The sequence below is a fragment of the Bos javanicus genome, chromosome 28, assembly GCF_032452875.1.
Source record: "Bos javanicus breed banteng chromosome 28, ARS-OSU_banteng_1.0, whole genome shotgun sequence".
NCBI classification, from domain to species: Eukaryota; Metazoa; Chordata; class Mammalia; order Artiodactyla; family Bovidae; genus Bos; species Bos javanicus.
This window is the reverse complement of record NC_083895.1, coordinates 19,294,726-19,583,083: the sequence shown is the minus strand read 5'-3', so window position 1 is coordinate 19,583,083 and position 288,358 is coordinate 19,294,726. Positions and strand designations below refer to the sequence as shown.

The window sequence follows — 288,358 nt, the reverse complement described above, 5'->3', positions numbered from 1 at the left end:
AATCTATAGATTGCTTTGAGTAGTATACTCATTTTCCCTATATTGATTCTTCTGATCCACATTGTATATTCTTGGCTGCTTGTAGTAAATCGATTGACCATATATGTGTGGATTTATTTCTGGTCTCTCAGTTTTGTTCCATTGATCTATGTGTCTATTTTTATGCAAATTCCATATTGTTTTTTTAATCACTATAACTTTGTAATATAGTTTGAAATCAGGGAGCATGCTACCTCCAGCTTTGATTTTCTTTCTCAATATTGCTTTGGCTATTTGGAGTCTTTTATGTTCCCATACCACTTTTAATATTGTCTATTCTATTTCTGAGAAAAATACTATTGAAATTTTGATAGAAATTTCACTGAATCTAAAGATTGCTTTAGCAATATTAATTCTCCCAATCCATGAGCACTGAATATTTTTCCATTTATTTGTGTCTTCAATTTCTTTCATTAATGGCTTGTAGCTTTCAACATATGGGTCTTTTATTGGCTTAAATTTATTCCTAGGAATTTTCTTCTTTTGATGTATTTATGAAAGATTATTTTCTTAATTCCTGTTTCTGATATTTGTTAACAGTGTAGAGAAATGCAACAAATTTTGGGGTGTTGATTTTGTTTCCTACAACTTTACTGAATTCATTTTTCAGTTCTAACAGTTTTTTGATAGATTCTTTTAGGTTTTCCATATATGATATCAGATTGTCTGCAAATAGTAAGTTTTCCTTTTTCCTACTTCTTTGTCTTGTCTAATTACTCTAAGACTTAAAATATTATGCTGAATAAAAGTGGCAAGAGTGGATGTCCTTTTCTTATTCCTGATCTTAGAAGACAAGCTTTCAGCTTTTCACCATTGAGTATGTTAGCTGTGTACTTGACATATATCATCTTTAATATTAAGGTACTTTCCCTGTATATCTGCTTTGTTGAGAGGTTTTTATCATAAAATATTATTGAATTTTATCAAATGCTTTTTTATGCATCTATTGAGATGATCATATTATTTTCATCTTTAATTTTGTTGATGTGGTGTGTCACATTGATTTGTTGATGTTGACCATCCTTGCATCTCTGGAATAATTCCTACTTGATTATGACATATGATCCTTTGAATGAATTGGCTTTATTCTTATTTACTAATATATTTTTCCTTAATAACAAACTTTTAACTATTATAGCTTTAATATAGTTTTGGTGTCAGACTTGGCTAGTTTTTCTATTTTTCATTTCAAAGAAGCTTTTTGATTAATCTTGTTTCCAAACAAACCTAAATATTATTTTAAGTTGAAAAATGTAATTTTTTAACTGATATTTCATTACCTGTATAAATTAATTTAGGAAGAACTGATATCTTTCCATCAAATACCACTGTTTGTCTTTGAATTTCTTAAGTCATATTTAGGTCTGTCAATAGCTTATTAAAGTGTTTTTAATAAGGCAAATTATGTGTTGCATTTATCCCTAGGATCCTTTGTGGTTGATATTTTAAATGAGATCTTTTACCATAATTTTTAACAGGTAATGGTTTAGGAAAAGCTATTGATTTTAAATATATATTAACATTGCAACTCATCTCTGAATTCTCTTACTGCTTCATGGTGTTTTCAGTTGGTTCTCTCAAGTTTTATGGGCTGGCATTCTCTTTTAGAATGTAAATTTTCCATATGGGATAATATTTGTTAAACAGTTTATTTGCCTAATAGTGGACTATTCCTATTTTATGGGAGGTTGTGCTACAATTGTAGTGCAAGAAGTCAGTGCCTTACATACTTTTTTAGGTACTTCCCCCCAAAATCCTGCTTCCCCACCCCAACCACTGACTCCATTGCCTTCTCAGTTCCTAGGACACCCATGCTCTCTCTTGTTTGTGAAATTTCATGTATCTTATTTCCCCGTTCATCACTTACCCAATCTCTGCTCTAAAGTCAGTTCCTCCAAAAAGTCTTCCCTAAATTCTAGTTGAAGTTACCATTCCCCTCGATGTATGCTCTTGTACCTCTGTGTTCCCTTTTGAAATACTCAGCACACTTAGAAGTGCTGCTCTCATATCTGTTTTTCTTACTAGATTTCAGGGTCTGGAAGAAACAGAAAGGTGCTGCCCTACTCAGTGCTCTAACTAGAAGCTCTAAACTGTGCCTGGCACATAGGAGACTCCCAATGAGTATTTGTTGGAGTGTAGACTAAAGCAGCCTGCTACAAATTTGACATTTTTTAATGTCTTTGGTTTTATCTTAAAACTCAGAAGAATTTTGCCTTCAGTTACACAATATATCTATGTTATTTTCAATATAGAAATAATTTTTTTAAATGATGGAGTAAATTATCACAACAGGAGGTGGACTTGGTTTTTCCCTACCTTTGTGAACTACAAGAGATTTAAATTCCCCACCTTTAACTTAAAATAGTAATGATGATTTAGCTTTCCACTGAAGTTATTTTCTGAATGAGGATTTTTTTCCAAAATATTTGCTTGGGGGATTATCATATGTTCCTTGAGATGAGAGGAGGAACCTTATCATTTACATTTTTCTGTGGGATCCTCCATTCCACCCACATGAGGCAGGATACAGGGCCTCAGGTTCTGGTGAAAGGTGAGACAGAAGAAAGGCACAGCACAAACATGCCACAGACTGTGTGTATAGCAATAGGGAAGGACTATATGATGGATAAGGAAAAAAAAAAAAAAGGCACAGCACAAACATGCCAGACTGTGTGTATAGCAACAGGGAAAGAGTATATGATGAATAAGGGGGAAAAAAAAAAAGATTTTTCCCAAAGATGCACTTCCCAAAGTTTGGTTAATAGACCCAGAGCAGCTGAAAAAAAGCAGCTCAAAAAGAGGCCTGCTGGAGAAGGCCTAGGATAGCTGTGTGCAAGCCTCACTCCCACTCCCAAGAGCCTGGCAGCAAAGGTGCAAATTCCGAGGGGTGAATTCCTGCTACTCCAGTTCAGGGTAGCGGCTGCGCTCTGGGATGCTGGAGCCAGACACCATCACGTGTTCACAGTCACAGCTCTGACACTTACTAGTTGAGTGACTTTGGGCAAGTGTGTGTGTGTGCGTGCTCAGTTGCTCAGTCATGCCTGACTCTTTGCAACCCTGTGGATTGTAGCCTGCCAGGTTCCTCTGTCCATGGGATTCTCTAGGCAAGAATACTGGAGCGGGTTGCCATTTCCTACTCCAGGAGATATTCCCGACCTAGGTTATTTACTCTTTATAAGCCTCCATTTCCTCATCTATAAGGTTTTAATGGAAAAAATGAAATGTGCTGTGCTTATATTACAGTAAAGAATCACCAGACATTACATTATGAGGTCATTAAATGTAAACTTGCAGAAAATTCCATTGTTTCCCACCAACCTATTCCCAGATCTGAGCTGCTTACTAATTTAAGAAGATGCCAACTCCGGTGAAGCCATTGCTCTTTGGTTCCTTTGCAGAATTTCCCGGATTAAAGGAAGCTTGACTTCCTGAATATGACTTGGCCTGCATACATGAATGGAGCACCTTTCAGTAATCATACGTTATATTCCAAGTGAGAGAACACAGGCAGGACCTCAGTTCTCATGGATTAAATCAGTCAATGAGACGTTTTTCTAATATACAGGAAAGCACCAGCTCTAGTGGGCCCTCCATAAAATAGAAGAGGTGATGAATTAAGTCATGTTCTTAGAGCAGGAAGTTCTGGCCTTGAATTATGGCTTTGCCATAAATGATCTAAATGAGTTTTGGCAAGTTGTTTAACCTCTCTGAGCTTTAGTTTCTACATCTTTAAAGAAAGTATAATGACATAACCCCAGAGGACTGTTATAAGGGGATTATACGTGTGGAAGCATTAAGCACAGTACCTGTGGTGTACACACACACACACACAGAGGAGAAACTGTAAATGAATCTTCCTGGCTCATGGGAACTAATGCCATTACTTTGCACCATCAGTTTCTCAGGAGAAAGGTTGGAGATCCACAGCTTTCCTATCCTGATCTTGTTCTGGGCAAGCCTGTTTGCTGCTCCCATTCACAGAGATGTACCACCAACCCCAGCCTCCTCCCACATGAATTAGAAGCTTAACCTGGAGATCATTACCATCATGTTTCTGAAATCTGCCACATTTGCTCCAAAAGAAAAGCAGAAGGGAGGTCCCTGGTGGTCCCGTTGTTAGGGCTGGGTGCTTTCACAGCGGTGGCCTCAGTTTCAGTCCCTGGTCAGGGAACTGACCCACAAGCTGGCATCCCACAAGCTGGCAAGCCTCACATGGTGCAGCCAAAACAAAACAAAACAACAACAAAAAAAGACCTGTTCAGAAAAGCAGAGAAGTCCTCCTTTAATCCATGGGCACCACTGTGATGACTGCTTCCAGTCCCACCTGGCTTTGAGGCAAAGGGCCACGCTGTTGAGGCTCTGAGTTGGAAAGGAATGAGGAGCAGGGCTAAGAAGCAGAATGATGTGCTTTGGGGGGATATCTGAGCCCTTCTGATGAGATCCCAGGCTCTAGTCTTTCTCTGCATTAGGCAACCTGGAATTAGTCCCACCTGTCCTGGAGGTAGGCTGGGGAAGGCTGGTGTGGGAGGATGGGTAGGAGGCGCACGGGTAGATGGGAGTTGGTGGGGGCTGGGGGATAAGAAGCCCAGGGGTCAGTGGGAGCTGGTGGGGCTCGTAAGGACACGCAGCGGTAGGTGATAGTCTCGATAACCATGGCTGGAGTGTTGCAGGGCCTCTTTGGGTGAAAGCTGACAAGCTTGTGCTAGGAAGTAGATGCTCGGTTATCAAGAGCAGAGTGTGTAGTACAGTCGTAAACCTCAATATAACGTTAGCTGTGTGGAACTTCACTGCTTATGGAACGTCTTCATATCCTGACACCAACGCCGAGAGGGTCTCAGGCAGGTGCTGTTCATCTCCAGTCTGCAGGTGAGTTCATTGAGGCCTGTAGGCTGCACACCTGCGTCTTTACTCCGTGTGCGACCTTACATATCAGGTTATAGAATAGAAAGAATTTCAGATATACAAAAATACGTCAGGGTATATCACCATATTCTTGCCACTTGCATTCAATAAGTATTAGCATTTTGCCCTACATTAAAAAAATTTTTTTTACAGGTAGTTAAGGGTTTCGTCCTCTGACCTCTGATTCTCCTTTTCTCTCTCCTGTAAATAACTTTATATGGATGCTGTGTCCTTGTCTATCCCTTAAATATATTAATAAACAGTATTATTTTATGTTTTTAATTATTTTTTGAGCTCTATACCTTTTAATACTATAAGTTAATTTATTTAGTTTTCTATTGTACAACAAAGATGATTCAGTTATGTGTGTGTCTCTATATATTCTTTTTCATATTCTTTTACATTATAATTTTATTACAAGATAATGAATATAGTTCCCTGTGTTACACAGTAGAATCTTATTGTTTATCCATTTTATATATAGTAGTTTGTACCTAACCCCAACCTCCTAATTTATCCCTCCTCCACCCCCTTTTCCCTTTGGTAACCAGACCTTTGTTTTTGAAACCTGTGAGTCTGTTTCTGTTTTTTACAAACAAGTTCATTTATATCATATTTTAGATTCCACATATAAGTGATATTTGTCTTTCTACTCTACTTCATTTAGTATGATAATTGCTAGGTCCATCCGTGTTTTTAATTCTTATCATATGTCTGAACCTTTTGCAATATGTTTTTCTTTTCCACTCAACATTAAGTATTTGATAGCTTCTTTACCTTGATACATAGAGATTTAAAATATCCATTTTTAACTACTGCTTATTATTCCATTTAGTTACATATGCATTCTTTATTGATGGACTTTTGTGTTGTGTCTCTGTGTTTGTTTCTCTGTGTGTAATGAGAAGCAAGGCTGCAACAAGAACCCCCCTACCTACTCCTCCTAATACAAGTATCAGGGTTCTCAGCATATATCTAGAAGTGTTCTTTCTGAGTTTATAGTAAGCACACCTACAACTTTACTGGATTTTGCCAAGTTGCTTTCCAAATTATTTTGTTGGGTTTATTTATTTTTAGGTACCTTTTGGTTTTATTGCTGCTGTGAATGAAAAAAAGATTTTTTTAAATATCATTTCAGTTGTTGCTGTTAGATAAAAATATATGGGCTTGGATATTTTCATCTTATATCTGACAAATGTGTTGAGCTCTGTCATTTGTTATAATACTTGTAAATTCTCTTGGATTTTTTGGATGATTGCATTGTTTATGAAATTTTTCAATTTCTTCCTTTCCAAATATCGTGCCTTTTATTTCCTTTCCTTGTCATATTACGCTGCAAATGACCTGCGGTGCTACGTTAAATGAAAGCAATGACATAATGGTAAATACCTTTGGGCTTCCAATTTTCAGAAGCATACTAAAAACAAACAAATCTGATGATATAAATAAGGATACTGGTTGCTTACCTGGTCAGAATAAGTCAGTTGAGTAGAAAGTGTCATGACAAAACATTCTGGCAAAATGGAAGTGTTTTGTTCTTGGTCATGGTCATATGCACTGTACATGTTTGATGAATTTCATTAAACTGTACACTTAAGATTAATACACTTTACTGTTATTTGCCCATTTTCTTCCTGATTTTTCTAGGAGCTCTTTATATATTAATATGAATTGCAATATGAGTCATATGAGTTGCAATGTTTGTTATCAAAATAAAATTTACATTTTGAGTTTACTTATTTTTGGCATTGACATTAATTTTTATGTAAGTAAGTACATTTTCACAGTTCCTAAACTTTAAATCACAATTAGAAAGGCTTTCCCTACAATTCTCCAATGTTTTCTTCTTTGAAATTTTCCTGTGTTTTGTGTGGATCCAACTTAATTTTTTCCAAATGGCTTTCACATATTGTTATATAAATAGAATTTCTAATGTTTAACCATCTTTATATTTCTAGGATAAATTCTTCTTGGTCATGATATAGTATTTTAAATACATTTAACATGAGTATGTCAGTTTAGTACATTATGTATGCATATATATAAATATTTATATGTTCATGTATGGGTGTGCTAAGTTGTGTCTGACTATTTGTGACCCCCATGGATTGTGCCAGGCTCCACTGTCCATGGAATTTTCCAGGCAAGAAAACTAGAGTGGTTTGTCATTTCCTACTCCCATCAAATGTGTATAAATGTGTGTGTGTATGTGTGTATATAAACATAATTTTCCAATATTTCACAGCAGATTTCTGCATCTGGTTTATAAGTAAGATTGGTTTGTATTGTTTTCTTTCACTCTCCTTTTTGAGTTTTGGTAAATGAAGTTAAGGGCTTCCCTGATAGCTCAGTTGGTAAAGAATCTGCCTGCAATGCAGGAGACCCGGCTTTGATTCCTGGGTTGGGAAGATCCGCTGGAGAAAGAATAGGCTACCCACTTCAGTATTCTTGGGCTTACCTTGTGGCTCAACTGGTAAAGAATCTGCCTGCAATATGGGAGACCTGGGTTCGATCCCTGAGTTGGGAAGATCCCCTGGAGAAGGGAAAGGCTATCCACTCCAGTATTCTGGCCTAGAGAATTCCATGGACTATACAGCCCATGGGGTTGCAAAGAGTCGGACACAACTGCGCGACTTTCACTGCTGCTGCTAAGTCACTTCAGTTGTGTCCGACTCTGTCTGACCCCATAGACGGCAGCCCACCAGGCTCCTCTGTCCCTGGGATTCTCCAGGCAAGAACACTGGAGTGGGTTGCCATTTCCTTTTCCAGCGAAAGAAAGTGAAAAGTGAAAGTGAACACGCTCAGTCGTATCCGACTCTTAGTGACCCCATGGACTGGAGCCCACCAGGCTCCTCTATCCATGGGATTTTCCAGACAAGAGTACTGGAGTGGGGTGCCATTGCCTAAAGGAGGTCAAAATAAATTCATAAAATGAATTCAGTAGCTTTTCCTCTTTTTCAGTTCTCTGACACAGGACCATCTGGGCTTGATCCTTTTTTGTGGAGATTTGACACCTGATCATATTTTTAATTGTTATTTATTTTATATTTTTTCTTGGGAAAATTTTATTAAGTTTTATTGTTGTAAGAAATAGCTTCTTTAACTTTTCCAATTTATAGGCTTAAAGTTAATGCTGCTCTCTAATAATTTAAAAAGTCTCTGCTGCAACTGTTTTTCTTTTCTAATACTATTTCTTGGCATCTTTTCTCTTTTCTTCCTCTTGGATTTACAAACAACCTTAAGGTGTCCTTTTTTAAAAAAAATTATTTATTTGGCTGTGCTGGGTCTTCTTTGCTTTGTATGGCCTTTCTCTCTAGTTGCAGAGAGCAGGGGTGACTCTTTATTGCAGGGCTTCTCATTTTGGTGGCTTCTCTTATTGCAGAGCATAGGATCTAGGCACGCAAGTTTTTTTTGGTAGTTGCAGGACGTGGGCTCAGTAGTTGAAGTGCACAGACTTAGTTCCATAGCGTGTGAAATCTTCCCGAACCAGAGATCGAACCCATGTCCCGTGCATTGACAGGCAGATTCTTATCCACCGTGTCACCAGGGAAATCCAGCCTTAGAGTATTCTGCCGACCTAATTTCTGGGTTAGGGTGGCAGAATGAAGGAGAGAACAACCCAATAAAAACAAATTTAAGGAAAGACTCTTCTGTTACTAAATTGCTGGCACTGCTCCTTTTGGGTGGTTATCAAAAGCTCAGTTGTGCCTTTTTCCCTCTACTCTCAAGTTGAAATAGAGTTGCTACATTATGGGATACTATGAGGATCAATGAATTAATAGCAAAAAATACTCATTTGAAGCAGTGTCTGGCACACACGGAGGTAAAAGTTGTGTCCTTAGTGTTTGTCGTTGTGTAAAGGAGAAAGGAATGAAGTGACATAACGAGGTTTTGTTAGCAGAAGAGTCTGGAGACCGTTCCTCCTGTGGGTCTTGGTTCTTGGTAAGGATACAAAAAAAATCTAAGGTCTTAGCCATTGCAAGAAAGTTTATTAACAATAAGGAAAGAAAGAACAGGTTGCAAAGAGCTGGACACGACGAAGCGACTGAGCACACACAGAGAAAGGACAGAAACAACACCTCAAGAGAGAGGCAGGCCACACCAAGGGAGGCAAATAGCCCTGGAGAGGGGTGCAGAGTTTTTAAGCAGGGTCATTTACATAATCCAAGGGGGCTGTAGATTGACAGCTGAATGTTATATAACAAAAGATACTTTACCACACATGTTCTTCCCATACTTCAGTCTGTTATAATTAGATGTATGTATTCATGGAATATTTATGAGCTGTTAATGAGTCCAGTGGCCACCAAAGGTTACTTTAGTACAGGATATTGTCAAGTGTACGTGTGTGCTAAAGTAGGGAAAGTCCTGCAAGTCAGCTAGTGTGTTTTTCTGGCCCCCTATTTTTGGAGTACTAGTGAGGGCATATTAGGGGCTTGGCTGGTAAATTGCTTGATGGGATTAGGCAGCTATTGGGTGATTAGCTAAAGGGGCCACCTCTAGCTGTTCCCAGCTAACCCCCTCCTATCATTCCCCACCTCAAGTGCATCTCCTCAATTCAGTGGGGAGATGGGCATAGTTCATCATTCATTCTGACTACTTCCTGCTGTCCAGGGGTAAAGAGGGGCTTTGGGTGTCCGTCACTCACTAACTGTCAATGAGAGAGGCTGGAAGCAGCTGTCGATGTCCATCTAAGGGGGGAATGGTATGAGCAGGTTGTTGGAGAGGCTAAAGGCTGGTATCCTGGTTATATCAGGAGTTGGGCTTGTATCTTATTAACCTGGAGTAAACAAACTAGGATAGTAAGTTGAGGAAGCAAGGAACAAACAATAGAATTAAGAAAATACATATAGGTGGGATATTAGAATGGATCTCACAATGGTTTTTTTGACTGGAACCAGGACATCACTGTGATTACTCCACTTAAGATTTGTTTGGTTTTGAATAGACTTGTGGTGATTTTTCCCAATCTGTTGATGTAGAAGCAGCATTATTCTCCTAAGAAGAAACATGTGTCTCCTTCAGCTTTGGTTAAAAGTTCAAGTACCCACCAGTTTGGGATACCACACCTGTCAATGAGTTTATTTGGGTGTGAAGTTTTCCCAAGATGGTGGACATTTGACCTGGCCATGGTTAATTGAGTGGATATATGAATTGAAGTGCCCCCCGCTGATTGCCATTCTGGTGATGCCTGTTAGGATAAAGATGAATGGGGAGAGGATAGGCCCCATCGCTGCCCTCCATGTTCTAGTTCAGAACTACTCTATAGTGTATTGGGGAGGATCATTGATCCAGGTAACATTTGGTATGATGTAACCCAGGGAACTTGTTCCTTTCTGCTTTGAGGGCAGGCACATGTATGCTGAGGTTCCACAGATGAAAAAGAGGCCTTGAGGTGGGGGTAAGTTGGTTCTGTAGGAGTGGAGTGTAATTAGGGGATTAGTGTTCCTGGCCAGTGAGACTCCCAGCCTCTGTTCTCCATGGGGGAACAGAGGGTCCAAGTTTGCCTGCATGGATGCTGGAAGCAACATAGAATTTTACAAAGTAGGTTTGTTGTCCCCAGACCAGTAATTGTGCAATGAGGGTCTATCGAAAGATAGACTCTATACAATCTAGTCCTAGGATCAAGTTGGGCATCTGGGTAAGATGAGACATTGAACCAAATTTCTATTGGCAAGGATGATATTGTCTGAAGGCTAGTGCTGAAGGTACGTAGCCTGGAGGAGAATAGGTTGTGGGCAGTAGCTACAGTCTGTAAATATCCTCTGGGTCTAAGGGATGCTGAGAGAGTTTAGATTTGTATAATGGACCAGGGGAGGGGTAAGGTGAGAGTGAGTTTGGGTAGCATTTGGTCAAGAATGATGCCTAATGTAGGCCTCAGAAAGACAGGATGACCAAGGCTGGGTGCCATAGGTGTGAGATAGGATTACCCACAGGAGGGCACAAGCTCAGAAGAAAGGACAATCAAGATATCAAGACTGTTACAAGGCCATGTATTTAAAGAGTTAGATTGTTATTTATCTTTGGTCCTTTTGAAGAGGAATTTAAGGGCTTCATGTGGTTCACAGGAGTAGGATGTTGGAGTCTGAGTTTTCAGAGGGTGGTTTCTACAGCTTCACCACAGAATGGTGAATCCAGGTGGTGATTCCTGGAAACTTGATGGACTTTGGATAAGGAAAGGAGGACTGAAAGAGGTCCCTTTCAAGTAGGGTCCAACTGGGACTCAGGAGACCCGTCCTTCCAAGTTCTGATAAGGACCTTTTCCCCAGATTAGTATCGTATGGCTGGCTGAAGGCTAGGAGGGTTGGTTTCCAGGTCAGTTTCCCCAAGGGCCTGTTGGAACATTGACAGTTTGGTTACATAAGATTGTAGTCCTAGGGTTTCCCTGTCCATAAATAGGTCTGATTTTAGGAAAAGATGTCTGTATAAGACTTCATATGGACACAGTCCGAGCGGATCCTTTGGAGTTATTCTACTTCAAAAGAGGGAAACAGATAAAAGAGTTACCCAGTTTAGAACTGTGTTAGTTTTCAGAGGATGCTTTTGAGGAACTTATTGACTCTTTCTACCTTTCCTGAGGATTGGGGCCTCAGGAGCAATGTATTATAGAGCAAACCTTATGTTGAGGGCTTTGGCGATGGACTGGGTTATAGTGGAAATAAATGAGGACCCGTTATTACTTGGAAGGAACCAGGGAAGACCAAATCAGGCAATGACTTCTTGTAGAAGTTTAATGGTAATTTCTAGGGCTTTTTCTGTCCTAGTTAGGTAGGCTTCTATCCATTCTATGAAGATGTCTACAAAGACTGGTAAATACCTGTAGCCCTAGGAAGGAGGCATCCAGGTGAAATCCACCTGCCAATCTTCCCCAGGTAAGTCCCGTGTCGTTGGATGGCTTGGACCAAGGCAGGACATTTATTTCCCTAGGAGTTATTATAGGAACAGGTCAGACTAGAGCTGGATACCTGCCAGATTTGTTGATTAAGTTCTTTGCCTTTTGGGACTCTAGATACCATGGCAGAGAAGGCATCCCTTCCCAAATGTGAATTCATGGAGGGCATTAATGACTCCTGGGGACAAGAAGAGTCCCATCAGAGGTGTACCATCTGAATAAGTCTAGGTGGAAACCCTTTCGGGCTGCCCACGCCTTTCTCCCTCCATACAGGTGAAGAGGAAGTGGCAGTGGGGAGGGATGAGAGCTCCCTGTCATGGGGCTGCTTTAGAGGAGGCCTGCTTAGCAGCTTGGACTGCAAATTGATTTCCCTCTGTAGTGTCAGATGGCTTTTTCAATGAACTATGGCTACCTCTGTAGGCAGTTGGAGGCCTGGAGTAGCTGATTAATCTGAGGGCCATATTTAATGGGGCTGTTTTTGGAGATTCAGTTCAGTTCAGTTGCTTAGTCGTGTCTGACTCTGCGACCCCATGGGTATCCTCTTTCTTTCCAGATGGCTGCATGGCATGTAAGATCAAGAAAGCATGTTTACAATCAGTGTAAATTGTGACCCTTTTCCCCGTTAGCCAATTCTAACACTCAGGTGAGTGCAGTGAGTTCAGCAAGTTGTGCAGATGAACTCTGAGGCAGAGCTTGGGTGTCAGTGACCTTATGGGGGTACGCAATGACACATCCAGCCTTGTGTTTTCCCTCTGCTATGTAACAGTTTCCATCCATGATTTGGCCAAAGGTTGATCCCAGAGGTCCAGGTGGGCATTTAAGGAAATTGTAAAGACCTTGGAACAATATAGGAAGGACTTTTTCCCCCTGTTTCCAGGCAACAGGGTTGCTAGATTTAGAGTCCTACAAACACCCAGGGATATCTGTGGGTCTTCAAAAAAAAAAAAAAAAAGATTTGATATCTGAGGATCCTATTGTCTGAAAGCCAGGCTGAAGCCTTGTTACTAAGTAAATCTGATACCTGATGGGCAGTGAGAACCTGTATGGGTGCTTCCAGGGCAAACTTAAGGGCCTCCTGTTAGGAGGGATGATGCTCCCAGTGTCGCAGGACAGGGGACCTGCCCTTCACAGTGGAATCCAATTGTTTGGAAAAATGGGCTACTGGCTATAGAGTTTCTCCTAGACTTTGGGTGAGGACCCCTAAGGCAACATGCTCTTTTTCGTGGGTGTAAAGTTGGAACAGCTTGTACAGGTTGAGTAAATACTAAAGCTGGAGCTCTTCAAAGGAGATTTTTTAAGGTTTCTATGGCCTTCTTTTGGGATGGCCCCCTTGTAAAGGGTATTTGATCATCTCTGCCTTTTAGAGATTCATATAGGGGCTGCTCTGTGAGATGGTAGTTGAGTATCCAAATCCTACAATACCCAGTTAGGCCCAGGAATGCTTGCAGCTGTTTATGTGGGGTGGGAGTCTGTAAGCGGATATAGCCATTACCATCTGCTGAAAGGCTATACCTGCCAAGGGTCACTATCCTTCTGAGATAGAAAACTTGTTATACTATTTGAGCCTTAGATTTGGACACCTTATAACCCCGCTCAGCCAGGAAACTAAGGACCTGAATGGTATGTCGAATGGCCTGGAGTTGAGAGGGGGAACAAATCAAGAGGTCATCTATATACTGTATGAAAGTTCCCCCCTCAAGTGTTGTTGTTGGTCAGTCACTAAGTCTTGTCCAACTCTTTGTGACCCCATGGACTGCAGCATGCCAGGCTCCCCTGTCCTTCCCTGTCTCCCAGAGTTTGCTCAGATTCATATCCATTGAGTCAGTGATGCTATCTACCCATCTTATCCTCTGCCATCCTCTTCTCCTTTTGCCTTCAGTCTTTCCCAGCATCAGTCTTTTCCAATGAGTTGTGTTTTTGCATCAGGTGGCCAAAGTATTGGAGCTTCAATCTCAGTCCTTACAATGAATATTGAGGGTTGATTTCCTTTAGAATTGACTGGTTTCGTCTCCTTGCATCCAAGGGACTCTCAAGAGTCTTCTCCAGCACTTCAGTTCAAGAGGATCAGTTCTTTGGTGCTCAGCCTTTTTTATGGTCCAACTCTCACATCCGCACATGGCTATTGGAAAAACCATAGCTTTGACTAAGTGGACCTTTATTAGCAAAGTGATGTCTCTACTTTTTAATATGCTGTCTAGATTTGTCATAGCTTTCCTTACAAGGAGCAAGTGTCTTTTAATTTTGTGGCTGCAGTCACCATCTGCAGTGATTTTGGAGCCCAAGATTTAAATCTAAATCTCAGGCTAGTGCCTGTCCAAAGAAGGGGGAGCTATCCCTAAAGCCCTGGGACAAGACAGTACAGGTCAGTTGTTGAGCTTGTGATGGAGATTCCCATTCGAATGTGAACAAGTATTGTGATTCTGGGGCCAGTGGGATGCAGAAGAAAGCAGCTTTTTAATCTGGGGCTGAGAACCAGCTGCTATCTGGGGGTACTTTTCCTAAACGTATGTAAGGATTGAGGACTGTCAAGTGTAGGGCAATTTTTGCCTCATTAATGATTCGGAAATCCTAGACCAGGCAGTTAAATACCATCCTTTTTCTTCAGTGCTAATATCAGGGTATTGGGGATAAGGAGTCCGTGGGATAGGAATTTTGAAAATGATGGGTTGAAGTCCCAGGCGGGCTTCAGGCCTAAGGGGAATTGGGTCTTGGGGAAATTTATGTGGATCATTTAGAGCTGTTGTGACTCGCATTGCATTTTTAGCTTTTCCTGGGATCCCCTGGTCTCAGGCCAGTGGGTTGACTTGTTGTAGCCATCTGACCTGGAGGGATTTTTTGGTATCTTCATTAGTTAAGAGAACTCCTAAAGTTTTCTGAAAGTTGCGGGGTGGGGCGATCCATATGACCCTCCTAGGGAGAGAGAGAGTAGCATCCCATTTTTGTTGTAGGTCCCTCTCTAGGTGGGCTAGGACAGTCAGGCATATGTAAAAAACTGTGGAAGAATCCAAATCCCTCCCAGACACAGAAGAGGGGTTAGTAAAAGCCCTCCCATGATGGTACAGCTCCAAGAGGAGTAGGGTCCAGAGAAGGAAGTCAAGACAGAACAAGTGGCCCCAGCATCACGTAAGAAAATGGTTTACTTACCCACCACATCCATTTGTACCCTTGGCTCCAGTCCAGTGATGTTGATCTCTTGTATTGGGGTCAACTGGAGGGGATCTCCTCAGTCCTGGGTAGCAGTCACTGGTTCTTGGTCCCTTTAGATTGAGGGGCAAAGGGCCACTCAGTGTTCCAACTGATAGCATTGATAGCAAGCAGTCTTAGGAGGTCTATCCCGATTGGGGCACTTCTGTGCCCAGTGGCCATTTGGTGACAAATGCAACATTTGTCTTTTTTGGGCTGTAAAGTCAGAGTAGTCTTGGGGACAGCTGGACCCTCATTTGGGCAGCTGGCAGCCATCATTTGGGCATGCCTGGATTCCTTTCTTCTTTCTTTCTCCCGGGCCTTGGCCTCAGCCTTTTGGTCTCGGTTATAGAAGACCATGGAGGCTGCATTCACCAGTTCATCTAAGGTGATGCTAGGGTCTTGCATTAGTTTTTGTAATTTGTGTTTAATATCAGGTGCTGAGTTGACAACTGATCTTTTATAATCTCTTGTCCCTCTTAAGAGTCCAAATCTAGATTGGTATATTTAATGAATGCTTCCCTCAGCCTATTAAGGAAAGCTGTTGGATTTTCCCTGGGCTGCTGGCTGATTGCTGTTACTTGGGAGTAGTTTATGACTTTATGTTGGGCTGCCTTAAAGCCTGCTTTTGATACAGATGATAAAATGATTTATTTCCCATTGATATTCTTTCTGATTGTAGTCCCATTTGGGATTAATGCTGGGGACTGCCATTTCCCTAATGGGATATTTAGTATCAGAAAGGTGGAGTCCATCAGCAAATTTTTTGCCTCTCTTTTAACTCTTTCTATGTCAGTATCAGAGAAGGTCTGGTTTAGAATTATGGTGATATCTTTCCAGGTCATTTCATAAGCCATAGTGATATGTTGGAATCCCTCAATATATTTAGTGGGATTGTCTGAAAAGCTACCCAATTCTTCCTTAATCTGCTTTAGTTCTACCAATAAGAAGAGTTGATGGACTAGTTGTGGGCCAAATTCGCCTCTTTGTGCTTCCACCAAGGGACAGACTTTAGCTGATGGAGGTAACCGAGGTCCCTTGAAAGGTGGTGGGGCAGTGCTGGCTGGTGAGGTGGCTGGTGAAATTGAGGGATTTTCCTTAAGTATCAGGGTGGCAAGGGTAGTAAGTTTACTAGTTGTAAGGAAATCCTCTTTATCCCATAGGATAAAGAAAAGTTGTGCATATGGAATCTCAGACCATTTGTTCTGCATTTTGCAGAATAAGTCTCCAAAATTTGCCTTTTGGAGAATGGTGTTATAATTAATGGTTCCATTTACGGGCCTGGATACCCTGTCTGAAAGGTAATATTGGGTCCAGATCATATTACAAAGGAAAATGAGTCTCCTCTTCTGTAGCGTGGCAGGGTCAAATTGTAACCAGTTTTGGAGGGTGCGTCTCAAGGGTATCCCCTTAGGGGCAGATGGTTGGTTTCCCATCTGGAAAATAGTAGGACAGTTAGCCTGGTGTCCCAGGATCATAATCGACAGGATGGCTTACAGTCCAGCACCACATGGGAGCTGGGGAGGACATTTCCTGCTTGTACCCAACTAAAAGTGTCCCAGATGCCTGGTGGCCAGTCAGGGTCTGGGCCGTTTCTTATTCTGATGGGAAAGTGGAGGCTTACCTGAATCTCTGACATTGTCTGAAGAAGTAGGCTCAGGTTGAATGACGGTTCGATGGGGAGGAGGTTGGGAGCAAGAGTCTGCTCCACTGATAGAGGATTGAGAGAGAATGGAGGAGCAGAGAAATCAGCAGTTCCTTTGTGCCTGCACAGAGGAGAGGAGTGGTAGAGATCTGGAGAGACAAGGTCTGTTGCTTAGAGAAAATCTGAGTCTTGGCACCAAAATGTTAGCAGATAGAGTCTGGAGACCCTTCCTCCTATGGGCCTCGGTTCTTGGTAAGGATGCAAGAACCTAAGGTCTTATCCTTCCAAGAAAGTTTATTAACAGTAAGAGAACAGGTCACAAAGAATTGGACACAACTGAGCACACACAAAGAAAGAACACCAAGAGAGAGGTGGGTCTTACCAAGGGAGGCAAATGTCCCTGGAGGGCTGGCGTACAGAGTTTTTAAGCCAGGGTAATTTGCATAATCCAAGGGGGCCATTGATTGACAGCCTTGGTTGACAGCTGAAGGTTATATAACCAGATACTCTATCTACCACACATATCCTTCCCATAATTCAGTCTGTTAAATTAGATGTATATATTCATGGAATATTTATAAGAAGTTAATGAGTCTAGTGGCCACCAAAGGTTGCTTTAGTACAGGATAATAATGTGACGTGTGCCCTGTGCTGAAGTAGGGAAAGTCCTGTAAGCTAGGTTGGTGGGGTGTTTTTTCCTGCTCCCTGATTATTTTGGAGTACTGGTAGGGGCGTATTAGGGGTGAGGCTGGTAGATTGCTTGGTGGGATTAGGCCACTATTGGGCAGTTAGCTGAAGGGGGTGCCTTGGTTGCTCTCAGCTAACTTCCTGCCTGTCAGGTTTATTTCAGTCCTGTCCAACTCTTTGTGACTCCATGAACTGTAGCCTGCCAGTCTTCTGTTCCATGGGTTTCTCCAGGCAAGAATATTGGAGTGGATTGCCATGCCCTCCTCCAGGGTATCTTCCTGACCCGGGGATCGAACCTGGTTCTCTTACATCGGCAGGTGGGTTCTTTACCACTGTGCCACCAAGGAAGCCCTGGTTTGGAGAACAAGGACCGCTGAAAATATGTCATGAATTCTTCCACACTTGGTGACTGGGTTCTTTCCCCACCTGGTCATCTCCTTCATGCTAAATACTTTGCTAGTCTCCAGAGATAAATACTGAAATTACCATTGGGTAAAACAGTGTGGCTTGAACATGGCCACACTAACATTACATAGACTTCCTGGAAGTTGCATTCAAGCCATACACAATCAGATTTAACATGAAAGGCTGGAATGGATTGCAAAATGACATACTTGTTTGTAGACTCTTTTTCTAAATTTTATTGGAGTATAGTTGATTTACAGTATTGTGGAAGAATCAGATGTACAGCAAAGTGAGTCAGTTAATATATATATATATATATATATATATATATATACATACACATTTATTCATTTTCTGATTCTTTTCTTTTAAGGATTATTACAGAATATTGAGTAGAGTTCTCTGCACTCTACAATGGATCCTTGCTGGTTATCTATTTTACATGTAGTAATGTGTATATGTTAACCCCAAACTCCTTCACAGTCCCATGTTTCCCCTTTGGTAACTATAAATTTGATTTCAAAATCAGTGTATTTCAGTTTTGTATATAAAATTCATCCATGCCATTTTTTTTACAAGTTGGATTTACTAACATATTAGTGGTACTGTGTGATATTTGTCTTGCATTTAGGTTGCTTCCATTTCTTGGCTACTGTAAATAGTGCTGTAATGAATATTGTAGTGCATGTATCTCTCTGAATTAAAGTTTTCTCCAGATAAATGCCCAGGAGTGGGATTGATGGAACATATAGTAGTTTTATTTTTAGTGTTTAAAGAATCTCCATACTGTTCTCACTGGTGGTTATACCAATTTTCATTTCCACCAACAATATAGGAGGGTTCCCTTTTCCCTCTCCAGCATTTATTGTTTGTAGACTTTTTAAAAAATTGAAGTATAGTTGATTTGCAGTGTCATGCCGATCTCTGTTGTACAACAGAATGTCTCAGTTATATAGCTGTATGAACCTTCTTTTTTTTAATATTCTTTCTCTGTCATGGTTTCTACCAAGAGATTATAGTTTGATTTGCATTTCTCTATTAATTAACAGCTGAGCATCTTTTCACGTGCCTATTGGCATCTCTATTTCTTCTTTGGAGAAATGTCTATTCAGCTTTGCCCAGTTTTTGATTGGGTTTTGTTTGTTGTTGTTGAGTTGTATAAGCTGTTTGTATGCTTTGAAAATTAATCTCATTGTTTGCAAATATTTTCTCCCATTCTGTGGGTTGTATTTATATGGTTAACTTTGCCTTGCAAAAGCTTTTCAGTTTAATTAGGTCTCATTTGTTTATTTTTATGTCAATTTCCTTTGGGGACTAACCTGAGGAAACATTGGTCAGAGAAGGTTTTTCCTAGGCTCTCTCCTAGGAGTTTCATGGAGTCATGTCTTATGTTTAAGTCTTTAAGCCATTTGGAGTTTATTTCTGTACATAGTCTGACGGTGTTTTCTAACTCCATTTATTTACATGCAGCTTTCCAACTTGCCCAACAACACTTGGTGAAGAGACTTTTTCCCATTTTATATTTTTGCCTTCCTTGTCGAAGATTAATTGACCATGGATGTGTGGGTTTATTTATGGGTTCTCTATTCTGTTCCATTGATTCATATTTCTGTTTTTTACCAATCACTTCAGTTCAGTTCAGTTGTTCATGTGTCCAATTCTTTGTGACTCCGTGGACTGCAGCATGTCAGGCCTCCCTGTCCATAACCAACTCCCGGAGTTGACTCAAGCTCATGTCCATTGAGCCAGTGATGCCATCCAAACATCTCATCCTCTGCCGTCCCCTTCTCCTCCTGCCTTCAATCTTTCCCAGCATCAGGGTCTTTTCAAAAGAGTCAGTTCTTCGCATCAGGTAGCCAAAGTATTGGAGTTTCAGCTTCAACATCAGTCCTTCCAATGAACATTCAGGACTAATTTCCTTTAGGATGGACTGGTTGGATCTCCTTGCAGTCCAAGGGACTCTCAAGAGTCTTCTCCAACACCACAGTTCAAAAGCATCAATTCTTCAGTGCTCAGCTTTCTTTATAGTCCAACTCTCACATCCATACATGACTACTGGAAAAACCATAACCTTGACTAGATGGACCTTTGTTGGCAAAGTAATGTCTCTGCTTTTTAATATGCTGTCTAGCTTGGTTATAACTTCCCTTCCAAAGAGTAAGCATCTTTTAATTTCATGACTGCAGTCACCATCTGCAGTGATTTTGGAGCCCAAAAAAATAAAGTCTGACACTGTTTCCCCATCTATTTCCCATGAAGCGATGGAACCAGATGCCATGATCTTCGTTTTCTAAATGTTGAGCTTTAAGCCAACTTTTTCATTCCCTTCTTTCACTTTCATCAAGAGGCTCTTTAGTTCTTCACTTTCTGCCATAAGGGTGGTGTCGTCTACACATCTGAGGTTATTGATATTTCTCCCGGCAATCTTGATTCCAGCTTGTGCTTCTTCCAGCCCAGTGTTTCTCATGATGTACTCTGCTTATAAGTTAAATAAGCAGGGTGACAATATACAGCCTTCACGTACTCCTTTTCCTATTTGGAACCAGTCTGTTGTTCCATGTCTGGTTCTAACTGTTGCATCCTGACCTGCATACAGATTTCTCAAGAGGCAGGTCAGGTGGTCTGGTGTTCCCATCTCTTTCAGAATTTTCCACAGTTTATTGTGATCCACACAGTCAAAGGCTTTGGCATAGTCAATAAAGCAGAAATAGATGTTTTTCTGGAACTCCCTTGCTTTTTCGATGATCCAACGGATGTTGGCAACTTGATCTCTGATTCCTCTGCCTTTTCTAAAACCAGCTTGAACGTCTGGAAGTTCACGGTTCACGTCTTGCTGAAGCCTGGCTTGGACAATTTTGAGCATTACTTTGCTAGCAGCGTGTGAAATGAGTGCAATTGTGCGGTACTTTGAGCATTCTTTGGCATTGCCTTTCTTTGTGATTGGAATGAAAACTGACCTTTTCCAGTCCTGTGGCCACTGTTGAGTTTTCCAAATTTGCTGGGATATTGAGTGCAGCACTTTCACACCATCATCTTTTAGGATTTGAAATCGCTCAACTGGAATCCCATCACCTCCACTAGCTTTGTTTGTAGAGATGCTTCCTAAGGCCAACTGGACTTCACATTCCAGGATGTCTGGCTCTAGGTGAATGATCACACCATCGTGATTATCTGGGTCATGAAGATCTTTTTTGTATAGTTTCTGTGTATTCTTGCCACTTCTTCTTAATATCTTCTGCTTCTGTTAGGTCCATACCATTTCTGTCCTTTATTGAGCCCATCTTTGCATGAAATGTTCCCTTGGTATCTCTAATTTTCTTGAAGAGATCTCTGGTCTTTCCCATTCTATTATTTCCCTCTATTTCTTTGCGCTGATCATTGAAGAAGGCTTTCTTATCTCTCCTTGCTATTCTTTGGAACTCTGTATTCAAATGGGTGTATCTTTCCTTTTCTCCTTTGCTTTTTGCTTCTCTTCTTTTCACAGCTATTTGTAAGGCCTCCTCAGGCAGCCATTTTGCTTTTTTGCATTTATTTTTCTTGGGGATGGTCTTGCTCCCTGTCTCCTGTACAATGTCGTGAACCTCCACCCATAGTTCATCAGGCACTCTGTGTCTATCAGATCTAATTCCTTGTATCTATTTGTCACTTCCACTGTATAATCATACGGGATTTGATTTAGGTCATACCTGAATGGTCTAGTGGTTTTCCCTACTTTCTTCAATTTAAGTCTGAATTTGGCAATAAGGAGCTCATGATCTGAGCCACAGTCAGCTCCCGGTCTTGTTTTTGTTGACTGTATAGAGATTCTCCATCTTTGGCTGCAAAGAACATAATCAATCTGATTTCGGTGTTGACCATCTGGTGATGTCCACGTGTAGAGTCTTCTCTTGTATTGTTAAAAGAGAGTGTTTGCTATGACCAGTGCATTCTCTTGGCAGAACTCCACTAGCCTTTACCCTGCTTCATTCTGTACTCCAAGGCCAAATTTGCCTGTTACTCCAGGTGTTTCTTGACTTCCTACTTTTACATTCCAGTTCCCTGTAATGAAAAGGACATCTTTTTTAGGTGTTAATTCTATAACGCCTTATAGATCTTCATAGAACCGTTCAACTTCAGCTTCTTCAGCATTACTGGTTGGGACATAGACTTGGATTACTGTGGTATTTAATGGTTTGCCTTGGAAACAAACAGAGATCATTCTGTTGTTTTTGAGACTGCATCCAAGTACTGCATTTCAGACTCTTTTGTTGACTCTGATAGCTACTCCATTTCTTCTAAGGGATTCTTGCCCACAGTAGTAGACATAATAGTCATCTGAATTAAATTCACCCATTCCAGTCCATTTTAGTTCACTGGTTCCTAAAATGTTGATGTTCACTCTTGCCATCTCCTGTTTGACCACTTCCAATTTGCCTTGATTCATGGACCTACCATTCCAGGTTCCTATGCAATATTGCTCTTTGTACCAGTACCACACTATTTTGATTACTGTAGCCTTATAGTATTGTCTCAAGTCTGAGAGAGTTATACCCCTGGCTTTGTTGTTTTTCCCTGAGGATTGCTTTGGCAATTCTGCATGTTTTATAGTTCCATATAAATGTTTGGATTATTTGCCCTAGTTCTATGACAAATGTCATGGGTAATTGATAGGGATCACATTCCTTCTGTAGACTGCTTCAGATAGTACTGCCATTTAAAAAAATTTATGGACTAGAGTTGATTTACAATGTTGTGTTCATTTCAGGTCTACAGCAAAGTGAATCAGCAAAATGAATACGCATACATTTGCTCTTTTTAGATTCTTTTCCCATATAGGCCTTTACAGAGTATTGAGTAGAGTTCCCAGTGCTGTACAGTAGTCTCATAGTTGTCAATTTTATATATAGTAGTGTGTATATGTCAACCCCAATCTTCCAGTATACCCCTCCCTCCCTCCCTCCCTGTAGCCATAAGTTCCTTCGCTGAGTCTCTGAGTCTGTTTCTGTTTTGTAGATAAGTTCACCTCTGTCTTTGTTTGATTCCACATATAAATGCTATCATATTTGTCTTTCTTTGACTTACTTCACTTAGTATTACAGTCTCTAGGTCCATCCATGTTGCTGCAAATGGCATTATTTTGTTCTTTTTTATGACTAAGTAACATTCCATTGTATGCTTGTACACCAACCCAGGGGTCAGACCCGGGTCTCCTGCATTGCAGGCAGATTCTTTACGGTCTGAGCCACCAGGAAAGCCCTATTAGGTACCACATATTCTTTAACCATTTCACTCTTGATAAATGGTTGGGTTGCTTCCAACCTGGCTATTGGAAATAGTGATGCAGAATATTGGGGTGCATGTATCTCTTTCAACTATCATTTTCATATGGCTAGACGTGGGGTTGCTAGGTCATATGGTGGCTCTGTTTTGATTTTAAGGAACCTCCGTACTATTTTCCATAGTGGCTGTATCAGTATAAATTCCCATCAACAGTGCAAGAGGATTCCCTTTCCCCCACACCCTCTCCAGCAGTTATTATTTATATACTTTGTGATGGTGAACATTCTGACGAGTGTGAGGTGATAACTCATTGTAGATATGATTTGTATTTCTCTAATAATTAGTATCTTTTTGCCACTGATTGGTTGGTGGGTTTAGTTAGTTTCTTTGCAAATATTTTCTCCCATGGTGAGATTTGTCTTCTTTGTAGTTTCCTTTGGTGTGCCAAAGCTTTTCAGTTTAATTGGGCCCCATTCGTTTATTTTTAATTTTATTTTCATTACTCTAGGAGGTAAGTTTAAAAAGATCTTGCTACAATTTATGTTAGGGGATATTCTGCCTATATATTCTTCTAAGAGTTTTGTACTGCTTGGCCTTGTATTTAGCTCTTTAATGCATTTAGAGTTTATTTTTCTTCATGGTGTTCAGGGGTGTTCTAATGTCATTCTTTTACATGTAGCTGTCCAGTTTTCACAGCACCACTTATTGAAGAGAAAGTCTTCTCTCAACTGGATATTCTTGCCTCCTTTGGCATAGATTAGGTGACCATAGGTGTGTGGGTTTATCTTTGAGCTTTCTATCCAGTTTGACTGATCTATATTTCTGTTTCTGTGCCAGTACCATACTGTCATGATGACTTTGTAGTGTAGTCTGAAGTCAGGGATCCTGATTCCTCCAGCTCTGACTTTCTTTTTCAAGATTGCTTTGGCTACTTGAGGTCTTTTGTGTTTCCATACAAGTTGTAAATTTTTTTTGTTCTAATTTTGTAGAAAAAAAAAATGGCATTGATAATTTGATAAGAATTGCATTGTATCTGTAAGGAGTAAAAGGACTATACACAGAGGAGAATTTGCCCGATGATGCAAGAGACACAGGAGATATGGGTTTGATCCCTGGGTCAGGAAGATCTCCTGGAGAAGGAAATGGAAACCCACTCCAGTATTCTTGCCCAGAAAGTCCCCTGGATGGAGGAGCCTGGTGGGCTACAGTCTATGGGATCACAGAGAGTTGAATATAACTGAGCACGCATGCACACACTGAAACTGTAGATTGCTTTGGGTGGTATAGTCATTTTCACAGTATTGATTCTTCCAGTCCAAGAACATTGTCTATCTCTCCATCTGTTTGTGTCATCTTTAATATCTTTCATCAGTATCTTATAGTTTTCTGCATACAGGTCTTTTGCCTCCTTACATAGGTTTATTCCTAGGTATTTAATTCTTTTTGTTGCAATCATAAATAGGATGGTTCCTTAATTTCTCTTTCTGATCTTTCATTGATAGAATATAGGAATGCAAGAGATTTCTATGTATTAATTTTGTATCCTGTGACTTTACTAAATTCATTGATTAGCTCTGCTAGTTTTTTGGTGGCATCTTTAGGAGTTCCTGTGTATACTATCATGTCATCTACAAACAATGACAGTTTAACTTTTTTCCAGTTTGGATTCCTTTTATTTCTTTTTCTTCTCTGATGGCCATGGCTAGGATTTCCAACACTGTGTTGAACAATAGTGATGAGAGTGGACATCCTTGTCTGATAACTGATTTTAGAGGAAATTCTTTCAGTTTTTCACTATGGAGAATGATGTTTGCTGTGGGTTTGTCATATAGTTTATAAAGAAGTAGGTTCTCTCTGTGCCCCTTCTGAAGAGTTTTTATCATAAATGGATATTTAATTTTATCAAATACTTTTTCTCCATGTACTGAGATGGTTATAATGGTCTTTATTCTTCAGTTTGTTAATGTGTATCACATTAATCAATTTCTGTATATTGAAGAATCCTTACTTCCTTAGGATAAATCCCACTGAATCATGGTATGTGATCTCTTTAATGTATTGTTGTATTTGGTTTGCTAGTATTTTGTTGAGGATTTTTGCATCTATGTTCATCAGTGATATTGGCCGGTAATTTTCCTTTTTTGTGATATGTTTGCCTGGTTTTGGTATCAGGGTGATGGTGGCCACATACAATGACTTTGGGAGTATTCCTCCTGCAACTTTTTGGAACAGTTTGAGAAGGACAGATGTTAGGTGTTATCTAAATGTTTGCTAGAACTCACTTCTGGTTCAAGTCCATTTGGTCTTGGACGTTTGTTTCTTAAAAGATTTTTAATGACAGTTTCAGATTCATTACTTCTGATTGGTTTATTCATAGTTTCTGTTTTGTGGTTCAGTCTTAGAAGATTGTACTTTTCTAAGAATTAGCCCATTTCTACCAGGTTATCCATTTTATTAGCGAATAGTTGCCTATAGTAAGAGAAGGCAATGGCACCCCACTCCAGTATTCTTGCCTGGCAAATCCCATGGACGGAGGAGCCTGGTAGGCTGCCCTCTGTGGGGTCTCACAGAGTCGGACACAGATGAGGCGACTTCACTTTCACTTTTCACTTTCATGCATCGGAGAAGGAAATGGCAACCCACTCCAGTGTTCTTGCCTGGAGAGTCCCAGGGACGGGGGAGCCTGGTGGGCTGCCATCTATGGGGTCTCACAGAGTCGGACACGACTGAAGCAACTTAGCAGCAGCAGCAGCAGCAGCAGTAGTCTCTTATGATCCTTTAAATTTTTGTGGTCAGTTGTAACTTCTGGTTTTCAATTTTAATTTTACTGAATTGAGTCCTCTCCCTATTTCATTGTCAATTCCAGCTAAAGGTTTCTCAATTTTGTTTATCTTCTCAAAGAACCAACTTTTAGTTTCTTTGATATTTGCTGTTCTTCATTTCTGTTTCATTTATTTCTGCTCTGACCTTTATGATTTCTTTTTCTGCAAAGTTTTATGGGGTTTTGCTCCTCTTTAGTTACTGTAGGTATAAGGTTAGGCTGTATTTTTGAGATTTTTCTTATTTCTTGAGATAGGAATATATTCCTGTAAACTTTCCTTTTAGATACTTTTGCTGAACAACCCTATATGTTTTGGGTTGTCATATTTCCATTGTCATTTGTTTCTGGGTCTTTCTTTATTTCCTCTCTGATTCCTACGGTGATCTCTTGGTTATTTGGTTGATATTGTTTAGCCTCCATGTGTTTGTGCTTTTTACATATTTTTTTTCTCTAATTGATTTCTAATCTCATAGTGCTGTGGTCAAAAAAGATACACGATATGACTTCAGTTTTCTTAAATTTACTGAGGCTTGATTTGTGACTCCAGATGTAATCTATCCAGGAGAATGTTCCATGTGTACTTGAGAAGACAGTATATTCTGCTGCTTTCAGGTGGAATGCCTTATCAGTTCAATTCAGTTTAGTCTCGCAGTCATATCTGACCCTTTGTGACCCCATGGATCGCAGCACACTGGGCTTCCCTGTCCATCACCAACTCCTGGAGTTGTTCAAACTCATGTCCATTGAGCCAGTGATGCCATCCAACCATCTCATCTTCTGTCGTCCCCTTCTCCTCCAGCCTTCAATCTTTCCCAGCATCAGGGTCTTTACAAATGAGTCAGTTCTTCGCATCAGGTGGCATTTAAGCAGGGTGACAATATACAGCCTTGACGTACTCTTTTCCCAATTTCAAACCAGTCTGTTGTTCCATGTCCAGTTCTAACTGTTGCTTCTAGACCTGCATACAGATTTCTCAGGAGGCGGGTCAGGTGGTATGGCATTCCCATCTCTTTCAGAAATTTCCAGTTTGTTGTGAACCACATAGTCAGAGGCTTTGGTGTAGTCAATAAAGCAGAAGTAGATGCTTTTCTGGAACTCTCTAGCTTATTTTATGATCCAACGCATGAAGGCAATTTGATCTCTGGTTCCTCTGCCTTTTCTAAATGCAGCTTGAACATCTTGACGTTCTCGGTTCACATACTGTTGAAGCCTAGCTTGGAGAATTTTGAGCATTATTATGCCAGCATGTGAGATGAGTGCAATTAATTGTGCAGTAGTTTAAATGTTTTTTGGCATTGTCTTTCTTTGGGATGGGAGTGAAAACTGACCTTTTCCACTCCTGTGGCCACTGCTGAGTTTTCCAAATTTGCTGGCATAGTGAGTGTAGCACTTTCACAGCATCATCTTTTAGGATTTGAAATAGCTCAACTGGAATCCCATCACCTCTACTAGCTTTGTTCATAGTGATGCTTCCTAAGGCCTACTTGACTTTGCATTCTAGGATGTCTGGCTCTAGGTGAGTGATGACACCATCATGGTTATCTGGGTCCTGAAGATCTTTTTTGTATAGTTCTTCAGTGTATTCTTGCCACCTCTTCTTAATATCTTTTGCTTCTGTTAGGTCCATACCATTTCTGTCCTTTATTGTGCCCATCTTTGCATGAAATGTTCCCTTGGTATATCTAATTTTCTTGAAGAGATCTCTAGTCTTTCCCATTCTTTTGTTTTCCTCTATTTCTTTGCATTAATTACTGAGGCAGGTTTTCTTCTCTCTCCTTTCTGTTCTTTGGAACTCTGCATTCAAATGGGTATACCTTTCCTTTTCTCCTATGCCTTTTGCTTCTCTTCTTTTCACAGCTATTTGTAAGGCCTCCTCAGACAACCATTTTGCCTTTTTGCATTTCTTTTTCTTGAGGATGGTTTTGATCACTGCCTTCTGTACAGTGTCACAAACCTCTGTCCATAGTTCTTCAGGCACTCTATCAGATCTAGTCCCTTAAATCTATTTCTCACTTCTACTGTATAATCGTATGGGATTTGATTTAGGTCACACCTGAATGGTCTAGTGGTTTTCCCTACTTTCTTCAATTTAAGTCTGAATTTGGCAATAAGGTATTTATGATCTGAGCCACAGTCAACTCCTGGTCTTTTTTTTCTGACTGTATAGAGCTTCTCCATCTTTGCTGTAAAGAAGATCATCAATCTGATTTCAATGTTGTCCATCTGGTGATGTCCATGTGCAGAGTCTTCTCTTGTGTTGTTGGAAGAGGGTGTTTGCTATGAGCATTGCATTCTCTCTGCAAAACTCTGTTAGTCTTTGCCCTGCTTCAATTTGTACTCCAAGGCCAAACTTGCCTGTTACTCTAGGTATCTCTTGATGTCCTACTTTTGCATTCAAGTCCCCTGTGATGAAAAGGACATCTTTTATTGGTGTTAGTTCTAGAAGGTCTTGTAGGTCTTCATAGAACTGTTCAACTTCAGCTTTTTTGGCGTTAGTGGTTGGGGCATAGACTTGGATTACTGTGATATTTAATGGTTTGTCTTGGAAACGAACAGAGAGCATTCTGTCATTTTTGAGATTGCACCCAGCTACTGCATTTTAGACTCTTTTTTTGAATATGAGGGCTGCTCCATTTCTTCAAAGGGATTCTTGCCCCCAGTAGTGGATATATAATGGTCATCTGAATTAAATTCACCCATTCCTGTCCTTTTTAGTTCACTGATTCCTAAAATGTCGATGTTTACTCTTATCATCTCCTATTTGACCACTTGCAATTTTTCTTGATTCATGAACCTAACATTCCAGGTTCCTATGCAATATTGTTCTTTACAGCATTGGATTTTACTTCCATCACCAGTCACATCCACAACTGGGAGTTGCTTTCACTTTGACTCTGTCTCTTCGTTCTTTCTGGAATTGTTTCTCAAGTCTTCTCCAGTAGCATATTGGGCACCTACTGACCTGGGGAGTCCATCTTTCAGCGTCAGTGTCCTATCTTTTTGCCTTTTCATACTGTTCGTGGGGTTCTCAAAGTAAGAATACTGAAGTGGTTAGCCATTCCCTTCCCCAGTGGACCAGGTTTTGTCAGAACTCTCCACTATGACCCAGACGTCTTGGGTGTCCCTACACAGCATGGCTCATAGTTTCATTGAGTTAGACTGTGATCCAATGGATTAGTTTGATTAGTTTTCTGTGATTTTTGGTTTTCATTCTTTCTGTCCTCTGATGGATAAGGATAAGAGGCTTATAGAAGCTTCCTGATGGGAGAGACTAACTGTGGGGGAAACTGGGTCTTGTTCTGATGGGCGGGGCATGCTCAGTAAATTTTTAATCCAATTTTCTGTTGATGGGTGGGGCTGTGTTCCTTCCCTCCCTGTTGTTTGACCTGAGAGGAAACTGTGGTGGGGTAATGAAGACAATGGTGACCTTCTTCAAAAGGTCTTGTGCATGCGCTGTTTTATTCAGTGCCCCTGACCCTGCAGCAGACCAGTCTCGACCCACGCCTCCACTGGAGACTCCCGGACACTCACAGGGAAGTCTGGGTCAGTCTCTTGTGGGGTCATCGCTCCTTTCTCCTGGGTCCTGGTGCATACAAGGTTTTGTTTGTGCTCTCCAAGAGTCTTTCTTCAGAATATGTAAGTTTTGTAATCAAATCCCACTGGCTTCCGAAGTCAAATTCCCTGGGGATTCTCAGTCCCTTTGCCAGATCTCCAGGTTGGGAAATCTTTTGTGGGTCCTAGAACTTTCTTAACAGTGTGATAAGACTAGGCAAGATGGTGCAGTAGAAGGACGTGCGTGCGTCTTCTCCTGTGAGAACTCCAAAATTGAAACTCCCCTCTGAACAATCAGCAGGAGAATGTTGGAATGCCCTATAGATATCTATTAAGTCAATGTGATCTAATGTGTCATTTAAAGGTTTGTTTCCTTACTAACTGTCTACCTTGATCTGTCCGTTGGTGTGAGTGGAATGTTAAAGTCACCCACTATATTGTGTTTCTGTGGATTTCCCCTTTTATGACAGTTGACTCACTTTTTCATTTTTCTGCCTCAGGTATTCTGCTACTGATTCCTTCTAGTATATGTTTCATTCAAATTGTTCATCTCTGTTCTTTAGATCTTCTCGTTCTTGGTTAAACGTCTCTTGTGTCTTCTCAGTGTGTACCTCCATTCTTTTTCTGATATCTTGAATCATCTTTAGCATCATTGTTGTTCAGTCACTGAGTCATGTCCAGCTCTTCATGACTTAATGGACTGCAGTATGCCAGGCTCCTCTGTCCTCCACCATCTCCCGGAGTTTGTTCAAATTCATGTCCATTGAGTCAGTGATGCTATCTAGACATTTCACTAGTGTCATTACTCTAAATAATTTTTCAGTTAGGTTGCCTATCTCCACTTCATTTTAGGTGTTCTTGTGGGTGTTTATCTTTTTCTTTCATCTGGAACATACTTCTCTTTCATCTAATTTTGTCTAACATTCTGGGTGTGGTCTCCTTTCCTGCAGATTAGAGGATCATAACTCCTCTCGCTTCAGGTGTCTGCCCTTTGCTGGGTCAGGTTGGTCCTGAGGCTTGTGCAGAATTCCTGGAAAGTAGCACTGGTGTCTGCCCACAGATGGGTAGTTGAATCTTGTCCCTGTGGTGGGCAGGGGCTATGTCAAGCCTGTGTTTATAGGTGGCTGTGAGCTCAATTTTCTGTTGATGGGTAGAGCTGTGTTCCCTCCCTGCTATTTACCCGGGGCCAAACTATGGTGGAGGTAACAAGATAATGGTGACCTCCCTCAAAAGATCCCATGCATGTACTGCTACACTCAGTGCCCCCAACCCTGCAGCAGGCCACCGCTGACCCACGTCTCCACCGGAGACTCCTGGACACCCACAGGCAAGTCCGGGGCAGTCTCCTATGGGGTCACTGCTCCTTTCTTCTGGGTCCTGGTGCACAAGGTTCTGTTGTGCCCTCTGAGAATCTATTTCCCAGTCCTGTGTAAGATCTTTCAGCTCTGTGGTGGGGTTAATGGCAACCTTCTCCAAGAGGGCTTATGCCATACCCAGGTCTGCTGCACCCAGAGCCTCTGTCCCTGTAGCAGCTCACTGATGACCTGAACCGCCAGAGGAGATGCTCAAACACAGTTCTGTCTCAGTCTCTGTGGGGTCCCTGGGTCCTGGTGCACACAGTCCTGGTCCAACCAGTCCATCCTAAAGAAGATCACTCCTGAGTGTTCCTTGGAAGGACTAATGTTGAAGCTGAAACTACAGTACTTTGACCACCTGATGCCAAGAGCTGACTCATTGGAAAAGACCCTGATGCTGGGAAATTGAAGGCAGGAGGAGAAGGGGACGACAGAGGATGAGATGGCTGGATGGCATCACTGGCTCAATGGACATGAGTTTGGGTAAACTCCAGGAGTTGGTGATGGACAGGGAGGCCTGGTGTGCTGCAGTCCATGGGATGGCAAAGAGTTGGACATGACTGAGCAACTGAACTGAACTGTGAGCTCAAGATTGCTTTTGGTACCCTATTTGCTGATGGGTGTGGCTGTGTTCATATCTTGCTTATTGTTTGGCCTAAGGCATTTCAGCGCTGGAGGCTGTTTGGTAGGGCCAAGTCTTGATGCTAAAATTGCATCCTTCAGGAGAGGTCAGGCCTATCATTATTCTCTGGGGCCTTTCCCACCAGTGTCCTTACCCCCTGCCCCACAGTGAGTCACAGCCAATCCCAGACTCCCTCAGAGACCCTCCCAGATTTTTAGGTGGGTCCAACCCTACCTCCTGTGGAGTTACTGCTTTGTGCTGCATTCCAGGGTATTGGAATCCTTGTGTGCATGCCTAAGAGTTGAGAGTTTCTGTTTTCCCCAGTCTTGTGGATCTCCTGCACTAAAGCCCTGCTGGCCTTCAGGGCCAAATTCTTTGAGGATTCCTACTCCTAATGCCAGACCCTCAGGCCAGGGAGCCTGAGGTGAACCTGAGGACTCTTACTCTTATGGGAAGACCTCTGCAATGTAATTATTTTTCAGTTGTGCATCACCCACCTAACGTTAATTTGACTGTGTCATGAAAGCACGCCTCCTGTTTTCTCGTTGTGGCTTCTTTGTCTTGAATGTAGGATATCTTTTGTCATAATTTCCAGTCTCTTTTATCAGTGGTTTTCAGCAGTTAGCTGTGGTTTCGGTGTTTCCAGGAGAGGTAGTGAGCTCAAGTCCTACTCTGCTCCTTTGTTTTGTTGTTGTTTTGTTTGTTTCATAGCACAAGAGTATAAACATATTTAATACCACTGAACTGTACCCTTAAAAATGTTCAAGGTGATAAATACTCTTGTTTTATTTGTTTTATCACAGCAAAAAATTAGAAAAAATGAACAAGTATCTGGTATACAAAGAAACATGAATAATTTTCACAAACCTATTATACAGTAAAGATGCAAGATATCAGTAGCACATACCTTAATATTCCAATTATGTAATGATCAAATTAGACAATATGTTGTATTTAAGAAATCTTGTTTTGGTAGGAAAACAAGAAAGAGATGTAAGGAAGTGGTTACTATAACATTCTTGTTCTCTCTCAGGTGGAAAGAGAGTAGTTTGGAAGGGGCATGACAGTATCTTCATGGATGCTGTCTGTGTTGCTTTATTTTTCATCCAGGTGTTTTGCTTGTAGTGGTGATTACTGTATCGGCTTCTAAATTTTGCACCATTTTCTGTATGTGTGTTTGTTCTCAATGGCCTATTGGCAATTCACTATTTACTCTTTTGTAAATTTGTCAGTGTGACGTAATATCACAAAATATGTATACTAGGAGAAGAGATGGCTACTGAGGAAGTTACAGATGTGAAGTTCACCTAGAATACCACTCATTTTGAGGCCCAAATCAGAAAGATTGTGAATACTGCCTAAGATTCTTATAAATTACAGCCACTTTATGGAGGATTGTAGAGAACCGTATGTCTTCAAATTGCTGGCTACTCTGACCTTTCCTATTCTTGAAATGTATAAAGACAGTTCTGTTTTCTGGAAGAAACTGACTTATTATCTATATTTCTATCTATAGCTATATCTGTTAAATATATCTGAATACCTGCATTTATCAGAGTTGCTTATGTGTTATATTTCACATTAAAACATATTGAAATGTTTGGAGCATCTTGTCTTTTTGGAAATCTTGGAAGTCACTGAAAATATAAAAAAGAAGACCAATTCATAGTCATATGATCTTCTGTACAGGCTTTCTTGTTATATTTTAATTACTTTCCTATATTTATGTAAATGTATATCTTTTTACTTAATAGCTTTATCATTAACTGCATAACCTGAATTTGAAATTAACTGGTAATTATTGCATTTAAACTACCTCTTTATAAAAGACATGAATAATATTGAAACAGTTTGCACATAAAAATGTTAAAGAATGCATTCTTTTTTGTAGCTTCTCATTAGTTTAGTATTTTATAGATAGTAGTGTATATAAGTGAATCTCAATTTCCCAATTCATCCTACTTACCTTTCCCCACTGATACCTATATGTCTGTTTTCTACATCTCTGTACCTCTGTTTCTGCTTTGCAAATAAGATAATCTTTACCATTTTTTCAGACTCTGCTTATAAGCTTTGTTTTCTTCTTTCTGGCATACTTCACTGTGTATGACAGCCTTTAGGTCCATGTACATCTCAGCAGGTGACACAATTTCATTCCTTACAGCTAATATTCCATTGTGTATATGTACCAGATCTTTATCCATTCCTCTGTTGAACTATTAAGTAGTTTCCAAGTCCTGGCTGTTGAAAATAGTGCTGCAATGAACATTGGGGTACATGTATCTTTTTGAATTATGTTTTTATGTGGGCATATGCCCAGTAATAGGATTGTGGGATCATACAGTAGTTCTATTTTTAATTTAAGAAATCTCCATACAGTTCTCCATAGTGGCTGTATCAATTTAAATTTCCATCTAGCAGTGCAAGAGGATTCGCTTTTGTCCACGCCCTCTCCAGCATTTATTTGTAGACCTTTTTGGTTTGTAGATATTTTTGATGATGGTCATTCTGATCTGCGTTAGGTGATACCTCGTTGTAGTTTTGATTAGCATTTTTCTAATAATTAGTAATGTTGAGCATCTTTTCATGGGCCTTTTGGAATCTTTATGTCTTCTTTGGAGTAATGTCTATTTAGGTCTTCTGCCCATTTTGTGATTGGGTTGTTTGTTGTTTTTATATTGAGCTTCATGAGCTGTTTGTATATTTTGGAGATTATTCCCTTGTCGGTTGCTTCATTTGCAAATTTATAGGAAAAGGAGTACGTCAAGGATGTATATCATCACCTTGTTTATTTAACTTCTATGCAGAGTACATCATGAGAAATGCTGGGCTGGAAGAAGCACAAGCTGGAATCAAGATTGCTGGGAGAAATATCAATAAAATCAGATATGCAGATGACACCACCCTTATGGCAGAAAGTAAAGAGGAACTAAAAAGCCTCTTGATGAAAGTGAAAGAGGAGAGTGAAAAAGTTGGCTTAAAGCACAACATTCAGAAAACGAAGATCATGGCATCTGGTCCCATCACTTCATGGGAAATAGATGGGGAAACAGTGGAAACAGTGTCAGACTTTATTTCTCTGGGCTCCAAAATCACTGTAGATGGTGACTGCAGCCATGAAATTAAAAGACGCTTACTCCTTGGAAGAAAAGTTATGACCAACCTAGATAGCATATTCAAAAGCAGAGACATTACTTTGCCAACAAAGGTTCGTCTAGTCAAGGCTATGGTTTTTCCAGTGGTCATGTATGGATGTGAGAGTTGGACTGTGAAGAAAGCTGAGCACTGAAGAACTGATGCTTTTGAACTGTGGTGTTGGAGAAGACTCTTGAGAGTCCCTTGGACTGCAAGGAGATCCAACCAGTCCATTCTGAAGGAGATCAGCCCTGGGATTTCTTTGGAAGGAGTGATGCTAAAGCTGAAACTCCAGTACTTTGGCCACCTCATGCTAAGAGTTGACTCATTGGAAAAGACTCTGATGCTGGGAGGGATTGGGGGCAGAAGGAGAAGGGGACGACAGAGGATGAGATGGCTGGATGGCATCACTGACTCGATGGATGTGAGTCTTAGTGAACTCCGGGAGTTGGTGATGGACAGGGAGGCCTGGCGTGCTGCGATTCATGGGGTCATAAAGAGTTGGACACGACTGAGCGACTGAACTGAACTGATCCTCCTTCTGAGGGTTGTCTTTTTGACTTGCTAATAGTTTCCTTTGCTGTGCAAAAACTTTTCAGCTTAATTAGGTCGCATTTGTTTCTTTTTATGTTTATTTTCATTATTCTAGGAGATGATTCAAAAAAGATCTTGCTGTGATTTATGTCAAAGAGTGTTCTGCATAAGTTTTTCTCTAAGAGTTTTAGAGTGTCTGGTCTTACATTTAGGTTTTTAATCCATTTATAGTTTATTTTTCTTCTTAGTGTGAAATTCAGTTCAGATCACTCAGACATGTTTGATTCTTCACAACCCCATGGACTGCAGCACACCAGGCTTCCCTGTCCATCACCAACTCCCGGAGCTTACTCAAACTCAAGTCCATCGAGTCAGTGATGCCATCCAACCATCTCGTCTTCTGTCGTCCCCTTCAACTCTGGCCTTCAGTCTTTCCCAGCATCAGGGTCTTTTCAAAGGAGTCAGTTCTTCAGATCAGGTGGCCAAATATTGGAGTTTCAGCATCAGTCCTTTCAGTGAATATTCAGGACTGAATTCCTTTAGGATTGACCGGTTGGATCTCCTTGCAATCCAAGCGACTCTCAAGAGTCTTCTCCAAACTACAGTTCAAAAGAATCAGTTCTTCAGTGCTCAGCTTTCTTTATACTCCAACTGTCACATCCATACATGACTACTGGAAAAACCATAGCTTTGACTAGATGGACCTTTGTTAGCAAAGTAATGTCTCTGCTTTTTAATATGCTGTCTAGGTTGGTCATAGCTTTTCATCCAAGGAGCAAGCATCTTTTACTTTCATGGCTGCAGTCACCATCTGCAGTGATTTTGGAGCCCCCCCCCCCCAAAAAAAAGTTTGTCACTGTTTCTATTGTTTCCCCATATATTTGCCATGAAGTGATGGGACCAGATGCCATGATCTTAGTTTTCTGAATGTTGAGCTTTAAGCCAACTTTTTCACTTTCCTCTTTCACTTTCATCAAGAGGCTTTTTAGTTCTTCTTCACTTTCTGCCATAAGGGTGGTGTCATCTGCATATCTGAGGTTATTGATATTTCTCCTGGCAATCTTGATTCCAGCTTGTGCTTCATGCAGCCCAGCATTTCTGTGATGTACTTTGTATATAAGTTAAATAAGCATGGTGACTGTATACAGCCTTGACATATTCCTTTCCCGATTTGGAACCAGTCTGTTGTTTCCGGTTCTAACTGTTGCTTCTTGACCTGCATACAGATTTCTCAGGAGGCAGGTCAGATGGTCTGGTATTCCCATCTCTTTCAGAATTTTCCACAGTTTGTTGTGATCCATGCAGTCAAAGGCTTTGGTGTAGTCAATAAAGCAGAAGTTGATGTTTTCTGGAACTGTCTTGATTATTGTACGATCCAGTGAATGCTGGCAATTTGATGTCTGGTTCCTCTGCTTTTACTAAATGCAGTTTGAACGTCTGAAAGTTTACAATTCACCTACTGTTGAAGCCTGGCTTGGAGAATTTTGAGCATTATTTTGCTAGCGTGTGAGATGAGTGCAATTGTGCAGTAGTTTGAACATTCTTTGGCATTGCCTTTCTTGGGGATTAGAATGAAAACTGACCTTTTCCAGTCCTGTGGCCACTGCTGAGTTTTCCAAAATGCTGACATATTCAGTGCAGCACTTTTACAGCATTATCTGTCAGGATTTGGAATAACTCAACTGGAATTCCATCACTTCCACTAGCTTTGTTCATAGTGATGCTTCCTAAGGCCCACTTGACTTCACATTCCAGGATGTCTGGCTCTAGGTGAGTGGTCACACCATCATGGTTATCTGGGTCATAAAGATCTTTTTTGTACAGTTCTTCTGTGTATTCTTGCCACCTCTTCTTAATATCTTCTGCTTCTGTTAGGTCCATACCATTTCTGTCCTTTATTGTGCCCATCTTTGCATGGAATGTTCCCTTGGTATATCTAATTTTCTTGAAGAGATCTCTAGTCTTTCCCATTCTTTTGTTTTCCTCTATTTCTTTGCATTGATCACTGAGGAAGGTTTTCTTCTCTTTCCTTTCTATTCTTTGGAACTCTGCATTCAAATGGGTGTACCTTTCCTTTTCTCCTTTGCCTTTTGCTTCTCTTCTTTTCACAGCTATTTGTAAGGCCTCCTCAGACAACCATTTTGCCTTTTTGCATTTCTTTTTCTTGGGAATGGTCTTGATCACTGCCTTCTGTACAATGTCACAAACTTCTGTCCATAGTTCTTCAGGCACTCTATCAGATATAATCCCTTGTATCTCTTTGTCACTTCCATTGTATAATCATGGAATTATTTGATTTAGGTCATACCTGAATGGTCTAGTGGTTTTCCCTACTTTCTTCAATTTAAGTCTAAATTTGGCAATAAGGAGTTCATGATCTGAGCCACAGTCAGCTCCTGGTCTTTTTTTTTTTTTTTTTTCTGACTGTATAGAGCTGTTCCATCTTTGCTGCAAAGAATATAATCTGTTTGATTTTGGTGTTGACCATCTGGTGATGTCCATGTGCAGAGTTGTCTCTTGTGTTATTGGAATAGGGTGTTTGCTGTGACCAATGCGTTCTTTTTGCAAAACGCTGTTAGCCTTTGCCCTGCTTTGTTTTGTACTCCAGGGCCAAATTAAGTTAGCGAGTAACACCAAATCATAGTGTTAGGGAGTGTCTTAATGCCATTCTTTTACATGTAGCTGTCCAGTTTTCGCAGCACCACTTATTGTAGAGACTATCTTTACTCCACTGTATATTCTTCCATCCTTTGTCATAAGTTAGATGACCACAGGTGCATGAGTTTCTCTCTGGGCTTTCTGCCCTGTTCCAGTGATTTATATTTCTGATTTTGTAACAGTAGCATACTATCTCAATAACTGTAGCTTTGTAGTATAGTCTGAGGTCAGGGATCCTGATTACTCCAGCTCCATTTTTCTTTCTCAAGATTGCTCTCTCTAGACAAGATCTTTTGTGTTGCCTATCAATTGCAATTCTTTTAATCTTATTCTGTGAAAAATGTCCTTGGTAATTTGATAGGGATTGCACTGAGGCTGTAGATTGCCTTGGATAGTATTGTCATTTTCACAGTATTGATTCTTGCAATCCAAGAACAGGGTCTATCTGTCCATAATTTTGAGTTATCTCTGAAGTCTTTCATCACTATCTTATAGTTTTTGCATACAGATCTTTTGCCTCCTTACATAGGTTTATTCCTAGGTATTTTATTTTTCCACTGCAGTAATATGTGGGATTGATTCTTTAATTTCTCTTTCTGATCTCTCATTGTTGGTATATGTTAATGCAAGAGATTTCCTCATATTAATAGTTTTAAATCTATCTTGAAGCTTTTTAAAATTTATTTTTAGTTGAAGGATGATTACTTTACAGTATTGTTGGTTTCTGCCATACATCAACATGAGTCAGCCACAGGGGTACATATGTCTCCTCCCTCATGTGCTCCCTCCCACCTCCCACACCATTGCAACCCTCTAGGTTGTCACAGAGCTCCAGTTTGAGTAGCCTGAGTCATACAGAAAATTCCCACTGGCTATGTGTTTTACATATGGTAGTGCACCCTGGTGGGCCGCAGCCCATGGGGTCACTAAGAGTGGGACACGACTGAGCAACTTCAGTTTCACTTTCATGCATTGGAGAAGGAAATGGCAACCCACTCCAGTGTTCTTGCCTGGAGAATCCCAGGGACAGGGGAGCCTGGTGGGCTGCCGTCTATGGGTTCGCACAGAGTCGGACACGACTGAAGTGACGCAGCAGCAGCAGCAGTGCATAATGCATAGTTGTGAAGTTTCCATGCTACTTTCTCCATTCATCCCACCCTCTCCTTCTCCCGCCTCCATTTCCATAAGTCTGTTATCTATGTCTCTGTCTCCATTGCTGCCCTGCAAATAGGTTTATCTGTACCATCTTTCTAGATTCCGTATATATAGGTTAATATACGATACTTGTTATTCTCTTTCTGACTTACTTTAGTCTGTACAATAGACTCTAGGTTCATCCACCTCATTAGCACTGACTCAAATGTGTTCCTTTTTATGGCTGAGTAATATTCCATTGTGTATCTGTACCACAACTTCTTTATCCATCTGTCAATAGACATCTAGGTTTATTCCATGTTCTAGCTATTGTAACTATTGCTGCAATGAACACTGGGATCAGATCAGATCAGATCAGTCTCTCAGTCGTGTCCGACTCTTTGTGACCCCATGAATCGCAGCATGCCAGGCCTCCCTGTCCATCACCAACTCCCGGAGTTCACCCAGACTCACGTCCATCGAGTCAGTGATGCCATCCAGCCATCTCATCCTCTGTCGTCCCCTTCTCCTCCTGCCCCCAATCCCTCCCAGCATCAGAGTCTGTTCCAATGAGTCAACTCTTCGCATGAGGTGGCCAAAGTACTGGAGTTTCAGCTTTAGCATCATTCCTTCCAAAGAAATCCCAGGGCTGATCTCCTTCAGAATGGACTGGTTGGATCTCCTTGCAGTCCAAGGGACTCTCAAGAGTCTTCTCCAACACCACAGTTCAAAAGCATCAATTCTTCTGTGAAGAAGGCGCTCAGCCTTCTTCACAGTCCAACTGTCACATCCATACATGACCATAGGAAAAACCATAGCCTTGACTAGATGAACCTTTTTTGGCAAAGTAATGTCTCTGCTTTTGAATCTGCTGTCTAGGTTGGTCATAACTTTCCTTCCAAGGAGTAAGCGTCTTTTAATTTCATGGCTGCAGTCACCATCTGCAGTGATTTTGGAGCCCAGAAAAATAAAGTCTGACACTGTTTCCACTGTTTCCCCATCTATTTCCCATGAAGTGATGGGACCAGATGCCATGATCTTCGTTTTCTGAATGTTGACCTTTAAGCCAACTTTTTTACTCTCCCCCTTCACTTTCATCAAGAGGCTTTTTAGTTCCTCTTCACTTTCTGCCATAAGGGTGGTGTCATTTGCATATCTGAGGTTATTGATATTTCTCCCGGCAATCTTGTTTTCATCTTCTGTTTCTTCCAGTCCAGCGTTTCTCATGATGTACTCTGAATATAAGTTAAATAAACAGGGTGACAGTATACAGCCTTGACGAACTCCTTTACATGTGTCTTTTTCAGTTTCGGTTTCCTTGGGGTATATACCTAGGAGTGCAATTGTTGAGTCATATGTAGTTTTATTCCTACTTTTTAAAGGAATCTCCATACTGTCTTCCATAGTGACTGTATCAATTTACATTCTCACCAACAGTGAAAGAGGGTTCCCTCTTCTCCACACCCTCTCCAGCATTTATTGTTTGTAGATTTTTTTATGATAGCCACTCTAACTGGTGTGAGGTAATATCTCATTGTGGTTTTGCTTTACATTTCTCCATGATGAGAGATGTTGAGCACCTTTTCATGTGTTTATTAGCTATCTGCATGTCTTCTTTCTTTATTCCTAGGTGGCGCAATGGTGAAGTATCAGCCTGCAATGCGGGTGACTTGGGAGATGTGGGTTTGAGCCCTGTGTTGGGAAGATCCCCTGGAGAAGGAAATGACAACCCACTCCAATATTCTTGCCTGGAAAATTCCATGGACAGAGGGGCCTAGCAGGCTATAGTCAATGGGGTCACAAAGAGTTGGACACAACTGAGCATGAGCACACACACATCTTCTTTGGAAAAATGTCAGTTTAGGTCTTTTGCCCACTTTTTGGTTGGGTTGTTTGTTTTTATAGTATTGAGTTACATGAGCTGCTTGTGTGTTTTGAAAATTAATCCTCTGTCATTTGTTTCATTTGCTATTATTTTCTCCCATTCTGAGGTATGTATTTTCACCTTGTTTATCGTTTCCTTTGCTGTGCAGAAACTTTTAAGTTTAATTAGGTCCCACTTGTTTTATTTATTTTTATTTGCATTACTCTGAGAGGTGGGTCATAAAGGATCTTGCTGTGATTTATGTCATAGAGTGGTCTGCCTATGTTTTCTTCTAAGAGTTTTATGGTATCTTTCCTTAGTTTTAGGTCTTTTAATCCATTTTGAGTTTATCTTTGTGTGTGGTGTTAGGAAGTATTCTAATTTCATTCATTTATGCAGAGCTGTCCAGTTTTCCCAGCACCACTTACTAAAAAGACTGTCTTTTCCTCATTGTATATTCTTGCCTCCTTTGTCAAGAATATACCCATATTTCTTGCATGGGTTTATCTCTGGGCTTGCTGTCTTGTTCCACTGATCTATATTTCTGTTTTTGTGTCAGTACTATACTATCTTGATGACTATAGCTTTGTAGTATAATCTGAAATCAGCAAGGTTGATTCCTCTAGCTCTTTTCTTCTTTCTCAAAACTGCTTTGGGTTTTGGGGGTCTTTTGTGTTTCCATCCAAATTATGAAAATTTTTGTTATAGTTCTGTAAAAAATGCCATTGATAATTTGGTAGAGATTGCATTGAATCTGTAGATTGAATTTGGTAGTATAGTCATTTTCACAATATTGATTCTTCCAATCCATGAACATGGAATATCTCTCCACCTGTTATTTGTCTTGAGTTCTTTCATCCGTTTCTTATAGTTTTCTGTATACAGCTCTTTTGTCTCCTGAGGTTTGTTTATTCCTAGGCATTTTATTTTTGTTGCAGTGGTAAATAGGATTGATTCCTTAATTTCTCTTTCTGGTTTTTCATTGTTAGTGTATAGGAATACAAGTGATTTCTGTATATTGATTTTGTATGCTGCACCTTTACTAAATTCACTGTTTAGCTCTAGTAATTTTCTGATAGTGTATTTAGGGTTTTCTGTATATAGTATCATGTCTGCAGACAGAGTTTTGCTTCTTCGTTTCCAACCTTTTGGTTGGATTCCTTTTCTTTCTTTTTCTTCTCTGATTGCCATTACTGATGCTGCTGCTTCTGCAAAGTCGCTTCAGTCGTGTCTGACTCTGTGCGACCTCATAGACAGCAGCCCACTAGACTCCTCCGTCCACAGGATTCTCCAGGCAAGAATACTGGAGTGGGTTGCCATTTCCTTCTCCATATTGCCATAACTAGGACTTCCAAAACTATGTTGAATAATAGTGGTGAGAGTGGGCATCCTTGTCTTGTTCCTGATCTTAGAAGGAATGATTTCAGTTTTTTACCATGGAGAATGTTTGCTGTGGGTTTTTCATGTATGGCCTTTATTATGTTGAGGTAGGTTCCTCCTATGCCCATATTTTGAAGAGTTGTTTTTTTTTTTTATCATAAATGGGTGCTGAATTTTGTCCTAAGCTTTTTCTGCATCAATTGAGATTATTGTATGGTTTTTATCTTTCACTTTGTTAATATGGTGTATCACATTGGTTGATTTGTGTATATTGATGAATCATTGTATCCCTGCAATAAATCCCACTTGATCATGGTATATGATCCTTTTAATGTATTGTTGGATTTGGTTTGCTAGTATTCTGTTGAGGATTTTTGCGTCAATGTTCATCAAAGATATTGGCCAATAATTTTGTGTTTTTGTGATATCTTTGTCTGATTTTCTATCAAGATGATGATGGCCCCATAGACAAGCTTGGAAGTGTTCCTGCCCCTGCCACTTTTTGGAGAGCTAGAGAAGATAGGTGTTCGCTCTTCTCTAAATATTTTATAGAACTTGCCTGTGAAGCCATCTGGTTCTAGAATTTTGTTTGTTGAAAGATTTTTAATGATAATTTTCTTCACTTGTGATTGATCTGTTCATAGTTTCTATTTCTTCCTGGTTCAGTCTTAGAAGATTTTACTTTTCTAAGAATTTGGCCATTTCTTCCAGGTTGTCCATTTTATTGGTATATAGTTGCTTGTAGTGGTCTCTTCTGATCCTTTGTATTTCTGCAATGTCAGGTATAACTTCTCCTTTTTCAGTTGTAATTTTGTTGATTTGAGTCCTATCCCTTTTATCTTGATTATGGCTATATCTCAATTTTGTTTATCTTACCAAATAAGTAGATTTTAATTTTACCAATTTTTTTCTATTGTTTTCTTTGTTTCTGTTTTATTTATTTCTGTTCTGTTCTTTATGATTTTGTTCCTCTACTAACATTGGGATATTTTTGTTCTCTTTTCTCAATTTGCTTTATATGTACGGTTAGGCTCTTCCTTTGACATTTTTGTTTCTTGATACAGGGTTATATTGCTGTAAACTTCCCTTTTCAAAATGCTTTTTGGGAAAAAGTTTTTTTTGTTGTTGTTGTTGGCCAGGAGAGAGTCTCAAGAGGGAGGGGATAAATATATGTGTGTGGCTGAGTCACATTATTGTTTGGCAGAAACTAACATAACATTGTGAAGCAATTATCCTCTCATTAAAAATAAATTTAGAAAAATTTTATTGTCTATAATTGCTTTTATTGTTTTTATTGTTTTATTGTTTATAATATTGATTATAATTGCTTTACCATATTGTGTTAGTGTCTGCTGTATAACAAAGTGAATCACCTGTATGTATACACATATCCCCGCCTCCCCCACTATCTCACCCCTCTATGTCATGACAGAACACTGAGCTGTGCTTCCTCTGCTCCACAGCAACTTCACACTAGCTGTTTCACACATGGTGGTGTATATATGTCAGTGCTACTCTCCTAATTAGTGCCACCATCCCTTTTCCCCTCTGTGTCCAGTCTCTCTCTGTCTGTGTCTCTATTCTTGCTGTGTAAATAGGTCCATCTGAATCATTTTCTAGATGCTATATATATGCGTTAATATTCAACATTTGTTTTTCTGACTTCACTCTGTATGACAGCCTCCAGGTCCATCCACATCACTACAAATGACTCAATTTTGTTCTTTTAAATGATTTAGTAGTATTCTGTTGTATATGTGTGCCCTTTATCCATCTGTCGACAGACACTTAGGTTGCTTCCATGTCCTGGCTCTTGTAAAAAGTGGTAAAATGAATACTCAGGTGCATGTATCTTTTCACATTATGGTTTTTTTCAGATATATACCAAAGAGTGGAATTTCTGGGTCATATGGTAGTTCCATTTTTAGTTTTTAAAGGAGCCTCCATGCATTATCCATAGTAACTGTATCAGTTTGCATTTCTGCCAACTGTGCAAGAGGGTTCCCTTTTCTCCACACCTGCTCCAGCATTTATTTTTTGTAGATTTTGTGATGATGGCCATTGTGACTGATGTGAGGTGATACCACACTGTAGTTCTGATTTGTTTCTCTAATAGTGATGTTGAGCATTTTTCCATGTGTTTATTGGCTATCTGTATGTCTTCTCTGGAGAAATGTCTATTTACGTCTTCTCCCCATTTTCTGATTGGCTTGTTTTTTTTTATTTGATACTGAGCTGCATATGCTATTTTTATATTTTGCAGATTAATCCTTTTCTCAGTTGCTTCGTTTGCAAGTATGTTCTCCCATTCTGAGGGTTGTCTTTTCATCTTACAATTTCCTTTGTTGTGCAAATTTTTTGGTTAAATTGGGTCCCATTTGTTTATTTTTTATTTTCATTACTCTATACGGTTGTTCAGAGATCTTAGTGTGATTTATGTCAGAGTGTTCTGCCTACTTTTTTTCCAAGAGTTTTTTGGTGTTTTTTTTTTTTTTTTTTAATAGTATCTGGTGTTACATTTAGGTTGTTAATCCATTTTTAGTTTATTTTTGTGCATGGTGTTAGGGAGCATTCTAATTTCATTCTTTTACATTTAACTGTCTAGTTTTCACAGCACCACTTATTGAAGAGGGTGTGTTTTCTCCATTGTACATTCTGGCCTCCTGCATCAAAGATTTGGTGACTGTAAGTGTGTGGGTTTATTTCTGGGCTTTGTATCCTGTTCCATTGATCTATATTTTTGTTTTTGGCCAAGTACCATACTATATTGATGACTCAAGCTTTGTAGTATGTTGAAAAGTAGGGGATCCAGATTTCTTCAGCTCTTTCATTCTCAGTATTGCTTTTCCTATGTGGGGTCTTTTGTGTTTCCATATAAATTATAAAATTTTTTGTTTTAATTCTGTGAAAAATGGCCTTGGTAATTTGATACAGGTTGCATTGAATCTGTAGATTTATTTGAATAGTATCTTACAGTTTTCTGGATACAGGTCTTTTGTCCCTTTAGGTATGTTTATTCCTAGGTATTTTATTCTTTCTGTTACGGTGGTGAATGGGATTATTTCCTTAATTTGTTTTACTAATTTTTCATTGTTAGTGTATAGGAATACAAGAGATTTCTGTGTATTCATTTTGTATCCTGTGACTTTACTAATTTCATTCTTTAGCTGTAGTAGTTTTCTGGTGGTATCTTTAGGATTTTCCATGTATAGTATCATGTCATCTGCAAACAGTAATAGTTTTACTTCTTTTCCAATTTGGATTGCTTTTTTTTCCTTTTCTTCTCTGATTGCCATAACTGAGACTTCCAAAACTATGTTGAATAATAGTGACAAGAGTGAGCATCTGTGTCTTGTTATTGATCTTCAAGGAAATTCTTTCATATTTCAGTGTTGAGAATGATGTTTCCTGTGGGGCTTATTATATATTGCCTTTATTATGTTGAGTTAGGTTCCATTTATGCCCAAATTCTGGACAGTTATTTTTTTTTAATCATAAATGGATGTTGCTGTGCTTAGTTGCTCAGTCATGTCCAGCTCTTTGCAACCCCATAGACTGTAGTACACCAGGCTCCTCTGTCCATGGGGTTTCTTCAGGCAAAAATACTGGAGTGGGTTGCCATTCCCTCCTCCAGGGGATCTTCCCAACCCAAAGATCAAACCCAGGTCTTCCACATTGCAGGAGGATTTTTTTTTTTTTTTTTTTTAACCATCAGAGGCACCAAGGAAGCCTAAGAATACTGGAGTGGGTAGCCTATACCTTCTCCATGGGATCTTCCTGACCCAGGAATCAAGCCAGGGTCTCCTGCATTGCCCACAGATTCTTTACCAGCTGAGCTACCAGAGAAGCCCAAAATGCATTTTGAATTTTGTCAAAAGCTTTTTCTCCATATATTGAAATTATCATGTGGTTTTTATCCTTCTACTTGTTGATATGATGTATCACATTAATTGATGTACGTATATTGAAGAATCTTTGCATTCTTGGTATAAACTGCACTTGATCACGGTGTACGTTCCCTTTAACATGTTGTTGGGTTTGGATTGCTAGTATTTTTTTGAGGATTTTTACGTCTATGCTTATCAGTGATATTGGCCTGTAATTTGTGTGTATGTATGCTATCTTTGTCTGGTTTTGGTATCAGGGTGATGATGGCCCTGTAGGATGAGCTTAGGAATGTTCCTCCCTCTGCAATTTTTTGAGGAGTTTGAGAAGGATAAGTGTTAGCTCTTCTATAAATATTTGATAGGACATGCCTGAGAAGCCATTTGATCTTTGACTTTTGTTTTTAGGAAGATTTTTAATCAGTCTCAATTTCATTATTTGTGATTGGTCTGTTCATAGTTTTTATTTCTTCCTTGCTTAGTCTTGAAAGGTTGTACTTTTTCAAGAATTCGTCCATTTCTTCTAGATTGTCCATCATATTTGCATGTAGTTATTTGTAGTAGTCTCTTATGTTCCTTTGTATTTCTGCAGTTTCCGTCGCATCTTCTTTTTTTACTTCTAATTTTGTTGATTTTAGTCCTCTCCCTTTTTTCTTATGATTCTGGCTAAAGATTTATCACTTTTGTTTATCATCTCAAAGAAGCAGCTTTTATTTCATTGTTGTTATTGTTCAGTCACTAAGTTGTGTCAAACTCTTTGAGACTCCGCGGACTTTAGCATGCCAGGGTTCACTGTCCTTCACTATCTTCCAGAGTTTGCTCAAACTCATATCCATTGAGTCAGTGATGCCATCCAACCTTCTCATACTCTGTCGCCTGCTTCTCCTTTTGACATTCCCAGCATCAGGGTCATTACCAATGAGTTAGCTCTGTGTACCAGGTGGCTAAAGTATTGGAACTTCAGCTTCAGCATCAATCTTTCCTATGAATATTCAGTGTTGATTTCCTTTAGAATTAACTGGGTTGATATCCTTGCAATCTAAGATTCTCTCAAGAGCCTTCTCTAGCACCACAATTCGAAAGCATCAATTCTTGGACACTCAGCCTTCTTTCTGGTCCAACTCTCATATCCGTACATGACCTACTGGAAAAACCATAGCTTTGATTATATGAACCTTTGTTGGCAAGGTCATGTCTCTGCTTTTTAATATGCTGTCTATTTTATCAAAGCTTTCCTTCCAAGGAGCAAGCGTCTTTTTAATTTCATGGCTGTGGTCACCATCCACAATGATTTTGGAGCCCAAGAAAACAAAATCTGTCACTGTTACAACTTTTTCCCCTTCTATTGTCATGAAGTGACAGAACCAGATGCCATCATCTTAGTTTTTTGAATGTTGAGTTTTAAGCCAGCTTTTTCCCTCTTCTCTTTTACTGTCATCAAAAGGCTCTTTAGTTCCTCTTCACTTTTTGCCATTCTAGTGGAGTCATCTGCATATCTGAGGTTGTTATTTCTCCTGATAACCTTGCTTCCAGCTTGTGATTCATCCAGCCTGGCATTTCGCATGATATACTCTGCATAGAAGTTAAATAAGCAGGGTGACAATATGCAGCCTGGCTGTAATCCTTTCCCAATTTTGAACCAGTCTGTTTTTTCATGTCAGGTTCTAACTGTTGCTTCTTGACCCATATACAGGTTTCTCAGGAGATAGGTAAGGTGGTTTGGAATTCCTATCTCTTAAATTTTCCACAGTTTGTTGTGATCCACACAGTCAAAAGTTTTAGTGCAGTCAATGAAGCAGAAGTAGATGTTTTTTTGAAATTCCTTTGCTTTCTCTGTGATCCAATGAATGTTGCCAATTTGATCTCTGGTTCCTCTGCCTTTTCTAAATCCAACTTTTACATGTGGAACTTCTCAGTTCACGTACTACTGAATCCTAGCTTGAAGGATTTGAGCATAACTTTGCTAGCATGTGAAATGAGCTCAATTGTATGGTAGTTTGAACATTCTTTAGCATTGCCCTTCTTTGGGATTGGAATGAAAGCACCTTTTGCAGTCCGGTGGTCTACTAAGGAAAACTACTAAGTTTTCCAAATTTGCTGACATATTGAGTGCAGCACTTTAACAGCATCATCTTGTAGGATTTTTAATAGCTCAGCTGGCATTCCATCACCTCCACTAGCTTTGTTCATAGAAATGCTTTCTAAAGCCCACTTGACTTCACACTCCAGGATGTCTGGCTCTAGATGGGGGACCACACCATCATGATTATCCAGGTCATTAAGACCTTTTTCATATAGTTCTGTGTATTCTTGCCACCTCTTTTTAATCTCTTTTACTTCTGTTAGGTCCTTACCATTTCTGCCCTTTATTGTGCCTACCCTTGTGTGAAATATTCCCTTGATATCTCCCAATTTTCTTAAGGAGATCTCTACTCTTTCCCATTCTATTGTTTTCCTCTATTTCTTTGCATTGTTCACTTAAGAAGACCTTCTTATGTCTCCTTGCTATTCTCTAGAACTTTGCATTCAGTTGGGTATATCTTTTCCTTTCTTCCTTCCCTTTCGCTTCTTTCTTTCTTCAGCTGTTTCTAAAGCCTCCTCAGATAACCACTTTGCCTTCTTGCCTTTCTTTTTATTTGGGATGGTTTTGGTCACTGCCTCCTGTATATATAGTATTGGGAACCTCCATCCATTGTTCTTCAGGTACTCTGTGTACTAGATTTAATCCCTTCAATCTATTTGTCACCTCCACTGTATAATCATAAGGGGTATGATTTAGGGTCATACCTGAATGGCCTAGTGGTTTTCCACTTAAATTATTTTCTTCAATTTAAACGGAATTTTGCAATATGGAGCTGATGATCTGAGCTACAGTTAGCTCCAGGTCTTGTTTTTGCTTACTATATACAGTTTCTCCATCTTTGGCTGCAAAGAACGTTATCGGTCTAATTTCGGAATTGACCCATCTGGTGATGTCCATGTGTAGAGTTATGTTTTATGTTGTTGAAAGAGGGTGTTTGCTACAACCAGTGTGTTATTATGAGTAAACTCTGTTAGCCTTTGTCCTGTTTCATGTTGTACTCCAAGGCAAAACTTGCCTGTTACTCCACATTTCTCTTGACTTCCTACTTTTGTATTCCAATTCCATTTGGTGTTAGTTCCATTTTGGGTGTGTGTTCTAGAGGTCTTGTAGGTCTCCATAGAACTGGTCAACTTCAGTTTCTTCAGCATTGGTGTTTGAGGCATAGACTTGGATTCCTATGGTGTCAATTGGTTTGCCTTAGAAACAAACTGAGCTCATTTTGTCATTTTTGAGGTTGCACCCAAGTAGTGTTTCCAACTCTTTTGTTGACATGAGGGCTACTCCAATTCTTCTAAAAGATTCTTGCCCACAGTAGTAAATAATAATGATTATCTGAATTAAATTTTTCCATTCTTGTCCATTTTAGTTCACTGGCTCCTAAGTTGTCGATGTTCACTCTTGGTCATCTCCTGCTTGACCACATCCAATTTACATTACTTCATGGACCTAACATTCATGTACCTATGTAATATTGTTCTTTATAAGCATCACACTTAGTTTTCACCACCAGACACATCCACAACTGAGTGTCCTTTCTGCTTTGGCCCTGCCTCTTCATTCTTTCTGGAGATATTAGTAATTCCCTTCTGCTCTTCCCCAGTAACATATTGGACACCTTCCAACATAGGGGGCTCATCTTCCAGTGTCATATATTTTTGTCTTTTCATACTGTCCATAGGGTTGTGGTAAGAATACTGGAGTGGTTTGGCATTCCCTTATCCTACAGACCATGTTTTGTCAGAACTCTCCACTATGACCTGTCTGTCATCTTGGGTGGTCCTGCACAGCATGGCTCATAGCTTCATTGAGTTATGCAAGCCCTTTCATCATGACAAGGGCAAAGGGGTGTGATCCATGAAGAGAATTAGAGAAATAATTTCATTGTTCATTCAGTTCAGTCGCTCAGTCATGTCCAACTCTTTGCGACTCCATGAATAGCAGCATGCCATGCCTCCCTGTCCAACACCAACTCCCAGAGTTCACTCAAACTCACGTCCATCGAGTCGGTGATGCCATCCAGCCATCTCATCCTCTGTCGTCCCCTTCTCCTCCTGCCCCCAATCCCTCCCAGCATCAGAGACTTTTCCAATGAGTCAACTCTTCGCATGAGGTGGACAAAGCACTGGCGTTTCAGCTTTAGCATCATTCTTTCCAAAGAAATCCCAGGGCTGATCTCCTTCAGAATGGACTGGTTGGATCTCCTTGCAGTCCAAGGGATTCTCAAGAGTCTTCTCCAACACCACAATTCAAAAGCATCAATTCTTTTGCACTCAGCTTTCTTCACAGTCCAACTCTCACATCCATACATGACCACTGGAAAAACCATAGCCTTATCTAGACGGACCTTTGTTGGCAAAGTAATATCTCTGCTTTTGAATATGCTATCTAGGTTGGTCATAACTTTCTTTCCAAGGAGTAAGTGTCTTTTAATTTCATGACTGCAATCACCATCTGCAGTGATTGTTATTCATTTCTATTTTGTTTATTTCTACTCTGGTCTTTATGATTTCTTTTTTTCTACTAATTTTGGTGGGGTTTTGCTCTTCTTTTTCTAGTTACTTTAGATGTAAGGTTAGGTTGTTCATTTGAGATTTTCTTGTCTCATGAGTTAAGAAGGAATTGATTTAAACATCCCTGTTAGGACTTCTTTTGCTGCACCCCATAGAATTTGGGTCATTATGTTTTCATTGTCATTTGTTTCTAGGTATTTCTTTATATGCACTTTGATTTCTTCAGTGACCCCTTGGTTAAGTCTCCATATGTTTGTGTTTTTTATATTATTTTTCCTGTAATTGATTTCTAATCTCATAGCATTTTGGTCCAAAAAGGTACTTGATAGGATTTCATTTTTCTTAAATTTATCAAGGCTTGATTTGTGACTCAAGATGGGATCTATCTTGAAGAATGTTCTGTGTGCATGTGAGTAGAAAGTTTATTTTGCCCCTTTCAAATGGAGTATACTATAAATATCAAGTAAATCTGTGTGTCATTTAAAGGCTTGTATTTTCTCATTATTTTTCTGTCTAAATGATTTATCCATTGGTGTAAGTGGAGTGTTAGTCACCCACTGTTACTGTGTTTCTATTGATTTCCTCTTTTTTGGCTGTTAGGTTTTGCCTTATGTATTGAGGTGCTCCTAAGTTGTTTGCGTGAGAGTGTTAGCCCTCATCTGTTGGTTGCATATATAATTGTTATATCTTCTTGGATTGATGTCTTGATCATTATGTAGTATCCTTCCTTGTCTCTTTTAATAGTACTTAAAGTGTGTTTTGTCTAATATGAGTATTGCTAACTCTGACTTTCTTTTGATTTCTATTTGTATGGAATATCATATTCCATCCCCTCACTTTCAGTCTGTATGTGTCCCTCAGTCTGAAGTGCGTCTTTTGCAGACAGCATACATATGGATCTTGTTTTTGTATCCATTCGTCCTGTCTATACCTTTTGTTTGGAGCATTTACTCCATTTACATTTAATTATCAATAAGGTATGATCCTACAGCCATTTTCTTCATTGTTTTGGGCTTGTTTTTGTAAGTCTTCTTATTCTTTCATGTTTTCCAGCTAGAGAAGTTCCTTTAGCATTTGTTGTAAAACTGGTTTAGTGGTGCTAAATTCTGTGAGGTTTTGCCTCTCCCTGAAGCTTCTGATTTCTTTGTTGAATGTGAATGAGATCCTTGCTGGTTGAGTAATCTTGGTTGTAGGTTTTCCCCCTTTCATCATTTTAAATATATCCTGCCATTCCCTTCTGGCCTGCAGAGTTTCTGCTGAAAATATTGATAAACTTATGGGAATTCCCTTGCATGTTACGCATTACTCGTTGCTTTTCCTTGGTGCTTGTAATATTTCATCTTTGTATTTAATGTTTGTTAGTTTGATTAATATGTGTCTTGGAGAGTTTCTCCTCGGCTCTGTATGTCATTCTCTGCACTTCCTGGATTTGATCGACTATTTCCTTTCCCCATGTTAGGGAAATTTTTTACTATAATCTCTTCAAATATTTTCCCAGACTCTTGCTCTTTCTCAGTTTCTTCTGCAACCCCTATAATTCAAATGTTGGTGCATTTAATATTCTCCTGGAGGTCTCTTGAGTCTGTTGTCATTTCTTAAAATTCTGTCTTTCAACTCACTTATTCATTATTCTGCCTCAAGTATTCTGCTATTGATTCTTTATATTGTATTTTTCATTCCAGTATTTTATTGTTCATCTTTATAAATCTTCTAGCTTTTTGTTAAACATCTCTTGTATCTTCTCTGTCTGTACCTCCATTCCTTTTTTAAAAATTTATTGTTATCAGCGTTCAGTATCTGTTTTTAAAAAATGTATATATGTTCAGATCAGATCAGATCAGTCGCTCAGTCATGTCCGACTCTTTGCGACCCCATGAATCGCAGCACGCCAGGCCTCCCTGTCGAACACCAAATCCTGGAGCCTACCCAAACTCGTGTCCATTGAGACGGTGATGCCATCCAACCATTTCATCCTCTGTCACCCCCTTCTCCTGCCCTAAATCTTTCCCAGCATCAGGGTCTTTTCCAATGAGTCAGCTCTTCACATCAGATGGCCAAAGTATTGGAGTTTCACCTTCAACATCAGTCCTTCCTATGAACACCTAGGACTGACCTCCTTGCAGTTCAAGGGACTCTCAAGAGTCTTTTCCAACACCACAGTTCAAAAGCATCAATTCTTTGGTGCTCAGCATTCTTTATACTCCAACTCACATCCATACATGACTACTGGAAAAACCATAGCCTTGACTAGATGGACCTTTGTTGGCAAAGTAATGTCTCTGCCTTTTTTTTTTTTTTTTAAACTTTACAATATTGTATTAGTTTTGCCAAATATCGAAGTGAATCTGCCACAGGTATACCTGTGTTCCCCATCCTGAACCCTCCTCCCTCCTCCCTCCCCATACCCTCCCTCTAGGTCGTCCCAGTGCACCAGCCCCAAGCATCCAGTATCGTGCATCGAACCTGGACTGGCGACTCATTTCATACATGATATTATACATGTTTCAATGTCATTCTCCCAAATCTCCCCACCCTCTCCCTCTCCCACAGAGTCCATAAGACTGATCTATACATCAGTGTCTCTTTTGCTGTCTCATACACAGGGTTATTGTTACCATCTTTCTAAATTCCATATATATGCGTTAGTATACTGTATTGGTGTTTTTCTTTCTGGCTTACTTCACTCTGTATAATAGGCTCCAGTTTCATCCACCTCATTAGAACTGATTCAAATGTATTCTTTTTAATGGCTGAGTAATACTCCATTGTGTATATGTACCACAGCTTTCTTATCCATTCATCTGCTGATGGGCATCTAGGTTGCTTCCATGTCCTGGCTATTATAAACAGTGCTGCGATGAACATTGGGGTACACGTGTCTCTTTCCCTTCTGGTTTCCTCAGTGTGTATGCCCAGCAGTGGGATTGCTGGATCATAAGGCAGTTCTATTTCCAGTTTTTTAAGGAATCTCCACACTGTTCTCCATATTGGCTGTACTAGTTTGCATTCCCACCAACAGTGTAAGAGAGTTCCCTGTCTCTGCTTTTTAATATGCAGTCTAGGTTGGTCATAACTTTTCTTCCAAGGAGTAAGCATCTTTTAATTTCATAGCAGCAATCACCGTCTGCAGTGATTTTGGAGCCCCAAAAATAAAGTCTCTCACAGTTTCCACTGTTTCCCCATCTATTTGCCATGAAGTGATGGGACTGGATGCCATGATCTTAGTTTTCTGAATGTTGAGTTTTAAGCCAAGTTTTTCACTCTCTTCTTTCACTTTCATCAAGAGACTCTTTAGTACTTCTTCACTTTCTGCCATAAGGGTGGTGTCATCTGCATATCTGAGGTTATTGATATTTCTCCCGACAATCTTGATTCCAGCTTGTGCTTCTTCCAGCCCAGCACTGCTCATGATGTACTCTGAATATAAGTTAAATAAGCAGGGTGACAATATACAGCCTTGACATACTCCTTTTCCTATTTGGAACCAGTCTGTTGTTCCATGTCCAGTTCTAACTGTTGCTTCTTAATCTGCATACAGGTTTCTCAAGAGGCAGGTCAGGTGGTCTGGTATTCCCATCTCTTTCAGAATTTTCCATGGGCTTGCTGAAACTTGGCTTGGAGAATTTTGAGCATTACTTTACTAGCATGTGAAATGAGTGCAATTGTGCGGTAGTTTGAGCATTCTTTGGCATTGCCTTTCTTTGGGATTGGAATGAAAACTGACCTTTTCCAGTCCTGTGGCCACTGCTGAGTTTTCCAAATTTGCTAACATATTGAGTTCAGCACTTTCACAGCATCGTCTTTTAGGATTTGAAATAGCTCAACTGGAATTCCATCACCTCCACTAGCTTTGTTTGTAGTGGTGCTTCCTAAGGCCCACTTGACTTCACATTCCAGGATGTCTGGCTGTAGGTCAGTGATCACATCATCGTGATTGTCTTGGTCGTGAAGATCTTTTTTATACAGTTCTTCTGTATATTCTTGCCACCTCTTCTTAATATCTTCTGCTTCTGTTAGGTCCATACCATTTCTGTCCTTTATTGAGCGCATCTTTGCATGAAATGTTCCCTTGGTATCTCTAATTTTCTTGAAAAGATCTCTAGTCTTTCCCATTCTTTTGTTTTCTTCTATTTCTTTGCATTGATCGCCGAGGAAGGCTTTCTTATCTCTCCTTGCTATTCTTTGGAACTCTGCATTCAAATGGATATATCTTTCTTTTTCTCCTTTGCTTTTCGCTTCTCTTCTTTTCACAGCTATTTGTAAGACCTCCTCAGACAGCCATTTTGCTTTTTTGCATTTTTTTCCTGGGGATGGTCTTGATTCCTGTCTCCTGTACAGTGTCACAAACCTCTGTCCATAGTTCATCAGGCACTCTGTCTATCAGACCTAGTCCCTTAAATCTATTTCTCACTTCCACTGTATAATCATAAGGGATGTGATTTAGATCATACCTGAATAGTCTAGTGGTTTTCCCCACTTTCCTCAATTTAAGTTGAATTTGTCAATAAGGAGTTCATGATCTGAGCCACAGTCAGCTCCCAGTCTTGTTTTGCTGACTGTATAGAACTTCTCCATCTTTGGCTGCAAAAAATATAATCATTCTGATTTCAGTGTTGGCCATCTGGTGATGTCCATGTGTAGAGTCTTCTCTTGTGTTGTGGGAAGAGGGTGTTTGCTATGACCAGTGTGTTCTCTTGGCAAAACTCTATTAGCCTTTGCCCTGCTTCATTCTGTACTCCAAGGCCAAATGAACAGCATGAAAAAGCAGGAAGATAGGACACAGAACGATGAACTCCCCAGGTCAGTAGGTGCCCAAAATGATACGGGAGATCAGTGGAGAAATAACTTCAGAAAGAATGAAGGGATGGAGCCAAAGCGAAAACACCCAGTTGTGGATATGACTGGTGATAGAAGCAAGGTCCGATGCTGTAAAGAGCAATATTGCATAGGAACCTGGAATGTTAGGTCCATGAATCAAGGCAAACTGGAAGTGGTCAAACAGGAGATGGCAGGAGTTAACGTCGACATTCTAGGAATCAGTGAACTAAAATGGACTGGAATGGGTGAATTTGACTCAGATCACCATTATATCTACCACTGTGGGCACTATCTACCACTATCCCTTAAAAGAAATGGAGTTGCCATCATAGTTAACAAAAGAGCCTGCAATGCAGTACTTATACTAATACACATAAATTATTTTGAAATTATTTTCCATCATAGCTTATTACAGGATATTGATTATAGTTCCCTATGCTATACAGTAAATCTTTGTTGCTTGTTGTATGTCTATTTTTTAATTAGAAATCTAGCATTCTATTCACACTAAGTCAAACAAGTGGAATCAAAATGTCATTTTTTTTAGTTTGGTAAAAATTTGTAAGTTTTCAAATATATATTATACATATTTATATGTATATATACAAAAGCTTTTCTGCTACGCTTGATAAAGACTTGAGAAAGAATATCCAAGAAAGAAAAAGAAGAGATGGAGAAATTGGAGAACATGAACTAAATGATATGGGAACACTGAATATGAAATATAAAAAGTGAAACAAGGTACATAAAAGGTCATAAGATAGTCCTGCCACTGCTAAGTCACTTCAGTCGTGTTCGACTCTGTGTGACCCCATAGACGGCAGCCCACCAGGCTCCCCCGTCCCTGGGATTCTCCAGGCAAGAACATGGAGTGGGCTGCCATTTCCTTCTCCAGTGCATGAAAGTGAAAAGTGAAAGTGAAGTCGCTCAGTCGTGTCCGACTCTTAGCGACCCCATGGACTGCAGCCCACCAGGCTCCTCCGTCCATGGGATTTTCCAGCCAAGAGTACTGGAGTGGGGTGCCATTGCCTCTCATAATATAGTCCAGTTGTTTTTAAACATTACTCATTAGAGTCATGGCTCATTAGAACCATCTGGAGCTCTGGAGGAAAAAAGCAATACCTGAGCATTTGTATTTTTCAAAAGATTTCAGGATAATTCTGATATGCATCTGGATTTTAAAAAGTGATTACAGGTTTTTCTATTGGATCCTTGTGTTGGTGATATAGAATTGTATTGTTTTTCGATTGATCAATCATGATACAATGGTATTGAGTAATAGTTGCATAAGCACAACAGTAAAAGATGCTTATCAGTTTTCACAATCAATAGCCAAACAACAAAAAAAGATAATTATAATCACAAGCCATAATGGGAAACATGATTAACTTAACAGTATAAAATAATTACATACAATTTGGGGGAATTGAGCAGAGTGATGTGATAAGTGGAAGTGCATACCTGCACATGTTTTCATCCACCCAGTTGGTCTTTGTCTTTTGATTAGTACATTTAATCCATTTACATTTAAGATAATTATTGATATGTGTGATCCTATTCCATAGTGTTCACCTCAAATCTTACTGCTTTAAAACTGTGGTATACCCTCCATTAAAAATAAAAAGATGAAGCAGTGAATCCAATGGTTAATTTAACATGGCTTTCATTGGGAAAAGTCAAGGGGGAAAAGGGGTCATGACAAAGAGGAGACCAACAGACAAAAATGGTAAATTTAACATAAAATGCTTTACTTTAAAAAAAAAAAAAAGAATAAAATGTTATTTTCAATGAAAGGGAAAAAAAGCTTTTTGCTAAAACAGTAATCAAAAAAATGTAGGTTTTATTAAAAGTTATTGCTTCTTTCTCTACCTGAATTTGGGGAAAAAAAAAAAAAAAAGCTGTCATCTAATACAAGTTTGTATTTCATATACCAAAATACAGATATCTAAAAAAATCATGACTTTAAAGTTCCACTAATGGAGCAGGTAGGAGATAAAGATGAATTCTGAACTGCTACTAAAAGTTATTCATGTTTTTAACCTTGGACCAGAGTAAGGAATTAAGGTTACTTGACATTATTTGGGGATGTGGGTTTGGTTTTTTGTTTGTTTTAGTTTCATCCCTTGTTATCTCTAAGAGACTTGGAGCCAGTGATCCTTTTATTCTGCTACAGTCTTTAAGGAACTTGAAAAAAAAAAGGGGGGGGTGCTGTCAAAACTTCAGTGTTTCTTGATTTCCTATTTCATTCTCTAATGGTTTATGTTTTTAAATATCTATATCCTGTTTCTTGGATAAAAAATTTTATCAAGGATCAGAAGAAGAAACCCTGAAATTTAAATGAAGAGATCTATATATCACAGTGGATTTCTTCTGAAACTGATAATGTTTAGGTTTTAAGCAAATAAAGTGCCAGTTAATGTGAAACTCAATCAAAAAGACTTGAGATTTTTGCTTTATGAAAACAGAGAATTGAAATTCTTTTATGCCTTAAATGTGCATTCAGAGTCCAAGAACCATGCTCTGTTTTTATTTAGGGATAGAATGTTTTCCTGTCAGACCCCATTCGTCCTATTTCTTGGTAGAAACGTGATATGGAGTGCATCTCTTGGCTTCCTGCTTGGCACTACTGCACAGCCCGCTTGCGGTGCCTACCAGCCCTGCTCTAGGACTTGATTTCTCCTGGTTCTGTTCACTTCATATGCTATGCTTGATGGAAGTATGTGAAATGCTGCTCTGGCATTGTTTGATTAGCATTTGTCTTTATACTGGTGCCCTTGCTTACTGTAAATGTTGCTTACAGCAGCAGTTTAAAGGGCTCTGCAGGGCTGGAGAAACCTTGCATTCAGGAGGCCTGTGTGCAGTTGATAACAGACCAGTTACATGTCTTATGAAGATAGTCAGGAGACAGATCTGTAGGTTTGCTTCTCCACATTCTGATATCATAAGCTAATGGAAACAAGGTTTAGGGGGTGTTAGTATGCTAATGGGCTTCCCAGGTGGCTCAGTGGGTAAAGAACCTGCCAGCAATGCAGGATGTGCTGGAGATTTGGGTTCAATTCCTAGGTTGGGAATATCCCCTGGAGGAGGGCTCCCACTCCATTATTCTCACCTGGAGAATCCCATGGTCAGAGGAGCTCGGCAGGCTACAGTCCATAGGTCGCATAGAGTCAGATACGACTGAAGCCACTGAGCACAGTACATGATCTTATTACCATTTTCTTAGTTGTTTGGGTTTGTTTTCTGTAGGTCTGTTCCTTCTCTTGTGTTTTCTGCCTAGAGAAGTTCCTTTAGCATTTGTTGTAAAGCTGGTTTAGTGGTGCTGAGTTCTCTTAATTTTTGCTTATCTGGAAAGCTTTTGATTTCTCCATCAGTTCTGAAGGAGAGTCTTGCTGGGTAGAGTATTCTTGGTTGTAGGTTCTTCCCTTTCATCACTTTAAATATATCATGTCATTCTCTTCCGGTTTGTAGAGTTTCTGTTGAGAAATCAGCTGATAACCTGATGGGAGTTCCCTTGTACTATTTGTCATTTTTCCCTTGTTGCTTTTAATATTTTAACTCTGTCTTGAATTTTTGTCAGTTTGATTTCTATGTGTCTTGGTGTGTTCCTCCTTGGGTTTATCATTCCTGGAACTCTCTGTGCTTCCTGGACTTGATTATTTCCTATCCCATATTCGGAAAGTTTTCAGCTAGTATCTCTTCAAATATTTTCTCAGGTCCTTTCTCTCTCTTCTCCTTCTGGGACCCATGTAATTCAAATGTTCATGTGTTTAATGTTGTCCCAGAGGTCTCTTAAACTGTCTTCATTTCTTATCATTCTTTTTTCTATATACTGTTCTGTGGCAGAGATTTCCACCATTCTCTCCTTCAGGTCATTTATCCATTCTTCTGCCTTAGCTATTCTGCTATTGATTCCTTCTAGTGTATATTTGTTCTTTAATTCTTATAGATCTTTGGTAAACTTTTCTTGCATATTCTCAATTTTTGCCTCCATTGTTTTCCTGAGATCCTGGATCATCTTCACTATCATTATTCTGAATTATTTATTGGAAGGTTGCCTATTTCCACTCCATTTAGTTTTTTTTCTGAGACTTTATCTTGTCCCTTCATCTGGGATATAACTTTCTGCTTTATCATTGTGATTAACTTTCTGTACAGTTGGACTGTGAAGAAAGCTGAGTGCCAAAGAATTGATGCTTTTGAACTGTGGTGTTGGAGAAGACTCTTGAGAGTCCCTTGGACTGCAAGGAGATCCAACCAGTCCATCCTAAAGGAGACCAGTCCTGGGTGTTCATTGGAAGGACTGATGCTGAGGCTGAAACTCCAATACTTTGGTCACCTCATGTGAAGAGTTGACTCATTGAAAAAGACCCTGATGCTGGGAGGGATTGGGGGCAGGAAAAGAAGGGGACGACAGAGGATGAGATGGCTGGATGGCATCACTGATTCAATGCACAGGAGTTTGAGTGAACTCTGGGAGTTGGTGATGGACAGGGAGGCCTGGCATGTTGTGATTCATGGGGTTGCAAAGAGACGGACACGACTGAGTGACTGAACTGAACTGAACTTTCTGTAATACGGTTTTTGTTATAGCTGCTGTGAAACTGTGCTTCTTGCTTCTTCTGTCTGCTCTCTCTGATGGTCTCTATGGTAGGGTTAACGGCAAACTCCCAGAAGATTTATTACAAGGGGGACCTTCCAGTTCTCCTGTCCATCCCTGTGGTGAGTCCCTGCCAACCAACGCCTCCAGAGGAGGCCCTCCAACACTAGCAGGTATTTTTGGTTCAGTCTCCTGTGGGGTCACTGCTCCTCTCCTCTGGGTCTTAGTGTGCACAGAATTTTGTTTGTGCCCTCCAAGACTGGAGTCTCTGTTTCCCCTAGTCCTCTGGGAGTCATATAATCAAATCCTGCTGGCCCTCAAAGCCAGATTCCTGGGGATTCCCAGTCCCTTTGTTGGATCCCTAGGCTGGGAAGCCTGACACGGGGTTCAGAACCTTCACCACAGTGTGAGAACTTCTTTGGTATTATTGTTCTCCCAGTCTGTGGGTCACCCACCTGGCAGGCGTGGGATTTGATTTTATCATGATTGTGCCCCCCCCTACCATCTTGCTGTGGCTTCTTTATCTTTGGACTTGGGATATCTTTTTATGGTGGGTTCCAGCATCCTGCTGTCATTTGTTGTTCAATAGCTAGGTGCAATTTTGGTGCTCTCACAGGAGGAGGTGAGCATACATACTTCTACTCTACTATCTTGAACTGGAGGATTCAGTTTCTTTCCTCTCTTCTTTTACTCTCTTATTTATTTCATTTTGGCTCCATTGAGTCTTATTTGCAGCATTCAGGATTTCTTGTTGAGGCCTGTGGGCTCTTGGTTGTGAAGCATGGACTTCTTTCTAGTTGTGGTACCCAGGTTTCAGAGTATGCCATCCCAGGAGCTGCGGCTGCTGGCTCAGTAGTTGTGGTGCATAGGCTTAGATGCCCTGTGGCATGTGGGATGTTGGTTCTCCAACCAGGAATCAAACTGGCGTCTTCTGCATTGCAAGGGAGATTCTTTACCATTGGACTACCAGGGAAATCCCTGTACCTTCATTCTTTTTCTGATATGTTGGATCATCTTTACCATCATGACTCTCAATTCTTTTTCAGGTAGGTTCCAATTCATTTAGTTGCTCTTGTGGGCTTTTCTCTTATTCCTTTATCTGGAATATATTTCACCACTGTGTAACTTTCTGTGTGTGTCATCTTCTTTCTACAGACTCAGTTCAATTCAGTTCAGCCACTCAGTCATGTCCGATTCCTTGCAACCCCATGAATTGCAGCATGCCAGGCCTCCCTGTCCATCACCAACTCCCGGAGTTCACTCAAACTCACGTCCATCGAGTCGGTGATGCCATCCAGCCATCTCATCCTCTGTCGTCCCCTTCTCCTCCTGCCCCCAATCCCTCCCAGCATCAGAGTCTTTTCCAATGAGTCAACTCTTCGCATGAGGTGGCCAAAGTACTGGAGTTTCAGCTTCAGCATCATTCCTTCCAAAGAAGACCCCGGACTGATCTTTAGAATGGACTGGTTGGATCTCCTTGCAGATTAGAGGATTGTAATAACTCCTCTTGCTTCTGGTGTATTCCCTTGGCTGGATCATGTTGATCCTGAGACTCGTGCAGACTTCCTGGAAAGTGGCACTTGTACCTGCCCACTGGTGGGTGGAGCTAGGTCTTGTCCCTATGGTGAGCAGGGTGTGTTTACAGGTGGCTGTGAGCTCAGTGTGGCTTTCAGTTCAGTTCAGTCTCTGGTCGTATACCACCATTTGCAACCCCATGGACTGCAGCAGGCCAGGCCTCACTGTCCACCACCAACTCCTGGAGCTTGCTCAAACTCCTGTCCATTGAGTTGGTGATGCCGTCCAACCATCTCATCCTCTGTTGTCCCCTTTTTCTCCCACCTTCAATCTTTCCCAGCATCAGGGTCTTTTCCAATGAGTTGGTTCTTTGCGTCAAGTGGCCAAAGTATTGGAGCTTCAGCTTCAGCGTCAATCCTTCCAATGAATATCCAGGACTGATCTCCTTTAGGATGGACTGGTTGGATCTCTTTGCAGTCCAAGGAACTCTCAAGAGTCTTCTCCAACACCACAGTTCAAAAGCATCAATTCTTCGGCACTCAGCTTTCTTTATAGTCCAACTCACATCCATACGTGACTACTCAAAAAACCATAGCTTTGATTAGACAGACCTTTGTTGGCAAAGTAATGTCTCTGCTTTTTAATATGCTGTCTAAGTTGGTCATAGCTTTTCTCCCAAGGAGCAAGCATCTTTTAATTTCATGGCTGCAATCACTATCTGCAGTGATTTTAGAGCCCCAAAATAAAGTTTGTCACTGTTTCCACTGTTACCCCATCTATTTGCCATGAAGTGATGGGATCCGATGCCATGATCTTAGTTTTCTGAATGTTGAGCTTTAAGCCAACTTTTTTACTCTCTCCTTTCACTTTCATCAAGAGGCTGTTTAGTTCTTCATTTTCTGCCATAAACATCGTGTCATCTGCATATCTGAGGTTATTGATATTTCTCCCAGAAATCTTGATTCCAGCTTGTGCTTTATCCAGCCCAGTGTTTCTCATTATTCACTCTGCATATGAGTTAAATAAGCAGGGTGACAGTATACAGCCTTGGTATACTCCTTTCCCAATTTCAAACCAGTATACAGCCTTGGTATACTCCTTTCCCAATTTCAAACAGTATACAGCCTTGGTATACTCCTTTCCCAATTTCAAACCAGTCTGCTGTTCCATGTCCAGTTCTAACTCTTGCTTTCTGATCTGCATACAGATTTCTCAAGAGGCAGGTCAGGTGGTCTGGTATTCCCATCTCTTTAAGAATTTTCCACAGTTTGTTGTGATCCACACAGTCAAATGCTTTGGCATAGTCAATTAAGCAGATGTTTTTCTGGAACTCTCTTGCTTTTTTGATGATCCAATGGATGTTGGCAATTTGATCTCTGGTTCCTCTGCCTTTTCTAAATCCAGATTGAACATCTGGAAGTTCACGGTTCACATACCGTTGAAGCCTGGCTTGGAGAATTTTGAGCATTACTTTGCTGCTGCTGCTGCCGCTGCTAAGTCACTTTAGTCGTGTCCAACTCTGTGTGACCCCATAGATGGCAGCCCACCAGGCTCCCCCGTCCCTGGGATTCTCCAGGCAAGAACACTGGAGTGGGTTGCCATTTCCTTCTCCAATGCATGAAAGTGAAAAGCGAAAGTGAAGTCGCTCAGTTGTGTCCGACCCTTAGCGACCCCATGGACTGCAGCCTACCAGGCTCCTCCATCCACGGGATTTTCCAGGCAAGAGTACTGGAGTGGGGTGCCATTGCCTTATCCAATTACTTTGCTAGCATGTGAGATGAGTGCAATTGTGTGGTAGTTCGAGCATTCTTTGGTATTGCCTTTCTTAGGGATTGGAATGAAATCTGACCTTTTCCAGTCCTATGGCCACTGCTGAGTTTTCCAAAATTTCTGGCATATTGAGTGCAGCACTTCCACAGCATCATCTTTTAGGATTTGAAATAGCTCAGTTGGAATTCCTTCACCTCCACTAACTTTCTTCACAGTGATGCTTCCTAAGGCCCACTTGACTTCACATTCCAGGATGTCTGGCTCTAGGTGAGTGATCATACCATCCTGATCATCTGGGTCGTGAAGATCTTTTTTGTATAGTTCTTCTGTGTATTCTTGCCACCTTTTCTTAATATCTTCTGATTCTGTTAGTTCCATACCATGTCTGTCCTTTATTGAGCGCATCTTTGCATGAAATGTTCCCTTGGTATCTCTAATTTTCTTGAAGAGATCTTTAGTCTTTCCCATTCTATTGTTTTCCTCTATTTCTTTGCATTGATCACTTAGGAAGGCTTTTTTATCTCTCCTTGCTATTCTTTGGGACTCTGCATTCAAATGGTTATGTCTTTCCTTTCACAGTGTGGCTTTAGGCACCCTGTTTGCTGATGGGTGTGGCTGTGTTTCTATCATGCTGGCTGGTTGGCCTAAGGCATTTCAGCAATGGAGCCTATAGGCTGTTTGGTAGGGCCAAAATGGCAACCTCCAGTGGCCTGAAGAGTAGAGGCTGGGGAGCACAGGGCGGCAAAGCCAGCCTTTTGTGGAGGTTGTCCAGTTTTGCCTTCTGCAGACTGGTTGCTGCACTCTTCTCCTGGGCTCAAAGCTCCTCTCTGTCCAAACTGATCTCCCCACCAAAGAGCAGACTTCCCGGGGACCCTTTCCTCCTTCACAGCTCCCTCCCTGCAGAACAATCCTGTCCTGATTCCTTCTTTCTCTTATTTGTTGCACCAGGTTACATGGAGGTTTTCTTGTTCTTTCCAAAGTCTGAGATCCTCTGTTGAATTTCAGTAGATGTTTTGTGTGAATCGTTGCACTGGTAGATGTATTTTAAATGTTTTTGTGGGAGAAGATGGCCTCCACTATCTACTCTGCCATCCTGTCTCCCCTCCATAATCACTGTTCCAATTTCAGTACTTGTGATTGGTCTGTTCACATTTTCTAGTTCTTTCTGGTTTGGTGTTAGAAGGTTGAACCTTCCTAAGAATTTGTCCATTTCTTCTAGGTTGTCTGTTTTATTGGTACATGCTCTCCCAATGATTTGTTTGTTCATTTAGTAAGTACTTAGATGCTTGTGATGTGTGTATCCTGAGTGAAAAATAGTGTTAAATCTATAGTCACCCCCCTCCATGGATTAACAAAGTTTTGCCCAGAAGAGATAGTGTTGCCTGCTTTAAGTCTATATTAAAATTTATTTGCAGATTTTATCCCATCTCTAATTGTGTCTGTATTAATACATGCTCACTGGCCAATTGTACTTTCTAGGGCTGTGCTGTTATAGTACCTACTAGCCACATGTAGCTGTTTAAATTTAAGTGAATAAAAGTAGAATTATAGAAGCAGTTCCTCCATCACACTGGGCACATTTCAAGAGTTCAACCACTTTGGCTAGTAGTTATAGTATTGGAAAGCTCTGAACTATAGAATATTTCTGCCATCCTAAGAAGTACCATAGGACAGCTATGCCCTAGAGAAAGTTTCAACAATAATAAAGTAGTAGTTATTCTTGTGTGGATGCCTCAGGGAGTGGATTACCTTGTCCTTATAAGGCTGGGAATGCCTATGGTTATAGCTATAATGATTAAAATTGTTTGTTTGTTTAAACAGGTTAAACAAATGCTTTGGAATGTTATATTAGGCATTAGCTGGAGATTCCAAAATTCAGGAATTCTCTATTCATGGACCCAAGTTGGTGTCGTTTACTCTCTAGTTCAACATTCAAAGCTATACTTTTTTTTTTGCATTATTTCTGGCCAGCGGTCACCTCTCACCCCACTCCAACCTCCTGCCACTGATGTACTTGTTGATGTAAATAATGACCTATTTCCTGGTCACTATCAGCCGTAAAACATTTGTCAACTTTGGCCACTTTCCTAGAAAAAATCATTGAACAGTTTTATTATTTTTGCACCATGAATGACATCTTTAGTAAAAGCACCCTCCTTCCCAACAGTGTTAGCCAGGCCTGGTAAAAATAGGTAACTTATCATGATGTTTCCTGTTGTATATGATTCAAGTATCTGAGCTTAGGTTGCTGAATGTATCATAGATGGAAGAACATTCTTTTGATATACTCCTAACAATTCATATAATATGGTGAAATATAGATGAATTGGAATGAGAGTGAGGAGACCATGGGGCTGAGGCTTCTTTTTATGTATGGCATGGTTGGGTTAACAAAGGGATAAGGGCCCTGAGTCCTGCTGTAAGTCCTGCTGGTGTAAGAGAGGTGGGCAGGGTCCTCCAGGTAGTCAACCATGATAAAAGAAAGGGTCCTAGATCTTTTATCAAAAATGTATTCTTGGCTTTTCTCCTAGACTTGTGGTATCATGCGTGTTAGCAGTTTAGTCTATCCTATCTGTTCAAAGTCCACCTTGATGAGATGGTACAGGTTGTAAACTAATACCGTCACCAAAGTCTGTCCACCCTGTCCCCTGGGACCCATTAAGAAGGGAGCACACAGCATGCAACTTTTTCAATCTGGCACTTCAACTAATAATAAGCTGAGAAAAACCAGGGGAAAGCTTGGCAGCAGAGGACTCAGGGGGTGAGAGGAGAGAAGTCTTTGTCCATCATCACTAGACATCAGAAAATGCCATTTTCCTGGTTTTTCAACCCCAAGTATCCATCAGTTGCTCCATTTAATCCATCATCAAGGCTGTCCTTCCCTCCTTCCAAGTACCTCTGAAATGTATCCAACCTTCCCCCATTCTACCAACCCAATTGAAATGACCACCATCTTGGATTAGATTGCTCTGCGTTCACACAGTACCAGAGAGTGGCATTGAAAAAGACAAATCTGAATGTATCACCTCTCCATGTAAACTTATTGTTCAGTATCAAGACCAAATGCTCAACCTGGTCTCTAAGGAGCTATCTGGCTGACCCCTGCTGTACTTTGTAACCTCACCTCAACTTCATTCCTTATTATTCTACTTCTGTCACACAGGCTTTTTTGATTCCTATAATAAGTTTACCTTGTTCCTGCCTCTGGGCCTTTGGACATGTGGTACCTGGTGCTTGGAGAACTCTTCTCCTAATTCCCTCTCATCTCAACTCATACTCATCCTTCATGTATCAGTTAAGTAATCACACTCCTCTCCCTTGGAACTAAGTCAGCTTGAGGTTTTATATTTATGTGGGTGACTATTTGATTACTCTCTTTCCCATTAGTCTTATAAGCTCCAGAGATGGTATAGTTTATCTTCTACTCAAAATTGTAATCCCAGCTCCTAACAAATATGCCTGGAAGTTGAGACATGAATCAGTCTTTGTTGACCAAGTAAGTAAATTGTTGCTTTTGTTACTTGCCAGGAGAGAAGTGTGGTATATAGAAGAAGCTGTCGATTTAAGAGCCCTGAGTTCATATCCCAGCTCTGCCAATTTGTTAGCTAGATGATCTTGGGCAAGTTGATTTATCAGTCTAAGCTTCAGTCTTTGCATCAGTAAAATGGGCAGAACCATATTTACAGGAGGGTGTGAAGGGTAAAGATACTGTATGCCAATTGGGCACCCAGTAGGTTCTCCACAAACAGACATCATCGTTATTATTCTATTTGGAGACAGCCTGAAGGAAAGTACTCTGGTGGAGGCCACAGGGCACTCAGGAGGAAGTTGACAGATTACACCCAAAAGGAAACAGATAGTAACATTTTTTATTAAATATTACAGTGGATCAAAAAGTACAAAATATCTCTTGCCTGCTATGTGATTGGGAAACTATTGGCACGTAATACAGTATCAAAAGCAGTAATAAGTACAATTTGGAAAACATACAAAATTGAGTGTTTATAGTTGGCTCAGCATTTTTCTGGTAGTGTTTAAACTAATGCAAAGGTCACTCAATAACCTCTCCATTGGGAACCTATATAATATCACTGGGCCATGTTGCTATATACAAATAATCACCTTACAGAGCATAGAGGTTACATAGCTGGAATCACCAAAAGTATACAATATTTACAACACAGGAAAGTTTAAAAAAGTATAAACAGCCAAGAGATTATGCTGCTATTCTTCAGACATATTTCAACCATGGGGAGACAAGCAGAATATCAAATACATCAACAGCCAACACTGGAATTTAAGTGCTCAAGATAATCATTGCAATGGTGTGGGTCTCACCAGGGCAAACTTGTTCCCATTTTTCTTAAAAATTGGGACAAGGATAAAACTAGACCAGATGGGACTTGGCTGACCACCACCAAATGTGACTTTGTGGGACAACAAGTGAAGAGAAATAAAAGTTCTCTTTGAAGGCACACTACATAAAATATTTTTGTGGGATCACCTTGAAATTTCCATCAGACACACCAACACAGTGAAATACAGTACTTGAGAATTCATGCACCAGGTCAGAAAGTTGTAAAGTCAATGTCGAGTTTTAACAAACCCTTCTGTATATGCCCTGATAAACAAGTGAACTTAAGAGCCTCTAGCTAGTAAATAAATAAGTCAGTCCTGTGGCAAATATTACAAGCTCCAATCACTTACTAGGAGAATACTTAATTCTGAAACTTGGTTGGGCTGGTTTTTTTTTTTTTTTCTTTAATGTTGAGTTGCCAAAAGCTAAACCAGAAGTTGCATGGAAAGGTTTTTAAAAAGTATTATTTAGAATCTCCAAATCTCCAGTAAATCACGGTCTTAGTGCATTTTGAATTGCAACATTTCTTGGAAGCCGCACTTAGTAAATAGATTTATGACTCCACTGCCAATTAGATTCCACAGTTTCCTTTACAGAACTACCAATAACAATGGTTTGATTGCACAAAGGCTTGTGCAACGCCATTCAATAATAAGGCCCCTTGAGCTCAAACAATGCAAACAAAGCCCTATTTAAGACTTTTTAAAATGTAGTTCTCGGCCAATGAAGAATTCAACGGTCTTTTTGAAAGATTTCCAAGATCTCTGTTCAGAGTTTTAAAACAAATAACACACTGCTTCTGTTGGGAATGTATACCCTCCTCTCTCTCTACTTGTCCTGATGTTTTGCCGAGGGTATGAGCTTCCTCAGACAGAAACAGTGAGTCTCCTCTCGGAAGAGATGAGAAAAACAAAAGCTGGACTATGTTAACATTGTTTGAAAATGGTGTGATCAAATTCCAACATGATGAAACCAGACTGAAATCATTGCAGTGGGGAAAACAAATGCCCCCTCTTCAGAACAGATAGGTGCGCTCCACGGGGTTACACACGCCCCGGTTTTGAGAAACAAACTCATAGACACCATGTAGGATCTAGTCCGTGTCAGCCGCAGAAACACTGGCGTTTCCCCTTCTTCCGTGTCCTCTGATTCTGTGACCATTCAGTCTAGTGCAACTTTCTTATATATGTTCCAGCCAGCATTTTGCCAGCTGCAATTGAGATTATTTTCCCCCACTCTATCTTGTGCAATAGCAGGATAATCTGCATTCACACATTTATAATCTAAATTCTACTAGTCTATCTATGGTTCTATTAAATATATATATATATGTATATATTATTCCACAGGAAGGTAAATAATTAATTGAAGCAAATGGAACTCTTAACACTAGATCTCTACATTCTTTTGTTTCCACCTTTGGATATTAAGTATGTTACATTGAATATTTGGCTTCGTATCATAGAGACATTTCAATACAAATGCACGGCATGCATGGCTTGGTTTAAGAGCCACAGTTTCATTGTTTACCAGTTTTGATTATGTTTCAGTCGAGTTACCTATTTAGAAGTTGAAAATTATCATCAATTTTCATAGAATTAAATATCTCAGAGGTAAAAGACTTGGATAACTATGATTCTAATGTCTACCAGTCGTTTTGGGGCAGGGGAGGGTTGGCTGGGGAGTTCATCAAAGCAGTTTTAGCGGGGCTTGCGACCTGGAAGGAAAGTCCACTCTCTGTGTCGATAGACTTTTAACACACTTAGAAAAATGCATCCACCTTGATGTTACATCTTGTCAGCCTATAGGATAAAGTGGCAAGAATGACAGTATACATTCTTTACATCTTTTGACTGCGTGAACAGCTTAACCATTTCTTTCCAACAGTAAAGAACATCATTCAGTGGACTGTATTGCCAGGTGGTTAAAAAATGGCACAAAAACTGTGTGTGCACACACACGAATCTCACACCCCGTAACCCAAGGAGGATGGCTTGCTTGGGAAATGAGTAATCCAGTATGCCAGCTACCCCCAAAGATGTGGCCTGTGAGGTTCTTCTTGGGAATAGCAAGAAACCCACCTGATGAGGCAATGTGACAACCTATTACTGGAAAGACTGTGGCCCAGGGCAGGTAGCTGGCACCTGGGCCTCCCGCTGCTCACTTTCTTCTGGATAGTCAAGCTCCATCCTCTTCCCAACCCCCTTTCCCAGACTGTTTAAAGGGATCTTTGCCAACACCAATGTAAATCATTTTGGCTTCTGTTCTAATTTCTGAAATTCCTAAAATATCTGTGCAGCCCACAAATATGTCCTCTAGACTCTTGTTATTCAGCAGCTTGCTGCCAGTGAGGTTTTTGTTTTTATGATTCCTCTGGTATGTAGGACAGTTTCACAGCCTAGATAAGGTAAGTACAATGCTCAATGTTTTCACATAACCCAATACTTCAAAGCAGAGCATTTGGCAGGGTAAGTAAGCAGTGTATAAGCTCTTTCAACTATGCCATTTATGAGGAACAAAATCCTTAAATTGCAGATTTGCAAAGGAACGTTCTTTGCACTGTCGTGTGCTCAACGGTTTCTTTTTTCATTTGTTCCACTAGAATCAGTTGCTTCAATTTGTAAACAATAACATTACCACCGAAAGCTGCTCAAAATAAGATGTGGAAAAATTACAAACACACATCAACAACTGGGACAGTCAGTCTTTAAAACAAAATAAACGACCTGCAAATAAAAGCGATACTGTTTAATTAAAAAAAAGAAAAAAAGGACAAGAAACCGGGAGAAAAATAGGGACTACCTGTATATAAATTAGGTGAGCAAACAGTGATATGGGTAGTTTTAAGAAGCAAATATATACAGTCAGTTTAACAGTGTTTACTTCTCTGGATTGTTTAATAGTGTCAAAATGAAAGATCTATTGAAGTTTTACTATACATTGCATTGATTGAACCTTGGAGAGTTTTATGAAGAGGGGGCATCCCTTGGCATGTTTGCCAGTCTTCCTTGCCCCGTCCTCTGAAATGTCTACCCTTTTTTGCCCAGATTGTTTCCTGACCATCAGAACTCAGATGGAGTCCTCTAAGTTCTTCTGGATACACGTGAATCCCTTCACAAGACCCCCGTGCAAAGTGAACCATCTAGGGTGCGAGGGCCTCTGTGTCGGAAGGGGTCAAGATTGACCAGCCAAGGCCGGAGTCATCCCAGAAATACCAGGTATGCTCACTTCCCCTCCGGGCCCCTTAGGCCAGGACTGATCTCACCCCCAGATTAGAAGAAATACTGACTTCTAATTCTCCAAGCCATCACCCCAGGCGCAGGAGCGAAGCACTGTTAACCATGTCGCCATTTGGGATGCTGGGCAGGGCCGGGCTTACAGTTTCGTACTGGGGTGTACGGATGACAGCTGAGAAGATGGGAAGGCGGCTTGAGGATTTATAGCAGCTAGAGGGTAAATGCTGTTGTGCAAAAGGTCCCCATATGAACTTCCTACGGGTGTGGCTGCAGCCAGGTGTCTGTATAGCTGCTGAGAATTTGTCGGCGATGTAAAAATTCCTCTTTGCATCACAAGCGAGTGGAAAGCAAGGGGCTGCATGAGTGGAGAGAGCACAGCCTGGTTTTTCAAGTACTGCAGAGAATGAGAGTACCCAGCCGGGAGCCTGGAGTTGAGGCCCGAGCTACACAGGCTCCCGGAATACAAACCTGGGAAGATGGGGGAGGAGAGGGGCAGCTTGTGGCCTTCCGAGGTGCCCCCAGAGTGCCCACTGTGTGCGGCCTTGCTGCCTTCGCTCTCCTGCTCCGAGGCCTTCTCCTTCCCAGAGACCTCCTTGGCGGGGTCCAGAGGAGACACGGCCCGGGCCTTTTTCCCAGCGATTACAAGGTCCAAATCCTCCAGGCTGCGCTTGATGGGCCGCGCTGCGCCAATGTTCTGAGGACTCATTTTCCGGTGGAGGATGGGGTGGACCATGCTGTCCATCTTCCTGAAATTCTCCAGTCTCACAGGGTGAGGCTTTCCCGACCTGGAAAGCGCTTCAGGGTATTTTTTAGGGGCTGACATGGTCATAGGCGATACCCGACAGGCCTTAGGGTGACAGTCTCGACTCTGGCTATTTATGACCTGGAACTGGGAGGTGCCCTTGCTCTCCTGGGGTCCAGGCGCTGAGTGGGCCAGGCCCAGGGCCTTGCCGGTGGGTTTGTGGGGGTTCTTGGGAAGGCTCAGATCCGTTGGCTGATCATCTGTGGGGGCTTCCACTGCAGCCGACTTTTTGTCTTGCAGATGTAGAGACGCCAGATAATTCACGTGGAGCTTCTCTTGGTGTTTGTGGGAAGGAAAAGAACTGTTTTCTGTTTCCCTGTACATGTCCCTGCAGGGGTACTTGGATGTCTGTTCACTGTGCAGATGGTGTTCGGTGTGCCTATAGAGGCTGTGGAGGTGGGGAGAGGAGTAGAAATCGGCCAGGAAGCTAGGCATGTGGGAGTGGGGAAGCGCCCTTTTCTCTAACAGTTTCTCCTTGCCCTCCTGTATTTCTTGCTTTAGGACATAGGAGTCGGCCAGGGGGCTAAGGTGATGCTTGGAGAAGCTGAAGCGGTGGGGCTCCGATCGACTTAGTTTGTCATGCTTAAAAATGTCACTGATGCCCTTCCTCTCCTCTGAGGGCTTGCTACGGAAACTCTGGACGTGCTGGATCACCGATGGCCGGTTGACTGCCATGTGGTCAGTGCTTTGGCCATGATGGGCCTGGGACAAACTCGAGCACCGGTCCTCCCTCGCAATCACTTTCTTTTTGCTGATCAAAGGGGGTGGGGAGCCATAAGGGTAGCTGCTGGAGAGGCTGGCTCCGCTGACCTGGGACAAAAGTTTTTTCTTGGCCAGCGGGGACATGATGCCTGGGTTCCCCCTTGAGTAAAGCAGCGGGGTGTAATTAAGTCCATGGTTCTCATTCATGGGCCCAGTCAAGTCTTTGTCTTTGAACATGTCAAACGACTGGACCACAAGGACCTTCGGGGTCTGCTTGAGTGCATTGTGGATGTCGTCACTGCCCAGCTGGTCCACCTTCACGGTGCAATTGGCAATGTAATCCGCCATCGCAGGGAGCTTGTCATCCTCCACCTCACTCTGGTTTGCCAGTGGGGGCTGTGTGGTGGAGAAGCCAGGGAAGGATGCTTCTTGGAGCTCATTTTCAGGGCTCTCTGTAAAACAGCAGGGCTTGGGTTCTTTTGAGTCCACGAGAGCACTGGGAGAGGTAAGGGACTGTTTGCCAGTGCTGGGAGTCGGGGCCAGAGGGGCACTCGCCAGTGGAGGGGCAGGCCCCTTCTCTCCTGCCTCCTCTGCCACCTTCTCACTGTTGGCCCCTTGATCTGTTTCACTGTCCTTTTCTGGGTCTGCTTGGGACACCAAGGGCCTTGCTGCAAAATCCTGGTACCCTTCCAATTTTTTCTTTGTGTCTGCTATTGGGAGAGGCTCAGTGATGCTTTTCTGGTTTACAGTCTCTTGTTCCTTCTCTTGCTCTGACGAAACCTGGTAAGATATTGCAAAAGATGGTCAGAAGGAAGCCAAATGCATTGACACTTTATGCTATGAAATAAAATGTTACACACAGCAGATTTCTGAAAACAGGCTTGTCAGTCAGCTTATCGAGTTTCTGTAAAGCTTTATTACTCCCCAATCATGGCTCTAAACAAAGAAATCTAAATTACAGAAAGCATTAGGAGAAATATGCATATTCACTTCAGTCCCTTAAGAGAGACCTATCAAAACAGCACAGTGTTACATACTGCTGGTGTACAATCATATCACTCCTTCTTGATTCTAATATACAGTTTAATTCTGAGGTTGTCTTCTTGTCAAATCAGTCAATTATCCAAATGGGTTTTAAATTACATGTTGTGCTTTATGACACTTTGGAGAAAGATTTTTTTTTTTAAGCATCTTTCAAAATCCAACCCCATGTCAACAAGCGACAAACTTACTATAATCGCTTGTTTTTCTTTAGGAGACCAAGTATCGTCCTAATGTGTTAAATTTTATGGTGCATAAAATTAGTGATGCTTAAGTGTTTATTTTATACCCAGAGCCAGATGACATGCAGGTAAGACTAAAATACTGAAAAATTATACAGATGCAAAATCAGCCCGTCTACCCAAGGGATAGAAGGACTCAGTCCTTCTAGGCTGCAGCAAACTCCATGTCCATTAAAGCTGAAAATGAAGTTGTCAGAATTCAAGCAGTGAGTGCCACCACAAATACAGCTTTTTTGTTCATTGAAATACACTGTAGTCAATGAGATGGATGCTCTTTATGTGTCCCCGTTGACAGAAGTTGTGGGCACAATTCGACCCATTCATTGCATTGTGTAGCTCTGCAAACTTTGACCTTAGAAGGTCACCTTAACTTTCCATCTGGGACCCAGCTGACTGGCAAGTTTTTTCAAAACTTCTGTTATTCTGCCCTGACATGTGTGGGGGGGAGAACAGTCACAAAACAGTTGTATCAAGCTGGTGTTTTTTCTCTCCCTCCATCTTATTCATGAATGTTTTTCTTCTTTGTTGTTAAGTGGTGGACACTTCTTTCCTTTAGCATTTTGGGGCAAGACTGAGGATGCTGGTGGAGGGATGCATAGGAACAAAAGTTTTAAGGAATCATACCCATTTCATAGAGATTTCTCCTTAAATCCACTTCAAGATATCCCTATTTTCTAAGGATGCTTATCATCTTTTCCTTTTTGCTATTTGTACTAATAGCCGCCTTTTCCAGTACAAATATCATTATTTGTTCTACATTAACAATCATCATTGGTCTCTGGAGCTTATATATTACATGAAAATACAGAAAAATGAGAATGGTAAGGGGAAGAGGCAAATTGGATTTAAAAGAGATTCTTATGGGGCTGTGGGGGATTCTCAGTCCCACTGATATTTATGTGACCGAGGCCTTGAGTTGCATGAAATTCTAGTTTTTGGTATAGAAAGTCTTTGAAAGCTAGGCAGAAAAAAAGTTAAGGACCCTTTTTCTAGGATGACATTTTATGATTTGTCTTGGTATGTTAAATGGTACCTTCCCCCACAAAGCTTGAAATCCGATTACTTGAAGATAGTGGGTTTGACTAGAAGTGCTTTTTATTCCACTGAGTTCACTGCTTCACATTGAAAACATCAAAAATAAAAAAAAACAATGACAGTAAAAACAATAAAATTCAAACTCCAAAACACAGTCAATGAAAAGAAATATACTCGCTCAATAACAGGAGTCTGTGTAGGAGATGAGAGGCGCAATTCTTACCGTTGGGTCAACCTTGGAGAGGGTGTGGGATTCCAAGCAGTTTAGGTACCCTGATCATAATGACCTTGGTCACTTAGATACTCATAGTTCCTGAGAGAACCTGTTGGGGCCTATAGGAAACAGGGAGTCTTAAGGCTTTCAGGGTTTCTGTGGCCCACAGGGCATCAGGCTTGACTCTTGACAATGGTCTTTCCCCAGCTGATGGGCTCAGGGCATGGCTGAGGATTCCTCCCTCAACTCACAAATCTTCATGCCCAGAGTGGAGCCATTCAAAGGTCACCTGGCCTCTGGGTCCTCAGTTTGTCCTCTTGTGCTTTGGCAATGCTGTGCATATGGTATCTAATAGAACTCACTGATCCCAAGCCCTGTAATAAATCAGCCAGCCAACAAGATCAAGGAAGAATGGAATGTCAGCCTTAACTTGGAATTTCCTTGCTTTTGGCCATTTATATTGCAAGCTTGCAGATGTTTAGGAACCTCTGCCTCATTTCCTTTCCTCCCTTTTAATTATTAGAGTTTAAAATAATTATGAAAGAAAAAAACAAATTTCTCTTCTTGGTATTAATATCTTCTTACACAGGAGTCAGTTGGGTAAGTTAATTTCTAGTTAGGAGATTGAGGTGTGTGTTGTGTGTTTTAGGCCAATGTTTAATTAGGGAGTCTCTTACGTGTTCATTATAAACCTGATTTTTAGGGGGTGTTTAATATCAGGACCAAAATTCCCTCAGGGGTTGAATCTCAGAACATGCTGTCTCCAAATGTGGCTGCTAAGTTTTGTTGTTTTTTTTTTTTAATGGGCAGCAGAGTTTTTTATTATTCATGTTGAAACAGAGCCCAGATCAGCCCCCATGACTGGCTGGACACTGACAGTAATGGCTTCTACCAAAGGGCTGCTGGGGGCTGTGGGTAGCTGGGACTTATTTTAAAAGGTTCAGAAACTACCTGTTAACAAGAGAGATAATCATGGTTTCAGAGGAACCACTTCAAAATTCCCCTATAAATAATATGTACTTAAGATGTTTCTAAATTGGTCTCAACCCAAGGCTGTTGCACAGAGGTCAGTTACAAGAGGCAAACAAGCCTCTGAAGTTTCCCAAACAGTTCTGCAGAGACACGGCGGATCCCACGGGTGAGTGTTTTAAAGTCACACCCACTCCTCAGACAGACTGGCTGTGAAAGGGCACATTTTTCACATCAGAGTCCCTTGGCTTTCAGAGCAGAAGCTCTGACTCCTTCTGTCTTGAAGTCGGCCTCTGCACTCAGCTTTCTACACCATGTTTTTGCTTCCTTCCAGATCCTATTCCTGGCCTATCCCATTCAACACTCGCACTGCCCCAGAAGGCCCACTCCTGGGGGACCTGTGAAGTTCAGATGGTTAGGGTTCACAGCCTGGTGTTGTCTTGGGCAGGGATGAGGCTTTGAGTGCAAGGTTCCAGGAGACCCCGAGGCAGGCCCCACCTCCCAGACAGACTTCTGTAGAGGAGCACAACTCACCTCTGATGCATCCTGGGGCTTTGGGGCATTCTCTTTTTCTTTCTTGCTCTTAGAGATTTCATGTTTGATGCGTTTGGCTCCTGATACTTTTGTCTTATTCTCGTTTTCCTGTGAATTGTTCTCCTGTTTTCGAGGTTTAATTGGAGGCAGGGGCTTATCTTCCTCTCCTTTAATAAACCTTTCATACGGCAGGATTAACCTGAAAGAGCATCAGAAGAGAGGATCAGCCAGGCTGGCAATGCCAGTAGCAATGTCGATGCTGTGGGGGTGCATGTTTTTTCTCAGTACAAGCAATTTATCAAGTGCCTTCATCTTTCCCGGTCAAAACCAGCACCTGGTAACTTATATACTTCTTTAAAAGACCTCTTTCTCATTTTGCAAATCTGTACACCAAGGATACAAGTGGACACATCCAAAAATCACATCATTATCACTGTCCATGGAACCTGGCCAAATTCCAATAGCAACATCACAATAACAGCAACTATAACAAAAGCTGCCATTCATTACCATTGTGCCCACAGCTCTTTATTGAGCACCGACTATGTGTCAGGCAGTGTTCTGGAAACCAAGATACAGCAGTGAACAAAACAGTAATAGTCAGAGCCCCTGAGGGTTACATTCTGCAAGGTAATGGCCTAGATACGTTATACAGGTTATTTCATGTAATATCCACAATGTGCAATGTCCCTGTGGAGTATTAGTATTACTGTTGTTATTCCTGTTTCAACAGATGAGGCAACTAAGGCCCAAAAAAGATAAACTAATTTGCCTGAGTTACCCTATCCAAAGTTTGTTTTCATTCATGTCAAAATGTAGACCAGACGCTTAAGATAAAGAGGTCACACAAGGCAAACACAGCCCAGTGGAGAGGCGGCTGTCTTAGCCAGAGCCCTGAGGTGGGAAGGGGGCTCCAGGACCAGGAGCTCTGTTTTGGGGTACCGAGTTAAAGAGGGCCCCAGAGAGAAAGAAGACAGAACATTCAAGCCACAAAAACCAGAGGGCTGAAAAATTCAAGCATTTTAATTATATAACTTTTAAAACAAAGTACATAAAATTGCTCTAAAAAGAGAAACATCAAACAGCTCTAGTTTTAATCTGTTTTCCCTTTGCGACATAGTGCTTGATCTGAAAGGGAAAAATAGCTGATGTAATTAAAAGGGATGGATTGCATTACAATCTCAGTTTCAACTTCAATGATTAAAGTTTTTATAATGCATTTGGTATGATTAATGACTCACTGTGGGATTAATACAAGACTCAGTCTTAAAAATATGAACTTTAGTACAGCAAACATAATTTGTTTTAAATAAGACAAGTTGACTCAATGAAGAAAATGTACTTGGCTTATAAACAACATAAATCTGTTCAAATATGGGGAACCCTAATTATTTTTAAACGAAGACTCCCAGGCAAAACCTTCTTTGGTTTGAATATTTGTTAGCTATTCTGATATTGGTTTCTAACTATGCAATTTGGATCTTAACTACTTAAACATACACAACTGTTCAGGTTTGTGAGTACAAATGTGGGGATATTTGTGATCGTAATATTTCAGTCTTTAATAAAATACCAAGTAAATTATGGGAAAGTCAAATCCCAATTTACAGCACAGTAGACAAGAAATTCATTTACTGAGCATGCTCGGACAAGGTATGTGCAAGAAGGCGTGAATAATAGTTTCGAGCCCTGCATCTGGCAGTGGGCCAGCCATGAAGATCAACACAGCCCACGGGGAATAGTTATCTTCAGATCCCATTACAAACTGAGTTTAAACATGTTACAGCTGCTAAAACTGGAAACTGTTCTCTCTGTGCAGACTTACTAAAATAATATGTGGCTGCCAAATACCTGCTTCCCACTGTAATATTACAGTTAATGTTTATATAATAAAAAGCATAACTAAGCAGAAGAAGAGAGAAAAAAGCAATCCTGTTCATACTTGAATGTATTCCGTCTCATCTGTGAAGTCCCCAACATTCCCCTAATTGCTTTTATCTGCATAGTTCTGCCAGCGACTTCATTCCCTTCAATAGTGGCAGGTTGGGGATTTTTGTCCAGGAGCAAAATGCATTGAATATTTTAAATTAGGAAGAATATGTTAAATTGACTTTAATGAAAACATATTTTTATTGTTAGGACAGATAGGTTTGTTTTACTTTTGTTTGGTTGCCATGGGAACCCAAGGAGCATTGAAGCCTGGGTATTTCAATGGTTATTGTTTGTTGGTACCACCCTCTCCCCTCCAGCTCCACTCCCTAATTGAGATGGTGACACCACGAGGGGCTCCCTTCAGCATTACCTGAGGGTGGGGAAGGAGAGGAGAGGAAGCAGAGAGCAACAGAATAACGTGGCCGCTGCACCAAGAGTCGCCACACTCCCACGGGTCCTGAGAGTCCTGAGCCAACCCAGCTTTCTAGATGGGTGCTAGGGAGATTTTAATTTCCTTATACAGTGTTGCAAGTTGAAGAGGCAGGGCAACATTTCTATTTCATTTCTTTTCCCTTTCTTTTTTTTTTTTTTCTTCCCTTCACTCAACTCAGCAGCTGGCTGGACGGCAGCAATAAAAAATACATTTCACTTTGCTGGTCAAAGGCCTGAAGCCAGAAGCAGGAAATCTGGAATTAAATGTTTCTTGTATCTGGAAAGAGGCATGACTAAGGTAAAACTGAATCCAAACACAAACGCTGCTTGTTCAAGGCTTCCAGAGGGGGGGTGTGGGTGTGGGTGTGTGGGGGTGTGTGTGTGTGTGTATGTGTATGTGTGTATAAAGGTCAATTGAGTGATTTTTTTTTTCCTTTCTAAATCACTGAAAGATAATTATAGTGGCTCAGGGAATAAAAGCTCCCAAAATAAAACAAGAAAGGCAGCAGCTAAAAGGAAACAAGTAGAAATATGACCAGCTAAACCCTGAAGAACAGCTCATGGTCTCTCACCCAGCTCACAAACAATCGCTGTTAATATAGTGATTTCCGTTTGGTGCAATTTTCACTGAATGTTTTTTCAGTTACCCTGTCATGGTACAACACAATTACTCCACAGGATATGATCTTATCATCTGATTATTAGAAGTTTTTACAGCACAAGAGGACGAAAGCTAGTATAGGTTTCTAAACATTTAAATGTTTAACGTACGTGTGATACCATTAAAAACAGGGTGGCCAACATAAGGTCAACACTGCCCAACGCAGGAAACATTGTATTGTATAAAGAATTTAGTATAATGCAAAATGACTGTGCCTTGCGGAAGATTATTCCTTAAATATTTGTAGTACAACAAAGATTTAATCAGCTTCTAAACTGTACAGATAAAAGCAAAAATGCATTCAGCCCCCGAGAACTCATTACACAGGAGAAATATTTTCAATGGGCTGCAACTCTTAAGAATGTGGTTTGGGTTTTTGATGGGTAGAAGTAATAGGGAAGAGAAGCAATATATTCATTAGGAAATCCAGAGCGATTCCCCGCCCCACCCCACCCCGCCCCCGATCTAATGTAGTCTGAGGATTGAAAGCTAGGCAGATAAATGGGCCTCTACTATTACCCAGATTTCACATTTCAGATTAGCAAAATGTTTATTTACGATGCCATTAATGGATCTGAAAAAGGTAAGCCACTATGTATTAAAAAATAACATTTTTCCATAGGCATAAGATTTGTAGCAGCATGAGATTTTATTTTTCCCTAGGAATAATACGAGAACAACATTTTCCACCCCAAAGCAGAAACAGTAGGGGAGCCTTTTGCTATCATGGAGATTCTTATTAAATTCAGTTGCTGTGAAAAGCAAGATTTTTTTCTTCTTTCTCCTTTTTTTTTCCTTAAATAAAGATGACTTACAATCAACCCAAGTTAAAATTAACAAATCAATGGCAATATAACCTTGATTTATTAGCATCTGAGCCACTAAATTATCATCATACAAGAAATTGCTGGTTTGAAAAGATTTCGGCTTTGTTAAATCTCAAGTTAAATAATGGTGCTCAGTATACTGGGGTTTTAGATCTGCCTCATCTGATATTATGAAAAATTCAATACATTTCTCTACAGCAGAAGTCAAGGGTCAGCAAATCTATTATTGTAATGTAAGTAATCCGGCAACCTGCCAACTCTTTCTCCCTTTTATTATTATTTTTAAACACGAAGGCAGATAATTTTATATTTAAAAATTCTGAAATCCTCCAGGGCCTTGCCTCTCTTTCTCAACAAAAAGCAGCAGCCTCACATTCAAGAAATGTATATCGCACATGTCCTCATCATTTGCATTTCATACAAAAGAAGCAAAGACCTTCATCTTTATTAAGCAACATTCCCCTCCCCTCCTCATAGGCAGAGGAAGAATAATGTCAGATCTCATCAGAATGAGTGACCACTAATGTCTCCTGTATTGATTAATGCTTGCATGGGATGACTGAACTTTGGGGCCAAAACATTTAGCAAACAGTGCTTAAGAGGAGAAATGAGAATCTATCTATTTATAGAGCTTTGAAAAATGATATTATAATAATGTCTGGGACTGATTCAGTCTGAAGAGTAGGAGAAGCAGCAAGTCTTTAGGGTTGCGTTTGAACCTCAGACTCACCCAAGTTACTTCATAGGCACTTTTCTGCTATCAGATCAGTCAAAAATCCCAGGCCTAGAGATCTACCAGTGCCCTTGGAGCAGAATATTTTAGGGGCAGAGGGAAAAATGTTGGTGTATGTATCAGGCCACAAATGCTACTACTGCTATACTAAAAAACTATAACTAGTATGTTTTTCCATGTCAGTAGAAAGGAAACGATACATTGGTTCCACTGGGCTTCAGACCTGATATGATCCCAAATGGAGTCATTATACCTTCAAGTTGACTCCAGGGCTGATAAATTCTAAGGTTTGGCCGGACATTTCCCTTCTCAGCCAGAAACTGAAAATACACAACTTTGCTGTGAAGTGTGGGAAGCAACCTTTCACCAAATATGGAGCCAAGAGAGGCATATTTATTCTTTTTCAAAGGTAAAGTACACAAACTTGTTAAGGTTGCAGGAAATACGGTAAGTTCTAATCTCACATTCTGTTCACCTCCAGCTCAAGGTGTCAGACCATCACTCTAAAAATGGAGAAAGAGCATTAGCTGGGGCGGGGGGAAGCTAGGTACCAAAACTAAAGTCTAATACACAAATGAGCTCTGTCAAGGTGAGGAGAAGTCAGAATGTTTCCTCAGGGAACACACACTGGTTGAATATAATGGTAATCGGGCTGCTCTTTCCTGTCCTTTTATAAGCCAAGCTCCATCTATGACAAATGTGGGCTCTGGATGAAGATCTCTACCCTTTTACAGTGTGAGTTTCAGTGGAGCAGAAAAAACTGGTGTGCAGTGTGTGAGGAGCAAAGTGTCAGTAACAGAGAGAGATGAGAAAGAGGACTTCGGTGTCACCTTCCAACAGATGAAGATGTGAACTCAGAGCTTTCAACAGCAAACCATGGAAGGAGGTGCCATGCTCACAGGTAGGCCATGGAGAACAAGTCAATGGCAGGACCCACCTTAGCAAAGAAAACGGTGGGAGAACACGACATGGGTTCTGTGTCAAAGACTTAGGTTAAGCCACGAACTACCAAGGGTAGACTGTCCCGAGTTCTTTACAGAGGAAGGAGGTATAAAGAGCATCATTTATATTCTGCCCTAAGATACCAAAAAGGTATGCAGCCCCTTATTATTAACAACAAAACATGGCCACTTGTCCTCAGAGAAATCACTTCCTTAAGAGAACGATTAGTTTACCAGGGGCTTCATTTCTAACTCAGGGGGAAGCTAAAGATGAAGACCTTTTGAAGACACTGACAGTCTCCATTTGCCCCCTGGAAGTGGCAGGAGGGGTGTTTCTTAGGCCCATTGATGACTCTGAAACCTTCCAATAGTCGTGGAGTGACTGTGAACCTAACTAAGCAATGAAAGGAAAGACGTGTTGGGATCCATCAAGTCGGTGGCTTGACTCTCATGAAGGAGGGTCAGTGTGCAGAGGAAGGTCCAGGATGACAGGTCCCTGAACTGAAGTTATGTGGGCTGTGGGGGTAGGGGATGAGGTCAGAGGGTGGGGAAAGAAACTTCTGGTTGTCTTACATATTGATTAGGCATTACAGTATTAATAGCAGCTGAGTCATGTATTAAGTTCCTAATAACACCAGGCACTTTGTATACCTTATCATCAATTTGTTGAGGAGGAAACGGAGGTTAAGTGTGAAATAACTATTAAAGGACTAGTGAAAAGCATATAGCTATTGTGTGCCAAAGTTTGAGTTCAAATACGATCTGCCTCTCTGACCTGTCTTCATCTCAGCAAGGTAGCTGTATATCTTCAGAAATTATCTGAGAATCACCAACACTGGGAAAATACCGAAATGATCACTCCTGGGTTAAGGGAAGTCCAAGCTCCTAAGGCAGAATCAGGGTGAGCACCCTCCTTTTCTCAGAGCCAGCAGACCTACAGAATACACACATGGCCATTCCACCGGCCATTCCACCAAGGGTCACGGCGGTCCCACAGGAGCAACCCTATGGCTGCAGCACTGGCCACAATGCTCCTCATACCCGTACGCCAGGATAACCAAGCCACGACTCTCCGAAAGGTGGTAACCCTGGATGTACCCAGCACAACCTGATGTTAGACGGTAAGAGAAACGCGAGAATCACATCTCCCACGAACCCCAGGCTGCAGCACTTAGCTCTTACCCTGTCTGAGGCTCCCATGGCCTCCCCAGCTAGACTCAGTGCTCCTCACGCTTTACTCCTGCAGTGCCTCCTTGCTTCTTCTAAGAGGGTCTAGACTGGCGTTAGTCAGTCCCATAGCTTCCCAGGGAAGACCACACTGAAGAAAGTTGACATGGATTTAAGAAAGGCTGACTTTACATCCCAGGGATTAAAATATGTGCTCACAACAGAGGGCATGGATGGTAAATAGCAACCCAGGCTTCCACAATGCCCCAGCAAAGGTGGTAACAATTCTTAATTCAAAAACAATGACTGACTCAGAATCAAGTTGGATGGATCTGTTTCAAGGGCAGATGAACATTATTTCAAGAATAATAGACAAATATAACTACAGTATTTTCAACATGATGTGCACCACCTCTCCCCATGAAAGCAGGCAGTGTCCATCCGTAAAAGCAGATAAACAACTATTGCACTGAATTCCCATGTAAGTGAGATACCACAGGTTCCAGACTTCTGAAATGTTCAACAGTCTCCCAAAAATGTATCATTTTGATCCAACTTTGTAATAACTTGTACGAAAACAAAATGTTCCAAGAGGTTTTCAGTGGAAGAGTTAAGGATATATTTTAATGGTAAACAATTACATTCTTCTGTCATCTGATACTTTTTTTCCCCTTTCTTTTTTGGAAACATGCTTTCTGAATTTTCAATAGTGCCTTTGTGAAGGCATCTGTTACTCACATAATTGAAAAGATGTTTGTGCAGTGGCATGCTTGAGAATACAGTTATTTAATCTTAATGATAAAGCCCCGAGGACAGAAAATCATAAGTAGAAACCTCTTGTTATTTATCAAAAAGAAAAAGGGCTAAGACACCTAATCTATTCTCAAATTTAAATTCATGCTTGATGAAAACTATCAATAAAACCTGGAATCTGCAAAGTTTCTTAAATACTACAGTGAGGTTCAAAGGGGGTTGGGTGGGGGGAGTAGCAAGAAAATAAAAAGGAGACAATAAAGGAACTTGACAAAGAAAAAACTGCTGTTTGGCAAGCCTTTTTTGGGTCAAACAAAGAACTTGCTGTAGTTCGTAGCATGACATACACACTTGATTAGTTTGTGCCTGAGGGTGTTTTTACACTCAACAGTGTAAACTCCAACTTCTAATAATTACAATTTGCATTTAGAGGCAAATTTAAGAATTTTTAAATAGAGATTTTTCAAAGGCTGTTGTTTATTCATTTTTTTAAAAACAGAAACCAGTTTTTCTACTCCAGGCCCTGGCTACGGTTTTGTTTTCCTTTTTAAAAGTTTCTTGAAAAATCCAGGCATTGGAAAGTTATCAGAGCATTTTAGGCATGTTGAGTGATACAGAGAGAGGCTCTAATTATGAAATTACCTGACCATCCTTTGGGGAGAAATTCTTTACTGATGAGAAGCTGCTCCAGGCATAAGGGCTTACATCCAGCCAATTCAGGTCCCTTATAAGAACAAGCCTGAGGGGGTATCATTGGAAAAGCAACAGCAATATCTCAATGCTGTGTCTTATAACAATTTGGGGGGATTGCTGGTTGCCGATAAAGGGTCTTCTGTGGGTGTGGGGAAAAGGGAGGTGAATGTCTGAGTGGCAGTGTTACAGAAGTGTTACCAACAGAGTGCCCCTAGGCCAGAGCCCCCATCACCAAGACTGTGTTTACAAAGAAGATGCCAAGTCCGAGACTGGCTGACCCTACATGGATGAGGATGGCGCACGCTCTCCCCACTGGACCTCAAGGCAAAAGAGACTGAACAGACGCTGAGAGGATAAACTGTAAGACCTGCCTTTGGTGCATCCAGCTTGGAAATTCAGCCTTAGAACTCTACTGACAGCCCCTGCCAGCACCTCATTCCCTACTTCTTTGTACACATATCCTAGAGGAAACTGTCCTTTTTGTTTGGATTTAATTCATTCAACCCCTAATTCTTGATATGTTCATGATGCTATACTGGGTGCACTGGTAAGTCTCAAGGAAAGTCTCAAGGAAAGCTAATACCACTTGGTCCTTGCCCTCAAATATAGTTTCTTTATTGTTTTTGAGTTCTACAACTGAATTATTTTAAGCAGTATATAGTGATCTACCTTAGATTCTAACCTAATCACTTTAAGATCCAGTTTATAAATTGGTACAGCCACTATGGAGAACAGTATGGAGGTTCCTAAAAAGACTAAAAATAGAGCTACCATATGATCCAGCAATCCCACTCCTGGGCATACACCCAGAAGAAATCATATTTGAAAAGATACATGCACCCCAGTGCTCACTGCAGCACTATTTACAGCAGCTAAGACATGGAAGCGATCTAAATGTCCATCAGCTGAGGAATGCATAAAGAAGATGTACATACACACAATGGAATATTAGCCATAAAAAAGGATGAAATAATATTTTTTGCAACAACATGCATAAACCTAGAGATTATCATACATAGACCTAGAGATTATCATACTGAGTTAAGTCAGAGAACAACAAAAATCTTATGATATTAAATGTGGAACTTATTTTTTTACATGATGCAAATGTACTTATTTGCAAAACAGAAACAGACCTATAGGTACCAAAACAACTTATGGTTACCAAAGTGGAAACGTGGTGGGGAGGGATAAATCAAGGGCTTGGGATTAACATATACACACACTATTATATAAAGAATAATCAACAAGAACCTACTGTATAGCACAGGAAACTCAATGTTCTGAGATAACCTATACGAGAAAAAGAATGAATATGTGTATTTTTATAACTGAATTGCTCTGCTGTTTACCTGAAACCAACACAGCACTGCAAATCAACTATCAAGTACAAGTACTTCGCTCAGTCGTGTCCGACTCTTTGAGACCCAGTGGACTGTAGCCCGCCAGGCTCCTCTGTCCATAGGATTCTCCAGGCAAGAATACTGGAGTGGGTTACCCCTTCTCCAGGGGATCTTCCCGACCCAGGAATCGAACCCGGGTCTCCTGCAATGGAGGCAGGTGCTTTAATCTCCGAGCCACCAGGGAAGCCCAAAACTATAAACTATAAATCAACTATACTTCAATACAAAAAAAAATTCAGTTCAAATTCTAGATTCCCCTGAAAGACTTTGTTCATTTCTTTTGGAAATTCTCTTCTTTCTTTGATCTCTATTACTTTGTGACTCAGCTGGTAAAGAATCTGCCTGCAACTCGGGAACACTGGGTTTGAACCCTGGGTTGGGAAGATCCCCTGGAGAAGGGAAAGGCTACCCACTCCAGTATTCTGGCCTGGAGAATTCCATGGACTGTAAAGTCCGTGGGGTCGCAAAGAGTCAGACACGACTGAGCGACTTTCACTGAACTTATTTGTATCTATTACAACTTACTTACATAAGGTTTTTATAGCCTTAAGTATTTAACTCCTTTTCATGTATGTATGGACTAGAAGTTCGATCATATGATAAGTAAGCCAAAGGTCACAGCACCTCCCAGTTCTAATGAGATGCCATACTGAGAGTTCTGAGGCTGAGCCTGGGTTCTTGGGGAGCATCATGTTCCCTTAACAGTCTCTTCCATGAATGTGGTAGCATGGGCACCTCCTCATTGTTTGCACCCCAATCTTGGTAGATGTTCAAAAAAACACCAATTGGCTCTTGAGGGCAGGAGCAAAGGAAAAAGACAGTCAATCAAATGGTAAATCTATCCCACCCAAGAAAAAGAAACTGGCCAATAGGAGAGGGCTTCTTACCAATTTCAAAAGTCACCTTAGGCACTGTTGATAGACTGACACTGCCCTCATCCCAAGAAATACTATATACAACATCTGGAACAGCTTTGGATCTTCTGAGTGACACGAATGGGAGGCATTTACATGGGAGCAAGCCAAGCTGGTGAAAGCCCATAAACTGTGCTCTGAGGCTTGGATGAATGGAACAGGAAAACGTGACGTCAGAGGAGCTTTGCCAAGCGTATGAAGACCCATCACCGAGAAAATGGAGCATGTGGAATAAGTCAGCCCCAGAAGGTAAGGTAGAGTCGATGGGAAGCCACAGGTGTCTTGCTCAGTTTGAAGGCGAGGGTACAGATGAAGGGTGCCTTCCTTGCCCTCCCACTGAGGGCGTCTGAGCAGAGACTGGATGAGCTCAGTGCCAGCAGTCATTCAGTCCCTGCGGAACAGGGCAGCCCGCAGGCTACATTGCGCCTACAGGTGTGTTTAGTTTACATAAAACATTTTCAGAAATATTAGAGCCAATATTTGTAAGTTGGGTGATTTCACATAAAAATTATCTCCAAGACATGGAAGGTCTGGAAGCACTGAGACTGCATCCTCCCAAGGCAGCGAGGGTCGGCTGATCCCACCAGGCCTCCCTGGCTGGGCTGTGCGTACCCGTTTCCTGCTGCCCAGCCTGGGCTGCCTGTGCTCACCATGCTACCTGCCCCCATCAACACGTGAGCTTGTGACCACGGATGTGGAGCGTTGCTGCTCCAGGGACCCTGGATTTCCTATTTCTGACTGACACATTTGTAAAATACCATAGAAAGGAACTGGATCTTCCTTGTAGCTCAGACAGTGAAGAATCTGCCTGCAATGCAGGAGACCTGGGTTCCATCCCTGGGTTGGGAAGATCTCCTGGAAAAGGGAATGGCAACCCACTCCAGTATTCTTGCCTGGAGAATCGCATGGATAGAGGAGCCTGGCGAGCCACAGTCCACGGGGTCGCAAAGCGTTGGACATGACTGAGCGACTAACACTTTAGAAAAGAATTAGCAGGAAACGAAAATTTTAAAAGACATACAACATGCACAGCCTCATTTTTAAAAAAAATTAGACACACAAAATTATGCTGGTAAATTGCTCTGTAAGTGTCTCAATGCTTATTCATTGCTGCCCTGTTCACAGGAGAACCTCACTTGAGTAACACTGTCTAGAGGATTGCTAGAGGCTGCCTCAGATCTGTGCAGCCTGCCTGTGGCCTTCGGAACTGCGTACTGATTAACTTCAAGGGCATCAAAATGAGCAAGAACACCCCACATCTTGTCCTAGACATGAAGAGAACTGTAACTCCCCTTCCCTTGGCTTTTTCCCACAATATTACTAGCTGAGTTCCTTAGAACCTGATGTATTTTTGGCATTTTACCTTAAAACACATTTCTTAACTCAAAATGTGAACCTCCCACGCCCTGGGTTCCACCTTCTGAGAGAAAAAGGCCAAAGCCACAGCTCACTGTCACTCGGGCTCTGGCCAAATGCATGGGGCTTGGGTGCAGCTCATAATCCCCCCACCCCTCCAAGTAATTGCAAAGGAAGCCAGCGGCATGATAGTCTCACCCAAGGAATGCTTATGGGCAAAGCAAAAGGGTAGAGTTGGAAATTGGGCATTACGTATGCAAGAAGATGAGGCATAATTGTTCATTTCCCCCACAAATACATTTGTTTATGATTTTGATTTTCTAAGTACTCAGAAAAGCACATCATAAAGTACTTCTGTCTTAATGCTCCTTTTAAAATCCCTAGTAACAGCTTCATGTGCTCCATAGAAACAGACCATGTAATTTATTCAGGAAAATTAAAACCAGTAATCTGGTATTCTGTGTAAAGACTTTTCCCCCCGTGCATGTGCTTAAAAAACATTAAAAGAAAAAGAAAACAAATCTGCATGTGAAAACAGCCTTTAAAATGAATTACTACGCCAGAAAATCAAGCTAAGAGAACTCTGTTAAGGTAACTATTTTCCTTTCTTGTTGCCTTACTGATAAAAGAAACTGATTTGGGGCATCTTAAATAAAGAGTTGGACAAGAAAGAAAATGTTCCGCCTAGAAGTGTCTTGCACTGGAGGAGGTGGGTATTTTTCTTTGCACTGTAATCTGCAGTAACTTTATCTATAAATCCTGAACAAGAAGTGTCTAGAATAACCACACTTCATAAGCTTTGCTGAGTTGAGATATCTACACGGCAAGTCTTTCGATGGGGAAACATTAATGCTTTTTATATTAGTGATCATCTGTAACACGAGCAATTAAGTACAATACTAATGGACTGTGGCCAGGAACCTGTTACTAATATTAAAAACTGACAGAGATGAATAGGTTTGGAAGCAAAACCAGGCTGACAAAGACATTTTTATGAAGTGCTTGGACCTATTTGATTTAAACCAATCAGAGGCAAGTTTTGGACAAGTCAGGCCTTCAGCGACAATGATGCATTCACAGGCATCGTACCATTTCTGCTATGCCTTAAATAAAAACACTGATTCTTTTCAGCAACCTGTACTTCATTATTACACTCATTAATAAACCAAAAGTGTCCAGCTAATATACAAGCAACATTTACTGAAGACCCAGCTACTTTTTTCTTGTTGAAAAAAGAAAACATTTACTGGCAACATGAACCACACTGCATGAAAAATAAATCGGTGGATAATGCATAGTAATCACTCACTGCTTCTCCATCTTCTAGGAAAGCAAAGTTGGTGGTAGGGAAATAGGAGGAGGAGCTAGTCTCTGTATTAGAGTGAAAATGAGAGCCCAAGTAAACGGGCAGCAGAGCACGAACTCCAATCAGATGTTAAGGGCATCTCCAGGCTAGATGTTTGCTCACAAAATCCTGGCCCTTTACAACTCCTTGAGCTTTCTTGAATACGATGGCCTTTCCCCAGCCTTGTCATTTCTGTCCTAATTGTGTGAGCACAGCCTATAACTAGCAAGAATGAATGAAATCTGCCAGTATCACCCAACACAGTTGTAGCCAAGAGCTTCAGCCTTTTCTTTGACCTAAGCATAAATGGCTCAGGTTCCGGGACAGATCTCAGTATACTCTTCCCTTCTTTGGCAGAAACATCAAAGAGAAGACATGTAGAGCAGCAATTCCCAGACATTTCTCTCCACCACAAAACATAGGAGTATGGATGATTCCTTTGAGAACATAGTTCAAATGAGTGAGAGTGGCATTATGGGAAGCACAGTCTGATTAAAACAAACAAACACAAACCTACCAAAATTTGCAGATGATTGACTTAAAGTATTATAAATGATTAATTATTCATGACATCCCTTATAGTGACCACAACAATGCAAAACTTAGATGGTAGAAAGGAAATGCCTACTATAAAACTCTTTGAGGAGAACATAGGCAGAACACACTTTGACATAAATCACAGCAATATCTTTTCAGATCCACCTCCTAGAGTAATGAAAATAAAAACAAAGATAAACAAACAGGACCTAATTAAACTTAAAAGCTTTTGTACAGCAAAAGAAACCATAAACAAAACAGAAAAGACAACCCACTGAATGGGAGAAAATATTTGCAAATGAAGTGACTGACAAGGGATTAATGTCCAAAATATATAAATAGCTCATGCAGCTCTATATGAAAATAATAACCCAATCAAAAAAAAGTGTAGAAGATCTAAGTAGACATTTCTCCAAAGAAGACATAAAGATGGCCAAAAGGCATATGAAAAGATATGCAACACCACTTATTATTAGAGAAATGCAAATCAAAACTACAGTGAGGTATACCAGTCAGAATGCCATCATCAAAAAAGTCTACAAACAACAATACTGGAGAGAGTTAGGAGAAAAGGGGCCTCTCCCACCTGTTGGTGGAAATGTAAATTGGTCCAGTCACTGCAGACAATGGTATGGAGGTTCCTTTAAAAACTAAGAATTACCATATGATCTAGTAATCCCACTCCTGGGCATGTATCTGGAGAAAACCATAATTTGAAAAGATACATGCACCCCCAATGTTCACTGCAGCACTGTTACAATAGTCAAGACATGGAAGCTACTTAAATGTCTATCCACAGAGGAATGGATAAAGAAAATGTGGTACATACATACAATGGAATATTACTCAGCCATAGAAAGACTGAAATAATAGCATTTGCAGCAACATGAATGGACCTAGAGATTACCAAACTCAGTGAATTGGAAAAAGACAAATCACTTATGAATAGAATGTTTTAAAAATTGTATGAATGAACTTACTTACAAAACAGACACAGATTTCAAAAACAAACTTATGGTTCCAAAGGGAACTGTGGGAGAAGGGACAAATTAGGAGTTTGGGATTAAATTATACATACTACTATACATAAAACAGATAATCAAAAGGACCTACTGTATATGGCATAAGGAACTCTACTCAATATTCTGTAGTAACCTATATGGGAAAAGAATCTGAAAAAGAATGGACATACGTGTATGTTTAACTGAATCACTTAGCTGTACCCCAGGAACTAACAACTTTGTAATCAACTATACTCCAATATAAAATAAAAATTAATTACAAGAAAATGCCAGGAACCGGGATGATGACCTTGCTATTCACCCTGCAACAGCTGCTCTAACCTGGGTTTCGGGTTCTGCACAGCGATTTCTATGTTGGGGTGCCGTGTGCCCCCCGACATAGTTGACTGCTGTCTCTCAGCTCCAAACCCACTCTTCTGCACTCTGCCTGGTGATACTGGGATTGGGACGACACAAATTCCAAGTCTCTTTTGTCAGCCATCTTCCTACTGGGGTTCTGCAAATGGCCCTAGCAGGCCAGGCCAAGGGAGGAGGGACTGCCTCCCATTTTGCTTGCCCTTCCTTTCAGTGCCACGCCAGCAGGAACTTAGCAGCGGCTGCTGGTTCCAGCCTCTGCTTCTTCCCACTGTCCCTGAACAGTGTCCTCTGAGATGGTCTGGCACCAGCCACCTGCATGCACCTCCACAGTGCCCCCTTGAGCTCCTGAAGCACAGCACTCCCTGGGTGCCTCACCTGTGAGGACCTGAAGCCCAGGCTGCTGAGACCACTGTCCCAGCTTCCGGGTGGTGATAACATAAGCTCTTTATTCTCTCAATCCTAGGAAACCTATGGTTAGTGCCTCTGTGTGAGTGGACTGCTTCACACCAACACTTGTTTAGGCAATTCCCTATAGTAAGTTCTCTTTGTTGAATACTTAAGTGTGAATTTTTATTTTCCTCCCTGGATCCTGACTGATACAATGACCAAAGAAAATTCTAGATTTGGAAGAGTAACTGACATAGCTTTTCAAAAACTGTATTCCAGCGGGAGACCAAAACTTTATGAATTTTGCTCCCAAGAATGAGAGTAGAAAAGTCTCTAAAAATCTTTAATAATGCTTTTTAGTTGCTGCAGTTGGAGGTACTTCTATTAGAATTTTCCATTTTGACTGACTGCAGGCATGTGGGATTCTGCTACTCCAGGAAGAGGTAAATCATGAAACAAAGTACACAACCTTCAAAAGAACCTATCTTGGCATTTGAGATTGCAGCTATTTTTATACACACAACTGCTTGAGTAAATTAAACACACGACCATACACATGTACCTGCTGCTATTAAACCCAAGCCTTTTTCTATCCCAAAGCTTATCTGTTATTTGACCATGTGACGCTTTATGATACATTTGATTACTTTTTCACTCCAATGAGGTGAGCTAGCTCACAGCCGAGATAACACTCCTTTTCTCAAATTTTAATCCCTATCTGGTTCTTTAAGTGTGATGGGTCACATGTTGGGGACATTTGCAAGTGAAGCCAAGGGAGGTTCACTAGCATAATAAAAACTGTCTGAAAGTGGAGAGCATGTCTAACGAAAACGTTTTCATTAAAGCTTTGACTCATAATCCAACAAGAGGACTCAGCTGCCACTTACAGAACACTCACCCCAGATGCCAGTGCCTTTTTGTACTAGAACTTCAGTGCTGCACCCGCTGCCAACAGTGAGAGTATGGTCTTTTGTATTAAATACTGAAATACACTCACTTAAAAACAAAAAATCCAATGCAGTATCCTGCAACAATGCTATGAAGAATAGTAATTTGAATTTCCATTATCAATTAAAAAAAACTTTCTGGATTATAACACTGTCAAATAAAGCAGTTTCTTGGGAATACTTTGTGAGGCTTTTCATAGGGTTCTAAACCCAACTTAATTTACTACGATTATACCTATAAAAACATTGTAAATTTCACCAAATGGCCATATGAAAAGGGACTCTGTAAAGTGCAGTGCAGATAAAAATACAATTGGACTAGAAATATGACTAAGAGTTGGTGTGTGATGTGACATTATCTGAAGATGCATTTGTGTGATCAAAGATGGGTGTTAAGCATGTGGGTTGAAGCTGGGACGGTAACTGATGATGTGAAGAGCAGCCATCAATGTGGACTTGTGTTATACTTTTCAAAGGAGCAAGTGATACGGCCCGTTTGCTCAGCTGTGTCTTGACTTCATCCCATCCATGGCCATTATGAAAAACACACCCAGACACCTCTACTTGGACCTCACAAGCTCTGAATGTGAAACCAAGAAGCTGAGTCTGTCTGGACTTCTGCAGGGATATGCCAGTGATAAGGACGTTGGTATGACCTAAACAAGTATGGACTGAAAACAGACCAATGATAACACATGATTTATCCTAACTGGTCTTCAATTTTGTGGGGCACACAGTCCTAATGCAAAGGGGAAAATTCCCATGGATACAACCCTCATAGTACGCTAATTTGGCATTATTTCTTCTTTGCATTATTATCATCACCTTTCTGAAAGAAGCTGAAATTATTAGAAAACCAAAATACACAGAGCTTGGCAAGAAAGGATTCCCTGGGTCAAAAGAAGAAAAACACCAAGATGGGGAAAAAAGACAACAGGTCTTATCTAGGAACAATTTTCTTATTAAAGAAATACTTACTGTTCAATATTAGTACTTTGAACATTAATACATTTCTATGCTAATACAGTCACATGGCAACTCCACAGTAATACCGCAGACCTGTTTGCCAGAAGCTGAAAGTGCTCATAGTGAATGAACCTACGGAGCACACAGAATATACTGAATAATCCATGCTTGTGGTTGGGGGGGAGTATCAGTATTGTCAGACAGGGTTATAGGATAAAACCAAACTAGGAGAACATCTAATTCTATTAGCGCCTGTAACCAGAGAAAGCCAGGTCCCCTAAAAACCACACGGCGGTGTGCAAAGTAAAACGCCAGGGATGCTTCCCGTTTCCTCAAAGGTCTTACGCTTGACGCGTTCACTCTGAATTCACACACTGTTCGTGAAGCGCCGGCTTCCCACGCACGGGCGTCTTACCTCTCGTAATGCCTGCGGGTGCACGTGGCGGCGCTGGTGCTCCCAGGGTTACCGCCCAACTCATCGTAAATATGCTTCCACTGGCGGCGGGCTGTTATCTGAAAAAGTGGCAATGAGAAATTCAGTCTTGCACCGTAAGAGATTCGCAGTGCCAGGATTCAATACATATGCAACAGTCAGAAGAGAACAACAGTCTGTCCTGGCAACCCAGAAACAGAGAAGTCCAAATGGGTCTGTGGGGAGACTCCTGGGCTTCCGGGAAGATCTCACTTTTAGCACTTCGCTTTACAGTGAAAATGGAATTCCGCTTTGGGCTCTGTATCTTGTCACCCTTACAGCATTTTTATCCAAGATATCTCCCTGGGTATTCATGGAGTTATTTGCCCCCAAGATCCCCAATGCATACTCTGTTCCTTTATGTAATGTGATTAAAGCATCAAAATACAGATTTCAGCTAAAATATGTCTTAGTATATCCATTTAAATGAATCAGAATTAACACTGGTTACTTGAGGGATATGGTAATGGGTGGCTGAGTACACAGGTAAACACAGAATTTCCATAAAACATACTTCTGTATCTTCTGATTTTTGAACTACTGTGATGTGTTACCTAAATTACTATACAAATTAATTAAAATGATCAAGTTGGTTATGAAATTTCTAGTCCTCTCAGGCTGTATTTTTACGCCAGCTGTGCTAACCACCAGAACAAAACCAAAATGTTAAACTGTCTTATGTCACAAGCTGTTTATTTTTCTTCACTCAGGTCAGGAAAATGGGATATTGATGAAACCCTATGAAAATTAACATATTCCAAAGTTAAAATGTAAGGTCCGTATTTCACTCAGTTGGGTGAATAAAAACAAACAGCTTGTAATATACTGAAAGGCATACTATGGTCTTGTTTTTCTTTAATTTTATTTTTATATATAAATTAAGATTTTAACAAAATAACAGATGTACAATCTGGCAAATGATTACTTTGGGGAAACCACGTCATCTACTACATATGAGCAATCCAGTGTTTCCTTGAAACTGCAGAGATAGAGCAAGTTCTGAGATCCTTGTGAACATTTCCAAACAGGGCTCGGAGAAAACTCTTGGTATTGGAATGTGTAGGGAGCTGGGCGTGGCATTTAAACAAGCAGAACAGGAGGCATCTTTCGAAAAACACCGCAGAGCTGACAGCGGAGTTCACTTAGGGCTAGAGGCGTGAAAAAAAAAATCAGTGTGTAACCAGGGGCTCCATAATTGTGAATGAAGGAGGAAAAGGGTGGTTAAATATTATTGGTTAAGTGGTACCTGTTTCAAGTAAAAAGAACCCCTTCAATTCCATAAGCCCTTAACAGGCCCAAGGAGGACCTCGCGACGATGTGAGTCGTGCATTGTTCACTTTCCCATGAAGCATTCTTTAATCAATTTGTTTCAATAGTTCTCATTAGACCGAACCACCTCTTACATCTACTAGCAGGTATAACTAAAAATCCTCCTGTATTTGTAGCTTGGTTTAGATTATAATAATAAATGTTTTCAAGGCCCTTTAAAAATACTCAAAATACATATTTTGGTAATTATTTTATATTTAATTACAGTCTCCCTCCAACCTTTTACATAATACAGTTCAAGAGTGGTCTGTTCTAGACCTGTGTACAGAAGAAACAGGATACCCTTCTTCCACGTATCTACATTATTCCTAAAGCTCTTAGAAGACGGAGGCCCTTGGAACAAGACTGTGAGTTCCTGCAGTCACTTTAGAAGAAATCATCACTGTATTTTCTATTTGGTAAAGAGTTTTCATATCCATGATATCATTTACTCCTCCCATCAGCCTGTGAGGCAGCCTATAGGAATCTCATTTACAGGCAAAGGAAACAAGTCTCAGAGAGGTTGCACGATTTGCCTAAGGACACACAGCAGCAGAGTGGGAATGCCAGGACTCATCCCAATGTCTTATGGTCCCAAGAGCAGACTTTTTTCCACTACGTCAAAGCAGCCTCCATATCAGAATGACCTGGTGAATGATGTGGCAGGGTGATAATACAGAACTCCAGGGGCCTTTTGCTTCAAAGGAGGGAGATAACTGTGGGACCCATTGCTTTTGCTACAAATTCTGAAACTCTCACTAGTGGGAAAATAGCACAGCTAGGAGGTCAGCAAGAATCTAAGGCAGGGGGTTGGGTTAATAGCTCTCTGAGATGTTACTCTCTTAAAGTATCTGTTAGAACTGTGGTTGCTGCCACCCTGCCCCCTTGGTGAACAGAGATTCACCATTAAATCATGAATAAGTCCCAATTTGATCAGAATCTGTCTGTTCACCCATGCATTCACTCACCAAACATTTATTGAACCTCTCCCATTTGTTGGGTACTGTGCCAGCAGCTGGGCTGCCACAGTGCAAACCCAACACCTGAGATGCCTGCATCCTAGTGGCAGATTCCAAAAATCAACACATGACCAAATATATAAACAAAGGAATACTGATTGTGAAAAATATAGTGAGTAAGAGACCACTGCTGACAGGGATATGCGTGCACACCGGCCATGCTCCCCACCCACAGCCTATCATCCATACTGAGGTATGCCTATCACAGAAATGACAAAACTTCTTTGAGAATAGATAATGAATTATCAAAAAGAACAAAAACAAAGTCTTCCTCACACTAGGATTGAAACTGTGGCAGCAGGAAGCCAGCATCAGTCACCATTCGGCGTTAATAAGCCCTGTGCAGCTGGCTAGAGGTCTGTGTTAGGCCCCTAGTAGCAGATTCTGCTGTTTAAATAGTTTTTTTTTTTGTTTTGTTTTTTTTAACCAGTGGAGAAAAGACAAGGGCCGGGCCTTCAAGGAACTGGGCTCTCTGTTTACTGAGCTTCCACTGGCCAGCCTAGATGAATCAGGCCATTTTGAGATAATTTCTTTCCACAGGAAAGTCATAAAATGTGCTCTTTCCAACTGCTAAATGCTTTTAAGTACACAGGTCTCCTGGGTATACATCTCTCCTTTTTTTTGTGCCCAGATGCGCTTTTAATTCAAACGCTGACCATAGGCTCTACAGCATGAAACGCCTCAATCCTCGCCTTGTCCAAACCTACAGGGGGTCGCAGAGCCCCACGAGGAGAGAGGGGAAGACAGAGCCCTCCTTCCAGGACAGCCCTGGGCACCATGCTCCCACCTGTGTGCGTCTGCCTTCTGTTCTAACTCGCTCTTTCGTCCTGCCTGGGCATGCATTTGCTCAGGGTTCTTATTCTGTTGTCCTCCCTGCATGTGTTTAAGCTTTAAACCCATCTAGGGGTAGGAGCAGCGTCTGCCTCCTGGTATCTGGCCCCCAGCCCCACTCAGCTGGAAAGTTTGATCTAGCTGCGGAGTCAGTTTGATCAACTGTTCATGAAGCCTCAGGCTTCCCGGTCATGTTCATGTTTCAACCTGACCCATTATTTTAGGTTTCTAAGGATACAAAGAACTCTGGCTCTCTACTTCCTAAAGAAAAACTCCATCCACGCGGTGACGTCTCTCCCATTGTGCTTCCCCTGTCCCCCCTCAAGGGCCTGACAGTAGGGATTCTTGACAGCCTGTCTTCTGCTGCTACTGTTCTAGGGCCTGTACTGGGTACAGAGGTCCTCCTTAGTGTGGATAAGACCCACGAAACTGTGAAAAGCACTCTACACCTGTCATATTCACAAAGTTCTCATTCCTTATAGTTACCCCTCTGTTTCCAAGGACCTCGCTGCCCTTCCCCGTGGATAACAAAATTCATGAATGCTCAAGTCTCATATAAAATTTGCATATAATCTATGTACATCCTTCTGTGTACTCTAAATCATCTCTAGATGAGCTATAACACGAAATACCATGTAAATGCTGTATAAATAGTTGCCAGTGCTTCACAAATTCAAGTTTTGCTTTTTGGAACTTTTCTGGGATTATTTATTTTTTTTTTTTCCTGATCAAAGATTGGTTGAATTTTCAGATGTGGAACCCACAGATACAGAGGGCAGACTGGAAAGTGGTTTTTAGACTCTCTTTAGAATTCAGGTGGTGTTTTAAAAGTGGCCTGAAATTAACTCTCAACAATGCCAGTCCTTGAGAAGAAAATGGACCCAGTGAGTAGGAAAGGAATCTGTCCCTCCTCTAATTTTATCTGTGAAAATGTTCTGTTACTTAAAAAAAAAAAAAAGAACTGGAAAATATTTTAACCCCAAACAGTCTTGGAGCCTTGATTTTCCTACCTTTGGAGTCACTAAGATGAGATAATTTTGGTATTTTGTGGCCCGGTGAGGAAAGTCATTGGAAAACTTTTAGGACAACAGCGCGCCCACTATGGCATGACTTTGTAAGAGTGTGCAGGATGTGGTTAGGAAGTCAAAAGGAGTTTGCCTGTGAGCAGTGTTGCCCGCACTGTTGTGAGAAACAGCCTTTTTTCTCAGGACACCTTGAGGGCGGACTGAATTCAAGGAAGATGACTTTTTTTTCCTGGTAGTACTCCAGGAACTGGAGCCTTTCAAAGCTACATGACATCATCTTTGGCCTTGAGAATTTTGAATTAAGCAAGAGGCTTTGTCTGTCCAGAGAACTAGGGTTAGATTCAGAGGATGTCTTGAAATGATGTCAAAGCCAGAATCTGATGTCAAGGCCTAATCCTTCCAGCAAGAAGACAAGTGGCTTCTTCCAGTTGTGAAATAGTGGTCCTGTCTCACCCCTGGGGAGAGGCGGGACTGCGAGCTGGCATTCTTAGAAGGCAACACACTTGCTCTTGCGTGGTCCTCTGCCTCTAGGATAAGATTTACTCAACCCATTTCCCAACTCTACCTCTCTCCAAATATTGCCTCTGGCTCGCCAGCAAATGTTTAGCCAAATGGAAATCACTTTAGCAAACCACCATCAACATGCTGCATCCTGGTAATACCCCAAGCTACTCTACAAGCCTTAACTACTTCACCAGGCACTGAAGTGAAGACCTTCTTAGCTCATCAGCAAAACTTTATTCAGTTCTGTCTCCTCCACTGTAGGTGACCCAGACTCTCAAATGTTTGGAAGGAGAAATCAGATATATGATTGTTAAAGAAGACGTCTCATTGCCAACCAATCAAAATGCCAAGATGATGTGTTTTAGGAAATCAAATCCATTCAATGTGTTTATGATCTCTAAACCTAGGGATGCAGAGACATGATACATATTTCTAGCAAAAGCAGAAGAGGCCAAGAGAACAGAACATAGCTATTAGTTGAATGCTACAAAGGCTTAAAATAGAACTTCTGCTCTTTTAAAAAAAAAAAATTCAATTTGAGGGCTGTGAAGGACTAAAATGAAATAATCCATAATCCACAATTCAAACCAGAAGGTTTGGAATAGTTTATAACCACAAACAAAAACAAGCCAATTAAAATGGCCTCTTCTTATAACCAGAAGGAATTCCAGAGAGATCTCTTTATCCAATCACAAGTTAACAGCAGAAGAAATACATCTACAGATTTTAAACTTGCAAGTTTTTACTATTACTAAGTATTTACATCTTCCAGACTTCTTGACCCATCTTCTAAGGTCACACATTTTTCTCAAGAATCAGAAAATCTCAACTAGTTAGTTGGTATATCAGGTAAGGTTCGTATTAAGGTCAAAGAAATGACTGAAAGATGCTACCAATGAAGGTAGGTTATTAGATCTTTTCTTTCCCCAAAGCATCACCCCAAAACATAAAAATATACATAAGAGACTGCTGAGGATGCAAAGCACAAAGAATTTATAAATCTCTTCCTCCTAGTGATGATGTTACAGAGGTTGAGATAATTGTGCACGAAATTCTCAGCAGTTCAAAATTTGAAGAATGCCAGGATGACCCCATTCAACTCATTTCATCTCCTTGTGCCTCAGTTTCCATATATGGAGCAGGGCAAGGATCTTTTTCTGCACAAAGGCCAATTCATGAAAAATAAAAATGTGAGGGGGTTACACTTTTCCTTATTCAAAATGAAAATAGCTCATCGAGTCCCAATTTAGATCGCCACTTTACCAAATGGAAAAATAATCGTTGGAAACTTTGTGCTGCTTTTGAGCCAAGGAATGTTAATATTCTGGCATGTTTATCGTGTTTATTTAGTAATAACCTGAAGACAACCTTCTCATCTTTGATACTTAGATGGGGGCCGCATTTTGAAGCTAGGAGTCCTGAAGTTTAATAATAATCATTGTTACCATTAGCTTTGAATTAACAGAATCTGGGCAGTTTTTTTTTTTTTTAAGGAAAAGGATTCTCAAATTCTCAGGCCCAGGCCCCACTCTAGAGGTAATATATGAGAGACCTAGAAAACTAGTTACACTTTAAAATTCCCCATTGAAAATCTGAGCTGCAGTTCTTGAGTAGCCTCTGCGAACCACTGATCTAGAAGATTCCAAGATCTCTTTTGAGCTCTAAATGACAACTCTACACTTGCTTCTGATAGCAGATGATCTCACAGATAAGTATCCTCTAGTAAGGCTGTGATGACAACTTAAGTCCTCAGACTTTGGATATTATTAATATATCTCCTGGACTGACTTCAAAACTGAATCCTCACTGAACATCTCACAATTTTATTAGTCAAAATATACTAAAGAGAAATGTTTTCTATACTTCAGAGGTTCAAAAGCTTAAAGGTAAAATCAGAGTGGCAAACTCAAGGGCCTGCAGGGCCAGCAGGTAGTAGGAGGCAGGTTTTAGAAAGGAAGGAGGAAAAGGAGGAAAGAAAAAAGGAAGGGAAAAAAATCCCACCAGTTGGTTTTATTCAGTTTATGGCCTCAAATATAGATTTTATAGTGAGACAGTCACACAGATTCACTGCTTAAGATGAGATGGAAAAATGTGGCATATTGTGAAGAATGCAGGGACCCAACAAAGGATGAAGGAGCTGAAGGGTGAAGTGGAGAAGAGAGGAGGAAAAGGACAGCCCCACAGGTCACCAGTCCCCTTTGTGGCTTGGCTCAAGAGATGTGAAGCACATAACCAGATGGAAAGCAGGTGCCAGTCTGGTCTTCCATGTTTTCCAGCCCAGTCTTTCTCTCCACTCTGTCTAGCACAATACAGGGCAGGCAATACAGGCGGCAAAACACAACACTTAACTTGCTGTCAATCTTCATGATCCCAAGCCCTCACTGCCAGCATCCAAGGACCTCCTTCCCTAGGCTCCATCCTTCCCTCTGAATTCCCCTTCATGGTCATTTATCCCAGCCACCTAGTGACTCTAAGTTACTCAAACTTGCTATACCTAACTTCATTCTACCTACATAGTTTGTTTCCCCGTTTGACTGTCTCATCCTTAGAAGACCATAATCTTTCACATCTAAATTCCATCCGTTCTCCAATATTCTGCTCAAGTGGCATCAGACCTGTCAGTCTTTCTTTCTCATCTCTAAATGAGGAAGTACTTTACCCAAACAGCGCAACTGATCTTCTCCCACTCTGTCTTACAACTGATGCCTTTCCTGGGTGGTAAGCAACTGGAACCCCTAGCCTAAATATTTTTATGTTCCCCAGAGTGTCTAACACTGCATATTATACTTATAAGATGCTCAATAAATATGTGGTCAGGTGATCCGCTGATTGTGTGATCATTCAGTCATTCATTCAACAAAAGAATAATCACTGTTTGTTCAAAGAGTACTGCAAATGCCTTGAAAGTCATCAGAAAGTTTCTTTTATATTTTCTACACCAGTCTGCTGTTGCTCGTTAAAAAAAAAAAAACTCTGGTGCAAATACGTAAGATACAAAAGCAGGAAAAACTGATTCAGTGAAATTTTCTGGCTCTCTCCCTATCAGTGAGTAACAAAAAAATTCCTGGGTTTCAAAAGACATTTCATAATGTTATGCAATATCATGTAACTATCTGCAGTCAGAGTTCATAAGAATGTGTATTCCTATTCTGAACATTAAAGGTTAGACTTAAAAGTCTGGGCTATGGGGTGGACTGCTAAATTTATGAGACTAACACTGAATAAGTTATCATCTTTTTCACATGCACGAAAGCTATAATTAGCTCGAGATTTTACAAAACTATGAGCCACAGTGGGAAGGAGTAAATCTCCCTGCCTTATCAACAGATCCAACCAAGTGAAAAACTACATTATTTATTTTTCAGTGGTGCACTCAGTAAAACAGAAATTTTAAGCAAATTATATCTATGAAATACATGTTTAAATATAGTTCATATAAGTATCTGACTTCCTTATAAACATGTATTGCCTATATAGTAAACATTTTACATGCATATAGACTCACAAAGAATTCTTAGAATACCAGGTTATTAATTATAGATTAATACCAGATCAATTAATACCAGATTATCTGACTCACGTATTGCTTGCCATCTTTTTCCCATCCCAAGCCCCTGACATCAAACCCTCATATTAGTTTGTGGAATAAAATGCTATATCTGGCAAGAAACACTAGTTATTATTTTGGGTTAAAATGAGTTTCACTTTCTTGACTTTCTGTCTCTGGCATCTTACTTTGATACAGAGATATACCGCAGGTTACTCTGTAAGGAAAAAAAAAAAAATAATGTCTTCAATTGTAGAAGAAACTGTACAACTCAATCTGATCACTATGTGGAGGAGAAAATCTTTCCAATGACGACATCTTCCTATGTCACTTGATTTTATTACAGATGTCATCTCTGTATGCTATATTAGTGCAGCTCTTTCTTCTTCTTTTCAAGATCCTAATCTGAGTCTGTTGCTCTAACATTTTATCGGTTCAAAATTCATGCTGTAAAAATCCGTGGCCATCAAATTTTCCTGTAAGCTAAAAATAACCCGTTCCTGTCAGTTAGAATTAGCTGATAAAGAGTGTCAGAGCCTGTTCTGAGTAAGTTTGATAACTTCCTGTTTATGCAGCACTGACCCTTGTCTAATAAAGCTGCTCTGCTCTAGAATGAGAGGAGATTCTGCTGCATTCTATTCCTTAATGGCCAATACTGATTACTTCTGAAAGCCTTTAATACATTTCCCATATTAGACATGAACAGATGTCAGGTATGTTGCCAAGGGAAATTTCTTTTATGCAATCTTGGCTTGTTGTACAATAATAGCCCTTTCTCAACATGGGAAAAAATTACAGACCTAACTAATTTCCCTGACAGGGGAGAGTTACATATGTTTTCCACTTGTAGTTTTTACGACAAGTTTACAATTTTGCCAAACCTGGAACTAATTGGGACTGCTTCCAAAAGCGGCCCAATAAACCCCCAAAAGTGTACGGCCATTTGAAAAGGCAGTCAGCGACGGTCATGTTTGCATTTTCTCCATTTTGGTCAAAGCAGGGTGGGGGTAGGGGGAGTTAGATTGCAAAATTATTTCATTTAAGTTGCTTAAACACTTACTGTTTCATATCCTCCCAGTTTTTGAGCAGCTTGAAACATAGTCCAAAGGTTAACTGTTAGAGGGACAATAAGTATTTAGATAAGCATTGCATTAACATATTTCCAAGAAATGTCAATTAAAACATTTTCTTTTGTTTTTTCAATGAGAAAGAGAAATAAAAAGAAATATTAACGTAACCCAGAGAGCTAAGTTCTTGGGAAACAATCTGCCAACGGGTATTCAACAACAGGGTATATTAGTACCACTTAAAATATTTCTTAAGAAACAGTCACAAATACGGAAACGGTGCTACTTCTAGGATAAAGGACAACACAATGTTTAGTCCCGTTGCCATCAGCAGACCAAGGGAAGCTACGTTACAGCCTCCTTGAGAAGAGCATGGGATTTCAAAACAGGGCTTGTCTTGTAGGACCCTTAGAAAGCGGCCATGGATTCAACAGTAATATGTAATGCCTCCTTCAGAGAAGAGCTCTCCATAATCAATAAATACCAGCCACGTTAATATATGATTACCTTCACAGAACTTCTGACGGCAGCAGTGTATTAAAAGCTCATAGCATATTTCGCTATCGCATGGTGCCTTGCGCTGAGCAGGTAAATACGTAAGCCACCCTTGAGGGTGCGGTTCATTCCCAAAGGAACTGAAATGTGCCCACCTCGTCCCCTGACTTACTTGCCTGTGTGACGGTGCAAATACGTATTTTTAAAAACAAATCTCTCTTCACAGGGCGTGCGTGTGTTTATGCTGTTAATCATCTATGCCAAATTACTGGTAACCCTGTTCATTTGTACTAATACCATGGAATGGGACTGCTGTGGATTTGATTCTTTCATAAGAGGGGAAAATTGAACTTCACGTAATTCTTTGGTAAAGGAAATGAAGAATAAAATTTAAAACAACAACAACAACAACAAAAAACGGCTCTTTGACACAACACTTTCAAAAAGCCTCACTGAACCTTGCACTATTTCAAAGCTATCAAGAGGCCTGCCTCAGCCTTGATTTAATCTGAACCAATGCATAATGCAACAAAGCTGTTCATAGTACATTAATTTTACTTCTATTTCAAGCAGCCAGTTTTCAGACAAACATTGTAATCATTCGTAGTTATATAAGTTTATAATGGCTGCGAGTGTTCTCTTGCAATCAGTGCCAATTGCTATTAGGTATGTAAATTGTTATGTAAAACATACAGGTTTGACATTCTTCATCAGAATGACACATGGTTTTAATCTAGGAAGAGACATTTGGAGAAAATACTATTTCAAACCAGGGGCTCATCGCTTTGTGTACCACAAAATCCAGACAGAGGTAAAATATATACTCAGTTGTGAAATCAGGACAGGGTCTGGGTTTCTTCTCTTTTTATATGGAATTCTGCTCAGCCATGAGTTCCCTGTTCCTCTCTAAAATATATGATGATGCTTACACGTACATGTCAAAGTAATTCAAAATTGGGCCCTCAGTTCAAATTTGTGGATTTCTTGTTTCCTCTGAAGTCATCAGGTCTTTGTTATCTCTTAACAAATTTGGGGCTTAGGAAATATGTTTTCTCTTTGTGGTTGTTTTGTCCATCTTTAAATGTCCTCCTTTTAAAAGCTGTCTTTTCACAGGCAACATCTGTGCCTGATAAAACTACGTCATGTTATTATCTCAGAAGAAAGGCGTTACAGACACTCAAGATTGACAAAACAGAAAATGAGAAACTTTCAACATGTCTATTTCCAGTCATAATCAGTGGATTCAAGCCTATAAATATCTCACTGCAACTGCCCCAGAAGGGAACAATGTAGCAGAAAGAGGCAGGGGGAAGAAATTCCTGGCCTGGATGATTTGTAGATTTAGTATAAACAGAGTATCATCCCCAGTAGAGGATTTCAACATAAGCCTGAGTCAAAAATTTCCAACCCCCAATTCAAAGAGTCTGAGTAGCTTTGATATTTCAGAAATGAAAACAAGTATACTTACTCTGTTTAAAACCTAAATAGGGTATTCGTTCTATTGGCGTCTTTCTTTCTTTCATGTATTTATAAAGTGCCACCAGGAAGGCCTGCTCGTCGGCCCTACACTCTTCACCAATGGCAACCTTTGGTTTTTCTTCATTGGAGACTTTTTTACAATTATTATGGTTATTCTTCGGTTTGTTCAAGGCTGACCTAGCCTCACATTTCACCTGGAAAGGGGGAAAAGAAAAAAAAAAAAGGCCATGTCAAATCCAGCGCAGCTCTGGGATTCCTACAGGGATATAGCTAGAGACATCGTCCACTGAGTGGGAAGGGGGAAACCAGGAAACCATCCTGGCCCTGAAATAGCTCCTAGAGCATCACAGACCACGGATGGTGAATTTCTGAGAGGGGCCGGAAACTGCGGTAGGCTTTGGGGTACTATAACCTTGGTCACAACTACTCAGTGCTAGAGACGAGAGCCATCACACACAGTATGTAAACAAACGGATGAGGCTGTGTTCCAATAACATCTTATTTATAGAAACAGGTGGTCAGTGGGCCATGGTTTGCCAAACTATGCCAGCCTCTTTTAGACTCCTTACCAGCATGTTGATGTGAAACCAGAAAGTGTTTACACCTGCTGGGACCACTCTCCTGTCTCTTTATACACTTTATTTTCCTAAGGGGTACCAGTGGTTACTGTCATCATGGAAGGAACCCTGCGTTCTTAGTAAGAGTCCCAGGTTCTGCACTTTGGATCAAGATGAAAGGCAAGTGCATTTCTTCATAGTAAACTGATCTTGTTGCAACTCTTCCCAGCAACCTGGAAAAACAGGCCAATGCTGGCTGATGTCGGGAGCACCAGCAGAGTCTCCGCCATCCGTCACCCGAGCATGATGCCCAGACACACCCCCCATAGGAAACCAGACACCCCCCTCTTTAATGAGGGTGCCTAGCTTTTCAGTCAGCTCTGAAAATCTCGTAGATGTTAAGTGGCCACAAAGGAAAAAGTAGAGGTCAAGTAAAAACCCAGGAGGAGTAAGTGAAAAGCTTCAGAATTAAAAAAATAAATGGTGGTAAATGGACCACATGGAGCAGCTAACCCCACGTTCCCGCCTCACTGCCATGTTCTACAAGAGGCCTTTGATGGTTGTTAAATAATACGCTAAGGTGCTGAGCTGTTTTAACTGTCAAAGGGGGAAGTACAAAGGGTCAAGCTTCAAGTTCAAGTGCGCCCACGGGGAAGGAGTAGGTTCCAATATTCTTTACATCTCCGACCTAACATCGGCGAGGAGAGGACGAGTGTCCGGGAAATATGGTGAATTAACATGTCCCACACAGTCGACAAGGTTTTCCCTTTCAGATTCCTGACCCCTCTCTGTCCTTCCATTCAGATTCTCCTTTGCAAGCACTAAGAACATAAAAGGCTATGCTTATTTATTAAAGGGAAACATCTCCTCTACAAGGGTTTTCTTTATTGCTGATTCTCTCACAGGAACACACCAGTTTAATATCTAGATGGGTCCTGAAAAAAATAAATAAATAAAACTTCCTGCACAACTCATTCAACCCGGCCTCTAGATAAGATTTTCATTTTTAAAGGGCAGTGGAAATGGGATGAAAACATTTTCCCATGTAGGATTTCTACTTACAGTTATTTTCAAACTTTAGTACTTTGTAACATTAGATTAAGGCGAGCATCCTGGGAAACTTTATGTTGTCATCATTTTTCACTGCCAAATTTTAGATTGTTGAGTCTAAAGTTCTGATGAAATCTATAATTTAACAGCTCTTTGAAATCATAAAAATCACTCCAGTTCTAATCTGTATTGCTTCCTGGCTTTTTCTGAGTGCTTACTATGTAACCCAGCTCTATTCTAAGCCCTTTTTTGGTGTTATCTCCTTTTATGCTCGTGACCCTAACAGGGCAGGTTATCACCCTCCTATCAGAAATGGGGAGACTGAGGTACGAGAGGAAGAGTAACACGTCCAAGACCATAGGATCGCATCCAGCATCCAGGTTAGTAAGTAGTGAGTTAGGGATTTGAACCTTAGTAGTCTCAACCCACTCCAGTATTCTTGCCTGGAGAATCCCATGGACAGAGGAGTCTGGTGGGCTACAGTCCATGGGGTTGCAAAGAGTCAGACACGAAAGTGACTCAGCACGGCATGGCATGGCAGTCTCACTCAAGGACTTATGGTTTTAAACACTATCTTTTACTGACACTCATAAAAATACTAAACTGATAGTCAAAATGTTGTTATTGTTCAGTTGCTCAGTCATGTCTGACTCTTTGCAACCCCATGGACTGCAGCATGCCAGTCTTCCCTGTCCTTCACTATCTCCTAGAGTTTGTTCAAACTCATGTCTATTGAGTCGATGATGCCATGAAACCATCTCATCCTCATGCCCTCTTCTCCTCCTGCCCTCAATCTTTCCCAGCATCAGGGTCTTTTCCAATGAGTCAAAACATTCTTCCAATTAAAAAGTGTATCTTATTACTAAGCATTACAAAACCTATAGCTTAGAAATGTGATTTACCAAGTGAGAAGTAGAAGATAAAGCTAGGTGGTTTCTAGAGTGTAAAGAGCTCCATTCTTTCTGTTGTGTGTCAAGCAAAGGGAAAGAAACCAGCATGAATGGAGTAGCCACAGTGAGCTGGGAACAGTGCCGTGGGCTTCATACAAGCATCCCTGAGTCCCATTTTACAGAGGAAGAAACTGAAGCTCAGCGAGGTGATGTATTTTGGCATGTGGCTAGGGTCAGGTAGAACTTGGAGTCTAGAACTCAGATCTCCTCACTCTAAACCCCTTAAAAACAGCTCTGCATATAAAATCAGGCTGAATCTTAAGTTTGCAGTGAGAATAGGCCAGAAGTTAAGGGAGTATGAGCTTTGCCCCTCAGTGTCCAGGGAGCTGCCTCACCCATGCAGAAACAACCAGAGACAAAAGGCGGCATGGAGAGCCCACACGAACCCAGCCCAAAGTCATCAGACCCCCGACGACAGGAAAGGCTCCAGGTGCAGCCTGGCTGCCGCCTTCTGGATTGCATCCTGAGCCTCAGTGAGCTCTTTCTTGAGTCTGGGGGATTCGGAAGACACGAGCAGTAGTTTCCCTTCACAGACTAACTGCATGCATTTCTCAACATACGTGAGCCCTCTAGAGGATAACTCTGTTTCTGGGTAGGACCAGGTCAAGTTCCTTTGTACAATTTTTCACTTACCGGAAACTGTCTCAGCATTTTAAGCTACTGAAATATTACACGGGAACTAGTCTTCATGTAGACCTCAAGAAAGCCCAGCCTTTTGATGGTAACAGGTAATTACTATAGTCTGTTTTTCCTGACCTGAGCGCCTTACACTTGTCGAGTTCACTAAGAGCTTTGGGGTTTCCAGAGTGATTGAGGAAGTGCTAATTAAAGGATCCACATTTAATGTTTGCAGTGAACCACCACCTATTTGATATTAACCACATCCTTTCACTGGATTGAGCTGTAACTAATCCAGCCTTCAACCGAGGCAGCAGAATGTGCTGAACCAGCAGGAAAGGAACCAGAGTCTAATTTCTATTTGGTCACTAACTTCCTCGGAAATCCTCATTTTCCTCCTCAAGAAAGCAAGAAGGATAATCCCCGGGGTAAGTTCTTAGGACCAAATGGGATGAAAAATACTGAAAATAACGAAAGCATCACATTTGTAAAATAGTGAAAGTATGTTGGTGATTTCAGTGAAAGAACATACTGCAGTTTCCCTTTCCAATGGTCCTTCTAGAATATAAGCCGCCTGTTGTGTACTTCTGGTCATTGCAAAGTGCTTACAGGATGTGAAAAGTCATTTGCCTTCTATCAACAGAGGCCTTTCATTTGAGAGCCAGGCTAAGAAGATTTCTCTTATATAAGTCACCATGTGAATAAGTTTTTTGCCCCAGACCTGGATTTGGGTAGGACATGTTCTTGTCATCTTCAGAGAACTGGTAGCCTCTTCTCCATGACTCTGTCATTGTAAAGCCATGCATTCTCTGTCCCTTGGAAAACACAGTCTTGCAAAGTTTTCATGTTCTCACTAAAAGAGGGCAAACTCTGGATGGCGACAGGCAAATTAACTTGACCTGCTTTTCCAGTCATGCAGACGACAAACTGAGTGGGTTCTTACTCTGACAGCACTTTGTTGCATGGAGATGCAGAAAGCTGGTACTTATCCATAGTTAGAAGTGGTCTGTTTGAGGCACTTCTGAAAAAAACAGCCACACAGGTCTTGGTTAAAAAGCCCAACTGTCACCTGCAACGTTGCTTCCAGTTCAGCAACTGATCAGATGGTCACAGGCTTGTAACCTCTCCTGTAGTATTTACTGAGAAGAGACCACTCCAAGACACACATGCCTTTTGCATGGTTTTCCTGGCCCCAGATGTGGCTTGCTTATTCTGCAGGGACTTTGCATCCATTCGTCAGTGACAACAGAAGCCCACCATACTTCATAGCTACCAGCCTGTCTCTTCTAGGTGAAGTGGTCTTTCCAGACCCAGTGGAAGCAGCCAAGGCAGGACAGTAATCCAAGACTCCCAAGAAAAGCAAGGCATTCAGACTGGTCCCTGGGAGCTGACTACAGAGTGATGTTCATCCACTCGCCACTGATATCTGTGATGGAAGGGCAAGCCTCCTCCTTGTAAAGATGCTGAATGGCAGTGCTGGGCAGGGCAGATGGAAAGGGTCACTTAGAAAACCAAGGCTAGACTACCATTCCTCCTAAGAAGCAGGTGAGCAGCAAATACGGTCTCCAGTTTTCTTCAGTTTTGTGGGTCCCAGTATGAGTCCTGAGCTGCCTTCCATGGAAGGAGAGGTACTGTTCTTGCAGGTCAATTGTGTGAGTTCTGTAAAATTCCCAGAGGCTTACTGTGGTGGTGGCTGCAAATGACTCGAGAAGGAGCTTCATCCTGCTGGGCTCAGGTGCAGAACGTGCTGGGATAAACACATGACATCACCTTAGAGGTATGGGGCAGGGCTCCAACACGAGACGCTGTCAGTACAAGCTCTGCTGAGGGCTATGATCTGTCTTGGCTCCATCCTGCAGTATCTTGCAAGCCACATCATAGGGAATAAACTGTTCCCGCTGACATCCTTCAAGATCACAGAAGCCAAAGTCCTGGATAGGTACTTGTAGGGCCAAGATGTCCCAATTACGAGAAAATGTCACCCTCAGTATCCACATGGACTCACTCACAGGAGGTCAAAAGAATAGAACAAAAATAACTTTAGGCAAAAACAGATTGGTTTTTAGCCAGAAAATATACATTTCTACTAGGTGATCTTTTTAACCCTTTGCAATTTTGAAAGTCCTCAGAACTTCCCGATGAAACAGTCATGCTTGAAGATAAGATACAGAATGTGAATGTCTGTGATTTGCTTCTTTACACTGGAAGAGAAGTGGAGGGCATGGCAGAAAAACAGTCAACTGCCAACACAGAACTGAAGTCATGGTTTTCCACATCAGGATCTTCTAGATTCACTAAAAATGCTCCCATTTTTGTAAGTTTAGTCCTTGGATCTGGAAATGTGGTGTCAGTTGAATTCTGGGCTTCAATTCAGGTCTTAAAGGGGCTATTGCTGTCTTTGGCAGAGAAACAACACCTAAACGCAAACACCCCGTAAACGGAATCATGGAAATACGATCCAAGCCCACAAAAGTGAAAAAGATAAGCCTAAAAATATGAAGTGACACTTCACCCTTCACGGTGCTAAATTCTTCAGGCATGCACTTTCAAGATTCCTAAGAATGCTAAGGCAAAACGGCCCCAGGTCCTGAAAGAGAGTCTAGAATTTGGACTTCCATTCCGCATTACGAATGATCTTTAAAAACATAAATGTGTATACAAGTATATGTATACATGTAAGGACTGGGCTACGAGTCTTTAATCCTAAGGTCAATTAGAGGGGATTTGGAAAAAAAATAACTTGAAAAAAAAATTCATTCTAGCCATTTCTAATTCCATCCAGTTTTCATCTCTGAAGCATATTTAGATGAATACATTCAGAAAGAGGATGGTTCATCCAGTCTATTTTTGATACCAGCAGAGTAAACTATGTCATTGTGTCACCTACTATGAAATCTCAGCCTCAATGACGTGGGCGCTTAATCATCTGTCCTTTACCCAACCCTCCAAGCCGGGAGGTGGGAAGTCTTTCTGTTGACTAATCAAAATGCCTCCACTGCCCCTCCCCCAGCTCCCCCCTCAACCCCCGCCAGGGGAGGGGGGTGGCAGGAACAGGCACAGCAGAGAGCTGTGAATACCAAAGTCAGATTCTGAATTGAAAACTGCCACCAAGACACAGGCGCACAGAGATAAAGAGAAAAAGGGAAAAATAAAAAGATGCAGCAAAAACGAATCCCAGCGAATACTGGGGAGCCAAATGACTGTACCTTGGCAACGGATTTGCCATCGGAATTGTTGTTGGGATCTTTACCACCACTGAAAGAGTCTCTTCTTTGTGGGCATGGCTTCTTTTTGCGTGGTCTGCCTTTAAGATTTGGCGCTGAAAACAAATGGAGAACAATTGAGAGGCATTTTCATTTGCGTGGGTTTCCTTATTAAAAACTGAGACACTCACTCCAGCGGCGCCCTCTAATTGTTCTGAGAAATGTACACATCTGCGGTAGCCAAGCCTCCTTTCAGACGTCCCTCTCTGAAGGGCTGCGTCTACATAGCCTCTGCACTTCTGGACATGTTTCCCAAAGCTAACCTGTTACACTGGAACATGTCTAATTAATGTAAATACAATGAAGCCCTCGGCTTTAAAGGACGATGATAAGGAAAGCGCACTTCCCTGTTGTTACACAAGAAACACACACTGGCCTTGAAAGACAGCCCTGAGCCAGGCTCATTCTTTATGTTTTGCTTTGTATCTTGTTTTCGGAAACCCAAGTGATATGCCAGCCCGTTATGGCATCATAGTAATGTAACACTTGAAAACCTCTCTCTTCAAAAGTGGAAAGGTAAGCATTTTCTCAAAGTATGATACAAATAAGTAAGGGAGAGCTGTAGACAGAGGCATTCACAATAATCTGAAAAATACTACCAAATGTGTTTACTAACAGTATTGCAACCAGCATGTTTCAGATCTCAGCGAATCTGGCAGGTACATTTAAGGCAGTATGCTCTTTTTCTTTTCAATATATATATATATACTTTATGAAGATCTTGAGGGTTATTTAAAATAACTTCCAAAGATCATACTGGAGTTAGCCTGATTCCGTGGAGATTATACTTTTTAAAAGCCACAGACAAGACACAAATCAAAGTTATATTTCATCTTGGATGCTGAGGTTGAATCCCTTTAAGATCCATAAAAGAAGGAGAAAAGGAAAAAAAAAAAAAGGCTGCTGTTTATTGAGTGCTGCTATGACTCTCCGGCATCAGTTTTCACATTTAACTTCACCAGTTACCCAGTCAAGCAAAATTAAAACAAACCAACTAACCGGCTAGCCCTTGAAGAATTTCAAACTAACCAATTACATCCCAAGCAATTTCTTTAGGCCCTTTCAAGGTACCACACTTTTTTTTTTAATTATTATTGCTTTAAGGTATGATTATGGCCATGCGAAATCTGAACAACTCCAACCCTCTTAATTGTTGTTAATCTTACTTATGTCATGCAGTTAGCCAGTGGTTTTAGGACACTGTACATCATACTCATCTTACAAACACAATTAATCCCACTAATTTGATTTTCTACTGTGGATAACAGTCTTGCTGTTGACAAAGCACCATAAAGCAGAGCTGCCTTTCAAATCAGGCCAAAGTTTCAAAAGTGGTTTTGGGGCTCAGACTCCCCGCTTCCCAAATCTGCTCTCCTCTCATCTCCTCACAATGTCTGTCTGAAAGCCCATCTCAGAAAGCGATCCTGGCATTACCAAAGGGATACAAACTCACAAACAGAAAATCAAGCAAAGAGAAAGCGGCGATTACCCATTCCAGTCGGCAAACATCTGCTTGACGATGTCTGTGCTCATGAAAGCTACAGCATGTGACTGCTCCCCGGCCCCACGTCCCTGGAAGTCTCCACCCGACTTGGTGTGGATGTCAGCTTCCCTCCGAATGCGAGCTGCGAGGCTCAGCGCTCTGCTTACAACTCCCCTCCCCCGGCAGCTCCATTACTCATGTAAACACAGCAGTGACTAGCACGGGGTGTGTGGGATGAGCTCCGAGGGCTTGGCTGGAGTTGCCAGACTGGCAGGCAGGGCTCGCCTCTCTCCACCTCCCCAAGTGGGGTGGGTGACTTCATCCTGCCTGTTCTGTGGCTCCTGACCTCCAGCTCCCCTGTCAGAGCCTGATGCCACCTTCCATGAACTGATGAGGTCCTCTGCCTGGAGCCAGGGTGGGGACTATTTTGATTTGAGGACTTTCCGTGTAGCACAGAAGTGTTTCCACAACTGACCCAAGTGCTAAGACTTTAATGACGGTGAAGGAAGGATGTACTTTCAAGTCCCTTATCAAAATAATAGCCCAGCAGAGAGCTGACAGAAACTGACAGAACTAGAGGTAGGTCTGGGGCATTTCATTAAAAGGGACAAAACAACACTGCCTCTGTTCTAAGACTTGTTACTATGATCTTTCCTGCCTAACAATTTTGGCAAAAAGCATTTAAACCTAAAAGGCATTTATTTCCAGAAAAGCTTTCAAATCCCAAAGGCCTTTTAGACAGAGAGAACTCACATTGAACAGGCTGTTTTAAATAAAGGCAGAGGTTCCGGGAACTGACAATAAGTCATCCCCAAATCGGGTCTATTTTCTCCATTCTTTGAGCTGCTCTTAGAACCCAGAGAGGCACATGCCCTTCCCCAGCAAATTCTGAGAATTACAAATTTAGAACAGACTAGCACCTAATAGTCTGGTCACACAAACTTAAGCTCTAAGTAGAATCTGATCAAGAGAAAAAGTCTTTTGTTCCTCAGAAGGCAAGTACACTGGTATTTCAGGTATGGTTAGGTAAATCCCACCAATCCCTTAAGTATCAAATTTGAATACCTCTGTTAGTCTCACCTCTGAGCTCCTTTTCTGACCTTCTCTTATGGAAGGTATCATTGTGTTATTTATACTTTAGCTGGCTTATTCTTACACTGAGTCGGAGAGTCCTCAATGGCAGGACCATGTCCGATTCATCTCTCTTGGCCCCAGTACCCACCCAGGGGCAGTAATGCCTAATACACTGTTGAACAATCAAGTGACTGCTGGAAATAAAGATGCCCACATATATGTCCTTGGTGTCAAGAGCTAGGCCCGTCAACTTGACTGCGTGTATACCCATCACACTGGGCACCTGTAAATGGCATTCACCTTTCCTGCTCACCTGTGAGCTCTGGGAGCAAACACCAGTGACGGGAATTTACTGTGGGAGATGAGATCTCCCACAGTGGGAGATGAGCCTTTGGTTCCTGCTTAGGGTAATTGTGTCTGGCATCTCAGTGGGGCCATGATCTTGTCCCACACGCAATGAGCAAATAAACCGAACACCAGATGTTAAAAGTACTAGGGGAAGCATGCAGGACTCCATACAGGTTAAGAGCCTCCACGATACAATTAAGAGAGTTGTTAGATCCACTAGAATAAGGTGAAGCTTTGGGACTGCAGGGCTGGCTTCTGGGGACAGCAAATATTCTTGTCCCCAAATTACTCTTTTTTTCCTACAGGGTCACAAAAAAGCAAATTATTTGCTAGGGGGGTGAATGAAAACAAATGCTTTATGGTATGGTGGTGGTCAGGGATGGGCTTGCTCTGGCCTTTGACTCTTTTATTAAAGAAACAGCCCACCTCCTCTCAGCTGCCCTGGACCAACTTACACCTGCCCCTCTGCTTGACAGCTAAGGGCCGTAGACTTACTGAGAGAACCCAAATCCTATAACTCCTGAATCACACCAGCTCCAGCTGCTGTAGAGGAGGCCAGTCTCTACCAAGAAAATGATTCTTGGAAGCTAGCAATACATGTACTGACAGCATAGTTGGTTCTAGTCAGTTCTACTCTAAAAAATAGAGCATGAACCAATAAATGCACAGCTACTTTGACATGTGTACAGTATATACCCACAGGCCAACCCTGGCCTGGCGTATTCATCGAGTTCAATCAGTGCTCTTTGCATGAATGTTTTCAATATTATCCACAAATATTATTAATAATAATAATTACTGATGCTTACAGAGCACTTTGTCTTGCCAATCAGAGCTTTGTATACAACAACTCATTTAAAACTCAAAACAAGCCCACAGTAAGGTACAATTATTATTATCCCCATTTTACAGACCAGGTAACTGAGATAGAAATTATTTTGTCTTAGTTCATACCACTGGTTACTGGTAGTAGAAAGCTTCCCACCCAGGCAACTGACTTTACCCAGAGTCCCTGCTTTCCGGAACTTCCCTTTTACATACACACTTGCTGTGTCTTATAACGATGTATTTACATTCTTAACTTGGGCTGGCAGACTCCAGGGAGCTATCCCCAAATGAAAACATTCTCAAATACCACACAGATAGCACGAGGGCGCTATAGCCCATCTCAGGTATCAAACAGCATCCTCCAGCCCTGCTGGTGAGCAGAGGGTCCTCATCAATCCTGAGTAGTAGGTGATGAGACTTTTCACCAAAGTCACAGCGTTCCAATAAAACTTAGAGCACCAAGTACATCACCCCCTTGCAGTGCGCCATCGACGGACTTTTCTGCCTGATCAGTGAATGATGTCTACGGTTTTTTTAAAAAAGTATCTTCTCTCTCCGACTGCCCATCTGTTCCTCTTACTCAGTGCCATGAAATTAACAAGTATTCACCATTGTGAAGTCACCGCTATTTCTATAGGTGTTAATCCCAGGAGAAATCGGCTACTGCTAGTGGTCCAGGCTACTCTGATACTTAACCCTTGTGTTTTGTTTATTCCCTTTTTTAAAAAAACTCCTTCAACTATTAATGAATCATAGTCTTCTTTTTTTTTTTTTTCTGACAGTAGAGCAAAACATGCTTTTTTTTTCCCCTTAAAGAGTCTAGAAGCTCAGAGCTGCAGGTACTCAATTATGTATTTACTTCACTGTGGGTTCTGACAAGTTATGTGTCAGGCAGTGCAGGTGTGGGAAACTTTCATACTGCAATAATAATAATAAAACAAAGGAAATGTAACCAGTTACTGGCAAAGTAAATTGCTTTTGGCTTAAACGTTTCTGTTTTTTTTCCTACTGTGTTCTTCCTGTCATGACCGTCTCTTTTTTTATAACATTTATGCTCTTGGAAATACCACGAAGATAAACTGCTATAAAAGCTGGATTGACTCATCAGTTAACAACTCTTTCTTCTCCTTTTGCAGAGAGGATTTTGTTGCCAACGCAGCTACACAGTTTCTCGAGAAATTCTCTGTGAGCTCCCACTCAGAGATAGGACTTGCTTATTGGTAGAGACTGGAATTAGGGGAATGGAAAACCAGGCATCATTTTCCTAAGAGTTTGACCCCCAGGGTCAATGTCTAGAGGAAGCCGGCAGAACATAAACTCATTTGATTTGCAAGTTGTGTGTGTTTTTTAAACACTAAACACAAGTCAGAAAACTAAACTCCACAGACTGAAGTATTAAAATAGGACTCGCAAACACTGCTCTATGTATAGTGTGCGTTACTGATAATACTTTGCATTTCTTTAATGCCTTTCCTCTGAGCATCTCAATTCTTTGGTACAGTTTCTTTATAGACAATAATCTTAAAATACCCTGGCAAGTTTCAGCATGGAGCATTGCTCTTTCTGGGGCGGGGCTCGGGGGGGAACCTACCCTAATTTAGTTATCATTTATTGTGTTCTATTTTCAACGTTTCCCTTTTGACTATTTAGAAACTTCCTCTTTCACTGCAACAAAAATAGGATGCGTGTTTTTAAAGTTATTAACATATGAGTAAAAGATTTAGAAACCCAGAGTGGCAGAAAGCTTGATCAAAGCCACTCCTGAAATTTATGGGTGTAATAAAAGAAAGGCATTTCACAGATAATCTCTCACAGAATTTCAGTTTTCAAATACTAGGGAAAAAAGAAAAGAAAAACAGAAGCTCTCAGCTCTCATATTGGCTTTAACTTAAAGCCAACATTTTTGCTTTTAAATTCATAAATGATTCCCTGAAATTCTGTTTCAAATCCGCAGTTACATTCCATATACTCCCAACTCCACACCTCACAGAGCGGGGCTAGAACACTGCAGCCGCTGGGACTCAGTGTCTGATAATTGGTTGACTCCGTGGATTCACAAAGCATTAATTATTTATATGGACTTAAGATCATGCAAGTGTACTTTTATTCTGTTGGTCTATAAATAATTTTCCACACTCAACAGAAATGTTTGAGAAGCAACTGTGCTGTCTGAGATGCGAACACATCAGGCCGTTAGCAAGCACAACTCCATCCTGGGGGACTTTCTGGCTTAAATGATGATTTCAGAGCAATAGGCACAATTTAAACAAAATTTAAAAAGAAAAAAGCTGCAAGAGTGTTATCATGTCCTATAATTTTTCTGACAGTTTCCTTTTTAAGAGTAATTTTTTTTTTCTCTCAAATAAAGGCATTAATAAGGTGAGTCCAGAGTGGTGAGGAGTTTCCCAGGTGGTACTAGTGGTAAAGAACCCGTTGCCAATGCAGGAGACTTGGGTTCAATCCCTGGGTCGGGAAGATCCCCTGGAGGAGGGCATGGCAACCCATCCAGTATTCTGGCCTAGAGAATCCCATGGAGAGAGGGCACTGGCGGATTACAATCCATAGGGTCGCAAAGAGTTGGACATGACTGTAGCACCTTAGCAGCAGCAGAGCTATGAACTGAGGCCAGCAAGTGTTGTGTTCGTCACCCAGTCGTGCCTGACTCTTTGTGACCCCATGGACTGAAGCCCACCAGGCTCTTCTGTCCATGAGATTTTCCAAGCAAGGATACTGGAGTGGATTGCCATTTAAGCCAGCCTCAAATGCCCTCACTCTCAAATGCCACCCAGACCAGATAGCCCTTAACAGGGACCGAGGGGGTGTGCCCCCAGGGAATGGTCACACTCTCTACTCGGGATGTCACGGCCACTTTGAGTTTCCAAGTTTGCTTCAGCCCAAGCCATACCTTAATGTTGCTTGAGCCACAGTGCCTACTAAATACAATTTAGCATTTCCAATGAACTACACTCTCACAGAATCCAGGTCCTCTCCTCCCACCTGTGGAAGGGTAAGCAGAAGTGTTATTAGAAAGAGGATGGGGATAAAAAAAAAATGAAGCAGGCTTTATATGAGGTCCAGGAACTTTGGCTCTTTGTCACTGAGGTCCCTAAGAGTCACTAATGAGAGTGGAATGTATTCTTGCATTTGTCATACCTGGACTGCTCAGGCAACTTAAGTCCAAAACAGCTGTGGACTTCATTGACTGCTCAACAAACCATGGAAGCAAACACTTTTGTAATGCCTTCCCAACCGGCCCTGTCTTACTCACTCCTTGTTTCATACTTGTGAATGCTGGAGCAATTGTTAATGCCTCTGATCAAAGTTTTAGTAATTTCATAGGCATGTGATTTGCATAGCTATTTCCTGATCCGCCTTCTCTCTGCCCTGGAGGTCTTCATTTCTCAGAAACACTTAACAACACAGATTATTTTACTTCTCCCCTTCCCCCAGCCTATAAATGGAACTTGACTTGCTAGCTCATCTGTATTGCTAATTGGTCTGAAACCATGTGACTCCGTGCATTCTTGCCATTAATGCAAGAGCAAACCTCTTTTTCAGTCAGATTTTACCACCAGTGATGGGCAGATCTCTATCTTTATTTCCCCTCTGTGCCTTGAGGGGGAAGACAGGATTTAAATGGCCAAATGTTATCTATATGTTATTCCAAAATGATGTAGGGAATTCTAAAGGAATGTAGAAATATTCTGGAGGTCTATGATAGGCACCGGGCAAAGAAGAAAGGGATTATAGTCGCTTTTCACCATCACTTTGATGGGGAATATCTAGGAGCTAAATTGAGGTGGAGAGTGAGGAGAGATTTGGGTCTTCAGAGAACTGACTATGGAGAGAATTCTTAAGAAGGGAAGGTGACTGAAATCAGTTGCAGACCTCTCAAACTTTGGTCTGTCTGGCGGCCCACAGATTCCGCCAGGGGGACCATCTCAGATGAAAAAGCCCCTTCAGGACCTGTAAGGGGATGGAGGCAGCAGCTCATAGCTGCCCTGCAAATGGTTATTCATCTTTTTGGGGTAATGGAGTCTATAGACCATGGTATCAGGAGCCTGTGGAAAGACTGGAATTCCAAATATTTTGTAAAGAGACATCGGGGCAGAGTGGGTACCTGAGGGCCTAGCTTGGTCCCTAAGATCTAAAGGAGGCAGTGCCGTCTAGGTGCTCAGACTGCACACAATGGGTCCCGCTTCCTCCCCCAGCTGCAAAGTCTTGTCATGAAGTCACGAACCCAGCAAAACTAACAACTGGACTCTCAAATACCACAGTGGCTCAAATGTGACTTTCACATCTTCACATCTACCTTGCAACTCATTTCTCCTGCTATTCATTTCCCCAGATGTCAGATATCCACCAGCCAATTCCAAACCCCCGGCTCGTCAGTTAAAAGGAAAGCTCATGCTGGATGTTGAGGAAAAAAAGCTGCATCACAACTATTACACTTAGAACAAATGTGTTGTCTCACTGCTCACTGTATCTGCTTTCTTAAGAATCTGAAATAACTCATGTTTGCATTTTTTGATAACTATTCAATATACACAGATTTAAATCTTTCTTAATACGATTATCTGTAATATCAATAGAATATTAACTTAAGATACTAGTGCTTTGTTTTAGGCTCTTTAAAGAGTCACTCTGGAAATGGTTTTAAAAGACATTTTGATGGCTATAATTTATGAAGTTTATGAAGACCTCTTAAGCACAGAGAATTAATCTTTGTCTCTTTTTCTTTTCTTTTTTTCACAATCAATAAACCTGCTTATTCTACTCCATGATTGATACGTTCTATGGTGTTACTATTGTATGTGACAGCACAGAAGTGAAAGCTACATTTTTGTATTGAATAATCTTGCAAGGAGCAGTAAATATCAAAAGAATTCTTAAACTCATATATAAACAGAACTTTCTTGTTCAGCCATTTCTCCAGGTTTGGAAATGAGATATTCCGTACTCAACGTTAAGGATAATTGATTTGCTACATCTCTAAAGAAAACATTCCCAACTTGGAAAGAAGTAAAAGAGACTGTGTGTGTGTGTGTGTGTGTGTGTGTGTGTGTGTGTGTGTGTGGATTAACATGGAGATATTTAACTTATTATAGACTCGGACTAATATAGTATAGGCTTTTCTCTTTTTCAAACACATACACATAAGGAAAAGTAAAAGATCATCATATAATAGTTTCCCAATTTCTTTCTAAAAATCCCGAAAAGAATTTGTGCTGAAAGAGGATTTTTCACTCTCTTCTTGTTTTTCTACCATTCAGAAAGAATAATTTAAGAAGTAGGATGTGTGTGCGCTCAGTCACTAAGTCGTGTCTGAGTCTTTGCGACCCCATGGAATGCAGCATGCCAACCTCTTCTGTCCATGGAATTTCCCAGGCAAGATTACTGGAGTGGGTTGTGATTTCCTTCTCCAGGGGATCTTCCCAACCCAGAGACTGAACCCACATCTCCTATGTCTCCTGCATTGTCAGGCAGATCCTTTACCACTGTGCCAGCTGGGAAGCCACGGGAAGTACGACAGTTTCCGAGAATCCCCTTGAGGACTCCGTGCTTTAACTGCCAAGGGCCCAGGTTCAGTTCCTGGTGGCAGAACTAAGATTCTGCATGCCACATGGCGAGCCAAAAACAAAGTGAAAAACAAGTAGGAGAGTCTCCTACTTAGAAGCAAAAAGATGACTATTCCTGTTTGTCGTTTTTCAGAACCCGCAGGTGGCAGAGAATAGTGTGTGCAGCAGCCAAGTGGTGTGAGGAGAAAGGGCCTGGGGTGTGTGTGGAGAAGTGGCAATGAGCTCCACAGTGCCTGGTGGTGTATGAAACAAGGTCAGCTCGTTATAACCCAGTGGGGCCAGCTAGGGAGCTCAGCTCCTGGGAGTGAGAGGATGGCACACTGCAGGGAAAAGCAGAGAGATACCCAAGGAATCTCACAGTGAACATGGAGAACACACGGAAAATGTTAGAAGTTATCCCACGTATTTCAGTGAAAGCTAAAATGTTTCTAGGGCTGTTTAGAGTTGCTTTGTCCAATACGGCAACCACTATCCACATAGGGCTCTTGAGCACCCAAGACATCTAGTCTGAATTGAGATGTGCTGCAAGTATAAAATACACACTGAGTTTCCAAGAATATACAAAACAACACAAAATAGCCCTTACTAACATGTTATACTGATTATATATTAAAATATTTTGGATATACTGCATTACATTAAATGTTATTAAAATTAACTCTACCTGTTTCTTTTTATCCTTTAAAATGTGGTTACTGGGAAATTTTAATTCACATATGACTTGCATTATCTTTCTCTTGGGCAATGTTAGTTTAGTCAACAGTTCAATGTTACGATTACAGATAGGTCCATACAAATGTATGTTAAAAAGCAAGCAGAATAAGATTAACATCTGAAGCTAAAATAAGAAGCAAAAAATCATGATTCAAAGTTTCAGTACAATCTAGACTTTTATTCACTGTTTTGGAGGGTAGTCATGCATAGATGTTAGTATCCGAACATTTTGCCAAACCTGAAATGTCTCCTTTGTAAAATTCAAATCTGGTAATCATTGACTCAAAGTAACTAAATGGCCCTGATGAAGATGTTATTTCATTAACTTCCTTAACTAAGATGCCAAAGCAGATTTTAAGCTTTGACATCAGATTTCAAGAGTGAGAGAGCGGAGAAAGGAGAAGAAACTGAGAAAAAGAGCTAATTTTTTAATTTTACTTACTATTCTTTCCTGCTGCCAGCATGAGCTGGGCATAAGGTAAGTCATTTGCAAGCTGAATAAGAGAAAATAGATTATGAGTGATTTTGACTCACTGGAAAGTAAAAGCTTCTCCATCACAAATTGTTGAGTAAGTTCATGGTCTGGATGTGTGTTTCTTTTTGGAGTTTTCATCTGCCAGGAAGTAGAGAGGTCAGATACAGTCAGGCCCAAAGGAAGGGCGTGGCCTTCATCACTCTCCCAAGGCACTTGAAGTCCCACAGCTTCATACGACACAAAGAGAAGTTGCTCATTGAAGACAGGAGCTCCAATGAGCCCAGAAAAGCTGACAGAACAAAAAGGTTTGAACTCTGGGGGGCAGGAGAGAAGATGCATTCTTTTCCCAGTCTTAGCACCCAAAAGACCAGGGGCATCACCCTGAGAAGAGGGCTGGCCTAGGTCTCATCCTCCCAAATAACTTGTTGCAGTTGCTGAATTTAAAGCCTGTCCCCCTCCCCCCCCTCCTCTTTTGATCCTGTGGCAGCAGCAACATAGAAACCGACCTAGGGGAGGAACAGGGTTCTCCAAATATAACATGCCAATCAAAGGGTTACACACCTGCCTGGGTTCTTTTATAGAACTCCCCCACCCCCTTTTTAGGGTTCTCATTATAAAAACAAAAACAGCAATGGTAGCAGTGGAAATCAAGTTAGGAAATATTTTCTTTTCTTAGAAGGCAAGAGTTGACATAGCATTTAAGGCAATGGCATGCAGAGAGATTCAGACTAAAATCTCCACAACATCAACAAAATGTGTAATGACAACTATTCATTCCACCAATACTTGTAACAATAATTTTTATGGAATTATTTGGCAGGTTCAACTTACATCTAGAGAAGCAGTCTGCACACCTCTGGTATGTCTCTGAAATCTAACCGTAGCAGTATTTGTCTTTACCCTCCAAACTCTTTTATAGCACATGGTATATATAGTTCAGCATCCAACATTATTAACTCACGGCCAACTGTCAGTCGATGGTTATCTAACACGTGGGGTCTCCACACAAGGATTCCTTATTTGGGCAAAAGCTCTTGTCTGGACCAGTCTGTCTATATTTTCCTTCAGAAGAACTTTATTTGGATTATTATTCGCTGTTAGTGGAAACTCGGAGGCTGCATGTGTGGCAACTGGAAGGCGGGGAAATAAATCCTTAGCAAGTTAAAACACTTAGCTGATATTAAAACCATTTCTGGCTTTGTTAGCTGAAAGGAAACTCTCGGTTGCCCTCTTGTGGTCAATCTATGTGATGTGGTGGGAAAACCATAAAAACCCAGAAACTAACTAGAGTGTTTAATCAAATTCAGGTAAGAACATTCAGCCTCGACAGAAACAGTCACAAATCACAACCTTATGTTGTTTTGTGTGTTTCAGAATTTACATTTAGCAGCCCTCCTATGTGGAGAGGGAAAGAGGATGAGGGGAGGGGCTAATATGGAAATTAGAAATCAGTCTTTCTAGAATACAGTGACTTCACTCTATTTACAACCATAACTGTTATATATGTGGTAAATTGATTTTTATGAGATTTAGAACCTTAAAAAAAAATCAGGCCTACATTTTAAAAAAGTTTCTTCATAACCAAAAATAGACTGATGTTCCAACTGGCTTGGAATTATAGGAACCAAGGAAAGAAGTCTGAATAAATTCCCTAATATGGAAGAAAACCACTTTTTTTCTTTTTAAATGAGGAACAGTTTATTTGTTTCTGACAATGGGCAACATATGGAAACTTGGAATTTACAGAACAAGTACAGGTATAGAACTTATCGTCTAAAAATAAAATTTTACAAAAATCTGAACTCCAAATTTAATCATCGGTTACTCGATTTGGTATTTAATTTTAATTTTTAAAAACACCATTTAAATAAAAATTCTGCTGTAGGCCTTTCAACAATTTCCTGCCTAACAGGCCCATCCCCAAAAAGCAAACAAACCTAGCATTAAAACAGACTGAGCAGCTTAAGAAAAAGCTGGGGGCAAAGTACACGAGAACATAAACTATTTTTCATCTTATTACCAGTAAACGTACCATTTCCCTCTTTTATGTGTCTTCTCTTCAGATAAAAGCCGCTCCTCCAACCAGCATTAACAAAAACGTTCTGTATTTTTAATGTGATTTTAGGGGCAGATTAATCTTAACTTGGCTTTTCCGCTTACACGTGGAAATTCAGTGCTGCAACAACAGTTGTTTGGTTTTGTCTTTGAATTTGCAAAGTTCTTAGTAATTTTACTACAAAATTAAACAGCTGTGAGTTCTTTAGCAAACATGATGATTCTTGTTCTCCTTTGTACTATTGTGCAAGCTGAAATACCCTTTCTTTCATGTCTTTTTATTCCAAAATGAATTCCCTAGTTAGCCTTGTTTAGCTTTAAAAAATATAATGAAGAAAGGGGGTGGTGTTTGCTGACCTCTGAAATTCATCAGCATTTAAGCATGGTAAGTTTACACAAGGTGCATACTCAAAAGGGCTTTTGTTTCAGCCCCATTATGGAATGAAAAATGATATTCTGCCCCAATATAATGCCAATCCTTGTGTACCACAAAGCTGTCTGCAAATATTGCTGTGGAGCAAGGGATCTTAGGCCTATTTTGCAGATGAGAAAACTGAAACATCACTTAATGTTGAGAGAGTGAGGCACGAAGACGTTCACAGAGGCTAGAATTAAATTTAGAATTTGACTCTTAGCCCAGGACTCTAACCACGTGAGGGCTCTGACTCTTTGGAATCAACAGAAGAGCAATTTTAAAACATTCTTTTGACGTTATTAACCTCAGCCTCAGGGCTCTGGGAAGTGGGGGTTGGCCGGGGGAGGGGGGCGGGGAGGGGCGGGGCCTGGAAACACTGGAGCTGCTAGGTGACAGCCTCCTGTCACCTAATGAAGTGGGTTATTTGATCCATACCACCATATCTTCCAGGAATATTCAGAAGCTTAGCAATTCCCTTTGCATCTTAACTAGTGTAGACAGCCTTCTAAAATATAGAGCCAAAGAAGACGTGAAGTGTAGAAAGTGGCCTGTGGGTTTTCTAGTGGATCTGGAACCAAAGATCACTGCTAGGAGCTGTGATGGTGGCAGGATTCTTCATTTGAGTAATTTAAAGAATGATGACATTCCAGTGTAAGGTGAACCTCAGACACCACTGAGTCCAAATCCGTATTCTACTTGTCAGGAAGGGGAGGCCCAGAGACTGCAGACTCCCCACGGTCACACAGCTAGCCGCAGAGCATGACGGACACCCATGTCTGTTGGCCGCAGAGCATGACGGACACCCATGTCTGCTGGCTGCAAGGGACCAGCAGTGATGCCTTGGCAGCAGATGGCTTTGCAACGGGCCCCGAATACCTCCTCCTGGGTCTCTCTGCGGGGTGAGCTCTGTCATCCCAAGACCACGTAACTAAAACACACTTTCCAAGGAACTGCAATTAATAAAGTCAAATGGGAGCTGACAAGGACATTCCCGCTGTGTTCGAATGCCAAAACACACAACTGAGAAAGCTCACTTGGAGCATACAACCGTAGGTCCTCTGGCGGGACTTCTGCGCACCACACTCCCAGCTGTTTGCTCAGACCCAAATGGGAGGGACTAAAAGGAAAACGTTCATGAAGCCAGCAGGGCAATACTCGGCATTTGGCCTCAGCGCCTGCCACCTGCTTGCTTTTGCTGGGCTGGGCTGAAAGCAAGCCCAGGGGCCTCCTCGTGTGAGGAAAGACTTTGGGAATTCAAGACCTGCGGGAGACATGAACCACTGCCCACCTTGCCTCGGAGCATCCTTGTTACCTTCCAGTGGTAACAAATGCCTTAGAGGTTCCAGGCTCTTCACATGGCTTCACACCTGTGCCCGAGCTCTGACAACAACACCCTTCCTTCTTCACCTCTGTCCTTCCTGCCCCAACTTGGACTTGTTCCCCTAGACTTGCATTGGGAATTGCATCCCCTAAGACACTTCCTTATTTTCCACGTCTCCCGCTGGGGGAGGATTTCTTTGTCTGTAACTTCTAGATCAAGTATGCTTCTACCCCAGCACCTGTACTGAAATCATCTGTGGGTCTCTCTGCCTCACCAGACTAAAGAGATGACATCAGTCTTAGTCACAGCAGCAGCATCATAGTAGGTGCTCAATAAACATTTACAGAACAGTTGATGATCATATTTTGAAAGCAGTGTATGGTACTTAGTGAGGGTCTAGTAAATGCTTATTAAATTGTACTGACTGCTGATTCCATGAGAGAAAAGAAATATTTCTGAAGAGGGGAAAGTGGCTGGGCTGTTCACCTTCCTGTCTGTAGCACCTTCCTTTGGTCACAGTGGCCATTAATAAGGGGGGAAAATATGCATTCACATTTTAATTCCCACTGTGTAACTTTGAGGCCCAGCTATTGTCAACCACTTAAAAGCTTAACAGAGACTTGCCTTGTCTGTGAAAATCTATAAATCTGACTTGTTTTGCCAAGACCCTCCAAGCCCACAGGATGATGCTGGCTCTACTGGAGACCTAAAGAGGGTGAAAGAGCAACATGGAAGAGAAACAAAGTTCTCTGGGGAAGATGGCACACTGTCTGGCGAGAACTATTTTTTAATAAAACCCCATCCCTGCAAAGCTGCCTTAAAAAAAAAAAGTGTTCCTACAGGCCAAAGTCTCGGCAAATCTATAATGTAGAGATCAAATTTAAATTCTAATAAAGATTTTTAACAAAGATCAATAAAATAGGAGATTGATCTGCAGTTAAAAGTTCCCAGTAATGGGATAGCCTAGAAATTTCATAAATAATGCTTTTATCTTGATTGCAAAATAATCCCCTGCCACAAAAACAAGGCAAATCAAGGTAGGAAATTGTTCAGCGGGAATTAAAATGTCACACTTTACACGGAATAAAGTATTGCAATCACCAGGGAAACACACATTGCAAATGTGTTAACACAAAATTACATACATCACTTAATTATATAAGCGCAGAGCTCCTTGAGTAGCCCATTAGCTAAACATGTCGGGCTGCGGTTGAATATATACATGCAATATTTTTAGCACAAAGGGAATGTAACTATGTCAGGCCTGGCACCATAAAGCCTGAGATGGCAAGTGCTATTAAACCGAGATGCAATCACGGTGAAAAGGAAACATTAACAAACAGCAGACAATTGAGAAGAAAATACAGTGAGCTTGTGTTCTACTACATGTGCTTCCAAAACCTTATATAACTACTCATTGTCTATTTTGTCTGGCTTGGGTCCCGGGTTTGTTCTATGTGATACTAATTTTATAATAATAAACTGCTACACCAGTTTTATGAAATCACACACATGCAGAGAGGTTGCAAGATGACATTACATATGATTATCTTTGCCAGCAAAGGACACTGTTTTGAAATTAAACGCAGTCTCATTCAAAATCATTCACTTGGTTTAAAGCATCCCTTAGAGTTGGCTTTCTAAAAAAAGGTATACCTTTCACAGAAGGCTGGTGAAGTTGGTAAAACTGTTGCTGGATCCCCAAGTTTCATAAGGAAGTTAAGAAAGCAGAGGCTTTGAGATCAGAGAGTTCTTCATAATATTCACCAACCAAGCAACTGTATGACCCTGGGCAAGTCCATCTCTCTCTGGGATTGAATTTGCCCATTTATCAAAAAAAAAAGGATTGAGCAATTATGACTGAGAAAGACTATGAATGAGATAAAATGAGACAACATGACTAGCACATTATCTGGTATTTAGAAAACACAAATTAAAAGACGCTTACTCCATGGAAGGAAAGTTATGACCAACCTAGATAGCATATTGAAAAGCAGAGACATTACTTTGCCAACAAAGGTCCGTCTAGTCAAGGCTATGGTTTTTCCAGTGGTCATGTATGGATGTGAGAGTTGGACTGTGAAGAAGGCTGAGCGCCGAAGAATTGATGCTTTTGAACCGTGGTGTTGGAGAAGACTCCTGAGAGTCCCTTGGACTGCAAGGAGATCCAACCAGTCCATTCTGAAGGAGATCAGCCCTGGGATTTCTTTGGAAGGAATGATGCTAAAGCTGAAACTCCAGTGCACTGGCCACCTCATGTGAAGAGCTGACTCATTGGAAAAGACTCTGATGCTGGGAAGGATTGGGGGCAGGAGGAGAAGGGGACGACAGAGGATGAGATGGCTGGATGGCATCACTGACTCGATGGACATAAGTTTGTGTGAACTCCGGGAGTTGGTGATGGACAGGGAGGCCTGGCGTGCTGCGACTCATGGGGTTGCAAAGAGTTGGACACAACTGAGTGATTGAACTGAAGTGAATAAATGGTGGACTTCATTATTATTAGTATTACATGCACAGACACGTGAAGTAACACATCACTTCAAGCATTTCAAGAGGTCAGTAGTTCTCTAGTGGGTGTATTATTGACACGGTAGAAACACTTGAACCCTTGGCATAGAGGTAAGCACCATAAAGAACCCAAGAAAAAAGAGTAAGTGCAATGAAAGCCCGAGGATCACTAGACATCTGGTATACCTCCATGAAGGCTGAATGTTGTCCACTCTGGCTGAGTCTTCCAACACAGAGACAATAACCAGAGGTTGTTAAAAGACAGGATGTCTTGGTGATAACTGATTCTATATTGGGGGCAAGATTAAATCTCAGGACAAAAAGTGAAGAAAGAAAATTGCCACACAGTGAAGTGTTGCCTAAATAGGACCAAAAAATTGTTTTAAAAGAGAGAAATTGGGAGATTGAGATTGACATACATACACTATTGATACTATGTCTAAAGTAGATAAGTAATGAGAACCTACTATATAGCTCAGGGAACTCTACTCAATTATCTGTGGACCTAAATGGGAAAGAAATTCAAGGAAGAGGGGAATACATATTTACATGTAACCGATTCACTGTGCTGTACAGCAGAAACTAACAACATTGTAAACAAGTATACTCCAATAAAAAAATGTTTTAAAAAATAAATAAAAAGAGAGACTATGCCAAGCATCTTCATTCTCTAAATTATCATTGAACCCTGATCCCTCCCAGGTCCCCTGAATCCCCTGTGTCTTGAAGTTACCATACAGAGGCCTCTGCACATTGTAGGAGCTCAATAAATAGACAAATATTTGAATGGAATTGAATATGATAGGCCAAGAAAACCTATTGTTTGTAAGAGTCCCAGTATAGACAGATCTATGGGAAGGTTGAACTCCAGATAGAATCCAGGGTTTTTCCTCTGACATTTTCACTAGAACATTCCTATTCATCAAATACCACTTTAAACAAGCCACAGTATGGCAAAAGAGCAAGTTCTATCTAAACAGAAGTTAATGAAGGTCACTTAGGAAGAAAATAAAATCATTTAAGAACAAGTATTTAAGGTCCTGATTTCTTACTGGCTAATCCAAGTCCTGGTTTAGCTTCTAAGATCTAATATTTGTTGATTCAATAAATACTTGTGGAGTTGCCATCACATGCCTGAAACTGTGCTAGTCCAGCTGGGGATAAAACAGCACAGTTCCTCACTTTAAGGAGTTCAAATATTCATTAAATTTGAATAAATGTCCTCACTCACCACGCCTCCCTCCGTTCCCTCATCTATATAACATGACAGTTTCATTAAATAAGACTGGTTCATAGACCAAATCTGCCTGGTATCATAGTTTACTTAGTTTGTAGGTTTTTAAAAATTTTTTATTTGTCATCAATTGAAAATCATGAGATTTTTCACATGGAAACTGATATGCCTGGCTCTTCTTAAAGAGTTGAGAGATCTGACAACTGTGGGCTCTTATTCCTATAACACAACAAAAAACTGGAGCTGAAAACCAGCTGCTCCTTTAGGCAGAGCATGGGTATCTACTGCCTCCTGATTTCTCATAAGCCCCACCATCCTTCTCCCCCTAGGTTCTCTGCTGACACCTCTGGACACTTGCATTTGTGACCTCTGATATAAAAGATACGATAGGTTGTTTTCATTTAGGATAACATATGACTATGAGAGCCAATCACTCATATAAATCAGTAACCTGAAGAGAAGACGTTAATTCCTGGATTAACCCACGTTCTTTACCTAGTGGTCTCAATCCAAAGGCTGCAAGATTCCAAAATGGGTTACCCAGAGGAGGTGTTATAATCCTTCTTCTTAAGTGTTTTCCAAAACCCCATTATCTACACATCCACCACATGGGATTAGGCAGGAGGCAGCCGGCCTGAAGGCAGAGAAGTGGATCAAGCTATACTTAGAGGTTCCTCCTGTATCTTACACATTCCCTCTTTGCATGTGATCAATATGAACAGGATATTTCAGTGGGTCTCTAAGTATGCCAAATCATATCTTGTTACTCTTAAGGGATGTCTAGCCTGATTCCTGGGGGATCTGCTTTGAACCTGGTATCAGAAACCTGGTCATTTCAGCTGCAACAAACTGTTTTTGCTCTTCATTCATTTTTAGACCCTTTGCGCTCCAAAAATGCTTCTTGATGGTTGCTAGGCAACTTTTGTTGAATACATGCAAGAGGCATTAATCGTGTGAACATTTTTGAAAACGGGGGGAAAAAATTGTTTAAAACTGAGGACACTGCCACACCTAAAATAAAACATTTCCTCCTCAGGCTGCTGTCCAGAATAGGGACATTGCAGGCTGTTGGCTTCTGTATGTCTGGAGGTAAGAAGATCCATCAAAATTGATATATATAGAATGGATAAACAACAAGGTCATAGTGTATAGCACAGGGATCTACATTCAATATCCTGTGATAAACCATAATAGAAAAGAATATTTATATACACATACACACATACAGATATATGTACAACTGAGTCACTTTGCTGTGCAACAGTTAAGACAATATTGTAATTCAATTATGCTTCAATAAAAAATAAATTAAAAAAGGAAGATTCACCAAAAATTACTCATCCATACTTCTCTGTCTCTTCTATCATCCGTCATCAATCTCCGACTCACACATATATATAGCTTCATCTCATAACAAAGTCTCACTCATAGGATAATTGGGACCTGTCTTATTAAATATTTTCTGCTTTTCCTGTTGTGTGGTTCCTCACTGATTACATTTTTCCTGACATGGGTATTTCATACTTGCATGTCCTCGGGGCAGGACAACTTGTGACTCTTCAATTATTACATCTAGCTTTAGAACCCACTAAACTTATCATAGAGCCATCATCTCTTTCTCTGACCCAAATGGAAACAGCAAGAACTCTTCTATTTTCCACATCAAAGACTAAGCTTTCTGCTGATGCCAAATGCTTTATGTTTCTTACCAGTAAACATAGATTTCACTTCATACTGTTTCCCCCTGTCTTTTATTATTTTTGACATTCCAATGTCATGATCAAGCTACAGAGATATAGGCGTGTATAAATTGAGTCAAATGTCTCAGCTAAACAAGGGGAGAACTTGTGGTAAGGTGATCTCTTTCTTTTGTTGGATATTAAATGGAGGAAAAAACTTTTCTACCAGGATGAAGTTCTAAGGGCAAACTAAGCTAATTATATACTCTTTCCACTGTACGGTTCACACAGGCAACTAGTTTCATCCTCTGCCAAATGGAGAAAATGATTCAGGGCTCAGATGAGTGCTTGGCATACAGTAAACAGCATACAAGCATCATAGCCATCCTTATTCTTATTCTTATTTTTGGGTTTTATGTCCTACAATTGTCTTCCCACTATTTTTTGGTCAAGTATGCTCCTGTTGGTTGTTGGTTGATTCCAAGGAAAGATTGTCTTCCCTATGAAATCAGTTTAGAAAAATATTGAGGATCATTTCAGTTCAGTCGCTCAGTCGTGTCCGACTCTTTGCGACTCCATGAATCGCAGCACTATAACAAACTTAAAAAAACAGAGGCTGTTATAAGAGATTAAAAAAAAAAAAAAGTGTTGAATAAATAAATCTGATTCTAAACTTTCAAGTTGACTTGGAAAGCCACCAAGATAAGGGAGGGCGTGGCACATCTGGAACTGAGAGTGGTCGGTACTGCTTGCTGCACTCAAGCGCTGGGCAGCAGTAGAGGGGGAGAGGACAAAAATGGAGGCAAGAACACGTTAGCTCTGGAATAGTCTAGACAGATGAATCCTAGTCTCTCTGTGCACTGTCCCACCACCCAGGGAGCAGATGGAGGCTCTCAGGTCTGCCTGGACTGAGGCGAGCACTGACAGATACTGCAGGTCACTAACAAATGTCGTATGCCTGGCGCTGTGCTGAGAACACTGCGTGCAGCTCTTCACCGAATCCTCACGGAGAGCTGGCCCTCCGCATCTGAGTGCTTCTGCATCCTCAGATTCAACAACCATGGATCAAAATATCCATATAAAAAAAAAAAAAACTTCAGAAAGTTCCAAAAAGTGAAACTTGAATTTTCCACCTGCCAGCAACTGTTTACATAACATTTACCTTGTGTTTATAAATATTTGCATATCATTAACATTGTATTAGGCATTAAAAGTAATCTAAAGATAACATTTCTAATCAAAAAAATAGATGTGCAACAAGCAAGAAAGGTTGACTGTAGAGCACAGGGAACTAGAGTCGATATCTTGTAATAACCTATAATGGAAAATAATCTGAAAAATAATATATGTATATATGTATAACTGAATCACCTTGCTGTGCACCTGAAACGTGAAGTCAACTATGCCTCAATAAAAATATATATATATAAATATTAAAAAAGCTATATATATATATGTATAACTGAATTACTTTGCTGTACAGCAGAAACCATCAACATTGTAAATCAACTATGAGTAAAAGTTGCTCAGCTGTGTTCGACTGTGATCCCATGGACTGTAGCCCACCAGGCTCCTCTATCCATGGAATTTTCTAGGCACATGTACTGAAGTGGGTAGCCATTCCCTTTTCCAGGGGATCTTCTCAACCCAGGAATCAAACTCAGGTTCTCCTGCATTGCAGGAGGATTCTTTACCATCTAAGCCACCAGAGAAGCCCAAAGTCAACTATATTTCAATAAAATTAAAAATAAACAAGTAATCTAGAGATGACTAAAGTGTATGAGATGTGCTAAGGTTATATGGAAACAATAAATTTATATAAGGAACTTGAGGATCCTCCGATTTTATTATCAGAGGGAACCCTGGAAACAACCCCCTGAGGGTACCAAGAGATGACTATAATATCCCCTTGAGGTGTGTAGCATCATTACTATCAACTTAAAAATGAGAAAACTGAGCCTTAGAAAGGTTAAGTAATTTCCCAGGAGCACAAAAGGTGGTGAGTAACCGTGAGGGGACACTGAGACCCAGGCGCTCATGTGTCTTTGGCGCCATGCTATCTGCTTTATAGAGCAGCCTACTCAAAGACCCTACTGAGGAATAGACTTCTGTTTCCTGAGATGTGGGCCAAAGAGGAGAGAGACGGTAAAGCAGAATGCAGTGACAACTGGCACACAGTTCGCAGGCGATTGCTCATTCAGTACTATAAACTAGGATACTCTGCTTATGTAAGTCCTTCCAACTAAGAAACAAGCCTGAGCTCGTTCATCCTCTCCATGTCCCTCACATCATTAACGAAAACTCTTCTCAAGCCTAGTTAAGGTAAATATAAAAACAGAATTAAGAACTGTTTTCCAAAACATTTCTTGGGCACCAATTAGCCTTACAAGGGTCACCAAAGAATCATGAGACAAGATTCTTGCTTTCCAAGGAAGCAGAATTGAGTTCGTTTACTGCTAGTCAGAACTGAAATATCTTTTCAACATATGTTGGTTTCCTAAGATACGTAGGCTATATACTGGGTACACGGGTTCCCAAGACATTCCTTGGCCCTACTCTCCCAAGGCTGAGGTTCTAACATGGAGAATAGTGGGATAGGGTAAAGTGGCTGGGTAGATGTTATCAATAAGCAAGAGGACAAGCTCTGAGAATACCACAGGAGTGCTGAAATCATGGAAACATCAGAGAAGACTGTTCTTAGGAAGTGATGTTTAAGCTGAGATCTGCAAGACAAAAGAGGCTGGCCAGTTTGAAGGGTGAGAAAATGATGACACGGTTTCTTTTCCAGGAAGGACCTATGCCGAAGTTTAGAATCAAGGGATAGGAAAGCAAGGTCAAGAAACTGAAAACAGTCCCATATTGCCCGGCTGGACAGAGCACAACGGGAGGGACCAATATCCTCTTCCCTGTCTCCCTGAGACAAATGCATCACCATGGCAAATACCTTCTACACTGTAGATCTTCACACGCCACAGAGATGGATCCAAAGAGGTTGGTGCAGGACTTGTGACAGGAAGGGGCTTGATGGACAGGCAGGACAGGAGAGATGGAGGAAGCAAGGACACACAGACTCTGTCTCCTTCCCTGCTCTTTCAGTTTGTATTATGGACACAGTGGGAGATGAAGCTCGCTTCCCGCCCTGCCAAGAGCCTCCTTACCCTACATTTGTATGTGCCATCCTCGGTGATAAAGGGCTCACAATTACTCCTCTCATTCCCCACTAGCCATGTTCAGCTCCTTATGCAGGCTGATGATGCCTGTTTTAATATGTGATTCTTCATTTATTCATTTCCAGCTAGCAAACAATTTTTAATTAGCCTGCTCTTTATTAAGGACATGGAGCAGGTTATTAACTAGGTGCATCTTTGGGTCTTTAAAAAGAGTGAAAAAGACATAGTCAATCTGTGTGTCGTGTTTAGGGGTTTAACTGGTATTAGTCAACATCTTTAGAACAAATCTCATCAAGTTCCATTTTTAAGCCCTGACTCAACTGACAATCCCACAAGGCAGAAGGGAAGAGTGGGATTCATATATTAGTCACTTGTAAAACTTGCCAGTCCCTTAATTATATTAGTTGCAGTAAAATATTCTGAGGAATAAATGAAATTAAAAAATAATACATATTTTCCTCTCTTCTACTGAATCTGAGAAGGATTCACTTAGTTCTATCACAGCACTTACAGCATTATAATTTAAGTGTCTACTGAATCCAAGGGAGCCCCCATGAATATGCGTGTACCTCAAAGGTCAGCACTATGCTGCGTTCCTTGCTTTTCTAGTCCCATATCCTTACACAGGGCTACATACCATGACAAAGTTGGTTATCAACACATGTTGGTTGGCCATATGGATAAATGAACAAACCAGCTGCTCTCCCCACAAGTATCTGCTAGCACATTTCTCAGGAAAGAGGAGGAAGAGCCATGTGAGCTCACCCTGAGATGTCACACCACTGGGCAGTCCTGCCTTGGCTACTTGTTCTGTGTGGTTCTGTTTCTTGCAACAGAGATTGGGTGTAACCACCCAGCACGACTCTGCCTCCACGTATGGAAAAGCCATTTGGAATCTGGTCCCAACCGAAGGAGAGGAAAAGGAGAGAAATGAATGGTATCACCACCTTATTAGAAAGCTACCCTTCTTGAAGTTACTCCTATTTCTCCATTATCCATTCTGAGGCACAAGTTAGAATTTACAAGACCAGGGTCTTTGGTATATCTTCACCAGACACAAACACCTCTTGAACATCCACAGAATGAAAGGCATTCTAGAATACATTTATCAAAATATCAGAAATTCTTCCAACTTGCCAAAGTTAAATATGCGAGTATGCTTTTCCTTTGCTTCAGTCCCACTGTTCCTAAGTCAGCCTACTTTGGAATGACCTGCTTGATTATACACATAAAACTTGAAGGATTTATATAAATGTAGGCACCACTATATGGTCCTAAGTTAGTTCTGCCTATACTTCTCAACATGCAGTGGCTTGATCAAGAGTGATTTGTATTTAGCATGTTTTTCTAATTATACCTCTGTTGTAATATTGAGCATCTAGTACGCAAGCAAACACAGGTCATCTAGCTAATTTCAAGGCAACACATGCCAACTGTGGAGACAGAATCAAGACCACAACATAAGTGCAAACGCCTGAGCTTGTTACAGAGAAATTTATAACGAGTAAAGGCAGACAGACAAATACAGACTACCTTTCCAAAAAGCCTTAGAAATGTGCCCAGATCTTCCCCACTCCAAAATCTTTCAAGATCCCCTAGTCATTCCGCTCAAAATAATGTCTCTGAATTCTACGGCCAAGATAAAGAAGTTCCTTTACTGTGAGATTTATTGCGGCAGAAAACATGGCACAAATGAATCACAAAGCTGTAAGATAAGAACAGTGTGGAAAACACTGTGATAGACGACACATCTCATCAAATATAATTTTATGTGATCGGTTACTACATTGCCCTGTTTAACTGATTTATATACCCTTTAGGAGGCTTTTTACTGTTCAGAATGTAATTATATACTTTATAATTGAGTACATAGTTGATTAATTGCAATGTTTATGGTCATTTCAATTAGAAGCTGGTTATTAGGCCCATGGTCAGAAACCTACCTTCCCCACCTTTCAAAACACTGTTTCTACAAATAAATGAATTATACTTAACCTGTGAGACTCTGCTTACAGCACTTTTCCTATATGGCACTTGTATGTAATAACCAAGAAGGTATCTTTTCTTGGGATATCTGTTCCTAGGTATCTTTGGTACAGGGTCATTCATAATATTTTTTAAGTTCTTTCCAAACAATTTCAGAACAAAAAAAGAATATCAACATAGATGATAGTTTGGATCAGTGGAAATTCATTATGTACCCATAATTTTTTTTTTTTTTTTGCATTTTTGGCAATTCTGTAGCTTTTGTGCTCTTTAAGAAGAACAATGAGAAGTTAATCTCTCTCTTTAAAGGAAAAAAAAATCAGAAAACATAATTTTGTCAAATCTCCTTCAAAGGAATTTCTTTTCTAGCTTCTTATCTGTTCAAAGCTGCTTAAGATATGGCAGTCAATATCAATCAGGAAACATTTGACCCAAAGAGATAAAGTCCGGAGGTATGATCTTTGATGAATGGTTTGCCCTTATCAGCTTGTAATTGCTATTATAAACTCAACAGAAAGGTTCCCTTCCACTCTCTGTTCTGAAATAAGCCTCAAAGAAAAAGGAGTGGTGGTGTCACCAGGAAACCTGAGGCGCTGAGCATGTGTGGTAGCCACTGGCTGCCACAGGTGTGGCGTTAGTCAAAATACAGTCTCTGAAGGGCCACGTTTTATAGCCAATGACGCGTTTCCACATACATTATTTCTTTTAATCCAGACAGCAATCTTTCGGTGTTTGCAGCTCTTATCATGGCCTGTAATTCTCTTGTGTGGGTGCCTGTGTGTGATTTTGTATATATTTGCTTACCATTCACATCCTTAGATTCTAGTCTTCAGAAGGGCAAGGGACTCACGTCTGTTTAATTCATTAAGTTTGGCTCCAGACCTAATGCGGTGATATATATTAAATTCTCTGTAAATATATTTGTTGAATTGATGAACGGTAACCTCAACCAAAATAAGAGTGAATGGATGAAGACACTCTGTGTTGAGGGTGGTTGTCTCCCTCGTTTTACTTTGACCCTGCTGCAGAGCTTGTAGGATCTCAGCTCCCCGACCAGGGGTTGAACCCACACCTCCTGCAGTGGAGGTGTGGCGTCCTGATCACTAGACCATCAAGGAATTCCCTATCCTGCGCATTTTAAAGCTGAGGAAATTGAGGCTTGAACATGAAGCTGCTTATATGGAGGGGGCAGACACTTAAATCATATCTTTGTGTGGAAGTTGCTGAGGATGCTAAGAAGTCTCTTATCTTTACCCAAGACACAAAAGAGGTGAAATGGGTATACCACCAACTCCATCTCTGTGATCTTGATCATGACTACTATTGCTCTTATTTAAAAACTACCATATCAGAAGCACAGTTCTAAACATCTCCCATATATTATCTTGTCCAATCCTTAGTACAGCTATGGGAAACTATCATTGTTGGATACAAGATGAGAAAACTCAGTAAGGTTGACTAAAGTAACAAACAACAAAATGAACAAGAAAACAGGCCAAGAATTAAACCTGGGGGTAAATTTCTTACATATCTATTATCTCACCTAAAGGTGAGTACACAAAAACAACCTTTTGTGAGTGCCCAAAACACATCTCATCAAACACATCTCAAGAAGTGCCGGCTTTTCTTTTAAGGGCCAAGAAAAACATCCCATTGCTAGAACACAAGAGTAGCAGCAACGGCTGAACCAGGAGCCAGTTTATTCCTGATTCTTGCATTAACACATTTCATTCCACAAGTTCTAATAATGCAGTTTCTGCATTTGTGATAATGGGCTCATATTATTTCCCTTCATCCACTTAAGGACTCCTGGAGGGACAAAGAGAATCACATTTACCAGCTAAATGCTACTGTGACAATTCAGACTGGAGAAGAAAATGGCAATCCACTCCAGTATTCTTGCCTAGAGAATCCCATGGACAGAGGAGCCTGGCGGACTGCTGTCCACGGGGTCACAAAGAGTTGGACACGGCTGATTGACTAACATTGTGACAATTCAGAAGGGAAGTGGGGCACTGGCGTGAACAATTACCCATAAAGTTCTCATAATCTTCAACCAAAGGTCTCATCTCTATGAGATTAGTGTCTATATTCTGTAGACTATTTCACTCAAAACTCCACCAGCCCCAGGAGATTCTAAATACCAGGTGCTCTGACTGCCTTCCTATATGGGTGAGATATAAAGTGTCATCAGGTTAAAAGCTACCGTAAACACAAATGTGCCAAACGGTGAGAACATACATAAGTCTTCTCTATCCTCTTTCAGTATTTTTATTCTTCTGGTATAAAAATGTGCCTCAAAATGTGGCAATGACCTGCCCATGTTTGTATAAATATGTTATTTGGTCAAGTTGGTATGAAGAGGACTCTATGCGTGTTTACATGAAACTCTGAAGACAGCAATACTTCTGCTGCTGCTACTGCTGTTAAGTCGCTTTAGACGTGTCCGACTCTGTGAGACCCCATAGACAGCAGCCCACCAGGCTCCCCCGTCCCTGGGATTCTTCAGGCAAGAACAAGGAGTGGGTTACCATTTCCTTCTCCAATGCATGAAAGTGAAGAGTGAAAGTGAAGTCGCTCAGTCGTGTCTGACTCTTAGCGACCCCATGGTCTGCACCTTGGCAGGCTCCTGCGTCCATGGGATTTTCTAGGCAAGAGTAGTGGAGTGGGGTGCCATTGCCTTCTCCGAAGGCATGCATGTTTACATGAAACTCTGAAGACAGCAATACTTCTTCTAGGGCTGGTCAATTTTATATTCTGAATGATGGCTAAAGGAGCTACTGTGGGGAAGAGATCTGTCATTTAGGAAGCAAAGAAACCATGGACAATCTAAACTCCTGAGTATTTAATAAGTATTGTTACTTTCAGATATTTGACTGTCTGCTAACCCACTACTTCAATGATCATGTAAGAGCTGTCCATTATAAGGAGCATGAGCTGGTCAACATCAATGGACGAAAATTCTCACAACAGTCTTTTCTGAGTCATCCACCAACGTGTGGTTCTACTATACCTACTCGGTACTTGCTCCAGTGTGTTGAAAGTCCAGGCAGGGGAGAGAGTTAAACACAGAGGCATGTCTCTTTGGCTTGTTTACCACTGATCTAGAGACCTCATTGAAATGCTTAAGAAAATGGATGGTAATTTAATGGTTCAATGGCTTTGGCTACCTTTGTCAACGAACAAATTTAACCTTGTACTCCAGTTGTAGGAGATCTCTGTGGATTGTTCACACTGAGGTTTTTTCTTCAGGTGGGGGCGGGGTAGTGGCAGGTTGTTTTTAACTTAAAATTTGAGTTAATTTCCTTGCCAGAAGGTTTATTCCCAGCTCCTTTCTATCATTTCAGTTCATTATAAGATCCAGGGCATATTTACCCAAAGAAACCACATTGATTTTACTAGTTCTCTTGTTCAGTTCAGTCGCTCGGTTGTGTCCAGCTCTTTGCAACCCCATAAATCACAGCACGCCAGGCCTCCCTGTCCATCACCAACTCTCGGAGTTCACTCAAACTCATGTCCATCGAGTTGGTGATGCCATCCAGCCATCTCATCCTCTGTCGTCCTCTTCTCCTCCTGCCCCCAATCCCTCCCAACATCAGGGTCTTTTCCAATGAGTCACCTCTTCGCATGAGGTGGCCAAAGTACTGGAGTTTCAGCTTTAGCATCAGTCCTTCCAATGAACACACAGGACTTATCTCCTTTAGGATGGACTGGTTGGATCTCCTTGCAGTCCAAGGGACTCTCAAAAGTCTTCTCCAACACCACAGTTCAAAAGCATCAATTCTTTGGCACTCAGCTTTCTTCACAGTCCAACTCTCACATCCATACATGACTGCTGGAAAAACCATAGCCTTGACTAGATGGACCTTTGTTGGCAAAGTAATGTCTCTGCTTTTGAATATGCTATGTAGGTTGGTCATAACTTTCCTTCCAAGGAGTAAGTGTCTTTTAATTTCACGGCTGCAATCACCATCTGCAGTGATTTTGGAGCCCAAAAAATAAAGTCTGACACTGTTTCCACTGTTTCCCCATGTATTTGCCATGAAGTGATGGACCAGATGCCATGATCCTAGTTTTCTGAATGTTGAGCTTTAAGCCAACTTTTTCACTCTCCTCTTTCACTTTCATCAAGAGGCTTTTTAGTTCCTCTTCACTTTCTGCCATAAGGGTGGTGTCAACTGCATATCTGAGTCCTCTTGTAGTAGTCTCCAGTTTTGAGACCATAGAGGCTACACCTTTGCCACCAGGTACTTCAGCCCAATTAGCTGAGCTCATAGCCCTTACTCAAGCTTTAGAGCGGGGAAAAGGAGTAGCCATTTACGCTGACTCCAAGTCTGCCTTTCTGGTGCTACATGCACATGCTGCTATTTGGAAAGAAAGAGCCCACTTGACCACCTGAGGGTCCCCACTCAAATATGGTGATCAAATCCTTAGGCTCTTGGAGGCAGTCCATCTGCCCACTGAGGTTCAGTCTCCCTCTGTAAAGGACACCAAAAAGGGAGAACAGAAGTGGCACGAGGGAACCAAGCAGCCGATCAGGCAGCTAGGAGAGCAGCATTGAACCATGACCTAACGGGGTTGCCACCTTAGTTCCACACACTAATTTGCCAGAAACTCTTTCATATACTGAAGGTGAGACTCTTCAAGCTAAGAGTGAGGGCTTTCAGGAAGATCATATGGGGTGGTTCCAAAAGGAGGGAGTCCTTTTTCTGCCTGGGAACCTCCAATGGAAGTTGGTTAACTCCTTACATGCCACCACTCATTTAGGGGAAAAGGCCCTCCAAAGATTACTAGAAGGGTCCTTCAGAAGAACAGGCCTCCAAATGACTATAAGGCAAGTGGTCTCCTCTTGTCCCACCTGCCAATTAAACAACCCCCAAGGAGCTCAAAGACCCCAGCTGGCCCAGCCTGTCCAATGACGTGGGACCTACCCAGGAGAGGACTGGCAAATGGACTTCACCCAGATGCCAGTTTCTCAAGGGTATAAATACCTATTAATCATGATAGATACATTCACAGAATGGATTGAAGGTTTCCACACCCAGACTAGAAAGGCTGAGGAGGTGGTTAAAAAACTGCTCTATGAAATTATTCCAAGATTTGGTCTGTCCAGGTCATTACAAAGTGACAATGGGACATCATTTACCTCTAAGGTTACCCAAGGGGTCTCTAGAGCATTGAGCATTACTTATTATCTCTGTTGTACCTGGAGACCTCAGTCTTCAGGAAAAGTAGAAAGAACCAACCAGTTCTTAAAATCAGTGATAAAAAAGATAATTCAGGAGACCTCCCTGGGATGGAAGGAAGCTTTACCAATAGCTCTCCTCTGCACCTTTATTACCCCTAAGGAACAGGTTGGTCTTAGTCCTGATGAGATGCTATATGGAAGACCTTTTGTTTATGTCAATGACCTCTTCCTAAATCCAGAGGCTCAGACCCTCCAGTCTTATACCATGGCCAATGGGCAGTTCCAACAGGATATACATTTGTGGGGTGTCAACTAGGACTCAAAAGATTCTAAATAATCACCACTATATGTTTCAGGGACTCAAGTCCTAATTAAAGTCTGGAAAGATGGGTCCCCAAAGGCTCGACTCCAGCCCACATGGAAGGGCCCCTACCCTGTAATACTTTCTACCCCCACAGCAGTCAAGGTACCAGGACACGACTCTTGGATTCACTAATCATGAGTCAAGCCATGCAAGAAAATAGAAGAGGACACTCAATACACCTGTGATATGAACACCCCCCAAATTAAGTTTCTGGGGATAAGATTTCTTAGGACAGCTCTAAAGAGCCAACACAGCTTAGCAGGGGTTGTACTCCAAAAAAAAGAGGAGATAGATCTCCTGATCCCTGAACAAGGACGGACTTGAGCCATCTTGAATGAGATGTGTTGTTTCTGGGTAAATACCTCCAGCTAAGTTAAAGAAAGTCTCACAGTCCTCAAGAAAAACATTCAGACCATACATGATCTCAAAGAAAGAGCTGGAGAGTTCTTGGGGTGGCTACAGTCTCTCTTTGGGGGATCCTTCTCCTGGTGAGGGGGAATTTGGAGTTGGCTGAGCTGGAAGAAGCACAGGCTGGAATCAAGATTGCTGGGAGAAATATCAATAACCTTATAAATGCAGATGACACACCCTTATGGCAGAAAGTGAAGAGGAGCTAAAAAGCCTCTTGATGAAAGTGAAAGAGGAGAGTGAAAAAGTTGGCTTAAAGCTCAACATTCAGTAAACTAAGATCATGGCATCTGGTCCCATCACTTCATGGCAAATACATGGGGAAACAGTGGAAACAGTGTCAGACTTTATTTTTGGGGGCTCCAAAATCACTGCAGATGGTGATTGCAGCCATGAAATTAAAAGATGCTTACTCCTTGGAAGGAAAGTTATGACCAACCTAGATAGCATATTCAAAAGCAGAGATATTACTTTGCCAACAAAGGTCCATCTAGTCAAGGCTATGGTTTTTCCAGCGGTCATGTATGGATGTGAGAGTTGGACTGTGAAGAAAGCCGAGTGCCAAAGAATTGATGCTTTTGAACTGTGGTTTTGGAGAAGACTCTTGAGAGTCCCTTGGACTGCAAGGAGATCCAACCAGTCCATCCTAAAGGAGATAAGTCCTGGGTGTTCATTGGAAGGACTGATGCTGAAGCTGAAACTCCAATACTTTGGCCACCTCATGCAAAGAGTTGACTCATTGGAAAAGACCCTGATGCTGGGAAGGATTGGGGGCAGGAGGAGAAGGGGACCACAGAGATGAGATGGCTGGATGGCATCACCAACTTGATGGATGTGAGTTTGAGTGAAGTCCGGGAGTTGGTGATGGACAGGGAGGCCTGGCATGCTGCGATTCATGGGGTTGCAAAGAGTCGGACACGACTGAGCGACTGAACTGAATACCCCTACTAATCTCTGTTATGACCATACTGATGCTGCGTATGATTGCTCCATATATTATCAATCATCTAATCCATTTTGTCTCTGGTCAAGTCAACAAGCTACAACATATAGTGCCAGTTCAACAAGGATATCTAAAGCTACAGTTGACCATGGAAAATAACACTCATCCTTAGATGGATACTGCTATAAGGACTCTGAAGCGTGAGACTAGCAAGAGGGGGAGGCCCAATGCCCCTTGCCATCCTAGTTCAGCAGGATATAGCCAGAAAGACCTCGACACCTCTATTCCCAAAGAAATGGGCCTCTCATCTCGAGAGGGGAATGTTAGGTAGTTAAGAATAGGAAAAAGGAGTCCAGAATGGCGATGGCTAAAAGGAAGGGAAAAGCCCGTAAAAATAGAACAAAGGAAGGTCTGAGGACTGGAGTGAGGACCTCAGGTAAAACCAATAGCACTTCTGACTAGCCCAATTTTCAGAGGGCAGGCCCAGGGGAGAAGAAAAAACATAAAAAGAGGAGCCAAAATTGGGCTGGGGGCCTCTCTTCTTTTCCGGTCTTTTGGGTTGGCATGCCCTCACGCCTCGAGGATGTATTTTCCTTTACTTTCTAAATAAAACTGAGCTGTAACATGGAGCTGTAACGCTGGTCCATCTGAGGGCTGCAATGGTGGTCTGTTACTTCAAATTTTTGTTGCAATGAGACAAAACAGAGGAAATTACAAACTCCCCTGACACTCTGATGAAGGACCTTGAATCCTCTCAGATCCAGAGACAAAGCCACAAATGAGGGATCACGGTGATTGTGACACACAAGTAAAGTGGTGAGGTTTTCAAAGTACCCCATTCCCTAAAGAGTTAAAATGAAGAGAATGTCCCTTAGCTGGAAACCCATGGGCTTCTAAAGAACCTCCTCCACAGAATGGGTTTTAGAATCTCAAGAAAGTGGTGTTTGGGGGATTATAGAGCTCATCTTACCTGGGCTTCCCTGATGGCTCAAGTGGTAAAGAATCCCTCCACAATGTGGGAGACCTGGGTTCATTCCCTGAGTTGGGAAGATCCCCTGGAGGAGGGCCTGGCAACCCACTCCAGTGTTCTTGCCTGGGGAATTCCATGGATAGAAAAGCCTGGCAAGCTACAATCCATGGGGTCGCAAAGAGTCGGACGCGACTGAGCGACTAAGCACAGCACAGCGTGGAGATCGTGGTCCAGTCCACTGGACTAGACCATATAAACCTAATTATATGAACTCCGTTCATATCACAGAGAATCCTATTTCAGAAAAAGAAGAGAATTAGAGAACATGGGGCAGGAAGAATTGCCCTGAGGCTTCCAAGCTACTACAATGATTACAAAATGTGAAATTTATAAGCACTGAAAAGAGCTATGTAATATTGGGGCTTATTTCTATCTCTCCTTAAAAGGAGAAAATTACAAATCACTGATAACTTCCCCTCCTCTGATTCCTCTCTGTATTGTGTTATTTCCCAATTACTGAGATTGTAGTGATGCTGCCAGTTTCTTAGAGGCTGGCTAGAAAATATACGGACTAACTGTTGAGCAGAACCAGGGAGTTATTGGCCCCTCTGGGTGTACTCTGTTATACCTACACCATGAGGTTTGCACAGCTCCAACTCAGGACTTAAAATGCTGAAATAAATTAACTTCTTTATTTAGACATAAACATCATATCACACCCCAGAAGGGGCCAGAATGGACATTTCTGGTTCACACATTCACTCCAGGGCAAAGAGGGAGAGATACTACTTCCCTGTAAATATTGCTAACCATAATCTGAATTCTCTAATTTCAGAAACCCACTCCTCCAACAGAGTAATATTTATAGAAAATGAAATTTGGGTTTTCAGTTATGCCAACTCTCTCTTTCATATTCAAATGCTACATATATTCCAGAACATGTTTACAGAATTTTCCCATATTTCTAAATAAATACACAAAAGAAGTCCTGAAATATACACATTTTAAAGATGACTGTGCACACACCAACTTATTCCCAGATGTTTTACATTCTGAATTTCTCAATAAATGAATAACATGCTAGGAAAGCAAACACAGGCTGACAGTATTTAGTCTAAGTTCTTAAAGCGGTATAACATGTGGAGCTAAAAATAATTTTCAATAACTATATTTCACTATCAGCACTTATTAAAGAATTGAAAACTTGTAGGATTTGCACTGATTCGTGCAAATGTGGTCTCTAGGAAGGTTTTAATTGTTTTGGGTTTCTCACAACCACATGGCAGCAACAACTCTTCTATCTTTTGAGTTTTATACATACACATATATTCATGTGACAAACCCATGATCCCCGTTCACTGCCACAAGAGCTCATTAACAAGCCTCACAGCCCCAAGTCAGTTCTGCGAGCTCTGAACCAGTTCCAGAACAAGGGCTACAGCAAATGGCAGCCTGGCCTTTTCACTTCTTCCATTTCTTAGATTAAAAAAAAAAAAGCAAAAGAACTTTCAATAACTGCTCCTTTCATACCTTTTATCTCCTTTATAAATTGGTAATATTCACTCATTAAATCTCAAACTTTGCTACATTCTTATGTAATGCTTAATTCTCTTCTTTCTCTGGGGTTGGCTTGTGAAATGTCTTTAATTAAAAAAGCTAAAAGCACTCTAAATCTGGATGGCAGACTCATTTCCAGGGCATTCAGGCATGTTGTCTAATTTTAAAACTCTGACAGGATACATGTAAATTTATGCAAGTTTCATAAAAGTCACAATTTCCTCCTTGAATTCAAGCTAAAGAAAATGCCCCCAAGCTCTTTTCAAAGCTGTTTGTTTTACTGGAAAGCTCATTTTGCCTATTGTGTTGAAGGTGATTATTCTAAAGAATATCCAATGTCAGAGTCCCATCAGGCCACTGAGAATTAAGGAGTTATATTTCCCTACTAATGATCAAATAGGCCCTTTGATCACTATTTTATGGCTCTTAGACAGAGTGGGGAGGGGAAGGGAAAATATTATCATGCAAATTATTTTGGCTGACAGTAATTAAGAAATTATATGTTAAGAAAATCAGTAATTGTTCACATGAGTCATTAATGTGTTTTCATTCTTTGTAAAACTTTCTGGCACGCCCTTCCTTTCTTGCTTTAAATAAGCAGGGACTGGAAAATATGCATAGTATTTGGAACCCAGGGGAGTGACATACTAATTCAAAGTTTGCTTGGAAGTGTAGCTTTGTGGAAACTCAAACGTGTTCCCCTCCTTTTTATTTCTACCACTCTTTACCCAAGACTTCACTCCAGGATGTTGGGGTAGCCTCTTTGAACAGTGGCAGGGTCTTCACTGGGCTGGACTCTCCTCATGTCCAGGAGACCTAGATTTCTTCTAGGAAATCTAGAAGAAAATCCACCAAATGGGGGAACCAAACCCAGCTCAGCCATGGGCAATTAACCAGTCTGCTAATTCTGTGGCTCCCTAGAAGCAAATCTTCACTCCGAATTAAACCTTGGCCAACGTTTGTTTTGGAAAGGTCTTAAATCCACAGGAAAGAGACGAACAGTCAAGGCTGAGACAGGCTCCCTCCCCAATGGTTGGGACACCTTCGAATGAACTCAGGTTAGCTTACAAATTGTCGATCCCTAAAAGAGCACAAACTAAAATTACATTTGTTTTTATTGAAAGGCAGCCTCAAGTGCTGACATGTAGTGTATGACATGTGATACATAATAATACTCTTAAACTAGTTTCTGACATAATATCTCCGGCGGCCTAATAACCACAAATGATTGCTTTAGTTAAGAACTAGCCAGAAGCAAAATAGATCCATGTAAAAGTAGCTCGAACCATAAATACCTCAACAATATTTTATGTCACTTTGTAAAAGTTAAAGGAGTCTTATAATAATTAACAACAAAAACACCATGCTCTTGACTGTTGTGCATTGGTTGTGAAAGGTTATTTCATGGTCGCGAGGCTGCCAGTGCTGTAAATTATGCAGGCACCAAGAAGCATTAAGGAGAAATAATAGCAATTTAAACGAAGGCTGACGTAATTCATGATAAACAGTCACTGGAAAATATTACAATGTTGTCTTTTTTGAGTGGGTTTAATCAGAAGAATGTGACCATATTCTAACATAAACCACTTCTCTTTTCCATTGTGCTCGCACTTGGAATGTTGGCACTCACCCTAGCGCAAGGTTCTTATTCACAATAATTGCTGAATCCAGAGCTCTAACACCTCCAGGGAACCTAACAATGTAAATTTGGTGTTCTGATTGATGGAAGGAGCTTCCAAGACAAAGCTCAAAAGCTCTGGGCTGCCTGGTGGTCCAAGAGAGGGGCTGAAATTTGAGATGCATGTAGCCAGGATACCCTAAAGAACACACATCCAAAAGATGGCTAAGTAATGCAAACAGTGAAGAACGACGTAACTGTCACGTCCTATAGAACCTTGAGATGTGGTATAAATCTGGCAGCTGTTCTGATAAAAGCAAACCTTTGTCACAGATTGTTCTGGGCGAACTGGAAGTATAACAACACAGGCAGAAGTAAACACGATGATGGAGGTTAAATCTGCCAACATTCAGTAACACAAAATATCACCAGGTCAGGATCATAAGACATGAGTTTAAGTTATGGTGGCCAAGCAGATGTTCATATCAGAACCCGTACAAATACTTGTTACCTTTAAAATTGGGGGAGGGGAATTTTATGCATAAAAACTGACTAGGGGAAGGTTTAAAAAAAATAAAAAAGCTCAGGAACATGGCAACATGGACACTGGGTAATATTTACCTCTTTGGAATTCACCCATCTTTGGGAGTGTAAAGAAAATAATGATATTGCTATTATAACTGCAAAGCCCTCAGATGTAGAGTTCATTTAAAAGTTTTTAAGCCAACTATTGATTATCTGTGTTGATGAAAGAAGGCAAGGATAAAAGAAAACAGAGAATCCAACAGCTTATTTTCCCCACTGGTTTCTGTTTCATTCATGATCCATTCTTTCCAAAGACCATTAAGAGCAGCAGAAGTGACTTCATTTTTTCTTCCTCTCCTTTTCTCTGCCAGCCTTCGGGTGGAGGTGCTAATGAGCTGGAATAAACTCAGAAGAAGGCAGAGGGGACCTTCCCAGGAAGTCAGGGGCTTGGATAACCTACAGAGTGGGGCCCCTGTCCCTGATAATCAAAAATTAATTGCCACCTCCAAAGATCATTTGAAATATCCATTGTATAGCAAAACAGACTATTTTTGACTCTAGATCTCTTTTTCCAACTCAGTCTATTTAAATAGTCCCAGGGGTCAAATATCTGGCCACTCCTTTAAAAATACTCTTTCAAAATATGATAAATGGCTGTCTTTGGCATTTAGACTAATAAAAATGTATTTTATCTCCTCTTACCACACAAACCTTACTTTCTCTAAATAGCCCATTGCGAACATTATCAGTGAATTTTGCTCAGTGTACAAATATTTTATGTATTACAATGAGTAGCAGAACGCAAAACTTGCAAATATTTATTTTTAGACATATGGGAAAAAAAGCAATTAGAGCTAAAAATGTGAAGAATGAAGAGCTCACTTAGAAGCAATTACATTGGACATGCAAACTGTTCTGCCATCAAACTTTGATTCAGATGCTATGGAGCATATTAAGAAATATCACTTGCACACACACAAAAAAGAAAATATTATTTCACAACTGAAAATATCCAATCACTATAAACAACATCTGGGGGTCATTAATAACTTACTCGGCAGCTGAATTAGCCAAATAAGAAGTGGCCTGACTCAGAATTCCTAAATTTCTATTTTTGGAGAAAAAAACAAACATGACTTATATGCACAAATACAGATGCTCTCTGGACATTTTATGTGAGTGTGCAAGTGTGTATAAGCATAACAGTGGATGTGTGTACACACAGCGAGGCAGAAGCTATCTGTACATTCATCACTACCTCCCCCTTAAGTGGTGTCCTGTTTTTGTTTTGAGGAAGTTTAAAATTGGAATATTGAGTTCCCTCTCCTTGCTCAGAGCCTTGTATGTAATTAGCATATTTTTCAGACTGGTAAGAATCTGACCATAGGCAGCATCTGAGAAGTTTTCCATTCCAAACTATTACAAAGCCTTTTGTACATAGCCTCACAACATGGTTTAAGAACAGGCATGCTCTTCAAATATACCAGCCCTAAGAGAAAGAACTAACAATTTTACTGCCACATAAGCCACTGTATTGAAACACCCTAAATATTTATACTAACAGTTGAAAATAGTATCGGAGAACAATGCCAAAATATTTCTTTTACTCATTAATAGCAACAGTCTTTGGGAAGACAGATGCCAGAAAGCCAGCACTTTTCTAATTCACTGGGCCCCATGACATGGTCTGTTACTATAGGTTTCACAAGACTATAGTATCAACCAGTTTCAACAGACTGGTTGATTTATGGGCAAACGAAACTAGTCTTTAAGACAATCCATATTTACATTAAAAAAAAAAAATCACTAAAACATCTCTCTGAAAAGTACCAAATTTTGATTGTAAGATGCACAATTCTTTTCAGATTTCAGTTTCTCCAAGAATTGGTGGTCTCCCAGTAAATGGTGTCTCACAATTATGCTGTTTTAATTCCAAGCGGTACATGTAAAAATAATCTGTATTACAAACATATTGTCTTAGATTTGATGAACTACAGTCCCAAGTTGTTTGGTCTGTATCAAGGGTCAGAGGATTCTTCTCTTAAGGGTCAGAGCATAAATATTTTCAACTCTGTAGGGCATGCTCAACTCCGCCGCTGCAGCACCAAAACAGCCATAGATAAGACGTAAGTGCATGAGAATGGTATGGCGGTGTTCCAATAAAATACTATAGCGCAGCAACAGGCCCGATGTGGCCGTGGGTCTGGGACACCCTATGTAAACTAGATTGTCAACAGCACCCGATGAGAATGGGCCCAGCAGGGCACGTGAATAGAGCATCAGGCCTGATGCTATTCCTGTTGAAGGCACAAACTCATGCAGTCTTCCTGGTCTAACAGCTCACCTGGAGCAGGATAGCAGGACAGGCCAGACAAGGCTGAGGCCACTGACCACGTCTACGCTCGCGTGAGTCACCAAGTGGACACTGTCCAGGGTGGGCAAGCAGGGTGGGATATGCAGATGCATGTGGAGAATGTGGCTGGCTGACCGCCGTAGGAACACTGTTTTTGTCCTTTATGTCCAAAATTTTGCACACGAGTTGGATTCTGTAATTATTATTTAAGTAAATCAGAGGAGTCAGCAGTTTACCAACAAGAGCAGCAGGCACTGCAAGAGCACCCACAGTACAGTCCAAGGAGCTGGGTTCAAATCCCACCTCCATCCCTGGAAGAGCTCTGGGGGATGACTTCCTTCCACAGCTCTGAGCCTCACTTTTCTCATCTGCAAAACAGGGATTACAACATCTACCTCCAAACATGGTTGCAAGAATTTAAGGAGATAATGCTGGGCTTAAGTGTTTAATAAATGGTAAAGTTGGCTTTACCAAGCCTTTCATACGACTCATTACATGAATTATCATTCAGGGACACAAACTATATTTAGGGACCTAACACTGTGCTTGACAACACTCTCTCAATGCAATAAAAGGTTATGAGTTACGGCTATTATTTATATCTTAACTGGAATTCTCAGGAAATGAGTTGCCCTAGTTAACAAAAAAAATGAAGTTTACAGAGTATTATTACAAATCATTATTTCACTGATAGAATGCAAGAACGTGAGGACAAAAGGGGATCTTAAAGATCATGCAGCCTCAGGGTTCTTAACCCAAGGTTTCATGTTGTCTGTGTATCCTGAAAAACATATGCAAAATTTTCTATATTTGCTTTATATGTTAATTTTTGCTAATAATATTGTTCAGAGCCATCATCATCATATTTTCATGCACATTTTTATCAAAAGAAGACTCATAGCTTTCATCAGATTCTCAAAAGGGGCCAAAATCCCCAAAAGCTCAAAAATCCTGTCCAGTCTTTCATTTCACATATAAGACATGGAAACAAGGAGTCAACTGAGTTGCCAAAGCTCCCTATTTAATATGAGGATTAGATCTGAACCCAAGTCTCTTGACTTCCAGCCAAACGTCCTCTCCAGGACGTTGTGTTTTGCCTTAGTTTCTTGGGAATTAATACACTAGCATGCATCCCTCCCGGAGAAGGCAATGGCACCCCACTCCGGTACTCTTGCCTGGAAAATCCCATGGACGGAGAAGCCTGGTGGGCTTTAGTCCATGGGGTCGCTAAGAGTCGGACACGGCTGAGCGACTTCACTTTCACTTTTCACTTTCATGCATTGGAGAAGGAAATGGCAGCCCACTCCAGTGTTCTTGCCTGGAGAATCCCAGGGACGGGAGAGCCTGGTGGGCTGCTGTCTGTGGGGTTGCACAGAGTCAGACACAACTGAAGCGACTTAGCAGCAGCAGCAGCAGCATGTATCCCTCCAAACTCCTGACTTTGTACTTTTACTTAAGGCAAGGTCTTAACTGAGCCATCTGCCTAATGAGGGAGCTTCCTAGGTGTCTCAGTGGTAAAGAGTTCACCTGTCAATGCAGAAGATGCAAGAGACACACGTTCCATCCCTGTGTTGGGAAGATCTCCTGGAGAAGGGAATGGCAAGTCACTCCAGTATTCTTGCCTGAGAAATCCCATGCACAGAGGAGTCTGGTAGGATGTAGTCCATGGAGTCTCAGAGTCAGACATTGCTGAGCAACTGAGCGTATGTACATGCACACCTGCCTAAGGAATAGACCCTACCTTCTACTGCTACTTCTTGCCACACTCTGCCATTCATGTTGGCACCAATTTCAGCCCCAGGTTCCTCCATCAGGCCTGGACAGAAGCTAACAAGGAAGGAAGAGCTGGCAGTAATAGTTAGGTTGTCAACTTCCATTCTCCACTACCATTACCATGGGCTCCAACTTTAGACAGTCCCACGACACTGACCCTCGATCTTACCTGTGGAAGTGTAATTAAAATAATTGGTAACAGGGCATTCCCCATGCAAATTCAGGAGGTCTGAGACTAAAAATCAAAATTTTGTAAGTTCTTCTGGAGACTTGATAATGAGGTAAAAAATCTCTGCTTAAGCTCAGTTTCTTGCCTAAACACAGTATTCACTGAAGAAATTTTTTTTTTTCCTGTTGTGCTTTAGAGCTATACAGAAACACTGGGTTTTCATTCTGAGCACTGGTTCTCAGTATCTTCAGCAATAGTTGTGGAAGGTTCTGTAGACAGAGCTGATTATAAACTAAGCACATAGCAGGCTCTGATTATCTGATCTCTCCACTACTGCTCAGAAGGAAAATAATTTTGGCAATAGGAGATTCCTGGAATTTATCCTAAAGAAACCACCAAAATGCTGATGTTTTTATATATAAAGATGTTCATTACAATGTTAATTATACATTATACATTAAAGCGACAAACAAAACCCTGGAGGAAATGATATAAACTTCTTACAGAAAGGGAGTATGTAAACTCTGATACATTCATTTTATGTACTATTATGCAAACATTAAAATGGTGTCTATAAAAATGTTTATAATAATATGAGAAAAGGTTCATTTTATAATAACTGAAATTTTAAGATATAACAATTGTATATATAAAATATTCTCTCTAAAAATGCTTTGGAAAGACTGGAAGGAAACAGATAAATACTGATGAGATTATTGGTGCTATTCAGGGAGGCAATATCAAAGCGTGGATAAGCATAGCAGCTTTGAAGCCAGACAGACCTGACCTGAAATCCAGTCTGACCACTTACTAGCTGTGTGGCTTCCTTGCTGTAAACTTTCTGAGTGTCTGTTTCCTCCCCTGGTTAATACGAGCCTCCTTATAGGAGTGCTATAAAGATTAAGAAAATGTATGGAAAGGGCTTAGCATAAGGCCTGACATATGGTTCATGCTCACAGAAGAGTGGCAATTATTATTATTATTATACTTGTGCTTTCCATAATGGAAATAATTTCATAATGAGAAAAATATTTTGAAAAACATATGAGCTGTTTTTTACTATTTACTCTTTCTTTCCTTCTTGAAATATCATAAAAAGGGGATGAGGGATGGGGAGCATCTGGTTAACTGAAGATTCTGGTTAATTAGGGCTTGCTGCATATAATCCTGCAACTGTGATGCCATACGCTCAGCACTGGGTCACATTTTGGGGGAGAGCCTTAAGGGCACGGCATGAGAAGCTGAGGCCCACGTCCTGTTGAGGTCCCACCACTGCTGTACTCCTTGTTTAGCCACTGGCTAAACAGTTCAACCACCCGATGTGGCCAGCGACCCCTGTGCTCCTGGTTTCAGAGTCGTTGCTCTTGGTTTTAGAGAGGTAAAGCATCAAAGACTGGGAGGTCTTTGAAAAGCCTGAGGAAAGCTCTTCCATGAGAAGGGCATTGTGAGGTGTGAACGACATGGCTGAGGGTAGGATGAGCAGCTAGCAGGGCTGGCAGTGGTGAGACCACCTCCTCAGCTCAGGCAGCTGACCTTAGCATCCAGTGTCAGCAAGTCCATTTGAGGGGGGTGTCCACAATACTCCCTGTTTGTTCAAGTCCTGACACACTTCACTTTCCTTTCTTTCAAGAACTATGAGACAGAATGTGCTTCCTGGAGCATAAGACCTGCCAACCTAACTAAAATAAAAGCAAACCTCAGAAGAACCATCGATTACTAGTCTCCTTCCTCCGTCTGAAAGTGCATGTGCTGGGGATGGAACAGGAGTCAGCGCCCTGGGAGGGCAGTTTCTGGCACAGTGTATGTATGATATCTTTGTTAAAATATTTTATCTCTTATTTAAGACCCAATGCTCCCATGTGGAACCGTGAGGAAGACAGTGCGACCTGCGTATTGTGGATACGCGGGATCTTCTGTGGAGAACTCTTACAGGAGACAGACAGAGCCAGTCGGTGATCCATAAAGTGTACTTCAGGCCTAAGTGCCATCCACCAAGCAATCTTCCTAATCATGAACGTCATGCTGGCTGAGCCTCTTCTTTCCCAACACTTTCTGATATGATTCCAGGCTGAACTGTAATCTGTACTATGTTTCTGACCCACAGAACCCACATTTCAATAGAACCTGTCAATGTCCTGGGTGCTAATAGCCCTATCACTGTTCCCTGATTTCTACAATGAATTCTGTCATCTACAGGTAAGGTAGGAAGGGTGGATGCACTGACCCTGGAGACAGGCTACCATTGGCTCTAACTTAAGGATGCTGCTCAGCTTTCTCAGAAAGAGCAACCCATAGACCATGCAGACTTCAGGGACTGTTAAGCATCGTAACAAATGAGCAATAACCAACCAAAGATGTGGACCAGTTTACGAAGGCCGTTCCTCCGGTTTGGAAAGGTGAGTAAATGTTGAGAGAAACCCAGTTCCTTTGAACTAGCAGTTTCCCTTAAGAATTAAATCAACTGGCAATGAGCTACTGTTAAAGGACCGAGGTCAAGAAATACTTGACTGTAAGGAAGGTAGTAAGATAAGGGACACTTGAAGCCCTCTGAATCTAGCAGTTTTTATATCTTCTCAACAAACAGGCGTGCATGTGTGCTCAGTCACTTTAGGAATGTCTCTTTGGGACCCCATGGACTGTAGCCCACCAGGCTCCTCTGTCCATGGGATTCTCCAGGCAAGAACACTGGAGTGGGTTGCCATGCCCTCCTCCAGGGGGTCTTTCCAACCCAGGGATTGAACCTGCACCTCCTGCATTGCAGGCAGATTCTTTACTGCTGAGCCACCAGGGAAGCCCTTCAACAAACATATATTGATACAAACATGAGAAAGGCATGATTCTTACTTCTTTAGGAGCTTAGAATCTAGTGAAAAGAAATGCAGTTGACGCTGTTGACTTCAGTACCAAGCAGAAGGAAAGAATAACTTTGGAAAAGTACTGAGTAACACAGAAGGGACAGGAGCAGAGTGCCCCAGATGATGATTCTCAAGATGCTTGTTCAGCCCAGAAGCAGCCCATTACACAGCCAGGAAATCAGCTGCCTCGCTCCTCACTCCTCTACCCCTTGCTGCAAAGTTGGGGCAGCCCTTCCTTTCTTTCTTATTGACCCAAGGGAACATTTCCAATTTAATAAGAGACAACTTGATTTTCCCTCCAAGAGACTTCCTCTGGGCCCTAACCACAATGGGGCCCGTGAGAGTAGGACCCAGAACTACGTGAGCCCTCAGGGGACAGTGACATCTTCTAGGAGGGGGGGAAAAAAAGAGTTTTGCTTATGGAGGCTGAATTTTGTCTATGCTGAAAGCTAAAAATGGCAAAGGGAAAAAAAAAAAAACCCTTCATTCTCTGAGCTTCAAAGTCCAGAGTATTTTCCACGTCCTCACCTGAAATAATGTTCTCCTTTCTGAATCTGTCACCGTCCGGTTGAAGATCCACTTCCTCTAAAGTCCTCCTCTGACCTCCAGGCCCTCTTCCATTCATCTTTCAATTCCAGTGGCACCTAGACTTTACCTCCTCAGCCCTTTGCAGATGCCTGGCAGCATCCTGAGAGGGCCAGGTTTCCCATTTGCCAAGCTTGGCAGATAGCATCTCCTTTGAATGTCAAAAGTAACTCTAGACTCCTTAGCACCATGTTTGTCTCACTTAATGGAGGAAAAGTGAGTCCATGGGGGTCAGCAGCCTGGGTGGGGGTGGCGTGGGGGGGTGGTACTCACTGGCGCATCGGCAGCATGTTAGAACTGTGACCCGGCAGCAAAGGTCATTCATGGGTCAAATGTGGGACTGTTAAAAGGATCACACATAATAGTGGCAGTGACCACTTGTTCTGGGTTTTATCTCAACCAACTTCATTTCTCAGGGCCTTGAGAAGATAGGCCAAAATCCCAACAACATCTGGAGTTCTGCTTTCCACAGTCAGCGCTCAGTGAACGCATGGATAAGCACCCAAGAAGCATTAGAACACACAATCTTATTTTGCCCAAGTCCCAGGTTCTTTCGTCCTCCAGGATGGTGACTGGAGAGCCAGAAAGGAGGTCCAGGGAGCAGAGTAAGGGCGAGAATTTCTAGGTAACTTCCAAAGGGAGCATAAAGCCCAGATGATGGAATCAAGGCCCATAGCAGCCAGCAGTGAGAAGATTTCCTGAGCAGGCAGCACAGCTGGCTCCTGACCCAACAGCTTGGCTACTCTGCCTCCTTTGAAACCCATTACCAAGTCATGGCAAGCAAAATTTAATTTTAAAAAGGGAAATGATTTATGTGCTACAGGAATAAAGAAGTGACAGAAGCAGGAAAGCTTGCATACATTTCATTTTTTTGAAATTAGACCTATAATTTTTTCATTAAAAAAAAAAAAAAAAGGGATGCCAAGTTGGGAAAGCCAATGCATTCTAAGCAGAAAATGACAGAGAGGTGTATAATGAAAGTCCTGTCAGCATCACAACCCCATGTCTTATAAAGAGTGTGGGAGAACACAGCATTAGTTTGCTACAGCCCCTTTCAACTTCTAAAGAGTTTCAGCTCTAAAAGGGCTCGGTATTCATTATCTGCTTCTCTGATGAGGTGGGAAGCCACTGGGAGATTTGAGCAGAGAAGTGATCAATCTGGCTGGTATGTTGAAAAGAGACCATGAGACAGAAAGGGCCACAACAGGGAGACTACTGTAAGTCACACAGACAAGAGAAGACACTGGCTGCCTTCAGACTTGATCCCAGTCTAATGGGATTTCGAATCTTTATCATCATTCCTTTCTTAACCACTCCAACACACACCAATCCCTTTAAATCCTACAGATCCTATTTACAGGAGAGACCTGGTGCTCAGTTATCTGTTCCTGTCTGCCTAATGAACTCAGGAAATCTGAAAGATCTTTCTGAGCAGGGACCAGGGTGAGTAGCATGCTAGTGTAATGGTTACGAGCATGGATATTGAGTTACACTGTCCAGGTTCAAGTCCTGGTTTACCACTTGCGGGCAGATTCTTCTAACTGAACCACCAAGGAAGCCCTTACCACTTGCTAGCTGTGTAATATTGCTGTGCTTAAGTGTTCTTATCTGTAAACTGGCAGAGAACAATGATACTGATGCACAGTATGCATGTATCCATTCAACATACATACATATATATATATATATATATATTAATGTTTTGGTCATGCTGAATGGCATGCAGGATCTTAGGTCCCTGACCAGGGATCAAACCAGCACCCCCCTTTAGTGAAAGTGTGGAGTCTTAACCATTGGAACACCAGGGAAATCCCCACTTAATCAATATTGATTACACACCTACTATATGCCAAGTATTGTGCTAGTTCCAGGCATATCTTTGTAAAAAGACAGACGAGTTCCTTGCTTTTAAAGAGCTTATATATAGTACGAGTGGAGAGTGGGGAGATGAACCAAAACATGTAAAGAGATGAATACAGGAGTTCATTTCTGAAAGCGATGAATGGATGAGAAGACAATGGTACATTGGGTGATGGGTTAGAGAAGATCTGTGGAAAGCGGATGGTCAGAGAAGACTTCTCTGGGGAGGAGACATTTGAGATGAGGCTGGAATGATGAGAAGAAGCCAGACCCATGATATCTGTGGAAACACATTCCAGGCCGAAGGACAACCAAACAAGTATTTCTGGAATGAACGTATATCAAATGAATTTGAGTAGCAGATGATACCTTATTTTCACTAGCAGTCTGTAAAGGTATGAAACAATTTTCTGCGTGATTTTTGAGGAATCACTGTGGACCCCGTATGTGGTTAAGGTTGTATTGGATAGAGTAAAGGGTACAAGAAGATTCTGGGAACATGAGTACTTAAGCAGTACTTGCCGTGTTCCATTTAAGTGTTTTCAGTCATTAACTCATCTCATCGTCACAACAATCCTGTGAGGTAGGGTCTACGCCTAGGATGTATGATCCATGGCTCGCTCACATTTCACCAATACCCTTCCCACATTCCATGCTGTAAGCTCCTGAAGAATGGGGAAGTTTCCTGTCTTGGTCACAACTTTGTGCACAAGGACCACATCAGGATTTGCACCAATATTGAGTAGATATTGGTGAAATGAATGAGCAGATAAGTGCATACTGAGCACCAGGCACCATGCTGAGACCTAAGTGGCCTTGGACAGCCTGACTTACAGTCCAAGGATCTTAAGTCAATCCAGTTTCCCCAACGGGACAGACTAAAGGAGTTTACAGAGAACATTCATTTATCATGAGGATTTTAGAACTCAAATGAATATAGACTTGTTCAGAACCTCATTCTACCAACCCTACCCCAAACTAGAACATTTTTGTTTGTGGTTTTTCATTGACCCAGCTCTTTCCCATAGAGTGTGTGTTTGTGTGTTTTAATTTAATTAATTTAATTAGTAAAAATATTTGTTTCATCCTAGAAAGCAATCAGAAAAGACCCTGATGCCGGGAAAGACTGAAGGCAGCAGTAGAAGGGGATGACAGAGGACGAGATGGTTGGATGGCATCACTGACTCAATGGACATGAGTTGGAGCAAGCTCCGGGAGATGGTGAAGGACAGTAAAGCCTGGCATGCTGCTGTCCACGGGATCGCAAAGAGTCGGACAGGATTGGGTGACCAAACAACAACAGGGAGCAATATGTTGATCTTGCTAATGTAATGGAATATAACTTTCTTGCTTTTCTCTATGAAATCCTACATGAAATATTAGCCAATATAGACACAAATCCTTTCTTCTGGGCTGACAAGAGTTTATTGAACCCATGAGTCCAAATAGTTTTTAATAACCCCATTGAATCCACTCAGCTACAAAAGGGGTCCAGCGTTACTTTAAAATATCCTTTCAGGTTTGAAAAACAGAACAGAAACCCACTAATCCTACCCATTCCATACATCATAACTTTAAATTAATTTACAATAGCAACATTAAGATTCTTTTTATTAACCACCCCCCTCAAAGGGTTGGCACCCAGCTTCCAATGCCTGTGCCTGAGGAGGCCTGCTCTCCAGCCCTCCTGTGTCTTTACTGTCCTGGAAGCCAAAGCTTGACTGTCCAAGGACAGTCTAATCATTCCATGGACTCTAGAGCATATTACACACAACTTGACCAGCAGCTGTCTTGGGGTTTGGTCTACTATCTGGCACAATGAACGTATCATTCTCTCTGTCCCTACTTCAGCAACTACATGCAATAAAGAGCAGGTAGCAAGAGTGGCCTTGGTTAGACCATCCTCTAACGATAAACAGAACCTCTAGAAAATTTCTGAGACAAAGCAATCCTTCAACTCAGAACTCTGAAGGTAAAAGTCTTCTGCAGAAATAGTAATACATAAGAGGCACAACTCCTTTTCCACTTGGCTTCAGTTAAAGAGAAACATCTGCCTTGTTATCATTGGGAGGTGGGTGGGCACTGTAAGCAGGCAGGCGGGGGAAGCCTGAGTCTGTACAGGAACCAGGAACAAAGCCATTTGATTGTCAAAATCCACTGAGACCATGAAACCTACTTTGGCAAGAAAAAAATGTTTACTCACTTACAAATTCCCATGATCCTTAACAAAACAACTGCCTTTCCTTTCATTTCCAGCAAAACATGTGATGTTTAGAGGGAAAGAGGCAGAGTCCAGCTCATCCTTTAAGCTTCAAAATAATTTTATGCGTCCTGAGTTTTCTTTCATAGAAAGTCAAGGTTTTATCCCTTCTTCTGTTTCCCTCCCTCCCTCTGCTTTTTCTTCTTTTGTCTAAAATGTCATTATTTCACCCAAAGGGAAAATGGAAAAATTCAGGGCAGAGTCAGAAAAGTGTCTTTAAAACATACTGTAAAAAGTAGAAAACTTCTTTTCCATTAAGGTTCCAGTAAGAGCCCTGGAGCCTTAGGAAAATGGTTCCTTTATTATTCAAAGAGCAAGGTGGGTTTAGATGACTGTGTACAAGTTATCTAAGGCCTAAGAATCTAATAGAAATGGTAGGGAATCTTCATTTATCAAGAGAATGTCTTTTCAAAAAATGAATGAATACAAACTTTTTCTGAGCCCAGCAAGTGGGCTGTTACTGCAGGATTTTATAGATGGGACAAGTAAGGGGCCTTACGTCACCTGCCCAGAGGCACAGCAAGCCAGACGGTTGGGCCTTGATTAAGCTGGGCTACATACCTATAAGCCTAAAACTCTTTTCACTACATCGTGTTGCCCTCCAGGCCCTCAGCAGAGTATACGTCTTAATATTGATGTAGACAACTTCTCCCTGAAGTCAGAGCTCATGGTGCTCTATACATGGACCAAACACCAAGATGACAGTCCATCTCATCTCTGTTCTTCTCAGGTGACTTACTGCATCCTTCCTTTAACCCCATCCCACTCCTTGGTCAAGACACCCACACACACGGGCACAAAATCTGCCAAAGAATTTAGAAGCATGACTACTTCTGTCTCTCTGAAATTGAAAACTCAAACCAAAAACAAACCATATTTTTATTATTTTTTTAACCCACCATGCCTTAGTCCATTTAGCCTCATCCACCTTTAAAAACTGATTTCATCTCATTTATGTTGGGTCTGCCTCACACCTCCGATAGGAGCCAATACCTTAAAGTTATCCATTTATCTGCTGTAGGTGCCTCTGTTTGGGTTTGGCTGTCAACGCCTCGCACATGTGAAGTCAATCTATGTGATAGTAATGTAAACACTGTGCATTACAAACTGGTGGACATTTATTGTTCTTACAGGTAAAACAGACAATATGTTTGCATGTGTGTGTTTCTTCTACAGTGGAGACAATAACACACCATAAATGAAAGTATGTGTTTTACCAAAGGATCATCAAATTATAAAAACAGGTAAGAGCAAGGTAGGGGGCTGTCAGAGAATGCACTATGCTATTAGATTCTAACAGGACAGTGGGGCCAGGAATTTTAGAGATTTTGATGGGAAAAAAATGCCATTCGTAATGTCACTTTCCCCTCATCGTTATTATAAGCTCATTTCCTCATCGCATGTGCAATACAACCAGTTTTCTTAATGCTTTCATGTGGAGTCCATTGCTTTAGCTTTAAAAATAGCCAATTCTCTTTTGCTAAGAAAACAGCATATTGCCTTTAAGAGCATTGTAACTGACAAGATGGAAGAATGCAGGCAGGATGTCTAGGCTGAAGCTTTTCTATCACCTGCCATTAATATGATTCAATTTATGCTTATGTCATAGGTTTAGACACTGTGCTGCACTGTGAGCAAAGAAGGGACTTGAATAAAATACAGTGAAGAAAGCAGATGGTATGCTATCAAAACCCTTCAAGCCTAAAATAACCTTTCCCAAGTAAGGAGAATAGTTAATTAAAACCAGGATATATTTACTCTATTCTGAATATCTCAATGTAAATAAAAATCAAAATGACACCTGTAACGTGGGACTAAATGATGAAAATTTCATCTATTCTATTTTTCTTTAATAGTTTCTAATCAAACTTTTCATTAAACAGCTTCATAAAATTCCACAGAGAATTTATTTACAGGGACTCATTGTAGATTTAAAAGCCTTACTTTTATTGTTCAATTAAATTTGTTATTCAGTGGACGACATTAAAACAATAGAGACGGTGGAAGGGGAGGAGAGGTGTCTAGCCAGTTGGGCAAGGCTGTCACATGAGCAAAGTCCATTTTCGGAGATGGACCTGGGGAATGTGAATACGCGGGGAGGCTCCCAGAAGCAATGCGGGGGCAACTCTGCTCAAGAAAGCAAGCCCAGTTCCCTTGCAAAGCCACGGACGGGGTTTGTCCCAGCCCAGGTCCTCTGACTCACATTCATGTCCCACTGGCAGAGAGGTCACCGGGCCACTTATAAAAACCACCTGGAGGGCACAGACTCGGGAAAGTGATGACTGTGGGCAAACACATCTAAGAGAGACCAACAGCCGACCTAGGGTGAAGACGGCCATTCCTAATGGTATTGGAATGTGAATTTTACATGATCTAGGCATTGCCAAAACTTTTCTAATACCCTTTCTCCCTATTCGTATTTTTTAAAAGTTTTCATTGGAGTAGAGTTGATTTACAACCTTGCGTTAGTTTCAGGCACACAGCACAGTGGATCACTTTTACGTATACATATATCCACTCTTTTTTAAAAAAGACTTTTCCTACATAAGTCAGTACAGAGTATTGAGGAGAGTTTCCTGGGCTACACAGCAGGTTCTTATAAGTTATCAGTGCATATGCCCATCCCAATCTCCCAAGTTATTCCTCCCCAACTAATCTCTATTTTTAGAAACCAGATCCAGCCCTGCTTTTTCCACGAGGTTTTTCCCGACCCCTCACCACGATGACTATCTTCTCCAGCCAGGCCACCTCCTCCACACCCCCCGCTCACTGCGAAATGCCTCCTGCACTCGCTTTCTGCAGCATTCATCCAATACTTCATCCCTGACTTTCCTCTAACATTAGTTAACTTTTCAGTTGTGTTAATCCTGTCTTCCCCAATTAGGTTTTAAATCCTCAAAATGAGTGAGGACTGCCTTTTACTTATCTTTTGAAACCCCTCTCTCACCCCCACTCTGTAACCCCATTTAATAGCAGAGAGCAAAAAATATATTAGTTAATAAAATAAACATTATTTAATCATAGGAAAGCAGACACTGTCCTTTTGAGAAGGGCCTTGGAGGTATTTTATGGCAATTTATGAATTTCATGTGTCAAAGGTGTAGCTGCTAAATGCTATAAACTCTTTGCCATCAGCTCCACCATTCATCCACCTGGTGATATGGCCAATAAAATTTGATTTTTACAGCCTAGGCATACTGTTACCTAAATTACATGTGACCAATTACTGAAGTCACCAAACGTGTGGTACAGAATATATACTGTGTAGAAAATTCATCTGTGGGCCCCCTGGCACTCGCGGTAATCTGACAGAAGTGTTTCAGTCATCTGGCAGTGTTTAATATTAGGAACATTTGTTTAATGCCAGTCACTAATTAAATTTATGTTCTTCCACCAACTGTTAGTTGGTTGGAGAAACCCAACCCCACGTTTTAACAAACCCTTTAACCCATGCTGATTTCAAATAGCACCGGTTGGAGGTTTAAAGGAATTTCTCTGGAAATAAAGATGTATGACCAGAAGTGGAAAGTGAAGGAGGGATGTTGGTGAAGGTTTTTGAAATCAGGTCAGAATAAGTTTTTTGGGTTTTTTTTTTTGTTCTCTTACTAAAACTAAAATGAAATCCTATAAGAAGTACCAAATATTTGAAGTACAAACTACAAAAATACTAATATTCTAATTTTTAGACTAGTCATTGAGAAGCTCTTTAACAAAGGTACCTTTATTCCAAAAGAAAGCTTCCACTTTAAGAGACTGGGGAAGAAAAAGCAGCATTACCAGAAGAAAGTTCAGGAAAACATTTAAAAGTCAGATGCTTGTGTTTGTGAGAACATTTAAAACTAATTTAGTAACTCTTAACAACCATTGTGATCACTGTTAAATTGGAACTTCTATTACCAATTCTAGATGCAACAGCTTTGAAACTCAATGACTAATAACTCTTAATTTAGCCAAAAAGGTTAAAACATTTTTTCATTATATTACATTGTGAAACTCTAATTCTGAATACACTTAAATTAGGGAAAGCATTCTTTCAGTTCTATTTTGCGTCAAGAATTTAGAGACCTCTTGAGCAGCAAGCAGGACGGAGGGTTTGGGAGTAGGGGCTAGAAAAGGAAAAACTCAAAAAAGTATTGAAAAGGGAAGATTTATAAATGCTGAACTGAAAAGAGTATTTTTTTTAAATGTATTGGATACATCCAACTACTTGAATAAAAAAGGTTATTTCAATATTATGAATGACAAGGAAATCTTCCTGGAAAAAGGAAAAAATAACTTGCATAATCACTATTACTCTCTTACAGATTGATAAGCCAGAGTTGTAGAAGGCATCTGAACAAGACAGTTTGTAACCCCAAAAAAGTCATGTCTAATAAACTTAGGTCCCCTTCTGCTCTTTCTTTCTCTCCTTCTTGGATCCAGATAAGCCATCTGGTCACCCTCACCCTCCTCTGCCCACCACTCCTACTTACAACATCCCACCTGCCCCTGCTCCAGGGCTGCTGGTGTCACAAATAACCAGCCTAGAGAGGTCACCGTGGAGTCCCCAGTCCACGGCAAGGCCTGTGACGACTGAGAAGAATAATCTGAATCTGCATAATTCGCAAAACAAGGCGTCCCTGGAAAAACATTACCCAACAGAATCAAGGAATGCTCCTGCTCAAAGGGCTCTCGTGCTCTCTAGGCCGCAGGTCTCCACCCCTTCTGCACCCAGGTCCCAATGAAGGAGTCAGTGTGGCTCAGTTATCACCCTGCTTGCTCTATGGTGGTGATTCCCAGGGAAGGGACAGGGTGAGGTGGGGGGTGTTCTTGCCTCGGTAAGTATAGGAACTTCCAGGTGACATGTGTACTATGATGATGCACCCCCAGAATATTCTGATATCCCTGCCCAGCCTATCGAGAACCTCTGATACGATCCAATATCTTCAAGGAAGATTTGAGAAAGTGAAGATTTGAGAGATGTGATTTTATCTTGTCTCAAATCTTTCACGGCATCATGCAAGGTCTCCTCAACTGAGGATGTGCTATCTTCTCCTCCTTTCCTTCTGTCTACAGAGAACTCATGACCAGTCAGCTAAACAGAGATGCAGACACAGATACATGTACACATATCCATCTTTGATGGGTATAGTGTATAAAGATATAATCGTCATTGTTTAGTCACTCTTTGTTGCGTCCGACTCTTTGCAACCCCATGGATTATAGCCCACCAGGCTCCTCTGTCCATGGGATTCTTCAGGCAAGAATACTGGAGTGGGTTGCCATTTCCTTCTCCGATACTACTTATACATGTAAGAAAATAGATGAAGAGTCAAGCAAAACCTACAAATTTGGTAATTTCTTACTCTCCAGATATTTTGAACACATCCAAGAAATTTAAACAGATAGGACAGCATATGATCTTAAAGAAGGGAACTAAATACAGTATTATGGAATAGTGAAATGAATTAAAACCAAGGCAATTGTTTTCTTGATGTTTTCAGCCTCTTAACTAAGACCTAAATAGTTTAATTCTATCAGCTTAATTGGAGAAGGAAATGGCCACCCACTCTAGTACTCTTGCCTGGAGAATCTCAGGGACGGGGGAGCCTGGTAGGCTGCTGTCTATGGGGTTGCACAGAGTCAGACACGACTAAAGTGACTTAGCAGCAGCAGCAGCACCTAAGACCTAAATAGTTTAATTCCATCAGCTAAATTGGAGAAGGCAATGGCAACCCACTCTAGTACTCTTGCCTGGAAAATCCCATGGACAGAGGAGCCTGGTAGGCTGCAGTCCATGGGGTCGCTAAGAGTAGGACACAACTCAGTGACTTCACTTTCACTTTTCACTTTCACGTGGAGAAGGAAATGGCAACCCACTCCAGTGTTCTTGCCTGCAGAATCCCAGGGACGGGGGAGCCTGGTGGCTGCCATCTATGGTGTCGCACAGTCGGACACAACTGAAGCGACTTAGCAGCAGTAGCAGCAGCTAAATTTAACCCGTTAACTTTTAATTTTTTTAAATTTAGTTTACAATCTTTTATTCATACCAAGTCTTTGAAACTGATGTGATTTTTACATACACAGCTCATAGGAATTCAAAATTCAGGGGCATAGGGACCTATTACATATCTATCTATCTACCTTATAGTAATGACGTGGTTAAAATGGTGTATTCTTTTTACACTAGTGTATTTTTATAGTTCTTTATGGTGGCACTAGTAACAAAGAACCCATCTGCCAATGCAGGAGACATAAGAGATGCAGGTTTGATCCCTGGGTCACAAAGATCTCCTGGAGGAAGGCATGGCAACCCACTCCATTATTCTTGCCTGGAGAATCCCATGGACAGAGGAACCTGGAGGACTATGGTCCATAGGGTCACAAACAGTTGGACATGACTGAAATGACTTAGCACGCGTGCATACCATGGAAAAGGGAGTGATCAGTTAAATTTAATACAATCAGTATCTGAAGAGCCAAAGCCTTTTAAGAAACAACTAGCATAAAAGCTTCCTATCCTATAAAGTCCAATTTCAAGGTCGACCAAGCAATTTCAGACTCTGTCTTGAACAACAAATTCTAAATAATAATCCTGTGCCCTGGGAAACAGAGGCTGCCAAGGAGGCAGTGACGTCTTATTGCGGCAATCACTGGGGGAAGACGGGGGTGGGGGCGGCACACCAGGCTTGTGAAAGTCAGCCCCGTTCCCCACCACTGCTCCTAACAAGAACTGAAAACAACCAGCCACACACGCACAAGTTTCATGTAGGATAAAAAAATAATTATCATGAAAAGACTCACCAAATTCATCGCATATGCTCTCATTTTCTATGAGAGTCGGGTGGTCGAAGGTGTCCCGACAGTACAGGATCTGAGGGTTCTTGCTGACCACTGCGATGCCCCCCAGGGCTAACGCAAACTGGTCCGTGAGAATGGAAGACGGCTTGTCCTGGATGCGCTTCAGCATGGAGCGGTAGCGGCAGTACTGGGGGTAGCTGAGAACGATCACGTTCGTTTCTTCCTCGTCCTCCCCTAGACAATCGAGAAAACACTTCCGTTACTTTCTTCCCTCCAACAAAGAACTGTGGCAGCCATGGCCTCATTTCAATGCTCACCTCTGGTTTTGTATTAAAAATATAGTCTTCAGCAACATTCTTGTATTGGTTCATCTTTAGTCTCAGTCCCATTACTCATGCAGCTCCATGAAAAAGCCTCAGGTACCAATAAAGAAAGAAAGAGTTGGATCCATAACCCCATAGACAGACTGAAGAATGTTTAGGTCCCTGGCAAGCAGCAGAACCAGAAAACTGTTTTGAAAGAATCTGATGTGCATAAATATATTTTATTTATAATTAATATCATTATTTTATCCACAGGAAAATTCAGAATTTTATTGAGCTTCTTTGTATTTCTTTCCACAGTTTCGTGTTGCTTTTATTTTGGATTATATAATCTTTCAGTGCTTGAAGCCTGTCTAAAGGCCATCTGGCCCAAGAGAGATATCCATGGGTCTCCAGAACATCATCACCTGCTCTGCTGGTTGTTAGTGCTGTTCAATGAATATATCTTGCTCCCTTTATGGTCCTGTGGAAAGACCACCCATTGAAGACAAGTGGCCATGTGACTGGTTATGGCCAGTGAAATATGGCAGAAGTGGGTGGCACCTTTAAGAGCCAGAGTGCAACTAACCATACTGTCTCCCTCCCTTTGTTCTGGACATCTGTAATGGTTCAGATAGTGGCTACTCAGCCAGTTTTGGTCTTGAGTGAGGATAACATGGAATAAAGCACCTGGTTGGTCCTAAATGGATGTACAACATAAACACTTGTTGTTTCAAATGGAGTATGATTTAGAGGTTGTTTTGCAGTGTGATCTATCTCAGTGTGATTGATACATCCACCTTCTCCACCCTCCCCCGGACCCATACCCCCTATCTTCTAATGTTCCTCAAATCCATCTGGTAACTTGGCACAATTCAGAGAACCACACAGAGAGGACTCCCCAAGCATCCTTGTGAGAGCTCCATCAGAACCAACTTAACTCAGGAGAACATTTCAGCAACTTTAATGAAGCTCCCTCTTATAACAATCTTAATGCTTATTTGCATGCCACCATATTTACAAAAACTACATTCTGCATGGATTAATCCTTCTTTCATCTTAAGCTTGAGAAATGGCAACCTCCTCCTCCCCTTTGGTATCCTGCCACCTGCACAATGTCAAGCTGAATTGGGGCTCCATGACACAGTTTGCCATCACTCTCTGTAACCACACCATCAGGGCGTGTGCAAGCAATTCCAAGATATGTCACTTGCTTATCCAAAGGGAAAACACTCAATATTTCGAGCCTTTACCATGCTGCAGGGAATTGCACAAAACAGTTGTTCAGGATACCAACATTATCATGGCCATCTGGCAACCAGTGGGAGACGAATGAGGAAGGACAGAACATAATGATGGAGCATAACCAGTACCAATGGAAGGTGTGCATGTGACCCTTTCAGATAGGAGGCCAATACCCAGATGTATTTCTAATTATGTTCACTTAGTTCCTCAGGCTGGAGGCTTCTTCCAGAATGGAGATGTTTAGCTGCTTTCAAGATGACATCTTTTAACAGTTTATGTTGCTTAGACTCCTGTCTGGTTTGTGGGTAGCCACTTCATCAGCTGGCACACTTAATTAAATGGAAATACGTTTACACTGAAGCCAAGTCCCCAATGAAAAATAATTTGAAGATGCTGATACATGTCCCAAGGCATGCCCACTTGAGATTTCTACAGTAGCCCAAGACACTGGCTCAAATGTGTGCTTTCTATAAAGTGAAAAAAAGTGTTAGTGAAAATATTTACAAAAACATCATCAGAATTCCAGAGTGTCTGAGTACTATTTGAAGAAGCAGCCTCTAATGTGTCAATTACATTATTGCACTCTATTTGTCCAAGATGACCAAGATTTGTCCAAGATCATCCAAGATGACCGTCAGGGAGTATAACCAGGAACCCCCAGGATTTATTTCAGCATGCTCAGCCCCTAACACCATCTCTGGTACACAGTAAATACCATAACAGTGCCTGTTGGTCTCACTTCTGCGATGGGAGTGGTGTGTGTGTGTGGTGGTGGGGGGCAGCGCTGTACTAGTGTCTTTACACGTTCTTGAAATGGAGAAAGTCATACTTCTAAGGTTGAACAATGGGGGAAAAATGCATGTTTCAGAGTCGGTTTTATAGCAGAAGATGTCACCTGGACTCTTGGGACCACTTCACTTCCTTCCTTCATTCTCCATGAGGATGCCATCTCTAGGTTCTTAATTATCTCTTCTGGATGAAATCAGTCCCTGGCTATACTCTGTGCTTAGAAATGACTTTTTTTTTTTTTTTTAATTCCCTCATCCTTGAAACATTTGTCTCTATTTCTTCACACAGTCTATAAAACACTAAACAAACCTTGAGTCCTTTTCTTTCCATTGGAAGAAAAAAAAAGCAAATTTCCTCTGATCCCAAGTCATGGAAATACATGCTATGAACGATGTCCATTCATTCTGGAGACAGCATCTCTAAGAATGTTCTGGGACTGCCCATATCAGAATCACACAGGAGAATGCAGGAAGGCAGAGAACCTTAAGAACCTCTGATTCAGAATCTCTAAGGCAGTGGCCCAGGAATTTATTATATCTCTGACAAGTTCCCAGATAGTTCATGTACACTAAAATGTGAAAACACCACCTGAGTTCAGCTTTTTTGCATAGACTTACAATGATTTACTCAGTTGGGTTTTGATCTTTCTCTCCACACACACATACATATTTTCCTATTTTCAGGTTACGTTTCTGTCCAAAACCCCACTGTTCCTGAAACAATATGGGACCAAATTCCCCTCTCTTTGCCACTGTACTAACATTTTTATACTTTACTAACATCAGGTATCACAGAAGACAGTGAATGTAAAAAAGCATTCTTACACAAAAATACGAGGAACTGCTTTCCTGCTTAGAAAGCAGAGCAAAAATATTACTGCGATGGCTGGTGCTAACAATAAAACATTAAAATTTACAAAGGCCTTTCACACAACATATCTTTGTTGCTGTTTCTCACAACAACGCTATTAGTACCATGCCACCTTGTTAATATTCCCTTAGGATGGGAAAGTCCAGACTCAGACTCTCAAGTGACTACTCTAGGAGCTCCAGGAACTAGAAAGTGATAGAGATGAGATTATAACTCAACTTTTTAACTTCAAGCTTGATGAGCTTTTCATTATGACAAAATGTCAATAAAAATAACATTATCCTTAGGGTAATATCTTGATTTCTTTTCCTATATGGGTGTGGCTGAAGTAAATTGTCTTTCCTTTGACATATTGTTGTTGTTGAAGGGATTTAACTAATTTACAACATTAGGAGTGAGGATGGTGGTCTTTGATCAAATGACATAGGAGACGTCTGTTTCATCCACAACTGTGGAATTCAGCCTGTTCTAAGTTAGAATTCTTCTACTCCGGTTAAGTTAGTGTTATTGTGGAATACCTCAATTCCCATTGTAACAATTTAACAATATTGACACACCTTCATGTTTATCAACTTTTTACTTTCTACCTATGTGATAGGAAATCAAGCCAACTCTTAGGTTGTGCAAGCCTAGAATCCCTACCCCTGGCTGAGAGGTTAGCACAGCTGGGACCTGGCCTTATGTGGTAGTGGTTACTGATTAAAAAAAAAAAAAAATTCATTATAATTTTGTTGTATATGAACAGAACCATCTATTTGGAGCAGAATTTCAGCATTGTTTGGACAGGGGCAAATTTCCAAGCTTACAATGCGATGTTCCCAGAGGAGCTGCCTTTAATATTTACAAAAAGCAGAGGAAGCCCATGAGACCCTGAGGACTCCTGTGCAGAGGTGAACAAGCATTCTAGGTGAGAGTCAAGATAAGATCCAGTGTAAAGGTGAGATCTGGAAGAACCAACAATTCATCTAGGTCAAAGTTTCATTGAGTGAAGATACGCTGAGTCTCTTCTTTGTGGTTTAGGCAGAGGTTTCATGAACTGAAGAAACTTTTTTTTCCAAGGCAAAGTGTGGTCACTTTACTATGAAAGGTGAATATAAAACTATGGGTTCGGAAGTGCTTTCCAAGTCCAAAATTCTATGATCCTATAACTGCCTCCTAAGCCTTCGCATTAAATTAACTTCTTCCTGACACAGCTACAAAAAAGTAAATTGTTCAACAGCTGTCATATTTTATTTTGCCCTAGTACACTAAGAAACAAATAAAGCCAAACAATCCTTTCAAGAATTCTTCTTTAAATTCCTCAGTTACTTCCTATGTCCTATGCATTTCATACCCACATAAACAAACACTCCTATACAAAGTTACGCATGAAATTGACAATCAGGCTGACAATAAGGCTGTGTAGGGCATTCCCCCTTTCCAATTCATAATAGGTCTAGCAGATAAATCTAAGAATGAATAAAGAGTGGATAAATTGCACATTTGTTTAGCAAAAGACAAACAAAGTGTTCCTGGAACAAAGATTATCTTTCAGCCACACCCACAGAGGGAAAGAAATCAAAGTATTACCCTAAGGAATCCTTCTCTAACACACACTAGTTGGCTGCAGTTGGTTGGGTTATATATACATTATTTGATTTCTGTCAACAGAAAATAACCAGCAATAAATTAATGGTACCAAAGACTGAAATTTCAAACCATAATTATGATATTCTATTAAAATGTCATCCCATTCCTCAAGTACCCCCTCCACCAAAAAAAAAAAAGTGAGTGAGTATGCTTATGAGTATGCCTATTTTAAAATGAAATATTCAAAGGGAATGAGTCCCCAAATGACTCAACCTCATTTCAACTTCAATGAAAAGAACTTTGCCTATTAAAAGTTAATACCTAAAAGTACACTGCTTGTAATGCTCAACAAAAATTACTCTAATCCTGCACTTATATCATAATTACACGTTTTGTTAACCTCCCTCAATGTCAATTTTTCACTTATTTATATATTTTCAAAGTCCAAAACAGAATTCCACTGAGAAACTATAATTATAACGTGAGACTCCACCCAAGCTTTTCAAACAGTAACTGTATACCATTGCTTTAATCCTCAGCATTGGGCTGGGGGTGGGAAGAGGGTGGGGGGAGAGGGTAAGAGCCCGCATTCATTCTGAATAGCGTGTTGCTCAAGTCGTCTTTGTAAAAAGAGAGATGCATGAAATAGCAAACACAATGAATTAATGGAGCATTGACTTTCAAATATCCATAATGCTATTTTTTAAAATAGATAATGGTGGCCAAATGCACAGAAGGCTGAAAACATAAATTCCGGAGGAGAAATTTGCTTTTATCTCTTACACAACAATTTAGAAATGTAACTTTCTTTTTCATTTTAGGGGGAGGAGAGAAGGCTTGTTTCGGAAACATCACACTGGTATGCTTACTGAAAACCACTATAATCTACTTCTAACATCACAGTAAGCTTAAAAAAAAAAAAAAGCTTAAAAAACCCTCGCACCAGGATTTTATAGAGCCTGGTGGAAAAAGTATGCATGTTCCTTCCTGCACCTAATTACCTCAAGTGAAAAATCTGCCAAGTATTTTGCCCTTTAGTTCTCTTAATCGTATTAGGGCAAATGCATTTGGATGCCAATAGAAACAAACATTTAAAGATTTTCACTTAAAAGATTCCAAATATGTATGAAGGTTATGTTTGAGACACAATGTCCCTAGTCCTTCAAGGATAATATACAGTGTTCTTTTTTTTTGTTCCCCAAGCAAATATGAATTTGCTCATGTTATAAAACTTGATGTCTAGTTTTCAGACAATTTAAGTAAAATAAATGTCAATATGAGAGGCTCTTACAAAGATTTATGTTTCTTTCTGTTACTTTATTACATTAGGCATTCCTTTCTCAAAGCTTTATACTTTTCACTGTGCTCCTAGCAACAACCAACGGCAAAGCATCAACTTTATATACCTGGCACTGTTCCAATTCTTACTGCTATTGACAATTATATTGAAGTTTCCACTTAATTGCTGCTCTGTTGTGACACTGAATATTTGTCATAATTAGGCATTTCCTATTTTCCATCCATTCATTTTTGATTATTACTGAAAATGAAAATTTTTTTTATTCCAGAAAATCTAAGCATGAAAATTCTACAGATAAGAGTAGCTACAGCTGTTACTATCATTACCAACATTGTAACATGCAGCAAAAAAAAAAAAAAAAAAAAAAGGCATATAATTTCTCGGAAGGTAATTTTCCTTTCAGTCTAAGTGCTCTTATTCATCTTACAGTTACTCAATGATTTCCTGTTCTAATTACAGGACATTATACAGAAAGACATTTGTAAAGGGAAAATGCAGCAGTGCCTATGACTAAATAGCCTGAATTGGTTGAAAGTGTTTAAAATTCAAAGCTGTATGTCAACTTTATCAATTTCTGATTACAACCTGTATAAATGTGTAATGTGTCCCTACATCTCTCATAAGGCAGTCAACTTAGTACCCAAACTTACTGCACATCAAAGGGGAAAATGCAGTTACAGTTAAACTGATGTTGAAGAGTTGGGGTGGGGAAAGATCAGGCTTTTTCTTTTTTTTCCCTCATCAAAGCTGTTAAATTGGAGGCATGCCAAGACAAGGAGTGGAAAATATTAATGATAAAAATAAATTAAATGCCTGATTAAAAGGGAGAGAGAACAAGATTCCATCCGGAATAGAAATGAAAATGCCACAAACTATTTCATAAAAACAGACTGTGACGTAAATTGCACATCAGTATTGCACTGTTGTGGTTATTTTGAGAAATGGTTTGTACTGTAAGTCAGCTGGTGCTGCCCCACCCTTAATGGTTTTGTAATTCTCTACACAGCAAGCAAGTGGGGCAGCCCTCAGATCGCTAAGACAGAAAACAGACCTAGCCAAACAGAACTGACAATAAAAAGATAATGTCCTTTTAACATAACAGAACAAGAAGATTGGCTTTATTAACTAAAAAAAAAAAAAAAAAACTATTTTAAATGGTCCCCAGCTTGCCATTTGTTTTGATAAATGGAAAGACAGATCTTCCCAGGACAGGCAACAAAAACATCACTTTAGAACTTATAAAATGTGGGAAAATATGCCAGTTCAGGGTTACAAACAGAACAAAGAATATTTCAAATGTAAAAACCCAGGGTTTTAACCAGCTGTTTCCAAAAGCAAACCACTTCAAATGGACGGCCACACAAATATAAAAATATGTGTTAATATGTTAATATCAGCTTTTGCCCTACGACTACTTCATCACCCAAAAAAGAAAACAACAGAAAGCTAAACTAAAACCAAGCACGCCATCATTTCGAGGAACAAATGAACCCACTGGGAGGCAAAGCCAGCCTCCACCACCAAGCATCCACCAAGCAGTCACTGAATTCTAAGCCACATTTAAAAGCCACATTAGATTTCTTCTTGAGAATTATGCATGTGATACCCACATGGTTCATCTCAGACATTTAAAGGTCACACAAGACAGGGATTATGCAGCAGGTGTATCTACTGGTGAGATCACATGCCTAGACAGACCCGTAGGTAAAAGTGGTGACCACATCTGGGGTGTAATTCTAAGGGACCTGACCTGCCTTGACCTGCCTCCCGTTCACAGGGTTAACTGTTTATCTACAAGTCAACTATTCATTCTTAGTGAGTTTCAGTGTCTGAACAAGAGAATATAAAGAGCCCAGGAGACCACATAGGACCCAGAGCTTGGACAAAATTTCTCCTACTCTAAAATTGTGCCAAAAGTTTTCTCAGAGATTAATTTATGCATTTATTTATTTACTAGTGACCCAAGTAAGGCTATTGTATTGGATTGGAACTTAGTTTAAATCAACCCTCTCTTGGTTTACAGGAAGCTACTTTTAAGATTCAGTTAGCCCCTCTGGTTACCATGACCAAGTTGCTATAAGAGAGGGAAACCAGACCATCATTAGCACAATTGGTCTTAAAAAAAATAGCTACGCAACTTTTTATTTTTCAGTATTTAGTTTATGTCTGCTGTCATTGCAAGAACCATAATACCATTACTACAGCTGCCTTGTAAGCCTTTGACATTGGAGAGATCCTCCTGAACCCCCCAAACTTATGAATAAACCTAACTAAAGTGAGATGCTAGACAGATCAATAGCTAAATGATTTAACTTCCGCACATTAGGCTCTTAGCATGTAAGATGTGAATTTGTGCCTTAAACAAAATGACTAATCACTATTTGTCATGACTTTCATGAACATGATTATTTCACAAGTAGTCAACACTGATCAGGCTAAATCTCATCATTTCCCACATGGTTTATATCTGGGGGGAAAAGCCTGTGTATGCAGCACTAATCCTAAAGGAAATCAGTCCTGATGATTCATCGGAAGGACTGATGCTGAAGCTGAAACTCTAATACTTTGGCCACCTGATGTGAAGAACTGACTCATTGGAAAAGACCCTGATGCTGGGAAAGACAGAAGGCAGGAGAAGGGGACAACAGAGGATGAGATGGTTGGATGGCGACACTGACTCGATGAACATGCATTTGAATAAGCTCTGGAAGCTGGTGATGGACAACGAAGCCTGGCATGCTGCAGTCCATGCGGCTGCAAAGAGTCAGACACGACTGAGCAACTGAACCGAACTGAACTCACGAAGCACTAAACACCAAAAAGTGTAAATTGATTAATGTTGATTACCTAATGCCTAGCATTTTGAAGCCCCATTCTATACATATATACATACATACACATGTGTATGTGTGTGTTTATATATACTTTATAACAGAACATATATCTGGAAAAATAACATCACAGTATGGCTGCTGCTGCTAAGTCACCTCAGTCGTGTCTGACTCTGTGTGACTCCATAGATGGAAGCCCACCAGGCTCCCCCGTCCCTGGGATTCTCCAGGCAAGAACACTGGAGTGGGTTACCATTTCCTTCTCCAATGCATGAAAGTGAAAAGTGAAAGGGAAGTCACTTAGACGTGTCCAAGTCTTTGCGACTCCATGGACTGCGGCCTACCAGGCTCCTCCGTCCATGGGATTTTCCAGGCAAGAGTACTGGAGTGGGATGCCATCACCTTCTCCACACACTATGGCTAGTTTCATTAAAACTCTGTGGTTATTAAACATAATAAAATCAAATAACATTTAAGATCTTGCAAAGATGCTTCTGTTAGAGTCAGTGAAAATAAGAAAGGTATGAAATAATATGCTCAACCTCTTGTCTTTTGCTTAATAGCATTATTGAGATAGAATTCACATAATAATTCATTCATTTAAAATGTACAAGCTCTCAGTATATTTAATTTTGCATCTATCACTATAATTAAATTTATAACATTTTCATTTTCCCAAAAAAGCCCCTGCATCCCCTCATTCCACATCTCTTTGCCCCTCATCAATTCTAGGCAACTACTAACCTACTTTCTACCCCTATAAATTTGCCTATTCTGGACATTTAATATAAATGGATTCATGCAATATGTAGTTCTTTATAACAGCTCCTATCACTTACCATAATGCTTTCAAGGTTCATACATATTGTAGAGCATATCACTACTTCAAGGCTTCCCAGGTAAAGAATCTGCCTGCAGTGCAGATGTGAGTTCAATTCCTGGGTTGGGAAGATCCCCTGGAGAAGGAAATGGCAACCTACTCCAATATTTTTGCCTGGGAAATCCCATGGACAGAGGAATCTGGTGGGTTACAGTCCTTGGGTTGCAAAAGAGTGGGATACAACTGAGTGACTAAACAACAAATCAGCATTTCGTTTCCTTTTATTGTTAATAATATCCCATCGTATGGATATACCACATTTTATTTATCCATCCCATCAAGTAATGAGACATTTGGATTATTTCCACCCTTTGGCTATTAAGGATAATGCTGCTATCAACATTTGTGTAAAAGTTTTTGTGTGGGTATATGTTTTCATTTCTCTTGTGTATGTATACCTAGGATAAAATTGATGGGTTATATGGCAATTCTACATTTGCCCTTTTAAAGAACTGCCAGACTGTTTTCCAGTGTGGCTATACCATTTTACATTCTCTTCAGCAGTGTATGAGGCTTCTGATATGTCCACATCTTTTCTAGCACTTGCTATTATTTGTCATTATTTGTCTTTTTGACAGCCATCCTATAAGGTGTGAAGAGATATCCCATGTTGTCTTGTGTAATGCCTAAAAATCATTAACAGTGGGTACACCTAGATTGTGACATTATCTGGGATTCTTATTTTCTTTGTTTATCTGCATTTTTACTGTGCAACTTTTTTTTTTAAGAAGTGGACATCTGGCAAAGTGTGTTAGTCGCTCAGTTGTATCTGACTCTTTGCGACCCCATAGACTGTAGCCTGCCAGGCTCCTCTGTCCATGGAATTCTCCAGGCAAGAATACTAGAGTGGGTAGCCATTCCCTTCTCCAGGGGATCTTCTGAACCCCAGGTCTCCTGCATTGCAGGCAGATTCTTTACCATCTGAGCCACCAGGGAAGCCCAGGAACATCTGGCAAATTTATATGGAATTTCAAGAGATCTCAAGCAGTTAATCTTAAGAAAGAACAAAACTGGAGGACTTACACAGTCCTATTTCAAAACTGACTACAAAGCTACAGTAATCAAAGCAGTGTGGTACTGGCGTAAGGCTCAAATGTGATCCAACAGAATAAAGAATCCAGAAATAAACTTTCAAACCTTTGGGCAGGGTGCCAAGACTATTCAATGGGAAAAGACAGTTTTTTCAACAAATGGTGTGAGTGAAAACTAAGTACTGATAGGAAAAGAATGCATTTGACCCTTACCTCACACCACATACAAAAACTAACTCAAAATTCATCAAAGACTCACATTTAAGGGTTACAACTACAAAACACAGGAGGAAATCTTCATTACCTTGGATTTCACAATGGTTTCTGAAGCATAATACCAAAAGTGTAGGCAACAAGAACAAAAAATAAACTGGACTTCTTCAAAATGTAAAACTTTTGTGTACCAAAGGACACTATCAAGAAAGTGAAAAGACAACCCATAGAACAGGAGAAAATGTTTGCAAATCATATAGTAAACGAAGGATTAACATACAGAAAACAAATAGCTCTTAAAACAACAAAAAGAGAAATAACTCCATTTAAAAAGACTTGAATAGATATTTCTCCAAAGAAGTTATACAAACGGCACATGAAAAATTACTCAATATCATTAGTCACTAGCAAAATGTAAAACGAAACCATAGATACTACTTCACGCCTACCAGTAATACTATTATTACTTAAAATAGAAATAAAAACAAAAACAATAAACTCCAAATGCTGGTGAGGATGTTGAAAAACTGGACCTCTGATACTTTGCCGGTGAAAATGTAAAATGGTATAGCTACAGTGAAAAACCATCGGGAAGTTCCTTAAAAAGTTACATTTTGAATGATCTTATGACCTAGTAATTCCACTCCTAGGTATATATTCCAAAGAACTAAAAACAAGAACTCAAACAGTTACCTGTACATCAACATTAACAGCAGCATGAATTACGAGAGCCAAAAAGTAGAAACTCAAGTGTTCAACAACAGATAAACAAAACAGTGTGGTTATGCATGCAATGAGTATTATTTAGCCATAAAAAGGAATGAAGTTCTGATACACGCAACAATGAATGAATTTTGAAAACATTATGCTAAGTAAAATAAGCCAGACAGAGGCAAGATAATGTATGATTCTATTTTATATGAAGTATCTAGAATAGGCCAATTCTGACAGAGGGTAGAATAGATGTTTCCAGGGGCTGGGGCTAGGGTCAGAGGCAAGGATGGGGAGTTACTGCTTAGTGGGTACAGAGTTTCTGTTTAGGATGGAAATAGATAGTGGTAATGGTTGTCCAACACTAGGAATGCACTTGGTGTCACTGAATTTTACATTTAAAAATGGTTACAGTGGTAAATATGCATACATTTTATGCAGTTTTTTTAAAAAGGAGGACTACCTGGCAAGGGTTATATTTTCTTCCTGGATGCACTCTTCACTGCTTCTTGAAAGGAAAAGAGGTGTCTCTCCAACCAGTAACTAAACTATCAACTCCTGGAGGGCACAGTCAATGCCCTAATTTCTTGTTATCCCTCCTAGATCTTTGAAGGGCCACTGGAAAATGCCAACTGTCTATAGAGAGCATTGCAGTTAACATCTGAATGTCTTGTCAACAAGAGCTGCCATATGTCATTAATTCACTCTGAGCTCTGGACCCGCAGCTCTTCCCAAAAGGCTGAAAGAACCTAGAGAGTTATCCTCCCAACAGTGCTGCACCCACTGCCCTTTAGATGATGGGGCCTGAGTTTAGGCGGTCATCTCATTCTTTGACTTTTTAAGAAATAACTTCACCCCTGAGGGGTGTGTGGACCACCCTCAAAGAGCTGAGCCATCTCCACACAGCTGCACTGACCTCTAGGAGTTCACATCCTCAGGTGACAAGAAACACCTGGATTGCACTGTTTCCTCATAAATCATCATAGGCCTTCTGGAGTGGCTTAATGAGGAGGGTAAAATGCCTTTGTCCTACTACTGCTGCTGCTGCTGCTGCTCCTGCTAAGTCACTTCAGTCGTGTCGGACTCTGTGAGACTCCATAGACGGCAGCCCACCAGGCTCCCCGTCCCTGGGATTCTCCAGGCAAGAACACTGGAGTGGGTTGCCATTTCCTTCTCCAATGCATGAAAGTGAAAAGTGAAAGTGAAGTCACTCAGTCATGTCTGACTGTTAGTGACCCCATGGACTGCAGCCCACCAGGCTCCTCCATCCCTGGGATTTTCCAGGCAAGAGTACTGGAGTGGGGTGCCATTGCCTTCTCCATCTCCTACCACTGGCTCGTCTTAAATCAGAGGTCTTCAAACTGGTGAACCCCTGGACCCAGAGGGTCCAGGAAGGCTTTTCTAGGAGAATCTACACAGGTATGGGACACATGTTCAAGACACGTTTCACCCTCTACTCCATTCATTTCCCAACAGTGAGCCTGCGCTCAACACAGCCAACCTCCTTTTCCATCTACTATGCCGTCTTATGACCACTGAAGAGACCAATCAAAATACTGGTTTTGGAGAAGCCTACTTTATTGATATATTAAAGGACAGTAAACTATAGGTTTTGATCTTTCCCCCCTTTTCATATATTTCCATTAAAGGAGAAGCTTGGCAGTAGAAATAGAGTACTTTGGCCTGCATTAAGATGCTCTGAATTCAGAAAAGCCAGAGCAATAAAGGTTAATGATGCTGATCCCTTTAAAATATAGCTGGAATGTTCTACAAGGCTACCAGATTTTTAAAAATAATCTAGATAAAAACCTAAGGATAAAAACTTACATGATTTATATCAGAACTGTTGTACTTTAAATAAACATAGATTTCAATATTTGATTTTATCAAATGATATATAATATTTATTCTAATCATAGTCAATCACCATCTTATTCCATCTCATATCATGTTTAACACTGTCTTTGCCTGTTAACAAAAAATTCATTCAAATTTATGATAAAAAATGTTAAATGCCTACTCAAAATTGAGAAAAGACATATATATGATTTTTGAAAGCTCTTTCAGAGCAGCACTGTTCAACAGCAACATTGTGAGCCAAATATGTAATTAAACATTAAAAAGTAATAAAGCAGGTGAACTTAATTTTGATCTATTTTTATCTCTTTTAGCACTAGTCTTTTACTATTAAAAGTAATAATTCAATGAATATTTTGTCTCCCCGTTTTATTGATATAATTGGTGTATAACAACTTAGGCTATACAACATAACAAATTTATATTTATATATATATATATATATATATATATAGTGAGAACACTTTGTCTTATGTCATAGTGTAAATTCAAGTTTTTTTAGGATACATTTTAAAAATTAGTTTATCTAACTCAATACATCAAAACCAGTATTTCAACATGAGCAAAGCAAAGAATTACTAATGAGATATTTTACATCATTTTTTCAAACTAAGTTTTAAAAATCTGTATTTTACATTTGCAGCATCTCAATTAGGACAAGTCACATTTCGGGGCTTTGGAGCCACATGGAGCTAGCTCGTGGCTATCATATTGGACGGCAGAGCTTTAGAGAGTCCACCAGGAAGGAAACCTGAAGACCGCTATGTCAGACACCTTGGACCTAAAAAGGCAGCTGCGACGACTGGCCTATTCTGGGTACTTGGCACAACCCCCACAGTGCCTTTCAGTCCTGGACTCTAGGATCCCACCATCTTAAGAAAAAAAAGGATCAGAAACCCAACTGGGAGAAGAGAACAAAACAGGAAGAAAAGCCATTATTGTGACTGTTACTTCATTGTTCTAATAACCAAAACCCCAGTGAAGGCCAGAGATAGCAAGCAACTCTGTGTCATTATTTTAATAGAGATCCTCACTTGCCACCCTTCGTTTTCGGTGAATGATAAAAAGCAAATCAAAGTTAAAAAACATTAAAGCTTCAACTATAAAACCCAGCAAGAGCCCTCTCCTCTGGGTTCCATCTATTCTCCTGCTGACAAGCTACAAGTTCCCCAGCACCATGTCCACAGACTGTCTGTTCTGCATCTTGTCATAATACCAGGAGAACACTGGTTGTTCAGAATGTGTATATTTATCTTTTTTTCATTCTAGTGTGCACAATACAAAAATTAGTTTAACATCTGAAAGAATGAAATACTTCTAAAACCTAATGGAAACTGAAGCTGCTATTCCATCGCACAGCAATGCAGTCATATGAAAACTCCGGCACCTTCTAATGTGCTCTCAGCAGCACACTGAGGGGGAACATCATTGCAAGGCACTGATGTGGGTATGCTCTGCTTTACTTCCTTTTGTACAGGGTTAGTAGTGAGCATGCCAATGTGACTTCAGGAGGAAGAATCTGGTTTATTCACATTTCCCATAATACTTGTCATCTACTGAAAATCATTTCCACTGCAAATGTCTTCCTTTCCCTGAGTTCTAATATCCAAACCTACTTCCCTTTTCTCATAAAAGACACAATAAACAGATCGCTGGTGACTAATATATTAATTCCAGTAATAATTCTGTGGTTTCATACATGAGTTACTGGTCCTACGGATCCCTGTTCTGAGCACCTGTTAGATGTTTCTGTGATATGGTTTATGATAGAGTTGCTGCTACTGCTAAGTCACTTCGGTCCTGTCCAACTCTGTGTGACCCCATAGATGGTAGCCCACCAGGCTCCCCTGTCCCTGGGATTCTCCAGGCAAGAACACTGGAGTGGGTTGCCATTTCCTTCTCCAATGCATGAAAGTGAAAAGTGAAAGTGAAGTCGCTCAGTTGTGTCCGACCCTCAGCGACCCCATGGACTGCAGCCTACCAGGCTCCTCCATCCATGGGATTTTCCAGGCAGGAGTAATGTAGTGGGGTGCCATTGCCTTCTCCAATGGACTGCCAAATCTAGCCTGAAGCCAGTTTTTGTAAATAAAGTTTTATTGCAATACAGTCATGCCTATTCATTGATATGCTGTTCTCATGCTATAGCGGGGGATTTGAGTAGCAGAAGAGACCTTACGGCCCGTCAGTCTGAAATACTTACTCTTTGTCTCTGTGAACCTCTGCTCTGGATAATGGATGATTGTTTCCAGAAACTTGTTATCTTGGATCACTAACATCACCTTAGTTCCTAAGGTACAGTTACTCTGACACTACACTGATCTTATTTGTTCATGTTGGGCTCCTCTTTCTAGTCCATGGGATCTTTGGAGGTCAGGAAATGGGTAGAAGTTCTACCCATTCTACCGTGTCCTAACGTCACAGATAAATGAAGCACATGGTAGGCTTCCAATTCATGTTCATTTCAATTAATGTTTCAAACTAGTGTTTTCTGGTTATTCACCATTTGGCGTCCCCTGCTGCTGCTGCTGCTAAGTCCCTTCAGTCGTGTCTGACTCTGTGTGACCCCAGAGACATCAGCCCACCAGGCTCTCCTGCCCCTGGGATTCTCCAGGCAAGAACACTGGAGTGGGTTGCCATTTCCTTCTCCAATGCATGAAAGTGAAAAAGTGAAAGTAAAGTCGCTTAGTCGTGTCCGACTCTTAGCGACCCCATGGACTGCAGCCCATCAGGCTCCTCCATCCATGGGATTTTCCAGGCAAGAGTACCGGAGTGGGGTGCCATTGCCTTCTCCTTGGCGTCCCCTACTTGATGCTAAAGCTGAAACTCCAGTACTTTGGCCACCTCATGCAAAGAGTTGACTCATTGGAAAAGACTCTGATGCTGGGAGGGATTGGGGGCAGGAGGAGAAGGGGACGACGGAGGATGAGATGGCTGGATGGCATCATTGACTCCATGGACGTGAGTCTGGGTGAACTCCGGGAGTTGGTGATGGACAGGGAGGCCTGGTGTGCTGCGATTCATGGGGTTGCAAAGAGTCGGACACGACTGAGCGACTGAACTGAACTGAACTTATACCCTACTGCCAGATTCATTTCCCAGTCCCTCTGTCTTGCTGTGTGACCTCTGAAGGTTGTATCACAGGTCTCCCTCGCACCCTGGCTTTTGCTTAGTTGAGCAGATGGAAGACACAGCAGGGGATCAGGTGGAGAAAAAGAGAGAAGTTGGGCTATTTCTCCCCTGCTGCCCTCCTCCTCAGCACCAGTTCTGGCTGTGGCTTCAGGCCCACACCATGGCAGGTCCCTCGTGATTCCCACTTCCACCAAAACCCCTCTTGATTCCTCTGTATAGCCCCTGGGTACCTCAACTGTCCCTCTTGGTTCTTTCTGCCCTAACCACACCTCCATAAATCTTCTCAATTAACATCTCTCCAACTGAATCCTCAGAGGAAATCTGTTTTTCCCTTAACCTCGAGAGAGATTCCTCCATGGTTCTCATTTGGCAAGTGGTAGGATGTTCCCACAGAGAAGGGAAAGGCTACCCACTCCAGTATCCTTGCCTAGAGAACCCCATGGACAGAGAAGCCTGGTGGGCTAGAGTCCATAGGGTCACAAAGCAATTTAGCTTTAGGTCAAGATTGAAGCAATTTAGCACACACAGGATATCCCCATTCTCAGAGGTTAAATGAAACCCAAGAAAGGACATGTGTCCTGTGAGTGACTGCATTAGAATCACTGAGGGGTGTGTTAAAATAAAGATTCCTGGGGCCCGCCTCCTGCCATGCTGAACAAGGATGCCTGAGCTGTGTCTCTGTATCTGGGCTTTGTAACAGCTACTCTGTGGTTGTCACACCCCTATTGAAACAGATGAAGACACTCAGGTGTTGGGGCAGGATGGAAATATGAAACAGAAAATCAATTTGAAGCAACTATAGTGTACCTGAAAAGTCCTGAAGTCAAGTGTATAAATACAGAACTATTAAGCTGAAAAGGAGGTGAGAGTTCACTATCAGAAGGTCACAGGGATTGGTAATGTTTACCATGGGAATTAACCCACTTCTCTTGATAACACAGGTTTCCCAGGCAGCACATTGGTAAAAGAATCCATCTGCCAATGCAGGAGATGCAAGAGACACCTGTTTGATCCCTGGGTGGGGAAGATCCCGGAATGGCTACCCAATCTAGTATTCTTGCCTGGAGAATTCCATGGACAGAGAAGCCTGGCAGGCCATAATCCATGGGGTTGCAAAGAGTCTGACACTACTGAGTAACTGAGTACATGCGTACACACACTTGGTAACACAAGTTAAGCCCTTTAAAGGCTACATATTTCAAAATCACAAATTCCATAAGACTGGCTTCAACAGCTTACCTACTCATGGGTACAGGAATGGCAGTGGGCAGAAAGATCAATTGCTTGGAAAGTTTAGAAACCATGAACCCGTAAGTTCAATCATTTGTAGAATTCAGCAAGGTAGAGGGTGTGAAAGACAGAGTAGCAGGGCAAGATGTTTACTAACTACTAAAGATATGATCTAGGAAATGAGAAATGACGACCTCTCAGAGACTTGGTTCCTAATCTGGAAAATGGGCATAAAAATACTGCTTCCCAGGAGGATAGATTGAGTTGAAAGATTAAAAAGTATTGAAGTTAGGTACTTCCCTGGTGGTCCAGTGTGAAGACTCAGTGCTCCCAATGCTGGAGGCCCGGGTTTGATCCCTGATCAGTTCAGTTCAGTTGCTCAGTCATGTCTGACTCTTTGTGACCCCATGAATCGCAGCACGCCAGTCCTCCCTGTCCATCACTAACTCCCGGAGTTCACCCAGACTCACGTCCATTGAGTCAGTGATGCCATCCAGCCATCTCATCCTCTGTCGTCCCTTTCTCCCGCCCCCAATCCCTCCCAGCATCAGAGTCTTTTCCAATGAGTCAACTCTTTGCATGAGGTGGCCAAAGTACTGGAGTCTCAGCCTTAGCATCATTCCTTCCAAAGAAATCTCAGGCTGATCTGCTTCAGAATGGACTGGTTGGATCCAACCCTTGCAGTCCAAGGGACTCTCAAGAGTCTCCTCCAAAAAGAAGGAGTCTTCTCCCTGATCAGGGAACTATTATAGATCCCACATACCACAACTAAAGAGTTTGCATGCCACAACTAAGACCCAATGCAGCCAAATATATAAGTAAATATATATTTTTAAATATTGACTCTAGTGTACACTCTATAGATAATCACTATTACTAGTGAAAGTCGCTCAGTTGTGTCCAAGTCTTTGTGACCCCATGGACTATACAGTCCTTGGAATTCTCCAGACCAGAATACTGGAGTGGGTAGCCTTTCCCTTCTCCAGGGGATCTTCCCAACCCAGGGATTGAACCGGGGTCTCCCACATTGCAGGCAGATTCTTTACCAGCTGAACTACAAGGGAAGCCCAAGAATACTAAAGTGGGTAGACTATCCCTTCTCCAGCAGATCTTCCTGGCCCAGGAAATCGAACCAGGTTCTCCTGCATTGCAGGCCGATTCTTTACCACCTGAACTATCAGAAAAGTTGCAAATCATCCCCTCAAATATTCCAAAGATCACTAGCTTATGGGGAGAAAAGGGAGCACATTATCAAAAGTTTTATGGAAAAAGGGGTACCATAGTGTGAAAAACATTGAATTTAACACAATTCCATAGACAGTCTCCTCAGGACATTTGACAAGCTAAGGGGCATTTTAGCCAACAGGAGGAATTAAACTCCCTCTGCTGAATTTATTTTACCATGAAATCCTCTCTCACCTGCTTCCTTTCCTCCTTGCCAACACTACTCCCCCTCACTCCCTGCCTCCTTTTTTTTTTTTTTGGTCATTCATGGCTCCTCCCAACAGGCTAGTGTTTCTCTGATCACATTTTGGGGACAGGGTGGGAGTATGCACCCAAACGTTGATCATGGTAATCCCTCAAGCCCTCTTGCACACACAGCCTGCTTAATGCTGTGTAATTACAAATAGTTTATCATGCATAGTGTAGTCACTCATTTGTATAACACTTCAGAATTTATAACACCCCTTCACATGCTTAGATTCGCTTAATCCTCCCAGAACCCCCCTGGAAGTCCATATGGATACCCCTGTTTTATACAAGAGAACAGAAACACAACGAGGCAAATAACTCGCCCAAGGCCACCCACCTAACAGCAGGGATAGGTCATCAAGCATTAAGGGTCACTCCATCCCCATCACACTCCACCTGCCTTCTGCTTGGCCCCCAGCCTCTGAGAAGGGTTACGGCAGATTCATGAGAATCTGAGAGAAGCTCTGAGACTGTCCAGTGGGGCTGATAACCTTGAAAATCCTCGTGATTTTCTGAACAAATGAGAAGCACACTTCTCATGTCAGGTTGTACTATTCAAGTAGTCTTTCCAGTCTCATGTCTCCAGGCTCAAAACAATCCCCCAAGGAAGCCTGATTTTGCCTTATTTGGAAGATAATCTTGGAAAGAGACTGCTGTTGTATAAAACACCCTTCATTGGCGCACTTCTCCACTTTTAACCCCTCAGTGAGTAAACTATTTAGGCTCAGTGAATCCCACGGCACTATTTCTCTCTATAATTCTCTCACTATATTCTCCTCTCCTGTTTGGATCCCCAGACCAAGACCCATAAACCATCCAACCCTCATCACACACATGGCTCACAACTGCACCGTCTGCAACCTGGAAAAGAAGCATTCAACACTGAAACGGCCATCCATCCACTGACTGATCAGACTCCACTTCCTGTGGATTAGGAGGAGACAATGGAGGAGGACAGAGATCAACGACCCGAAGGTCCTGCCCTCAAGGGTGTGCGGCCTAGTCTACCGGGCGGCAGGCATGTGAGCAAATGCACCAGTAAGCGCTCTGACAAGTCACGGCAGAGGAGGCACATTGATGGCCAAAGGAGCATCGAGAAGGGCTTCTGGGGACTTCCCTGCTGGTCTAGCAGCTAAGACTCTGCACTCCCAACACAGGGGACCTGAGTTCAATCCCTGGCCAGTGAACTAGATCCCATAAGCCAAATAAACAAACATTAAATTTTTTAAATTTTACTTAGAAATGAAAAGAATAGCTTTCAAAAGAGAAAGCTTGAGCTGAGGTTTGAAGAATAAATGGACACTCTCTAACGCAGATAAAAACACCATCCCTTCCTGGCTCTTTCTATGTGGTGGTCATAAACACATCTTTCTCCTCCTCTAGACAACCCTACAGCAATTATTACTATCCCCATTTTCCAGATGAGGAGACTGATGCATAAAATCATGAAGTGAGTTGCAGCAGTGGCTCTGCTCAGGAGGCTGCAAGAATGGATTTGAGCCCAGGTCTGCCTGCCATTAGGGACTCAAAAGGAGAGAGTGGTGGTGGGTAAAACAGTTTCAACAAAAGGAGGCGTTTAAAAAGTACAATTTGGATACTGATCAGGTTTACAAAGAAAAAAACCAGATACATCGCCTAGGTTGCCTACAACTTAAATGCTTCCTTTTTCATTTTTATTTCTGGCGCTTGGCTTGCCACCTTCATCGGGATAAGTCCAGCACACTCTGTCCACATAAACAGGCAAGATCGCTTTTAATCAGGAAGGGTATTATTAGTATATTCTGCCTCAACTGAAATGTAAACTCAATTTGAATTTTTCCTCAGCTGGGACGTGGACAGAGACCATCCAGATAATAGGTGTTATCGTTCACGAGGCCAAGGCAGAACCAATATGTAGCTAAATGCCATTCACAAAGCACAATTTAACAGCTCCGTTTAGCAATTCTTCAAAACCAAGATGATTTCAACAGTCTCTGAACACCAGCCAAGATGCCACCAAAGCATACTTAAATACCAGCAAATATTACATAAGATAAAAATTCCATGTTTGTCTCCTCCTTTGACTTAAAACCACCTCTCTCTCCCCTACCTTAAGACAGTGAAAGTAACTCAGTCGCGTCTGACTCTTGTGACCCCCTGGACTGCAGCCTGCCAGGCTCCTCTGTCCATGGGATTCTCTAGGCAAGAATACTGGAGTGGGTTGCTATTTCCTTCTCTAGGGGATCTTCCCAACCCAGGAATCAGACCCAAGTCTCCTACAGCACAGGCAGATTCTTTACCCACTGAGCTATGAGGGAAGCCCAAGGCAAAGCCACTGCAGTTCTTCAATTTTCAACGGGAGGAGGAAAGGAAGGGGGTTGCGTGAGGAAAACAGAGCTCGGGTCTTGCCGAAAATTAGCATCCATCTTCCACCAACACTTTTTATTGGCTGTTAAGCTTTCAGGTCCTTGCTTCAAGTCCAGTGGGACACCCCAAACACCCTTTCCTTGCTCCAGTAACAAACCTTGAAGCTTAGAGGACCTCCGACACCAGCTGTTCTAAGGACTGAGTCAAAGGTACACGTGAGCAGCGTCTGAAAAAGCCTCAGTACTTGAAAGCCATGTAAGAAGCCCTGAGATTCATCAGTCTTTCCCCAGCCTTCAAATCGATTAGATTATTTAAAGGCATCCCTGTTCTTTCTGTTTAGGTAGCCTATTTCTAGATTAACAATCAACATAATTTACCACCTTGGGGAGTAATATTTTTACTCAAGCTTTGAAATCTGGAGACAAAAATCTCATCCTTCCATGCACAAGAAGAACCCAAACAAGGGGGCTTCTGAGCCCACCATGTAACCAGGAGGCTGCATCTCGTCTCATCTTTCCCTAGGAGAGCAGGACTTCAGAGCTTGGACAAATGTCTTCACGTACAGGTCAGTGGAAGAGATTCTTCCAGTGTATCTTCCCACCACGTGGTATCTTGGGTTAAGATGCTCTTCTGTAAGCACTCCTCAATGAGTTATTCCTTCACATATAACCACGAAGAGACCAGGTTTCTTCAGTCAGAAGAAACGAGATGATTCTTTTATCTTTGCTCACACGGTCTTTAGAAAAATTTTTTAAATTTCAGAATGAATTGGTGTAAAAGGTGATGTGAAGACTCCCTTGACCTCAAACTTGACCTCACAATTCCTCAAACTTTAAGGGAACTTTTCACTTCCACTCAATAAAGCCTTCTGGAAAACAGCTGATCTCAAATCACAAGGGGGCCTGCAGGAGGAGGACAGAGAGCTGATCCAGTGATGCTGCTCCGTCGAAGGTGTCCGACTCTTCCAAACATCACGGTGAAACGATGGCTCTCTCAATTCTTGCAGAGTACAGTTTACTTAATACAGACCTCGATAGATCACCCTGCACAGCACACTGAGACAAGCCTGAGCACACAGCAAAATGCCAGTCTGTGTGAAGGGACCCAGCTCCATCTAACCCCAACTCCCTAGCTGTGGCACTGCTTCTTCCAACAGGTGCAGAAGTGAGAATGATTACATTCTGTTCAAAGTGTCTCATTACACTGATTTAAATAAGATTTCTAAACCTGCAAAGAGAGGAAACATTTTCAAATGCCATTTGTTTCAAACAAGCCTCTCTTAAGACAGTTAGTGAGATTTTCCAGAAACTCAGGTTGGTGGGGACCGAAGTCATCTCCTCTGACGTGGACGGTTGACAGAAGATAATAGAGTTTAGTAACACCCAAGTCAGGTGTTTCTTTTCTGCTTAATGCATCTCCTTACGCCCCAGAGAATGTAACAGACAGGTGTTAAAGAGACCTGCATTGAAGAATATTCAGCCTAGGCTTTGAGGAGATGGTAAATTTGGTGGCAAACTTGCTTCATCTCTGACAACATTCAAGTGCCACTGACTTGGAATCATTTTCTGAGAAGATCTCACCCACCTGGACAGGTAAGATCTAGTCCGGTTTGCAAAATGCCAAGGACGTTTGCTGATGTTTATTAACACTGCTGTCATCGCAATGCTTGATGCCAAACTAAAGAAAAATACAAATATCAATAAGAATCTTTGGGCTTGCCGTCAAGTTCAGTGATCTGACACTGTCCTCCGAGAGTCCAGCTGCTTTGTATTGAACACACACTATTGACAGACGCGTGCTAAGCCTTTAATGTGTATTTAATCACTTCAGCAACCCTAGGAGGGATACATTTACCGCTTCCATTTTATGGATGAGGAAATTGAGGCTTAAAGAGATTAGGCAGCTTGGTCAAGGTCACTCTGGAACCCAGGTCTGCCTGATTCCATAGCCCCTGGCCATAACCACTGCTTAGAACTTCTGAGAGAAATCTACCCCCAGATAAGCCTGTGAGACAAAGGGACCTGCCACTGAAGTAGCGCTCAGCATGGAGCCTTGAGCTCACCCTGGCAGTAGAGATGCCCAGAGGAGCGGCCTATTCACCGAGTGATGACATCTGGGGTCTGGGCATCCTGTAAGACGGAGGGCTGGAGTCCCTTTCCTGGGCAGCCACAATCCTTCCCATCCCTGTTCAGGGTCAGCATAGAACCTGCCATCTCAGAGGAGGAGGAGGCAGGAGGAGGCCATTCTGGTTTTGCAATTATAATTCCTTCACTGCCCACTAAGTGGAGGCAGGTATTTACTGAGCGGGAGACACTTACTATTATTTTAAGAGAGGCCTTTGGAACCAGGAAGCACGATGAATTTATGAGATCAGCTGCTATTTTTCCAAGATGGTTATAACGCAATTCATTTCATTTGCAGCTGGTTTAACGTGAAACATTGTTTAAGAGAGACAAATAAACAACAATTCATATTTGCTGGGCTTCTCTTCTCCCCTCCCCACCCCTCCCAGTTGTTCCACAGGAAATTTTTTTATTGATTAAAGTACAATTACATTACAGTTAGGAAAAACCAGCCCTGGAATAAATTGTTTTAAAAAGAAATCTCCCTGATGGCCTAAGAGAAAACAGCCTTCACAGGGGGGCAGCATATTGCGCACCAGCTCTGGGAATTCGGGACCAATCCCTGCCCTTCTCTGGGCTTCGTTTCTCCTTTGTAAGACGATGGGGGCCCTGCCTTCCAAGGAAGGTGGCACCAGGTCAAGACAGAGCGCCAAAGGGACTTGCCATGGCCCCTTCCTCCATAGGAAAGTACTAAAACTTGCCTTGGTATAAAGGTGAATATTTAAATATTATATATTAAAACATTTTCTTCGACCAAAAAGGTCATTGCATTTTTCCTCTGAACTTGAAAGGAATGTAAACATTCTTGTGGCCCCCAAAAGTAGCAGGGGCCCTAGGCACTGTGCCAGCCATTGGTCCTGGATGAGCCAGGCCTGGATGAAGACCTAGCCCCTGGTTTGCTGAGGGCTGCTGTACAAGAAAAAGGGCTCTGTGTGGGGAAAGGGTGGAGAGGAGAGCTTCTATTATTTGGTGACCAGGTGACGAGACGGGAGAAGAGAGGAGTCAGGTGTGACAGATGACACCGGACGGTATTTGGAGCGAGGAGTGGAAACAAGCCCCTCTGTCATCCCTCCCGTCGACTCTAAGAAATCCTTAGTCAGATCTCCATTGCTCAACCAGGAGCACTGAATTTCAAAAATAAAAATAAAATAAGGAGATTGGATTCCATGATGTCTAAAGGCTCTGTGTTCCCATTCTAATATTAGACTTCTCACCACAAGTATTTAAATACTGTTCCACAATGCCAAAAGCTGCTTTATCTCCCAGAGGAAACTCACTAATATAGGAACCAAGAATGGACTTTGAGGAACCCGATCATTTGCAGCAATGCTGCACGGTCTGCAGAGGCTGGGCTGCAGCACACCCCCCAACCCCGAGACCAGGCCGGGAGCAGTGGGGCTGCACACCGCCTTCTCCCCTCGATCTGTGAGTTCAAGTCTCGGACAGCTGCACTTCACACCCAATACTGCTGGACTTTTCTGCTCCATGGATATGAATGAATTCTGGATGACTCAAAAAGAAAATGTGAAGCACTACATTTTCTCAGTGGGGCAGGGAGTTCTTTACTCTGTAGTTCAATGTTCATAAATCCCGCGCTTATTTTTTAAAGTTTTTAAGTTTTCTGGCTGCACTGCAGGCCATGTGGGGTCCTAGTCCCCAACCAGAGATAGAAGCCACGCTCCCTACAGTGGAAGCATGGAGTCCCAACCACAGGACTGCCAGGGAGGTCCTTGTAAATCCTGTATTTAAGATGATGGGGCATTGAGGCCCCCACATCGCCTTTGTCTCCCGCTGACTTGGCTAGGGCTTCCTCCCGCTAGTCATCCCGTGTCAGCGCTGCCACCATGAGCGGCCTCACCAGAGGTTGGGTCCTGAGTATTTTATTCATTTTCCTCATCAATACGTACCAACTCCCTGTTTCAACAACATATACACTAAAAAGCAACTCGTCCATTTTGTCCACTGGCATCATCCAAATAACCGGGTTTTTTTTTTTTTTTTTTTTTTGAGCTTTGGCACTGTGCCTCATTCAAGAGGAGAGAGATGTGGGTGACTTGGTCTTCATTCACTTACAAAATATTTAGGTTTACTCCCCGAGCCGACAGTTAACCGGCAAATCTTTACTCTGGAGCTGGGCTGTCCAATACAGTAGCTGCTAGCCACATGTGCCTATTTCAAGTTGAATGAATTAAAGTTAAATCAAATTTAAAAAGATTTTTTAATCAGTTTCTTAGTCACACTAGCCATAGTCAGGGGGTCAACAGCCACAGATGGCCAGTGAGTCCTGAGTGGAAGGCACAGACGTGGGAAAGGTCCACTATCCCAGAAAGTTCTATTGGAAACTGCTGCCTGAGGCTCAGACACTTGCCAAGGCAAAAACTGTACCCCTTTCAGCACTGATGCTCAACACAGGCTCTGCCTGACATGCAGTAAAAGCTCTAATAAATGCTTAAGGAACCAAGATTCTTCATCTCCAAACATAGGAATAAAATGTGACCCCCAAGACATGTTGAATTAGACAAGGAAGAAGTAAAGACAAAAAAAAAAAAGAAAAGGCTTTCTTGGGGAAATTGTTTCCACACACAAAAACTAGAATTCCAGCATCACTGCACAAAAAAACTATTCCTAGACCCCTCCCTTAGGCAAGCAAAAAGTGAAGGAGACTGTTGCTCAAAATGTACATCAATGAGCCACTCAACAATATAAACAGGCAGGAAACAATGACCAAAGCCAATATATTAATAACAATAGCAAGATAGTAGCAATAATCATGATGATGGTGATAACGATCCTGGGTACTTCACCTTTACAGAAGTCTTTCATGTCCAGTCTCATTCAAATGCCATAATTTTGTGTGGCTGGAATTCTTATACCCATTCTACAGGTGGGGAAAAAAGAGTTCTGCAGACTCGGTGACTCGTGTAGGATGACTCAGCTGGTGTACCCGATACTTGGAAAGAGACAACTAAGCTTAGGCTTTTTGACTCCAGATCCTTCTGTTCCATCACAGCTGCTCTCCTCTGTCCAGAAAATACCATTGGGCTATCCCTACTTTTCTACATGCCTTTAAATGAATTGAGATCCCTCAACAAAAGCAGACTTCTACTTTCAATGCCCCAGAAGGCCAACTCATCGACTGTCTTCCTTAATAATCATTTTTGGCTTCTGTAAGATCGAAGAGCTAATCTTTGGTAACCATAGGCTCCAGAAAACATTATTAATTTATCATCCAAGAAACCATTTGTTCTGTGGATTATCAATCTCAAACAGTGGTTCTGAAGCCCGAGCATGATATACTATGCTCTGGGTTGCACAGCTGCTTTGCATTTTGAATTCTTTATTTATAGAACAAGTCAAATTAATAACTCAAAAATGTTGTTTCAGGCAAAGTAATGGACACACAATAAAACTATTCATTTCCTAAAAGGTCACTCCAGGAGATGCATACATTGTTTAAAAGCCTACCAACAATGCTATTATTCCTTCGAAAACTGAAAATGTATAATAAGCAGTTAGAGCACAGATCTGCCCCTGAGACCCCAGGCTAATTTAAAGTACAATCACAAGGCAATCAATCATACTCCAAAATTACTTCATTTTCCAAACTGTTTACACTTTTTAAGTTACAAATCCACTTTCTGCTATTTCAACTCACGATTTACAACTACAGATTTAGACCGCTTGGCAAGCAGCCAAGCACTAGTCATGAGGGAACTAATGATATGAACAGATCAGTGTTTTATAAAGGAGAAAAGCGCATGTAAATTTCCAGTGTGTCTGCAAGTAATCAAGGCACTGCTGACTATAAATGAGACCGTCTCAAATTTATTTTAGGAGAAATATCTTAAAGCTGCACTTTTTATCCTGGCCAAAAAAAGCCTTTAGGAGGAACTCTGAGATTACTCAAATTATTGTAAATAAATGGTTATGTGAACAATATGGAAAGAATAGTGAAATAAGCAACTTATTTCAATAAGCGACTTATTTCAACATTCCTGTCCCACATGCCTTTATCATGATTTCTGGAATGCTACAGTTAATGGAAAGATAGAAAGAGATCTGCCAATCTCTCTCTCTCTTTTTCTCTCTCTCTCTCCTCTAAAATTGCTGTTGTTAAACCATAGCAGCAAATCATGTTTGTTTTAGTAGCCAAAAATGCTCTGAATAAAAAAGAAGACCCAGGGGGATACTGTTTTAAATTAAATATGATCTTTATTGTTTCATTACAACAGCACAGCCAAATAATCACTTTGTGTTATTTGTACAAATAATGTAGGATGCTCATTTTCTTGCGGAAATAATTACTCTAGTCTATCATATCCTGCTCGTCGTCAAAACCTCCCCTTTTGCTGTCACCAAGCATGTGCATTAGACTCAAGAGGCTAAATTTAGCCAAAGTTTCATGTGTTCTTACATGTTAAAGAGTAAAGCCAAGTAAGCATATTCAGATGTGAGGATGCCTTGAAGAGAGTAGCTCAAAATAGCCTCATAGTATACACATTGCACGAGTCCATTCACTGTGATTGATATTTTAGTTGGAGAATCATTACATGACTAAACTCAATTTTATAATTGGATAAGGCCAGATACAATAAACCAGCACTGCAGTGTTAAAGCATATTACATCTTTAAACTATCTATAATCATAAATCAACCTAATTATTTGAAATACTGTCATGAAATGGAAAAGAAAAGAAATTAAAATAAACTAGTTGCTTGAATATCTCATTTTATTTTCTAAGGACCAAAGCTTTTTATTGGCCTTAAAGCTCAGCCCCACAATGGCTGGTAAACCATATTCTTTAGATAAAACTGTACACACAGAAAATCAATAACAAAGATTAAAAGCTTCCCCCCTCCCCTTTTTTACATCAGCATATGTGTGTGTGTGTGTTAATTTCACTGTACTCAAAATAATGATCTTCAGGAACCTGGAGCAAGACACATAGCCCTATTTTATTAAAACTTCAATTTATCCTTGTTTTTGACACTCAGAAAAAAACACTAAGAGTGGAATGAATGTTTCCAGTTCTGAGTAATTTCAAAATAAACTCCCTGGAGCCTCTGATCTCACCACTGTGACATCATCAGGATAAATGCTCATTGGCTGCAAGTCTCTGGGGTTAACCCTTTCACAGGAGTCCCAGCCTATCACTGGCTAGTTCTCCCATGCCAGTCCCCTATATCTTCCTGTGAGAGCAGAGACACACACATAGCATAGACCTAAAACATTCTAGAAGGCAGGGGGTGTGTCTCTTCCACTGGAATTCTTGGAACAAATCAAATGCAGGACCTCAAAGGGGCATTGTGGGAAGTTCCAGCAGGTGGAGCCAGTCAGGAGCTCTCTTAGAGTTGACTATATTTCCTAATCACAGTGTGAGAGCTGGAGAGAGAATTCGGGTATAGAAATGTGTTCTATATACAAAGCACAAGTCTACCCAAATTGGCTATATATAAATTTGCCCAATTTCTCTTGAAACTTAGTAACCTATTTTTTGCTTTACATTGGCTACAGCGATGCCAAGAACTGAGGGATTTTCAATATATATGATATCTTAATTCCACTTTTCTTTATAGTCTATATTTGTTCTTTACATTTTTTTTTTTTTTTTGCTATTTAACCAATACTTAGCAAAAGCCTTAGAATTCTGCTCTGATCTTTGACTTCACAAGTTCCACTCCTAGGAATTTATTCTAAGGAAATATCAAGAATACAGACAATGATATATTTTCAAGACTGTTCCTGAGAAAAATGTTTACAATAGTCAAAAGTGGAAAAAGATCTCCAAAGTCCAACAACAGGAGAATAGCCAGATAAATTATGGCACTTCTGTACGATGGAATACAGTGGAGTGCATTACCAAAAATGATATTGCAGGTGAATATGTTTTGTATAAAGGGCATATTAAGTTAAAAAGTATTATAATACCGAAGATATACTACAAATCATTTTAAAAACTTATGTATAATAGGCAGAGAAAAAAGACTGGGATGATAGACAACAAATATCAACACCAGTTGTTTCAGCATGGTGCTATTATGGGCAAGTAAAATTTTTTCTATTTCCTTATATCATCCCAACATGATAAACGTTTGCTTTTATTATAAGAAAATAGGCACCACTAAAAGAGATGAAGAAAAAATGTAGACATAGAAAAAGAAAATGACCCCATACAAATTCTTTAATGTTGGATAGTCTGAGCAGACTTTTTTGAAATAATATACCCAACTTTTACATTTTTGTAACTGACAAATCTCTCCCAACATACTTAGTAAGGGACTGACAATCAATAAATATATTTAATTGACAATAGTTTTTAAAAATAAAAAGCTGTACAAAACTAAGGGGAAAATGGATTTTGGTACTCACACTCATCCATGGAAATCAAGAACTTTCCAAAAAGATCTGTAAGTGGTAAATATCTGCTGGTATCTTCATGCAAAACATTTACTAATATCTTGCATTAGTGTGGTACATTTATATCAACTAGTGAAGCAATATTGATACATTATGACTCATCATATCCATAATTTACATTAGGGTTCACTCTGTTGTACACCCTTGGGTTTTGCCAAAGGCATAACGTCAGGCATCCACCATGAAAGTATTGCACAGACTACTTTCACTATCTATTTTTTTAATGAGATTGAAAATGTCCTTCTAATAACACATACTGACCTTGAGCTATTAGAATGGACGCAAACGTATCAACAACCCTCAGCATGGTCCAAGGTACAAAGACAGCCACACAGTCTCAGCAAAATTAATCATTTTTTGCTGCCAGTTCGAAGGGTGGCTGTAAAAGGAGATGAAACTTTGGGATCAGCTAGTCCTTTCCGCTGGAAGAGGGGAGCACGCAGGGGAGGGAGAAGTGGAGGAAGAGACCCACTTAAATTTCTTCCTTCTCCAGCCCTAAATTCAGAATTACTATTCAATTATAAGACAGAATGTCAAGATGTAATAAACCGAACTGAAAAAGGGAAAAGAAAACATGCTCTTTTTTTTTTCCCCCTACAAATGAGGTTCAGAGCTTTTGCCCATTAAAGTAAACCAAATATGTTTCTCTCAAAAATTCCAGCCAAAAGGCAGGATGCCAAACACACTTAACAGATAAATCACTGTTTCAGGGTCTCTCTTTTACTCTCTCCCCCCTTTTCTTCTTTCTTTTGCTACACACATACACACACACATTTTAAAAGCAAACAGAACACCCCTCCCCCTTCTGAATCTACTTACAGAAAAATAACCAAAGGAAACAATTACTTTTGTTGAAGAAGGCATTGTTTAGGGGAAAAGGCACATTAAAATAAGTTCTACTTTCTTCTCAGAGATTAGCATTTTGTATCTTGGGATCAAGCCATTGTCCCGTACACTATGTATAACTTATTGTAGTTAATTTATCACTGAGGTCATTGTAAACTAGGAGGGAGTTTGTAAACAAAAATGAATCACAGGTTTCATTTTTGTATCCTTTTCAAACTGGAAGACCTAACAGTTTCCTGTTCCAACATACAAAATAGTATTGCTTCTATCAACCTCCTCAGCACTCTTGCCAGCAGTTTCCATTTAATTAAACTGACAGCAAAACAGGGCCTTTCGCTAATGGGATCCAGACCATTTTTCCTTCAATGTAAATTCTCAGGCATGAAATTACATCTGAAACAGACACAATAATCCTTCTATATCTTCGACATACATTTAATCTATAATAACAATTCCTTTGTCTATATTACAGTGTGTTTTAGATTTTAGTCAACCTTGTTTTAACTGGAATTCTCCAGCATTATCCAATTTGAATTCACTACAATGTCCTGCCTACATCTAGCCATAGATTATGGTTAAAGACCAGATGCCAAAGGCTAATGTTCACAGCCGGGAGGAAAAATGATAAAATGAATGAATAATGTCTGTTTGTGTCCTTGTTCTCAATTTATTTAAGTAAGAGCTTTTTCATCAGTTGTTGACTCTAAGTAAATAAAAGCTATTGGCATTTATAAGTATTTTGAATTTCACATTACAAGTCAGGGTTTCAAGTATTTCAATATGGGTAATCAAAGCAGAATATATTAAGTGCATCTTGGAGACAAGATCCTATTAACATAATTAGTGGACTGGCTAGCTATTTTTCTCTGCTTGGATGTTAGTCACTTTTCTGGTATTGCAAGCCATGATATATGCTTGAAGTTTGACTTTTTCCAATTCTTTAGGCATAATTATAAAAAAAAAAAAATCTCCTTATTGGATGTATCGGTTAAAAAAAGGGACTCAAGAACTTAGCATGGAAATCAAGAACTTCAGGGCAGGGGGGAAAAAAATCCAAAAGAATCCTGAGACTATTTCTAAACAAAATTAAAGCACCTACTAAATTGAATGGTGAAAACGTTAATTTACTCTGATTGTGAGACAAAAGAATATGATGATTCTTAAATGAAAACTGGCTGGGTCAAGTGTCCTTAAAAAACAGAGCCTTTTTCACACTCAAGATAGGTCTAGAGCTCAAACAAAGCAGGGTGTAGCAGAATGTAAATAATTTGAAAATGCTAAACCCAGGGTCAAGGAAGGCTGACTGATAAACTCAACTTGGTCTCCTTAACACCTTCACCAAATGGCAGTTCCCTTGGTACGGTTTGTCCAACTATCAAGAAAAGGCCCATCTATTTCAACAAAGGAAGGGAGTTCTGTTGTAGATATTCACTGACCTGACCGCCCAACTCCACCCCCAAAACCGATAATAGTTTGCATGCATGCAGTACTTTAGGTTCAGTTCTTACTCTATTTCCAAAGGGCCCCTGTCCTGTTTGACCTTCCCATAAAACTGGCAATACTTGGGAGTTAGTGAATCAAAGAAGTGAATCCTCTGAGCAACTTCATGAAACAAAGAAACTGCTATAAAATAAGCATTTTAGGACTTGCTGAAAATCATATCTTCCAACATAAGAAATAATTCCATTGTTCTCTTGGAAAATACAAAGCAAAGCACTTTATTTTGGGGGTGGGGAGGTGGGAGCAGTGAAGGAACTGTCTTCAGAATATCCTGACAGTCTCTTTGAAAATGAAACATTTCATTTATATAGCAGAAGACAGTTGTGGCAAGATTAGAAATCATTTCAAATCTCCCAGGCAATCAAAATACAGTCTTTTCATGTGGATGGACAGTCTCTTGTTTTACAGAAAATGCTAAATAAACAATTCTATGGGCAGAAATGTGAAAGCAATTTATTATTGTTCTATTCACTTCGGTTAAAACTTTAGAAACCACATGAAGCCTATAAATAGAACCTTTTCTTTGTCTTTGGGATGCTGAAAGCAGTTTCTCTAAGGTCCAAGGCGAAAAGGCAGGAAATTATTGCTATTTCTCCACCGAGGAGTAACACACCAATTCAGACAATGCTTAAAAGATGGATTCAGTAAAAGCACTGTATATGGGAAGAATGACAACACTGTCCTCATTTTTTGAAAAATTAAGAGCACTGTGTTATAAATGGACTACACGGAGATTTTTTTTTCATTTTGGACATGGGCAGCTTAATTACTTATGACAATACTTTACATTAGATTACCAAAAAGAGCAGAGAAGTGTACTAGTAATGGTGCCTTAGAAACAGGATACTTTAGAAAGGTTCACTTTTAGACTTTGGAAAAGAAATACAAGTTCTGTAGGCACTGTTATAGGGTTGGGAGAACCTAAGTAACAGTTGGCCACATTCAGATCCATAAACACTTAGTTAAGTTTGGAAATAGTGTGCTTAACCAGAACGAAGACCTCATGCAAAATGATTACTTCTAGGTCAGTGTTTTTTAAATTGAGGTTTGCAGCCCATTAGTAGGATTACAAAACCTCTTAGGTGGGTTGCAACCAGGATTTTATAAAATGAAACAATATATTAAAAAAGAAAATGCTAGAATTCATCATTCACATAGAGTTAAGGCAGGCTTGGTGGGGTCACTGGTTCAAATCTATCTATACATGTGAGTGAGTGGGTGAAGTCGCTCAGTCGTGTCTGACTCTTTGATACCCCACTGACTGTAGCCTACCAGGCTCCTCGGTCCATGGAATTCTCCAGGCAAGAATACTGAAGTGGGTTGCCATTTCCTTCTCCAGGGGATCTTCCCGACCCAGGGATCGAACCCAGGTCTCCAGCATTGTAGGCAGACGCTTTACCATCTGAGCTACCAGGGAAGCCCATACACATACATATATGTAATATAGGTATTTCTGTACATGTGTATACTGGTTCACCATGTTAAATTTATTTTTATTATTAGACATTAGATTGGGTATATTCATACATCTACAAAGATACCTATTGGGTATATTCATACACCTACAAAATTCTTACCTAGGTAATTTTCATGAGATCGTTCATCCCTAATACTTCCATACAATAAGAAAATTAATATTGTCAAGAATCTTTCTAAAAGCTAAAGTCTAATGGAACTTAAGCATAATAGGCTCTTAAGTGTTTACTGAATAAACCAATGAAAGAATAAACAAATATAAGAATGTATAAACAGATTAGTATCTACATGAATACAACAAGCATATCCAAACCAGAAGGTTACATGAATTACTTCATGGGCCTGGGTAGCTCCCCTTGATTACTTTGAGCTGTATTTTCAACACTTTGTCAAAATAAAAAGCCAGTATCATTTTTCCATTATAAATAGCACACACATTAACAGAGACATTAACATTCACAGGCCAGAAAGGTATCTTTCTGGAGGTTGTGTCTACAGTTGAGCAAAACATTTACTGGAAACGGGAGAAACAGTTAAATAGCTGGGAAGTGTGTCTACACAGGATAAATCATCTAGCTGAAAGATGAGTATTTCTCCATAAACCAGCTGTTTATCATTCTATAAGAAAGCACATGAATGAAAGAAAAGGACTTATTTTGAGTTAGGATATATGACACTTTCTGCACCATCTCCACCTAGGTCCATTGTGCGTTTAATTTCTCCTCGGTGCAGGTACCAAGAATTGTGGTGGTGGCTGAAATACAAACATGATTCACAAACACACAATGAATCCATCAAAAATTTACTCTGAACTAGGAGCTCTAGACAACACAAATATTGACCATTTAAGACCTGCTTTTTCCTACAAGACCCTTGGAGTCAAGTTATGAAAATATACCTTAAAAAGAAATGCAAGTAGGAATATGGTCATATTCAAACAGTAATAATGGTTTGTGTTTATTTGGGGGGTGTTGTTTTAATCACTACTTGAGTAAAGATACAGAATTTTTCTCACACTTGCAGATGGGACAGTTGGGAGATATGCTCCAAATGTATGAGAGTCAAGAGTAAAAAGCTCTTAAAAGGCTGAAAATTGGCTGAAAGTAAATAATGCTAAATATAATAAAGAAAAAATGTAGTCTTACACTTAGTTCTAAAAAAGAAAAAACGATTGTACAAGAACAGGATGGTGGTCGTCCATCTTAACATTTCATGTTAAAAAAAGACTCAGTTTTCTTAGCTAACTATAATTTCCATAAGACTCAAAAGAAAGTACTTCTTGGGAGAAACAATAGAACATGAACAGAATTCATGGAAAAATAGATCCAGGATAAAGAACTCAATGCTCTTATTAAACATGCCACATTGCTTAAACAACTTAGATAGTCTGCAGACAGTATTTTTAAATGTTCAGTGATTAATCGAAACTCACCAACAGGAGCATAAGAATACTCTAGGTTGAAAGCACCAGGGGTAATTAACCCAGAAGTTATAAGATGTCCAGAGAACCAGGAAGACTTCAGGAGCTCTTGAAAGTAACATGAGAACTGCTTTTAAAGTATCAAAAGGACTTTTATGTGGGAGAAGACTCTATGCCCCTGTCTTATGGGGTTTCTTAAGGCAACTGGTCCCAATGGGTAAATGTAGCAGAGACAGAGTATTCAGTCCAATATAAACACAAAATCTTCCTAAAATGCAGAGCATGTAAGAAAAAAAATATCCAGGGCTGTATAAAATAAGTAAACCCAGTGGGTTTTACTTTATACCAGTGGGGGAACAGTAGAAGGATTACAGTGATGGATGTAAAACAGAATTAAACTGAATAATTAAGGTTCCTTCCTACACTAAGAGTCTTGGACTAGGGCAAGAGTCCCAGTGAGTTGGAAACCCAGGGAGTAATACAGCTCCATGAGGAAGGATGGCCAGAGCTGGGCCTTTAAAAATCAATTCTAAAATGCATTTCCTGGCCCCCTTCACCACTTTGTAATTTTCTGAAATCAGTATGTATCTAAAAATTATGTTTAAATGTGGAATAAAATTGTTTCTTATTCCCCAAAAGCTGTTGTGAAATCAATGATGCGTCTTTACAACCAGTGGCTCTTAGAATCAAGAAAATACAGTAAATTGGAATTAAACTGTTAACAGAGGTAGCCTCTGGGTAGTGGGACTAAGAAACATTTTTATATTTTCTTTTTGTATATTTTTACTTTCTGCAGTAAAAAAAACATATTACATGTGTAATGGGAAAAAACATTTTAAAAGAATGATTTAGAATTAGATTAGATTTTTATCTAGAAAAGTCCCACTGGTGAAAAATGAAAGTGGTGTTTAAATTATGACATTTCAGTGTTTCCCAGAGAATCTACATAGTTTTCATTCAGCCAAAGCATTTACTTTCGTAGACCGTGAAGAACAACCCATGGCCTCAAATCTAATTTCAACATCAATGACTGAAAAGTTGCCTTTATGTTACTACTCCTCAAACATACCCACATGTTAACATTTTAGTGGGCAATGTTCTACGACATTCTTTTATTTACTAAAGCAGTTAATCTAAGTTGTAAAACTAGAGCCCCGGGGGACTCAAAAAAGCCATTTTTGTTTTAAATAAGGAAAAAAATGCAACCCGTTAACAATTTTACTTTTCTGAACTGGATTATGCTCACAAAAGCTTTTCACTTTTGAGAAGGATGTATCTTGCCTTTACTGTAGCAATAATCTATTAAATGCTAACTCACTGACTTGATAGAACAATGGTACAGCCCGTACTTAATTTTCAGGCTGGGTGGGGTGGGAATAGGGTGGACATTTATTATTATATCCCACTCTGTGGGTTCATAAACTAGATTTTTTTTTTAAATAAGCGTGTTCCTCTTCTTTAATATAATGTTAAAACCAGTATACATATAAAATCCTCCTCCCCCTACAGCATATAAATAAGTGTGGAGAATATTTGCTATGATCTTTAAAGTAGGATGTTCAAAGGAGGTGTAAGTTTGAAATATATAACTCTGAATGTACAATGTTCTTTCAATAAAGGCTGGGCAAGGGTCATAAAACTATAAAAAAAAATATCCTGCCCCTTTGGACTATAACAGCTAATCATTAGCCATCCATTCGTAATGTTTACCTTTTAGTGTGTTATTTTCACATTTTTCTTCATGGGGACTAACCATTAGTATCCCCCTAAGACTAACAAAAGTACATTCATGGCCTGCTGGCAAATGATTTCCGGCCCCAAAGCATTTACTGGTAGAAAAAGTTAAAGTATATCTAGGCTTATATTTCTATTATTCTTGGGCATTAGCAGGAACATAAATTTTTCTTCCCAAGAATTTCATTCTAAATTGCTTCACATATGATGTTACGTAAAGATTCACACATACTATTCACATGTTCGTGAATCAAATTTAGGAAAACAGAAAAAGTTAAACTGTAGATGTCTCAGAAATCTTTTACTAAATGGACATATTTTAAACTCATTCTCTATTCAACCTCTCCTCCTCTCGCCTCCCCTCCCCACATACACACACACACAAAGACTATCCCAAAGCCCCATTAACTCCCAAATTAATATTCTACTGCATTTTAAAAATGGAGCTTGTTTGCATTTAAACATGCCTATGTAAACAAGGTGTTTGAAGGAGATTTTCTTCTTCAGAGTATTCAAGAGCTGGAGTGAAGCTATTTAAAGAATGGAGTATTCAATTCCTTAGGCCAGATGCTAGTATAAATATGAAACTATGTTCACACTGCAGATGAAACTATTTTTAGTCGGTGCATTTTGAAGAGCACTATTCAGTTAGGCATTGTAGAGTGGGCTTTCAGTAAGCTACAAACAGAATCTAGAGGTTTTTTTGCCCCCGTGTTAACACCCTGACACTGGGGCTTATGGGGGGGTGGTGGTGGTGGTTGCCCTTCCGCTGGTACACACCAGGGCAGCCTCACCAGATCAAAATACCAAAGACTTTCATGCAAATCAGTAAACAGCCACTGCCCCCAACCCCTCTCTTCTGTGCTCCCTGACACCTCTCCTATATCCCTGGATCTTTCCTTAGGAGATCTACCCCTTCCCACTCCCCAGTCACTGCAGAGTTCATTCCTGGCCAGTCCAGGGGTCCTGGTTTCTCCCCCAGCCCTGAGGTGCATGTCCACTTTGCCTGGTGCCTGCATCAGTCCTGCTGCTGCTGCTGCTGCTAAGTTGCTTCAGTCGTGTCCAACTCTGTGCAACCCCATAGACGGCAGCCCACCAGGCTCCCCGGTCCCTGGGATTCTCCAGGCAAGAACACTGGAGTGGGTTGCCATTGCCTTCTCCAATGCATGAAAGTGAAAAGTGAAAGTGAAGTCGCTCAGTCGTGTCCAACTCTTCGCAACCCCATGGACTGCAGCCCACCAGCCTCCTCTGTCCATGGGATTCTCCAGGCAAGAGTACTGGAGTGGGGTGCCATTGGCTTCTCCGTGCATCAGTCCTGCATAGTTGTTAATGTGCTGATTTCCACTGTTCACTCTAATTATCCTGTCAGTTGCACTGTTATTCAATTCCAGACTTCAAAATCAAGAAAGGTGCAAATCTACAAAGGGAACTGAGGACCACAGAAACGTGCAAACATAAAGATACTCTGGGCAGAGCCTGGCCATGTTTTTCACACCAGGCACATGTGTCCCTGTGTATAAACTCGGTCAACTGACGGTTGCTAGTGACACCAGTGTAGGTGTGTAATCCGAACAGGTCAGGTCTTTCCCAGTGCCTTGCACATACTAGACACAAATACAGTAGACACGCACAGAAGGAGCTCAAGAAAAGCTGCAGTCAAGGATGATCCGAGTCTCCTGAACCTGGGATACGGGTACAGAAACCAAGGGTGCAACTGAGATGCAGCAAGCAATGCTCAGCGTCCACCAGTACGGGGCACGCATCATTTCCCCTGGAACTTTCTGGGGGGCTGATGGACTTGACAATGAATTGTCTTGCTTCTTGCTCAAATATAAGCTGCTCTGCCAGGCCAGTCCTGCCGAGCAGTGACACTGCCTTGTACCTCAGCTGTTGGGCTGGATCTTCAACCAATTCGCTGCCATAATGTCACCAGGCTGTGGTTCTGGGCACAGTCCAGCTATCCTGTCCCTGTGACAGGCTGCCATTCCTGTGGCTGTGAGTGAAGCCAGGAGGCAGGGGTGGCTTGGTACCCCTTTCCACATCTCTGCAGACTGCCAGGTAACAACAAGGCAGGGAAACAAAGTCCAGGGCTAGAATGATGAATGCTTTACTTTCTAGAATCTGAAAGAGGAGATAAACCAGTCAAGTAGCTGAGAGGCCTAGGGCCTTTCTGCTGTTGTCTTTTTTCACGTACACAAACCTTACTCAAAGGAAAGGACCCAGAAATGAGGGAATGTAAGAGAGGGACGGGCCAAGACGGAGCATTATATTTTTCTTTAAGTATTGGGTTGGCCAAAAAAGCTTGTTCAGGTTTTTCCGTAACCTCTTATGGAAAAGCCTGAATGAACTTTCTGACCAACCCAAATATATTCTGTTTGTTAAAAGATTAATGCATTATACAAAACAAAGGCTTAATCTCCTCTCAATAGTCAGATACTCCCATTGGCCCTAATGAAAAAGAGTTGCACATTTTTTGATAAAATATCAGCTGCTATTCCCCTCAACCCTAATTAAGGGAAAAAAAAAAAACTGTGGTGCTGAGAACATGGCTTTAAATATTTCTCAAGGCTCTACTAACACTAGAAACCACTGGAGCTTCCTCCATGGTTTACTATATCACCAAATCCCTGCTATGCATTTACAGCCTGGTAAGTCCTAATTACCATTTACTCTAAGATCATAAATGTTTTTTGGTGTCTTAAATGGACAACTAATATTACTGGTCAATGGACTGAGGTGCTGCTCATGTGATGGTAAAATTTATTCTCGCCCAAACTCCAGGAGCTCATTTGTGAGATATTTTATGCTACTATTCTTTCGGTGATTCATTTACCTTTAGTAATATTTGTATTCAGAACTGTGCTGTTTACAGCCAACAGCACCGTGCTTGCCTGAATTATCTTTTTCTTTCACAGCATAACAGAGACGAGCACATCAAATTGAGGATGGTCTTCAGATGGTCTTCAGGACACTGTTGGAATCAGACTGTCTGGCGAACACATCCAGAGCGGTTTCTCAAACCACATGAAATGTTCTGACTGCAACATGTTTATCGGGTCATTAACAAGCATCCTAGAATGTGCGGTGCATATTTAAATGATTAGGCTCGTGCATGATGAGCCTGCTTCCAATGGTGCTTTAACTTTTATCAATTATGCAACACAACACAGACGCATGGCTTCACCTTTGTTTTTGTGTGTGCCACTGCAGTGCACTTCCTTTTAGAGCAGTGTTTATGTCCTTTTGCTTAGCTTAAACCTAAGGCTAGGGCAGGTTGTTCTAATCTAGACAACCTGAAGGATTTTATCTAAGCCAATCCAACTTTGGCTTGACAAATTTCTAAAGAAGCTAGTTTCACCCAGGGCTCAGATGTGCCAGGTTACTCCATCACTGTGTTGGGCCAGTTGGTAGTAATCCCAATTGCCCTTTTCCTCACACGACTGGAATCTGTGTTCAGACACTGCCGAGCATTGAGATTCTTGAGTCCTCACCCCCAAAGAGGAGATGAGTATGAAACCAATCATGTGGTCTAGGCATCTCAAAGGTAAGAGTCAAGTCTTTATTCTATTGTTCTTACAGTATTTAATCTATTTTGCTTAATTAACTCTGTAACGGACAGACAAAAGGGGCAGGTGCACGGTGGGTTATTTTCAGACTTCACATCTGTGTGGCAGTTATACTTCTGAGCCTATAGGTTAATTCAGTGCAACTGGTTCTAACCCTTCCCAGCCTGCTGTTGACATGAGGCTTGCCACAGTCCGGGCAGGTCTCACTGCTATCAATAACCTAGGCTGGGCTGTTGCCCAAGAGAAAAGCCTCAAAGGAAATGACTTAAGTGTGGTATACTCTAGGAGTACCCAAGTCAATTTTAAGTTGATACACGGATAAACTTTTTTTTTAAATTTTGACAATTATGTATTTATCTTCACTGTTATTTATAGCAAGTGATATAAATTTTCCATTTGCATAGTGACATAAAATTTCCTATTATAGTTGTTTAAGTTAAAAAAAGGCAAAGAAGAAAATATTAATAATAAAACAGCGATTTATCGAAATGGCAAAAATGTTGACATTGGTTTACAAATGGCTAAAGTCAAGGATATCCTAAGTTAAGGCCTAAGACTTTAGTAATGCTACCATTTATCAAGTGCTTTATTGCGCCAGACATTGTCTTAAGCACCTGGAATTCAATGCATGATTAAATCCTACAACATCTCTGTGAGGTAGGAATTATTATACAGATTTTTTAAAATTGGCAATCCAGGGTTCAAGTTCAGGTCTGCCAGACTTCTACCATTACATTATGCTGCCTCCAAGTATAAGATTTAAAGCCTCGTCATGCATCCATTCATCCAATGTATGTATTGAGCACCTACTACATGCCAGACGACATCCTAGATTAAAATCTGGGGTGAGGGAGGGACCCTTATTCTCTTTCCTATAAGTAGTAGCAGATGGCATATGGGAGTCTTGATCAGGATAAAAAAGAAAATGCTTATCTTGGGCTTCCACTCATGCTCTCTGAAAACAGACCAAATTTAGACCCATAAACAATACGTAGAGCTCCATTAGTAAAACCCCAAATGCTATTTTACAAATATTTAGAATACCGAGCATGAGATTGATTCGTGTAATAAACAAACTGCTATTAGAAGGGGCCACTGAGGACTTCCCTGGTGGTCCAGTGATTAAGACGCTGCTTTCCCAATACAGGGGGTACGGGTTCGATCCTTGGTCGAGGAACTAATATCCCACATGCCACATGGTCAAAAAACATGACAATTAGGTCAATGTGACAAAACAGCTTTCAGAGTTGGCAGGCCTCATTTTATGAAAACCTGATATATAAAAATTAAGCCATAGGGAATATATTTACATTACAACAGGGGGCTCTACTTCACCAAAAGGAGTTTTCAGAGGGCTTCCTAAAGAGGAAGTAACTTCTAAAGTTATAACGTGTATACAGCCTATCTTGATTAACCAGACAGGACCAAATACAAATTATCCAGTGCCCATTCCTGCTGTCAAAATTAGTAGTTTGAAAATAGAAAAAATATACAACACGAGAGAAACATGTTCTTGTCACACATGCATGAGAACCAGAAATCCTCATTTCTGAAAACAGAATCTCATCAACCTTGTGGATGGACACACAATCATTTTCATTTTTCTTCACAGCACAATGAGTCAATACTCTTTAAAGGGAATCAACCAGCAGTCTTTAACCAAGAGTTCAAAGACCAATTTTAGGAGGGGTCCCTCAGTGTCTTCAAATGTCATATCAATTTTGTGGATGTATTTTCTCAGTGGAGAGTCCATAGTGTTCTCCAAATTCTCAAAGTCATCTATGCCAAACACCCAAAGATTAATTAGCCCTATCAGAAACAGGCGAATCCAACTACCTTTCCTCCCTGCCACATACACACAGACTTCAAGGAAAATGCAACAAACAAACCTTGGTGGTAATCCCCAGTGGGTGGTATTTTGGGCAGAGGCGTAAGTGATAGGCATTGAAAATGTATTTCCTAACTTTTTTTTTTTTTAAATCATCGTAGACTCCTTTCAGAATTAGATGAATGTTATGAATGGGCTCCCAAGAAATTGTGTTTATATTCAGAAATCTTCATGAAGACTTAGGGGTGGAGGCATTCCCACAAAAATTTATCCATCATTTCTTAATAAGTGTTCATGACTCGGATGATTCCCCAGCAGAATATATAAATATCTGACTTACAGCCTAAGCTATGGGTTTTGGGTTGTGGCAGTGGGGCAGTGGCTAGGGGCATCTGATGACCATCAGTAAACCTCTTGGCAAACCATGAATCTGCTATCTAGAGTGTAGAGTCTATGCCCTCCCTATCTTCACTCCTAGAACGGATTTGACAGGGAAAGTTTTACTCAGCTAGAAAGCTCTGCCCAGGGTAAATTCTCAGATTTTGTAAGATCCACTCTAACACTGCTTTTGGGAGAAATTGTTTTCTCTGAATTGATTTGATTAACCACATTAGCACCACTTGCAACCAAGAATAATGTAATCAGGCAGAAAGTTGACATTTTCATACAAAAGTTTTATCATCTGCCATCTAAAATTGCTAACATTTCCCCTTAGCTTGTGTGTAATACAAGCTAAGAATATGCTATGAAAATATTGCTTTGATGAATCAAGGACACCCAATGAGAGGATAAAGACTTAATACTGAGTTTCAACTGGTATTTCTTTATCACCAGTGCATGCGTTTCATTGGTAGACATGAAAAGTCTCCATAGTTATGAAACAAATGAAACTGTAAATCCAAACAAATCAAAAAAGAGCCTTAAGCTTAATTATCTTCCCTTCAACATCTCAGAACATTTTCTAGGTGAAGTGCTAAAGCTCTGGCAAAATATTAGGAATTTCAGTGAGGGATATATACAACATCCATTTCTTCTGCTAACCAGATAGGCCTGATATGAACCACGAGGTATTTGCCAGAGATAATGAAAGACCAGCATTTAACATCAAGTGTGGAAATTTTATCTAGAAAGCCAACTTTGCACCAAATCCAAGTTCCTAGAGGGATAAGTAGGCACTTCAAAAAGAAAATCTAAGCTGAAGAAGACCACTATAGTCTTCAAGTCTAATAACATCTCAGAAGAACAGAGATCACATGGGATGGGAATCTCCTCACTTACTCAACAATCACACATGAGACTACAACCAAAGGAATGGGCATCATCAGCCCTGCTCTTTAAGCACTGACAAGTTTGCTCACATGCAAGACCCACTCAGGAACCTTTTCCATGCTCCCAGTCCTCTCTGTTTACACTTTCATCTATGCAGTGGCTAAATACAATCTTGTAACCTCGTTGTGCCTGTCCACCCCAACTACACCATGAGTTCCTAAGGGCAGAGACGGGATCTCTTGCAACTTCATCTTCCTCCTGCAGCAAATATAGTGCCCTGGCTTTCTTAAGCACTCAGCGGATACAACGGTGATGCTACTACGTAAATTCCCTACATACGAATGAGCTCCATTCTGAGAGCGTGTTCGTTAATTCAAAGTTAGCCTAGCTAACCTCGCAGTACCAGCTACGTCATTGCTGCTTTTGCGCTTGCTTCCTGACATCCTGGGCTTGAAATAAAGATACTGTACTCGAAACAGCATTGTTCAGTAAAGTCACAAAAGCACAACCCCCTGTAGAGGATGCGCACACACTGCAATGTATGCCCGAGACACACTTTAAAATAAAAGATTTGGCAAAATATCACAGCCATCCAAATCTCTCTACATCAGTTCAGTTCAGTTCAGTCACTCAGTCGTGTCCGACTCATTGCGACCTCATGAATCGCAGCATGCCAGGCCTCCCTGTCCATCACCAACTCCCAGAGTTCACTCAGACTCACGTCCATTGAGTTGGTGATGCCATCCAGCCATCTCATCCTCTGTCATCCCCTTTTCTCCTGCCCCCAATCCTTCCCAGCATCAGAGTCTTTTCCAATGAGTCAACTCTTCGCATGAGGTGGTCTAAGTACTGGAATTTCAGCTTTAGCATCATTCCTTCCAAAGAAATCCCAGGGCTGATCTCCTTCAGAATGGCCTGGTTGGATCTCCTTGAAGTCCAAGGGACTCTCAAGAGTCTTCTCCAACACCACAGTTCAAAAGCATCAATTCTTCAGCGCTCAGCCTTCTTCACAGTCCAACTCTCACATCCATACATGACCACAAGAAAAACCATAGCCTTGACTAGACGGACCTTTGTTGGCAAAGTAATGTCTCTGATTTTCAATATGCTATCTAGGTTGGTCATAACTTTCCTTCCAAGGAGTAAGCATCTTTTAATTTCATGGCTGCAGTCACCATCTGCGGTGATTTTGGAGCCCCCAAAAATAAAGTCTGACACTGTTTCCACTGTTTCCCCATCTATTTCCCATGAAGTGATGGGACCAGATGCCATGATCTTTGTTTTCTGAATGTTGAGCTTTAAGCCAACATTAATCTCTAGATCAGCACTGTCCAATACAAATATAATGTGCACCATTTATATCTAAAAGTTTCCTAAAGTTTTCAGTACCCACATTAAAAATAAAAAAAGTGTAAATTACAATACTATTTTATTTAACCCAACATGTCAAAATATTATTTCAACAGGTGATCAATATAAATTTATTAATGAGATATTTTTTATGCTAAGTTTTTGAAACCTGGTATGTATTTTACACTTATAGCATATCTAACTTGCATGCTAAATATTCAAAGTGATATAGTCCTACCAAAGCAATCAAGTTATGTTTAACAAAGAAAATTTTACACCGCTTTAGTTTTTAATTTCAAACTGAAATTAATTTAAAAACTCAGTTCCTCTGTTGTAGTAGTCACATCAAGGGCTCAATAGCTGTATGTGGTTAGTGCCTACCATGTTGCACAGCACAGTTCTAGGCTACGTAACAGTAGCTGACAAAGCAACTTGCAAAATAAAGTACACAGAGTAAGATCTTATATTTAAAGCAAGACAATTTACACACACACAAACAGGTAACTAGAGGAGTAACTACTGATCATTAGCAGTGTGTTAATTCTGGGAGGAATGGAATAAGAAAGGAGGTAAAGAAGTACTTTTAGGTTTAAATTTTTTGTATAAAAAGTAAAATTAAGAGGGAAAAACAGATTGAAGTATCTCCTTTTCTTTAAATAGAAGACATAGTTACACACTGAGAGTGAGACAACTTAGATATCTTTAGATAAGGGCTACTAGAAAGGTAGCCAAACCAGCAGGCACGCTGTATAAGGAATGTAGATCGAGGGTGTTTGTGTTTGACCTGGAGAATGGAAAATCGGAGATATGAGCAGTTATTTTCAAATATTTGAAATGCTATTAAGAAAACAAAAATTTGATTTGTTCTCTGTTGTCTCAGAGAACAGCACCAAAGACAACAGAATATCCTTAATATAATCGCTTGTATGATAAACCATGCATTTCTAATTTAATTCATCAAAAGAAAGAATTTCTAGCACAGAGACAGATAAAAGATGGAATGGAACTGTAAAGTCATGAGTTTCCTCAATCACTGAAAATATTAAAAAGTCAACTAATTTCTGCAGAGACATTTAAGAAGTATTAAGCGCAGAAAAGAGGTCATAACTAGAATTCTGTAACTAGATTATCAATCCTGATATTTTATTATTGTGTGAGATTTATCATTATCCAAAGGGCATGTGTGAAATATTACAAATGTTCACCCAACATTCAATTTTCTTCTCCTTCCAAGAATGCTGTATGATTACATAGCCTCACTTCTCAAAAGTAAAACATGACCAAGGAATTAATCACTTTGTTGATTAATGAAATGTGAGTAGAAGCCTGATACTGCATGTTTCTATATTTAGGTTGCAACTGTCCACTCTACTTTCTTGGGGAAGAAAATAACATTTCTTAAGGTTTACTTTTCTAAAGGAAAGAGGAAAGAACACTGATGTTCTTGAATTGACTAAACACTCCCCCATATGTAATCTAATCTAATCTTCCCCAGTTCCCTGAGATAGGTATTAACCGTTTTACAGATGAGCGATCAAAGCAGAATTAAAAATGTTAGGGTCATACAGCTTACAGAGCAAGGATTTGAATTCAAGTCTATCTTATTTCAAAGTTCATGCCACAGAGGTTTAGTACAGTGGTCAGCAAGAAGCCGCCTGGGAATGGTAGTTCCTGTGTTTGCTCATTCTTCTAAATCTTTTATTGAAAACATTAATACAAAACAATGGAAACTAAATGAGTACTTTTAATGTAAAAAAAAAAAAAGAAAGCAAGCCACACAGAGGCTGCACATGTGAAAGCCTATATTTACACACAGCCATCACGTGATAGGTAATTAGCCAGGTAACTATAGGTTTTTCTCTGCTAGAAAAGTATATGTTTCATCATGCTTTGAAATCTGCCTTATTATCAGCATTGCTGTGAAAACAATGTTTTATTCCTTATTGAGTGAATAGGCCAGGAATGGAACATTATTTTTGTAGAAACTAACAGAATACTTTTCTTTGTGAACCAAAGAAGTGGAATGGATGGTTGGAGGGTGGAAAATATCCTCCACCATGAAAATATCCTCCTCCATGAAAATATCCTCCTCCATCGTAATTAAGGGAGGTTAGGATTAAAACAGTACAATTGCCTAGAATAAGAAGTATTAGATATCTTACTAAAACCATTTCCTTAATAACCTGTCACCTAAAAAGGAAAAGACTGTAAACAAGCTGATGATTAGGGGGAAAAAAAAAAAAAGGTAAGGCAGAGCAAGTCCAGTCTGGCTTTGTTTATTTCCCTGTATGTTTTTGACACTGCTATAATCCTGACACATGAAATAGATTCCCTTGAGGAGGAGAGGAATTAATAAATGCCAGTAATAATACGTAAAATGTCCACACACAAACTCCTACTACAACACTACCAAAAATCCCTAGGCTAGCAAGCCAGCTTTGAAAATGTTCGGAAGCTCTCAGTAAATTTCCTTGAGTCAGTCTATAGACATAATATGTGCAATCTGTGTGTGCTTAGTCATGGCCAACTCTTTGTGACCCCCATGGTGGACTGCAAATGAAGCCAAAAATAGAAATGAAATACTACAAGTACAGTCATCTCTTCTTGGTATCTGTGGGGGATTGGGTTCAGACACCCTCCCCCGTCCCCACCTCCCAGATACCAAAACCCAAGGATGCTAGTCTCTTATATAGAATGGTAGAATATTTGCACATAACCTACACACATCCTCCTTCATACAGTTGACCCTGGAACAATATGGGTTGGAACTGCATGGGTCCACTTAAATAGCAATCCAAGGCTGGTTGGATCCATGGATATAAGGAACTAGGAAAATGGAGGAACTGCAGCGGAAGGCCAAGTATAAGTTATACTGAGAGTTTTGACTGCACAGAGGCTTAGCACCCTAACACCGGTGTGGTTCAAAGGTCATCCCTAGATTAGCTGTTACACTTAATACAATGTAAATGCTAAGTACACAGTTGCTGGAATGGGGCAAATTCAAGTTTCACTTTTTGGAAGTCTCTGAAGGTTTTTTCTTCTTCTTTTCTGAGTACTTGCCACCTGAGGTTGGTTGAATCCATGGATGTGGAACCCAAAGATGTGGAGGGCTAACTTTACATTGCTTCTCCTTCTAGGTACCAATAAGAAGCCCCTCCACTAGGGGGTGTCCTAGGAAGTGCCAGAGAAGAACTCAAGTCAACCACCAAATCCACACAGGTGTCCCCGTCACGCAGAGAAGAGAACGCCAGAGATTTCAGAGGAGGTTGATCATAAACGTCGCATGTTTACTTAACCTACTAAATATAGCTTTGAAGTTAGAAAGCCTACAGGATAGTTAGGACTGTTACTGGGAAGATAAGGCAAACACATAATATACTACATTATATTGCTAGTTATAGCATAAGGTGCTCAATCAGGTGGTAGAGACACTAAGTGTGATAAGAGCTCTGTAAGCAGGGAAAATCCTTTGAGCTGGATGTTGAACAAAGGCTTCAGGGGCTTAAACTGAATCTTAATGAAAAGAGAGAATTCCTTCAGGTAAGAATTCTGGAAGGGGCATTCCAAGAATGAGTAAAGCATGAAACTTACTGGAGGGCTGGGGAGCAGGGGAGTGGGTGCATGTGGTTAAAAAGAAAGAAGACCAGGCAGTTAGACTAGTTAGGCTAAGGCAAGAGGTTTACATAAGCGATAGGAGATAAGAGAGAGATAGGCTCTCTTAACTTTCTGTGTGCACTTTGAGCTGGCAATTCTACCCCTACAAACGTATGAGGAAATAGTCATGGATGTGGGCAGAGTTACAAGAATTTCAGGGTTTGTGGGAAAACAGAAGCAACTGAAATGTCCAAACAGAAACACATCTACAATGAACGTTATGCAGGCAGAAAGAAACAGTGGAGACAGAGTGGTTCATAATATGGGGGCACGGTCATAATACACTTGTACAAATGTAAATGGGGGAGGGGCAGACATTTCATTTTTATAGGGAAAAAGACTATACATATTAATTCATACCTAAAAACACATTCATATAGATTAGAATATTGATATAAGAAATGCGAACAACAGTTACTTCCAAGTAGGAGGAAAAGCAGCAACGTATTTTTCTACACTTTGTTGTATAGCTTGCATCTTCTAATATGAACACGGATAATCCTGGCAATCAGAAAAACAACAACAATGAACAATAACAGTATTTAATACAAAAGAAGGACTTTCCTACTGGTCCAGTGTTAAGACTTTCAACTTTCAAAGCAGGGAGTGTGAGTTCAGACCCTGGTTGGGGAGCTAAGATTCCACATGCCTTGGGGCCAAAAAACCAGAACAAAAAGCAGGAACAGTGTTGTAACAAAGTCAATAAAGACTTTAAAAATTGTCCATATCAAAAACATGTGAAAAAAAATAAAAAAGAAAAAAAAATCTGGGGTTTGGGGCTGAATATTTCACTGGATGCTTGCCTACAACATTCGCATCTCATCCAGTAGGCATGAAGTTACAAAGAAAGGGGGACTAGAGGCTGAATGCCAGTATTTTTAAAGGGTCAGAAGTATAAAAGATGCTAGAAATGCTTTAAAAATTATTAGGTTGGTGAAAAAGTGATTACAGTTTTGCAATGCTGAAATCTGCCATTTGATACTGGAATACATTCTTAAATGCGGTTATGTCACACCTCATTTTAATGCACATCTCTTGCTTTATGATTTTTGCTAATGAATTATTACTTGCTGTGTATTTTCTATGTATTGTAGACCATAGAAATGATGTTTGACAAAAAGCAAATTCAAGCAGTTTTCTAAACCAAATTCAAAATGGGCCATAAAGCAGCAGAGACAACTCACAACATCAACAACACATCTGGCCCAGGAACTGCTAATGAACATACAGTGCAGTGATGGTTCAAGAAGTTTTGCAAAGGAGACGAGAACCTTGACGACAAGGAGCACAGTGGCCAGCCATCAGAAGTTGACAATGGCCAACTGAGAGGATCATCGAAGACTGCCCTCTTACAACTACACGAGAAGTTGCCAAAGAACTCAATGTCAACCATGTTATGTTGTCTGGCATTTGAAGTAAAGCAGAAAGGTAAAAAGGCTCAGTAAGTGGGTGTCTCGTGAGCTGACCACAAATCAAAAAAATTGTTGTTCTGAAGTGTTGTCTTATTCTATGCAACAACAACAAACCATTTCTCGATTGGATTGTGACATGCAACAAAAAGAGGATTTTATACAACTGGCAATGACCAACTCAGTGGTATGACTGAGTAGAAGCTCCCAAGCACTTCCCAAAGCCAAATTTGCACCATAAAAGGGGTCATGGTCACTGTTGCATGATCTGCTGCCACTCTTGATCCACTACAGCTTTCTGAATCCCAACAAAACCACGACATCTGAGAAGTATGCTCAGTAAATCGATGAGATGCGCCGAAAACTACAATGTCTACAGCCAGCACTGGTCAACAGAAAGGGCCCAATTCTTCTCCACAACAACACCCAAACACACATCACACAACCAACGCTTCCAACGTTGAACAAATTGGTCTCCAAAGTTCCACCTCATGTACGATATTCACCTGACCTCTCCCCAGCTGAAGCATCCTGACAGCTTTCTGCAGGGAAAATGCTTCCACAACCAGCAGGAGACAGGGCATGCTTTCCAAGAGTCTGTCGAATCCTGAAGCGTGGAGTTTTACGCTACAGGAGTAAACAAACTTATTTCTCATTGGCAAACATGTGTTGATTGTAATGGTTCCTATTTTGATTCATAAAGATGTGTTTGAGTCTAGTTATCATGATTTAAAATTCAGACTGAAACCATAATTACTTCGGCACCAGCCTAATAAAAAGCAAGTGGAAAGCTCCAAAGAAAGAGAATTCAAGGCCAGGCACATCTCTGGGATTTTAGGGGGAAACAGAGAGGCCGTTGAACTCCAGCACGCTAGCTGAAAACACACAGGGCCAGGCAACTAGGAAAATTCCAAATCCACAGCACTGTTTTCTCGACCCCCACTGTGCGAAAAGCATTTTGTAAAGCCTCTGAAAACCCACTATTACTCCAATCTGTCCTAAATAAACATATTCATTAAAATGGGGGTAAAAGTTCAAACCTCAAATGTCCTCAGAAGTGACCTGTACAAACTACAGACTTAAACACACAATGTTAGAGGAGAAAAGAGGAGTGGGTCTTTGACATTTAGAAAAAATTACTGTTTTGCAATAAAATCTCACATTTAAAGTACTTGAAAAGACAAATGAGCAATTGGGAAGAATCAGCATCAATACTAAAGAGAATTAAGCCTAAATGTCCAAATCAAATACCTGTTCACAAAGCCCTCTGGAATAGCTCCATCAATTCACATGTTGGATGTATATACTAGTGGATTCCACGGTGATGCTATCATGGTAACAGCTATAATAATGGCCTATAATCAGTAATCATGTGGTGGCCAAAGAGATGAGAGGTGGAATGCAAATGAAAGTATTTTAGAGTTACAATAAAAGAAAAGCACATTGCACTTCCAGCTCAAGGGGAATGTTGAATCAAACTTCATTTTTAAAGCACATTTGAGGCACAGTGTTGCACTGTTCAAGGGTGTTTGACAGGCCACGTGGATCAGTCAGTGTATTCTTCACAGTAGGCTCTTACCACCTGATGCAGATAGAAGTATTGCTCCAAATAGGCCAGTCTGTCTATAATACCAGATATTAACGAGTGTGCAAGAAGCCAAGTGCAATCTGCCTAAAAGATTTTCCAAAAGACCCCGGGTATGCAATCAGAAACTAAAGGTGGTGTATATATACATGTATATAGCAAGGGACTCAGACCACAGCTGAATTTCTTTCATCTTTGGTAATCTTCCCATCAGACGGTGACTGCCACAGATACTTCACTGTGAAATTCACATTTCTATTAATGAGACTGAAACAAAAGTATGGGTTGGTTGCCTTCTCCATCATGGTCTTTTTTTATCATAGATATGGCCGTACACCAGAAAACAGAAAATGAAAAAAAAAAAAAAAGGCAAGAACAGCTAGAGTCCAGAAGGATGATAATGAACTAAACTAACACATACGATAATTTAGGGAAGACATGCTGGTCTTTTATCTTATTTGATCAGAACAGCTTAAACAAAGCTGGACTCCAAGCTGGTATTCAACTGTGGCTCTTTATTGAGGCAAATACACTACAAACCTACCCTAAATGCTACAATATTTAACTATAGGAATTACAGAAGCTTGAAAGGCAAGGCAGTGATACAGAGCCAGAACACCTTCTGCCATATTAGCTGATGATGGTGCTCATTAGATAATAGTCTACATTTAACACTACTGATTTTTTTTTTTAAAGATAACTAAACTTCAGGAAGTATAGGGGTTCAATAACATCTTTTCCCTCCTTTTTGCCCTGAGGAGTAAAAAGTCAAGGCCATACGACTTTAGGGAAGATATTCTAACAGTTTTGCCTGAGTCAGTTCTATCCAGAGGGTGCCAAGCCTGATGGATGTACCATGGCTTTCTTCCACTGGAAGCCTAGGGTTCTTAGCAGAGATGAGCTTGCAAAATGTAAATGGGTAAGATGGTATAAAAGAACAACCAGAGTATGTCCTGATGAGTAATTAGGATGGGGAAGGATTCTGAGACCATATCCTGGTGAAAAATTGAAAAAAAAAAAGGGGGGGGTGGTTATTTGGCTAAATAAAGAGAGGATTGAGGATGATATCAAGGAAAGGGGGAGGAAATACCAAGTGTACCAATGGCCAGCCTGACAATACTATGAAGAGCTCCTAACAAGCATGAGTTTCTTTGTTCAACTATTGTATCCAAGAGGTGAATGCTGATAACCTGAACACTAAAAATAGCACTGAAGTTGCAATTTCACTTTCTACTTCTGCCCCAACATCTCACACTCTAAAGTTTAGAACAAAGTCTTAAATTCTATAAACTTCTCTTCAGTTGACTATTCACCTTAAATCCATTATCAAAAGATATGAATCTGGTGTTCTAGAAAGCATTCATCACTCTAGGTGACACTAGAAGATCTGAAAGTCAATAAAAATTCCAAATGGAAGGGTCTTAACTTGAAATGAGCCTTCAGGAGGGTGGCAGTATGAATATCTAGACAGCAATATCAAGGACCAGCTGTCGACTGGCTCACATACAAATTTCACAGACTTCCCTTCCGGCAGATCTAGCCAAGATGGCTGAGTGCAGACAACATACATCATTGTTATTTATTCAAGACACTTTTTATATGTTCATTTTACCATTGTTTCAGGACAGTGTTCAACTCTTTGATTACATGATGAAGCTGAATTTTAACTTTGAAAGGAATGGAATAAACTCCCATCAATGTTCCCAGGCCCTTAGAAAATGGCTGGTCACTACATTGTTCTAAAGCTTTGAATGTCTTGGGGACAGACTCTTGGAAGTGTGAACTTGCTCCTGTCAGAGGTTCTTTGGGCTGTCACTTGACAATGAAATGAAGCAACCTTTTGAAGAAAAAGCCATGTTGGCACGTGGGTGGCATGCCTCTCCTGTGTTTGTTGTGGAAGCATTAGATTGTTTAAAGAATGCATGGTTCATACAACAGTATTGTTGGAGGAGCCTGTGACAAAATCCTTTGGAAATTATCTTTACAAATTTTTGATAAGCTTCAAGTGTAATTGATTTCTATTTTGAACTCAAGGATACTGTAAAGGCTAATTTGTTTCAGTGAAGAGGCCCTTCTGTAGGGATTCCTCATGATATCCACAAACAGCATCATTCAACAATATATCATCCAAGAAATTTCCCAAGTTTCTATCTTAAGAAAAAAAAAAATAGCCTGGTAGGTCAGCCATGGACGTTAAAATATAAACAACAAATACCCTCAGAAGACTGTTTAACATACAAACAAAATTTACATCTAGGAAGGAAGGAAGGATAAAAGAAAAGGGTTGTCTTAGTAAGAATCATGTCTTCAATCCTAAGAAGTTGATTAGATGTCTCTGGTGAAAAATACTTACTATGACAAACTGTTAGCACCTTAGCATGCTTCTTATTAGAGACATTTATACTGTTTTCTGCAACACAAGGCAAGAATCCTTCCCATAGCCAGCCACATCCTGGGAAGCAGCTTGACATATCAAACTCACAGTTAAGTTGAAACAACCGTTTGAAATAAAAAGCCTCCAGAAATTCCAGGCAAAGACTACAGTCAATTTCTAACTAAAAGTACTAGAGAAGATACCACACATCACTGGCCACTGTGGCCCAGCTTATTTAGACAGAATTTAAGAGGAAAAGTGTTATATAAAATATAAATACATGTTTTTACATAAACATATATATTTGTATCCTTTCTCCACATAGATGTATATATAATATATACAAAGTGTGTGAGTATATATAAAATATATATAAGTAAAAGCAAGAACCTAAAGGATTTTAATAACAGTCTTCTACCAAGGCAGATAGTGAGAGCATAAACCATGCCCCAAATCACCAGAACATGAGATTAGGGATGTTCTTAGACAAATTAGCTAATATTATACCGCCTAGCTCCCTTTGATATAGACCTCCTTCTCATAATAACAGGATGACGACAAAACCGTCTCAGACTTCAGCTTCACAAATGCTTCCATAGACACTTTTTTCTCAGTCTATCTTCTCAAAAAACAAAGCACACACTATTACCCATTTCACACATGAGGGACCTGAAGTGTAAACACAGTGACTTGTGCCCTGAGTGCCATCTCCAGGGCAGGAAAAGCTAAGATTCTCCTGACCACCAAACCATGGCTCCTTTACCACCACCATGCTGTCTATTCCCCACGGTACAGTAAACCTCCCAGCAGAAGAGACAGGGGAAGGTACTCTTTCTCAGTTTGATGGGACTTTAGAAACAGAAATTGAACTGAAGGAAGCCCCATCATTAAATTCAGCCATACCCACACCCACATCTTTTGGTCTCTTTTCCCAATTTCAGCTCAGATTCCCCTATCTTTTCCTTCTTTTTCTAGAGACACATTTGGAGATGAAACCATTCATAGCTGCCCATTCACAGACAATTTGTGGCAGCATAATTGACAATGAGTCTGCTGCTGCTGCAAAAAAAAGAAAATGCTGCTTTAATAACCTTGGCCTAAAATACATTCTGTTGTATGCCTCAAAGGGTTTCAATAAAAAGTCAACCTGTAGAGACATATTTTCTTGGCTTAAACAACAATCCAAAGCATATAAATGTAGTCCAACTATAATGACATATTTATAGGCCAATAAAGCTTACACTGCAGCTTTCATACTTCACTTAAAGGAACTCTGTAAGAAGCAGTGTTATATAAAATAATTTGATTTTTTTTTTCAAACTTTAGCCCAAGGAATAAAAAAAAATGCAAGTATGCTATGTTTAACTGATAGTGTTTATATTCCTTAGTTGCTTAAAGTTTCATAAAATGAAATAATTCTTCATTTGACTAGTTCCAACTGCCATACCAAATATGGGTATCAGGTCCACTTTATTACAAACGCTAAGTACTGTAATTCTAAAGACAAAAATAAATAACTAGAGGCTTGTATAGTGAACGATTTAATCAACCCGATTCTTCTGGAAAAACAGGTTCCTGTGTTCATTATGCTTATGAATAATACATTCCTTAACCCTTCTTTTTTAACATAGTTATTTTTTTCCTCCTTTTTCTATAAACTTCAGTATGAAACTGTCTGAAAGAAGGTAAAATATTTCACTGAGTAAAGTCACAATTTGAATTGGTTTCATATTGAACTTTCTTTGAAAAGGACAAAGAAGGGGGAAAGAGACGAATGTACTCACACATCTCAGAAGTGTTTTTTTAAGATTATTACTTTCCACACCATCTAGATCTGCAGTTTAGTCATCATTTATGATCTTAAATAGTTTTTTTTTAAAAAAAGCAAACATGACATCCGCAAATATTGTCCTTGAAGGGCAAGGGGATTAAAAAAATTAAAGAGTTGTGATTTGATGATTTGAGTCAGAGCAGTTATTGGAAGCTGCCATTTGGGGCAGAGTTTCTCTTTGTGGAGTATTAATTTGTTGGCAGAAACACATTTGTGAGAACATTCTTTTTTTTTTTTTTAAACTATTCAGAGAGACAGGAAGTGACAAACTGGGATTAAAGGGAACTTAATTCTAACTAAACACTGAACAAGAAGAGTTCTATAATTAGCTTTTATATGGTAGAATCCCTTCTTTAAGAGTCAACTAAATTATTTTGTTATTATTGATATTTTAACATGGCAAAATAATTCAGTCAGAAAAATAACATATTGGAGTTTTACTTTATCCACGGAAAGGTGAGATCAGTCTATTCTTTCCTTACTTCTGCTAGGAAAAAAAAGAGGGAGGGGGTCTTAAGTAATCTCAGAGTTCATCTTCTTTTTCTGGTAAGAACAATGAGGAGCTGGAAGGGTTCTACAGAAGGAAAAACCTAATAAGTGTGTGAACTTCCATCAACAATGTGGTATTGGAAGTGGTTTCAGTGTGGCCAAGAGAAAGGGAGATAAGAAAACCACTGTGTAGAAAGAAAAGTGCAGACAACAAATATTTTGATGTTGCAGACAGAGAAAGGAAGAGGTTGAAGAGAAAGTTGTTGGGACAGGAATGTACACAGCAAAGGACACCCCCAATCTCCCCAGTATAAATCCTCATAATGTAAACTCGCAACCCTTAGATCAAGCAGATAATGAAAACTCATTACATTAAGGAAAGTTTTTGTTTCTCTTTCCACATTATTACAACACAGTGTGCATTCCAATTACAAAAGCTATTTGTCTCAAATTCCCCACAGTTCATACCAACTAAGTAGAATTTCAAGGCCCCAAATTCTATCCTTAAAGAGGTATTTTACATTAAAAAAAGAGAAAAATACACAGTGTTCCTTATTCTTCAGAGAGCTTTCCCAGTCAAATCTCCTGTTGCTTATTTTCCTTTCCTCTGCACTAATCATAGAGCTGTTTCCCAAATGAGACCACCCCCCACCCACCACCCAAAAAAAAAAAAAATCAGTCATCTAGAGATCCTTTTATCAGGTCACATTCCTTGGCCTTGCCTCAATCTTACTGAATGAAGAATCTGGGAAAACTGGCCTCAGCAATCAGTATTATTTTAAAAATTTCTCTAAGTCTAACGAACAACAAGATTTAAAAACCACTAAGTACTTTGAATATGCATTATAAACCAATGTCTTCTGGAATCAATTATTAAAAAGTTACATTATGGACATTTTTAGAGTTCAGGAAGATCAAAACCTCTAAATGTCCTGATGAAATTAAGAAGTTGGGTTTCTTTTCATTCATTAATAAACTATCAATTTTAAATACAAAAACAGCTCTGCTATAAATACTCTTGTTTATATGCGTGACATCAAGCTTAACCATCTACACATCCTTTCGTCCCCCATGGGTTTCCTGTTTAGTTTTTTATTAGTAACAGTATAGTTCAGAACTTAAAAAAAAAAAACACAAACAAACAAAAGGAAGGTTTTAATGTTAAGAAAAACATAAGACAATAGCAATACAGCTTAGATCATATATTAGGCAAGTAACACAACAGCTGTAGTATTCAGCATTACCACATGTCAGAAGGCTAGTCACATGTGTTCACAAAATTGTAACAGCCTATATAAGAAAATCAGTAAAAAAAAAAAAAAAAGGGGGGGGGGAATTCTTTGGTTTTAAAATAAAAACCACTAGATTAATAATTTTCTCTAAATGTGCACATGACAACCAGGCCACCATGACCAAAATATTATTGTCTGACATCTAACAAAACATGCCAAGAAACTGTTGATTATTAAACTCAAACTGCAAGAAAATATTAATGCTATTCCCAAAATACAGCATAGCTCATCACAAACCAGAATCACACAAAAGACAAGTCAGTTACAGGTGTTATTCAGTCTCATTATGCCAATTAAAATAGTCTAAGTTTGTTGTAGTAGTTAAAATCTAGGTTAAAAGAAAAAACAGGAAGTTTTCACATTAACGCATAAAATAGGGCTATGAAAATCAGCACTGTGCTAGAATGAAAGAAAAAGATGCCTTAATATGTTAAAAGTGAAGTTCCTCTTTGCCTAAAGAGGAAATAACTGGTCTAAATCAGAGGTCAACAACATTGGTCTTGAGCAATGCTAGGAAAGTAAGTCAGTGAATGCCACTTGGGAGACACAAAAGAGAAAAAAAAAAAAAACAGGAAAGGACACACAAAATTCACTGGAGAAGACAGTGTTAAGAAAAAGCAACAGAATTATAGAGCCCCTTCCATACACCAATATACACTTATCACTGGGTGTTACATCTCCCAATGACACTGAAAAGTGTCCACATTTTCCAGGCTTGGGGGTTAATTTGCCCAAGCCCACACAGCTAAGGAAGCAACAGAGTCAGGATTCAAACACTAAACAGAATAACGACTCTAAATCCCAATTTCTCCTTTAAAGCTGTAGTGGAATAGGGGATGGAAGGAAAGAAAAAACCATATAGTTAATGGTGACCACTGAACACTAAAAACTCTTGGGGGACCTAGGCCAGGAGTTGCCAACCAGCGAAGGATCCTCTGCTCTGAGGTTGCTCCCTTGATCCACGTTAAGTAATTCATCTGTCTTCCTCGTTTTGCTTTCCCGACACAGTCCTAATAAATGTCATATTATCTACTCAGAACAAATATTTTAACTCTCCACTCATTCAATTTTAGGTCCCTCAATTAAGACTTAATGCCTTGATAGCAACTGAAAGTGAAAGTCGCTCAGTCGTGTCCGATTCTTCAAGACCCCATGGACTGTATAGTCCATGGAATTCTCCAGGCCAGAATCCTGGAGTGGGTAGCCTTTCCTTTCTCCAGGGGATCTTCCCAACCCAGGGGTCGAACCCAGGTCTCCCGCATTGCAGGCACATTCTTTACCAGTTGAGCCACAAGGGAAACCCAAGAATACTGGAGTGGGTACCTATCCCTTCTTCAGTGGATCTTCCTGACCCAGGAATCGAATCGTGGTCTCCTGCATTGCAGGCAGATTCTTTACCAACGAGCTATGAGGGAAGCTACTGGAAGCTGCTAAAAGCCACGTGTTGTATTATCCATTTTCTAGCACAGGGCTCCACACATAGAAGGTCTTATGACCCAACAGGTAACATCCATTTCTTACACACCCAGTCATCTATCCATTCATATTCCCAGGTCCCTTTGAGATTAAAGAAATTACATATATATATGTACACGAGAGAAGGAAATGGCAACCCACTCCAGTGTTCTTGCCTGGAGAATCCCAGGGACAGAGGAGCCTGGTGGGCTGCCATCTATGGGGTCGCACAGAGTCGGACACGACTGAAGCGACTTAGCAGCATATATGTACACACACACACAAGGATATGAATGACAGTGTTTCCAGCAAAACCTACAATAAAAGAAGTGGTTACTGTACATGCCTACATGTTAGATTTAGAAGTACAAACGATAATTACCAAGGTCAGCCTTTTCCTTGAGAACATCTTTGAAGTTGAGTCCACTGTTCAAGGTTGACTGCCGGTACTTCAGCAGAGCTTCCTTCTGTCCATTCCTTCCCAGGGACTCCGTTTTCACTGACCCAGCTTGGAGACCACATCTCCACTTGGAGAAATCAGAATGTACCCACTTGACCAGGTCTTCAAGCTTCACGATCACCTTTTCGGAAACAGCAATGACTTCATCCTACAAGAGGTAGTTGGGAGAGAACAACAGTATTGGTGGTTTTGAAGTAAAATAATACATTTTTCAATAAAGCCCATCTGAAATACCATTTGAGTGGTTTAATCTAATGCGAGAAGACAATGTGTTTTTTTTTTTTTTGGTGACAGAGGACCTTCAATAACTCACTTCATTTCAAAGGTTTTTCACTGCTTGTGGTCTAGCTGAGGAGTAAGTTATAGGATTTTTTGTTATGTGCTTAGAATAAGTCCAAAAATTGGGCAGTAATTCTAATAGCTATCTTTAATGCTAGTTGCCAAAGCTCAGTCTCCCTTTTTGACCACTTGGGTGAAAGCTAATTTTTAGGTGCCATTAATTACAAAAGTAAAAAAGCAAGAAATAGATGACTAATGGTTAGCCTGTCTTTATATAAATGGTCTAAGTAAATCTGGGATTCTTGGAACTCTGACTCACCCCCAAATTCCTATGTTTATGGTACATTTTCCCTTGGCTTATACACAAATATTGAATTTAACTTTTGTCCTAAAATTAAATAAAACTGTGATGTAATCCCAAAAGAAATACTTCATAAATGTTATGTGCTTCCCACTGAAAGAAACTTACACATTCTCATGTTTCTTAAAAACTTTGTAAGTTGAGAAATGAACTGATTTTTTCTCTTAATACATATGGGGTAAGAAGCAAGAGGGTGGGTGAGGAGAAAGCCTTTGAATCTAAGAAAAGTAGTTGAAACTTGAGTTTCTCCTATGGATCATAAATTTGAATTTTAAGCATCTTTAATTGTTTCCAGGAAACAACCAACTTTTCTGACTCAGAATTAATCCAACAAGATATTTAATAGATATCCATTCATGGAGCAAAGGAGGGCCTCTCTTTCCCAAAGATACTTTGAAAAGGCTTAAGAAGATCATCTCCCTGGGTTTAAAGTTAGATTATTTGAAGCATTTGACATTTCAACTTGAACTGACTTCTTTCATTTCTTTTACTTCACGTTTCTGAAGAAAGCTGAGCTGTGAAAACCCCTAAGCTTACAAAATCTTAGAAATATTTTTGACAAACAACAACAGGAAGATGTCTCTGAGCTATTAAACAAAGGGAATTCACAAGTGATTTTTGGCTAATTTTTCTATAAAACATGACTCTTTCCTTCTTCTCTCCCACCTACACACACACACACACACACACACACACACACTGTACACACTACTCCAAAGCAAACAAAAGAGGGTTTATTAAGATAAGCTTCATACAGTTAAAAGCCCTGGATTTGAAAACATTTAGTCTTTTTAAAGTGTTTTAAGGTAGGATCTAAAATTTCACTTTTCCTCATCCAGTTCCAAGCTGCCTCTGAGAAGAGTTTGTTAGGTAGCAGCAAAATAACAAATCTCAATCAAAAATGAAAAGTAAAACTTTTGTAATGGAATCCTTTCCCTTATCATGATTAAATATGAACTTCCAGTAAATGGGAGACAAAGCGGGAACTGTTTGTATCTTCTGCTCAAGAAAAAAAAAAGTCAATACTTTATAAACAATGGGGCATATTACAAAGTACCATTTCAATGGATGATTTCACTCAGACTCACTACACCATCCTCTTGAAATAAAAGATCTGTAGTTGTCACGCATTTTATAGCTATTACATGGTGATTATTAAATGCCAGAATAAAAACTCAGGCTGGGTATTGTTTCAAAGCATATGGGAACAGCTTCTGGAAAGGGCAAACCAGAAATCAAGTTTAGAATATACTGGAAAATAATTAAGTATCATGGTATATAAGTCTCAACATTAGCAAAAATGGAATTTGGCAACAATTTTACCAAATATGGTTCCCTAGAAGAGACAAGTCTGGAGATGAGTGTTATTTTCAAATAGCTCTAACTATGATCAAATGATTATCATTTCAATTACCAGTTGCTTCAGATCTTTTCCAAGAAATGGCATGACTAGCTCTGGCTGGCTTCCAACACCCGCCAAACAAATCGTTTATTAACCAAGAGAAAATACAATCCTTATGATGTCACTGATGAATAAACCCATCTTTCAAGATCCAGTCTATAGATTTAGTCCTCCTTCCTCTTTCTCCCTGAAACAGACTTTCTGAGTACTATGAATATACACAATACATAAAAATAAATGCAGGAATTCAAATAAACACATATTAGCCGTAAACCCAAGTTTGGATTAATTGTGAAACCACCAGTATGTCTCACTGTGGATTCAGAGAAACTAGCCCTACAACATTTCAAATGCCAGGATTTAGAAGGAAATCTGATAAGCGGAGGAGGGGGAAGAAACTAAACAACCCGAAAGAGCAAAATAGCCAACATTATATATAGAAAAAGTCTCAGGAAACATTACTTGGTATACACAATGGCATAAATCACATGTTCGTGTTTACTATTCTGAGCCGGTGCTGACTAAAGTTCCTAATACCATTCTTGGGCAAGTCTCTATATCTAAGAAAAGAATTTCAATAAACTCATCTAATGATTACATTAGCTCTCTGCAAACCAAAAATTAGCACTAGATAAGTATTGCTGACTTACTCTCAACACAACAGGAACATAAAGAAATACACTATTATTCTATTAATGTGCCTTAGCTCTTTGAACCCAGAGCCGAATCAATATTTATATAGACTGAGTTGGGACGCTTTCTAAGTTCATCATTGTTTTAAGCTGCCTATTTCTGTCATTTGGGTTTTGTTTCTCCAACTGTGTAGTAACAGCATACTCAATCACAGATTCCTCTAAGTCAAAGGAGATCATCTGGTCATATATCAGCCAGCTCATGTGTGTGGCTGGCCTCTCCAAGTGTTGTACAAATTGAGAAATTTTACACAAAGTCCCCAGACTTCTAACTCCTCTTATAAAATAAAATAAAGTGATATGTGAAAAAAAAAAAAAACCACCAGAAAACCCCTCTCAAAACAGGAAAGTTGAAAGTGAGTAGGGTTGCTTTCTTTAGATGTAAGGCAAGCCCTGTAGTTTGCCACTGACCCCCCACCACTCCCTGTCACCTCACATTCAGCCCATCGTTCCCGTACCTGCCCGGCCCCTTGGATAGGAACCCATCATTTAAACTTCCAAGCCCTAATTCATCTCACCTCCTCCACGGCAATGATGAGAACAGTAAGACTCAGTGACATGTCCTACTGCCAGCTTCAGGTGGAAGTTGGACAAGAATCCAAGTTTCCTATCTGCCAACACAGCATTCATCCTGGACTCTGGAGCCAGACTGCCTGGGTTCAAATCCCTGCCCTGTAATTTACTCCCTATGGAACACTAGGCAACTTTAACTTTCTTGTGCTTCCATTTTTTAAACACACATTTTTTTTTTTAAGTTTAGTAATACTGTCTATCTCTGATGGTAATGGTGAGGATTAAATCTGTCAACATAAATGAAGTGGTATGTCACCTCATTATCCTTGTTTCTCTAAATTAGTGTTTTCCAAATAGTACCACACAGAGATGAGTTTAGATGGTTCATGGATGAATCTTTTAAAATTCAATATAACTTACTCACTGCATATTTATTCTTGTAGTAACTTTCCACTTATGGGGAAGTGGTACTGGCTTCCCATTTATAGGAGATACAGAAAGTTTCTTTTTAAAAAAATTTTGTTTTTAAAAATGGGTTAGTTTGAACAAAAGCATTAAATAAACATAGGAGATATGGGTATGGCAAAAAAAAGTCTTGATGCTATGAAAATAAAATTTGGGATGGTATATTATATATCAGTGGTTCTCAAAGTATGGGCCAGGAGCCCTGGGGAATCCCCAAGACTATTTCAGGTGGTCCATAGAGTCAAAACAATGATCATAATAATACTAAGAAATTATTTGCTTTTTTCACTCTTATTCTCGTTCAAGTGTCTAGTGGGGTTTTCCAGTGACTATATGACAGATGGTATGGCAAAAGAGTGAATACAGAAGGAGATATCAGAATACAGCTGTCTCTTTAAGCTCAATGGTAAAGAAATTTACAAAAATGTAAAACAATGCCACTGTTTATACTATTTTTTTTTGTTTTTGAAAATATGGTTAATTTTCATAAAAATGTGTTACATTTACATAATGGGTTTATATTGCCATTTTCATTTTTAAAATTAACTTACAGTAAAACTTCCTTTTTTGGTGTACAGTTCTTTGTACACATGGCAACTACTGATCTTGCCTGGTATGGTTTTCTCTTCTGCAAAATGTCATATAAATTAAATCATACAGTGTGAAATCTTTTAAGACTGCTTATATTTCACTCAGCATAATGCCTTTGAGAGCCACCAGGCTGCTGCCTGTATCAACAGCTTGTTCCTTTTTTTCTGCTGAATAGTACCCCGTGGTATGGATGTGTTCCATTGAGGAACACTGGGTTGTTTCCAACTTTGGTGATTACAAATAGAGTTGCTATAAATATTCATGTACAAGTTTTCGTGTGAACATGCATTTTCAGTTCTCTTGAATAAATACCTAGGAGAGGGACTGTTGAGTCATATAGTAAGTATATATTTCATTTTGCAGAAGCTGCCCCACTGTTTTCCAGAGTGGCTGTACCATTTTGCATTCCCACAAACAATGCATGAGAGTTCCAGCTGTCCCCTGTCCTTACGAGCACTTGATACTATGACTGTTAATTAACTTATTATTGCCATTTTAATATGTATGTAGAGGTTTCTCATCATGTTTTTAATTTTCATTTCCCTAATGGCTGATGATGTTGAACATCTTTTCAGGTGCTAATTTGCCATCCGTATATCCTTTCTGGTGAAGTGTGTATTTAAGTCTTTTGCCCATTTTTAAACATTGGGTTGTTTATTTCCATATTGTTGAGTTTTGAGAGTCCTTGTACCCTCGTGATATGTCTTTTATTAGACCTAGGGTTTGAAAATATTTTCTCCTATTCTGTAGCTTGTCTTTTCATTCTTTATCAGTGTATTTAACAAAAGTTTTACACTTTGATCAAGTCCAATTGATCATTTTTTAATTTTATGGATTGTAGTTTTACTTTTATACCTATGAATTCTTTGCCTGAGTTCTGGTCATGAAGAATTTCTCCTTTGTCTTCTTCCCAAAGTTCTATAGTTTTACATTTACAAATATAATCCATTTTGATTTAATTTTTTGTCAAGTCTGAGTCAGCTTGACAATCAGTTTTTGCATATAAATGTCACATTACTTTTATTTTTAAACAAATTGAGCATTTAAAATTATTTTGTTTTAATTTCTAATACCAGTAGATATAATCCACATAAACCAAAGCACCTCTGTGGTCCTAAATAATCTGAGCATAAAGGGTCTTGAGTTTAAAATCTTTCAAAATCACTATATCATTAACCAAGGCTATTCTTAACTTTTATACACAATGGAATATTACTCAACTATTAAAAAGAATGCATTTTAGTCAGTTCTAATGAAGTGGATGAAACTGGAACCTATTAAACAAAGTGAAGTAAGTCAGAAAGAAAAACACCAATACGGTATGTTAACAAATATATATGGAATTTAGAAAGACGGTAATGACGACCCTGTACGCAAGACAGCAAATGAGACACAGATGTAAAGAACAGACTTTTGGACTCTGTGGGAGAAGGTGAGGGTGGGATGATTTGAGAGAATAGCATTGAAACATATATACTACCATATGTGAAATAGATGACCAGTCCAAGCTTGATGCATGAAACAGGGCAATCAAAGCTGGTGCACTGGGACAACCCTGAGGGATGGGAGAGAGGTGGGAGGGGGGTTCAGGATGGGGGGACACATGTACACCCATGGCTGATTCATGTCAATGTATGGCAAAAACCACAATACTGTAAATTACCCTCCAATTAAAATAAATTAATTTTAAAAATAATTTAATAACAAGTGTAGCTTTGTCTTAAAATTCTCCCTCTTGTTAATAACTGAAGAATATGAGATTTTATTCTACTTCAAACTTATAAATTAATCTGTCAGTTTCATGGATGCTTATAGAAGATACAGACTGTAAGCAGAGACAAAGGATGGTTTACAGTTCACAGCAATAGCTGCCGTCAAAGTATCACCATCTGTGTCGGATGTTTGATACCCAGCTCCCAAAAGGGGATTCAAAGAGGCCTAGATGAGACATATACATAAGAGTGGGTGCATTTCAGGAGAGGAACCCCAAGCATAGGGAACCCAAATCTTTTAATCCTGAACAGTAAGTATGTCTGCCCTTTGTTTTGGAGGAAGACACAAGCTCCATCTTCCAAGGCTGTTCAAGACATAAACTTCCTTGAAAAGACAGTTGGAACAAAGGCAGTCAGTTCTGCTCACATGATGTGCAGATACTCAACGGACCCATGAAGAACACCTACCCAACAACTATTCAATTTCTCTCCTCCCTTATTCTACTTCCCTACGGGGAAAATGTAGGAAAGCACATATCCTTAGGTTCCTTCTGGGTCCAGTCTTCTTTCTTTGCATATCACTCCCTGAAGAAATCATTCTCCATGGAGATTCCAATGTTAATCTCTAAGCCCATGACTACACTCTATAGTTTGGTTCCAACTAGCTGGTTTAAACCTTCATCCAAACTCCAGTCCTTTGTTCAGTCCTCAGCTTAGATGTCTCAAGAGTCAACTCAAGTTCAGCGGAACTGTACCACTTGGCTTATACATAAGAAAAGAGCTTAGTTGACACAAGAATTTAATATTCCCCACTGTGATCAACTGTTTGCCTGTATCTATTCTTCCCTTCTTCTTTAATAAGAGATTGCTAATTTGCTGGGCACAGAATAAAGACATCATTTCCCTGCTTCCCTTACAGCCAGATGCAGCCACCTGACCAAGTTTTGACCAATCGGATGTGAGTATCAGTAATGTGTACAACTTCTGGACCAGGCCCTCAAAGGGGATGGATATGCCTTTGGATCATACAAATGGAAGCAAATCTCTGAGGAGAAAAAAGATAAAAGCAGTCAAGTCTCAAAGATTTCATGGAGCAGAGTCACCACATTAAGCCTGAACCACTTACCCACAGGCTGTGACATGAGAGATTTTGAACTCCCAGGTTATTTAAACAACTTTAATTCTGGGCCTCTGTTAGCACAGCTAAGCCTGTATGTATGTGTGTGTGTGTGTATATATATATATATATATATATATATATATATATATATTTTTTTTTTTTTTTTTTTTTTACTAACATATCATTCCTCAGGAGAGAAGATGTGAACAGAAACTTCCCTATGGCACCATGTGGTACCCAATAACAGACCTTTGCTGAGGAAAGCCATATTCAGCTATGTTAATAGAGCCCAAAGGACAATAAACACATTAGTGTATTCTGTGGGGGTTGGCAGGGAGGAGGAGGGTTAAATGAGAATAGGAAAACATGGCTTATTCACCTTAATCATCCTCAAACATCCTGTGTTTTTAAAATGTTCTTTGTAGAGCAGTTGAAATGTGATAAATGTCAGGAACACAAAACACATTAATAGGTGATGTTAGCTAAAAAAATTGTGAAACCAAAATAACAGTCTACTTGGTTCCACAAGAGTGGGTAATTTGAAAAAAAAATTTAATATAGACCAGTTTAAAGTCTTTACTGAATGTTACAGAATTGCTTCTATTTTATGTTTGGGGGGTTTTTTGGCCTCGAGCATGCGGGATCTTAACTCCCCCACGAGGGATCAAACCGGCACCCCCCCATACTGGGAGCGAAGTCCCACTGAATTGCCAGGGAAGTCCCAAGAGGGGGAGTTTTCCATCAAGACAGAAACTAAAACTGAAGACAAACTTTTCAAAGTTAGTGATGCCCTAAGCACTGGAGCGGGCATGTATGTCCATGGTGTGCACCAGCGGACTCAACCAAGGAAAAGAAAGCGCCCCACTGAGCCTGGTTACACTGGCCACTCACTCCTTTATATCCAAGCCTCCCTCAGATACCTGCCATTCAAGACCCTACCCTTCCGCCCCCTCACTGTCCCTGTAACACATCTGTGTGTCCTGCTAATAGGCTATCTATGCAAAGAGTTAAAGGTGTCACTCGGCAGGCACGCGGGTGTCAATCAGAGATCCAAGAATATCCAGCAAAAGAGAATGGTAATGGGGGTCAACAATACGAAGTTTTCACTGATCAATAGTGAAACGGGAACAAGGAAGACAAAGCAGTGTATACTTCAAGAAACTAAATATGCTAGATTTCAAGGACTATCCTTGTATCAGTCAGGATCCCAACAGGAAAAAGATGGAATATTTGAATAACGATAATCACAAAGGGACTAATAAGAAAGATGTTGGTGGGTGTAAAAGCACCCTAGGACAGCGACAGTCCAGGAAAGTGGGCTCGTAGCAGCTCACCTGTCACCATTCCTGGGGCAACTGTCAAAGGTGGAGGGAACGGTTACAGGAGCAGAGCAGACCTTCTACCAGTGGCTTTGACTCTTTCTCAGCGGGACACCGACAATCCGTGGGAACCTCACAGGAAAGAACAGGATAAACACCTGCCTTCACTCTCCTCCATCCCTCTCTCTTCTATGTTAGAAGAGGGGAACCTTGATAGAAGCGGGGCCCAGAACTCTGTTAGTGGGGCCACACAGGCGGGCCCTCAGGGCAGAAAGAAGGGAGCAGTGCTGATCGAGAGAGGCTCCTACACACTCTTTTCTATTTAAGACTTCATATCTCTTCCTTTCATCTGGTGGTGTTTTAGAGGGGGAAAAAGATATTATGAGGATGGCAATGGACAGTAGTAGCTGTTTTTAATGTCCTTAACTTGACAAAATAAAATGATACCAACACTACCTTGGTCCCTGAAGTGGGAATTACTGAGCTTATTACTTGTGACATGCTAAATCGTTCTTAGGTGTCAGTATTTGATGCTGAATTGCATCATTCTCTCTCCTACAATAAACACCTTTTTAATGGCAAAGATGTTTGTTTAACTTTTACTTCTCTTGCGCTAAGGAGCCACGGACTGTGCTGGGCCCAGAGCCTACAGCAAGTGCTTTTGTTGATGGCCCCCACCCCTGTCTGGATGCTCCATGCTGGAAGAAACTAAGAGCTGGGGAAACACTGGCTTCGGAGTCTCTCGGACCCAGGTTCCAATGTAGCTCTTCTGTGTTTAATGTTAATGTTGGGGTGTAACATTATCTTGCCCAGGTCTCATCTTAAAAAGGCAGGGCGGGGGGAGGTGAATAGGACAAAAGAACCCACCTCATAGTGTATCTAGCCTATGGGGTAATTCTAGTACATCTGTCAACACAGGCATCCTAGAAATCATGGCTATTACTATTATTACATATAGCATCACTGTAACTGAAAAGGAGGGGGGCTGGTCTTCGCATGTCACCTGCAAGGAACTGTGTACTTCCTAACTCTTAATTCTTTGTCTGGGGATGATATCCCTGTAGCTCCTGATGGGTGTCTCCAAGGCAAAGATGAGCCAGAAAGCCATCAAGAATGTTTGGGCTTCTAAGTTATATTCCTCAACCCTCAAGGATACAGCAGTGACAAACCCTGAGGTACTTTATTTTACCCACACTAATCTATGGATTCACAGACATTATCTTTTCTAATCCCCATAAGGACTTGCCGAAATAGGTGTTCTCAGGCCCATTTTAGTGATGAGAAAACTGAAGAAGACCCAGAAACCAGCTTGGTAACCCTATGGTCTCTGGGAAACTGGTCTCTTTTTTTTCCGGCTATGCCGCACAGCGTGTCCAATCTTAGTTCCCTGACCAGGGATCGAATGCGTTCCCCCTGCAGTGGAAGCTGGATTCCTAACCACTGGACCACCAGGGAAGTCCCAGAAACCGGTGTCTTAAGCCTTTACAGTAGTAACACTCCAACCTACTCCTATCCTGGAATAAGTAAACCTTCCCCACCTTCCACCAATTTCCTAGGGTGGGTGGGATTTAAAGTCATTTTGCAACAGGAAGTATTTTAATTTTTATTTTGTTTTTGTCCCCAAAGTAAGACTATATGCCTTAATTCAAAATGTGAAGAATTTTCTGTTGTCTGAGTGATGAAGACATCCTCTCAAGTATGCTAAGGTTTAATTTGACTCCCTTAACATGATGAAATGGATTTGCCATGGAGGCTCCCTAGTGTATTGGGTTCCAATTTCCCAAGCCAGTCCCTTCTCTTTCAACCACTGCCCCCTCCACCACCAGATGTCTGGGTGACTTCTGTGGCTCAGTGAATTTTGGAAATTCATCCTGGCACAATTAGAGAGGGTAAGCAAACACAAGACTGCTCTGAGGGGCGATTTGTCAAATGTAATGTGACCATCCTTCATGGCTTTGCCAAAGGCATTTGAGTATCAAACAAGTAATTCAAAAACCCTAAATATTTTATGTTCCTAAATACATTTTTAATACACACTAATCTAAAACCTGTTAGGCAGCAGTCTGCTCCCCTACCAGAAGGCCATCTCAAAAGAAAACCTCAGAAATATCCTGTCGTTACTTCCCAGTTCCATTTCTTTTCTTTTAGATTTACCATGCATTCATCTTTTTTCCTCCCTAAGATTAAAAAAAAAATTACACAGAAACAAGAAAACACATCCTAGCATTCTCTCTAAATAGGGAAGCATTTGATATGTAGAGAAGATGCCTTCAGTCAATGGTTGAACCAGCCTACCCTTCCTTTAGCCAAATTAATAGGGTGTTAACATCACAGTCTATTTTTTCTTAACTACTTTCAGGCTGCCATAATAAAAACTAGCGTGGCACTCATATACTTAGCTCTGGCCATTAAACAGAAGCAAAAGAAGATAAAGGAGCACAATTCCAGTGTTAAAGCTCAACCGAGGTACCTATAAAGAACATTCTCTAAAAGCACAAACAAGAACAATAGAACTCAGATTCAACCACCACCCAACCCAGATGTTCCAACATGCGGAGTGACTTCAACTCATTACTTTTGCATCTCCTGATCTTTTTTTCACCTAGTTTTATAGGCACATGGCATCCTGCCCAGGTACGAAGTTCAGTGGGGCCCATATTCCTTTGAGACCCTAAAAGGAAGAAGAAAATTCCTTGTCCCTGTTGGTATATGAAAATCACAATGGGAGCCGTCCAAATTAGTCAAAGTTATTGGTGATCTGGCAACAGCATCTTGATATACAGCTGCCATTAATGAGAAGAGCAGTCTTCACAGACAATCATCGAAAGCCTTACGCCTATTTAGGACACTTTAATGTAGAAACCAAGTAAATCTTCCTATTTTGTGTAGCTTTTATTTAAACATAAACATATGATTTAGACATGCTCCCTCCTGTTAAACTTTTTTTTTTTTTTTGCTCTGTTCGCTTAGCACAGTTCACATTATTCTCTTCACATGTACAATGGCAGTGGAATAATTTGAAACCCAGGGCTTTATTTAATATTGTAATTATCCTATATTGGATTACTTAAAAGGGGTTTTGTATTTTAAAGTTCTAGTTTTTCCCATACTGGCGATATGCTCTGACACAGTAAATGATTCAGGCTTTAGTCAAAAGCTCTAAACTCAGTTTGGAAAAATATTGAGTGTTTTTGAATAAGACAGGATTAGCATAAGAGCCAATTTGCAACCACAGTTGGTGACCTTTCTACTCCTGTTCAAAGACTGTGGTGTGGAGGCCAACACGGAGGATGGGCCACGAGCAACTACAACCGCCTTATTTCAACTCTCCGCCACCTCCGGGATGGTGTATAATCCAGAGAATAAAGCCCAAGTTTTCCTCAAGGTACACTTCCTGAAGGCAGGGCTGTGACTTGTCTTCCACACCTTCTGATATTCTATATACTACCAGGAGGAGCTGAATGAATAAACGAACGAGTGAATCAATGAATGCCATTGGGTGTTCTGGCAAAACAGCTGCAGAAGGGAATCCAGAAGGAGCCATCACAAGCTGAGCATTCACAAACTGAGCTTCGTCCACTGCTATTGTCCGGAGGAATGTTGTTTGAGTTTTTCCCCAACTCAACTCAATCGGATCCAATTAAGCCGTATTCTGCTCTGTGCCAGGAATTGGGCTGAGGACCAGCCACGGACAGATGAGGATGAAGATGACACTGGTGCTGCCCAGAGTAACCTCACTCTCTCTCTAGTTTCCTTTGCCAGAGAATCCATTCATTCTTTCACATTCAATGTCCAGGGCATATCCTTGAGCCTCCGCTCTAGGCACAGCAGGGGGCCAGGGAAGAGCAACAGTCTAGAGGGGGCAAGGGACACAGACAGTAAACCACAGTCCTCAGCTAAAAGTGACTTATAGAATGAGAAACTGTCATAAGTGATCTCATTCATTCAACAAATATTTATTGAGTACTAACTATATGTCGGACTTCCCTGGTGGCTCAGTGGTAAAGAATCTGCCTGCCAATGCAGGAGACGCAGGTTCAATCTTTGGGTCAGGAAGATCCCCTGGAGAAGGAAATGGTAACCCACTCCAGTATTCTTGCCTGAGGAAGCCCATAGACAGAGACGACTGATGGGCTACAGTCCACAGGGTCGCAAAAGAGTCGGACGTGACTTAGCACCTGAACAACTGTATGTCAGGCTTTGGGATTATCATCAGGAGGTACATAAAAATCCCTACCTTCCTGGAGCCTACAGTTGTGGAGGAGGGGTACTGTTCGTGTCTGTGTTGGGGGAGAGGGATGTAGGGAGTCAGATAATAAAATATGAGGCAAAAGAACTAGAAGAGGCCATAATGGGAGACAAGGGGTAGGACTGGGTATGATGTCAAAGCAATGGTCAGGGAAGGTCTCTGCTGAGACCCTGAGGAAGAGAAGGAACAAGTGAGGATAAAAGGGGAGACAGGTGGGAGAGGAACGGTGGATACTGCACTCAGAAGGAGAAGAGGATGCAAAGGCACCGGGAGGGACGTGGTGTACTGTCAAACTCAAGGTGAAAAAAAAATAAAAAGGAAAAAACACACAACATACACACATCCTCGAGCTGATGCGTGCTTCTAAATTTAAATCCAGACTCCTTTCCTCTAAATTTCCGGCAGGTTTAACACGGAAGCTACTCCATAAATCAATTTCCATTATTAAAATACTGACTTAGTGAAGTGAAGTTGCTCAGTCGTGTCCGACTCTTTGCGACCCTATGGACTGTAGCCTACCAGGCTCCTTGGTCCATGGGATTTTCCAGGCAAGAGTACTGGAGTGGGTTGCCATTTCCTTCTCCAATCTGCTTAATGCCACCCTTTTCTCAAATCTTTAATGCCTACATAGGTATGTTTTAAACACTTTATCAAAAACCAAGTTTCATCTTCCCTGAAACAGACGAGTCTTCCTATGAAAACAGCTAATTTCCACAGAATTTAAAAGATTGAGGGCCAGCTGCTCCCTGACATGTGCATGAAGTTGAAGGGTGGCTAAGAGATGCGTATCACCTATAGATACACTGGTCAGGAACACAAACTGGGACAACAATCCCTTTCATTTGGATGTTTAGGTCTTCTTCACATGGCTATATGCCAACCTGATTTAATGCCTCTCCTTAACTATGGCGCATGGAACGTACCTATGTTTTTACACACTTAGGAGCCTGTTTAATTATACCAGTTATAGGTCCTCATTCCCCTTCTCCCTACGGACTCATCATCACACCAGACACAATACCCTTTCCAGCAAAACTCCCCTAATTCACTGGTCAAGACATGAAGTTTAAGACTCAGTATAACTTGTTGCCATGGTCAAAGACTAATAAACCTTTGACGGATTAAAGCGATCGGCTATCTACTATTAATACATACGTCATCTATAATTAAATGCCCAGAAAAGCGGGTAGGTGTTTGGAAGGAGCCACTCAATGAAAATACATAATAACAAGAAAAGGAGATAAAAAAAGAGCAAGACAGGGTAAGAAGATTATCTTCCAATCCTCACCAGACTAGCTTTATGCTAAAGTGACTGTTCCACTGACTGTAGTGGGCATCCTCTATGAGGGTGCCCAATGATCCCCACCTATCTGTATGCATGCCCTCGTGTGATCCCCTCCCCTTGAATGTGGGCTGGACACAACGTCTCACATCTAACAAACAGACCTATGGAAAAGTGATTGGATTTCAATTCTGAGATGAGGTTACAAAAGGCCTGTGGCTCCTGGTTTGCTCACATACTGTGAGGGAAGTCAGTTCCCATGTTGGAGCTGGCCTGTGGGGAAGCCTGTGAGGCATGACAAGGAACCAGAGAGGTCAAGGTCCATGGCTACCAAGGGAGAAGGATCTCAGTTCAACAGCCCAGGAACAGACAACTGAGTGAACTCAAAAGTAGATTCTAGCCCAACAGAGCTCTGAGATGAGTAAGGCCCAGCCGGGCACCCTGAACGAAGCTTTGAGAGACTCTGATTCAGACACACCTAGCTAACCTTTACCCAGACTCTTGACCTACAGAAACCGTGAAGATAATGTTTTAAGATGTGAAATTTGGAGTAAGTTGTTACATAACAATAGAGAGCTAGTATACTAGTCTTTAAACACAAGATACTTTTACACACTTGGTGTGACAATGAAAGTCTGTGAAACAAGTTGCTAAATAACAGTTTCAACTACGTCTGGAAATTAATTTCTGCTAAGAAACTGACAAGCCAATGGAAAAATGCTTTTTGCAACTGCCTAAATCCTGGAAAAACTGCCTTCACAAGGAAATTTCCCAGAATACCATAGAACAATGTAGGGGCTTCTCTGGTGGCTCAGACAATAAAGAATCCACCTGCAATCCAGGAGATCGGGTTTGATCCCTGGGGCGCGCTGATCCCCTGGAGAAGCAAATGGCTATCCAATCCAGTATTCTTGCCTGGAGAAGTCCATGGACAGATGAGCCTGGTGAGTGGGCTACATAGTCCATGGGGTCTCAAAGAGTCGGACACAACCGAGGGACTGAGCACACAGAACTATATACGTGTACCTGCCAGGATGGAAGAGCCAAAGTAAAATATAAACCTGTCAAGTAAAGCTAACTTTATCTCTTCTAAGCAACTAGAGGAAGAAGAGCCAATCTTACTCATCTCTTTATCACCCCCAAAGTACCCTGTACTAATAAATATTGGTTGAATTGAACTGAATAAGTTTGCAATCAAAATCCTATATTTAAAAATAGAAATGGTGTGCGTTTAAGAACAATATTATATCCTCAGCTACTGCAGAAGAATCCCAGGCGTCATGTCTCTCGTCCTCCTCTCACCTTTTCAAGGGCCTTGGCACAGCTGACCATTTAGACACTGTGCTGCGTACACATACAATCTACAGGTCCTGCAAACACATAATCCTCTAGTCCTCGTGGCCAAGATCAAGGCGAGGCTTCTCTTTGCTTTAGCCAAAGAGAAAAAGGCAGAAAACAGCCTTAAAATTTAAGGTGAAACAATATTAAGACAACTGAGGTATTCAATATTCTGACATGCTGAAAATGTTTTCACTCCACTGCTTTGAGGGGTCATTTAAGGAATTCTGGGGGTCAGGAGTGATTTGAACACCTGCTTGGCTGTCTATTGAATTACTGATCTAGTAACATCCAAAACATGGAGAAATAGGACCTATAAACTATAAAGAAAAGCGCCAGAGCCCATTGATCATTTTAAAAGACACTACCGTGTGTGTGATTCATATAATTTGCATTAGAAAAAAACATCTTCAGCCTTTTTACTAGAACCTCCTCCTTGCCTGCCCAGATTGTTGGGGCTGCATATTTTACAACCCGACGCATTGTTGCTGAATTCACATTCAGCCCCCAGGAGCACAGAACACAATTAGACTATTATGAAGAAGGTCCATAAGAAACAGAATGGAACAGATTATTTCACTTAAGACATACAGAATTCAATTATTTTCTGTATTTACAACCCATGTACACTATATTTTGGAATAATTTGGTGGGCAGCTTGACTACTATAGCAGTGTTTTCATCTGAATTCTAGTCATCTGATATGCACTGTGGGATTACCCCAAAGCTTAAGGATTTAATGGCCCAGCAGGCAGTCTCTGTTTTGAAGATCCTTCTTCTAAGCTCCCCCAGCCATTTTGGCTGGGACCCTATCCCTTTATATCCATTTGCTGATGCTTTCTGCTTTTTAAAAGAACCTGGCATTACACATCTTAAAGGAACTGGTTTGGAATGCATTCCATACCACCACCACCAAAAGAAGAAGAGGAGGAGATGACAGAGGGTGAAACTAGTTTCCAAATTAGGGGTGTTTTGAAGAATAGGAACTAGGAGAGTTTTTTAAATGGTGGGAAAATGAGGATATTTAAAATAAATTCAGTGTTGTGACATTCAGCACATCGACATCAGGTTTCCTGGAGGTTGCATCATGAAAGGGGAGCGACCTGGGAAGCATCAGGTATGAACTTCCTTTGGCACACTGAGATGGGACATCTGGAACGCAGGTTTTGTCTTTTGACTCCCATCTCATTTTATTTTGTTGTGGCTGATGGAAGAAATGCCTCCTCAAGGTTCTTTAAGACCCAAATGGAACAGAGCTCAACGGGCTTGAGGGTGCCCCATTCACAGTGACTGGAAAGCTCAAACATGCATCAGAAAAACTCTGAACCTAAACACAAGAAAATCTTTTCGAGAATGGAGAACCAGGAAGTTTAACTCTGTTTAAATTGATAATTTTCTTAGTTTTTTTTTTTTTTAAACAATAGTTAGAAATCCAATGACTCAACCAATAAATTACTTATTAAGGCGATATTAACAGTCTTAGCAATGTGACAGACTTCATGGAGACAACAAAGTTAGGATTTGGTTCTGAACCAGTAAGGGCAGGGTTGCTAATTCACATCTGCTAAAGGCCTGGGTCTGCTATCAGCCAGACCACGGTTTGGGGCTTTATGCCCATATAAATCTCATTTGATAATCACAGCCCAGCAAGACTAGCCTATTTCACAGATAAGGAAACAGGGACCCCAGAAAAATTCAGTAATGGACCAAGGTGACATGCAGCTAAGAGGCAGAATACACATGCACGTGTGGTTCTACCAAGCTTCAAGACGAAGGGTTTATATCCTAAGTACCAAGAAACAAGACGTGTGAAATTACTAACCAGCCCTGCCTCCAGGTTCAAGTCCAACCTGACCTGCTAGATGACCCCAGGTCCAGCCATGGTCTACCTCACTGTCCACCAGACCCCTGCTGCTCTGCTGAGGGCAGACCACTTCCAATATTGGAACGTCCTGCCTTTCTATTTTCCTGTGGCTTCTTCTGCCTCCTCTCTCACTCTCGTCGAAATCGCCACCCATGAAAGCCCTAGGTGTTTTCAAGGGCCTGATGTACACAAGCTCCATTCTCCAGGCTGCCTTCAGCATGGCTATAGGCCACCTCCTGACTTACTCCTTTCTCTCCACATTTCCATCCCTGTTCCCTTTCTGACCATGGGCCCTAGTTTGTGCATCCATCCATTCCTTCCATCCCCCCAGACTCTCTGGCTGGAGAGAATGATGAGGGTTTTGTCCACCAGGCTGCCTGAGCTCCTTCCTTTGCTGTCCCTTTAAGACCAAAAGGTTCCTTCTGCTTCACTACACAAAATGGGCCAAATATGAGAAAGTTTTTAAAACTATAGTACTCCAAAGCTTTGCTCTGCAGAATGCAAGGTGGCAGTCCATGGGCCACATCTAGAATGAAGACACATTTTGTTTGGCCCACAGTGTTTTTTAAAAATTGGACGGAATTGCCGACTGTAACACAAAGATATGGCTTTTGGGCCTTGAAAAATGGAAAGATCTGGCAACATCAAATGACACTGCTGCCCTGCAATGATGGGCAGGACCGGAGGAGCAACGTACAGACAAATCACTGCTCCCTGGTTCTTCCAAGCATCACATGGTGTCCCAGCCTTGGCTCCACCCACTTCGGCTTCCTGACTGGGCCCACACCTGTGCCTCTGCTCTGGGTTCCCCTCTCCCCTCTTCAGGTAAGGTGGATTTTGAACAAGACCTTGAAAGATGAATACAGAGGTTGTGCTATTTTATTACTTTATGGGGAAAAACCTCAGCAGATTTTATACCCCCTTTCTGATACGGCCCCGTTTCTTTGGCTTGTTAGCAGGACAGCACAGAGGGTTTTGCCCTCTGTGTTCTGGAATCAAGACGGCTCGAGCTCCCATTTAGTCTCATTCATCATTTACCCGATGAATGAATTTACAAACCTGGATGGCCTAGCCTCTCGGGTTGCCCTCTTGCAAAATGAAATGACTACCTCAGTATTATGGTTACACGAAAGGTCCAAGTGAAGATGACAGCACTAGTTTTACTACTACCTTTATTAAGACCATTTTAGTACAAATACCTAGAGTCTGTCGTAACAAGTGAAGAAAGAAAAACAAATATCGTACATTAACTCATACAAATGGAATCTAGAAAAATGGTACACATGTACCCATTTGCAGGGCAGGAATAGAGACGCAAACAGAGCGGACGTGCGACATGGGAGGAGGGGGGCAAGGTGAGACAAACAGAATAGTGTTGACGTATATAACTACCACGTGTAAAAGAGGTAGCTAGTGTGAACCTGTAGTATAGCACAGGGAGCTCAGCTCGGGGCTCTGGGATGACCTAGGCGGGTGGCATGGGGTGGTGTGGGATGGAGGTTCAAGAGGGAGGGGATACACACACACACACACACACACAACTGATTCACTGTTGTACAGCAGAAACCAACAGCGTTGTAAAGCAATTATAGTTCCATAATAAAAAAAGAAGCCATTTAACACCTGAAACTAACACAACACTATAAATCAATCATACTCCCAATAAAATTAAAAAAAAAAAAAAGAAGCCAAAAAAAAAATCATTTTAGACCAGGGGTCAGGCAAATGTTTCCTGTAAAGGGCCAGACAGTAAATATGTTAAGCTCTGTGCATATGTTCCAACTACTCAGCTCCTCCAGGATAGTGTAAAAGCTGCCAGAGACAATTTGTAAACAAGTGGCTGTGGCTGTGTACCAATAAAACTTTATTGACAAAACAGGCAGCAGGTCAGATTTGGTCCATAAGCCTTGGTAGGCCTGTAGGCCCCATTTTCTACTTGTCTACAGCCATTCTGATGATGTAAATCAGCTCTGAAGATGCTGCTGCTAAATTGCTTCAGTCATGTCCGACTCTGTGCGACCCTGTGCCCTAGTGGGCAACCCACCAGGCTCCGCCATTCCTGGGATTCTCCAGGCAAGAACACTGGAGTGGGTTGCCATTTCCTTCTCCAATGCATGAAAGTAAAAAGTGAAAGTGAAGTCGCTCAGTCGTGTCCGACTCTTCGTGACCCCAGGGACTGCAGCCTACCAGGCTCCTCCATCCATGGGATTTTCCAGGCAAAAGTACTGGAGTGGGATGCCATTGCCTTCTCTGATGAGGGGGTTAATGGGATTTAAAACAGTAGCCCTCTTTGACGGGTGTCAGTGGGCAATGTCTAACCTGTTGACTGGATTCACCAAGATTAGGTTCAGCTCAGAAATCATGCCAAAAGGAGAATGCTCCCACCTCTACATCCTACCAAGAAACCTCATACCAATCTTCACCAGAATCTCTCTAGCCCTGAATTCAAAATGCCTCCACAGATCTTCCAAGTAAGAGCAGGCACCCGTGTCATAGGTCCCTGTATTTTGCCTTCACCAGGCTAACCGGGCCACAAAGTCACCTATTTATTTTGGATTGTTTGATTAGCCCTGCCTGAACTCCCCACCCAACAAGAAGCCCCGGGATGGCAGGAGCCGCCTGATTTCCTACCTGTCTCTCCAGGAACCAGCACGACCTGCACACAGACGCCACTCTGGAGGGCCTGAGGCTGGGTCTCCTCGCCTGTGAAACTGCAGAGGTGCCTGGCGCCTCGCAAGGGCTTGTGGGAGCCGGTTAAATGCCTTAGTGCACAGGTGTGTGGTATTACCATCAAATTAACGCGGTGTCTCAGTCAACAGTCAATCTGATCGCTTAGTTCTGAGACAGCAGGATAGAAGCTTTTAAGAACCATATGTTGAATAAATAAATAAAAGACCAAAAGAAACTTTTCATAAAGGCTCAAAGTATAAGTCAGTATATATTGAAAATCCCGATTTTGATTCTCAAATATTCTAAATAGGGGGAACATGAAAATCACCTGGTGGAATTCAGAACCAGGCATTTTTAATTCTGCCTGAGTCTTACCTATATGTGACTTTGGCTAAGTTACTTAAGACGTCTTTCGGACTCAGCTGCCTCATCCATCAACTATGGAAATATCACAATACTACCAAGCTTGGAGAATTTCTTTGATAATTAAATGAGTATTTGATTTATATGTTAATATACATGTAATGCCTGACACGTTATAGATACTCAATAGTCAAAAACATTGTAACTTCATTGAAAACACTGTGGGTGAAACTTTTGCAAATGGTTTTGGAAAAGAGCAAGTTAGGACACTTTCTTTGGGTCATGCATCTGGAAGAAGGTGTGAATGTGGTTCCAAGATGACAAGTATGGAGATGGGGTTTCTCTGTTCTGGATAAATCAGTCAGGCTGCCTTTTCCTTCTTCCTATGGGAGAATGAGTAACATGAAAACAGAAATCTTTATCTGCACATCAGTCACTGTGTTCACCGTTACATCCCAGTACAGGGAACCTGCACATAGTAGGCTTGCAATAGTCATTTCTGAATTAAAGAAATCATCCATGAATATCAGATGGTGGCAGAAATGCCAATTCCATTTATCACCAAGAGTGCCATCTTGCCAAAGCTTTTCTTGAGACAATATAAATATCCCTATCAGAGGGCCCACCTGGCTCCAGGAAAAAAATTGGAAATGAGGGTAATAAAGGTGAGGCCCAGAGGGGACCTGAATATCAAGCCTGGTTTCCGTGTAATCACTCACTCTTTGGTAAGTATCTCATCATTAGAATAAAGGCCACACCCCTCATCAGTGATTTCATAAAAGTGATGTCCCACAGAGCCACTGCTAGAGGCCTACTGTGTAAGCCTGCTGGTGCAGGACCATCCTGCTAGGATGGCCCACCTGAGCATACCCATGGGAAACACTTGCCTGCTTTCCTCAGACCATCACCTCAAGAGAGCAGTCCTTTCCCAAAGCAGTAGACCACTGTACCTGACGGACTGGGTTCTGGTTCTACTCGTCACTCACTAGCTCTGAGCACATCCCCAAGATTGTTCTGAGCCTCAGTCTTTTCATCTATTACATAAAGGGGCTTGACTTGAATAGCCTGTGAGGCTATTAAAACATCCCAGGCTCATTAGACAGGAGCCTTTTTCTTACACAGCCATGGCAAGTGTTCACGGTCATCTTAAACCCAAAGCCAAGAGCTGTCCGGCCAGTCCTGCCTACCACCACACACATCTGTACAGATGGCAGAGGCAGAGGGACCAGCTGCACCCATGGACAGGCCAACGTTCCAGCCAGAAAAAGATGGCGGGACATTATCACAACAACTCTGCATCAGACTCCTTTACCACAGGTCAGGGGCCCTCATTCCATTTCCAATCAGAATGCTGCCAAAGTTGGGTCATCACAGAAGAAAAACAACTATACCTGGGCCTTCATTAAGGAAAGTCTGCTATGCTGTGCTAAGTCACTTCAGTCATGTCTGACTCTTTGCAACCCTACGGACTGTAGCCCACCAACCTACAGGCTCCTACAGGTTACCATGCCCTCCTCCAGAAGATTTTCCTGACAAAGGGATCAAACCCACATCTCTTAATTCTCCTGTGTTGGCCGTCAGTTCATTACCACTAGCGCCATCTGGTAAGCCCCAAGGAAAGTCTGAGGACAAGGTAATAAGTGAGAACGTTTTTATTCTTTGGTAAAGTATCTTGCTACTTTGCCTTTTTTCCCCAATGGTACTCAGAGCTGAGCTCAAACTAGGTGATGGCAAGCAAAGCTTGGACTAAAGGGAAAACCAAAATGATTTCCATTTCTGATGTTCCACGAGGAATGTGGAGCAGCCTAGGGACAAGTAACTTGGTCTGTTATCTCTATAGTGTGCGTGGCTTCCCTTGTAGGAATAAAACACACACAAACACACAACACCATATATACATATCTGTATATACACACACACACTTTAACATATATATATATATATATATATATATATATATATATATATATACGCACACACATTTTTGAGCTTCCCACATGGCTCACTGGTAAAGAATCTGCCTGCCAAAAAGGAGACACGAGTTCGATCCCTAGGTGGAGAAGATATCCCGGAGAAGGAAATGGGAACCCACTCCAGTATTCTTGCCTGGAAAATTCTAAGGACAGATGAGCCCGGTGGGCTACAGTCCATGGGGTCATCAAAGATTTGGACACGACTTAGCGACTAAACGACAACAAATACATATTTTTAACATATTCCTTATGAAGAACACAAAAAAATAGCAAGATTAAATTATTTGCACTTAGTTCTTTGTCTCTAGTTATAATGTGTTCTTTTGTGCTGGTAAAACAACATGTGCTTTAATTAGCAAATATCTGTAAATAATTTACTTGCTTTTCAAATCCAACAGAACAATGGGGTCGATTTTCACATACATTTACCCAGCACGCATGCTGGGTCTTAAGCCAGACTCTCCCATTGTTCAATAACTACATCAAGCTGTCCAACTCTTGCTGCCCTCCGTGGTGCAGGGGTTGGGGGGTAGGGGGCTAGAAGCCCAAGTCTCAGAAGCCACTTGCCATTTTGCAAGACCTCAGAAGGCAAGCACACAGTGCTGTCCAGCCCAAGCTACAGCAAACTCTTATGATCTCCAACCCTGGAGCCTTCTGCAAGGGACGTGGAAGTGTGCCAGGGCTAAGGGCACTGGAGTAATGGCTTCTAGATACAGGCGTTCGGCTGCCCTCTGCCCCAGACAGCGTGAGCCCCAAAACCTAAGACCCGACGTATGAGGTCCGTGAATCACAAACCTCATCTAGGCTCTGCAGGGTTAAAAGTGGGCGCCGTGTGTGCAGTGCAAAGAAAGATGTTAAATCAAATGAGAATGACTGCTCTAGGACTGGAGGCACTATTATTTTGAATAAGATTGAAAAGGCCAGAAAAAGCAATTCAAAAACATTTCAATTATGTATTTCCCAGAACTACATCTTTGAGCAACTAATGCAAATGTTACCACCACAATAAAACTTCTTCCCACATAAAAGCATATAAAACAGGTTGAACAGCATATACTTTATATATCATATGCATATTTTTGACTATTAATAAAAAATTCAAAATCTATGTATGCTTTACTCTCCTAAGCAATACAGTAATTATGATTAAGGGACAGGCAGCACAAAAAGAGCCAATTTATCTTACTCGTGCTCAGGAATACTATTGTGTAACTAAGCAACTAAAGACAAAATATGGTCTAATTAATTCACTCCTATGCTTATTTAAAAGACACAATTAGAACATTTTTATTTTCCAGCCTGCACAGTAGCTCAACATGCTTGAGGGTGTAGAAAGCAAAGCCTATTATTCTCAAAGACAAGAGTTTAATGTTTAGTGCCACTGATCAGGCTTGGAACTCAACTCTGGGGAGGAGGGGTGTACATCACAGTCAGGGTGTGCTCGAGGCATGAGAAAGGAAAGGCGGTGGGGGGGCAGGGGGACATTTACAGGGCCACTAGATTGACCAGCAACATGTGGTTTCTACTCCCACTTTTTCTCTCTGCACACGGATGGAGATGAGACCCTGAACATGATGGTCATGTGTGCAAGGACACTCACCACTGTGAGTCCATTTTATACAGCCACCAAGATTCTACAGGAAACTCATGCAATTAAACCACACATCCTGGTCTGTGTGATAAATGTCAAATATCCATCTTTAATGCAGCTAACAGTGCATCTGATTTTAAAAGCAGAATTAATTTACGCAAGTATGTACTAGAGACTGATGCCATTAGCATGTTCTAAGGCACCCTTTCAATGACTGCATGTTTGAAATGTGTCATCCAAATGGACACTCACAGTCCAGGACGTTAGCCGCACTCTTTGAAGGCCCAAGCCTGGCCCGAGTTCTAACCTCCAGGAAGCCAGCAAAGGTCATGGTTCCGCTAGAAAAAGCCAAGCCATCCTCACACAAGGGCACGGGAGCAGATTTTTCAAGAAATGCAGGAATCCATGACCACATTTCTGAGAGGCCAATGAATCCTTAAGCCAACAATCAATAAATTTATTTTAAATTTATTTAAAAGCCAAGCCAACGGGTAATCACTAGCTACAATATTATTCTAAGTGGGAGATGGCAAATATCCAACCACCCTGGCTATAAAAAAATGACAGGCAAATGCATTTGATTCCAGCGATTATATCCTGGATATTGGTTAAAACTAGACTTTGATAAATGAGCCTGAGTCCTATAAAACTAGATGCCACTATGAACAATGGTATGCTTTATTAATAATTAATAACAAAGCATTTATTTACATGTATGGACTCATGTACTTCATAAAAATAACATTTCCTTAGTATGTGCCTGACAGTCAATGACAAAAGAGGTTTTAATTGCTTACAATTTTGATTTGTCATCGGACATATGGCCTCATGAAGACCATCGGTCTGAGAAACATGCTGGTTTGCAGGAACTGCCAATCAACACTCAGGTAAGAAGTGACTTCTCTTCCCTCAAGTTTTATCTTTTCACAGTTTGCCATCCAAAGCCTGACTTAAAAAAAAAACTTTACTTATTTTTTAATAAAATTGCTTTTGGCCACCCCACATGGCTTTTGGGACCCTAGTTCCCTAACCATGGATTGAACCAGGCCCTTGGCAGTGAAAACAAGGAATCCAAACCACCAGACCACCAGGGAACTTCCCCTAAGTCCTGACTTTTTATGGAATGATAGCTGAAAACTGAAAAAGTGCTCAAAGAGGTGGGAGATGCTGGCTCTCGCCTGATCATTCAGTCCCATATAGTCACTAATTTCTTTGGGGAGTTCTCCTAAAAAGAAACCTTTTGCACTTCTTCACACCTGATGGTGCAAAATGATAATAGATTTTAGAAGAGAAAGACGTGCGAGGTGGGCTGCTGGAGCTGGGCCACAGGTGAATGACCTTCTGTGAGTAAGAAAGAAATTGGGCCAAGCTTAAAGAGAGCAGGTTGTGGGGAAGACAGCGTTTTAATTTGCCATTCAGTCCTTCAGTAGATACTTGACAAATGCAGTGAATGCTGTGCAGAGACCCAGAGGTAAAGACACAACTTTCCACCCCAATAACAGCACCGCCGTGGGAGCAGAGATGATGGGGTGATGAGCACAGAAAAAGAACACAGATGGCACAGATGGCACATGAAGCACAATATGCAACCCACAGGGGCGGTTAAAACTAACCACTGGACTGTAAGCCCCCTGATGGCAGAGGCGCTTGTCTGTCTTGTTCACTGCTGTATCCAGGCGCCTAGAACAGGCTCTGGCACAAAGTAGGTGCTCTATAAGTATGCATGGATCCAATGAACCTCAAAGGTGAAGGCAGTACTTCCTAATTTCCAGAAAGATAATGAAAGACCACAAATAGTGACTTCAGTTCATCTCCACTTAACTAAGGGACACAGAATCCGACAGCTTTTCTATGACCAGTATCTGTCTATGAAGCAGACTAAGAGATTTGTGAGGTTTGAGCTATTCTCCATTATCTCTCTACCTGGTTGTCTAGCACCTAGTAGGTCTTCAGTCAATGTTTGAAGAGATTAGTACATTCGTTTTCCAAAACCATGTAGACGGTGAGCTTTCTTTTGAAAACATATTGCATTCATTGTGAGCACAATTCACTAGTGTGTTATATAACATACTGCTTTTACATTTTTAAAAAATGTGTTGATCTCATCTCTCTATCAAGATTGATAAGCTTCTTAAGAAAAACAGCTACATCATGCATTGTTTCACATCCATCTCTGTACTTAGCAAAGCACTGAGCACATGGTTAGCACTCGGCAAGTAGCTTTTATTAATTCAGGATAGATGAATCCAACACTGGCTGGAATTAGGATCTTAACCACACAAAATAAAACTTAGTGTACATTTTACTGATTCTCAAATTTTCACATCCTAGGCTCAAAGCTGAAACAGAATTTTGTATATATGAATGTTTTTGACATATTAAAGTATTCCTTCTATTACTGGATCTTGCTCCAAAGCCAAGTAAGAAAGACAAAAAGGTACACAGTCACATTCCTTATTTCAGATCAACTCTATAGGCCAGGGGTCAGCAAGCATTTTCTGTAAAGGGCCAAAGAGTAAATATTTTCCACTGTGTGGGCCATATGGTCACTGTCATAACTATTCAACTCTGACATTATAGCCTGAGAGCAGCTATAAACAATATGTGAACAGTCTGACTATGTTCCAGTAAAACTTTATTTACAAAAGCAGACAGTGGGCCAGGTTAGGCCCTCAGGCCTTAGTTTGCTGATGCCTGTCACAGTCTAGTAACCTCTCTCCATATAATTCACTGGTTTTCACCCTGGTTCTAAAGGGCCTGCTACGCAAAGTATAAAGATATTCCTTCTCTTAGCTTAAGATCATTACTAACAATAAATAACAACTATTATAACAGCATCCAACATTTGTTTCAGGACTTTTAGTATTACTAATTCTCCTGGCAAGGTAGAAACCTTTAAATCCATTTGACAGAAGAAGAAACTGAGGCTTAGAAAAAGTTAAAGAAATTGACCAAGGCTAGGAATTTCTTTGGAAGGAATGATGCTAAAGCTGAAACTCCAGTACTTTGGCCACCTCATGCGAAGAGTTGACTCATTGGAAAAGACTCTGATGCTGGGAGGGATTTGGGGCAGGAGGAGAAGGGGACGACAGAGTCAGGATGGCATCACTGACTTGATGGACATGAGTCTGAGTGAACTCCGGGAGTTGGTGACGGACAGGGAGGCCTGGCGTGCTGTGATTCATGGGGTCGCAGAGAGTTGGACACGACTGAGAGACTGAACTGAACTGAACTGACTGACAACATTGAGGTGATCTCAGAAACTTCTAAAAAATCAGCTCATGCAAACAAACCAGAGGCTGAGAGGCCACCCACGGGTGAAGCAAGGACAGTCCGGCACCTGAATTTCAAAATGTATCTGTGATACGATCAGGCAATCTTCTAAAAAATCCGGCTGATCCACTTAACAGCATATTTCAATAATAAAATGTAAATCCTTAAGGAGCCTTTTATAATGGCAACACAGCTAAATCCACCATATGGACGAAAGCCAGCCTGATCTGGGGTGACACTTGAATCAGCTATATGTTCTAGTAAACTATCCTATACATCACCCTCTCATAGAGAAAAGCTTTCTTTAGGAAGGTCCAAGGCAGTGGTCTCAAACTTTAATGAGAACAATAATATTAATTTTAATGATAGTAATATTGAGTAAATTATTTTAGCAACTCTACTATCTCCCACCTTAGTTGTAAGCACTTTATATATATTAGCTCATTTAATCTTTAAAATAATCCTACAAAGTAGGTACTTTATTCCCATTTTACAGATGAGAAAACTGAGGCACAGAGTTTAAAACTTTCCCAAGATCCACACAGAGAGAGAAAGACAATTTAAAATGCAAATTTCTGAATCCCAATTTCAGAGATTCTATATAAATTAATTTCAATAAGGGCTTGGGAATATGCATTAAAATTTTTTTTAACTAGATAGTAAGGCTGGTGATAGTCAAACCACTGTTAGAAACCCTGGCTGCATGCTAGAATCTATAATGACCAGATATGCTTGATCCTGACTCTCTGACAACACTGGCTTACTCATCTACACTCTTATTGCAGGGGACCAGCAAGCCTTGTAGAATCCACCCCATGAAATTCAAGCTCATGCATCCACCTATTTTAAGAGGGTATATTGCCAATAGATTAAGCACTTGGCAATCTGAAAAGGAATATAATCAGAAGTTACCCAGTAACAGAGCCAATTACCCGCCTACTTTGCCATTTTCCTCCCCTGAAGAGCTACTGGCTGAATATGGCAATTGTAGGTAATTACCAGACACTTAACTCCTTGCATATGGCCCTGCTCTTCACTTTCATAATTCAAAACAGTATCATGATGAGGCCCAGAAGACTCTACATAGACCTAAGTTATTATGTTTCTTATTTATAAATTAAGATTATCTAAAGACCCCTATAATCATTTTCTATTCATTTAATTTACAGTGATAAAGTAGTTTTGCCCATAATAATGTCTCGGTATATATAACAATCTCCAGTCAGCCTTACTATTTTTCCCTCCCATTTTGCAGCTGAAGAAACTGAGGCCCAGAGCATTTAGGACTGTTCAAGGTCAAACAAATAGTAAACTATAGAATCAACATGTGACTCTCTGCAATGCTTCTCCTTCACACCAGCTGCCAGTACCCTAAGTATGTGCAGGAAGCAGTGATAGAAGCAGTCCAGACATTATAATAATTATCTAAACTAGTAATAAATTGCTAATGATTATTAATAATGGTATTAAATGTAACTGTTACTGTTATATGCCACTGACTAGGTTTATCTGAACTTTATAGAATAAGAATGATTCTGCTACCTAAATATCTGGTGACCTTTAGCAAAGCTGACTAACTAGTCATAGTTCTAAAATGTACAAGGAACTGCCCACATGAGTACACACGTCTAGAATGTAACATAATGTATTCAAGCTCTAGTTTCAAGAGTAGGTTTCAGCGGGAAAAATACACCAAACCTAAAATTTAAGAAGGTCTAGATTCTAGCAAGTGACTTCTGACAAACCACATAATGTCTGCAAGCCTGTCTCCAGCTGTAAAATGGACATACAAAGTCCTGCCTTATCTAGCCTCCTACAATTACTGCAAAGATCAATAAGAAAATTTCCCTCCCACGCCAAAAAAAAAAAAAAAAGTGTTCTAAAGATCATAGCACACCACACAGGGACGCTATTTCTAACCTCACACAGTGATAATTTTCCTCTTTTTAGAACTGACGTCTTCATATTTCAAGAAATCATAAAAAGACAGAATGGTTCTCTTCAAAAAACTATACTGAGTCCTGGCTGTCCTTTGGAAATGGATGCTGATGTCAGCTCAATCAAGAAATTATTAACCTCCATTTGGCTACTTTAAATAAACTGCTCTGGCTGATTAAATGTGCTAAACATTTTCTCAAGTAACAGTGCACATCACCAGGAGACCCTCCTCTTCCAGTTATGCACTGCAAATGGCAAATGCATCATTCAAAACTATTTAAAATCAATAATAAAATCATTTCACTGTATATAAACAACTTAATAGAGTTAAGTGAAAACAAAGCAAAGGTCTTAATGAGAGGGCCCTGTTGCCCCCTCTAGGTGCCAGAGGTAAATGCTGGTTTCTATAGGCTCTCCTCCAGAGAAGACTGCTGTTGCTATTCTGCTAATGAATGACTAACTTAGGCCAGGGGGGAAATGACATCACCAGGGTGGAAAACCGATCTGCATTGGGAAACTTTCTACCTGCTTTACATTTGTCATAATTATTTTGCACAATGTAGCCTGTATTTGCATAATTCTGAGGTGTGTCATTATCTCAATTGAAAATTGTTTTAATATGGCTGAATAATTCACAATGACATCAGCCAAAGTCCTAATGAAATATACAAGTATAATCATACAGCTAATTACCAGCCGTGTTAGCATTAAAAAACAAATCATGCATAATATTAGGCGATGTATACGCAGCTGAGGATTATAAATAGAGCCATCTCCCTCCCCCAAACCCCTGGAGTTTACTTTTAAATAGCAAGATTAATTTTCTCAGGTATGGCTCATACAGCAATGACGAAATGCAAAGATCATTAAAATGGTTCGCTTACATTTCCCCATAAAGAATATTTTTGTAAAAAATCGTGTATTTAAAAATATATCTATTCACTATCAACTGTTTTACCAGATGCAATCTTTGCCTAATATTTCTTTCACTCTCAAGTCAGAATCCACTATTTAATTACACAACAGAAATTAAAACTGCACCAAGTGGGGTCAATTCAGGGTCTTTAAAAAATATTCCACTTTCAATTAAAAAAAAAGAGCGTGGCCACAAAATATCCCATAAAACACTGAATAATTTCCTTCTGGGTTTAGTCAGAAGTCTATTAGGCACCAGCTCTTTTCTGGATATTTAATCCTTCCCTTTTCCAGATCACAGGCCATGTTGAAGTAATAAATTTGAAAAGCAAATAATAAGAAATCAGGAGGGGGAGGAGGAGGAAGACAGCTGCGCAGGAAAGTTGGGTCGGGGGAGGGGGCCCGAGCTAGACCTTGGCAGGAGGAAAGAGCTCAACCTGTTGGTAGGTTGCAGGATTTTTCACAGTATTTCCAAACAACACCTTTGTAAAATTGCCGGCAGACGTCGGGAAATGTGAACGTTTAAAACCCAGAGCTGGCGGGGAGGGCGGAGGGGCGGAGTGTTGGGGGGGGGGGTTGTTCGGGGAGGAGGGAGGGGCTTATTTCCGAAGAGGCAGATCGGAGGGCGAACGTTTTGACGAACTCCAGTAATTAAACCGGCAGAGACCACTGATGGGTAATTCGATTCCCCGGAGAAGGAGTGAACTGGAGATGCCAAAAGTACAATCAACTCCATCAGACCAAGGAATTCTGGAAGGACTGACTGGCAGGCAGCTTCGAGCTCCGCTCCGGGATGAGTTAAACGGGGAACCATTCATTTAACAAAAAGATCCTTACACCTACCTCGAAAGCTCGAGAGCCTGAAACAGACAGAGCTAGCTGCCCTCAAAAGTCTGAGTTTGATTACCGTGCTCTCGCTTGGACAACACAAAGCCTTGCCAGGCGGCCGCGCACCCTCCCTCCCCGCCGCGCAGTGGGCACAGCCTCCCCAAAATAGTTCCCCGGGTAGGTACCACGGCGCTGAGGTCGGTCAGCTGACGAGGGGAGCCCGCAGAACTGCGGTCACACATGAAATGACAGAGCCGAATAGAGGCGGCCGCCCCTGCGCCCGGTGACAGCGGGCTCACCTCGGGCGTCCTCCCAGGAACGCGACGAGCGCCCCCGCGGCCGCCCAGAAACGTGCCGGGGAGGCTCGTTCCCTCTCCACCCTCCCCGGGAGCGCCGTCTGGGCACCTAGGACGCCGGACCCGCAGGGCCTGTAGGCGAGCACACACCCCTCTGCCTTTCCCTCCCCGGTCCGCGTCCCCCACATCCCCAAAGATCGCGTTGGAAGACGTCCACTTTGCGTGGAGTAATTGAAAAGTAAAAACATCAAATGGTCTGTCCGGGGAGAGGGGGTGGGGACGAGAGATAGTTGTTAATGCCTAACGTGTTTGTGCCGGTTACACGACCGCTTTGAAATCCGCCCGGGCAGATCTGCAAGTTATTTGAATGTATTATTCCAGTACCTGTCATTTATCACTTTATTCAACACGTCTTTGCCAACTCAATAGCTTTTGATCTCACTCTGCCTCCATTTCGTAATTTCCGCCCTCTTAAACATATCAAATACTTACTTAAAAAAAAAAACAAAAAAACGAACAATATCGAAACCCACCGAAAGAAATCCACCCATCCCCGACCGAGCCAGACTCGAAGGTAAATTTTCAAAAAGCAAAAAATATAAAAAGCATGTGATGTTCAAGCAGCAACAGAAAGATCACACACACGCGCGCGCACACACACACTCACACACACACACACTCACACACACACACACACATCCTTGAACAAAACCCTTCTCAAACAAGTTATTTGATCTTGACTAAAATCAGCAGTTGGATCCTCTTTGTAAAGCTGACAGCCAAACTCTGACAATGGCAAAATACTCGAGCCCCAGCTAGTGGCGCTACCCCTTTAAAAAAGAAGTCGATCTTGCTCGTCTGCAGAAGTGAATACAGTATTTTCAAGCTTGCCCTGTAATAAGCATTACTACGGGAAAAAATAATAAAGAAAGAAGAGAGGGAGATATAAGTTTACCACCTCGCCATGGTCGCTATTTCTGCCCTGGGGAGTGTCTTCTGGGAGGAAATAAAGTTTAGAGCTGGATAAAAGTTGCCGGCTGGTCCTCTCTTCCCACAACAGCTGGAGCTCCGCTATGCAAATCGGATCCTTTGGCGTACATCTTACAAAGAAAAAGTCGCCAAGGGACAAAATTCTTGGTTTGCCTTCAAGGTGGAATTGAAAAGCCTTGTAGAAAATGTAAGGTCCGTGCAAGCCACACGGTGAGCCGACCCACTGCAGGGGAAAAAAAGCACCAAATAAATAATGTAGCCATCAGAGCACAAACGTCTATTCCCAGACACATTTACACACAGACATCCACTCTTAATACAGAAGAGCCAACAGATATAAAGCTGGGTGGAAAAATAATAGAGCCCACAAATTTTCTGCCTCCCTTAAAAAAAAAAAAAAAAAAAAAAAACACCTCCGGCCCCCCCACCCCCACCCCCCGCCACCTCTCCCTACCTCTCCATCTGAGGCGGTAAAATTACATTATGTATGTATGATCAGGGATTTTTTTAAAACAATAAAAATTATTTGGGGGATGTAGAGGGTAAAAGTTTGGTGAAAAGTTTGTGGGGGGCGTGGGTGGGTGCAGAGGTGTGGGTGAGCCGGGGGGCTGGGGGGTACCGGGGGGTGCCGGGATCGGAAGAGCGGAGGAGAGCGAAATACCTGGAGTGAGTTGGGCTCCATCTCGACGTTCTGAATTGATTGAACTCAACATTCTCTCCAAACTTGTTGGCTTGAATGGATTGCATCAGGTCCTGGAAGGGAGACACATTCTCTGCATTCAGCCGGCTTACTGTCTCAATATAAAACTAAGTTTTTGCCTCCCCTTCGGCACTAAAATGATTGAAATTATGTCCTAATATTTCTCTGACGTCTCAATTTTCAGCTCCTGTCAGAACTATGTAGGTTTCCTTCCAAATGTAGGTTGATCAAATTCATAATCGACAGAAAGGCTCCGTCCGATCTCGGCGGGAAGCGGATGGATCAAGGCAAAAAACGTATAGGGAGGTTTGTAAAAATAAATTCTACCCTAAAATTGTGTGAAGATGCGATCTCCCTCTTCCCAATCTCCCTGGTCTAGCAATGTCGTTTGATGAAATTTTTGGAGGAGACGAGAGCTACCGAGCTCCGCTGTGCATCTGACAGGACCTGCTTGTATATGTCTAATATAAAGAACATTTCCTGCAGAGATTCCGGGGCGCTGCTCCTCTTTCTAATGCTCCTTAGCAGATTTGCTGTTATTAGACATGTAGATTTGTTTGATAGTTAAATTACGCTTCCTCACTGCCATGTTTTCGAGAACTAATCTGTTAAATTATCTTTTGATGCCTATTTACGTGGAAGGGAAAAGTGGGTTATCGATTATATAAACATATAAATATTAATGCATTTGTTCGCTTCGCAAAAAAAAATACTCAGAAAAAAAAAAAAACAGAACAGAAAGACAAGTGAGCAGCGCACACACAGCTCAGGATTTTGCAAACAATATTGAACGGACAGCGACTGCATTTAGGGACTGGAACAATAAACGATGCATGATAAATCAATAAATGCGAGCAGCGAGTCTGCTCGGAATATGAATTCAGGCTCCTGGTTCTGCGTGTGCATTCTTTAATTTTGAAGTATATACACTAGTACGTGTTTACAATGCTGATGGACGCCAAGGGCGCTCTCAAATGATAATGTGTTTATATAACCCAGCGCTACAGGAATAATATACTGACTCCTACCCCACCCCCAACCCCTCCCCCGCCAAAAAGGGAGGGGAGCTTCCTCAATAATAGTTTGAAACTGAAAAAATCCATTTGCAAACTAGTTAAATACAACCAGAAATTAAGCTGTTGAAAACCGGGGGCATGAACCGTAAGACAATAAAGGCTTTAAATGTGTATATTTATTGTTCTGGAGCCCTGGAGCATTGCGAGGTTTGCATGCACGGCTATTATGCAAACACAGAGAAACTTAAGAGCGACAGAACAAGGAACAGGCAGAGACTGCAAAGCCCTCGCTCGCTCCGACCCAGCTGCCGGTCCTCCGCCAGGCTAGATTGCATTTTCGCAGTGTTGATGTAAAATGGTGTACTCGCTTCCCCCACGCTCTCCCACCCCCTTCCCCGCTCTCCTCCCACTCCTTTCAGTATCAACCCCCCTCCCGATTTTATTATATTGGCACCAATCTTTCCAAAGTGGGTCTGGCATGCTAAAAAAGTAAACATGTACTATATGGGGAATAAGGTCTGTATAGTATGACAGTTGAAACTTGATCTGTGATAAAATTACAGGATGTTGAAATTACTAGTAAGCTATTTTTAACGCTTTCGCAACGTTTCACCTCCAGTCACAGCATCTAGTTGAAACAGGATTACTTTAATGAAAATTATATTCACATGGCTGAAGTTAATACACCCGGCAGAGCACAAATGCCTAATATTCAGTGACTTGAGGTGGAAAGACCCTCTGTGTGTATTTTTATGCTTTTTCATAACGTCTGCATCCGCTGCAGTAAGAATTAGGGCACTTAACATTATCTAAACCACATTTTTGATTCAGAACATGGGGAAGTAATAAAAGGCAAGATCTATCTCGTTTCTATACACACAGAGATAAACGCAAGAAAATGGCAGATCCTCCAATTACAATAAGTAATAAAAGCCCATGCCAAAGAGCCGGTATTCTGAAAGATGTCGAAACTATTTTAATAATTTAAAGTAATACCACAACTCTGCACCATGAAGGACAGTGTAAAAATTCGCAGCCTCCCATCTTTTGCATTAGCCAAATTATGACTTGCACATCACTCTTTAATTATCTTCCTTGAAATTTCATCTGATCTTTCTATTTTATAAACATGGGTTACAAAGAGAAATTACAGCTCTCTGGCGCTTTCTCTCTCTTTTTTAAGTTTATGATGCTTACTGCAGACATTTGATTAGAATAACCCATTTTGTTCATTTTTTTACATATGAATGGATTTGACTGAAGGGCATTTTACATAATTTTTTAAAAATATATGAGAGACACCTAAGGCTTCAGTTAGTCTCTGTCCTGTTAGTGTAAATATACACATCCAGCTCAAGAAATCCTATGTTAAAAAACTTGAGTTGCAGTATTTTGACAAGATCATATTTGAGATCGACTGTGAGTCAGTTTCCTGTATGACCAACGCAGCAGCATTTTATGCAGGAAACCTCAACAGAATGCCTGAGGGTATCCCTCGATTGTATATTAAATCTCTCTCTTTAAAAATACATAGCTCCTCATAGCATCTAAGCAACTTCTGCTGGTTTTGGTGCTATTAAGTCTTTAAGGGTCTGTAAGGAACTTCACTTAATTAGAAACCCTATTTCTGTATCTCTTCAAGGTAGGTGCTGAACTAGGCTGAATGCTGCCTGACTCTCGACAAGGTTTTTGAGATGTTAACAATTGCAGTGATCTAGGTCTGAATAGTTTTGAATATCTACAATCTTGTAATCAGATGGAAGCTAAATTTCAAAACTGAATCACAGGGACTTCTTCCCTCTCTTATTTTAGCAGCAGCACCACCACCCCCATGAACATAATAAAATCTAATAAATCAAACTTCAGGTCCAATCCTGGAATGACTTTTAAAATTACAGATCACAATGGTGTGTTTACAAAAACAAAACCAAAAATCCTGTATTTTCTTTCTTTAATATTAGGCTTGATAGGCACCTGTAAATTATCTATGTAGCAAATATCCATACAAAGAAAGTTTCAATTAAGATAAGGAGATTGTATTGAAACAGTTCTTTGAAGTAATGTAGTTAATAGCCTGTTTGATTTCTGCTTGTGAGAGAGTAATAACGTGGATTCAAGGCTCCATCAATCACAGAGCAGATGTAAGACTTGAGACACGGACACCCAGGGGAATAGAGGCAAACTCCCGCAGTGCAGGGTCCTTGGGCTAATGTAAAGTAAATACTCATAAACAGATTGAATGTTGTAAGAAGACAATCCATTCAGGACAGTTATAATCATGAAAGCAACTGCTTTATTTATCTATAAAAAAGCTTGTACACAGCTGGGACTCACTGTGTATACAAGAAGAGTAGGAAAAAAGCAGTATATGTTTATACCACACACTATTTCTGGATTCTTTCTTACACCAAAACACAGGAACCTATACCTACATATCTATATCCCTGCTGCTTTGCTAGTCCAAACTCCAACTCTGTTTTAAGTTACTTGGTTTATTTAAAAGGTTAAAAAATTAAAAATCATGCCCGCCCCTCAAGGGAGTGGGGAAGCAGTAGACACATTTTTCAGTGTCTGCAAATCATTTCATAAAGGATCAGGAGGATTAAGTTAGTTGCAAGAACCAGCAGTGACATAATTAGGCAGCTTGGACTATAATAAACAGGATCATTAAAAGAAAAAAAAAAAGTACAATTTGAAAAAAGAAGGCGACCATTTCAAAAATTCAACCCTCTCTCCCCAGCTCTGGGACTCCCCCTCCCCCAAATTGTAAAAAACAACTGAAACATTTTTGACCTTGGCTATAATAATACTTCATGTTTTAGCACTTTAGTCAGCATTTTATCTACTAATTGCTACACACTACCGCATGTGGCTCGAATCTGCCACTGCAGCTTTCTTTCATTGGTGAGCGAATTGCTTGATAAAGACTGGGAATTCAACCTGGCTGTTTCCTTCTTTGCTCCCCCTCGGCTCCCCCCACCACCTTTTTTTTTTTTTGTCTTTCCTTTTCTACCTAGAAGCCTCTATATTTTTCCAGAAAATACCGCATGGGTCAGAACAGGGACGGTGAATGGTCCCCTAATCTCTTTCCACCGGTTAAACTCGGGCCACTTTGGCGATCGCAAGGCAAAAGGAGAAGGTGAAAGGGGGCGGGAGAAACGAGTGGGGCGAAGCTGGGGGAGGGGGAATCCTGGCCTGCTGATGGACCTGATGCTAAGAGATTCTGCACATTGGTCCCCTGGCTAGTCCACAGCTGGTTAGAAGTCCGTGGGACACCGCGCTGCCCACCTGGGGGCCTCCAGTTAGAGGCTCTCGCCCGTCTTGCTTGGTCAAGAAGTGGGGTTCGAGGCGGGTGGCCCCCGAGTCTGCAAACTGATTCGGGGGTTGAAAAGCTAGGACAGTCTGCGTGTCAGCCAGGACCTAGTCCCCTCCCCCTTCCAAGCCTGGCGCCATCGTGAGCGGTGGGGGTGGGTGGCGTTATTAATAAGGCGGCCTCCAGCAGAGCGGGCTCGCCCGAGTCTCCGTTCAACAAGTCTATTGGTTTGAAGAAGGATAAACCGGGTTATATGGGTCATTGCTTTCCAGGAGACCTCTAGTGGTCAAAGGTTGAGGTACATCTTAAATTTGGGCCTCCAGCTTGTCTCCTGCCTCCTGGGCTGTGGTGGGGGTGGGTCTCTAACTCAGGTCTAGACAGTAAAGGCCGGTAGCCTGGAATAGATTTCTCCAGGACTGGAGGCCACAGCCAAGAGAGAAGTGAGGAACTCAGAGAAAAGGGTCCCCTCCCCCTCCCCCACGCCCCTCTCCTCGGTCACGTGATGCACTTTGTGGGCACAGGAGGCCCCAAGTTCCTCTGCCCTTAGTACAGATGGAGGAGACTTCCTATCTTATCTTGATTTTCTTCCCCATTGGGAGACTGATCAAGAATTTTCAGGGAGGTTGGATTAAATTTGCCCAAGCCATTTCCAGTTACAATAGCAATGTTGAGTCAATTTATTTTTTTTCTAATTTATAAATTAAAACCAAGTCCCATTCCCTCACTTTAGTCACACATAGACCCAAACACCCGCTTAATTTTAACAATTCATTGCCTTCAAGTGCCCTTGACATTTCTGGGGTATTTAGTTTAGAAGTAACTGAAGTTCTTTCTTTTTTCTTCTTCTTTATAAAAGTGCATGCCTTGCAGTGGTGGATGTATGACTTTTGACTAAATTGTGACCTTGTTCCTCTATCTGAAATGCCGCACCATTCCATCTCAGGTGGACAGCATCCTAAGGGAGCAGGTGATGGTGACTTACAGGCTTCTTGTTATTCAGACTCATTTATGATCCACATACTAAGAAAGAATTTGATCAAATTGACCTCTAGCATGGTTTTCAAGGGGTTGTTGGGAACAGCCACCTTAGATCATACCAAAAACAGAGGTCCCCACCATATGAGGTTATTAAAACATCTTGTCATACCTGATTTTTAAAAAAGAAGACAAGAAAATGTACAGACTTGGAGTACTGCCTCCACTGGGGGACTCATATACCACCTACTAAAAATTTCTCTGTGCAGTTTCAAATAGACGTTAATGATGCCTTGCATTTAGTGATTTACAACTTAAAAATACTTGACAAGCATTAAGTAACTCATTACTTAGAAGCAGAGTGGACATGGTAGGTAAATCACTAGACTGAAAGTCAAGGGGCCATTCTTCACTGATTTTCTGTGCCTCCCTGTCCATGGCTATAATTATCCACAGGACTCAAATCCTAATTCCAGCTTTGTCAGAATTTCTCAGATAATTGTGGCAGAATTATCCAGACTGGTCATCTGTGTAGTGGCAGCCCCCTGTGCTCAGCCATCAACCAAACAAATGGAAGTATTAGCAAGTCCCTGGGCTGCCTCCACCTATATTTTGCCATGGCCACAGACTGATAATTTTATGAGTTGTTATTTCAGGTTGAAATATGTAAGTGTAGTTATTCACTAAGAGTATAAAGAGATCTGAGAACTTCAGATAAAAAGGAATAACAAGAAGAATAATGAGATTGTTCCTCTTCTCATCTTCAATAAGCTGTGGCCAAAATGGAATTGGGCAGACTTTTCACGAAGAAGGTTAGGGACCGCGTGAGTCTCAGTTTACACAATTCTGTTCTCAGAGCATGCTGGAAGCACCTCTTACGGACTTGCCAGAGCTAATTGTTACATTTTCTGGAATTTTGCAAACTGGCTATTAAACACAACTATTTGGTAACTATTAAATTATATATATTTTATATAAACTATAATTCAATAAAAAATAAATTATATAAATTCACAATACCTTATATTAAAAACAAAGGTAATACATATTGAAAATTCATCAACTTTCTCTCTTACTACATTTTAATATTGTCTATCCTCTTCAGGTTATTTATACCTTTCGTATTTTGATGATTACAATACTATATAAAATGGTGTGCTACCACATGTCTTCTCAATCCATGACCGTTGGCATTATGTTGGTAGCTTGAAATTGGCTGTGATGAGGTATTTAGCCCATGGAACTCAGCAAACATTACAAATCAGGGCTTGATTTATTGTATTGTTGTTGATTGTTTAGGCTTAAGAAGGGGATGGAGAAAATGTAAATATTGCCGATTGTGATGATTAATTTTATCTGTCATCTTGACTGGGTCATGGGATACCCAGATAGTTGGTCAGACATTATCTTAGATGTGTCTGTGAGGATGTTTTTGGATGAGATTCACATTTGAATCAGTAGACTGAGTAAAGCAGACTGCACCCAATCTCTTGTGGGTGAGCCTCATTCAATCAGTTGAAGCCCTGACTAGAACAAAAGTCTGAGTAAGAGGAAACTCTTGCCTGACTAATTGAGCTGTCACGTGGGTCTTTTCTAGCCTTTGGACTTGGACTGAAACACTGGCTCTTCCTGAGTCTTAAGCCTGCGGATTTTTGGACTGAAACTCAGACCATTGGCTGTCCTGGTTCTTGGGCCTTTGGACTGATGCTGGAACTAAAGGTCAGTTCTCCTGGGTCTCCATCTTGCTGACTACAGATCTTGGGGTTTTTCAGCCTCCGCAAATTGTGAGATATATATATATATATATATATATATATATATATATATATATATCTCCTATTGGCTCTGTTTCTTTGAAGAGCCTTAATACATGGATTAAACTTAAACATGTGTCAGATCTGTAACCAATAATATTGTGAATAGCACAAAAAAGGAAGGAAATTTTTGAAAGCTATATAATTCATCAAAGAAGTTGCTCATGTCATTGATGAAAGACTGAAACTCTTGGCTACGTCTTTTATCTTCACTTTTATTTTACTCCTCAACTTAAGTGAAAGTTCCAACATTCAAGTTGGAACTACACTCATTTGTTAATCCAATTGTAGGTTAGCTATGGATACAAGAGGTCAGCAAAGAGTTAACAAAAGCATCCTCTGAGAAGAGATTGGCTCTGTGGCATTTACAGTGAAGAGCGTGGCATATTTTATTATTATTTGTACATTTGTGCTACACTTCCTGTGTATCAGCAAAATATACAATGAATTTATATGCCAACACACACACACACATATATATATATATAATTTTATTGGATGTATGCCATATGTATATATCTGTATCTACATCTAGATATATAAAAACTAACACAGACATACCTCTTTTGGTTTGGGAAGCTAGTTAAATATTTAGAAGTCCATGTCTGTCTAAAGCTGGTCTTCAGCCTGACTCACAACTCAAACTTCTAGAGTGAGGGTTGGCAAACTGTAGCCTACTACCTGTTTTTGTACAACCCATGAACTAAGAATGTGTTTTACACTTTCAAATGGTTGGAAAAAACCACTAGAAGCGTATTTTGTGACAAATGAAAATTATATAAAATTCAGATCTCAGTGTCCGTAAATAAACTTTGTTGGAACTCAGCCACACTTATTCATTTATGTATTGTCTATGGCGTCTATCACGCTAAAATGGCAGAGCTGAGTAGTTACAACAGAGACCGTATGGCCCTCAAATCCTAAAATATTTACTCTCTTGTCTTTTGTAGCAGAAATTGCCTGTTCTAGAATAGGTAGGTACGTGCCTTGACTGGCAGTAGTAGATGTAACCAAATGACCTTTTGAATTCTTTTCGTGTCCTTGGTCCTAGAAATGCTTCCTTAGTAAACAGAGAAAACGGCATATCCAGAGTTGTGAGGGATTCAAACTCAAGATCAGGGAGAGTCAATACCCTCACAAAAGTAGAGAAGGAACAGGAGATTGCCCACTCCTTGGTTTGTGTTCCAGCCACTGGATCACAGTGCTTTCTTCTGGACCGCTTATCCTAAAGCACTGTATGATTTTGTTGGGCATGGTTAAATATTTATTGTTTTCTTGTTCAATGTGGTTCAGTTACTGTGTGTCTATGTGTGTGATGGGACTCTTCAGGATTAAAGGTGCCATATAAGTTGAGGATTATTTTATGACTTGTTATTGCAGGTTGAAATATGTAAATGTGGTAATTCACTAATGTTGTTATTAGTGCATATATCTGGGAAAGGGAAACAAGAATACATTATCCTTCCTTTTGAGTCTAACATTATTTGCATCCTTTTAAAAAAAAACACCCAATCAATTTTTTTTTTTTAAATGAGGAAACACAGTGGAGGAAAAAAAAATTCCTTTAATGCAATACTTCAGCTGAAAGTTTAATGACACAAAAGGCAGGCAATTCAAAGTTACAGTTCCCACAGCAACTGTAACTCTGCTATATAGCACATTTAGGCATAGATTTCACAGCATGTACTGCAATACAAAATACTCCACACTGGGCATGCAAGGGGGCAGAGTTATGGTTGCTATGGGTACCATGACTTTGAATTTCCAGATTTTTTGAGAGTTTAAATTCTCAACCAGAACATCACATTAATAGTTCATTTTTTTTTGCATTGAAAATAATAAAGATTGTATCACTGTTTCCACTGTCAAACCTATCTCCAGCTCAGTCCACTGCTTAGTATAAATACCTACCCAAACATATTCACCCTACTTGCTAAAATTAAACACATGACCTCAGCCCAGGGAGTATTTTAGTTTGCAAATTTATATGCGATGACTTTCACTGGATTAACTAAATCTGCTCCCTCCTCCTTTCTAAAAATCACCAAGAGATTTGGGTTAACTCTTTCAGCATTTTAGCATAGTTTATCTGTTACTCATGGGCTGAGAGGATATGGTAATCATATTCATTGTGTATGAATGTGTGATGTGCATATTTATAATTTATACTCTACTCCAAAAAGAACTGGAGGCAGCTAACTGCATGTATTCATTTATTCCTTGGATACAACATGCAATTTTATGCCTTTATGCTAGTGGTCTCAGGACCCTTTCACTTTAAAAATTGTGGAGGACCTCAAAGAGCTTTTGTTTATGGTGGTTTTATATAAATATATGTGTGTGTGTATTTACCACATTAAAATTATAATTTAGATATTTTAAATAGTAACTCATTTAAAATAACAATAATAAACACATTACGTGTTGACATATGTGTATTTAAAAAATAACTATAACTTAGTGGAAAGAGAGGCATTGTTTTACATTTTTACTAATCTCTTTAACAGAAGACAGCTGGATTCTCATAGCTGCTTCTACATTCAATCTGTTGGATATTACAAATCATGTAGCTTCTGGAAAATGCCACTATACTTTTGTAAGAGTATGCAAGTGAAAAAAAGCAAACAATGTCTGAGTATTATTATGATTGTTATTTTAACCACCTGAAATGGTCTCAGGGATTTTCATGGATCCCCAGACTGTACTTTGAGAACAAGTGCTCAATGCATTTGCTTATGCTCTTCTTCCAAGCATGTACCTCTTCCTCATCCACAGGAAAACTCCTATTCATGCTTCAGGGCACTGGGAAAGATTAATTGCTCCCTTAGCTATATTCTCATAACAATTTGTACATATTATGATATGAGCATCTATTTTTGTATCCTTATGATTGAAAGTTTAAATGTCTGGGGGTTTTGTTTGTTTGTTTGTTTGCTGTCATTAGACTTTGAGTTGCTCAAAGGGGAACCATGTCTTATATATTTTTCTCTCATTTTCTAGCATGGTACCTGGCATTCCATATATATGGAATATAGAATTCAATTCAACAAACAAGTAATAAAATAGCTCCCATTTATTGAGTCCATAATATATGTTAGGAACTATGTATGAATTACCTCAAATGTAATCCTAATAATAATGCTATGAAGGTACTATTATTAATATTTTCAGTGTTTTTTAAGTGAGGAAACTAAGGTTTGCCTAAAGTCGAAGTTATATAGCATACCAAGAAATATAGGGGATAGAAAAATCAGGAATCAGAATCTTTGCCTTAAAGGCATTTATAAACTACTGTGGGAGATAGTGGGAGACAAGACAAAATGCACAAATGAAAGGCAAATAACAATATAAAACAACAGACCACAAAGACTATAATTAAAGAAATGCCTACTTAGTAGAAATGGCTACTTACCCAATGAGTTATTTCAATTCAAACTTTTGGAGGACGCACTTCTATTAGAAAACCTTTGTTTTAGAATGCACACCAATATGTGTGTATTTGTCAATAAATTTTATATTTACTACTGCACTAATCTGTAATATACAAATATACACTAATATACTCAAAACATAAATAAAGAATTTTAAAATAATGAGACAAAAAATATATATAAAGACATTCAAAATTTCTTTTTCAGAATCCTGATGAATTATGACCCCACTTTGAAGCCAGTTCATCTAAACTGGTGGCCATCAACTTTGGCTGCACGCTGGGTTCATCTGGGGGATTTTTAAGATACGGTGCTCAGGTCCCACCTCCAGGTTACTGAGATCAGAATCTCTGAGGGTGGGTAAACAGGTCATATGAATTTTCCCCCCTTTCCCCCAAACAAAGAATTCTAATGTGCAACCTGAGATGAGAATCCCAAGTCCAGCCACTATGGACTGTGGTACTGTGCACAGAAGGTGGAGAATGTAGCCACTTGGAAGACATCACAGAGAGATGCTATGGAAAACAGTTTTGAAAATTTTACTTGGAAGTATTGAAAAGTTACGTTTGTAAAATCACATAAGCTGAGGTTTTACATTCCCCTTGCCTAAGTTAGTATCTATGTTTTTATTTTTGGAAGCAGTACTCATTTTGAGTGTACCTGGTTTGTCAAGGTGTGGAAGTGAGAAGCCTTGAGTTGTATCCTGTGCCTGGCTGAACATTTGTGTAGACCCCTTGGGCTGTTTTTCAATAATAGGATTTATAGAGGTGATGATTTCTGTTGTGGTGAAATATTTTGTTTCGCGAAAGTACATTCTTTGAAGCAATATAAAGGCCCTTAAATGGAGTCATGACATCTTTGTTCTGGAAAACATCTTTTAGGAGAGTACCCTTGTGTTATATATGAGGAAGCTGAGACCCATAGATGGGAAGTGATGTTGGGTGCCTTATGTAAGGCAGAGTTCTGAGAAGAAAATTTGGGGACATTGGTGGGGGTAGGGTAGGGAAGAGATATGATTGTCCCTAAACACATGGTTCTCAAGTGCATGCTATGAAATTCCACCTTAGTGCCTTGAGTGCCCCTGGTAGCTCAGATGGTAAAGAATCTGCCTGCAATGTAGGAGACCTGGGTTCAGTCCCTGGGTCAGGAAGATCCTCTGGAGAAGGGAATGGCAACCCACTTCAGTACTCTTGCTAGAGAATCTCATGGACAAAGGATCTGGGTGGGTCATTCTAGGACAGGGTGTGTGAGCAGCGTGGACTGGAGTTAATTGTGGCTCCATCTTTAGCTAATCCTATCAATGCTGGGGTTGGCTTTAAACATTTTAAAACAAATTACATGGAAGACTCCTAAACTCCCAAAGTTAGGAAGCTCCCTGAGCTCTCTGGTTTTCCATTCTTGGATCTGTTGTGACTACAGTGATCCAGAACCTTCCCTGTGAATGGGGAGGCTCAACTAGATGAGCTCTGAGGTTCCTTTTGACCCTCTATCAAATCTCTTGGACTGTGTGCATTTTTAGATAGTGTCACTCAAATCTGAGGGCAACAATAGAGCACAAAATTGGGTTCTGAAGATTCCTCTTTGTGCACATGACAGGGAGAGGAGAGGTATGCTTATATATTCTTACATAATTTGCACCTTGAGATCTAGAGGCTGGGAGCCCCAGAGTTCTGGGACAAATATAGCCATACTATGTTCACCAGGTCTGTTCAACATGGGTCATAGGTGAAAGACAGCACAGCCTGGGAGTTGCTTGACCTGGGGGACAGAGAGACATGTATAAACCAAGAAATCTGCATGTTGACAACTTATCAAGGCTTTAGTTCATGTGGGTTAAAAGCGTTTTCATGAAGTGGGAAACAAGGTATGAAACCATTCTTGTTCTTCACTCCTTAAAACTCGTGAAAGTATTGGAAAGGTTCAAATGTAGGAGCTAGCATGACACTTCATGGATCTTTATTCGTTCTGTTTACCTTGTGACTTCTGTATATCCTCCACTTTGTCTTCTTCACCATCTCCACCTAAAGAAGTCCAAAACACTAAGTGAAAAGTGGGCAAACATTAACAGTAGCTCATTGTACTAAACGGAGAAGGCAATGGCACCCCACTCCAGTACTCTTGCCTGGAAAATCCCATGGACGGAGGAGCCTGGTAGGCTGCAGTCTATGGGGTCGCTCAGAGTCGGACACGACTGAGCGACTTCACTTTCACTTTTTACTTTCATGCACTGGAGAAGGAAATGGCAACCCACTCCAGTGTTCTTGCCTGGAGAATCCCAGGGACAGGGGAGCCTGGTGGGCTGCCATCCATGGGGTCGCACAGAGTCGGACACGACTGAAGCGACTTAGCAGCAGTAGCAGCATTGTCCTAAATGCCTTAACTTTATATGGTAAGTGCTAGTATTAGCCACGTTTTAGATGAAGACACTGAAGCACACATAGAGAGGACAAGTAACTTGCCTAAGGTCACATAGCTAGAAAGAGATTCAATATGGATTCAAACTCAGGTAATCAGTTGAGAGCCTGCTTTTAACCACACATTTTACCATCTCTTTGTTGACACTGTCAGGGACATCACAGAAGAAAAGACTTCAACTGTTTGGTGAATGTATTGTTTTCATCATTACTTTTGATAAAAAATTTTAAATTAAAAAAATGAAATGAGGTAATATCCATCAAATTAGCAAATACTTTATGTAGTAGCCAGTGTTGGATTGGAAATGAGAACATGAAATTTGCCCCTCTGGGGAGACTGCCAGTTTGTACAGTTCTTCTGAAAGAAAATTTGGCAGTATATAATAAATCCTTAAGATACAGCATTCCCTCAAATCCAGAAATTTCACTGCTATGAATTTATGCTAAAGAAAATTTTGGGCAGGTTCACAAAAGTAATATAAAATTTACACTAGAGCATTGTTCAAAATAACAAAAGTTTGGAAGCAATGTAAGTAATTGAAATAGAGGATTAGCTAAATAAATTATGGTGCAACACTAATAAAGACAAATATGCACATATTAAAAGTGTAATAGAAACATGTTTATTGACCTGGAAAGACATTAAAAATATTCTTCTTTTTAAAAGGAAATACTTTTACCTTAAAACATGCAAGTTTATATGGATAGTAGAATTAAGGCAATTATGTTTCTTTGTACTTTTTGGCAGTTTCAAAATTTTCTACAATGTATTACTTATGAGATATTTATAGAAAGAAAAAAGTACTAGAACTTCCTTGCCTTAGCCACTGGAAAACTTTTTGCAGATGTGCAAAACAGTGACTTTAACAAGAGAAGGCTCAAAGTAAAATTAATAGCTAGCATTTATTGAGCACTCATTATGTGCTAGGAGTTCTCATAAATGCTTTGAATTATTTCTTTTAATCCTTGCAACTCTTATGATATAAGCACTCCAGTAGTCCTTTTTAGCCACTGAAGCAAGGAGAGAGTATAACTTGCCCCCATTCACTGAGGAGGAAGCCTCTAAGGGGATGTGAATAATTTGTAGGATTCAGAAATAAAGGAATAAAGTTCAGCCTTGGGTGTTAAGGCACCATCTTCCAGGAAAGGAACATTAGCTAGTTGACCCAACAAAGAACATAAATTAACCTGGTTAAAACGAAAACCATCTATTATAGGAGACTGAGCCCTGAGAGAACCCAGAATGGGTAGATAACTATACTATGTAACTTCTTAACTTTTCTGCCAGATAGGAAGTGCTTTACTAGTAGATTTTTTTTTTTCTCGGTGTGGGTGGTGCCATGCAAAGGGTATCTGATCTGAGAAGCAGCTTGGAATAAAACAGTTGAATTCATTTTGATAACTTGGGGATTTGGCTTGGCTTGGCACCCAGTCCCTCACTTCCCAATATCTCTCTCAATAAACATTGATCTGCTCATCTACGTCCTCAAGAGTCTCCTTCGATCTTCCGCACCCTTTTGTAGTTAGGAAACAGAGACACAGATGTCCTCAATGCTCTAGCATCTCGAGAACTTAACAATAGGGCTCTACAGGTGGTAGCACTGTTGGAGGTGTCTGAGGCTTTTCTTCAAATTGTGTTTGCATAGCACTTAGTATCAGAATGAAAAGACATCTGTTGTGTAAATCAAAGAATCAGCCACTGATAAGCGACTCAGTCCCAAGAACAAGTCATGAAATTTCTTTGCAAACTGGTTTGCAAAGAAAACGAACCTGGTGCTCTAATACTCGGGCCTCTGTTGAAGCTCAGGGTGCCTTTAGACACAGGGAAGTTGCTTACTATTGCTTTCGATGATCCTAATATTCTACCTAAATAGTGGGAACCAGATCTTGAAAGGACAAAACACTTTCATGATTGTCATGCTTTTGTCCATGACATTTATGTTCCGGGAATGCCTCTACTTGTCTTTCCATTCCTCATCATTCATTGAAACCCAGCTCAAAGGTCCCTCTTCTATAAAGAATTCCCTGGTGCTAGCAACTGAGAATTAGCTCAATATTCCTGGAACTCCATAGACAGTGTGTACTGCTTTCCTGGTCTGTGAATTTTTGAGTAAGTTTTATAGTTGTATTGCTCTTCCCCGAGGGACAGGAACTCTACTAAATAAGAGCAATGGTAAACCAACAGCCAGACTAGAGTGGTGCCAGCCTATTTATTTTATTTTATTTTTAGATTTTTTTGATGTGGACCATTTTTTAAAGTCTTTATTGAACCTCTTACATTATTGCTTCTATTTAATTTTTTTGGCTGCAAGGCCTGTGGGATCTTAACTCCTCCACCAGGGATTGAACTCCCTGCAATGGAAGGTGAAGTCTTAACCGCTGGACTGCCAGGGAAGTCCCCCAGTCTATTTATTTTAATAGAGAGAAACCTAGTGTTTTAAAGTTAGACATCATCTACCAGACTGAGCCTTTAGTGTACAGGGCTTCAAGTGTTTTAAGAAGTCTAATGTATTGGGATGGAGAAGGCAATGGCACCCCACTCCAGTACTCTTGCCTGGAGAATCCCATGGGTGGAGGAGCCTGGTGGGCTGAAGTCCATGGGGTCACTAAGAGTCGGACACGACTGAGTGACTTCACTTTGACTTTTCACTTTCATGCATTGGAGAAGGAAATGGCATCCCACTCCAGTGTTCTTGCCTGGAGAATCCCAGGGATGGGGGAGCCTGGTGGGCTGCAGTCTCTGGGGTTGCACAGAGTCGGACACGACTGAAGCGACTTAGCAGCAGCAGCAGCAGCAGCAGCAGTGTATTGGGAACCTATTTTGTGCAAGGGTTTAGTTGGTTTCAAGCTCAAGATTGAAATATAGGAGGTTCCAGTTAAAGGCTTGTTTCCATCACCACTGAGACATATTCTCAGTTCCCTCATTTATCAATGGGACAGATGACACAGAGTCACTCATACCTGATAGAACTACTGTGAGAACAAAATAAAACCGCAGATATGAGAAAGCCTTTATCCAAGGCATTATTGTAAACTACAAACCTAATCCTATGTCATAGAGGAGATTGAGATTATGAGGGTGGGTGGTCAATACCTAGAATTCACAGATAATCAAGAAGACCAACTATCTGGAAATGACATTCACCAAGGAAAATCCTGAGTGGCCAAAGACGTTAAAGAGAGATGCTCATATCCAATCGAAGGAGAATATTAATATGGTATAAAATAGTACTCTGGCGAGGTTTCCTACAGTATTGACTAAACTGATCCACGAAACAGGTTTTCTTCAGGAAGAAAAAAGGGTTAAATAAATTTGAGAGAGACAAAATCAGATAGGTTTTTTTTTTAACCCGCAGCTTTTAGAATGCTGATGTGACTCTCTGAGAGGACGATAGAGTGTTCTCTCTTCTCAAGGGCAATTGCCTGGCCAGAATGGAGACTCAATTCCCTGTCTTAGGATCTGATGGAAGGAAGAATGTGTTCATGATCTGCCTGAAGTTTCTGAGATAAGAATCCAAAGAAGACTCTGATGTTTATCCAGCATTACAAAGGAAGAGACGATTTTGGCAGTTATAGGAACATCAGTCCTTGGAAAGCTGGATTCTGTTATGAGGGAAAGGGTTACTCAGGCATGCCTGGGTTGGGGAGAACTCTTTCCTCCAGATGACTGCTCCCTTGGCCCCAGTTCCACACTCATGCACCAGCCTTCTGATTTCTCATTCAGCTTCCAGGCACTCTGTTCATGTTGAGAAGTCTGGATAACAGGCAGCAACATCCTGTGGCCAGGAAAAAAAAGACTGTGAATTAAAAACTATTGCATCAAGGTTCAATTTTTCTTCTGAATGATTAATTATAGAGTACATTTAAATTCACTTTAATTGCAAATAGAAGAAATATGGACTAAATGGACCTTCCTACTCACCTATCCCCATGCTACTCACTGCACTGTCATAGAAATACGCCACACAAAGAAACAAAATGACTGCTCCATAACGTCCCATAACTCTTTAACCATTTCTCTATTTCTGAACATTTAGGTAGTTTACAGTTTTCCTTGAGGTGTTGCAATGAACTGAACATATATTTGTGCATTTTTTGTGAGATAGATAATGCAGAAGTGGAATACCATAACAAAGTTAATACTTTTACAATATGGCTATATGCTGTTAAACTCACCCATCAAAGATGGTACCAACTTACACTTCCAACAGGAGCATAAAAGCAATTTGTGAGTTGCTTGAAACAGATTACGTCTGGAGCAATGACAAAATTGGTTCTCTGGATTGCCAAGTCTCTAGAGCTTGGTGACGACAATTGCCTCTCCTGTGTAGAGTCTTGTCTAGAGGTCAGCTTGTTATTATTGTTTAGTCACTGAGTCATGTGTGACTCTTTTGCAACCCCATGGACTGTAGCCTACCAGGCTCTTCTGTCCATGGGATTCTCCAGGCAAGAATACCAGAGTGCATTGTCATTTCTTTCTCCAGGGGATCTTCCTGAGCTAGGGATTGAACCTACGTCTCCTGCATTGCAGGTGGATTCTTTACGTTTGAGCCACTAGGGAATCCCAGGTATATGTATACGTGTAACTAAATCACATAGCTGCATAGCTGAAGCTAACACAGCATTGTAAATCAACTATATTTCAATATAAATTTAAAAAGTTTTTTCAGTTGAAATTGGAGAATGCAAGTTATATCTGCTCTGCAAGTGGGTTTCCCCATCCTTACCTCTGGCATCAATGAAACAATACCCATCTTAGGTTGCACTGGGTCACTGCAAATCTCCCCTAAGGCCAAGGCTTTCACTGATACATTCATTAACTGGTCTAGAAAAGTTAGGAATATATTCTGTCTCAGTGAGTGTGCTTGGCAATGCATGGCTACTATTTCTTTCAAAGCTCACCCATCAGGTTATGTCTCTTTCCTTCCCTGGGGAAGAAAAAGTGAGGAAATAGCGTGAAGCCACAAGTGTTACAGGAAAGACGCTCCCTCCATAAGAAAGAAGAATGAGGGGTAGGAGAAATTCTTGCTGTTTTTGGCCTTCCTTCTCCAGCCCCATTCTAACAGAAGAGTTACATGATTGATTAGTAATGCCTGCCATAGTCCGGGTGGAGGAAGTCAGGGCATATTTGGCATGTATTTCTAATCTTGCAGTAATTACGCAATGAGTAATATGTGGTTAGTACAAAAGTTAGATGCAATTGTATCTTCTAAATTAAGAAAGATTTCATTACAGACCAACTCCTCATACAGACTTTCTGTCTCTATTCTCTGCATGTTCTGAGTCTCTGTTCCATGGCAGAGCGGAGAGGTAGTCTGCTGTCAGTAATTTGCAACCGTCTAGGTCTTGATACCTCTTGGTGCTATTCCCAACCCAGAGCTGATATTTTTCTTGTAAGGGTTCATAATTCAGGACTCACATATCCAAATGCCCAGCTTCTGCATTGGCTAACAGAGACAGAAAAGGAAAAAAAAAAAAAAATCAGTGTTTGCCAAGTAGCCAAGGATTAAATTGGTAGTGGAAAAAATTAGATTTTCAGGCTATTAAGAATTTATTACAAACAATGGAGCATTTAAATAAAACGAAGCTGATGTTGTGTTTCTAAATGCCTTTTCTACTTTGTACTGTAGTTGATGTTCTTTTTTAGAAAAGGAATTTTAATTTCCTTATTATTTGTATGAAGATACTTTCCATTTACTTTACTGAGGAAAGGAGAGAATTTATCTTTGAGTTGAGTGATTTTGGGGCTCAAGAAAGAAGCCAGATATCTTGGTGACCCATTAAGCAGGAATTTAAAATGCATGGGCTTTCTAATAGAAAAATAATAGATGCTGGGTGGGCTGAAGTTGGGGAATAAGATGGAGGTATACTAAAGAGGAAATGGGGAAAAACACTGAGACAAAAAGAGGATTTCTTTGATGACCATCATTACTTGTTGACATTTTATTGTTTCTGGCCCCTCTCCCTATTCAGCCAACAAGATTGCCACTCCCTGAAGAAGGATTTTAATTGCCATGTAAATGGATCAGTGGTAAAGAATCTGCCTGCCAAAGCAGGAGACCCCAGAGACACTGGTTCAATCCCTGGGTCATAAAGATCCCCTGGAGAAGGGAATGGCAGCCCACTCCAGTATTATTGCCTGGAAAATTCCATGGACAGGGGAGCCTGGTGGGCTTACAGTCCATGGGGTCACAAAGAGTCAGACACAACTGAGCAACTGAGCGCACACAAGAGAGAGAGCCAGCCCCTCTCAAGAGTCCTGACCATGGACTTCCTCCTTCAGACTAGCGTTCCTCCAACTTTAGACATTTGCATGTTTTGCTTTTGATTTTTGTCTCAACTTTCCACCTGCACTGTTTCTCACCGGATTGTAACTTATTTATTTATACTGACTCACGTTCAGAACTTTATGTGAGTAAAAGAAAAATTAGTGTAAACTTGAAGTGAACAGAAAAGTGAAAAGTAAAAGTCACTCAGTCGTGTCTGACTCTTTGCCATCCAATGGACTATACAGTCCATGGAATTCCCCAGGCCAGAAAACTGGAGTGGGTAGCCTTTCCCTTCTCCAGGGAATCTTCCCAACCCAGGGGTTGAACCCAGGTCTTCCGCATTGCAGGCACATTCTTTACCAGCTGAGCCACAAGGGAAGCCCAAGAATACTGAAGTGGCTAGCCTATCCCTTCTCTAGTGGATCTTCCTGACCCAGGAATCAAACTGGGGTCTCCTGCATTGCAGGTGAATTCTTTACCAACTGAGCTATCAGGGTGATCATAAAAATAAGTACAAAGTCAACGTCAGTGTGTAGCTGCTCAGACGTGTCCGACTCTTTGTGACCCCATGGACTGTAACCCACCAGGCTCCTCTGACCATGGGATTTCCCAGGCAAGAATACTGGGATGGGTTGTCATTCCCTTCTCCAGAAATAAGTACAATGGGAACAAAAATGTTGTTAAAAAGTTTTAAAATATAAAACTCAACAATGAAAAATAATTATTGATAAACCTGAGAGAGTTCTAAACCCAAAATAAGTTCCTTGATGAACTTATTTACCAACAGTCAATAAAGAAGGAATATTCAACTCCTTAGTGCTGACTTCCACCTAAAATCATGTAACTGTCCATAGTTCGGGAAACACTTTGAGGAGGCCAAGAGGTATGGTGGGAAAAGCTTGGTATTTCTAATTAGACAGCACTGAGTTCCAGCTCTTACTGGTCTCTCACTGTAAAGCAGGATTATAATAACTATTTCACAGGGTTCCTGTGATGTCAGAATGTAACCATATTGAAAAGCATTTAGAGTATTTTTAGACAATTTCAATTTTATTATTTTCTACAAATATGATATTTGTAGAATAGCTCATTTTAGAGTATTTTGTTCTGGGTGGGGAAAGACATAACAAAATACAGAATCACAGAATTTGAGAAATGGAAAGGATTACTCAGAAAAAAATAAACAAAATTTATGGGCTGTATTTATTTTCCATTCAAAATAAAAATAGCTTTATTGAGTCCCACGGGAAAAATGTACTGTCTTAGTTGCACTATCTACTTCATTGACTAGAAGAATGTCAATGAGAAAAGTGTTAGAGTTTATAGACATTCAGAGTTAATATCTGGGTATTCGAGAAGCAGCCACACACAGGTAGCATTCTTTATTCTTTTTTTAATGTTTTTGAAACCAAACGTGTTGATATTTTTAAAAATTTATTTTTAATTGGAGGATAATTGCTTTACAATAATGTATTGGTTTCTGCCATACAACAATATGAATTATCCATAAGCAGACATATATCCCCTCCCCCTTGAGCTCCCTTGTCCTCCCACTTCTCTAGGTCATCACAGAGCACCAGGCTAAGCTCACCCAGGTAGCATTCTAATCCTTTAGCTTTACATTCAAATGAGGCTGGTGGGCTGCATGGAACCTCTGGGTCTCATGGCCCCTTAGTAGCCCTTCCCCCTCATTACTGATGAGGAAGCCGAGACTTAGAGCATCAAGCGTCCTGTGCCGGTTTTAAAAAATAAATCATTGTTAGTGACAACACAGCATTTTATCCAATGTCAACCCTCATTAAATGCCTGGTAGAGATCTAATACCAACTGACAGAATTTTATATAATTCCAGAATAATAGGAAGCTTAATACAGAAGGAATTTCAGAGTTCACCTAGTTCAGGGTTCAGCACTAAGGAGTGAAGTGGGTTTGGGGGCATGGGGAGAACCAGAGAGATCAAAGTACCTGGAATGGGCACAGCCCTCCCCAGCTGTTCCTGTGTGGCTTTGGACCCAGTGTTTCCAGATCTGACTTCTAAAAATAAGACAGAAATCTGGATTTCTTCATGTTCATGTGAAAATTTCTTTATCTTTTGGCAACTCAGTAACAACTCAGTAACTAAACTCCCCTACCACCTCCCCCTACCTTCTACCCTACCCTCCACCACACACACACAAACAGAAAACCAAAAACCTCTATGTAGGTCACATAAGTGTCTATGGTTTCCATTCACTCTGAGTGTTGCCATATTGATGCCTCTGGTCTGGTCCAATTGTCTTCTATCCAAGATGAGGAAATGGAGGCCCAGAAAAGAGAAGTGACTTAACCAAGGTCATATCATTAGACTCTCTTCTACAATCTCCTATGAAAAGCTGACAGATCATTCTTTTTAAAAAAGTATGATGAAATAAAGCTGGAATTGGATAATCTAGAGAGCAATATTTCTGAGCACAGCTCTTTGTGTAATTGCCTGTAACCTATATTATCCAAGCTGGTGAACACATGAAGTTAAGAAAGTGAGCTACTGCCATGAAGAGTTGGTGGGGTGGGCGGGGGGTTGAAAATTAAGTGGAAGTATTTGTTGGTGCAGGATGTTCCCAGAGATGACTTCCTATTCCAAAATTATGGACCAGCAGTTAAAGTAATATGGAAATATGTTTACCCCAGGTTTCAGAGAAAAAGTTGAGTGAGATTATGAGTATCATTTGCGACTCCATGGAAGGAAAACCCGTGCATATTTTGCATTAGTCTTTGAGATAGATAAATGAGTTGATGATTCATGTATTAGTGCCACGAATAACGATTGACCTCTTACTGTGGACTAGTCATAGTTCAGGCACTAGGGGTACAACATGAACAGGAAAATAATTTCCTGCCCTAATGTGACTTATGTCTTGATGGGTTGAATGAGCTGCTTAGGCAATTCTCTACTGGCTAAATAATGGATCATCTCTTCCATCCTTTTTAGTCATGCTGACAAGAACAAGAAAGTTGATGGTGGCATTGGGAACAAAAAGTTGGCTCCCCTGCTCCTAAGCCAATATTGTATCACCATGGTAATGATATGCTCACTGGTCTGGATTATGGCATAGACTTTCATATTTTGAACCAGAGCTCTAAAAATACCAGGAGGTGAAAGATACTATTAACGGGACAAGGCAGGGGAACTGATATCAATTTACTTCTTTGTTGCCCATGCCTCACTTAAAAAAAAAAAAAAATCTGAAACCCAGCATAAGCACGGCGTGCACCTAAATTAAGCCTGTGGTCAGCTTTGCTGGGGAGAGACGACATGTTTCTGTATGTGATTCGTCTTCAGCTCTGTTGGCTCTGGCAGATTTATAGGGGTGATATTTTCACACATAAATTGTCCTTGAACAATTTCTCCACTACCTGGAGCACTGCTCCCTCCTCCTTGCCCCCAGTCAGATGTGCCCATCTGCTGTCCCCATGCCAGACTTTTTTCTTTAATAACAAAGTACTTGTTGACAGTGTAAGAAAAATCCAATTCTTGGTTGACGTTTACATTCCAGAGGGTCTCTCTTTGGGGATAAAATTGGCAGCAGATAGCGTTGCACATTTCTGACACGGGGGCCAGCTTCTACTACAAAACAAGTGCACTGCCCTTTCCAGCTGGTTCTCTTTTCTTTCTTGGGAGGTATCAAGAAAGACTAATGCTTTTTGCCCTTTATCCTCCCTTTAAGCACCAGGGCTGCTGCAGGGAGCAATGTCAGAAGACAATCAAGGGGAAGATGGTTGATGAGCCTAATAGCCCCTGAGTTAAACTTCCATGCTCACTTCCCATGTGCCCAGAAGTGACCTTGCATAGGTCATTTCTTAAATGAAACAGTTCCCTAATGATAACAGGAACTTGGAAGTCATCATGAACATGAAACCTCCCCTGGCATCCACAGATGATGACACCCAGCCAGGCTGAGTGGACTTAATAAAGATTTGGTCAAGGGTGGCCACTGTCTTCTAGGAATGTGCCAGCTGATGGTGTGAACACTGACCCTTTTAGTGAATTTCATTGCAGCATACTACTACTACTGCTAAGTCGCTTCAGTCGTGTCCGACTCTGTGCGACCCCATAGACGGCAGCCCACCAGGCTTCCCCGTCCCTGGGATTCTCCAGGCAAGAACACTGGAGTGGGTTGCCATTTCCTTCTCCAATGCATGAAAGCGGAAAGTGAAAGTGAAGTCTCTCAGTCATGTCCAACTCTTAGCGACCCCATGGACTGCAGCCTACCAGGCTCCTCCATCCATGGGATTTTTTGGGCAACAGTACTGGAGTGGGGTGCCATTGCCTTCTCCTCATTGCAGCATAGTCTCTACTAAATTGTCCTAGCTGGATTAAAGTTAATCTTAATTAATAGACAAAATAGAAAAATGTTTAGGACAGAGGGCTTTCAAATCAACTAATCCTTGGTTTGTATCCCTGCTATAACACCTTCTAGCTTTAGGACACTGGACAAGTTAATTCAACTCTCTAAGCTTGGCTTTCCTGTTGGTAAAGAAAATAATAATAGTCTCCTCTACAATACATCATGGAGCTGTCATGTAGGCATAAAGTTTAAATGAGATGATATATGTGAAAACTCTTAAAACAGTGGCCCAGCATCAATGAGGACTCAACAAAAGGTACTTTTCATTCTGGTATAAATTGTAAGTTAGAGAATATTTTCACCAGTACATTTTTAGTTAAGGAAACTCAGTTAACAAAATCTTCATGAGTAGGCCCTTATGGGACTTGCCATAACAAAGAGGTAAGAATATTTCAGAATTGCAATATTACTTATTTATAGGAAGAGGTTGCTTTGAAATAATTTTTAAAATTCTGAGCAAAATGCTTTGATGACTTACTTGAGAGGAGGGTCTATACACCCCTTAAAGCCTTGTTTACATGTTAAGTTCTCATTTCATAATTGGCAAAGGTATATTTTAATTTAGTTCCCTCCAAGGGGTGATATATTTCTGAATTTACAGTATCTAAGATTTCTTAGACTTTACTACCATCCAAAGTTTTAATTTCAGATAGTTCCTGTATATTTTAAATCTGAAATAATCTAGTCATATGCAGTAAGTTTGACCTAGAATATGCTCTGCTGATGATGGATTTTGAGGCTCAGGTCTTGGTACTGGTTTTTAGGAAGGTAGTGATAAAGAAAATAATGGTAATACCTCCTGCATCTGTGGAAATGATTTCATTTATGCTCACCACAATCCCATGTGGCAGAAAGAAACACATATTATTTCCCATATTTTACAGTTGAGGAAATTGAGGATTGGCGAGTAAATCATTTGCCTCCTGACACTTGCTTCAGTGGTTTACAAACCTTTATGTAGCTATTTAGTTGCAGGATTCTTTCAGAAACTGAAATGTTTTCTATAAGAGGAAAGAAAATTGAACCAGAGAACAGCCTACCATCCTTGGCCTCCTGTCCTGTCTTGATGTTCACTGGTCCCACATCTGAGGTAGGATGCAGCCCTCTCTGACAGTGACCATGAAGGCCCTGGCAGGTGGTCATCAGAGAGGAAAGCTCTTTGCTTCTAGGTTTCTACGTGGCCTTGGAATCTAGTAACAATTTCAGAGATGAGATCTGCCTATCTGGGACAGATGGAGCTGCTTTGATGGGCGAAACACTGACCCTGAAGGTGATTTGACACAGCGCAGCAGACTTATGGGCTCTGCCCCCTGCTCACCTCAGCTGCAGTTCTGTTTCTTGCCGATTTGATGTGCTGGGGGGCATAGCAGAGTCTGCACAAGAGCCCTAGTGTTGGTGATACTGGCACATAAGGATGGGGAGTGGAAAGAAACCAGTGTTTCTAGGCAAAGAAATCACAAAGTAGCCAGTGGGACATGACGGAGCCATTTTATAAAGTCCTTTTTAGCAGTCTCCCAGATTGACTGAATCCTTTGGTCATAATGATACTACATATTTATAACTCTCACCGGTTTCAAATGCAGACAGACTTTAGCAGAAATGCAGCTAGTTAGAGAGATACAGAGACAGCATCATCAGCCATGGTGAGTGTTTGGAGAGTTGAAAGCAACTCCAGATACATGTGTTCATTTCATGTGGCGTCACAACCTGTTCAGTGCTTCATTGATGTCATTTGAACAAATAAATAAATGACATTGGCCGAAGAATAGGTATCTTTATCATTATTTTTCAAATGAGGAATTTGAGAGATTAGGTAATGTGCCCAAGGTCATGCAGATGAAAAAGGTTATCTGCCTCTGAATCTGGTAACCATTCTGTTACATCAGTGCATGCTCTCATTGACACCTTTGTCAGTGCATCGCAGAAGCAAACTTGTTATACTATAAGGTGGCCTAGGCCATGTCTGTTCCATGCTCTTCTGGGTCTATAAAGGGAAAGGGGCCCAAAGGAATTTAGAGTAAATGTCTATGGGGAAAGATGATCTCTTCCTCCAAAGACACTTGGATTTTATCTTCTTCTTAATTGTTTTCTGGAGATTGTACAATTTATGGTATTCAAAAGATCAGAGGTGTACAAAAAGTACCCAGGAAGATGTAAAGGTATTCAGGAAATAGAAATGTGAGGTGGCTCTATTCAGAGAAAAGAGATCTGTGTTGGTTAGGGTTGTAACAGCTGCCGTAACAAATTCTAAAATACTTGAAGTTTAACATCCTGAAATGTTCTCATTCATGGGATGGTCCTGTACAGATGTTGCTTATTAGCGATGATGGGGGGATGCTCCATGTTGCCACTCATGTGTCCAGATGAATGGAGTTTTTGCCATCCTCAACATGTGGCTTCTCGGCACAGATCACGTGAGGCAAGTAAAATAGACAGGAGAATGGGCCAGGTCTAGAATATCATTACTTTCCACATATCATTGCTAGAACTCAGCCACATGGTTTATCTGAAACAAAGGAGGCTGAGAAACATAGCTGTGTTTATGATGAGAAGAGGAAACACTGTTGACCAGCCAGCAATCTCCAGGATCCAAAGGCAGGATGGTCATTATGGGGAAGTGACAACTTTAAAAGACTGAAAAAATCTCCACATGTCTGCCCTTTAGGTTGAGTTCTCAGATGATTATGATTCTAAACTATGATTCCTTTGACAAGGAAGGGTGAGTAGGTGGAGGTGAACTATTCACCTTTAGTACCAAAATGTTGAAGACTTTCCTGGTCAGCTCAGCCAGAAGTAATTGTTTTCTCCTCTGGATTACCACATTACTCTATATCTTCACCTCCCATGCACTCTTCAGCCTTGACAAGGGCTGTTGTGAGTGTAAATTGAGATGATATGTGTGAAGGACTTAGAACAATGGTTGATACCTAGTGAACATCACATATTAGCATTAGTTATTCGTATATTTATATTGAGGACACGTTTCTGAAATCTCTTCCCGTGCTTTCCATGACATGGCCCTTTCGTGTGTCTTTTTCTTCTTTTCAGTCTCTGGTAGGCTTTCATTCCACCACTGGTAACTAAATTTGGAATTCTAAGAATTTAGTTTTCCAAGTCTTCCTCTCCTCCTCATATTCCCTGGGAGAGCTCATCCACTCCATGTGACTCCAAACCCAGTTTGCATGGAAGTGACTCTGGACCTATGTCTTGGCACAGTTGTTGTCTCTCAAGTCCAAGTTAGTGAAACCAGGTGCCAGACATTTCTAACAGAGATTTCACAGACATCAATAACTCAACATGTTCAAAGTGGAATCCATAATCTTTGTCTTCCTCACTTGCTCCTCCGTCTATACTTCTGGACTGGAGGAATGGCTTCGCCATATGCTCTACTCCCCAAACTAGGAATATGGGGCTCCAGTCTTTTCCTCACTTCCAATATTCAGATTTTAACTGAAGAGGACAACATAATTACTTTTTCTTTTCCAAAGTATTTACTGCCCTTTTTACTGCTCCCATCTCTATAGAACTTCTTCCTCTCTAGGATCTCCTTCTCTGCGGCAGGAACATATTCCAACTTTATTGGCTACTGGCTTTGCCATGTGAATTGCTTTGGCCAATGGAATGTGAGCAGCAGTGTAATATGCATGATGTCTGAGCAGAAGCTTTAAGAACCACTGCTTCTTTTCCTTCTGCAATGAGAATGAAATGTCCCAAATAGGGGCGGATCCCTAAGCCTGGATGCTAGAATAAAGAAGACCTGTGGAGCAGAGCTGCAGCTGTCCTGCTGCTGATACGTAATATGAATGAGAAACAAACCTTTATCATCAAAAGCCATGAGATTTTTACACACATTTCTTACTGACACATAGTCAAACCATGTGGGGCTGGGTAATGAGCAAGTAATTATTATTGGAGGACAGAAAAGTGGCAACCAATGTTATACAAAGATAATATAATGTGTGTGTGCATGCTAAGTCACTTCAGTTGAGTCCAACTCTTTGAGACCCTATGACTGTAGTCAGAGAAGCCAGGCTTCTCTGCCCATGGGGATTCTCTAGGCAAGAATACTGGAGTGGGTTGCTATGCCCTCCTCCAGGGGATCTTCCTCACCCAGGGATCAAACCCAAGTCTCTTACGTCTCCTGCATTGGCAGGCGGGTTCTTTACCACTAACACCACCTGGGAAGCCCCCAAATAATATAATATCCAGGGTAAAAAAATCTATCTGAAATTACTTGGAAGTATGGATTGAAGGCAAAAGGAGAAGAGGGTGGCAGAGGATGAGATGGTTAGAGAGTATCACACTGACTCAATGGACATGAATTTGAGCAAACTCTGGGAGATAGTGAAGGATGGGGAGCCTGGCATGCTTCAGTCCATGGGGTCATATGTGACTTGGCAACTGAACAGCAACAACCACCATGAGGATTTGGGAAACAGAATAATGCTGCTATGCCTTGGTTCTATTGGCTACGTGTGACAGAAAAGAGAAGAGCTTGAAAATGAAATAGCAAGTCAACAAGCAAAATCAAAAGGGTACGTTTAAGCCTCCAAATTGCATAACTTATAGAAAATAAAAGCATTTGTCACCTGCACTGAGAAAACACAAAACTAAGAAGGCAAAACTTAGGGACAAAATCAAACTAAAACTTAGTCCCTTGCTGCTGCTAAGTGGCTTCAGTCGTGTCCGATCTGTGCGACCCCAGAGACAGCAGCCCACCAGGTTCCCCTGTCCCTGGGATTCTCCAGGCAAGAACACTGGAGTGGGTTGCTATTTCCTTCTCCAATGCATGAAAGTGAAAAGTGAAAGTGAAGTCGCTCAGTCGTGTCCGACTCCTAGTGACCCCATGGACTGCAGCCTACCAGGCTTCTCCGTCCATGGGATTTTCCAGGCAAGAGTCCTGGAGTGGCGTGCCATTGCCTTCTTCACTTACTTAGTCCCTTACAGCAACACAAATTGTACGATTACTAGATGATTATTTTGAAGTAGCGCTTACTGGGCAATTGCTTTCTTTTATTTTTATTTTTATTTTTTTTTCCAATTTTCCAATTTTATTTTATTTTTAAACTTTACATAATTGTATTAGTTTTGCCAAATATCAAAATGAATCCGCCACAGGTATACATGTGTTCCCCATCCCGAACCCTC

At 40.8% G+C, this 288,358-nt stretch overlaps 1 protein-coding gene and 1 long non-coding RNA gene across 3 annotated transcripts; one reads left to right on the top strand and one right to left on the bottom strand.

Annotated features, from left to right (window-relative positions):
• Window positions 1-67,095: 67,095 nt before the first annotated feature.
• On the bottom strand, window positions 67,096-259,662 carry ARID5B (AT-rich interaction domain 5B). Of its 2 annotated transcripts, XM_061405084.1 has the most exons (10): window positions 259,555-259,662; window positions 258,862-259,116; window positions 226,792-227,017; window positions 167,018-167,248; window positions 111,878-111,990; window positions 105,486-105,690; window positions 103,516-103,568; window positions 94,165-94,262; window positions 76,377-76,575; window positions 67,096-73,121 (listed from the first exon to the last, which is right to left on the bottom strand). In XM_061405084.1, the coding sequence occupies exons 1-10, from the start codon at window positions 259,573-259,575 to the stop codon at window positions 70,977-70,979; spliced, it is 3,546 nt and encodes a 1,181-aa protein (XP_061261068.1). In that variant the 5' UTR covers window positions 259,576-259,662; the 3' UTR covers window positions 67,096-70,976. The 2 variants fall into 2 exon arrangements, with proteins under 2 accessions (XP_061261068.1, XP_061261069.1); XM_061405085.1 differs by lacking the exons at window positions 167,018-167,248; window positions 226,792-227,017; window positions 258,862-259,116; window positions 259,555-259,662 and adding an exon at window positions 113,424-128,040.
• LOC133240382 (uncharacterized) lies at window positions 150,344-160,888 on the top strand. Its single transcript, XR_009734213.1, has 3 exons — window positions 150,344-150,785; window positions 154,305-155,070; window positions 159,066-160,888. It is a non-coding gene; the product is annotated as an uncharacterized LOC133240382 (long non-coding RNA).
• Window positions 259,663-288,358: the final 28,696 nt, after the last annotated feature.

What these genes read in the sequence shown, in the direction of transcription:
- ARID5B (XM_061405084.1), bottom strand. Translation starts at nt 259,575, where the DNA reads ATGGAGCCCAACTCACTCCAG. An exon ending in TGGAGCCCAACTCACTCCAG is followed by an intron (nt 259,117 to 259,554) that starts GTATTTCGCTCT and finishes TTTCCCCTGCAG; the next exon opens with TGGGTCGGCTCACCGTGTGG. An exon ending in AGCCCCAGGATGCATCAGAG is followed by an intron (nt 73,122 to 76,376) that starts GTGAGTTGTGCT and finishes ATATCTTACCAG; the next exon opens with GTTTCGTCAGAGCAAGAGAA.